The following is a 283391-nucleotide window of genomic DNA, read 5'->3' on the forward strand; positions in this document are numbered from 1 at the left end:
CAGAATAGTGAAATCTTGGAGGCTTTGAAGACTCATTTTGAACTCTCTACTAATGTTATTTATGAATGCTTTGTGCTTGTTATGAGTTCAAAGACTACAATATTAGTGTTATTTCTTTATTGCAATGCCTGTACCAAAGCTGCCTGCAGCGTGTCCCTCATGGCTGAGGTCACATGTTTATGGCAAGCCAGGTAGGACATTTAGTGTCTGTTGAAGGGTCATGAGGACTCGAAACGTCAACTCTTTTCTTCTCCGCCGATGCTGCCAGACCTACTGAGTTTTTCCAGGTAATTTTGTTTTTGTTTTGGATTTCCAGCATCCGCAGTTTTTTGGATATTTAGTAATGATTGCATTTCAAAACTGAAACATCCCCCTTTTGGTAAGGAACAAAAGGCAACTTTGCATGCCTATCATGTGTAACTATGAGTTTCTGAAGTTACCCAGTGTACCACAACTGTTCACATGCATTAACAAACTGTTCATTATTCTAGTCAGTCGCTGCACAAGAATTGCACACATAATCATTAAGTCATGAAGGCCTCTTTTTTTTATTGATTCATGGGATGTGGGCTTTGCTGGCTGGGCCAGTATTTATTGCCACTCCTAGTTGCCGTTGAGAAGGTGGTGATGAGCTGCCTTCTTGAACCACTGCAGTTATGTGTTGTAGGTACACCCATAGTGCTGTTAGGAAGGGGGTTCCAGGATATTGGCCCAGCAACATTAAAACAACGGCGATATATTTCTAAGTCAGGATGATGAGTGACTTGGAGGGAACTTCTTAATGGTATGCGTGAGCATTGTTAATGGCTGTTCATCTGGGTGATGCTCCTTCTCTGGGGAATGTTGTTCCTGTGGCACTTGGTGTTGCTGTGGTATCTGTTGCTATTGTTCTGTTTCCATTTCTGGATACTGGTGGACCTCTGGGAGTGATGGTCTTTCTGTACTCTGTGCAGCTGGTGGGATCCCATCTTCCTGAATGGCTACCTGCAGTGAAGGAAGAGCTTCTCTAGTAATTTGTATATGCTTGTGGTTGTGCTGGTATATTTGATTGTTAGCTTCTACCACTTACGATCAAGGTGTCAACTGTCCTACGCATGTCCCAAGTTGCCATGTGGGCTGTCTCCTGTTGAATGTTGAAGATTTGTATCCTGACTTGCTCTCCAAAGCTCAACTTGGAACGGTTTGGCAAACTTGTCAAATTGAAATTTGGCGTTCTGCTGTCTCACCTCAATTTTTTCATTCACGCCTGTTACTACTTCTGTTTCAATAGCTTTTTTGCTATTGGAAGAGTGTGCGGCCATGACATTAGTCTTTGGACTGGACTACTTTCCATGCCTTCAGTCAGTGTGTTTCTCCACTTGAGGATTGCTTTGTATACATCTGTGCTAGATTTGCTCGAGTTCTTGATGATTCCACGACTGAAATAGTGTGGAGATGATGTGTAGTGTTAAATTTCCCAATCCTTTGTGAAGCACCCTTTAGGGAAGGAAATCTGCTGTCCTTACCTGGTCTGACCTACATGTGACTCCAGACCCACAGCACTGTGGTTGACTCTTAAAAAAAAATGCCCTCTGAATAAGGGCAATTAGGGATGGGTAATAAATGCTGGCCAAGCCAATGATAACCACATCCCATGAATGAATATATTTTAAAAAGCGGCTGAGTTCTTCACGCATGAACTGAGGGGCAGTGTCACTCATCACAAGGTTTGGAATGTTGTAAAGACTGAAGTGTGCTTTCAGGCATTCTTCTTTCTCACTGGCCATCATTGAAGTCAGCTGGTCTAACTCCCAGCAGTCAGAATAGTACTCTACAGTGATAAGATAATCAGTTCCTGCTAGAGTGAAGAAATCCACTCCCAGCTTCATCCATGGTCTGTCTGAGATGTCATGCGTCATCACCAGCTCTCTAACTTGTTTGGTTTGGTACTTGTTACAAGCACTGCATTAGCTGATGTGGTTCTTAATCTCATTGCTTATGCTTCGCCAGTAGAACACTTCTCTTGCCTTCTTCAGACTGACTCGATTCCTTGATGGCTTGCATGGATGTGCTTCAACATTCTCTTTGGAACTGACTATCTCATTATTGTCAACAACAAGACTTCAGACTACTGGGAGTTAGAAAAGCTGATGGCAATGCCTACCAGTGAGATCTTAGAATGTCTGAAAGCACACTTCAATTATCATGGCATTGCAAACATTGTGATGAGTGATAATGGCCTCAGTTCGCAAGTGAAGATTTTAAAAAATTGAGGATGTTTCCATTAGTAGGAGAAACTGGAACCTGAGGGCACAGCCTCGGAGTAAAGGGAAGACCTTTTAGAACAGAGATGAGGAGAAACTTCTTTAGCCAGACAGTGGTGAATCTATGGAATTCATTGCCACAGAAGGCTGTGGAGGTCAGGTCATTGAGTGTATTTAAAACCAAGATAGATAGGTTCTTGACTGGTAAGGGGTTCAAAGGTTACAGGGAGAAGGTGGGAGAATGGGGTTGAGAAACTTAACAGTCATGATTGAATGGCGGAGCAGACTCAATGGGCCGAATGGCCTAATTTCAGTTCCTATGTCTTATGGTCTTCTGGTCTAAAATTATTTCAGGGGCTGTGGGCATCACTGGCTAAACCAGCATTTATTGCCCATCCCTAATTGCCTTTGAGAAGGTGATGGAGAGCTGCCTTCTTGAACTGCTACAGTCTTCTGATGTAGGTACACCCACAGTGCTGCTGGAAGGGATTTCCAGGATTTAATTGCCTGTATATAGACTGGAATAGTGGTGGTGTAAGGGGCAGTGAGCGACAAGCATTCCTAGATTGTGTTCAGGGGAATTCCCTACGGCAGTATGTGTCCAGTCAAACATGAAAAGGTTCATTGCTAGACCTGGTTCTTGGGAATGAGGTGGCCAAGTAGATCAAGTGACAGTGGGGGAACATTTAGGAGGCAGTGATAGGTTTAGGATGATGGTGGAAAATGACAGGGGTCAATCCAGAGTAAGAATAATCAATTGGCAGAGAGTGGACTTCAATGGGGCAAGAACGGAACTGGGCCAGATAGACTGGAACCAAAGGTTAGCAGGAGAAACAGTAGCTGAACAATGGGCTACTTCAAAGAGGAGATGGTTTGGGCCCAGTCAAGGTATGTTCCCTCAAAAGGAAAGGGTAGGACAGACAAATCCAAAGCTCTCTGGATGACATAGGAGATAGAAATTAAGTTGAAGAAGAAAAAGTTTGCTTACGACAGGTGTCAGGTAGCAATTACAATTGAGAACCAAGCTGGTTGCAGAAGGTTTAGAAGGGATGTGAAAAAGCAAATATGAGAAGCAAAGAGGGAATATGAAAAAAGACTGGCAACTAACATAAGAGGAAATCCCAAAGTATTCTATTAGCACATCAATAGTGAAAAGGTGGTAGAAGGAGGAGTAGAGCTGATTAGGGGCCAAAAAGGGGTATTTACGTATAGAGGCAAGAGCCATGGCTGAGATGTTAAATGAATACTTTACATCTGTCTTTACCAATGAAGTAGATGCGGCCCAGATGACACAGTCATTAGAAAGGTTTTAAATTGATAAGGAGGATTTATTGGATAAGCTGTCAGTACTTAAAGTTGATAAGGCACCAGGACCTGATGAGATGCATCCAAAAATGTTGAAGGAAGTGAGAGTGGAAATTGCAGAGGCACTGACAATAATCTTTCAATGTTCCCTGGATTCAGGGGAGGTTCTGGAGGATTGGAGAATTGCAAACATTACGCTCTTGTTAAAAATTGGTTGTAAAGATCTGTCCTGCAATTACAGACCAGTCAGTTTAACTTCAGTTGTGGGGAAACTTCTAGAAGCAATTATTCAGGATAGAATTAATAGTCACATGGAAAGATCTGGATTGATTTGGAAGAGTCAGGATGGATTTGTTAAAGGAAAATCGTGTCTAACTAATTTGCTAGAGTTTTTTGAAGAGGTAACAGAGGGTGTTGTTGAGGGCAAGGCTATTGATGTGTTGTATATGGACTTCCAAAAGGCATTCGATACAGTGCCACACAACAGATTTGTGAGGGAAGTTACAGGTCATGGAATAAAAGGGACAGTAGCAACGTGGAAACAAAATTGGCTGAGGGATAGAAAACAGAGAGTAATGGTTAATGGATATTTTTAGGGTTGAAGGAAGGTTTGTAGTGGAGATCCCCATGGGTCAGTATTGGGACCCTTGCTTTTCCTGATATATGTAGATGATCTAGACCTTAGTGTGCAGGGCACAATTACAAAGTTTGCGGATGACACAAAACTTGGGAGAATTGTAAACTGTGAGGAGGACTGTGTAGAACTTCAAAAGGACATTGGCACATTGATGGAATGGGCAGATAGGTGGCAGATGACGTTCAATGTGGAAGGGTGTGAGGTGATACACTTTGGTACAAAGAACATGGAGAGACAGTATAAAGGATACTATTCTGAAGGGTATGCAGGAGCAGAGAGACCTGTGTGCATATGTATATAAGTCATTAAAGGTGGCAGGACAGGTCAAGAGAGCTGTTTCTAAAGCATACAGTATTCTAGGGTATAGAATACAAGAGCAGGGAGGTTATGATGGTCTTATATAAGATACTGGTTAGACCTCATCTGGGCTGTTATGTACAGTTCTGGGTACCACACTATAGGAAGAATGTGAACACATTAGAGAGAGTGCAGAAGAGGTTTATGAGAATGGTTCCAGGGATGAGACACTTCAGTTATGAGGATAGATTGCAGAAGTTGGGACCGTTTTCCTCAGAGAGGAGAAGGTTAAGAGAAGACTTAATAGACGTTTTCAAAATCATGAGGGTCTGGACAGAGTTGATAGGGAGAAACTGTTAGTGCTTGTAAATGAATTGAAAGCCAGAGGGCACAGTTTTAAAGTGTTTTATGAAAGAAGCAAATGCGAGGTGAGAAAAAAACTTCTTCACACTGAGTATTTAGGTTTTGGAATGCACTGCCTAGAAATGTAGTGGAGGCAGATTCAACTGAGGTATTCAAGAGGAAATTGGATGATTATTTAAACAAAAACAATGTGCAGGGTTATGGGAAGATGGCAGGAGATTGGCACTAAGTTAAAATGCTCAGAGGCCTGGTACAGCCATGATGGGCTGAATGGCCTCAGTCTACACCATAACAATTCTTTGGTTCTGTGATTTTGACCCAGTGACAGTGAAGGAACGGTGGATTAGTTCCAAGTCAGCAGGACGTGTGGCTTGGAGGTAAACTTGCATTTGGTGATGTTCCCAAGCATCTGCTGCCCTTGTCTTTCTAGGTGGCAGAGGTCGTGGGTTTGGAAGGTGCTGTCAAAGGAGCCTTGCTGAGTTGCTGCAGTGCATCTTGTGGTTGGTACACATTCCTGCCACTGTGCATTGGTGGTGGAGGGAGTGAATGTTTAAGGTGGTGGATGAGATGCCAGTCAAGCAGGTTGCTTTGTCCTGGATTGTGTTGACCTTCATAAGTGTTATTGGAGCTGCACTCAACCAGGCAAGTGGAGAGTATTCCATCACACTCCTTGTGCCTTGTAGATAGGACACAAGTTTTGGGGAATCAAGAGGTGAGTTACTCATTGTAGAATTCCCAGCCTCTGACCAGCCCTTGTAGCCACTGTATTTATATGGCAGGTTCAGTTCAGTTTCTGATCAGAGGTAACCCACAAGATGTTGATAGTGGGGGATTCAGTGGTAATAATGCCACTGAATGTCAAGAGGAAATGGTTGGATTCTCTCTTGTTGGAGACGGTCATTGCCTAGCACTTGATGTTGTCCAGTTCTTGTTGCATATGCGTACAGAAGACTTCCATATCTGAAGATTTGCGAAGAAAAATTCTGCAATCATCAGCGAACGTCTCCACTTTTGGGTCTGAATTTCAAGCTTGGTTTGCGTGTGAAGTCCAGAAGCAGACGCAAAATGTACTTCCGCCCACGATTGGTCCTGAATGCAGTTTCACACTGGCTGAGTGACTGAGAAAACCTCAGCATTGCCGAGGGGGTTCAGGAAGAGACCGCGTGCTGACAAAAGTGAGGGTGCGGGGTGGGGGGCACTTCTCGCTAGTTCCCTGAAGGCAGACAGCTGCGTGGAGGTGCCTCAGGGAACTGCAGGCCTGTACAGATTTAATGACAAACCAAATGCACCAAACTCTGGCTATGCAACACTTTCAAGCACCTGACAGCAGAACTCAAAAACCGTCAGTCCCCAGATATCTTATGTTATCATAATTCACCCCAGACATTTCACCCCGCCTTTGGATGAGATTTCATTAAAAACGGGCTGTCCGCCTGCCAGTTTTGCCCGTGTGGTGAGCACAAAATTGCACAGGCAATGTAAAATCATGGACATAGGGGATTTTAATGGCCTTAATTAGCCCTTTAATTATCGGTCGGCACGGCTCCAACTCCCGTGCGCACCTGCCGACCTCAATATTGCTCGCATGTGCAATGACGTCAGGACGTGTGCCCAACGTCATTTTGTGCAATTTCACATGCATTCGGGTCGGACGTGTGCCCGCCCGATCAACGTAAAATTTTGGCCTTGAAATGTGATGTAGGGAAGATCATTGATGAAGCAGCTGAAAATATTTGGACCAAGGATACTCCTGAAGTGATGCCCTGGGATTGGGATGATTGACCAACAACTGCAACCATCTTCCGTTGTGTTAGGTATGACTCTAACCAGTGAAGAATTATCCCCCTGATTCCCATTGACTCCAGTTATGCTAGGGCTCCTTGCTACCACATTAGGTCAAATACTGCTTTGATGTCAAGGACAGTCACGGTCACCTCACCTCTGGAGTTCAACTCTTTTGTCCATGTTTGGACGAAGGCTGTAACGAGGTCAGGAGCTGAGTAGCCTGGTTGAACCTAAACTAAACATCAGCGAACAGATTATTGTTAAGCAAGTGCCACTTGATAGCACTGCTGATGACTCCTTCTATTACTTTACTGATGATCGAGAGTAGGCTGATGGGGCGGCAATTGGCTGGGTTGGACTTGTCCTGCTTTTTGTGTACAGGGCATACCTGGGCAATTTTCCACATGGCCGGGTAGATGCCAGTGTTGTAGCTGTACTGGAACAGCTTGGCCAGGGGTGCGGCAATTTCTGGAGCACAAGTCTTCAGCATTATTGCCGAAATATTGTCAGGACCCATAGTCTTTGCATTATCTAGTGCCTTCAGCCATTTGTTGATATCACGTGGTGTGAATCGAATTGGCTGAAGACTGGCATCTGTGATGCTGGGGACCTCAGGAGGACACCAAGATAGATCATCCACTTGGCACTTCTGGCCGAAGGTGGTCGCAAATGCTTCAGACTGATGTGCTGGGCTCCCCCATCATCGAGGATGGGGATATTTGTGGAATCTCCTCCTCCAATTACTTGTTTAATATTCCACCACCATCCACAACTGGATATGGCAAGACTGCAGAACTTAGATCTAACATGTTCGTTGTGGAACCGCTTAGCTCTGCCTATCGCATGCTGCTTCAGTTTGGCATGGAAGTAGTCCTGTGTTATAGCTTCATCAGGTTGACACCTCATTTTTAGGTATGCCTAGCGTTGCTCCTGGCATTCCCTTCTGCACTCTTCATTGAACCAATTCAGGCACTTCATGAATGATTGGAAATTTCAACACATCTCCACACAGATGTGTACAAGGTGATCTTAGAGTGGAGAAACACACCTACTGAAGGCATGGAAAATAGTTCAGTCCAGCAACTAATGCCACATCCAAACTACTCTTCCAATAGCTAAAAACCTACTGAAGCCAGAAATAGTAACAGGAGTGAGTGGCAAAATCAAAGTGAAATAACAGAAAGACAAATTTCACTTTGATAAAGCTGCCAAATCTTTGCTAGAGCTGAGAGTTGGAGAGCCAATCAGAATGCAAACATTCAATGCACTCAACAAAGATCAGTCCACTTCATAACTTGGAACCCGTGTAAAGTAGTTGTCACCTCAGTTGTACACGGTGAAAGTGTTCAACCAGATATATCATCGCAGCACATAAGTGTATTCATACAGTACAAGGGGGATAGAGAAAAGAAAGATTTACAGTGCAGAGACCCAGAGGAGAGAAATATTGTTTCATGTGGATTCCAAAGCCCAGAATCAAAGTCCAATGAAGTATTTCTTCATGGCAGTCAGTGAGCTCAAAGCCGATGCTGGATAATTCGCTTTTCCAGGAATGTTGACTTCACACAATGAGATAGGCATGCAGATATGAATCAATCTTATAGGTGATGGTAGAGAATTTCCAGTAGAAGCCAGAGCCCGTTGTCTGTGATTGTGCTAGTTAGGTAGTAAAATGGCAGACTGACTTTGCATTATCGCAAGGCTGGTTCCACAAACCAGAGGCCCATGTCACATGACTCCCACCTCTCCACTCTGGATTTAACGAAGGATGTGTATCCCTCATCTGGGTTATCTCAATTATTAAGAATTGAAAGGAAGGTTGCAGGGCCATTTGTTTTGAAATGCAGATGGCCTCTCTTTGTTCTCGTTGAATTTGGTCTGTGCAGCCCATGTGGGATTGCTAGTGTCTCTTCAGGGATAATGAGGTGCAAGCTTTTCCAATACTGCCAGGTAGTTCCTTTTGTTCGGTGTCATAGACAGACATAGGATAGAATCACCCAGTTTTCCCCTGAGTGAGGTAGTGGGCGGGAAAAAGAGCGTTTTTCCGGCCGGCCAACTTTTCATGCCACACCGTCCCAATCCCATCTCATTAATCATGCATTCCCAAGAAACAAGCAGTTTCGCATGCAGGCAGCCTCTGATTCACCTGCCACTCCATCACCTTGCTGATGCCTCACACTGATTGCCATATATAAAGTGTGGCCACGTGCACACCTCTCAGTACTTCCAGCCGGGACTGCTGCATACAAGACATTGCCCCAAAAGGCAAGAAGACTGCAGTCCTCTGATTCAGTGACGCGTCCCTGAGATGCCTTTTGGACACCGTTGGAGCCCTCAGCAATGTCGTCTAGCCACACTCTGACAGCAGGAGGCCCATCAGTCTCACCACTCAGACTTGGGAGGCAGTGGCGGAGATGGTCAGTGCCAATGCTGCTTTCAAGAAGTTGGCCATCCAGTGCAGAAAATAGATGACTTACCTCATTTATGCCACCAGGGTAAGGCAACCATTTCATCACTCTAAACTCACACACTCACGAGGCCATCACACATTCACTAGCATCTCTCTCACTGCCAGCTCAAGGGATATTACCACTCACTCTCTCACACACACTCTCACATCACCATCTGGCCTCATATCCTCTAAAGACTGCCTTCTCAGCTCTTACCCTATTGAGGTCACTTGTACACATCAACATGTTCCCCTACACATACCCTGGGATACCCCCCTTCCCCAGTACAGCCCTTACCCTGAAGCCTCTTCCCTTGCCTCTGGCCACTTCACCCCCTTCCCCAAACAGGCCCTATCCCTGCAGCCATTGAAAAGCCACCCCCGCCTTACAGCTGGCCTGGTAGGTAGATACCTGCGCATGAGCCCCCCTAAAAGTGATGTGGTGCTGCCTGCGAAGCTTGACGCTGATGACAGCGAGTGATGCCTGAAGCAAAGTTTGCAAACAAATCTCGAAGTCGTGAGCGAAGTGCAGCTCGCCAGGGGACGTCACTTATGTTCAGTTATGGAACATGTTGGTGTGATTCTTGGGTGATCCAGCGTGGGGTGGGTGGGAGATGATTCCGGCGAACAGGGCTTATAATGAGATGCTAAGGTATTGAAATTAGGTTCCTGACGTGCGGTGGCAGGAAACGTGGCCCACCATTGATGGGTGAAGCTAATGATTGCAAACTGGTTTTACGATGGTGTAAAACCGATTTTTGGTCTTCTCGCCTTATTGTCTGCTCATGCCCACCATGACACCCGACGTCAGCGGGCGTGGAAAATTCTGCCCATAGATTCTGTTTTTGAAATAGAAATGAGCATACCTCTACAGATATTTTCTGAAAAAAATCAAACTGGGTGAGGTCGTAGTCCCCTCATAGACCTTGTGGCTTCAGGAGGCAAAAAAATGAATTCTATTTCATCCTTCTTCCCTATACATATGATCTTATGAAGGAAGAATGGGAAGTAAAGAAGTATGCATTCATTCTCTCATTCAGACTGGTACGTCAGACACACGTGGGTAATTGGAGTTCCCTGCAGCAATTTGCTCTTGAGGTTTAAATCTGGGTTAGTGCATGGGCAAGGATATTGTCCTGCCGTGGGATGTGGAATGTTTAGGTGACTTGGGAAGATTCTGGAATAGAGTTCTGAATTTCCTCCATTAGGGTCAGGCATTAGCAAAGCCATTGGTTTCAGGGGTCTGCTTGTCTAACTCCTGGTTAAGTGTCCTCTAAAGGGACCGGGGGTTTTACAGGGTGTTTAGCACTCAGCGGGTGAGTGATGGTTAAGCTGTTCTGGGCTACCTGCAGGATAATGCTGGGCATCTCAATGTGAGTGCGAGTTCCCAGTTAATCGTTGAAGACGATGTTATTTTTTTTAGTAGCTCTGGCAGTCCACCTGCTCGCAACTGGGAGATTTCAGAGTAGTTTAATTTAATCTCTTTCAACCAACCATGACCTAGAAGGCTTGGTCATTCATCTTCCACCACCATCACTGGTAGCTGTACTGATTGGTGTCTATAATGAATGGTTACTCTGGTGATACCATTTATTTGGATTTCTTTGCCTGGGAATGTTTTCAACTTGGCAGATGTTTGGTCCAAATTTAACTGTTGAGCACCTTTATTTAAATATCTGAAAGTGTGTTTTCGTACAACAGTGGTAGAAGCACCCAGGTCTACATCTATTTTTAAGGGTTTACCATTACTGGCAATGTGATAGTAATTGGCTCTGTCTTCCCAACTTTCATATTGAATAAGGAACAAATGTCGGAATTGGTTGTTTCTGGCTTTTCCATGTGGAAACATTGAACTTTATTTACAAGACAGCAGCAGTATCTACATGTGTGCATCAAACTCTAACTAAAAAAGAACTTATTCCAAGGGGTTCCCCATGCTGGTAATTCATTGGTTTACATAGATCATGTGATCTTACAACACAGGATTATTCTTAAAGCTACAGTCCTACATTTATCAGAACTATCATTACTGCAGCTACCCTTTCTGGGCCCAGATGGTAAGAAGACTACCTTCTGGAAAGGGCCTCTCCTGCATCAATACCAAGTAGAGCTACAATGCTGTAGCCTGGGGGGTCGTTACAGATCATTTTAAATGCAGCGGGCAACCCTGTTAGTTTGCCTCATGATTCTCCATTAAGGTGGGTGGGTATGGGTCCAATCTGGTTGGAATTCCTCTGTTGGTCAGTTCAGTAGTAAGCAACATGGGCAGAATTTTCCACTTGTCGGGCAGGCACGTGCCTGACCTAAACGAGCGTAAAATGATGCATGATGACGTTGGGCAAGCATCCCGACGTCAATGTGTACTCGCACAATATTTCGGTCAGCAGGTGTGCGTGTGATTCGGAGCCGCACCCACCATTAATTAAGAGGCCAGTTAAGACTCTTGAAAATCCAATTGATGGTGATTTAATATTGCCCTTGCGATTTTTTGCTTGTCGCACAGGCAAAACGGGCAGGCAGGCAGCCCACAGTTTACAAAACCTGATCCACAGGCTTATAAAAAGGTTCTCCGGCATTGCCAGTGTGAGTAGTGAGGAGTTTTGTAGGTGGTTTGCTGCAGGTTGCTTCTTGGTACTTGGCAGCTTAATGTCTGATTGGGGCTTCATTGTTATTATTTCCACGCGCTGTTTCAAGACTCACTGGTGCCTCCAAGACCCCTGTGGATTCAGATGGTGTGGACCCATCCAGGTATCAGACAGCCTTCCCTTACCCTGGTAATAGGGATTGTGGTCTCCACTGGAGGCACTTCCTCTGAGGAGGAAGAGGGGGCAGAAGGGAGAGGAGGCCAGCTGTCCCAATGCAGTTTCCAGGGGAGAGACCAATGGGAGGAGAGGTGCAGGCACAAGGGGCGCAGGGCCAGCAGGTAGTCCAAGGTGGGAGGGGCCACAGAAGACACCACTATCCTGCAACTAAGGTTTACAGGTAGCAATGCAGCTACCTCAATATATCTGAGGTGCAATGCTGAAGGAGGCTCCACCTTTTCAGGGAGACCATAACCTCCATTTGTCAGATGGTCAGGCCTGAGATTAACCTCAACAGTATGGGTGGACACTCCATGCCAGTGGTTCTGAAGATCACAGGGTCCCTCAATTTCTATGCCTCTGGCTCTTTCCAGGGCTCAGTGGGGGGACCTGTCTGGAGTGTCCCAATCAACTGTCCACAGCTGTGTCAAGCTGGTGACAGAAGCTCTGTTCAGGTGGGTATTGACTTCCCTTCATTACCGTATGGATGAGGCCAGCCAGACAGAGCGAGCCAGAGGCTTTGTAGTGATTGCTGGGTTCCCCCGTGTCCAGGGTGCAATAGACTGTACTCATGTGGCCATCGAGGTGCCAGCTGGTCAGCCGGGTGCTTTTGTCACAGGAAGGGCTTCCACTCCATGAACGTGCAGATAGTGTGTGAACACAGGATGTAGATTCTGCAAGTCTGTGCAAGGTACCCAGGCAGCTCCTATGAAGCTTGCATCCTGATACACTCCCCGGTGCTGAGGCTCTTCAGTGCTCCAGCCCGGATGGATGGATGGCTACTGGGTGACAAGGGCTATCCGTTGAAGAGGTGGCTCATGACGTCTATCTGCCACCCAAGAACAGAGGGGGAGAAGTGTTACGTTAGGATTCATACCTCCACAAGGGTGGTGGTAGGGAAAACCATAGGTCTTCTCAAGATGTGCTTCCTATGCCTGGACCGTTCAGGGGGAGCACTGCAATACCTCCCAGAGTGGATGTCACTGATAGTGGTTGCATGTTGCAATCTCCACAATCTGGCACTGGCAAGGGGGACAAACTGGTGGAAGAGGATCTTGACGCAGTTGCACAGGCCACAGATGATGAATGCTGTAGTGAGTCAGAAGAGGAGATCGATGAGGAGAACACTGAGGGCAGACCTCAGTAACCTCCAGGGAAGGAGGGACGCCAGGGACACCTTGATCCAACGCTCCTTCAGCTAGGCTGCCAAATAAGCACTACCACCTCATACCAAGGCTGCCGCCACCATGCTGGACGTCAGAAATGACCCTTTCCTTGGCCCCCAAGATACACTCAGTGCCTGTACAATAAAGGTTCAAGCCATCCATGTCCAATTTTGCATACTAGTGTACCCTGCATGTACAAAACAAATGAAGTATACTTAGGCCAATAACACAAAAGCAAATGTAATATAATGTTGGCACTCACAGAGTATGAACAGAAGAACATCCAGTGTTGATGGTCACACCATTTAAAAAAGGGGAAAAAAATGGGAGAACAAAAGTTCACCCATGACCTCTTGTTCTTAAGGTGCTTTAAACTTACGGTTATGGGTGCTACGTCTAGGTGCTCGCCCCTCCCTGGCACCAGCATCAGAGCCAGCTTGCTCACTCTGCTACCTTGTTGGCCTTGATGACCTTGGCGGTTGTCCTCTGGCCAGTGGAGCCTGTGCTGGGCCCGCCTGGGAGGGAGCGGCCAGTTCCACGGCTGGCATCAACCCAGTCATCGCAGATTCATCAGATGCCACAGTCACTGGCAGAGGAGTGGAGTAGCTGCTGCTGCCATCCAGAGTGCCCTGAGTGGAACCTGCAGAGATAACAAGCAGCTTGTGCGCTAACGTGAGGTCGCTCTGGACCCCCCTGCGCACCATTGATGGATGGGCACCTAGCTGGGATACTGGGTGCCTCATCCATCTCACAGAAGGACACTGTCCACCTGAGGTCAGTGCCTGTTTCAGGGCTTACAGATCCGAGCGCAACCTTAGGAACCCCTGATTCTGCTCCTGGAGGTGCCTCTCCATGAGAGTCACCACTCTCTCAATGGAGGAGGCATTCCACTCGGCCATGAGGGTCAATGCAGTGCTGATGCTCTGCAGGATCTCCTCCACAATGGAGACCATAACACACATTCCCTCATGGATCTCTGCCAGATACTCCCACACATCCTGCTGGACATCCAGCATCTGCTGCTTAGTGGATGACTCAAGGGGCTCATCATCAGCCTTTTGACTGAGCATCGTCCTGGTCTCCAGGCTGCTCGTGCCTTGGGCATTCTTTGCCTCCACCTGCACCTCAAACAAGTGTGAAGTACCCTCACCAATGTGTACTGAGATACTACGCTGAATTAATGCCCACCAAGGTGCTAGTAAGTGTGCTGGCGCCTAGTTCGTAGAGTGGGTGTGACGCAGGTGCTTCTGGAGCATGGTGGTCCTCCATTGTCAGGGGTAGCTCCTGGAGGTCCTGCGCTTGGCTGCTTGGTGGCAGATCTAAGGGAGTAGAAGGACATGTCACTAGTTTAAGTCATCATACTGTCACTGTGCATGCCAGGCACCCTGGTGAGACAATGGAGATCTGCATCATGGTGCCATCATCTTGCAAAGATCAATGAGGAATCCAGTCTGGAGGCTCCCATCAATGATGAGACTACACCAGAATGTTTGATCCATCCGAAACTCTCACCTCAGTGCACTGCACTTTTACTTTCGTCTGACATCCCAGCCTCTCCACAGCCGATTGACCAAGGTGCATGGCACCTCTCGAGCTCCAAGGCCTCCTGCTCGGATCTGTAGAGGATGAGGAAGTGTGGGGATCTTCCGCCAGTCCGTGATCTCTCAATATTGTTATGGGATGTCTTTTCCTGAAAGGGCAGAGGAGCATTGTTCAGTCCACTCTGTACCTGTAGTGCCATTGCAGCCTGGCCAACCCCAGCTGAGGAGCACCTTGCAGGGCACATCTGAGTCATGGCCCTCAAGGTGCAAGGCACTCAGTCCAAGCCACCTTGGCCAGCTTCAGCGTCATTGTCATTTGGCACTCAGACTCCAACACCCCTGAGTTCCATGGGGGGATGGCCAGCCCAAAATACTTCAATACACTGACCAATGCCACCAGGGTACTCACCCTTTCTGAGTGCAGCAGGTCATTAAACTCTTCTGGCACTGCACCCATGTGCGCCACACCATGTTTTGGCTGCTCACCCGGGCTGCCAGCTCCTCCCATGCCCTCTTTGTTAGGTGCTGTGGCCTTCTCCTCCCATCTCTAGGACAAGGGTATCCCTTCTGGCAGCCACCTCCTCCAGGAGGGCAGCGAGGCATTCAATGGAATAATTGGGTGCCGCATGCCCAGCCAACTTCACCTCCCACCTGATGTCTACATCTTCGCTTGCAGTCATGTCATTGCAGCAACTCTGATGCGGGCAGCCTTCCTGGGGCTGGTCATGAAGAGATTAATGTCTATAATGTTATTGGAAATTATTTTTTAAAATAGAGTTTAGTGGTGTTTGTGTCTGTGTGTGTTTGTGTGTGTCTTAATTGGATTAAAGCCAGCTGGTCTACAGGCTTTGATGTATAGAAAGAACTAGGTTTGAAATGGTAATTAGATAAACAGGGGGAAGTTTAGAAACATAGGTGTCAAGGGGGCAATTTGCATTTCTAAACCGTTTCAAAAGAATTGGTGAAATCTTGCACATAGTTAGAAGACGCCAAGCAATGTGCTTATTTTTTTCAGCTTACTAATAAAATTGGTGGAAACAAATGATGTTATTGTTAGAAGAGGTAAAGTTAAAAGCCTAGTGTTACAATGGAAAATTTACATTCAATGAGAAAGATATATATAAAGGAGAAAGGAATTGTGTAAGTTTGAGTTAATTTAAGATCCAACAAGTGTGAGAAGACTCCAGCCTGTAAATTTGAAGTCTGTCTGCAAGGACCCAGAGCTGAAAGAAACTCATTTTGAATGCAACTGACCAGGGTGCACTTTGCCAGGTGTCTGTTTAAATCTATGTTATTTATTGTTGCCTTAATGGGGGTATAACTGAGAGTCAGATTAATTAGGGGATTTTTGTAGTTATTATAGTAATAATTACATAGATACATGTATTTGTTTACAATCTTTCTTGTATTAATAAATGTTTCAATTAGTTTTATAAAAAACCTCTTGAGACTCGGTGGTCTTATTACTACTAAATTCAAAGCATGCATCTCAAAACATACAAATTGCAAAAATTGGTCATGACAGTTGTTTCAAGTTTCCCTCTGGGATTTGAACATCTCAGCCTTGGCCATCGGCTGTGTCATAATCGGCTGCCTGTGCGTTTTTTGAATCGGCTGCCAGCTCGCCATTGGACCCAGCAGCCGACATGCCCCCACCCGCCTCTTCTCGAATGTTCTGCAGCTGGTGTTCATGCTGTGCAGGCCTTAATTGGCCAGCCAGCATGAAACCGTGGTTGAGGCTTTCTGACTACCCCTTCTCAGCCCCGCCGAGCCTGCTCGACGAGAGCAGAATTCTGCCTATGTCTTTTGGAACACTACTGCCCTCTGGTGGATAGCCAACTCTCACTGTACCTCCTGGAGACTTTTAAACTACTTGAGGCATCACCCTCGCTCTTTCTGGGCCAATTTGGGAATATTCCTTGTCCCCAGTTAAATTCAGCATGAAACAGTCGGCTAAACAAATAATTGGCTTCCTAGCCAGAGCCTTTGGTTTGGGAGTGGGTGCTCTCCTAACTTGTTCCGTGTCACATGAAACACTTCTGCCCTCAAGTGGAGGTGTAGATCTGGCTTTACTCCCTTGTGGCTTTTCAGCTGGATGAGGCATCTCACTCCTTATTTTGTTTTTGTCCCCTTTAAAATTTGGAAAGAAGGTTTCTGCCAGCCTTACCTTGGGCAATTCTTTAGCCATTTCCTTTCCTGGTTTAAAAACCAGCCTTCCTTCATGCTCTTTGACTACATGGGGCATCTCCCTCATTATATTTTTCCCTGTACTGGGACTTTTGGTCCCTGTTTAATTCTAGGATATTCTGTCAGTCTATTTTAAATTCTATTGTTCCTTCCTGGACCTCTTTTAATTTTACTGGTCTGGCATTGGCCTTGCTACATTTGAGGAGTCTTGCTCAATGTTTCTGGATGCTATTTCACCCTTTTGGCCTCTGGACATTCTCCAGCTTTCTGCCTTTCTGCACATTTCTGCTGCTTGGTCTTGGCCTTTTCCCTTTCACTGGCTAACACCTTGCTGCTGGCCAAATAGTTTCTGAGGAAGAAATCAAACCCTGCCATTGGTCATCTGCTACACCTATCAATGGCAGGGTGGGGGGGGGGGGGGGGGGGGGGGGGGGGGGGGGGGGGGGGGGGGGGGGGGGGGGGGGGGGGGGGGGGGTGGGGCTGGTGGGTGGGTGTTGTTTCCCGTTGCTGCACTTTGGGAACGTAATTTCAATACTTTAGCACCTCATCAGCAGTCCTGCTCACCGAATCATCCTCCACCACCACCCCCCCAACATCAAATTGCCCTTTGGACATCAAGGAAAAGGTGCCGAGCATTCATGCGTGGCATAGGCATGTCACTTTTTCCCGGTTGGCTTTCAGTGCAGTGCTAGGGCAAAGGCTCCAGTTCAGGTCAGACTGGAGCGGTGGAGAGGTGGGGTGCAAGGCAGCACAGACTGAAGGAAGTACACAAACAACACAAACACATGCCAGGGTTAGTTGGGCAGGAGGAGGAAGACAGCACATTGAAAGAAGTACACAAGCACATGCCAGGGGGTGGGGGAGGTGGAAGTTGGGTAGTGGGGGGTGGGGGGGGGGTGGGTGTGAGGGAAATGGCCATGCACTTGGACAACTTGTCAAAAGCGAACATTCTTCCACAGCTGAGACCGCTGCAGCTCCATTGACATGCTTGAAGTCAGTCCTCTAAAGCTTTTCTGCCCACTCAAGCAATGCAAGAGCATGAAAGTGACACCAAATGTTCCAGAACTTTTCACTCCTTGGGCGCAAACTGCAAATTAATTTGCATTTTAGGGGGCAGCTGAGCAATTGGTCAACTGGGCAAGTTGTAGAATCCCCTTGCAATGTGGCCATGGCGCAGTCCCTTTTGGAGGTGCTCACAGCCCCTTGCAATGTCCTTATTAAGGTTTGGACCAGTGTCCATCATGGTTCAAGCTAACAGCACAGCCTTGCAGTGTGGGTTAGGAGAATGTCTGCGCCTGAGCTGAGAGCACAATGTGCAGTCCAGTGGCCGATGCTACTGCCAATTGATCAGCTGGAGTGGGGCGAAGGAGGGCAGGGCTTCAGACAGCCATAAAGCACACTACACACTGGCCATCTAAGTGGTAGCCAGCACTCTCCGGCGTGCGTGAAAGTGCCTTCAGAGTTAACAAAGAGAGGTCCTTAGGGCACATATGCAAACCCACATGTCTTTCTCTTTGATCCTACAGGAGGAGCACATCAGGATTATGAAGCCTGGTGATTTAGCGGTATGCCTCGTGGCTCACAGGAGCCAGAGAAGAAGAAGGCAAGAGTGGCAGAGGCATCTGGTTAGTCAAAAGGAGGAGCACATCCCTCAAGTTGAAGGGGCGGCAGGGCCTGCTGCATACGCAGCTGAAGATCCACAAATAACCATCACTGGTAGGCATCTCACCAGACCCAGAGAGCGCCTGTCATTCCTGCAGATTTCTGAGAACTAGTGTCACCGAAGATTGTGCATGTCTAGGGAACTGGTTGGTCATATATGCCACCTGCTGCAGGATTTGGCACCATAGGGACAAGGAGGGCATCAACTGCCAGTGGCTGTGAAAGTGACTGTGGCACTCAATTTTTAGGCCAGTGGCTCCTTCCCTAGCTCCACAGGTGACCTCTGTGGGATCTTGCAAGCCTCCGCCCAAAAGTGCATCCAGGAGGTCACAGATGCCATCTTCGCGAAGGAACTTTGTGCCTTTCGCCCGGGATCAGAAAGCCAGGAAGAAAGAGCATAGGGATTTACACGGATCTCCGGTTTTCCACAGGTATAGGGTGCCATCGACCGCACTCACGTGGCACTTAGATCTCCATGGTAACAAGCAGTCAACTTTGTCAACCACAAGGGCTTCCACTCGCTGAATCAGTCTTGTAAGCGATACTGCAGGATTTCCAGTAGAAGCAATGTGGATGGGGGCTAGGTGTCTGACCTGGGCCAGAGCACCTTGTCTGTGAAATTGCTAGTTAGATGCTAAAATGGCAGACTGACTTTGCTGAGGCTGAGTTTCCACAAACTAGAGGTCCATGTCACATGGTTCCCACTTCTCCATACTGGATTTGACAAGGGCTGTGCATCCTTCATCTGGGTCCATGGACAGAATTTTCCCCAGTTGGGAGGGACCTTCAGGAGTGGGCGTGTGTGGGTGTGCCTCTGATTGGCGCCCCCAATTCGGGGCACACCACCATTTTATGTGGGCGGGCCAATTAAGGCCTGCCCAGCATGACGTCGGCCAGAAAGCGCTATGCACTCCCTGTGCAGGTGGGGAGGGGGTGGGGGGGGGGGTGAATTCCCTCAGCCGAGAGCGCACTCTTTTGCGTATGCACCAAGAGGCTACGTTCTGCCTCAGGGAGATCGGCGTCAAATTTAAAAATGGTACATGTAGAGAAATAAAATTTCCCTGACCTGTCCCCTCATGTGACACTGTCACATGAGTTGGGACATGTCCATCACTTTTAATTAAACTTTTATTACATTTTTAAAAACCAACATGAAACCTCATCCCGCTCGTGGATGAGGTTTCATGCTTTTCCTGAAGCCTGCCAGTGTTCCTGGCCTGCCTGCCAACCTTAAGGTTAAACAGGCAGGTCCATTAACTAGTTGAATTAGTTTTAAAATGGCCTCAATTGGCCACTGACAGGTCAGCGGGTGCACAGATGATTCAACTGCGCCCCTGCCAACTTGAAAATTGAAATTACGCAGAATGACGTTGGGAGTTCTGCCCGATACTCAATATGCTGGCCCCTGAGATTGTTAAATGTCTCAACCATTAAGAATTGAAAGGAAGTTTGCAGGGCTCTTTGTCTTGGCAGATGAGTAGACTCCAGTTGGCCAACCTGGGTTATGAAATGCAGATGGCCTTTGTATAGTTCTCTTTGAATTTGGTCAGTGCAGCCAATGGGGACAATGAGGTGCAGGTTTCCCCAATACTGCCAGGTAGCTCCTTTTGCTCAGGGCCATAGACAGACATAGAATCAGTTTTTGAGATAGCAATGGGCATATATCTATATATATTTTATTTAAAAATATTATACACGGTGAGGTCTTAGTCCATTCCCAGAAGCAAGAACTTAGTGAGTGGTGGCTTTCAGCTCGGCCCTGTCCACATTGATGACCTTACCTGGATGAGAGGGGGCTCCACCACTATGCAAGGCCATTAGGAACTCCCTCAACAGCACATGGTATTTCCAGATTTTTCTGGTGTTTTCGCCTATTGCAAACAAATGTATCTTTGTGACTTAAAGCAGGTGCCAACTTGTTTATTCTAAAGGAGATATTAAATTAATTGGGGAAAATTGCTCTAAAGCATTTGCTATTACCTATCAACTGCCTCATTGTCACCTGAATCTGACAAACATTTCAGTGATAAAAACAAAAAACTGCGTTCTGTTGAAGGGTCATGACTCGAAACGTCAACTCTTTTCTTCTCCGCCGATGCTGCCAGACCTGCTGAGTTTTTCCAACATTTCAGTGATCCTGGTTTGTTGGACACTGAAGCACGTGCTTCCTGAGAAATGAGCAGATGTTGGATGAGTTGTAGACTAGCTGACAGAGTCTGCTCAGCACACCCAGATGTAAAATGGTTAAATAAGAGAACTGCTGTTCTGCTTCCAAATAATTACTGCCATTGTTTAAAATATGCATTTTTTATTTCGCAAAATAGTCATGTAAGTATGTCAATTTTAGACCTTCTTTCAATGGCAATGTCTTTAAAACTGTCACTGAGCCTATTAGTCAGGAATAATGATCTTTCCTGAAGGCTGAAGAAGGTTTGTTGACAGTAGAGGCAATAATTGCCCAAGGTCAAAAGTTGAGGTAATTTTGATTGCCATTAGTCAAATACTTTGAGGATATTCTTGGAGACAGTATCACCACTGTTATCAGTGAATAGGCACTGAAAGACCACAATGTCAGACAATGACATCATAGAACACCAACATATAAATATTAATGGCAGGTTAATACAGTGACCATAAGTAACTGTGAGAGTTGCACAGTCCTAATTACGCTAAAATATCAAATAACAGACCAAAAGTATAATTGAAAATTCAGGATCACTTCTGTAAAATTCAGGATAATAGCACTTGAGACCAGAAAATTCAATTATATGTTCTGTTTTTTTAAGTTTTGCTCCATTTGGACTGTGCTGAACAGCACCTTTTGACATAGGTTTCATACTTGGAACATTTATAGCCTTATCCTAAATCTGTTCTGATTTCCTCCAAGAGTCAGTATGCACGTATCAAGAGAAATTCCGAATTCCTCAATGAAATGTGAATGACATGCTAAATTGGGATACATTTACTGTGAGCATTAAATCCAAGTGACGTGAACTACCAGCATCAGAAACCTTCAGCGCTGAATATCTATGTAAGGCTCTCCAGCTAGTGATTTTTCTGAACATTTTTCAAACAGAACTAGTTATGGTGATGATGAAAAAGATTTCATGCATGTCTTTCAGCGGATCAAAATTCAAAATCTTTACCAAATAGAATTTTTATTGTTATTGTCTTATAACAACATTTCCTTAAAACTGTTGGTCACCTGAGACCTAAAGCAAAGCAGGCTTTGAAATTAGGGCCGAGGGCTTGAATGTTGCTTTAGCAACCTAAAGGGTAAAGGTTTACCAATTATAACCTGCAAACAATGCAATCAATGATTGATTATAACGTTGAGCTAATAGGTTCAATAAGAAGACTAGGCCATTTGAGCCACCTTGACAAGAAGTCAAGCAAACTCTGATGTGAGAAACATTAGGAGACAGTAGTCTTTGCGGCGAGCAAGTTTTGTTTGGCTTGGCTTGGGGTGGGGTGGGGGGATGGGGTCATGGAATCCCAAATCATCAACCTAATCTCTAATTATTCCATTCAGATTCTAGGATGAGGTTTTACTGTGGCGTTCTATTTCTCATTTCCTACAAGGAAATTTATGACTTTGGCGCTTTCTGGAAGAGATTTGGCTGTTGAGCATGAATTTTGTTTACTTCTGTTTGCTTCACTGGTTCATGGATCAGCCGACGTTAACTATGGACATTGTTTTTTGATAAATAATGAAGCACATATGTGTTAGATAACTTTCACTGACAGACTGTACTTTTCATGCTAAGTGAGTGTATTTTGCAAAGGGGTTTATTCACAGAAACTGGAAATCTTTTGATCTTTGGTGTCACATGGGTCTCTTACAAATGGAGGTCAAACCTGCTAATGTAAAGTTCTGGTTAAATATTGTCTCACAGTTTGCATTATGCCTTCTGTTGCTTTTACACTAAAGGCTGTGCAATTGTTAAAATCAGTATTTACTCAGCAATTAAACTTTTTTAGCTTCAGGATTTTGCACTCATTACACTTAAAACCATCTGTTCCAGTTTGATGACTGAATTTTTTTTCAGCAATTGGCTGATAAGTTAACTTTCCCAGAATACTTTTCAGTCGATATGATTCTGTGCAAAGTGATCCTTATTTTTCTACAATTTAATACTTTACCTGTTGACAAATATTCTGTTTTCCAAATGTGAGGCCAGCAGTTTAATTAGAGAAGGGTACATTGGAAAAGTTCATCCAAAAGCACCAGAAAATTATGCTTCCCTTAATAAAAAATCATATAATTGTTTATTTGTTATGTCAGCAACAGTTTTATTCTGCACCCTTTATCGTGGTGCATAGACTATTGTGAATAGCTTTCTACCGATGCAGCTGAAATGTTAGAAATAATTAATATGCAATAGAACATTTGAAAGAAAATTTACTTGCAGCTTAACGTGTGGCTTTACTCTTTGACCCTAAGTTCCTCATTGCAGTATCTTCACATTTCTCTTTAAATCTTATACTTTCTCCCATTCAAATTGCACAAAAGGGAAAATTGAGGGCAGGATTTTACCCCAGCATATATGAAGGTGGTGGGGGCACGTTAAATAAAACAGGTGGCTAGCCCACCACCTTACTGTCCTCCCCTGAGCTGCTGCCAAATTATGGTGGGCGGATACGATGCCAGCTTGCCTTCCCACCCTCAGGCCTTTTGAGGCCCTGAAGTTGGCTGTTAAAGGCCACTTAATGGTTTCTTTCTACCTCCGCAATCATAGCACACTTGGTGGGGGAAGATAGAAGGAAAGTGGCCAGCTCGCTACTTTCCCAATGCGGGCTACAAGGCGGAAGGGTTACTTCCTATGGGGGGTCTCTTGTCCATTGAGGGCACATCCTCAAGATGGTACAACACTTTGTGCCTCCCACCCTAGCCACTTGAACCCAATCCCTCCCACCCTGCTCCCCATCAGGGTCCCCGAACCCCACTCGATCAAAAACCCCAAGTCCGTGTAGTAATCTGATGTGTGCTATGCCTTTAAGACAAATATCATAATGTAAGATCACATGATCTTGATATCCAATTGCAGAATAGCGTGGGCTACCTCAGTAGTCAGCAGTCTCGAGTTAGAGTCTGAAAAGTTAAGACAGAGTTTTGAGTTGTAACCACACAAGTATAGCTGCTGAGTTCCTTTTGTAAATAAACAGAGTGTGTTTCTTCTAAGGGCAGTCTACAAATCTTCTCTGTCTTGATACCAACTCAGTCACCCTGAAACAAGGGTGCAACCCAGATCCTTAACTCCAACAAACCAGGGCACTGGATCCAAGAGTCTAGTATCCATGACCTTCTTGGAACTCCCTTGCATTCCCAACAACCACCAGTGCATTCTGGTGCTTATGGGGACTACTTAGTTGCTGGCCAATCAGATTGGCCGGCAATGCTAAAGGGCAGGATTTCCTGTCCCTGAGGGGTGAAAGTCCCATTCTCAACTTGTTAAAGCTGTCCCAGAGCGTTATCTCTGCATAGCAGCCCTTTTTAAAGCTGATAAGCTGCTGACAGACTTTTCTACTGGGGTTGTGGGACAGGGGGGGTGGTGTTGAGGGGGAGGTGAGTAATACGCTCCTCCATAAAATTCACCCCGGGGTTTCTAACTGCTACCCAGCACCCCCTTGGTTGTGAATGAAATTAAATCCTATGTTGGGGTGCATGGATGACCATTGTGAATAGTTTTCTACTGATGCAGCTTACTGAGGATTGTCACCTTGTTGTGGTGGAGAGACTTGCATGTCCCAATGAACCTGAGAGTGATGCCGTCCAGAGCTCCTCCTCTTGGTAGGGTGTCCCATGGTGGTAAGTTCGAGGGGAAGGTTACAGACAAAGAATGATCGAAGACGTCCTCAACGGCAGAGCAGGTGGAGGAGGGCTGTGGCCCCAACAACTGCAAAGGCGGAAGAAGGTTACAACAGGGAAGTGGCCCCAGTCATCATGGTCCACCATGCCACTGAATCCAGCCCTCAGCCGCCAAGATCGTATGGATCCCGGCTGCGTGCCGGAGTCCCCACATTCAACTGTGCCATGCGCAGGCCTCCATCAGGCCAAAAGCTCTATGATGCTGGAGGATTGGCAACAGGGGCAGGGCTGTGATACCTGGAAGCCCGCAGCCAAGATTCCGCATGCAGGCGGCGGATGTGTGACGGTCGTCGCGCACCTGTGTCGGAGTGTGCAACAATGTGCCCCCACTGCTAAAGAACATGTGGATCTCTCATTGAACTCCTCAGTCATCTGAAGTCTCACCAAGCCTTTTGGACGTCATTCTCGATTCTGAAGAACCACCGAAGTTTGTGGCTTCTCCCAATGGCTTATTTACACAATTGAGCACATGTTCCACTCAAACAAAAATAGTACAAAAATGAAAGAAGCTAAGAGGAATAAATGTTCAAATAAAGAATAAAGAAAGAACAGGGAAGTTCATAAGAAGGTCTCAAACAGAGGACAAGTCCTTCCTTAGAGAGAAAGAGGAATTATCAGAGCACAGGCATCTCGGTTCACTCTCACACCTCGCCTGACACTCTTTAAAGAACAGAAGAACAGAAAATCATCCACTGACATGGGGACGGATATTTTCTTGGAGGGGTGGGGGGATGTGGGTGGGGAACCTGAGTCTGGTAATTGTAGAATTGGAGAAGTAGGAATCAGTGACTGTAGAATTAGGTTAGGCTTGGCTTCAATCTTCCTTTATTATGGAGCAGACCTTTCTTTTCATCTCTAGTCTCATTGAAGAACAGGCTGTCATCTGTCTTTCCAGTCAGAAGTTTCTGGGTGTCCATTCCGCCCCAGGGTTCATAATCATTTAACAACCTTTATAATCTCTCATTGGGATCTTCACAGGAGTGCCCCCTTATTTGTATGAAGTCTGGTTCACTTACCACTAAAGGGCAATGGGCAGGCTCTCGAAACTGGAAGGACAATCAGAGGCCTTCCAGCTGAAGAGAAGCAGCAAGCAACAATGGATGATAAATAGAAGAGAGGTGTTTTAGCTTGCCACCCTCTCTCCAACTATTTTTGGAAATCTTTAATTAAAAAAGTTCAGTAGTAGGGCACCACTATATAGGGAGGTGTATCCCCTCTACAGTTCCAGCTATGTTTGACCTTGCACTCAGGCAGGCAGGAGGGCCTCTAGGCCTGCCTTCAGCACTGGCCCCCTGACTTTCCACTTCCTCTAGGTGCCCTTGCTGATATGGTAACTTGGAAGCTGACTGAAAAATCCCAATTGGTCTCCTTTAATTGCAGTTAACTAGGGCCTTTAGGTGCCTAATTGGTTACTGCCCAATGTATGATTGGGTAGCCCTGTTGGCCCTGATCCCACTTATATAAAAATTGGCTGGAGACAGGATGGAGCCAGGGAATCAATGCACTGGCCAGTGGGGCTGACTTGTGGCCCTGCCTGCCTCCAAAACTGACCCCAGAAGACACCAAAAATCCAGCCCATGGAGCCAGCCTCCATATTAATACTGATAACTTCATACTGGCTCACTTGCATCAACACTGCAAATTTCCTCTGGTTAAATATCGGTAAGACTGAAAACATCATCATCATCAGCCACTATCCCAAATTCTACCCTTCCCAGCCATTATGTCATCTTGAATTAGATGATTCGCAAACTCACAGTCTTTTTCAACCCCAAAACTGAATTGATTTCTTGTCCAACACAAATATTATCTACTTCCACCTCCATAATTTCACCTACATCTGCCCTGGCCAGAATCCATCTGCTGTTGAACCTCTCATTCATACTTTTATTATCTCTAGAATTGACTATTCCAATGCACTACTGGCCAGCCTATAACCCATCTGGTTCATTAATGTCCTTTAGGGAAGGAAATCTGCCATCCTCACCTGGTATGGCCTATATGTGACTCCAGACTCACAGCAATGTGGTTGACTCTTAAGAATGCCCTCTGAACAAGGGCAATTAGGGATGGGCAATAAATGCTGGCCAGCAACGCCTACATCCCACAAGCAAATTTTTTAAAAAGCCTCCTGTTCTTCATGCTCGGTAAAATTCAGCTTATCCAATGATGCGCAGCCCATATCCTATGCATCTTATATATCAGTGCTGTCCTGACTGACCTATTCTCCAATTTGAAATTTTCATCATTGTGTTTAAATCTGTTCATGGCTTTATCCCGCCTTATCTCCATACCGTCATCCAGCTCCATAATCTCAGAATTTGTTATTTCGCTGATTGTGGCATCTTATGAAACCCTCTTTACTTCTCATTACCACTGGTGACTATGCCCATAGCCACCTAGGCCTTAGGTGGCTTTGCATCTCAACTCCACAACAGCCAATCCTGCTTTAAGACTGTCCATTAAATTCACCTCTTTGACCAAGCTTTCAGTCAACCCTTTTATTATTTCCTCTTTTGGTTCCATGTCCATTTTTCATCTGATTAACCCCAGGAATCATCTTGGAACTTTTTTGATGTTAAAGCTATTATATAAATCTAAGTTATTGGTGAAATGTTAATTGTGGTGAACCTGTACTTCCCTCTCTATAGTAAAAACCATATTCTGCCTGGATATGCAAAATAAATTCTGAAGCCAATCAAAACCAAGGTATAATGGTAATTAATTTTGGTAGAGTTCCTGTCTGAGATTTATGGAACATCTGGTACTCAGAGTACTAAACACTTAGCATCTCTTTGCTTTTGTGACTAGTGGATTGTACATTAACTGTCTATTTATTCAGTGATATCACTTCAACATTGTCCAATACAGAAACCAAATAATTACTATCATAGCACGAAGCAGATAAAACTAGAATATTAGATAAGATGCACAGATCCAGTTTATCACCAGGGTTTGCTTGTTTCACTTTAATCACACAATGTCATAGACTTTTCATGAACCTTTGATCCAGCCTCTATGTGAGGAAAGGAAAAACAATCATTAATTTGGTTAGTTTGTCCTTTCATTATATTTAGCAAATGTGGCATCCTCCGACCTTCTAAATATCAAGCTATCAATGTTAAGAATATATTACAACCATTCGTTCAGGCTTCTTGTGCCTTGAAATGATCCTTGAGTTGAATAAATAAGGTGGCCATCACCCAGGTGTACATTGTTGTCATATTTTATGAAATTAATTGTTGCAGTGTTTTATATTAGGTTTGTACAGATATATTTCAGAAGCTTCAAAGAGGACAATTGTGTGAGTGCACCAGTACTTTGCAAATGTTAATATTGAATATTCTTAAGATGTTCTTAAGAAGTTCTTTGAATTCCAGGAGAATCAGAATAGGTCAGGTCAGCAATGTCAACAGCATGTTGCTATATCCATCAAGGTCTACACCTAAGGTTATGTTGATACCGGTTAAAAAAGCTGATTATGTAAAATTGAGTGAAAACAGCACCTTTCCCTTTGATAAAAGCAAAAAAACTGCGGATGCTGGAAATCCAAAACAAAAACAGAATTACCTGGAAAAACTCAGCAGGTCTGGCAGCATCGGCGGAGAAGAAAAGAGTTGACACTTCGAGTCCTCATGACCCTTCGACAGAACTTGAGTTCAAGTTCTGTCGAAGGGTCATGAAGACTCGAAATGTCAACTCTTTTCTTCTCCGCCGATGCTGCCAGACCTGCTGACCTTTCCCTTTGAGTTTGTCCAAAATCTGTTAATACCTGTTCAGGTCTGAGGTATATCAACAGTAGTAGATCTGAGAACATATTTCTAAAAGCAGAAAATAAGCAGCACTGATCACCATGTACAGGATTTCTTCATGGCCATTAACCAATCAAAGCAGCAAACCGATGATATAATGCCATCATCAAACAACTCAGCAACACACTAATGAAAATGGAGATTAATTTACGGGAAGGTGATGGTGTAGAGGTATTGTCGCTGGACTAATAATCCAGAAACCCAGAGTAATGATCTGGGGACCTGGGTTTGAATCCCGCTATGGTAAATAGTGGAATTTGAATTCAATAAAAACATGGAATCTATGGCAAACTCAGCCCTGTCGACCCTGAAAAGTCCTCCTGGCTAACACTTGAGGGATTGTGCCAAAATTAGGGGAGTTGTCTCACAAACAAGAGTCATACTCACAGAATCATACCTGACCAATAATGTTGCAGACATTACCATCCCTGGGCATATCCTGTCCAACTGGCAGGGCAGAGGTGGCAACACTGTGGTATACCATTGGGAGGGAGTTGCTGTGGGAATCCTCAACATTGACTCCAGACCCCATGAATCTTATAGCATCAGGTTGAACACCACTAAGCACTGAGGGTGGTAAGGGCACAGAATGTACTCTGGTGGACTTCAATGTCCATCACCAAGAGTGGCTAGGATGTTACTTGCCACTTATTGGCCCAAGCTGACATTGTCCAGGTCTTGCTGCTTTTGGACATAGATGACTTCAGTATCTGAGGAATCGTAAATGGTACTGAACATTATGCAATCATCAGCGAACATCCCCACTTCTGACCTTATGGTGGAAGGAAGTTCATTGATGGAGCAGCTGAAGATGGTTGGGCCGAGAAGACTACCCTGAGGAATTCCTGCAGTGACACCCTTGAACTAAGATGGACTGACCTCCAACAACCACAACCATATTTCTTTGTGCTAGATGTAACTCTAACCAGTGGATAGGTTTCCCCCGATTCCAAATGACTCCAGTTTTGCTAGGACTCCTTGATGCCACACTTGGTCAAATGCAGCCTTGACGTCAAGGGCAGTCACTCTCACCTCACCTCTTTTGTTCATGCTTGAACCAAGGTTGTAATGAGGCCAGGAACTGAGTGGCCCTGGTGGAAACCAAACTGGGCATCAGTGAGCAGGTTACTGCTAAGCAAGAACCTCTTGATTGTATTGTTGATGACCCCTTCCATTACTTTACTGATGATCGAAAGTAGACTGATGGGGTGGTAATTGGCCAGGTTGGATTTGTCCTGCTTTTCATGTAAAGGGCATACCTGCACGATTTACAATATAGCCGGTAGTTGCCAGTGTTGTAGCTGTACTCAAACAGCTTGGCTAGGGGCGCAGCAAGTTCTGGAGCACATGTCTTCAGTACTATTGTCGGAATATTCTCAGGGCCCATAGCCTTTGCAATATCCAATGCCATCAGTCGTTTATTGATATCATGTGGAGTGAATTGAATTGGCTGAAGACTGACATCTGTGATGCTGGGGACCTCTGGAGGAGGCCATGATAGATCATCCACTCAACAAATGCTTCAGCCCTTTCTTTTGCACTGATGTGCTGGGCTCCTCCATCATTGAGGATGGGGATATTTGTGGAGCCTCCTCCTCCAGTTAGTTGTTTAATTGTGCACCACCATTCACAACTGGATGTGGCAGGACTGCAGAACTTAGATCTGATCCATTGGTTGAGGAATCGCTTAGCTCTGTCTATCACTTACTGCTTATGCTGTTTGGCACGCAAGTAGTCCTGTATTATAGCTTCACCAGGTTGACACCTCATTTTTAGGTATGCCTGGTGCTGCTCCTGGCATGCCCTCCTGCACTTTTCATTGAATCAGGGTTGAACCCCTGGCTTGATGGCAATGGTAGAGTGGGGGATATGCCGGGCCATGAGGTTACAGATTGTGTTTGAGTACAATTCTGCTGCTGCTGATGGCCCATAGCACCTTATGGATGCCCAATCTTGAGTTGCTAGATCTGTTCGAAATCTATCCCATTTAGCATGGTGTTAGTGCCACACAACACGATGGAGGGTATCCTCAATGTGAAGGCGGGTCTTTGACTACAAGGACTGTGTGGTGCTTATTCCTACCGATACTGTCATGGACAGATGCTTCTGTGGCAGGCAGGTTGATGAGGATGAGGTCAAGTATGTTTTTCCCTCTTGTTGGTTCCCTCACCACCTGCCGCTGGCCCAGTCTAGCAGCTATGTTATTTAGGACTCGTCCAGCTCAGTTAGTGGTGATGCTACCAAGACACCCTTGGCGATGGATATTGAAGTACATTCTGTGCCCTTGCCACTCTCATTTCTTCTCTAAGCGGTCTTCAACATAGAGGAGCACTGATTAATCAGCTGAGGGAGGGCAGTACATGGTAATCAGCAGGAGGTTTATTTGACCATGTTTGACCTGGTGCCATGAGACTTCATGGGGTCCGGAGTTGATGTTGAGGACTCCCAGGCAACTCCCTCCCGACTGTATGCCACTGTGCCACCACCTCTGCGGGACCTGTCCTGCCGGTTGGACAGGACATACCCAGGGATGGTGATGGTGGTGTCTGGGACATTATCTGTAAGATCTGATTCAGTGAGGATGACTATGTTAGGCTGTTGCTTGACTAGTCTGTGAGACAGCTCTCCCAATTTTGGCCCTAGCCCCCAGATGTTAGTAAGGAGGACTTTGCAGGCTCGACAGGGCTGAGATTGCCATTGTCTTTTCTGGTGCTTAGATCGATGCTGGGTGGTCCGTCTGGTTTAATTCCTTTTTTTTGTGACTTCTTTAGTGGTTTGATACAACTAATTGGCTTGCTAGGCCATTTCTGAGGGCATGTAATAGTCAACCACATTGCTGAAGTCACATGTAGGCCAGACCACATAAGGATGACAGATTTCCTTTCCTAAAGGACATTAGTGAACCAAATGGTTTTTACAACAATGGACAATGGTTCCATGGTCATCATTAAGCTTTTAATTCCAGATTTTTATTGAATTCAAATTCCACCATCTGCCGTGGCAGGATTCAAACCTTCCCATTTACCACAGAGATGAGGAAGAATTTCTTCTCTCAGAGGTAGTTAATCTGTGGAATTATTTACCGCAGAGGGCTGTACAAACTGGGTCATTAAGTATATTCAAGGCTGGAATAGACAGAATCAGTAGGGGAATCAAGGGTTATGGGGAAAAGGCAGGAAAGTGGAGTTAAGGATTATCAGATCAGACATGATCTCATTGAATGGTGGAGCACATGGGCCGAATGGCCTACTTCTCCTCCTGTGTCAGATGGTCTTATGGCCTTATGACAGGCCAGCCCTAGAATCAGAATAATTTTTCACTCAGAACAATCAATCGTGACCAGTGAACAGGCAGATGAAGAGAATAATTACCTCAGAAAGTATAATTTTAAAAATGGCATAATTGGAAACCATGGCGTGTTGTGTATTTAAACAATGTGTGGAATGTTCAACTTTGCCCAAAGACATAAAATACTGGATTGGTTACATACACTCTGCCCTTTAAAATTACCCAAGTGTGTCATTTTTTCAGTGGCACTGAATGAAAGGAGGCATGCCAGAGAGATCAAAAAACATCAATGGGAAGGAAAGCAGGCTGGGTGATGTCTGATCCAATATCAAACAGCTTGTAACCCCGATGAATGTATTATTGCTAATGCAATTGTAATTTATAATTCATATGTTATTCAGCAAATTTATACATTATATAAATATCATATGAATTATTACTCTGTTACATATCCCCCGTACAAACGAAAGAATCTGCACATTCTATTGCTCTTATGGTTTGGAAGGAAGTGAGCATTCATTGTTCTAGAAATAAACTGAATTTCTCTTTTATTATCTTTGTGTGTTACCATTTTAAGATCAGATTGTTTGAGATTCATGGCATATGGCAATGGGCAGCCATCTGTTTGTCATTTTAATAACACCTAGTGTCATTGGCTTGAAAATCTCTGTGATTTATTATATCCAGCCTATGTTCAATCTAATTTTCCTTATGTCATGGACTTCTAAATTTCTAAATTTAACAATTTACTTTCACCATACACCTTGTTTAATTCTTTGACCACATTTAATCTCTATGAAGACATGTAGCTGCAACTTTTTGTTGTCATATTTTCCACTGTTATATTATGACATTAAACATTGGTTGAAATATTGGCTTAATCAATGGCAATTTCCCAATTTTGTTTGCTCTGTGCATTAAATTAAACTCCTTCTACTTTAAACTGACAGAAAGAAGAATGCATGTTCAAGATTGTAAAAGGTGACTTTTACAATGGTGTAAGGAAAAATCATGGACTAATTTAAGAAACAATTACATTCTACAAAGTGTTGGGGATATGAGGGATATACAATTGCCTTGGATGGATATACTAAAGTAAGCTGAAAGGGCTTTCTCATCCATAATTATTTCATAACTTGGATACCTTGTGTTTAGCATTTTTTTTCTTTTTTGCTTTCCCAGGTTCAAATTTACCTTGTATTATCGCTTCCTACTTAACCTCTGCCCACTCAACACACAACCGAGTGACCGGACTAACCCCATTCAAACTGATAACTGGACGAGCCATGAGGCTGCCTGAGGGCATTTGTATAGGCAGTGAGGACATAGGGCCCCTCCTCACCATCCAAGGGCCCAAACACTCCTTTCAAATGAAGCAGCACTTCATTTACACTTCCCTCGATTTAGTCTACTTCATTCGCTGCTCCCAATGTGGTTTCCTCTACACTGGAGAGACCAAACGCAGACTGGGTGACCGCTTTGCGGAACACTTTCAGTCTGTCCGCAAGCATGACCCAGACCTTCCTGTTGCTTGCCATTTCAACAGACCGCCCTGCTCTAATGCCCACATGTCCGTCCTTGGCCTGCTGCAATGTTCCAGTGAAGCTCAGCGCAAACTGGAGGAACAGCACCTCACCTTCTGATTAGGCACTTTACAGCCTTCCAGACTTAACATTGAGTTCAACAAATTTAGATCATGAACTCTCTCCACCATCCTCACCCTCTTTTTCATCCCCTTTTTTCTAATAATTATTAGTTTTTTTTATATATATATATATTTTTCTTTTCCCACCTATTTCTATTATTATTTTAAAAAAATTTCCATCCATTGTTTTATCTCCACCTTTTAGCCTATTTCAATCCCTTTCCCCCACCCCACCCTTACTAGGGCCATCTGCCACTTGCTCATTCTGCTTTCTACCTTTAATGCCACCATTAGCACATCCTTTAGATGATATCACCACCGTCAACACTTCTTTGACCTTTTGTTTATGACATCTTTGGCAATCTCTCCTTTGCCTCCATCTATCACTGGCCCTCTATCCAGCTCCACCTGTTCCACCCCCCTTAAACAGCTTATATGTCACCACATTTCTATTTCTCTTTAGTTCTGATGAAGAGTCATACAGACTCAAAACGTTAACTCTGTCTTCCTCTCCACAGATGCTGTCAGACCTACTGAGTGTTTTCAGCAATTTTTGTTTTTGTAAGACATAGGGCCAGCTTGGGAAGAGGTGAAACGATTCATTAAAGAGTTGTGTAAGCAATTGCATGACTTGAGGCAGGAGGTTAGGGACCAGCAGACTATCAGGGATATGGAACTGGATAAGGCAGCAGCAAAAGAAAGATTGCCAGAAGTAGGGGATCAAGTGGTGGTCAGGGTCCTGCTCACAAAACCAGGCTCAGCATCCCATTGGCAAGGACCTTACGAGGTCCTGATGACCAGCAATATGTACGCATTTGTGGACTTGAAAGGGAGAGGCCATTCAAAACACTGGACACAGATTAAAAAGCATGGAAGCGTAATGAATAATAATGACTAACCGGTGACAACCAGCGTCCATAATGCTGTTTTTTACAGGGACATGAAGACTGAGATATTGCTAATATGTTTGACAACCACGATTACCCTCATCACAGGGGGAACCAAGACAATCAACCAAGGGACCCAGCCAGGCCTGTTCTACAAGAGCTCGAGTGACACCAACTATGATCAGTAGCACTTAAATATCACTGTTAACAAATGAGAATGCCTACGATGTATCCTTGGACACTTGGAAGTGGAACCACGGCACCACGAGAAGTACCCTTGGAATCTCCTGAGTAAAGGGGATGAAGAAAAAGAGACATGCTTGACTCACCTCGCGTTGCACCAAGTGTCGGGGATACATGTTCGATATTGTATATGCACCAAATATAATAATTGACAGCACCAGCTCAGATTCCCCCAAGCATCTACTTAAAGGGCTGGGGAATGTGTCCTAGGGAATGAGGGAGGGGGCTTTAGACAGAGTAGGTGGAGAGTGTAGCCAAGGGATTCTCCCATAACCACAACCACACAATTAACAGGTATCAACATCCTTACATCAGGCCTCCACAGGCACAGGGAGGGACTGGGAGTGCACAGCCTATGGCACATGGTTGGTGGGAGAAGTCCAGCACAACTCCTCAGTGGGGATGTGCTGGATTGGATCATGGATGACACATTACAGACCTGGGTGGTCAAAGATGGAAATTGTCCCTTTTGAACCCTGAGAGGACTGATACAAACACACCTGACAGCCAAACATTGCGTCACCACACATTTATGGTTAGTAGGAATGGTCCTGGCCAAACCTAATTTGCAGGAAGAGGGATCCAAACCCCTCCACAAGGTCGAAAATATCAGGATCATCAGAGGTGGCAATTGGCTAAAGTACTACCTCATATCTAAATATGTAACTCTGAGGTCAGCCCTCTTTACGGAAATCTGACCGGTTGGGTCTAGGGACAAAGGGAATAATGCTGTCTGCCCACATCCTGTAGGGATAGGGACGAGAGCTACAGGCAGCTTTAACACCGCCCATAAACTGTACCCTTGAAGTTTCTAGTGTCCGCCACGAACCAATGCAGGTGGCACATACCATGGAGAAGGGGAATACTGCGTGACCACCAATGAACCTCAATACCAATACGGTAACATCCGCTGCCCAGTGATCAACTCACATTCCTGCTCCACCCCCGGGCCCCAACAATAATCAGACATTAGGTGAATATAGCCAATGATTAAAAGGAGGACTTACTGAGATACCTACTTCCTGAGGGGAAGCAAATTCCAAAGTTGCCAGAACATCGACTGGAGTTGTGGCAGTCCAGCAACTGGAAAAAGATGTGAAAACCGAACTGGAGGACGTACTGTGGTAGCGAGTGATTTGGGACTGGGGTATTAGGGTGGACATTCATCCTTGGATCAGAATTACCTCGCATATGCTGGTGGTAGTATGACTGCTAATTGCTGTCAGACTTATGATCGAATGTGGTACCGGTACCAATGATGACGGAACCAAGCAATTGCTAAAGTAGTAACCAAAGCACTGTGCAAGCCTGGGGAGTAACAGAGTATAGAAAATATGACTGTGTGACTCTAATCGCCTGCCTGGCCAGTGATGGGGTGAGAAGCATAGGGTAGTTTAGCGTTAGTTGGACATCTTCGGGATTTATAGCCAAGGGCCAAAAGGGGGGACTGAAGAGGCATATCAGGATGCATCATGGGATTACCCAGGCTTGGCTGCGTTGGGGATATAAATTTTAAAAGTGTTTGCAGTAAAAAACACTGGAATGAATATGACCTTCTGGCCAGGCCTGGAAGTTGATGAATGGTCTATGAGTTATACTGTAATAAACTGATAGCTTGACCTCAGGGGTAAGATATGCAGAATGCTAGACACTGCAGTGAAATGTCAGGATAGGTAGGCAAAGTACATTTTTTGGAACATCATTTGTGCTAATAGGTCATTCTGTGATTGTTTTACAAATTCCTCTGGAACTGTGAAGGTGATGAACAGGTCATTCCATGTTTACGTTGTAAAATCATTTGTAATTAAGGATGTAACAATTAGACATACAAGATAAGAACATTGTGGGTTAATGATGAGTTACGCAAAAGATGGTATATATAACCAACAGAAATTGTGTGACTTCGAATTGCCTTTTAGAGCATTCTGAAAGAGCATTTCCCATGTGTGCACACTTGTACTAAATAAAGAACTGCAGCTTGAATCTACCTACAGTCGACGCTGTGTTGAATATCTTTTAGATACTCTACAACACTTCCAAGCTGCCAGCTCTTACTATCCCCCTCTCCCTGATATATTCCCACAGCTCCAATTATATGTCCCTTCAAGTGCATTGGTCTGAGCCCTGTTAAGTCTAGGCCATCCTGTTGGTACAGCTCACTCTTGCTCCATAACTGACCCAAATGCCTCGTGAATTTGAATTGTTCCCTCGCAGACCACATCTCCAGCCATGCATTTACAAAAATTATTGCATGGAAATGCCCATCTAAAAAGCACAGATCCTGTAATGATTCACCTGCATGCATTCAGAAGCAATAGGTCAGATGCATAGGTTGGCCAAAATCTGAAATTGCTTTGTAAATTAGAATTGGAAGGTAATGAGGAGAAAATGTGTCCGGGGGGCAGTGAGCAGGTGTAGTAATCTAGCAGTCTGTTCTGAGTCCCTTTCTGTTCACAATAAATAATTTGGAAGAAGGTAGATGTTGCAGAATTATGGAATTTACAAATGAGAACTTAATAATGTTATGCAACCCTGTGGCAAATATATGTTGGAGCCGTTAAAGGGATATTTATTGGGCTAAAGATTGACAAGTGGATTTAAGTGCATAAAAGTTTCAGCTATTGCAGGGGAGATGATGGTATAGTGGTAATGTTGCTGGGCTAGTAGTCCAGCGACCCAGGCTAATGTTCTGGGGACATGGTTTCAAGTCCCACCATAGCAGTTGGTGGAATTTAAATTATGTTAATAAATCTGGAATGTAAAGCTAGGCCATTGATTGCTACCATCTGGTTCATCAATGCCCTTTAGGGAAAGAATCTGCCATCCTCACCTGGTCTGGCCTATGTGTGACTCCAGACCCATAGCAATATGGTTGACTTTTAACTGTCCTATGAATAGCCTAGCAAGCCATTTCAAGGGTCATATAGGATGCCAGTGACACCACATCCCAAGAAAGGATAAAGGGAACATGAAATATGTTCATATGTCTAAAAGGTATCCAGTTGTTGCCAGTTATTTTATAATTGTTACCGCCAAAGCTAATCAGATGCATCCGACTATGTCATGAAGATATGTTTTATGCCAAACTATAATTTCTAATCCACTGGCTGGAAATATGAAATGAACTTTAAAAAAAAGACTTTTTTTTAAAAACACAGACAAAGTGAATTGAATTCACAGCCAAGATAGCTACCTAATTTGCATTACAGTAAAATCCACATTCCAACCCCATTGAGATGGATATGGCATGTCTGCAAAAACACATCAATGACAATTATATAAAAGCAAAATACTGCGGATGCTGGAAATCTATAACAAAAACAAAAATACCTGGAAAAACTCAGCAGGTCTGACAGCATCTGTGGAGAGGGATACAGTTGATGTTTCGAGTCCCTATGATCCTTAATCAGAACTAAAAATATAGAAATGAGACAAAATATAAGCTGGTAGAGGAGGGTGGGGCAGGTAGAGCTTGATAGGGGGCCAATGATAGGTGGAGGCCAAGAAGAGACTGCCAAAGATGTCATAGACAAAAGGACAAAGGGGTATTGATGGTGGTGATATTATCTAAAGGATGTGCTAATGGGGACATTAAGGGTAGCAAGCAGGACAAGCTAGTGGCAGATGGCCCTAGTGGGGGTGGGTTGGGGGGAAGGGATCGAAATGGGCTAAAAGGTGGAGATGAAAAAAATAGATCAAAATAAACTTAAATATAGGTGGGAAAAGAAAAATATATTTGTAAAATAATTATAAGTTATTGGATAAAGGGGGATTGGAGAGGGGGTGGGGATGGAGGAGAAAGTTGATGATCTGAAATTGTTGAACTCAATATTAAGTCCGGAAGGCTGTAAAGTGCCTAGTCGGAAGATGAGGTGCTGATCCTTCAGTTTGCGTTGAGCTTCACTGAAACATTGCAGCAGGCCAAGGACGGACATGTGGACATGAGAGCAGGGTGGTGTGTTGAAATGGCAAGCAACAGGGTGGTCAGGGTCATGCTTGCGGACAGACCGAAGGTGTTCCACAAAGCGGTCACCCAGTCTGCACTTGGTCTCAGTTACCTCAGAGAAATGTGAATGAACCACATTTCCTATTCCATTAGCACAATATCCAGATACTCAACTGGGTGGAGACAAGCCATCAAACCTAATCACTTGAACCATGGGACCCTGGCTAAGAGGGCATATTCCCAGGCCTGACCTAATCAAGTTACAATTGAGTACATGATCATGTTTGAATTACTGGTCATTTGCACAGGACAACTTTCCTTTGTATGTTTTGAGCACATGTTTTCTCGGTAGAACTGAGGACAAACAGCTGAGAGAGATTCTCTCTCTCTCTACTCAACCTAAGTATTTTTGGGCCATGACTGTTATTGTTTGACTGTCTTTCCATGTGCAACAGACAAATATTGTAAAGAAAGAACTCAACTCCACAACTGTGTCTCCAGAAGAACAGGTAGATCATCTATCTGCAGTTTTAAACCACCTTGATGCTGAAATCAAAAGACCACCGAGTGAAAATAGCAAGAACATAGGAGTTAGCCCGGAGACAGCCAAGTCACCAAACTATAGACTATGAATAACTTTTAACTTTTATAAACTCTAATTTGACCAACCTATCCTTCCCCACTCTGTAATCTGTAATTGGGTGTGTATGGACTTTGAGAGTATGTGTGTGTTTGTGTGTGTTTCTGATGTGCAAAAGCCAGTGCATATTTTTATTATTTTACTTAGATTGGTTTAAGTATAATAAAGCAAATCTCTTTGTTAAACACAAGAAAATGTGTCCTATTGGTTATTTTATGATCATAATGTGTAAACAGTTAAGTACTCACTGAATTGGCAAATATATCCTTTCCCAACAAAATCCCTGTTGCAGTCAAATGAGGTGAGGGCACAGAGGGGAACCATTCAACCCCTGCTCACCTAGTCATAACAGCTAGAAGATAAAAAGGAAAAGTTATAGACAAAGCACCTGAATGGATCACCACTGAGACCACAACTAGAAAATTCAGTGAAATATTGGGCTGTCTCCTTCAGAAGATGTGATAGAAATTAATTCCATGATCACATTTGTTGCTATAGCTTCCTCTGTACTCTGTGTCTTAGTTGTTCATCAAAAGCCATGATGCACATCATAAAGATGCACATGCGTAGACCACCTTTCACTGAACAAGGGTGACGTGAAACTAGATTGGCAGATGGAACTAGCAGGTTACTCTATTCATTTTCTTACATTTTAAAGAATACTTGGCTGGATTTCAAGGCAGAAACTACAATTTTAAACAAGCTCCATAAAAAATTATAACACTTTACTTAACTCTTATATATTATGAATACTTTATATAATATGGACATACTACCACATACTGTATAAGATATATTCAAGGTTATTTGCTTTCTATATGTTTTACATATAAAAATAATTGTGTTTACCTTTGTGCTTCTGGCATGGAGCCTAGTCCACCAGCAGTACAAAGTGGAATTATGGGCTTGTGCTTTTCTAATCATTTGTAATAATGGATGGAAAGTTGTGCTCAGCATATGCTGCTCCACTGCCAATTAGTCTTTCCACCGTCTACAAGACATAAGACATTTAATAACACTCACCATGGCCAGGATCATGAACTGAACTGCTACTGCCTATCATGATGACAATTTAAACATCTCTCTCCCTCTTTGCTTGCAAGTCAAAGCTGCATATAACAGGTGTGAGTAAAACCATCCAGGATTAGGGACATGTAACATCAGACCCATGAATAAGTGTCACTCTGAGGAAATAACTGCAAATGATTGTACACAAGAGCATTGAAGTAGGAGGAGGATGTGAAGTCAAAAGCCTTCTTTAGTGCAAGCATTGTATCACCTTTCTCATGCTTTTTCATCTCACTCTACTCATTCAGTCACACTGGAACTAAAACATTTACTAAAGTGAGCTTGTGGCTTATTCTGAAGCAAGATATAATTGAAGAGTTATCATAATGATACTATTTTAACCTCTGCTCATCTGTACTTTCTCTAAGTTTGCCACAGAAAGCAGCGTATGTGCTGAATAATGTAAGCAGGTCAAGCACCTCACTTCATCCAGTTTCAGCCACTGGTAAACATGCAAACACCATCCCAGTTACATTCAAGCTTCAGGATTTAAATATATGAGATAGGGAGTGTGCATTGGGTGTAGGGTTGCCAACTGTGATCAAATGTATTCCTGGAGGTTTCATCACATGACTTGCCCCATGTTCCACCATTAGTTGACCAACACATACACCCTTGTGACGCACTGCCCTCCTACACCAATTGGAAGGCAAAAAGACTCATTATCCAATTTAATGATGCTTGACTGTCAGCCAAACAGCCTTTTGTCATCCCATTTTCAATACTTTCATATCTGGTAAAGAGAATGTTCAAAGAAAATGACAAAAAAACAATATTTTTTAATATCCTGATGATTTACCTCCAGGATTGCACGCAGCAGTGTCCTGGAGATTGATTTTCAATTCCTGGGGACTCCAGGCCAATCCTAGAAGGTTGGCAACTCTAATCAGATGATGAACAGAGCACAGCTAACCAGGAGCAACTGGTGATAGAGAACCACCTGCAATGCAAAGGGCTGGCTCATATCCATCCTCAGCCCCGAGACTCAAGAAGGTGGTCATCAAGGGCCTTGCTTTTTGAAATGAGAATGTTTTTTGAGCCTAGAAGCACTACAGAATCATTGGAGCCTGTTACAAACAATCTGCAACAATTATAAACTACTCTGTAGAAGTTTATCCCCTGCATTAGTGTTAGCTGTGGTTCAGTTGGTAACACCCTTGCATTTGAGTCCTAAAGTTGTGGGTTCAAGTGCCACAGACCTTGAGGGAGCACAGAAGAGATATTGAAGCTCTGTCTGCCCTCTTAGGTGGATCCTATGGCCCTCCTTTGAGGAGGAACAGGACAATTATCCTTTATGTACTGGTCAATGTTTACCCCTCACTCAACATTTTTAAAAACAGGTTATTGGGTCATAATCACTTTGCTGTTAGTGGAGCTTGCTGTACAAAAACTGGCTGCAGTGTTTCCAGCATTACAACAATGACTGGACTTCAAAATTGGCTGCAAAACACTTGGGAATGTCCTGAAGTTGTGAAAGGCTTTCTATAAATAGAAATCTTTCTTTTCTTTTCAGGTCTGTACTACCATACATGGCAACTCCCAACAATGAGCAGAATTTAATGGCTTCCCCATGGAAAATTTGGTAGCAGGGGCATTTAATTGGGTGATAGGTAGGGTCCCCGCTACCTTCTCGCCTCTGCCCTGGCTAAGTCCGTGGCAGGAAGGCCCATAGACTGCCCAACCTTGTCACCAATTGGGGCTTTTAAGTGGCTAATTAAGAGCCTCATTCCACTTCACCCAGTGGTGAGCAGGGAAACTCTTGTGCAAAACCCGAGAAGCAAACCCTGTCGTGGTTGCTTGCTGGCCTCTGAATAGGTTGGGGTGGGGGGACAGGTCCATCGGTTCATTTGGCTGATTCCTGGAATGATGGGGTTATCTTGTGAGGGAAGGTTGAACAGGTTGGGCCTGTATCCATTGGGGTTCAGAAGATTGGGAGGTGAAACGCATAAGATCCTGAGGGAACTTGACAGAGTGGATGCTTAAAGGATGTTTCCCCATTGGGAGAGACTAGAATAGGGGACATAGTCTAAAAATAAGGGGTCTCCCACTTAACATGGCGATGAGGCGAATTTTTTTCTCTCAGAGTGTCGTGAGCCTGTGGAACTCTCTTACCCAAAGGCTGGTGGGGGCAGGGGCATTGAATATCTTTAAGGTTGGATTAGAAGCATTGTTGATTGACAAGGGAGTCAAAGGGTACAGGGGCAGGAAGGAAAGTGGAGTTGAGGCCACAATCAGATCAGCCATAATCTTATTGAAGGTTGGAACAGTCAAATGGCCTACTCCTGCTCCTAATTCATCTGATTGCATTGACAGGCACTCAGTGTTTGATCAAGGATTGTACTTCATTTTGAGAAGGGGAGTGGGGAGTGGCCCACTGCCCTTGCTGCCAACCTATCTCTCTACTCCGCACGAGCCCACCCTACAAGCTCCCTGTTGCACACCACTGACTCAGCTGTGGCTTGGGTCCCTCAGCAATCCTGGGGCTCGGTTGAGTGCATTACTGGCAACAGCCACCAGCACTCCAATGGCGTTGCCAAGCAATGAATAGTTGTAAGTCTCCGACTGGCCATCAGCTCTCAGCAGGCGGGAGTTCCACTCCGGTGTCCTTAATCCTGATTGGCACTTAATACAATGGGCCTTCCTGAAATGAGGCAATGTGGGGCTCTCTCTGGTTCCTTAGCCAATGGGGGAGACTGCTATTGCCTATATTAAATATTCCTAATATGTGTAGTGGAAAATCCATGAGGTAAGGCTCTACAGTCAGTCAGAATGTCTCCCAAGAATGCACAGCTTGTTGATAAGGAGGCTGGGAGCCCAACAAAAAGACAATTTTCTCTTTGGCTATTGTTGCCATCAGGAGCTGGATTATTTGCAAACCAGCTCGGGGAGGTGTAAGGAATATCTCTCCCAAGAAACTCACATTAATATATATAGTACCCTATTACTTAACTTACCCCTGTTATGATAAGAGAGTGGAAAGTAAAAGGAAGATAAGGTCAACAGTTCACAAATCATATACTTCACCAAAGGGAAGCACTAAGATACAATACATTCTGGGAACACACACATTATTTTAAGGGTATTACCATAGGATTGAATTGAAACTCTATGGTGCACAATGTCTTACGATCTCGAGAGGGATTGCTAAAGCAAAATAACTAAATTTACCAAACAGCCCACAAATAAAGAAATTACCAACAAGACTTCACTTTTTGTAACTTTTATTTTAACATGAAATTAGAATCAATAAAAATTAAACATGAATTAATAAGCAAATCACAATCTATGCAAACTATAAATTGAACATGGAACAGCAAATGCAATAAAGACTATGGGTGGAATAGTACAGGGTTGCCTGCCCACCGCCCCGAAACAAAGTTGGTGTGACATCAACATGCTCCACACCAACCTGCCGCACAGCCATAAAGCACTGTGGGGCAGATTAATGAGGGCGAATGGGACTTCTGCCCCTCACTGGGGAGGAAGTCCTACCCTCTGGAGTTGCCGGACAATCTAATTGGCCATCAACTCCATCAGTGCTGGCAGCGGCAGCAGGATGTCCGTGGCCAGGACTACAACAGAAGAAAAAGACCAAGGCCCATGGAACCCTGGAGTAGGTAAGTGTGGGGGCTTGCGCTGGGAGGGCTTGGGTAGGTTACGGAGAGGGGCGGGAGGGGGCAGGGCGTGAATTTAAGTGAGGGAGTGGATAGGAAGTAAGGGGGAGAGGTTGACCTTAGGGGGGGCCACCCCATGATTGGCAAAGGGCAGCCCCCAAAAAGCGACAAATCCTCCTGCCCCCATTCCCTCCCACCTTTTAAACATGAAAGTGAAAAACATCAGGCCATCTGCCTCTGTCCGTCTACCCACACCGATAGATTTACGGCATGGATAACATATTATCAGAGTCAGTTGGCTTGATAACATGCCTAATCAACCCTTGATTCTTTATTTAAATATGGTGGGCGGGCTGCCAATTTTGGTGCCTGCCTAGCCCCCTGTATTATGGAGGTAAGCTCGGAGATGGGTGAGAAGGTGGTGGGGTGGGCACCCACCCTATTATATGTGGCCCACTGTGTGAAACACACCCACTAGAGGCACAGAAAATTCAGCCCTTCCTTTCGGAGGTAGTTAGCCGTCCACTTCATTTGTATAGTCCCAGTTTCAGTCACACAGTCCTTCCAAGTAGAATTTCATTTCCTTTTCTTCAAGGACTTAGCTGATTTATAAAGGTCCTCCTAAGTCAGGATTCTGGTTCCTTTCCTTCAAGGTCTACAGCCAATTTTCTGCAGGCAGTGCCCTCTTCTGTTTCCTCTCTATTTTTCTGTGTGCCTCACTTCTTTCCAGTTGGTACTGCTTCCAGGTCAAGGTCACATGGACCAGTATTTCTTATTATCCAAGAGTTATAACTGATCCTTTACAATTACTACAAATGCTTAAAATTCCTTTTCAAACATTTTTTTCAAAACAATTATGGATTCCCCTAACATTTTGAGGCAAATTTCCCTGCTCCTGGGGCAAAAATCATCATAAGAAAATATTCTTGGAATAAAGTCAGATAATGTTTCAAGAGATGAATAGAATTGGTTCCATGGTAGTTTAGATGCAGCAATTGGCAGTGAATGAAAGTGAAGTAGATGAAAGTGAATTTAGGCACAAATGATGAAGAAGTAGAGATGACCATTGATGCTTTTGGTGAACTGGACACTGCAGACAGAATTTTCCCTGCCCTTTGGCGTCGGGTGTATTGGGCGGCTTGAGCAGACAATATGGCAAGAAGGCCAAAAATTGTTTCATGGCGTTGTGAAACCAGTTTACAATCGTCCGCTCTGACCGTCAATGGCAGGCCGTGTTTCCTGCCATCGGATATTGGGAACTTCATTGTAATGCGACATTTAGGAAGGACAGGAAGTTAGGAAAAGCTGGAGGGGTGGTTCTGTTAATTAATGATGGTATTAGCAGATTAGAGAGGGATAACCTAAATTCAGGAAACCAGGATGTAGAAGCAGTTTAGGTTGAGATGAGGAATGATAAAGGCAAAAGTCACTTGTGGGAGTGGTGTACAGGCCCCCTGATTGTAACTACACAGTATGACACAGTATAAAAGGCGAGATAATGGGAGCTTGCCAGAAAGGTACAGCAATAATCATGGGTAATTTTAATCTTCATATAGACTGGAAAAATCAGATAGGCAAAGGTAGTGTAGATGAAGAGTTCATAGAATGTTTTCGGGATAGTTTCTTAAAACAGCATGTTCTGGTGACAACTAGAAAGCAGGCTAAACTAGACCTGGCATTGAGCAACAAGATAGGATTAATTGATAACCTCACCCCTAGGTAGCAGTGATCATAATATAATTATATTTTACATTCATTTTGAGAGAGACATGAGTGCATCCAAGACTAGTATTTTAAACTTAAATAAGGGAAATTATGAGGGCATGAAAGTGGAGCTAGCTAAAGTGAGCTGGCAAATTAGGTTAAAGGATATGTCAAAAGAAGTTCAGTGGCAGACATTAAAGGGACATTTCAGAATATACAGAATATATACAATCCAATGAGAAAGAAAAATTCCAAGGGGAGGGCACACCATCCATGGTTAACTAAGTAAGTTACAGACAGTATAAAACTTAAAGAGAAAGCATAGAATGTCACAAAGGCGGGTGGCAGGTCAGAAGATTGGAAAGAATATAAAGAACAACAAAGAATGACTAAAAGATTAATAAGGAGAGAAAAAATTAGAGTATGACAGAAAGCTATTTAGTAATATCAATAGGGATAGTAAGAGTTTCTATACATTTTTAAATAAGAAAAGAGTTAACAAAGTGAGCATTTATAATGAATTGATAATGGAAAGTAGGGAGATGGCGGATGAATTAAACAGGTATTTTGTTTCAGTCTTCACTATAGAATACACAAGCAACATCCTGGAAATAGCTGTAAATCAGGAAATGGAAAGGAGAGGAACTCGGGAGAATTACAATCACCAGCGAAGAGGTATTGAGGAAATTTTTGGGGCTGTGGGCTGACAAATCCCCAGGACTGGATAGACTTCACCCTAGGGTCTTGAAAGAAATGGCAAGATAGTTGATGCACTGGTTTTAATTTTCCAAAATTCCCCAGATTCGAGGAAGGTTGCATTAGATTGGAAAATAGCAAATATAACTCCTTTACTCAAACAGGGAGGGAGACAGAAAGCAGGAAACTATAGGCCAGTTAGCCTAACATCTGTCATAGGGAAAACATTAGAAGCCATTATTAAAGGTGTTATAGCAAGGCACTTAGAAAAATTCAAAGCAATCAGGCAGATTCAACATGGTTTTGCAAAAGGGAAATCATGTTTAACCAATTTATTGGATTTGTTTGAAGGAGTCACATGTGCTGTAGATAATGAGGATGTTCTTCCAGAAGACATTTGATTAAGTGCCACATCAAAGTTTATTACAGAAAATAAAAGCTCATGGTGTAGGGGGTGACATATTGGCATGGAAAGAAGATTGGCTAGCTAACAGGAAGCAGAGAGTTTGCATAAATGAGTCTTTTTCTGGTTGGCGTAATGAGTGGTGTGCCACAGGGATCAGTACTGGGGTTTCAACTTTCTACAAATTATACAAATTACTTAGATGAAGGGACCGAAGGAATGGTTGCTAAATTTGCCGACGGCACAAAGAAATGTAGGAAAGTAAATTATGAGGAAGACCTAAGGAGACTACAAAGTGACATAAATAGGTTTAGTGAGTGGGCAAAGATCTGTCAAATGGAGTGTAATGTGAAATCATTCATTTTGGCAGGAAGGATAAAAATGAAGCTTATTATTTAAATGGTGAGAGATTGCAGAGCTCTGAGATTCAGAGGGATCTGGATGTCCTAGTCCATGAATCACAAAAGGTTAGTATGCAGGTACAGCAGGTAATGAGGAAAGTTATTAGAATGATATCATATATTGTGAAGGGATTTGATTACAAAAGTAGGGAGGTTATGCTTCAGTTGTACAGGGCACAGTTGTGAGGCCACATCTGGAGTACTGTGTACAGTATTGGTCACCTTATATAAGGAAAGATGTAAATGCATTAGCAGTTCAGGGAAGGTTTACTAGACTAATACCAGGAATGGGTGGGTTGTCTTATGAGGTAAGGGGGACAGGTTAGGCTGTATCTACTGGAATTTAGATGAGTAAGAGGCAACTTAATTGAAACCTTTAAGATCCTGAGGGGTCTTGACAGGGTGGATGTGGAGAGAATGTTTCCTGTTGTTGGAGAATCTAGAACTGGGGGTCACTGTCTAAAAACAAGAGGTCACTCGTATAAGACAGAGATGAGGAGAAGATTATTTTTGTCTCAGAGGGTTTGGAACTCTCTTTTACAAAAGGAGGTGGAAGCAGATTTTTTTAAGGCAGAGCTAGATAGATTCTTGATTAACAAAGGGGTGAAAGGTTGTTGGGGGTAGGCAGAAATGAGGAGTTACATTCAGATCAGAAATGATCTTATTGAATGGCAAAGCAAGCTCGAGGGGCTGAGTGGCCTACTCCTGCTTCTAATTTGTATGTTTGTATGTAATACATCTGCATATCATTTTAAGCCCAGCTCGCTGGAATCATCCCCCCATGCTGGATCATTCAGTGATTGCATGCCAATGTGTTTCACAACTGTACATAAGCAACATGCACCTGGTGAGCTGCACTTTACTCAGGACTTCGAGGTTTGTTTGCTTACCTTGCTTTGGGCAGCACTCGCAGCTGTCTTTGCCAGACTTCACAGGCAGCACCACATCACTTTTAGGGTGGCTGTACCTACAAGACATGCCATAAGGTGGAGGTGGCTTTTCAATGGCTGCAGGACTAAGACTTGCTTGGGGAAGGAGGAGAAGTGGCTTCAAACAAGGGAAAAGGCTGCAGGGCTAGGGCTGTACTGGGAAAGGGAGCTATCCCAGGATGTGTGTGGGGGCACATGTTGATCGGTGCAAGTGGCCTCAAGATAGTGAGGGCAGAGGAGACAGTCTCCAGAGGAGATGAGGCCAGATGGAAATGTGAGGGTATGCGTGCTAGAATGAAAGTTGATGTCCCTTGAGCTGGCAGTGAGCGAGATGCCAGTGAATGTGTGATAGGCTTGAGTGTGTGAGTTTAGAGTGATGCCTTACCTTGGTGGCACGGATGAGATCGTTCAACCTCTTTCTGCTTTAATGGCCAACCATTCCTGAGCAGCTGAGCTTTGCCTGCCATTCAATAAGGTCATTCTCTAATCTGCACTGCATATTGGTACTGATCATCACTGCTATTGCCTACCAAATTGGTGAGATTGCTGGAACTCCTGTGGCCAGAACAGGGGCAGGGGACATCACGGGGAGCCTCCACAGTGTTCAAAAGGTGTTCCAGGGACGGGTCACTAAATCGGGAAGGCTGTAGTCATCTTGCCTTTCAGGGCCATGTCTTCTGTGCAGTAGTCCTGGCTGGAAACACTGAGAGGCATAGCTGCACTTTAAATAGGGCATCCGGTGTGAGGAAGCAGCGAGGTGATGGCATGGTGGGCAAATGAGAACCCGCCCAGCATCAAAACAGCATGTTTCATGGGAATACATGATTAATGAGGCGCGAATGGGATTATACAACGTGAAAAGCCGCCACTGCGGCCAGCGAGTAAACCATTATTTTTCCTGCCCACTACCGTACTTAGTGCAAATCTGGGATGTTTCTGCTCTTCCTGTTCATGGTGCTCATAGCCTGGCTGAGACTGGTTTACCGTCTTCTCCAGTGCTTGATGCTAATGCCTCATTGCAAGGCAAAGCTGTCTGCAGCAGATGATACAGGATGTAATCACTGGACTGAACTGGAAAACACTCTGACCTGTCAAGGTATCATGTTTATTTATTCATTCATGGGATATGGGGGTTGCTGCAGGCCAGCATTTATTATCGATCCCTAATTTCCTGAACTGCTGCAGTCCACGGGGTGTAGATACACAAATAGGGCTGAATTTTCCCCCCGCTGGGGGGGGAAGTTGAAGGGCGGGTGCTTACAGGCGCGTTTCCAATCGGCACCCCCAATCGGAGGTGCGCTGCCATTTTACGTGGGCGGGCCGGGGTGGTGGGGGGTGCGGGGGTAGGGGGGGGTGAAATCCCAAAATTGAGAGTGCAATCTTTTGCGCATGTGCACGAAAGAACGCACTCATTTCCCTGAGGCTAAGTGCAGCCTCAGGGAGATCAGCTGTAATTGTAAAAAAGATAAAAATAGTAAAATAAAATTTCCCTAACATGTCCCCTCATGTGACACATGAGTTGGGACATGCCCATAATTTTGACAAAACTTTTATTAAAACTTTTTAAAGCTTATATGAAACCTCATCTCACCCGTGGATGAGGTTTCATGTTTTCTCTATTTGCCGCCGGGGTTTCTGGCCTGCCCGCCAATCTTAAGGTTGGACGGGCAGGTCCTTTAATTACTTAATTGACTTTGTCAATGGCCTCAGGTTGGCGGGCGCATAGCTGATTTTGCTGCGCTCCTGCCTTCCTGAAATTTTAAATGGGGCGCGGTGACATTGAGACTTCCCCCCACCCGACGTCACCACGTGTCATTTTACGCATCAGCGAGCAAGCCCTCACCTGCTCACCGACACATAAAATCCTGCCCATAATGCTGTTAGGGACTTATTTCCAGCATTTTGACCCAGCGACAAGAGCAGTGACATATTCCCAAGTTTGGACAGTATGTGACTTGGAGGGAACTCGAATGTGGTGATGTTGCCATGTGCCTGCTGCCCTTGTCCTTCTAGGTGGTAGAGGTTTGGATAGGAGCCTCGACATGTTGCTACAGTGCATCTTGTAGATGGTACACATTGCAACCACAATGCGGCAGTGATGGAAAAAGTGGATGTTTAAGGTGGTGGATCAAGCGGACTTCATTGTTGTGGATGGTGTTAGGCTTCTTGAGTATTGCTGGAGCAACACTCCTCCAGGCAGTTTGGGAGTAACCTATCACACTTCTGACTTGTGCTGAGCTGGTGCTTGGTTGGTCCTATCTTGGCTGATACACAGATGTTCTTCAAAGTTTCCTGACTGGAAGGGAGGCCTTTTCACTTACATATATTTCCACATCCTGCAAGGCACTGTGTGGTACTTTGCAAGACAGGCATAGCCCTTGGATTCCAAAGAGGGCCACATTCCTCTACCACATTTGTTCCAACAAAATTTGCACCAAAGTATCTGGAAACATTGATACGCCTGCTATTTTTTTTACAGCTTATCACCTCAATCTGATGTATTAAAAAATCTTAATGTAACCTTTGCAATTTGTCTTGCATGAGGTGCGACTGTAGGTCATTAAATCAAAGTATTAAATTAAAGTCAAACAGCATAAATATATTAATAAAAACAAAGCTTCCTTTGGACTGAGAAAGAGTGCCACATTAAAACAGATGGTAAATGTTTGTGTGAAAATGTCCATATGTCTTTGACTGTATTAAAATTACTTTAATATGTGGCAACATTGTTTATTCACCTCATTACTATCCTAACATGTTTGTTAAACTCGTTTAATTATTGCCTCCAGTGGAAAGGTAAAGCCACCGTAAACATATATTTAGCAGAATGAAATGCATGCTGTATTGGCCATGAGTGCGAGCTCTGATTGTGAAGGTGAAGCTGTCATTATTCAACATTAGTTGGGGTTTTAAGAGTGTGCCATTGGATCATTATGTAACTTCACTGTGCCTGGTGGTTGTTCAAACATTCTCTCTGATTTTAGTACTTTCCTAAAGTAAACCCAATCCAGCTGTCGGAGGTTTAAAATTACTCTTTGCAATGTTTGTTTTTCATAAATCTCTGTTTACTTGCAGAAAGAGTATCACACAATATTCTAGAAATGCATGTTAATGATCAAGTCTCAGCTTTTTACTTCACAAACTTTCTTAGTCTTTGACCCTGAGAAGCCATTGTTAGATAGTGCTAGGACATATATTCTACAGGAACAATTAAACCAAAGGTTAATGATGGTTAAAAATGAAATGTGTCAGCCAGTCATTCCTATTTTGCTTCTATACATGTCAAGTTCTGTGTCTACTGTACACATAACAGCACAGTTCAGACTTCAACATTTATACCAAACTACCAGGCTTGGAAAACTAATGAACAGCTTTTCAAAAAGTTGATACAACCCCAAAAAGCTGACAACTCAAAAAAACACATTGAGCATCTGAAGAACATCATTGAGTAATAGGTCAGGATCCCGGCCTCCAGAAGACTAAATAAGATAAATTATTTTTAGTACAATGGATTTTAGGATATGTTATTCCTGTTTTAGGATCACATTCTGTTGCTATGATTGGTTTTCAATGAAAAGTGAGACTCAATGCCCTCATATATGATATTTTAAAAAATAGTGTTATGGAGACAATAGAGGGGCAAAACCAAACTCCTTTATTCTCTCACTGTCTATCCATAAACTGAGGTGTTTTCTTGTTTAAAATAGGCTGTGGCACTTATTCCAAAAATCCTTGGTTTATGTAATCAATTCTTAATGTAACTTTCAACAAACTGCCAGGATTAAATTGGAAGTGTAGTTAATTCACACATTCAAACCCAGGCATGTGCACGCGCACACACATACACACAAACAAAGTAGGGGGATAACAAAGGGGGGTTTTTACAACTATGAATAGCCTAACAGTAAAAAGAACCATAGAAACAGATATCCAGATTTCCAGAGTCAAGAAAGTCCAAATTCAGAGGGGATTCGCTCACGGAGAAGTTCAAATGCAGGCAGATTTCTGGCTGAAAGCAGAGATGCAGAATTCCTTTAAAATGATGGTGTTGCAGTGAGATGAGGTTGATATTCAAAGACTTGGTCTGTTTGGCAGGCAGTGGCCAGTGGCTTCCAGAGACACAGGTTTCAAGGAGGGCTTGTTGCAGGCTGCTTGATCAGCCTGGAGTACTGTTGTCAAACGTTGGCAGCTTGGAGATAAACCAACGGTCTGGCCTGCTCTTGAGTTCTCAACTGTATAAAGTGATTTCAAAATGGTCACTTGAGTCATGTGACCTCCTTCCTCCACAATGATTTAATAAAGGGGTGTTTATCTGGTGTCTGGACTTGGCTTTTGTTTTGTGGCTTATAATGTCCCAGGCATTAGCCTCTGAAAGAGTCATTATCCATATTGATGTCCCTGTTCTGGTTATCTATTGTATTGGTAGACTCTCGGACTCCGCTAGAGAGGTAAGGTTATAAAATTGCAAATGACATCCATTTCCTTTCAACAACTCCGTTTTGAAATGGAGCTTAACAGTCCCAGGCATGAGATTCAAAAAGTAACATGTCAGGGCATTTTTCCAATGCAATCCATATAATGCCTTAGTGGTCACCTTACAACTCCAGACATCAGGTGACTTGTGGTGGCCATCTTGTGGTTCAGGAAGGTTCATTTTTAAATAAACAAAAAAGAATAAAGGTTGTTTAACATAGTTTATGATTGCTTTCATACCTTGTTGATGTGTTCATAGTCATCATAGAATTGCAATGGATATGAATTTGAAATGTTCAGCTGCAGCTATACCCAATATTCTATCAATTGTATTATTGTTTGGTGATAAAGAGTTGGGGGGGGGGGCAGAGTGGTGTGATGGCTGGAGGAAGTGGAAGAATAGAAGCACAAAAAAGTCAAATTTTACAATAGTAGAAACTTTATTTTCTAGATGTGTCAGTGTGCATGATCCTCCAGAAATCTTGAGGACGATTTAGTGGTGGAGTGAGGGGGGGATGGCTGATGGTGAGCTCTCTGCATTTACCAAAGCTGCCCTCAGAAACTGACAGCAACTTCAGGATAACAGCCTTATGCAGATTAATTGGACAAGTAAGAAAACAAAGATGTGTGTAGAGGAGGTGCAAATGGCAATAGCAAAATCAATACTGACAACTGCTGTCTGAAAAAATTGGGGCAGCACTTATCATCTTTAATGTTGAGCCCAAAAGACTGTGAAGTGCTTAATCTAAATACAAGATGCTGTTCCTAGAGTTGATATTAATGTTTATTGGAGTAGTGTAGGAGGCTGAAGACAAAGGGAGTGGGGTGGAGCATTAAAACGGCAAGCACTTGGAAGCTCAGGGTCCCACTTGCAAACTGAAGGTTGGTGTTCCACAAATTGATCACACAATCTGCACTTTCCCCAACGTGGTTGAGTCTGTATCATGAGCAGTGAATACAGTATACCAAATTGAAAGATATACAATTCTGTCGCTGTTTCACTTGGATGGAGTGTTTGGGGCTCTGGGCAATGAGAATAGAGGAGGTAAAGGGAATGTGTTGTATTTCCTGTGCAGGAATGGAAAGGTGCCATGGGAAAGACAGAGGGCATTAGGGATGACTGAAAAGTGGACCAGAATGCTATGGAATGAACTGTCCCTTTAGAATGCTCAGAGGTGATGATGGTGACATGATGAGGGAGGTGGCAGAAATGACAGAGGATGACTCATTGAATGTGGAGGCTGATGAGGTGGAAGGTGAGGAGAAGGGGAACACTATCATGGTTCTGGGGCAGAAGGAAAGTGGTAAAAGCAAAAGTGCAGGAAATGAGATGGATACTTTTGAGGACCCCATCAACAACTGAGAAGGGAAATCGCCATTTGAGGAAAAAAACAACATATTGGAAGCACTTGCATGGAATGTGACATCATTAGAATAGATGTAGAGGAAACTGGGAAAATGGAATAGCATCCTTACAGGAATCAGGGCGTAAGGAGATATAACTGAGATAGCTTTGGAAGCTAATGGTTTTTTGGTGAATATTAGCCTTTCCCCAGAAAGGTGGACAGAAAAGTCAAGAATGGGAAGAACCAGTTATGGACCATGTGAAGGCAAGGGCAGAGTGGAAATGGGAAGCAAAGTTGATTACATTTTTAGTTTGGGGTGAGAGCAGGAAATGGCACTGATACAATCATCAATGTACTGGAAAAAGAGGGGAAGATAAGAGCCTGGCCAAGACTTAAACAAAGAATATTCCACATATCAGAAGAAAAGACAGGCATAGCGTGAGCCCATATGGGTTCCCATAGCAACACATTTTATTTGAAGGAAAAGAATGAAGCCATAAGAGAAGTTGTTCAATGTGGTAACAGATGTGGTGATGGATGGGGACTGGTTTGGTCTCTTTTTAAGGAAGAAGTGGAGAGCCCTTGGGCTGTGATGATAGGGAAGGAGATTTACAGAGATTATACATCCAAAGCGGAAAGGTGACGGATAGGGCCAGGAAACTGGAGGCTGCTAGTGGCGGAGGGTGTTGGAAGAATCACAGATGTAGGTGGGAAGACACTGGTCAAGGATAGAAAATTGATAATTGAGATAGCAAGATATCAGTACTAGGGGGCAAGCACAATCTGGAGGAGTGATGGTTCTACTAGATCAGTCCTGTTTGTGGATTCTGAAAAGGAGGTTGAAGCGAGGTTGGGGTATATGAGGTTGGAGGATGTAGAGGGAATATCACCAGAGGAGATGAGGTGAGTCAGAGTTTTGAAAATAATAGTTTGATTTTCAGAGGTAGAAGGGAAGGGGAGGTGAACTGCTTCCACGATTGCAGGTTCTTAAATATGCTGTGTTTGATGTGTATACATGATGTTTGAAATCAGATGAAATTTTAATTTTAATACTTAATGAGAAATTAAGTTCAGTGTGAGTTTAGAACAGTCCTAATTGGGCCCCAGTTGTTTATGTTAATTTACATCTATTTTAAATTCAGGCATTTTCGAATGTGATTTACAAGAAATGCAAATGTAAATTGGCGTTGGCAGAATGGGCGCAGGAATGGGCACAATATTTGGATTGCACCCACGGAGGGAATTCCTGACCCCAATAAGGAAAGAAACTTTCCAACATTAATCCCTCTGCAGAGAGGGCCATTCCAATGCTACTGTATCGCGGCTACACACAAGAAAATCTCACTTCAAAGTCAAGGCCCTGTCCAAAATTGTGCATGCAGTCCTTGAAAAGTGTTGTGTTTGTTTTGGCGCATGTGATAACAGTGTCAAGCCCCTGGTTTAATCACTAAAGTAATACCAAGTCTAATGGTGTTCGTTGTTGTTACTATGTAAATCAGCCAGCAATTTGAGGCAATGAAGAGACACACTACAAGTTGCTTTAGGATATTCTTGAAAGACACAATAAAGTGCTAGGTTTTTCTTTCCTTTTTAGCTCTTGATATTGGAATTTAATGTTTACTACAAAGTTGGGCTAACAAACTAGAAGTGGCAGTAACTTGCACATTGTAGCATTCAGTTCACCACAATGCTATTCATTGTCAAGGGCAATTAGGGATGGGAACAAATGCTGGCTTAGCCAGCAACTCCCACTGCCAGCAAGATAAGAAAGTTATATATTGTGAAAAGAAATTGTATTCATATACCACAGGCATCAAATAAACTTAAACTACAGAAATCTAAAGTGTATTTTTTTCATGTTCAAGTGCAGAATTATCAGTCACTTTTTATTGGAGTATGCTTGGATCTGGATGTTCACACTAAATCATACTCTGAAAGTGGTTATTACAGTATGTTGTACCTGTGACCAATAACATGGTACTTCTATAAAGTACTATGTACAGCTTTGATTTAGCATTTGCAAAGGGAGTTTGGGTATTCTGTTGGTATGCCACCTATTATGTTGGATGTGAGATGGAGACCTAATTAACCTTTTTCAACTCCAGGCATAGCAAATTTGGGTAAATTCCCCCATTCTGTACACCCATCAGATTTTGTCACTCAAAGGGAGTGACTACTGGAGATAGCAGCTCAACACTATAGCGCTGATTCAGTGACCCACACTCCCTTTAAGTACAGCTCCCAACTGGATTGTGGAATCACTGAATTAAACATGTAGGTTTCAGTGTGTTTTTACCATATCAAAAGCTAAGTACCTGAGTAAATGTTCATTAGCACACTTAAGTGATTAAAATGGATTAGCCTTTAATATTTGAAATATAGTGGCTGCAATTCATATTTCATAGCTTAAAGATCGACAAACCTTTGCTAACCTATTTCTTTCTTTGTACATATACTAAAGTCCCAGATGACAAAGGCATGAAGATAATACTGCATAGTATTGATTTATTGTAAGTAAACCCAAATTTAAAAATATTAGAATAATTTGAATTCAGAATTAAAATGTAGAAAGTTGCCAGAACTAAGAATATTCAGCCATGTGGAATCTGGGCTATTAGAACAAGTTAAATTAAACAAGAGATCCTTGTTACACAACTATGTGAATTTGTTCAATTCTTTTCAAGCAAAGAAGATACATTGTAGTCCCAGTATTTACATCAAATCCTTTGCAAATATCTCTCCTTGTCTCAAGTATGTGAAGCAGTGTTTACTGAACTGATTTGGGCTGGCATGTAGATTTGGGTCAGGTGCGTTGCATGTGCCTGGAGCCAGATGAATTGTAAATCTTCTTTCTTATCATACATTGACAGTGAGAGGTAACAGCTTTATCTCTAGCTAATTCTGACAATGGTTATTACAGTATTTATTACCTTTGCTTAAACAGATGGTGCTTTTGTAAGGTAATTTGCTCAGGCCAGATGTAGCATTTGCAAATGGGAGTTAGAGTATTCAGCCTGTGTTGACAGCTTCGCAGTAATATAAAATGTATACAGCCTTTCCTACTGGAGGCCCATGAGCCCATTGACTGCGAGAGTATGAGTCACTTTATGGCCTAACTGTTCAAGGAGCCTCATCTGTAACCAGTGTGTGTTGGAAAATTAATGTTGCACCTAGAAAATTAGTCTCCATTTTCTAGTCCCAGAGAGTTCTGTGCAAGACTGTAAAACTAACCTTGGTAGGAGAGGAAATTGTAAAAATATCATGGGGATTGCCATTCATTTTCCACCTGTTTTCCATAGGTTTCCCTGAACCATATTCCATGGCCATGAAAGAGCAGGCAAGTGGCTTGCTCACAAGGCAGCAGATTAAATAGGTTGATCGCTAGAGGCAGCACACAAGCTGACATGTAGAAAATACCATCTTATCCTGCTTCCCTATGTCTCTCACTGCTCAGCACCTCATGATCAGAACGTCAATATACTTTTGCAATTCTCCCTCTGGGGAACTGCGCTCCTGTGTTTCCTTTTTATTAATTGCTGCATAACTAAAGTCTTCATAACTTACAGAAGACATGTTTTAAAATAACTTTGTTCACATTAAAATGGATTATAAAATTTAAAACACGCAAATATTCCAGACCTAATCACAATCTGCGGATTGAGTGTGTGCACTCTGCAACCAAAGTATGAAATATATAAATGTGAATCTTTGAACTCCAGTATCCTTCATAATCGTAGGACAGTATAAATGTTTATCTTAAATAGATCACACTATTTATACAATTCAACTGGAAAATCTTCAATTATCCCTAAATCTGAAGACTTCTTCATGCTTTTTGGCACTGCAAATATTCCAAATATTATAAACTTCCTTGTCATTCTTTTCTGAGCTATTTCCAATGTATGTGTTATGAAAGCTAAGGGAACCAATATTCTGAATATGCTCAATGAATAATGAAGGGTTAAAAAGATTTATTCTAACTTAAAACAAAAGGGAGTGATTCCAAAGTTGGACACCACCAGTGATGAGCCGAAGGCCCCTTGAGAAACTGTAGGCACACATCCTGAGACTATCTGTCAGATTCTGCATGAAGATCTTAGACTATGCAATTAGGAACATACCCCAAACCTGTTCCTTCCTTCAATGAGATCTTGATTGACCTTATCTTAATTTCATCCATTCACCTTTGTTCCATACTCCTTAATACATTTGGGTAGCAAAAATCTCTCAATCTTAGATTGAAAATTATTAACTGAGCTAGGATCTACAAGTTCTGCACTTCTGTCACCCTTTGTGTGAAACAGAGCTTCCTCACCCCACTCCTAGGCTGGCTCTGATGTGAAAGTTATATCCCCTTGTTCTAGATTCCCTCACTAGCAGAAACAAATTCTCTCTATCCACCCACAAAATCACAGAATTGTTACAGCACAGAAGGATGTCATTTGTCTTATCTGCACCAGCTCTCTTAATGAGCAATTCACCCAGTGCCATTCCTCTGCCTTCCCCTGTAACCCTGTACATTCTTCCTTGTCAGATAACAATTCAGTGCCTCAATTGAATCTGCCTCCACCACACTGTCTGGCAGTGCATTCCAGATTCTAATCACTCGCTGCATAAAAAAGGTTTTCCCCATGTCACCATTGCCTCTTTTGCCAGTTACCTTATATCTGTGTCCTCTTGTTCTCAATCCTTCCAACAACAGGAATAGTTTCTCCCTATCTACTCTGTCCAGACCCCTCATGATTTTCAATATCTCTATCAAATCACCTCTCAGCCTTCTCCAAGAACAACAGTCCCAATTTCTTCAATCTATCCACGTAACTAAGTTCCTCATCCCTGGAACCATTCTCATGAATCTTTTCTGCATGCTCTCTAATACCTTCATACCTTTCCTGAAGTGTGGCACCCAGAAGTGAATGCAATACTCCAACTGAGACTGAACCAGTATTCTATACATAACCTCCTTGCTCTTGTATTCTATGTCCCTATTAATAAAACCTAGAACACTGTACGCTTTGTCTCGATGCTGTGGGTTTGGTTTTTGTGCCATGGTCAGCAGCAGGTTCCCACCCAACATGAAGTACGGTGTCATGTTCTATGTGTTGCAAATCTTGCAAGTCTCTCACAGCGCTATCCATGGTGAGGGAGGTTTTTAGGGCAAGCTTAAAGTCAATGTCGACCTCAGTGAGTAGTGGCACTGTACGGCACCGTCCTGAACTCCTCAAACTAATCAGTCCCACAGCATATAATTTATTTTGTCCCCGAGGTCACAGTGTTCTGTCAACTGCTTAAGGTTCACTACTTAGGTTGTGATGGACTCTCCCGGGGCCCTAACTCTGGAATTAAATTTAAAACACTGCATTATTATGGATGGCTTGGGCTGGAAGTGTGTTTTCATGAGGTCCACTAATTCATTATAGGACTTGGAATTGGGCATGTTCAGGGCTGTCAAATTGCAAATGAGTTTATATGTTTTACTGCCACATACACTCAAAAGGGTTGCTTTCGACTTTTCCTCCACGGTAAGTTTGTTCACTATAAAATAAAATCTCTCCATATTGGCTCCAGTCTGCCATAGTCAAATCATATGGATTGATTCTGCCAAAAAGTGGCATGACTGGTGTGTAGTCTTTTTTCTTAAAATTTGATGTACTCACGATAACAGGGCAAAGTGCAGAGTCAAATTAACCTTACCCCCGTCACCAAATGTAATGACTCGACAGAGCGAACAGGTTTCAACAAGAAGCAGCTTAACTTTATTACAGAGCATTTTATAGGTGCTATATGTTCAATCAGGACTTTTGTCAGGAAGCCCCATCCACCAAATTGCCTGCGCTTAGGGGTCACTGGTTGGAGCCTTAACAGAACATCACGTGACCCCTGATAGACAGCAGAGGGGCTATACTCTCAGTTACTACACTACTGTCCCTTTTATTCCATGAGCTATAATTTGCTCACAAGTCTGTTGTGTGGCACTTTATCAAATGTCTTTTGGAAGCCCAGGTACACTCATTAACAGCATTGCCCTCATCAACCCTCTTTGTTACTTCATCAAAGAACTCCGGCAAGTTACTTAAGCATGATTTTCCCTTAACAAATCCATGCTGTCTTTCTTTAATTAATCAGAGTTTTTCCAAGTGACTATTAATTTTGTCCTGAATTATTTTCCTAGAAGCTTTCCCACAACTAAAGTTAAACTGACTGGCCTGCAGCTGCTGGGCTTATTTTTACTCCCTTTTTTGAACAAGAGCATAACATTTGAAATTCTTCATCCTACTGATTCTTTCACGATCCTAAAAGTCTCCAATAACTACTTACTTGCCTTTTACATTCCAAGGAAAACAAACAAGTCTAGTTTGTGTTGGTGGAGTGGGCAGATAGGTGGCAGATGAAGTTCAATGCTGAGAAGTGTGAGATTATTCATTTTGGTAGGAGGAACATGAAGAGACAGTATAAAATAAAGGGTGCAACTCTAAAGGGTGTGCAGGAGCAGAGGAACTTTGGTGGATATGTGCATAAGTCATTAAAGGTGGCAGGACAGGTGGAGAGAGCAGTTAATAAAACATGCAGTATCCTAGGCTGTATTAATAGGGACATAGAGTATAAGAGCAAGGAGGTTATGCTGAACTTGTACAGGACACTAGTTAGACCACAGCTGCAGTATTGTGCACAGTTCTGGGCACCACACTTTAGGAAAGATGTGAATGCTTTGGGAGAGTGCAGAAGTGGTTTACAAAAATGGCTCCAGGGATGAGAAACTTCAGTTACAAAGATAGATTGGAGAAGTTGGAACTGTTCTCCTTGGAGAGGAGAAGGCTAAGAGCAAGTTTGATAGAAGTGTTCAAAATCACAAAGGGGCTGGATAGATTAGATAGGGAGAAACTGTTTCCACTTATAAAAGGATCGAGAACAAGAGGGCACAGATTTAAAGTGATTTGCAAAAGTAGCAATTGCAATGTGAGAAAAACTTTCACTCAGCAAGTGGCTCAAGCCTGGAATGCACTGCCTGGAAGTGTGGTGGAGGCAGGTTCAATCGAGGCATTCGAGTGGGAATTAGATGATTATTTGAATTAAAGCAATGAGCAGGGTTACGGGGAAAAGCCAACAGAATGGCACTGAGTCATAATGTTCGTTCGGAGAACCAGTACAGACACAATGGGTCAAATGGCCTCTTTCAGCACCTTAACAATTCTGTGATTCTATGTAATCTCAATTTATATAACCCCTGGTAAGATTCTGGTGAATCTGCGCTGCAGTCTTTCCATGGCCAATCAGTGGCAGCCATACGATGATGGTTTGCAGTGTGGTGGTCAATTCTGTGTTAAGCATCACCTGCTGTGGCTCAGGAATGCCACTCCGACATAGCATCCCTGCCGCAATTCGTTGGCCTTTGTTTTCTCTGGGTCCGCTTCTCAGCCAGCTGAGATTTTCTGCTCACCTTATCCAATGCTTTTCCAAATAGTCAGCCTCCAGAGATCACGGTTGTCAGTAACTGTCTCTCAGTTGTCAATTTCAATGTCCACCATCTTCATTTCTCACTTGCAGGTGTACTTGTAACAGAGGGATAGATGCCCAGAAGGTCGTGACCCAGTGGTCACGCTGATGATGTCGCACAAAAATTCCATACTGAGGAAAATCTTCAGTGGCAAATGGACAGACTCTTTCATGCCTGTACGGAATTTTGTTTGACCCACAGGAAATCTGCTGTCCTTCCCTGGTCTGGCCTACATGTGACTCCAGACCCACAGCAATGTGGTTGACTCTTAACTGCCCTCTGAACAAGGGCAGTTAGGGATGGGAAATAAACGCTGGGCAATAAATGGGCAATGGATGTGATGCCCATGTCTCACGAACAAATTTTTAAAAAAATCACATTCCTGTCTTGTGCTTTGTAGATGCTGGACAAATTTTGGGGAGTCAAGAGATTAGGTAGTCACCACAGAATTCCCAACCACTGACCTGCTCGGGTGGCCATAGTACTTATATGGCTTGTCTAATTCAGTTTTTGGTCGATGTTAACCCCCCAGGATGTTGATAGTGGGGGATTAAGTGATGGAATGCCATTGAATGAGGAGATAGTTAGTTCATTCTTTTTGGAGATGGTTATTTCCTTGCACTTATGTGGCGTGAATATTACTTGCCACTTATCAGCCCAAGTCTGAATGTTGTCCTGGTCTTGCGGCAAATGGGCACGGTTTGCTTCAGTATCTGAGGAGACGTGAATGGTCCTGAGCATTGTACAATCATCAGTTAGCATCCACACTTCTTACCTTATGATGGAGGGAAGGTCTTTGATAAAGCAGCTGAAGATGGTCAATTGTTATAAAGCTTTATTTAATTGAAGGTATTTGAATGTAGTAAATGGGTCTTTTATGAACGTGAGTGTTTTATTCAATATAGTGAAGCCTGCAGTAGACACTTAGAACTTTACTTTATAAAATTTTATTTTGTCTCATTTCTGCATGGGTCCTGAGGTCTGCCCATGGTGGATACTGGATGAGTTGGCATGGTAGATGCAATAGCAAAGAGTGGTGGGTGGAGGACATGGGGTGACATTAGTTGGCATTGAGCAATAAAGAGCCATAGGGGTGGGTGGAGGGCCATAGATTGGCAAGGGGCTAGAAATGGTTATGGGGGCTGGGTACGGGGGATAGGTTGGCATAGGGGCTATAAAGAGCCAGGGGTGGATACAGGGCATGATTGGCATGAGTTGGCACGGTTGGGGCATGGGGATCATGTGGAGGGTGGGGGGGGGGAGGTGAGGGCTTGAGGCATGCTTTATGTTTTAATCTTTATTTTTATTTGTTAACACAGTGCTGGAGCCTTGAGGCAGGTCATCCACCCATTCTACCTCTGCAGCTAGCAGTTTCCTCACTTCTTGGGTCACCCACCCCAGTTCCTGCTCTAACCTACCATCCCCATCAGACCAAAAATTCGATGCCCAGGCAGCCATTTTTAAATATTGGTTTGGCAGAGAAAGTAATTTTCCTGTCTCTGCACACCCAAACTGGGAGAGAAAATCTGGGCCTTTGTATCATCAACAAATTTGGATATATCACTCTCTGTGTTATTTAAGTATTAATAAATGTGGTGGGTTGATGAAGCCTGAGCACAGATCCTTGTGGGATACCACTAATTACATTATTCCAATCAAGTGCATACCGTTATCCCTATCCTCTGTCTTCTACAGTTCTACCAAGCTCCTAACATGGTCAATAATTTGTCTTCAATTTAATGAGCTTTAACTTTAGCTAACAGTCTCTTATGTGAAACTTTATTCAATACATTCTAGAGGTTCATATAAGCTCCTGGTCTGCTGCTTTAGTTACTTCCTCCAAAAATTCAGTAAATTTTGTCAGTGATGATTTGACCTTTACAAGTCCATGTTGAATCTCTCTTATCAGGTTCCTGAAATGTACACCTCACTGGGAGTGCCAGAACTCCGAATCATGTTTTCTGATGTTTAATGAATCTTTGCAATAAATCCTATTGTACATTTTAGTTGTTTTTAATAACACATAATTTAATCCACATTAATAAAGTAATATTAAAATAAGGCAATGATGGATTCATTCTTTATCCATAACATACATGAATGTGACATTTTTTGAATTCATTCATGCGATGTGGGAATTGCTGGCTAGGCTAGCATATTTATTGCTCATCCCGAATTGCCCTTGAGAAGATGGTGGTGAGCTGCCTTTTTGAACAGCCGCAGTCCATGTGGTGTAGGTACATCCACAGTGCTGTTTGAGAGAGAGAGTTCCAGGATTTTGACCCAACAACAGCAAAGGAATGGCAATATATTTCCAAGTCAGGATGGTGAGTGGTTTGGAGGGTAACTTCCAGGTGGTGGCGCCCCATGTGTCTGCTACCCTTGACCTTCTTGATGGTAGTGGTGGTGGGTTTGGTAGGTGCTGTCTAAGGAACATTGATGAGTTCCTGCAGTGCATCTTGTAGATGGTACACACTGTTGTCACTGTGTGCCGGTGGCAGAGGGAGTGAATGTTTGTGGATGTGGTGCCAATCAAGTGGGCTGCTTTGTCCTGGGTGGAGTCAAGCTTCTTGAATAATGTTGGAGCGGCATTCAGGCAAGTGGGGTGTATTCCATCACACTCCTGACTTGTGCCTTGTAGATTGTGGACAGGCTTTGAGAAGTCAGGAGGTGAGTTTCTCACTGCAAGATTCCTAGCCTTTGACCTGCTCTTGTAGCCATAGTATTTATATGGCTAGTTCAGTTCAGTTGCTGATCAATGGTAACCCCCAGGTTAACTATCATGAATGTAACCGATGTTTCCACATTACATTTGTTTTGAATTGCTTTGAACATTTATTTTAATTTATTCAAATTCTTTTGAATATAATTAAATTTCATAATACCTAATCACATAACTAGTGTTAGCATGACACATGCCCTCAGCCCACTGTCCTCACTAACTACCACCCCAACTTTAATCGCTGTTTCCTCAGTACAGTCCTTGAATACTTTGTTGGCTCTGAATCTATGTCCATCCTCCTCCTTCTTCTGGTCCCCTGCTTAAGAGGACATTGGTCACTATGAACTTCCATTAGATTGATTCGCAATTATGCTTGACAAAATACTACAGTTCTTTGTATGGCTGATCAGGGAACTCTCTCACTCCTGCCACCTGCTATCAGGCTTAGCAGAAGGATTCACAGCTCCCTGCCTCAGGGAGACTATGCAGCGCTCAGTTGCACACATGTGCGAAGTTCGAGCTCGGCCCGCTCACCCTTCTCCCCCCTTCCATGCAGGCAGTGCTCAGTGTTGCCATTCATGTATCTCGATCGCGATCAGCATCGCACTGCATTTTCACACTGCCAAGCCTTAATTGGCCCGCTAGTGTGAAATTGCGGTGTGGTGCCGATCACAGTCGGCGGTCAGCTTCCCGACTGCCCCCGCCAATCCCGCATGCCAGGGGCAAATTTCTGCCCCATGTGTGAGATAGACTTTGCATATTCTGTTGAAAGGATTGACTTTTCTTATTTCATTCTTTCTTACTTCTCAGATTGTTATGTGCCACTCAATCCAAAGTTAATACCTGTGGAGGATCCTTTAAAAGTGGTTCCTTTGAAAGCCTAACATCTATCAGAGAATCTTTGAAGTAAATCAGCATCCTTATAAATGTCTGGATGAGATGTAGCAGTGATAGCTTTTCAAAGCTTAATTGGCGATGCAGATATCCCTGTTCAGAGCTCATTCTAATAAAGCATTTTCATCTAATAGTGGTTTTAAAATAAAAGAACTTCTCCAAATAGAACTGCCAGTCGCAGCCTCAATTTCTGACTTAGCATAATTACTATGTATACATCAGGAGGTGTGTTTGGCCAGTCATTACTGTGCATGATTTTGATCCCAAGACAGTATCCAAAGTCATGGCTAAGTCATCTTATTTAAATAGCATCTTGAGCGAGTGGGTGTTCTGGCATAGCTAAGATACCCTTTTGTCCAACTCTACTTGCTGCCCAACTAGCACCCTTGTTTTTTTAAAATTTTTAAAAAATGAACCATAGAAAAGTTACGGTGCAGAAAGAGGCCATTCAGTCCATTGTATCTGCACCAGCTAAAAAGATAAAGAAGAAACTAGCCGTTCATTTTAATCCCACTTTCCAGCACCTGGTCTGTAGCCTTGCAGGTTATAATGCTTCAGATGCAGATCAAAGTACCTTTTAAATGAGCTGAGCATTTCAGCCTCAACCACCAATTCAGGCAGTGAATTCCAGATGCCCACCACCCTCTGGGTGAAAAAGTATTTCCTCATATTCCCTCTAATTCTTCTACCAAACACCTTAAATGTATGCCCCTGGTAATTGACCCCTCAGCTAGCGGAAACAAGTCTTTCCTGTTTCCCCAATCTAGGCCCCTCATAATTTTTTACAACTCAATTAGGTCACCTCTTAGTCTCCTCAGTTCTAAGGAAAACAACCCTAGCCTATCCAATCTCTCCTCATAGCTACAATTTTTAAGCCCTGGCAACATTCTTGTAAATCTCCTCTGTACTCTCTCAGAGCAATTATGTCCTTCCTGTAATGTGGTAACCAGAACAGTACACAAGATTCCAGCTGTGGCCTAACCAGCATTTTATACACTTCCATCATTATATCCCTGCTTTTGTATTCAATACCTCACCCAGTAAAGGAAAGCATTCCATATGCTTTCTTGACCACCTTGTCCACCTGTCCTGCCACCTTCAATGACCTGTGGATATGCACTCCAAGGTCTCTCACTTCCTCAGCCCCTCTCAATAACTTCCCATTTATGAGTATTCCCTTACTTGTTTGCCTTCCCCAAATGCATTACCTCACACTTTTATGGATTGAATTCCATTTTTCACTTCTCTGTGCACTCAACCAAACCAATGATATCATTCTGGAATCAACATCTATCCTCTTCACTATCAACTACATGGCTAATTTTTGTGTCATCTGCAAATTTCCAAATCATGCCTCCCACATTTAAGTCTTACACACTACAACAAACAGCAAGGGCTCCAACACTGAGCCCTGTGGAACACCTCTGTGTTGTAATTATGGTTTTGTGAAATGTTGGACTGTACCTTTAAGAATGGTCTTGTGATGTAAGATCACGTGATCTGTGTAAACTAATGTGTTAATAGTGCAGGCTACCTCCAGAGTCAGTGTAGAGATAGAGATGGAGTTGAAAGCACACGTGTAGTTGCTGCTGGCTATATTGTAAATAAACCTAATGTTTCCATTTAGAAAGTTGTCTGCAGAGCAACTCTATTACAAATAGGCGACAAGACCACTCTACAACAAACTGGCGATGAGGATAAATCGGGATAAATCAAGATACATAGGAATTGGTACTGTACTTTGCCCAGTGATTGTGAGTATCAATGTCCATTTAAAATAACAGAAGCTTTACTCACCCAAAATGCCACAATTTGGTAGAATTCATCCCTTTGAGCCAGCCACAGATGATTGATCTCAGTATATAGAATGCCTTGCGTTCTTCTTTCAAGTGAAAAAAATCACAGGGGAAGAGAAGAGGTGAGCGATCCTCTTGAGTAATTGTGGGAGCAAAATCTACTGTTTGAATTGAAGTTTGATGGCACCCAGTGCCCCAGATCTGAAGAATTTCAGAGAATTGGTGGACCTCGTGAAGGGACATTTTCAACCCAAGTCCTCAGTCACGATATAGAAGTTCTGATTCAATTCACGGAATAGAGCCTTGGCTGAGATAATTGCTAGCTACATGGTGAATTTGAAGCAACTAACATTGCAAGTTCGATGCGACTCTGAACAACATGCTCAGAGACCATCTAGTGTGTGGATTGAAAGAGGACACTATTCAGAGAAGATTGCTGGCTGAAGTGAATCTGGATTTTAAGAAGGCATTAGAAATAGTGCTGGGCATGGAAAGCGCTGTAAGAGATTCATGAGCAATACAAGGAGCACAAATTGGCGCCATACCCCAAACCAGAAGGGAACAGTCAGCCGAAAGTGGCACAAAAGAGCAAGACTCTGCTGCAAAGCAGGAAACAGCTCCTGCTAACAGAAAAATAAGAAGAAATAATTTAGCAGCTAAATTGAAGAACAGCTTTAATCAATGTGTAAACAATCAGTTTTTTTAGCAATTGGCAGTTTAAAAAAGTAGAATGTTATTTTTGTCACAGAAGTGGACATATAATGAGACTGTGTAAAGAGAGATTTAAACAGGCTTGCAGACAACAGAAGAAGCCCAATGAAATCTACAGTGTAGAAGAGCCTGAAACAACAAATTCTTACATTTATTCATTGCTTAACATGAAAGTTGGGAAGACAGTATCAATATTTGTTACAGTAGAAGTGAATGGTAAACCAGTAAAAATGAAGTAGACACGCGAGCTTTCACTACTGTAATTGGAGAACACACTTTCAGGTATTTAAATAATGGTGAACATCAACTAAATTTGGAACAAACATCTGTCAAGTTGAAAATGTACACAGGCGAAGAAATCCAAGTAAAAGGTATCAGCAGAGTAACTTGTCCATTATAGAAACCAATCGGCACAGCTACCAGTGATGGTATTGAGAGGCAGAGGACAAAGCCTTCTAGGGTGAAACTAGTTAAGAGAATACAACCTGGATTGGCCAGTGAGATTTCAAAAGGAAGCTGGAGGAGTTCATGTCATGAAAAAGGAAAAAGGCAAAGTATGGCAGAAAGAGCCTGGGGAGTTCAAGGACTGCCATAGGATGAAAAAGGAATGTGTAAGGGCTCAACAACCAGAAGAAATGCAGTCTATCTCAAACAAAAACATGGACTATCAGCAGAAGAAACTCAAGGAGACCCTGCTGAATGACAGAGTTCCAGATGAAGTGAGTAACCTTTACAAGGAAAAGGAAAACCTGTTGAAAAATCTTTACACATGACAAGATTCCCCCAGGTCAAAGTTTGTACCTTTGGAACAGTGCGAAGAGAAACAGAAAGAATTCAGCACCTCTCTGAAAAAACTGAAGAACCAGTTGGCAGAGGAGACACATCATGTTCAAGTTTCCAGGAGACAGCCAACAAATACAAGAAAGAGACTGAAGAGCTAAAGAATCAGTTAAATGAAGTCAAAGCGGCTTTGAAAACAAAAATTGGGGAGCAAATAATGAAGCTTTGGGAGACTCAGCTACTGAACTAAGAAAAGTTGAGATTTCACCTGAGCGAAAGGCCAATAGTGAAGTCAAAATGAAGAACTAGACTAAGCTCTGTGGTAGAAAGAAGACAAAAAGGAAGGAGTTTCCGAAAAGACAATAAAATGATGGCTGGTAGCACCTATAAACACTCGAAGGAGGCAATAAACAAACAATTGAACTGTGCCTACTTTTGATATTATTCCAACCTCTCACAATGGTTTGCTGGATGTTGATGCTGAAGATAAAATCAAAGAGGTACAAGTTACTCCCAAGGCCTTAACTGCAAAGAATTCTAGATGCTGTAGACAAATATGAAGAAGTTAACAGGTGATTTGTTGGTGGCTAAGCTTGCATGCTTTCTTTTTCATTACAGAATGACCACCCACATGATGACAGGAGCAATACCTGCAGAATTGTTGATGAGATGCTGTCGTAGGACAAGACTGGGTCTAATATGTCCCAATTTGGAGGGCAAGCTGGAGAAGAGTCAAGGAAACCAAAAATCTGTGCGTGACTTACATAGTTGTGAGAGACAATTTACTGTTGGAAAAGCAGTATATGTAAAGAATTTCAGTGTAGGACCAAAGTGATTACTGGGTAAAGTAGGTTCAGTGACCAGACAATTAACATTCCACGTGGAAGTGGAAGGCAGGATCACCCGTAAGCACATGGACCATTTAAGAAAAAGAGATACCACAACAAGATATTGTACCACCTGTAACCATTACTGAACCAGTGCTACATGTTGAAGATGCTCAGCCAAAGACTGACATGTCTGATGTATCTATCAGAGTGGAAGACACTAAACTGCAAATGCACCCACCGAGGTACTTGGTGTTCATGCATTTCCAGAGAATGTGGTTCCTGAAAGAGAATCTGAAGTCATGGAACTGTGATGTTCTATATGAATCAGGAAACTACCTGAAAGACTGAACTTGTAAATTTCATGACCTGTGTAAATATTATAATATCGCGATAAATATACTTGTAAATATAATATGCACAACAAAGTTTAAGCGGGAGGAATGTAGTAATTATGGTTTTGTTAAATGTTGATTGTACCTTTAAGAATAGTGCTATGATGTAAGATCACATGATATGGGTAAACCAATGTGTTAGCAGCGTGGGCTACCTCCAGAGTCAGTGTAGAGATAGAGATGGAGTTGAAAGCACACGTAGTTGCTGCTGGCTGCATTGTAAATAAACCCAATGTTACCACTTAGAATGTTGTCTGCTGATCAACTCTATTACAAATAGATGACAAGGCCACACTACAACACACTGGAAACAGTTTTTCATTTGCAAAAACATCCATCCATCCATCATTACTGTTTGTTTCCTGTCACTGAGCCAATTTTGGATCCAACCTGCCACCTTCCCCTGTGTCTCATGAGATGTCACTTTCCTGACCAGTCTGCCATGTGGGACCTTGTCAAATGCCTTACTGAAATCCATGTAGACAACGTCCACTGCACTTACCATCATCATTCCTCGTTGTTACTTCCTCAAAACATTCTATTTAAGTTAGTAAGACATGATCTTCTCCTCTAACAAAACCGTGTTGACTATCCCTGCTCAATCAATGCCTTTCTAGGTGACAGTTCATCTTTTCTCTCAGAATTGTTTCCAATAATTTGCCCACCACTGAAGTCAGACTGACCGGCCTATAATTTTCTGGCCTATCCCTCGCACCCCTTTTAAATAATGGTACAATGTTCGCAGACCTCCAGTCTTCTGGGACCTCACCTGTGTCTAGTGAGGATTGAAAAATGATCCTCAGAGCATCCGCTATTCCCTCCCTGGCTTCCTTCAACAGCCTGGGATACAATCCCTCTGGCCCTGGTGATTTATCCACCTTCAAGGATTCCAGTTTCTCTAGTACATCCTCTCTCACTATGCTTATTGTGTCTATTATTTCACACTCCTCTTTAACTAGAATGTCAGCATCAACCCTCTCCTTGGTGAAAATGGAGACAAAGTACTCATTGAGAACTCTGCCCACATCTTCTACATCAACCCACAAGTTACCATGTACATCTCTGATAGGCCCGACCTTTTCCTTAATTATTCTCTTGATCTTAAGGTACTAGTAAAGCATCTTAGGGCTTTCTTTGATTTTACCTGCTAATATTTTTTTGTATCCTCTCTTTGCTTTCCAAATTTCCATTTCTACTTCACCCCTGTACCTTCTACACTCCTCTAGGCTTTCTACTGTATTAAGTCTTTTGTCACTGTCATAAGCTTTCTTTCTCTGTTTTATCTTGGCCTGTATGCTTCTGGGTAACTAAGGGGCTCTAGATTTGGCAGTACCACTCTTTTTTGTGGGGACACGTGTACACTGTGCCCATAAAATCTTGCCTTTGAATGACTCCAACTGATTTAACACAGTTTTTCCTTTTAATAGCTGTATCCAGTCCAAATTTGCCTGCTCACCCCTCAGCTTTGTAAAGTTTGTCTTCAGCCAATATAGAACTCTTACTCAAGGTCTACCTTTGTCCTTTTCCATAATGATATAAATCTAATTGTGTTATGGTTACTATCTCCAAAACAGTCCTGCACTGCTACTTCATCCACTCGCCCAGCTTCTTTTCCTAAGACCAAATCTAGAATTGCAACCCTTCTCATTGTGTTTGTTACATGCTGGCTAAAAAAGATCTCTTGAATGCAGTTCAAGAATTTTTCACTTTCTGTGCCCTTCCCACTGTTCGTATCCCAATTGACATTAGGGTAGTTGAAGTCCCAAATGTTTACTGCCCTATTGTTCTTTCACTCTGTCTACATATTTGCTCTTCTAACTCCCTTCCCATATTTGGGGGTCTAGAATACACTCCTAGCAGTGTGGCTGCGCTTCTTTTATTTCTGAGCACAACCCATATGGCCTTATTTGATGCTTCATGTTGGATGTGTGTCACTGGCAAGGCTATCATTTGTTGCCCATCCCCAAATGCCCTTGAGAAGATGGTGGTGAGCCATCTCCCAGAGCTCCTGCAATCTATCTGATACAAGTACACCCACAGTGCTATTAGGAGGTTCCACGATTTTAACCCAGCAATAGTGAAGGAACAGCGATATAGGTCCAAGTCAGGATGGTGTGTGACTTGGAGGTGAACTTGCGATGGTGGTGTTACCATGCATCTGCTGCCCCTGTACTTCTAGATGGTAGTGGTCCTGGGTTTGGAAGGTGCTGTCAAAGGAGGTTTGCTGAGTTGCTGTAGTGCATCTTGTATTTGGTACACACTTGCCACTGTGCATTGGTGGTGCAAAAAGTGAATTCTTAGGTCGGTGGATGGGGTGCTAATCAAACAAGCCTCTTTGTCCTGGATAGTGTTGAGCTTCTTGAGTGTTGCTGGAGTTGTACTCATCCAGGCAAGTGAAGAGTACTCCATCACAGTCCCGTGCCTTGTAAACGATGGACAAGCTTTGGGTAGTCAGGTGGTGAGTTTCTTGCTGCAGAATTCCCAACCTCTGACCTACTTTTGCAGTCACAGTATTTACATGGCTAATCCAGCCCAATTTCTGGTCAATGGTAATCACCAGGATGTTGATAGTGAGGTATTCAGCAATGGTAATGTTATTGAATGTCAAGTGGAAATGGTTAGATTTTCTGTTCTTGGAGATGGCCATTGCCTGGCCCCTGTGTGTCATGAATGTTACTTGTCACTAACCGGTCCAAGCCTGGATGGTGCTGCATATGGACACAAATGGCTTCAGTGTCTGAGGAATTGCAAATTGTATTGAACATTGTGTAATCATCAGCTAACATCCCTACTTCTAGCTTATATTGGAAGGAAGGTCATTGATGAATCAGCTGAAGATGGTTGGGTCTAGGACACTATCCTGAGGAAATCCTGCAGTAATGACCTGGAGCTGAGATGACTGACCTCCAAAGATCACAGCCATCTTCTTTTGTGTTAGGCATGACTCCAACCAGCGGAGAGTTTACCTCTAATTCCCATTGATTTCTAATGTTCTAATGAGGAGCCTAAACTTGGACCCATAGGTGGCCCCAATTCTGCCACTCCACTCTTTCTGACATCCTACCCAGGTGTCTATGCAAAATGGCCGCAGATAGGATTTTGTGTGCAGACCCATCGTTCACTGGCCCCATCAGTGATCACATCTTTACTGGGTCTCTTGGGAGTTTGACTTCCATACCCACAGTTTCAATACAACCAAAAATTTTGGTCCCAGTATTTAAGCAAGTGATTGGGTGTGTCACAGCATGCTGGAGTTTCTGCATTTGGTGCACACTTGGTAAGTCATTACTTATTAGTTATTCATGTGTTTCCCTGTTTAGTTAATACATTAATTAAACACATTAAACTGGCTTATCATTTATAATTAATTACATTAAACACAAAATAATTTTTAAATGATAAACCTACAGATCAGGAATGTAACCCACCCTTATATTCTTATTTCTAGGGAAGTTATTTTCGTTTCGTGCATTTTTGCTTAGCATGCCATTTTTCAGGAACAAATTAGATGCGCTGAATGAGGGATAGCTGTAAAACACTTAGGAATATGCTGAGGTCACTCTCGGTGCTAGATAAATGCACATTTTACTTTTCTTAATGGACATTCTATCTGTAGAGAAAATAGCAGGGGTTCTGTCACTTAGATTGGGCAGGCTATGGTTTTTATACTTCTAATATTTGTGTATGCCTTGTTTGTATATATATATTTGTCTGATATCTGGGGCAGCATACTTCAGTTGCTCAGGTGGCGATCCCCAGAAACAAAAGACAACAATGCTTTTGCATTTATAATGCAAATTTCTCACGCACTTCAGTGGTTCTGGCATATGTACAAAGTAAAGGGGCATTAAACACACACAATGAGACAACAGATAAATCTAGCTTTAAGGATCTCTCAAAAGTTACTGGAAAAATTCCTCAGTACACAAAAGTGGGCAATCGCTCTCTGCAGTCACATGAGTACAAGGCAATAATAGTTGGTCATGAGTTGGAAGCAAAATCAAACTCCGGGTTTAAAATTGGATGGTGTCTGTTTCCTGGCACGGGGATAGTGACGTGTGATTACCACACACTCCGTTGATGTGATGCAGGTAGTATGCAAACTTTGTGCTGCCTGCTCAATGATAGTGACGTTCAGCCAAGTACTGCTGACTGGTTATAGGCTCAGTGGGTGCATGACTAGAGTTTACCAGCATTTCTTAAAAGACAGCCTACACCTATTGGAAGGAAGATGCATTCAGTTTACAGTAGCTGGTGGTACCATGTCTAAAGGTGGCTTCCGAGTAGGAATAAGGGCAGTAGTCGGCTGCAGGCCACAAAGATGACTCTCAGGTTTCCTGATGTGGCACTGGAGCTCCAGGGGATGGGAAGGAGAAGAAAGGTAATGTTTCACCAGGGCACTAGGAGGCTTCCGGGAATCCACTGCAACAGGTAATGAGAGCTAGCAGCTGACTGTTGTGCTGCAAAAACTTAGCTATTTATGTAAGGTTATCTAAGGTCAGTGAATTCATCTTCAAAAGGCCATTTCCTACTCACCACACCACATCACAATTCTGCTCAATGGATCACACCTCTAATCACTCATGCATCAAAAATCTCAAGCAGTCAGGACTCATGTTTAACATTCAGCTGCTTCACCATGACCTCATACATTGACCAATGATATAAGTCTCACACCCACATCTAGCAATTTCCATGTATTTCCAGCCAGGAAATCTTGGAATAAGTTAACAATAGTGAGATTGCCATGTAAAATGTCAACATTTATAGCATACATTGCTGATATTGCCATTATAGGAAATTCTATCTCAAGGAAAAGAACTCAGTGGCAACTTCATTTACTGAGATTCTCATTAATGCATTAGTACATAAATATTCTGAAAGGAGGTCCAGTCATTGAAACCAAAGGGACAGGTATAACTAAACTTTACAAAAAAAAAACAGTAGAACTCCAGCCAAAATAAATACATATCAAAGAATATCTGTTGACAAGTGAGATTGCATCATTAACTAATAATTAGATACAGAAAAGATTGCAGCATATAACAGATAATTATAAATAATTATAAAGTGAATATTACAATTTTACTTTTCAAAGTTAATATGTCTAATTTGCCATATTTCATTTTCAGAAATAAACATTAAATTTTTGCCCTAAACAGCATTCTTCATTTTTGACATTGGCAAAATCTACCAGAAGTATATTCCACATTATGATGCCATTTTCTGTTTGGCAAGTAGTGAAGTGTGCAATAAAGACATTCCAACAATTCTTGGATTTACTGACTGCAGTAAAATTCCTGGAACATTGTTCAAACGATTCCAGTAATGCATATTTGTTTGAGATACACTGCATATTTGATAGAGTTTGACTATACATTCAAAGTTTAAAACTATGTCCCTCCAGCTGTGGACCCCATGAACACCGTGTTGATTGGGGGTAGCGATGATACCATATTCGTCACCTCCCCAGGTTGTCTGTGGGTATCTATTGTATCCTGAGAATTATATTGACCTGAGTTGTTGCTGTACATACATTGGGAAGAAGATGAAGAAATCACACTTTGCATATGTGAAGCTGCAAAAAAAAAACATAAGGGCTATAATTTAACAGCATACTGCAGGGCAGATCTTAAGTAACTCCTTCTAAAAGCTGGTTATTTTTCCTAGAACTGTAAAAACATTTGCTGAAAATGTTCTAACATACTTCCTTTGAAAAGCTGTTTACGGTGTACTGTCAATCCTGAAATTGTTTTATTTCAAATTATCTTGAAATTCTGAAATAAATTTGTGCGTAACTATTATTTATGATATTGAATAATTCAATTTTTGAATAGAAAATAACTGAATTACCAGCAACTAAATCTGACATTATTTCAACTGGAGGTTATGAGCCATTATTATATCACACTGGCACACGTATCTGGTACAAACATCATCAAACAAGCTTTCTGGGATGGACTTTATTGAAATGTAGTGGGCTGCCTCTCAGTTTGCAGTAAAGTTAATATTCAACCACAAGATTATTGACTCTTCATTTATATGATGCTCTTCAAGATTGTGATGAACAATAAAATATGGCGCTTAAAAGATTCAAAGCACTAACTATATTTTATTAATAAAATGTAACCAGGCCAAGTAATCGTCTCTGTATGTCCTTTCATATTCATGTGTGCCGGAAATCTCAGTTAAGCTTGAAAATGTATTTAAAATGGAATTCTTCATAACGGCAACTGGCAAATGAAAGAAGGTGTACAAAGCAAAAAAGAGGTAAACACAAATCAGCAGGCCTTTGATGTCATAAAAAGGACAATGGCAATTAGAAACAACAAGAAACTAACACTGATGAAAGCTTGAGACTGGAGACAGGTTGGAATCAACAAGAAAAAGGTAAAATAATATCACTAGATAAACTTGTACAGAGATTTGCTTGTTTTTCTCAGAAATAAGTGCATGTTATACACTCAGTGTTTGGCAGCTGATTCAGGTAACTATAAGCATAAAGTATCTAGAGTCAATAGATAAAACCAATTTTAATACTATAATATCATCAGAAATTGCAGAAAGCCACAATGAAGAGGAACAGTTTCTTGGTGCGCCAGAGCAGCAGTTCAGCTACTACAATTTGACTTAGTGCATATGCTAAGGACAGAAAACAGTCAGAAGTTCTGCTTCCTACTGCTAACCTGTGACTCCTTCTGGATATTGTGTCAGGACAGGATCTGGCTCTGCGCAGCTGTTCCTAGTCAAATTGTTCGTTGATACTTCCTGTTGGGAATCATGAAGAATGATCACTTGGGTAAGAAATCAGAGGACAGTCACAAAGTGATACCCAGTGATATCACAACCTTCTTTTTCCTTATTCTTCAATGGGTTGCAGGCATTGCTGGCTGGGGCAGCATTAGTTACCCATCCCTAGTTGCTCTTCTTGAACCACTGTAGTCCATGTGGGGTAGGTGCACCCAGTGCTGTTAGGGAGTTCCAGGATTTTGACTCAGACAGTGAAGGAATGGAGATATATTTCCAAGTCAGGATGGTGAGTGACTTGGAGGGGAACCTCCAAGTGGTGGTGTTCCCATCTATCTGTTGCCCTTGTCCTAGATTGTAGTGGTTGTGGGTTTGGAAGGTGCTGTCTAAGGAGCCTTGGTGAATTCCTGCAGTGCATCTTTTAGATGGTAAACACTGCTGCTACTGTGCGTCCATGTTGGAGGGAGTGAATATTTGTGGAAGTGGTGCCAATCAAGCTGGCTGCTTTGTCCTGGACGGTGTCAAGCTTGAGTGATATTGGAGCTGCACTCATCCAGCCAAGTGGGGAGTATCCAGTCACACTCCTGACTTGTGCCTTGTAGATGGTGCACAGGCACTGGGGAGTCAGGAGGTGAGTTACTCATTGCACGATTCCTAGTCATAGTATTTATACGGGGAGTCCAGTTCAGTTTCTGGTTAATGGTAACCCCCACGATGTTGATAGTAGGGGATTCAGTGATGGTAATGCCATTCGACATCAGGGAGTGATGGTTAGATTCTCTCTTGTTGGAGATGGCACTTGATTACACAATGTGTACCATTTGTGCCAAACATCAGCGATCATCCCCAATTCTGACCTTATGATAGAAGGAAGATCATTGATGAAGCAACTGAAGATGGTTGGGCCTAGGACACTACCTGAGGAACTCTTGCAGTCATGTCCTGGTGCTGAGATAACTGACCTCCAACAACCACAACCATCTTCCTTTGTGCTAGGCATGACTCTACCCTGATTCCCAATGACTCCAGTTTCCCTAGGGCTCCTTGATGCCACACTCAGTCAAATGCGGCATTGATGTCAAGGGCAGTCATTCTCACCTCAAGTTCAGCTCTTTTGTGCATGTTCAAACCAAGGCTGTAATGAGGTCAGGAGCTGAGTGGTCCTGGTGGAACCCAAACTGGGCATCAGTGAGCAGGTTATTGTTAAGCAAGTGCTGCTTGATAGCACTGTTGATGACCCCTTCCATTACTTTACTGATGATCGAGAATAGACTGATGGGTTGGTAATTGGCCGGGTTGGATTTGTCCTGCCTTCTGTGTACAGGGCATACTTGGGCAATTTTCCACATTGCTGGGTAGATGCCAGTGTTGTAGCTGTACTGGAACAGCTTGGCTAGGGGTGCGGCTAGTTCTGGAGCACAAGTCTTCAGTGCTATTGCCGGAATGTATCCAGTGCCTTCAGCTGTTTCTTGATATCATGTGGAATGAATCGAATTGGCTGAAGACTGGCATCTGTGATGCAGAGCAGGCAGAGATGGATCATCCACTCAGCACTTCTGGCTGAAGATTGTGGCAAATGCTTCAACCTTATCTTTTGCACTGATGTGCTGGGCCCCCCCATCATGGAGTATGGGGATAGTCGTGGAGCCTCCTCCTCCAGTGAGTTGTTTAATTGTCCACCACCACTCACGACTGGATATGACAGGACTGCAGAGCTTAGATCTGATCCATTGGTTGTGGAATCCCTTAGCTGTCTATCACTTGTTGCTTGTGCCGTTTGGCACACATAATAGACCTATGTTATAGCTTCACCAGGTTGACACCTTTTTAGGTAAGCCTAATGTTGCTCCTGGCATGCCCTCCTGCACTCTTCATTGAACCTGGGTTGATCCCCTGGCTTGATGGTAATGGTAGAGTGGGGGATATGCTGGGCCATGAGGTACAGATTGTGTTTGAGTCCAATCTGTTGCTGCTGATGGTTCAATGAGCCTCATGGATGCCCAGTCTTGAGTTGCTAGGTCTGTTCAAAATCTATCCCATTTAGCATGGTGGTAGTGCCACACAACGTGATGGAGGGTATTCAAGGTGAAGGCGGGTTTTTGTCTCAACAAGGACTGTGCAGTGGTCAATCTTACCAATACTGTCATGGAAAGATGCATCTGCAGCAGGTAGGTTGGTGAGCATGATGTCATGTATGTTTTTCCCTCACCACCTGCTGCTGTCTAGCAGTTATGTCCTTTAGAGCTCGGCCAGCAGTGGTGCTACCAAGTCACTTTTAGTGATAGACATTGAAGTCCCCCCCCACAGTACATTCCATGCCTTTGCCACCCTCAGTGCTTCCTCCAAGTGGTGTTCAACATGGAGGAGCAGAGTCATCAGCTGAGGGAGGGCAGTACGTAGTAATCAACAGGAGGTTTCCTTGCCCACTTTTGACCTGATGCTATGAGACTTCATGGGGGCCAGAGTTGATGTTGAGAGGGCAACTCTCTCTAGACTATATACCTGTGCCATCACCTCTGCTGGGTCTGTCCTGCCAGTGGACATACCCAGGGATGGTGATGGCCGTGTCTGGGGTGTTATTTGTAAGATATGATTCCGTGAGGATGACCATGTCAGGCTGTTGCTTGACTATTCTGAGACAGCTCTCCCAATTTTGGTGCTGGCCCCCAGATGTTAGTAAGGAGGACTTTGCAGGGTTGACAGGGCTGAGTTTGCCATTGTCGTTGCTGGGTGGTCCATCTGGTTTCATTCCTTTTTTGAGGCTTGTAGCGGTTCAATACAACTGAGTCGCTTGCTGTAGGTCTGGAATCAGATGTAGGCCAGACCAGGTAAGGACAGCAGATTTCCTTCCCTGAAGGAAATTAGTGAACCAGATGGGTTTTTACAGCAATCACTTCATGGTCTGCCAGATTTTTATCAAATTCAAATTCTACCATCTGTCGTGACAGGATTCGAATCCATGTTCCCAAAGCTATTACCTGGGTCCCTGGATTACTAGTCCAGCAACACCACTAGGCCATTACCTCCCCTTACTGGTTCCTTCCATCCTTCTCCATTGTAATCGCATCCTGATTCCCCTTCTTCCTATCACTATCTAGCCTGCCCGTTATCCTTGAATCCATCATTGTCCAAATGGACATTCCTACCCTCCCTGAACCATAAGACCATAAGATGTAGGAGCAGAAGTAGGCCATTCTGCCCATTAAGTCTGTTCTGCCATTCAATGAAATTATGGCTGATCTGATAACCCTCAGCTCCACTTTCCTGCCTTTTCACCATAACCCTTGATGCCCTTACTGATTAAAAGTCTAAGCTTTGAATATACTTAATGACCCATTAATGTTGATGTCCCCATGGCCTTTGTTGACCTGATCTCTCCTCTTTGAGGCCAAACGGACCCAGACTTTGGGACCGTCACCCTCCCCCCACCACAATTCAATACCCCTCCATGATTTACAGGATACAAGTGCCTCTCTGAATGTGACTGTGCCTTCTGCCTCAGTGCCATGACTCAAACACCAAGGACCAAATTCCTTAGTTGACTGACCACGTCCTGCATACCCTATTGTGCATAAGTGTCACTGCCCAAAGGGGCCTTGCCCCACTCAAGACCTGAACCAAGACATGGGTGCCATGCAGAGCCCTCTAACATGGCCTGCTCAGCCCCAGGACAGTCTCCTTAATATGCCCCTGACGGCATGGCCTCAGCCCCAGGCTGGTCTCGGATTCTTCCTTGGAAAGTCTTATAATTCCAGTGAGTTGGCCTTTTAATGAGCATTCATGAGATGCAAATTGATGCAAGTGTGGCTCCTGACATAGATCAGCAGGAAGCTTAACCCGCCCTTTAACACCATCAAATTCAGGAGAACAAAATCTGAAACTAATTTCCCACTGGTAGGGAACTGACTTTTTCCCCATCACACCAAATTTAGTGCCCTTGCCCACCACGACTGGCAGGAGTGGAAAATTCCACCCAACTAATTTTGGTTTCATGATTTGGTTCTTCAGCTGTACCATGTCGCTCCCAAATTAATCATTTCTACCAGTAGCTGAATCAATTTTCTTTAACTCAGCCAGTTAATTGTTTGTTGGTTCACAATGCAAATGATGTTATGTAAAACATAAGCTGGGATTTTCCGTGAGAGAGTGAGAGAGAAAAAAACAATATTTGACCTGCCAACGGTAATGGCAGAATTTCACCCCGTATTGTGTGGAGTATTTGGAAAAAAATTCAGAGGCACGGGTTTTCCATTGGATTGGTGTTGGGGTGGTATCAGATTCGCCTGCCACACCATGACCTCAGAGCTTCAGTAACCTGGGCGCCATATTGAAAGGCCGCCTCACCCCTGCACAGAACGAACACTCTCCACGGGATAGGAAGTTGGTAGGAATTGGTGGCTGCAAAAAAGTTAGGAAACATGCTGCCCCCAAATTTAGTGATGTCTCCTCGAGCATCCATAGGACGCAGTGGAGGCCCATCACAATGTCCTCTAGCCTTGCTCTGCACACAGACCAGCAAGCAACACAGACCAGCAAGCAACGTCACCAATCTAGCATGGGAGGCAGTGGCAGTGGTCATCAGTGCCAACACACTCCAAAAGAGGGCAGACACCCAGTGCAGGAAGAGGATAAATGACCTTCTCCATTCCTCCACTCTTATCACTCAACTGACAAACTCACACATCCACAGGGATTTCACTGACTGTCAGCTCAAGGGGCATCGTTATTCAGTCTCTCACATAGCTTCACCTGCACTGCAGATCATGTCCTCATCCTATCCATAGCACCACTCACCACCCACACCTGCCAAGCACCCTTCACATTTGGCCTGGCAGGTGTCCTGCTTACACTCACTCCATCTGTATTCATGCAGGACAAGCTGGCACATAACAAAAGGGAGACCTACCTCAAGGTCCTGACAGACTTTGCAAATAGAGCAATTCAGCTGGCCATTGAGGATCTGGACTGTTCCTGTGCTGACGGTGAGGTCAGCAGCGCTCAACCAACTGAGGATCCAGCAGTGCAACATCCACCAGACAACCATGCTGTGAGTGATGTGTCCTGTTTCACAGGCCACTGCCATGCACGAATTATTGTTCTTTTGCAGGTACATTTGGGAAGCCGCCGTGGGGAGTCCACAAGCCAGGTCCTCAACTCCAGCCCCGAGGACACCACGGAAGAGGAATCTCTAGAAACTGACAATGGAAGACCCGTCACAGTGCTCACTCACATCCTCCACCAGCGCAGAGACACATACTTCAGTGGGACCTAGTTTTAGAGTAGCCTCAGGGTCGCAATCTGCTGAGCACATCGCACTGTCTGATCCACAGCAGGCAGAGGCAGGGGGAATTCGAGTGCCAGCACTCAGGATTGCTGGAGGCCAGGAATCTGCCGAGTCTGAGTCAGGTGAGTAGCTCTGGATTCGGTCATACCTCAATTGCTGGAGTTGCAAAGATGATCTCGGGAACACCAGGAAGGGGTGAGTGATGCACTCCTCAGATTGAAAGGCACAATGGAGGAATCTGTCCGCCTTCAGGCTGAGGTGACAGCACCGGCATGCCAATACACCGAGGTCAACTCTGGCTGGGTGATGGCTGCTGTGGAGACCTTGGTCCAAGACATTGGTTCTGCACTCCACTGCTGATGCACTTGCTGGCAACCATTACTGTCAACACAACACGGGTGGGGGGAGGTGTGGAGAAGAGAGCAGGGCATCTCGAGCTCACTTCAGCTGCTTCTTCCTTTCAAGAAGTCATCCAGGGGCCCTCGGGCACCCATAAGGCGGATCAGCAGGTGCATAGCCCAGTGCCATCCACCCAGGTGACTCACGGAGTGACTGGCTCATCCAAATCCCCACTTCCTACAATCCTAGCAGCTCCAGCTTTGCAGGCCGAGGAGGGTGGCACTGCTACACAGCAGGATCCCGAAAGCGGGCCAGGGCACTCTAGGTCTCAGCTCTCCAGAGGATGTCCACTAAGGTCATCATAGACAACAGCAGTTAGCAGGCTGCCTCCACTGTGGATGTTGAGGATGCACCAAGATATAGCGGCAGGTTTAGAAAGGTCAGGAAGATGTAGTTACACAATGTGGGCATGTACGTAATGTTGACCATCGTAAATACTTCCCAAGAATGTCTCCTTGTGCTGCACAGTATGCATGTCAATCAGATGTGAAACCATGGTTCCTGCACAAAATGAAGGCAGGTGAAGGTAGTGGCCCAAGAGCCACTGGCTGAGTCCTTGAGAGGAAAGGGCAGTCCAGGGCCTCTCCTCTGTGCAGTGTGTAACCTGAGCAGAGTGATTGTCCAGCTTCAAAGTCACTCTCCTGATCAGTGATGCCTGCACCTCAATGTGGCTTGTGTTTGCTGCAAGAATCTCGTACCCAAGTGTCACTGGGCTCCGTGATGTTCTGTGTGCTCTCAGCATCTTAGCGGTGGGCTCCCCCCCAATCCTCCAGCATTCCTGACAGCTGAAGGTGTGGTGCTGAAGGGAACAGGTGATGAAGCCTGCCAATGGATCCAGTCCATGTGCCCACTGTATCACAGCAGTGTCTCCATGATATGAGCCTCTTCACAGAACATACGTGCGTTGCCCTCAGCCAGACAGGTGTCAGGTGCTCCCAGTGAAGATCTCAGGAGTGTCCTCACTGCATCTCATCATTATCCTCCTGGAATCTTGTGGCAATGAAGGCCTCATGACTATGCCTGCCTCGTCTGGCCAGTGCACTAGGCTCATTGCCTGCATTCTCCCCTTCCAGGACCTCATCACTCTCATCCCTTTCGAATTCCTCCTCATTGGAAGGGATGTGCATCTCTTTCATCTCCTCCTCACCCAGGTCCTCCCCCAATTTGCATTGCCAGGCAGCATAGCATGCAGTAAGCCATGATGGTGCGTGACACCCTCTGGGGAGTGTACTGGTGCTGCACCAGAACCTCATTTTTAGGATCCCTATGGTGTGCTCCACCAACTCTGGTTGCAGCATGAGCCTCATTGTACCTTCTCTCAGCAGTAGTCTGAGGCCTCCGCACAGGCGTCAATCAGCCATGTCTTTTGTGGGAAGTCCTTGTCCCCAAGGAGCCAACCCTGCAGCTGTGTTGTCTCTGGAAGATGTCAGGGATCTGAGGCCTGCTGAGAATGTACGAGCTGTGGACATTTCCAGGGTATATTCCACACACCTGCATGATCCGTTTGTTATGGTTGCAGACCAGCTGGACATCAAGAGAGTGGAAGCTTTTGTGGTTCACATAAAGGAGTGCTTGTTGCCAGGGAGATTTAAGAGCCACATGAGTGCAGTCAATAGCACCCTGCACCTCTGGGAATCTAGAAACCTGAACAAAATATAGCACTCTTGCTTCCTGTCAAAATTAACAAAGACATGTACCTTGGCAAAAATGGCATCTATGACCTCCTGGATACATTTGAGTGGAGGCGTGCGAGATCCTGCACAGGTCCCCATGGAGCCCTGGAAGGAACCACTGCCGTAGAAATTGAGTACAGCAGTAACTAACTGCCACTGGCAGTGGATGCCCTTGGAGTCCCCGTGGTGCCAAATCCTGCAGAATGTGCCATATGTGAGTGACCAGTTCCCTTGACTTGCGCAGTCATTGGCAACACTGGTTCTTGTTCAGCTGCAGGTAGCACACATGCCATCTGTAGATCTTGGGTCTAGTGATGTGCCTAGGAGTGACAGCTCTCTGTGGGGTTTATCCTCTGTGCGGAGGAGGCCATGTTGCCCCATGGTCTTCAAGGTCCTGCTGCTCTCTTTGGCGAGCCAGGTGCCTCCATCACATTCTTCTCCTTCTCCTCAGCCTATAAGTAATGAGACAGAGAGTCAGGTCACAAGGCTCCATGTTCCTGATGGTTCCTCACTGCAGTATCAAAGAGAAACTTGAAGGTCAGCAATTGTATCCTAAAGACCACTCTTGATCAAGTTGTCACCTGCAGCTGCCTCCCAAGGCCCCTTTGCACATGCTGGAGAATCGTGGCCACATGGATGCCCAGTGTTTAGTGCTCATGATGGTTGACCAAAACCCCACCCACCACCGCTCCACACCACATGACCGTGTGGTGGCTGCTTCGGCCACTCAGCTGCACCCTGAACTCTTATCTCAGGGGCAGGCATTGTCCTAACCTGGACGCCAAGGTTTCACGGTTTGCTTGGACTATGAGAGTGACTTTTCAATGTCAACTTAAACATTTAATGCAAGGGACTAGGACCACACCCTGCCATCGTGTTTGATGGCCACCTTTCCCAAGGGGATCCACAAGCTTGCCCCGTTTGCCAATGGTTCTGCAGCACCATAGCACTCATTCAATTTTGAAGTCTGTGTGGAAGAGGTTAAAAGTAGAGGAGCAATCATTGGCATTCTTAGGAATTCGTGTTGCTTGAATGGGCACAATTGCTTGACTAGACCATCTCCAAGCATGTCAATTGAGGTCATACTAGACGGTCTCAACTCTAGAAGAGTGCTCATCTTTGACATGTCCTTCAATTTGCCTGGCCGTTTTCTTCTCTCCCACAGCCCTGACCCCCACCCCCAAACCTAATAAGTGTTAGTGAGTAGCCTGGCCCCGAGGTTCCCTTCTCTCTGGCGCTGTTGCCCTAGCCCAGGCACCACAAGCTAGCCATGAAGATGCCACTGTGGAGACTTGCCTGTGACCACCCCCCCCCCCACCCCAAATCCACAGAGCCCCATCCATGCATTGGGATCCTCATGAGCACTGTGCCAAGTTGTATGCGCTCACCTCCAAGTTCCCTTCAAAAGGGAAGGTCGCCGGGTGCACACCGTTTAAAAGGCAGTTGTATACCATACTGTTCAAAAATCACACTAACGTGGGATTTAAATTTGGCGTGGAAGGGTGATGATGATTCTGGTATGTGGCCACAATAATGATATGCAAATGCATTCAAATGAAGTTCCTGATGTCTGATGGCAAGAACACATGGTCCGCCATTGATGGGGAGAGGACAATCGTTTCAGATTTACTTCGCTAGGAAGCGTGCCTATGGCCTTAGGCATGGAAAATCCCAGCCACAGATGCAAACCTTGGGGGAAGATTTTTGGAATATATATTTCCATGCAAACATGTACATTAACTTTAAGTTAAAAAAATGTAGAAAACGTCAAAACTAAAAAACTTATCTACCATGAGAAAGCTAGGAAAACAAAAAGTTTGTGTACTCACTAACCCGTGAGGCCTTGTCTCACTTTGGGAAATGGATGAGTGATGGTGGAGGTGAGTTTAAATCAGAGTTTGGGAGGACTTTTTGGATAGCTAAAACAAGGAGTTCTTTGAGGACATTTTGGAGGGCCATTCAAAGAGTTTGAGGGCTATTGGCATTCTTTGAAGTGTCATTTTCATTGGGGCTTTTAAAGAATTTTACCAATGACAGCTGCATTTTTGCTTTTTCCCTCTGTAGAGCACCCCATAGCAGTTGACTGCATTGTTAATGTTTCTGTTCATTCTTGAACTACGCTCTGTGCCTTTTTCATGAAAACTGGTAATTGCCTCTTCAAGCTTTTTCAAGGCATCACAAGTGATTTTGAGCTAAATGCCTTGGTTGTTATTCTTGCTCAACATCTCCCTCTCTGTTGTTCCATTTCTTTCAGGTTCTTGGTAGGCAGTGCCTCTGCATGAGAAGCAAGCAATTCTGCACCATCCGCAGTGTTTAGTATAAGCCATCCAATTTACTTGCCCATTTTTACAATTGTCTCTTGGATTTTCTCAATAGGCTCGACATGACCTTTGATTCTAACACAATCTAGTTACAACTTCGTCCACACACCATTCAAATTGGATGAGGTTGTCTCAATCCATTTGGCAGGAATGTTATCAATGACCTTAACAGTGTTGTAATTCTTCCAAAATTCCTTTAAGGTAGGTTGGCATCACCACCTTCGGTTTCCCTGCTGGCCTGTCCAGAAGTTCTTGTGTGGCAATAGGTCTTGATGTTTGCAATCACCCCTTGGTCCACAGACTGAAAAATGGAGGTGCTGTTAGGTGGTGGGAAGATCACTAACAGTTTCACCAAGGTCAGCACAAGCCATAGGATGGCCAGGAGCATTATCCTGGATAAGCGATCCTTTGCTGTTTTAAAGCCTGGATACACTTTTCTTCCCTTGTAACATATGTCCTGGAAGGCATCCTTTTCCAGAATAAACCAGTTTCATCAACATTAAACATTTGTTGAGGAGTGTATACACACTTGTCAATGATTTCACTGAGCGTTTTAACGAAGGATTCATCTGCTTTATCATCAACACTGGCAACTTCCCCATTTCAATGTTATGCAAATTAACATGTTTTCTGTATCTTGCAAACTCCGATGGAGTGGCAATTGAGTTGAATTGCCAATCAGCTTGAAGGTTCTTACCTTGATGTCCTATCTCGCCCGACCTTCTGACACAGGCCAGTTGAGATCTGGACAGTGCAGCATGTCCCCGGGGCCTAGTGTTTGAGGGTTGTAGACATGCTGGTAAAGAAAGCCACATCCCCTTTTTCCCATAAGGCAAGTTTAAAAGGTCCAGCTAGTTTTAAAGGTCCTTGACAAGCCAGGGAAAAGGTAAGTATATAAAGGTAAGTGGGTAGGATTGGGTGGGGTGGGTAGGAGAGGTGGTCGTCTGTGGGTTAGTGTTGGGTCTTTTTGGAGAGGGTGGGAGTGTCAGGTCCAGCCTTGGACGAGGGTAGTGTCGGGTTGCGCCGGGCCTTGTGGGGAGTGGATGGGGCGAGTGTCGGGAGTGCTAGTGACAGGTCGGACCATCATTGTGGGTTTGGTGGGGGGGGGGGGGGGTGGGGGGGGGGGGGGGGGGCAGAGTTTCAGGTCAGGTTGGACCTTGGAGGGGTGGCGGCGAAATTTTGGTCAGGCCAGGCATTAGTCGTGGGCCAGGCGGGGGGGTGGGGGTGTCAGGTCAACTCAGACCTCAGGTGGTGAGTGTGTTGGGTCAGGTTGGGCCTTGGGGGAGGTGGGGGCGGAAAGAGGAGTGTTACGTTGGGTTGGGCCTTCGGAGAGGTGGAGGTGAGAGTTGGGCTTGGTGATGGCGGCAGCAGAGGCTAGGGTTGGAGTCACGCCTGGCCGGGGAGTGGGTGTGGGGTAATTCCCTGGCTTGGGGAGTTCCTCTTCTAGGAGGGGTGATAACGGCTGTTTTGCTTGGATCACAAAATGGCCCAGCGCCCACTCCACTTGTCTATACTGTATGAGGCAGTGAACTTTTAACCAGCGGTCATTAGAAGGACCATTGGAGACCACTACAGGACAGTGCAACCTGGGCCCAGCACAAATAAAAATCCAGGCTACTTCTAATCTAAGGCTCATAACCACCTCCCAAGATTGCCTGCTCCCCACCTCAGCAACCCAGCTGTCAGGGCAGAATCTTCTGTTCAGCGTGAGGAGGAGGGCCCCACACATCAATGTGTGAAATGTGGTGCAGTGACATCACCACACGTCAGTCTGATCTTCCATTCGGCAGGCACGCACCTGAATCAGCTGCGCACTTGCCAAACTGTCAAAGGCCTATGGCCATTAGTAAACTAATTAAAGCAATTGTCAGGGCTGTCTCTCCAACCTTAAAGGTTGGTGGACAGGCGAAGAGCCCAGGCGGCCTTCGTATTTCTCATAAAACCTCATCCATGGGCAGGATTAGATTTCATGCAAGGTTTATTAAATAAAATTTTTTATTAAAATTCATAAACATGTCCCAGCTCATGTGACGCTGTCGCAAAACATGTAAAAATAAAATTATTCAGACCATCTTTTGCACTGAACTTAATCTCTGGGGCATGGAGCTGCCTCAGGGAGGTTTCTGTGCTCTTTCACGCGCATGCGGGAAAGAGCGCAGGCCCCAACTCTCCCTCCTCCCCCCACAGGTAGTGCTTAATTGGCCCACCCACAAAATGGCAGCGTGCAAACAATTGTGGGTGGCGATGGGCTCTGTGCCCACTCCCAACCAGGAGGAAATTCTCCCCTCACTCTTAATATTGGAGTTATGCAGGATGTCGAGGCATACAGCAACATTAACGTGAAACAGCCACCATGCAATGTGAATGCAGGGTATTAATTGGAGATCAACATCAATGTGAAATGTCGTTGTGCGCAGGACATTAAATGAGGACCTTCTGTACTTTCAAATACAAACAAGTGAAGAGGGCATTCAGCAGCATGCAGACCTCCGCCACAGTGTTAACATTATGACAGTTGTACAGTTATTCCTTGAGGCTTTTTCCTGCCTGGTTGATACGCTAACTACAAAGCTGAAAAAAGAAATCTTTTTATTAACATCTTCAATCTCACTGAGGAGTCTTCAGACCAATCCACATTCAACAACCTACTCAAAACTCTGCTCACATTTTAACAGCTATGGCAAAAGAATCTGGACCCTCATCTTCACCAAAAATTAATCCATTCTTCCTTTGGCCATACCCTATCTGTACATTGAAATCTGTCCATTAGTTTGAGATATATTGTTTAAAGACAAACAGACTAACAAGCAGGGTAAAATCATTATCTCTGCCCACCTTCTGTGGCAGAGGTAATAAGTGTTTATGGTGTCTTTTGTCTACTTAATAATTATATTGCATTTTAATAGATTTACTACTGACTAAAATGACAATCACAAAAAAAATGTGCATTGAGATTATTTATTTCCTTAACTGAAAGTAAAAATTGCTAAAAATGAAAATTAACAGCCTTTACAGTTAGTAATCACAATCTACTGGTTAACTAAATTTTGAGTATTAAGATCTGTTAGATAATGAAATGCAGGGACCTATAATGCAACGGTAGTAGTGCATTGAGCGTTCACTTACTATAGACCTGGAAGCTTGAGGCCGTCAATTTGCCTAATGGGGTTAGCATAATCCAATCTGTTCATCCCCATTAGTGTACAGCTCATTACGGTAATGAAAATGTCAAAATGACATAGCCTGTCCATGATGTTACTGAAGCGCAGGACCCACATTGCACTTGCACACCATCCATTTGGACAAATGTTCAATGGAATAACCTGGTAAATAATTAAAATAATTCTCCTGGATTTCTTTTGGTATCTGCTACCCCTCTACCTATACCAATCCCCCTTTTTATTTAACCTTAACCCCATTTTATTTTACCACAGTCCACTCCTTCTCCCACCCCACCACCACCTCAGAAGATGAAGAGATATATGCCCACTAAATAAGACCAGAAATGCTATGTCTGCAGACAGAAGCTATAAATAACATTTTGATCTGTATGTGGGTCCCACCAGCACTAAAGCTTCACTTTGCTCAGGTCAGGTAAATTGCAAGATTACAAGGTAGTGATGATGATGTTCCATTTTTGGCACCTAACTATGCAACTTGGAAAATCTTTTATCTTTGGTTTGAGAGGCCTCTAGCTTCCAGTAGCAGAAGTTGAGCAATGGGTGGCAGTTTCACTACACTTCAGATTTAATAGCTGACAGAGGTATTGCATCTCTTATTTTAAAGATACTGGGCTGAATTTACCTTCCCTTTGCGGATGTGCTGGGGGTTTGGGGAGGAAGCTGAAAAAATGGGACAGGAAGGTGGCCAGAGGTGGTCATTTTGCCAGAGGCAGGCAAGGTAGCAATCCACTCTGTCTGGAGCCTAATTGAAGTGCTTAAGTCGCCAATTAAGGACTTCCTCCTGGCTCCACAGGTGTTTTGCCTATGTTGGAAGGGCCCGCAGCATTACTGCGAGGACTACCTGCAGTCCCAGCAGTGGCCACCTGTTCAAACATAGTATTGCTGGAACTAGAGCTAGGGCAGAACTTCCTCCCAGATGGGGGTGCAAGTCTCAACCTGAAACAATTAAGGCTGCTCCCAGCATAAAATGGCTGTGAGGCAGCTGGCTTTTGGCTGGGCAGGCTGACAACTGACTTTTCAATCAGGGGGACGGAGATTACAGCATCCAGTAAAATCCAGCCCATAGTATCCTTTGTTTACAACGGAGAGAATAAATTGCAAGTTATGAAGAAAATTTACTTGTTTAATAAACTCTTTATGTTCTATTCTTTCATATTTTCGTTCCATTCATTTGTATTCTCCCTTCCAAATGATAGCTCTATGTTTATATGTTTCAGAGGCCATTGGTTATAATCTGAAATCTTGATAAAATAATGTCAGTGCTTTTGGTGAAAATCAGCATCCTCTCAATGGCAAAGATGTCTCCTGTTTGCCAGCTGTAGTTGAATAAATGATAAATAAATCCCTGTATAAAGAAATGACTTCTGATTTCATTACAGCTGGTCCTTATTCTCAGATCCACATATCCACAGACTGTAGAAGCTAGTCATCAAATGAGGATGTGAAAATGCATTTTGGTTCCTCAAATGATTAAGGATTCCTTGACTCAGATTTGCCACATTTTCTGGTGTTCATTTCCATTCCCACTGATGGAATTAAACCAGATAGATAAAGAAAATACCTGAAGCAAATTACTAGCTATGCTATATTTCTAGATGAAAATATAGTCTGGTTGTTCAGATAGGATTTGTTTTGGACTGTTTACTCTGATGCTTATGCCTGAGGATCCACCTTTGGTGATCTTCTAGTGTTCTGTCAATTACTTTTGTCCAATGCTGACATAATGATCAGTTAAGTTAAGGATGTTTTTATCTTATTTCTGACAATGGGAATCTTTGGCTATTTTCAATACAGGTATAGGGTTATATTCATGTTTTTGGCAATTGTTTGGGTAGAGTTGTCTATCAATGTTGAAATTGAATTATTAGGTTTGACTTTGGGTATCTGTGGTTACTCTGCTCACAAAGTAATATCCAGTTTCTGAATAAATTACACAAGATTATTTAGTAATTAATGACTAGTAAAAAGGACCAATCTAATTCAAATTCATTGATAATAGGAGTACAGTGGCAATGTTACCGGATTAGTAATCCAGAGACCTAGATTAATACTCTGGAGACATTAATTCAAACCCCATCTGTGCAGCAGGTGGAATTTAAGTTTGATTAATTAATAAACTAAAATAGAAAGCTAGCTTTAGTAATGACCATGAAGCTATTGGATTGTCATAAAGGCTGCTCTAATTCACAAACGTCTAGCAGGGAAGGAAATCTGCTGTTCTAACCTGGTCTGCCCTAAATGTGATTCCAGACCCACAGCAAAGTGGTTGACTCTTAAATATGCCTTTGCAATGGACCAGCAAGCCACTCAGTTGTATCAAACCTTGACAGAAAAGTCAAAGAATGAAACCTGACAAAAATTAGCCAACCTTAATCTAGGCGCTGAAACAACAATGGCACACTCAGCAAAACGAAACCTGCAAAGTCCTTCTCACCAACATCTGGGGCCTCATGTCAAAATTGGGTGAGCTATCCCACAGATTGTTTTAGCAACAGCTTCACAAAGTCATATGTGCCAAATCATACCTTATAGCCAAAGTCTCAGACACATTCCTCGTTATCCCTGGGTATGTTCTGTTCCAGTGGAAGAACAGATCCACCGTAGGTAGTGACAATGGCATACAGTCAGGATGGAGTGCCCTTAGCAGTCCTCAACTTGACTCAGGACTGCAAGAAGCCTCATGGTATCAGATTGAACATGGTCAAGGAAATCTCCTGTTGATTCCCAACATCAATTAATGAATTGGTACTCTTCCATAGTGAACATAACTTTGAAAAAGCACTGAGGATAGCAAAGGCAAGGAATGCATTTAGGGTGGGGGACTTTAATGCCCATCACCAAGAGTGGCTTGGTTGCACCACCACAGACAGAGCTGGCAGAGCTTTGAAAGACATATCTGTCATTATGGGCAGCAGGTGGTGAGAACACCAATAAGGGGTGGGGGTGGGGGTGGGGGGGGGGGGGGGAAACTTGCTTAACGTCACCCTTTCTAATCTACCTGTCATAGACACATCTGTCCAAGAGTGTATTGGTAGAAGTGACTACTGTACACCCTTACTGCTGCTTTGTCTCAAAAGGACTAATGATAATCAGAGTATACCAGGAAGGGACAGAGTATACAAACCTGAGCACGACAGCAGATAAGGTGGTTGAGAGTTTGCAAAAATAAAAATAGTAAAAAAGAAACTAAAGGTGCACACAGCAGTTGTAGTAAAACAGATGAATTGTTAGCTCAAATAGAAATAAAAATATCTGACCTGAGAGATGTAACTGCCAAGGTGACTAATGCTGGGACCTGAATATTCAAGAGTACTTGACATTTTGGGAGGACAGCAAGTCAGGAAAATATGGGGTAGCTCTATTAACTAAGGATGACCTTACTACAACAGTGATAGATGACCTTAGTTCTAAAGATCAAGATGTAGAATCAGTTTGGGGAGAGATAGGAAATAGCAAAGATAAGAAGCCAATTGTGCGAGTAGCTTATAGCCGCCCTAACAGTAAATGAAGCTGTAGGATGAAGTATAGAGGAAGAAATAATGGGGGCTTGTAAGAAAAGTACTGCAATAATCATGGGTGATTTTAATCTACATATGGATTGGATAAACCAGATTGGCAAAGGAGCCTGGAAGAGTTTGTAGACTTCTTTTGGTAAAATTTCTTAGAACATGTTCCAGAATCAACCAGCAAGCAGCTTATTCTAGACTTGGTAAAGGTGCAATGAGGCAAGATTAATTAATGGTATCATGGTAAATGAGCATTTAGGAGACAGCGATCATAATATGACTGAATTTCAATTTAAGGGAAGAGAAGAATGGGTCTAAGACTAGGTGTTTTAAACCTAAATAAGGGCAATTACAAAGGTATGAAGGCAGAGCTGCCCGAAGTGATCTGGGGAATTAGGTTAAGGGATAGGCTAGTACAGTGGCAGACATTTGAGATATTTTATAACACTCAGCAAAAATACATTCCAGTGAGAAAGAAAGACTAAGGATGCACCATCCATGACCAACTAAGGAAGTTAAAGATAGTATCAAATTGAAAGAAAAAAATCATAGAATTTTGCAAAGATTAGTGGGTCAGAAGATTGTACAGAATTTAAAAACCAACAAAGGGTGACTAAAAAACTGTAATAACCAGGAAGAAATTAAGAGTTTAAGGGAAAGCTAGCTAGAAGTATAAAAATGGATAGCAAGAGTTACTAATAGTATTTAAAAAGGAATAGAGTAACTACAGTGAGCATGGACCCTCTACAGAATGAGTCCTGGGAATTAATGTGGAATAAGGAAATGGTGGAAACATTGAACAGGAATTTATCTGTCTTCACTGTAGACGACACAAATAACATTGCAGAAATACTTGTAACTCTTTCGAGTACAAACACATTTCCATCTGTTCCTATTCAGATGAAGTTACATTGTTTCATAGTTTGCCATTGTGAGATTTAAACTCTTGATCTTGGGGTTACAAGCCTAGTACCATAACCACTTGGCTATTTAGGCCAAGCTCAGAAATACTTGTAAATCAACAGATGAAAGGCAGGGAGGAGCTAAGCGATTAAATAATCAGGGAAAGTGTACTGAGAAAACTATTAAAACTAAGGGCTGAAAGTCACCAGGACCTGGTGGACTGCATCCTAGGATTTTGTGGCTGCAGCAATATTAGGTGCATCGGTTGTAATTTTCCAAAAAATTCCCTTGATTCTAGAAAAGGCCCAATCACATTTGCTTTTTTCCCCAAACGTACCTTCTTATTCAAGAAGGGGGACAGAAAGCAGGAAATGACAGGCCAGTTGACCCAACATCTGTCATGAGGTTCATGCTGGAATTTATTATTAGGGAGATTATGGCAGGGCACTTAGAAAATCTTAATGCAATCAGGCCGAGCCAACATGGTTTTGGGAAAAGGTAAATCACATTTGACGCCATTTATTAGCGATCTCTGAGGAAGTAGCACATAAAGTGGATAAAGGGGAACCTGTAGATGTGGTATGCTTGGATTTCCAAAAGGTATTTGATAAGGTGTCACATCAAAGGTTACTACACAAAATAAAAGCTCATGGTGTATGGGATAAATGTTATCATGGATTAGTTAGATAACAAGAAATGGAGAGCAAGGATAATGGGTGGAATCGTCCCAGATTTGCACTAAGTGCGGTAGCAGGCAGGAAAAAGAATGTTTTACCCGCCAGCTGCAATGGTGGCTTTTCACGCCATATCATCTCAATCCCTAAAATCATGCATTCCTGGGAAACACACCATTTCAATGGCAGGCAGGCTTATTTGCCTGCCACGCCATCACCTTGCCGCTTCCTCATGCCGGGTGCCATATTTAAAGTGCAGCTGCATAAGCACCTCAGTGCTTTCAGCCCATGACTGCCGCACAGAAAACATGGTCCCAAAGGGCAAGACTGCAGCCCCCGATTCATTGGTGCATCCCTGAAATCCTGCCGTGATGTTCTCTGCCCCCGCTCTGGCTGCAGGAGGTTCAGCAATCTCAACACTCTGGCTTGGTAGGCGATGGCAGTGATCAGTGCCAACACTGCACAGAAGAGGTTGGCCATCCAATGCAGATACAAGATGAATGATCTCATCCATTTCGCCAGCGTAAGGCGACCATCTCACTCTAAACTCACTCAAGCCCATCACACATCACTGGCATCTCACTGAGAGCTCGAGGGACATCACTACTCACTCACACCCTCACATCTCCATCTGGCCTCATCTCCTCTGGAGAGTACCTCCTCAGCCCTCACCACCTTGAGACCATTGGCACAGATCAACGTGCTCCCCCTCCAACACAAACCCTGGGATACCCCCCTACCCCAGCAAAGTCCTAGCCCTGCAATCTCTTTCCTTGCCTGAGGCCACAGCTCCCCTTTCCCCAAGCAAGCCCTAGCCTTCCAACCATTGAAAAGCCACCCATGCATTATGGCTGGTGTGGTAGGTAGAAACCTGCCCATGAACCCCCCTAAAAGTGATGTGGAGCTGTCTGCAAAATCTGGCACTGATGACTGAGTGCTGCCCAAATCAAGTTAGGCAAACAAACCTTGAAGTTCCGAGCAAAGCTTAGCTTGCCAGGTGCATGTCACTTATGTACAGTGTTGAAACACTGGATGATTGCAAACTGGTTTCACTTGCTCGCCATTTTGTCCGCTCATGCCACCAAACACATCCACCACCAATTGACCTGGAAAATTCTACCTAATGGGTAATTTACAGTTTGGCAAGCTATAACTAGGAGGGTCACAAGGCTCAGTGCTGAGGCCTCAACTACTCACAATCTCCAAAAATGATTTGGATGAAGGGGCGGAATGTATGGTTGCTAAATATGCTGGTGAGACAAAGGTAAGAAATTAAATTGTGACGAGGACAAGTATACAAAAGGATTTAGATAAGTTAAGGGAGTGGACAAAAAATTGTCAGATGGAGTATAAAGTGGGAAAATATAAACTTGTTCACTTTGGCAGGAAGAACAGAAAAGCAGTATACTATTTAAGACCACAAGATGTAGGAGCAGAAGTGGACCATTTGGTCCATCGAGTCTGCTCTGCTATTCAATGAGATTATGATTGACCTGATAATCCTCAACTATATTTCCCTGCCTTTTCCCCCATAACCCTTGATTCCCTTACTGAACAAAAATCAATCCATCCCAGCCTTGAATATACTTAACGACCCAGCCTCTACAGCCCTCTGTGGTAAAGAATTTCACAGATTCACTACCCTCAGAAGAAATTCCACATGAGATTATGCCCTCTGGTCCTAGGCTCTTCCACAAGCAGAAACAACCTCTTAGGGGGCTTGACAGGGTAAATGCTAACAATCTTATGTTTCAAAAAGGTCACCTTTCATTCTTCTAAACTCCAACAAGCAGAGGCCTCAACCTGTCCTCATAAGAAAGTCCCTCCATACCCTGGATCAACTTAGTGAACCTTCTCTGGACTGCCTCCAATGCCAGTATCTTTCCTCAGGTAAGGGGACCAAGACTGTTCACAGTATTCTAAGTGTGGTCTAACTAGTGTCTTGTATATAGTTTTAGCAAGACAAATAGAGAGATTGCAGAACTGCGGTACAGAGGGATCTGGATGTTCTGGTACATGACATCACAAAAAGTTGTGATACAGCTGCAACAAGTGATTAGAAAGACAAATGAAATGGTATTGTTTATTGCATAGGGAATGGAATATAGAAAGTAGGTAGTTTTGCTACAGTTGTACAGGGTATTTGAGAGACATCTGAAGTATTGTGTAGTTTTGATCCCTTTACTTTAGAAAGAAATCTTCAGAGAAGATTCACTTGACTGATTCCTGGGATGAAGTGTTATCTTATGAGGAAGGTTGCATATCATGGGCCTGTATTCACTGGAGTTTAGATGAGAGGTGATCTTATTGAAACCTAAAAAAGGGCCTGAGGGAACTTGACAGGATGGATACTGAGGATGTTTCCCTTTATGGAGGGAGACTAGAACTAGGTCTAGTCTCATCTCTACTAGGGGCCGCGTTAAAAAGTGGAGTCTCCCACAGTTGAGATTTTTTTTCCTCTTTCAGAGGGTCATTAGTCTATGGAATTCTCTCCCCCAGGCAGCAGTGGAGGCAGGGTCATTGAATATTTTTAAGGCTGAGTTAGATTGATTCCCTTATCAAGAAGCTAAGAGTATAGCGGGTAGACAAGTAGAATTGAGGCCACAATCAGATCAGCCATGATCTTACTGAATGCCACAACTGGCTCATGAAGCAGAATGGTCTACTCATGCTCCTAATTCGTATGTTCATATGTATCTTCACCCTAAGATCACCCTTCATTGTGTCAGATGGCACAACCACTGTGCTAAATGGGAGAGATTCAGAACAGAACTAGCATCCATGATGGGCCATCAGCAACAGCAGAATGGTATTCAGCCACAATCTGTAACCTCATGACCTTACATGTCCCTCACTCTAGCATTAGCAGGAAGCCACGGGACCAAATCTAGCTAAATGAGGAGTGCAAGAGCGTGCCAGGAGCAGAGGCAAGTACAGCTAAAAATAAGATGCCAACTGGTGAAGCATGCTAAACAGTGGAAGCAGCATGCACTTGACAGAGCTAAATGTTCCTGCAACCAATGGATCAGATTAAAGCTTTTCAGTCCTGCCACACCCAGCAGTGAATGTTGGTTGACAATTAAATAACAAACCAAAGAGGAGACACCACAAACATTCCCACCCTCAATGATGGGGGGGGGCGGTGGGGGGCAGCATGCTGGTGCATAGGACAAAGTTGGAGCATTTGCAACCATCTTCAGCCAGAAATACTGAGTGGATCGTCCTGAGGCTGCTGGCACAGGTACCAGTCTTCAGTCAACTCAGTTCAGTCCAGATAGTAACAAGAAATGACCAAAGGCACTGCATACAGGAAAGGCCATGGACAAAATTTTCCGAATTGTACAAAGTGCGGTGGCAGGCATCAAAAAGATGTTTTTCCTACCAGCCGTCAAGGCTGGGTTTTCACTGTATCACCTGCTTCCTGTCTCATTAATTATGCATCACTATATCACCGGCGGGAATCGCCCGCCATGCCATCACCTCACCTTTTCCTCACTCCGGGTGCCATATCTAAACTGCAACTATGCACAGTTCTCAATGCTTGCAGCCCAGGACTGCTCCAGTGAAGACATGGCCCTGAAAGTCCAGAATAGTCCATCACTGAAATGTCTTTTGGAGACTGGCATGTCCTCTATCCCCAGGAGCTCCAGCAATTTCACCACTCTGACTTGGGAGGCAATGGCAGTGGTGGTCAGTGCCAACACTGCACAGAAGAGATTGGCCATCCAAGGCAAAGCCTGGCAATGATGAACACAAGTGCTGCCCGAAGCAAGGTAAGCAAGGCAGTGCAGCTTGCCAGGTTCACGTTGCTTATGCACCATTGTGAAATACATTGGTGTGCAATCATGCCAATGTGAGCTCATGTTCCAGCATGGGGGGGGGGGATGATTCTGGTAAGCAGGGTTTATGAGATTCTAATACATTGAAATTAGCTTTCTGGTATGGCAGGGGGGAAACACAGCCTGCTACTGACAAGTGGAGTTGATGATTGCAAACTGGTTTTACGACGGTGTGAAACCGATTTTTGCAATCTCGATATATTCCACTCCCACCCGCTATGATGCCCCTGCAAACTGAGGTGGAAAATCCCAGCTTATGGGTACTGCCAATATTCCAACCGTATTACTGAAGACCTGTGTTCCAGAAATAACCATGCCCCTAACCAAGCTGATCCAGTATAGCTATTGAAATCTACCCAACAATGTGTTACTCACAATAAGAGGGTATGGTGGAAGAAATTAATCCAGGCAGGTCTCTTGGTTAAAGCTGGTTTATTTCCAAGACAACTCCTCAGTGCTACTCACTTCCTAGTAGCTTCCACATGGTGTTCCAGCTGTACCTTTTTATTCTATTCAGTTGGGACAATTAATGCCCATTGCCTGTTTAACTACCAATTGGTTTTAACACAATGATTGCCATATTAACAGATACCTCTCATGTTTAAATTAAAACAAAAACGTGAACACTTGTTTAAAATGAGAAGGAAATAACCACACACCACACTTGCCATTGCATAAGACACCCCTCCTCCAACACATGTAATTTTTTTTTTTTTAAAGAGCAGGCATTTCTTTTTGTAAAATAGTCTGACAGCTGGTGACTTGCATCAACCCATTTTATCTCAGAGGTCTCTTTTCTTTCTAACTCTTTCCATTTGGGTTCCTTTACCAGCTTACTTTCCAATTTATTAGCAGCTACTAGAATCTGTTATAAGGACTTCTACTTCTAATGAGATTGCTAGCTTGCTCTCTAGTCTTCCTTGTTAAGCTACGGCCTCTACTCACGTTCCTCTTCCTTTCTGGACTACTACTAAATGATTGTCCTCACATGTGGCCAGAACTCTGTTTGCAAGTCCGGTGATCTTTTTCTGGGGCCACAACCACTTTCTGGTCCGCTGTCAGAACTCATACTGCGCTTCCTGGGTTTCCATGTCTTTACCTCGGTTTGCCAATTGATAGGTCTTGTTGCCTGGCTAAATGTGCAGAATGAAGGACAATGTTTGTATTTAGCAGTGGCCTTTCCTGCTCTCCCTATGATGAGGGCATCCCTCCACAGACTAGTCTCTTCTGGCATGTATGTTACCTTTGTTCCTACTTTGGGTAATTGCCTTTTGGATGAATAGCGTCATCCTGCACCTCAATATTACTTTGTTCATAGTCAGTCAACCCTGTATCTGCTGTTGCCTGCTCCTCATAACTACCTGGTTTGTGTATGTGAAGTGCATGGTGCCTCCTCACATTCTATGTCCTGTTCAGAACCTGTAAAAGGTACAGTCAATACCAATTAACCATGAAGAATGTACCCTAACAGTTTAATTACACAGTATTGCACAATTACTACTTTCCCATCAGTCCCTATAACTTTGCCAGGTCCTTTCCACTCTGGCCTTCCGTTTCATAATATACCATTTCTCCTTGTCTAAACTGTATTCCTGATGGTCTTATGCAGTGCTGTAGGGCCCGCCAAATTTTCTCTGAAACCTCAGCTTTAATGAAGGCTTTTCTGCCCGCATGCAAAGCGTTCAGATGAGCAGAAAAAGCAGAGCTAATGCTAGTTCCTTCCAGAGCAGGGGGAGCATCTGACAACACCAAAGGTAACTTCGGATTTCTTCCGTACACCAACTGATGCAGACTGTATCCCCAAACATTTGTAGAGTTCTTCATGTACGCCACCTATGCTAACGTTATTTTCAGTTTACAATCTGGTTGATCAACTAATACTTTGTGTAACATCATCTATTACTGCATGGTTTCTTTCACAAAGACCATTACTAAACGTGCTCTCAGCTGCAGTGTGCCTAACTGATGTTTAAATTTTCACACATCGCGAAATTCCTCATTGGCAAATTCCCCATTCATTGGTGTTCCTATCCATTTCTCCATGACCTTATTGATAATGGTCCTTTTGTCTTTACTGTGTATCAGTGGATAGACTAACTCTGGTTGCCATACCTATGAAATGTAGTAAAAAAAAAAAAAAACCCCTATCCTTGTCCCAAAGTTTCAAGTCCATTGCCACTGCATTGTTAAACTCCCTGGCTAGAAGCTGGCTCGCAACAGGTCAGTGGTGTTTTGCGATATTCAAGGCAAACGTCACACTGAGCAGTGACTCGTTCAATATCATCATATCCTTTATCGACCACTCCCACATCTCGAAGCAGAATCTTCAATTTCTGTGGTGCCTGACATGCAAACCATGTAATTTTCAATAATCTTTTTGTCTACCAAATTCTCATTCTCAGCAGTTAACAAAACTCATGAACTTTTTGATGAGAATCTCTGGCTTCCTTAGTGGCAAGCAGTAATGGCCTGACCGAGTAAAATGGAGATCCACATTTTCCCCCAAACACGACTGCTCTATCATTCTTCATATCTAGCGTCATTTGATCCTTCTTCATCGCAGATCAACTCAATAGTGGTATCTCACTAGAAACCACATCAGTGCTGATAAATAGATTGATCCTTGCTATCTTACAAGGGAGGACCACCCATTTGGAGGATGTAAATGTATTGTCATCTCTGAACCTGTAACAGGTAGAGCTTTCATAATCCATGAACTTCTGCCGTTCTGCCTCATCAAGAGACACCAGATAGCAGTCAAGCCAGTCCATGCCACACACCATAGAAGTGCAACTACTGTCCAGAATTGCACAGTTGAAGGAATCTACCATCAAGGTACTCATCACTGGATTCAAACTCAGTGATCAATATAATTCCATCATGGCAGTCACCATCATCATTTTCAGTTTCAGATTAATCCGTCTCGTGGGTCACTTCAGAAACATGATTCTTTCACTGTGGGCAGTTCATTGCATAATGGTACTGGGAATCACACCAAAAACACCAATTAACCATTCCCGTGCATTTTTGGTTTAAACGTATACAGTCTTCATCCCAGACATGCTTTTTGTCCCAACTCTCAAATTGGCTAGGGTTACAACCATTTTCAGGCCTCTTGTTATTAACACCATCTTTGTATTGGAACCTTCATCTAATATTTGGTCGACCACAAAATTCAGTCACCATTGAATCCTCTATCCTTTGTTTTGCAGGATAGTTGTCCACATTTGCTAATAAAAAGTGGCAGGGAACAACCTTTTCTCCAGGAATTTTTAGGGCAGCAGCCATTGATCTAAGAGAGGCTCTTTCCCCCAGAACTGAAGCCCTGTTGGTGCTAAAAGACGATCAACATGGGAAATGTGAGCACAGTCCAGTAATTTAAATGTCAATACTGATTCTGGAATTTAAAGTTCAAATCACTGTGGTCTCCTTTACCATTTATCAAAATCCATGATATATTCTTCCATGGACTGATCATCTGATTTCCTAAAGCTATCAAAGATAATCCAAGCTTCATGTACTTCCAATAACTCATCCTTTTTGTAGAACTTATCCAAAAATTGTATCAGGCAGTTTAATCCCTCCTCATGACCCAAATCTTCCAGTTTCCACTCTGAAAATACTTTACTCCTTATCTTACTTTAGGCTGGTAATGATAACACCAAAGCCATACCTTGCTTCTTCTGGGGTAAAGCAGTAACCCAGGTCGACATTTCAACTTCAACCTTCCATTGTTGATAAAGGTTCAGAGTCAGAAAAAAATTGGTGGATAGTCAAAGCTTGTGATTTTGCACCATCCTTCCACCATTCCATAACTTAAATTGTTAGCAACAGTACACTTCTTTTCCCTCAGAGAACTGAGGCAAAAAGCTTCATACATATACAGCAATCGAATCAGCAAAACTTAAAGTTCAACCTCTGCTACCATGTTACTCACAATAAGAGGTTGTGGTGGAAGAATTAATCCAGACATGTCTCTTGACTAAAGCTGGTTTATTTCTAAAACAACTCCTCAATACTACTAACTTCCCAGTAGCTTCCACACAAAGTGTTCCAGCTGTACCTTTTTATTCTACTCAGTTGGGATAATTAATGCCCATCACCTCTTTAACTACCAATTGTTTTTAACAAGATGATTGCCATATTAACACAATGTGGACATTTGCCCAGGTATTTCCTGTCCATGCGCAGTGTCTGCCGGCACCTTCAAAGCCTTCTGTGCCCGGTGGGCACCGCGGGGACTGGGGTGTTTTGTTGACCCCTTTAATCACATTTTGATTTAAAGTTTGTAAGGTTCCTTTAAACTTTGTCCTTGGTTTTACAACTGACCTGAATTAGGGGCTGTGCCTGATTTATCCCAATTTTGTTGATTTGGTTTTCATTTAAAAGATTATCAAGGCCTTCTGTGCCCAGTGGGCACCATGGGGTCTGGGGTGCTTTATCGACCCTCTTAACCACATTTTGATTTGATGTTTGTAAGTTTTCTTTAAACTTTGTCTTTGGTTTTACAGCTAACCTAACTTAGGGGCTGTGTTTCCTTTTTCCCTCATTTTGTTGATTTAGTTTATTAGGTTGGATTTAAAAGAGCTATTTCCTGTCCATGCGCAATATCTGCAGACACCATCGAGGCCTTCCATGCCCAGTGGGCACCGTGGGGGCTGGGGTGCTTTATTGACCCCCTTAATCATATTTTGGTTTGATGTTGTAAGTTTCCTTTAAATTTTGTCTTTGGTTTTGCAGTGACCCTAACTTAGTGGCTGCGATTTATTTTATCCCTCATTTTGTTAATTTAGTTTATTTGGTGGGCTTTAAAAGAACTATTTCCTGACAACAAAATGCAAGACAAATTCAATCTGACCAATTATCATCCCCTCCCAACAACACACACCCACCCCCTCCTCCCGCCCACCATCAGTCCACTCTCAATCATCAACAAAACAATGGAAGCTGTCGTTGGTAGTGCTATTAAGCAGTACTTACACAGCAACAACCTGCTCGCCAACACTCAGTTTGGTTCCACCAGGGTCACTCAGCTCCAGACTTCATTATAGTCTTGGTCAAAACATGAACACAAGAGCTAAATTCCAGAAGTGGGGCCATATAAATACTGTGACAACAAGACAAGTTCAGAGGCTGGGAATACTACAGCAAGTAACTTACCTCCTGACTTCCCAAAGCCTGTTCGGCATATGAAAGGCACAATTCAGGCATGTGATGGAATACTCCCCACCTGCCTGGATGAATGCAGCTCCAACAACACCATCCAGGCCAAACAGTCCACTTGTTTGGCACCCCATCCACCACCTTTAAACATTCATTCCGTCCACCACCGACGCAAAGTAGCTGCACTATGTACCATCTACAAGATGCGCTGCAGCAGCTCGTCAAGCCTCCTTCAACAGCACCTTTCAAATTCATGACCTCTACCACCTAAAAGAACAAGGCGGCAGCTGCATGGGAACACAACCACTTGCAAGTTCCCCTCCAAGCCACACATCATTCTGAGTTGGAGCTATGTAGGGGAGAATTTTTCTGAATGTTAGGCAGGCTGGTCGGGTGTGGACACACGTTCAGGGCCGATTGCCACCCGTGATCAGCTGCACGCTGCCATTTTGCATGGGTGGGCCAATTAAGGCCCGTCCAGCATGATGCATGGCCGGTAGCACTCAGCGGTACCTGTGCGGGCGGGGGAGGAGGTAGAGTCATGGAGCTGCCTCAGCGAGATTAAGTTTATATTGAAATTTTTAAATAAAGAAAGGTAAAAATTATTTACACATGTCCCCTCATGTGAAAGTGTCCCATGAGCTGGGACATGTTTGTCAATTCATCAGAATTTATTTGTTGATATTATTAAAACTTCAGGAGACCTCATCCCACCCATGGATGAGGTTTCCATGAAAAACGCGGAGGCCACTTGGGCTCTTCGCCTGCCTGCCAACCTTAAAGTTGGACGGGCAGCCCTGTTAATTAACCAAATTAGTTTCCTAATTGCCTTCACAGGCCTTTGACAGTTCGGTGGGTGCACAGCTGCCTCCAGCACGCGCCTGCTGAATGAAAGGTCTAAATGACACGTGGTGGCATCAGGACACACACCAGACATCACCGCGTGTCATTTTACGCGTCGGCGTGCCGGGTCCACCCCCGCACGCCGACATCAAAATTCTAGCCATGGTTATTCCTTCACTGTCGCTGGGTCAAAACCCTGCAACTCCCTTCCGAACAGCACTGTGGACTGCAGCCGTTCAAGAAGGAGGCTCACCACCACCTTCTCAAGGGCAATTAGCAATGTGCAATAAATGCTGGCCTAGCTAGTGATGCACACGTCTCATGAATGGATAAAAAAGCTTCTTTCCTAAAATAGAGATCCTGTTCACTTCTTCTATTTACTCTGATTTCCTGTAGTTACTCGTACAATTCTTTTACCTGCCATATGATACATTTTGCACTAAATATTTTTAAATCAGTATATTCTCTTTTCAGGCAACTAGTCATGTAAGACTACTTAGAAATGGATACCAACTTCAGAGCAAATGTGCAAGAGCCTTTTCAGGTCACAGCCAATAATTTTATTTTATTGCCTTTACATTGCAATTTTAATGATATTGGATGAGAAAGAGCAGTCAATACCTTCTTTATGCTTCCTTCACAATGCCTTATATTATGCAAAGAATGCCAGCTGCTTATAGAAAAGGTGAGGAAATTAATGGAACTCTTTCTAGGATTTATCCTTTTGAAGGGAAGCCAATGGACTTTTGGCTGGCTCACCGCGTCTGCTGCATTGGGTCCCGCCATGATGGGAGGTTGTGTGGGAGCGGGCGCCGACCTAATCGGCGTCCCCGATTGGATCCGTGCTGCCATTTTACATGGGCGGGCCAATACCAGTTAAGGCCTGCCCAGCATGACGCGTGCCCGGAAGCGCTGAGCATTCCCTGTGCAGGTGGTGGGGAGTTCCCTGAGTCGGGAGTGCGCTCTTTTGTGCATACGCGCAAAAGAGCGCAGGAATCTCCCTGCGGCACAGAGGTGCCTCAGGGAGATTAGGTTTAAGTTTTAAGAGTTCAATGAAATGGTAAAAAAATGTTTATGGCATGTCCCCATCATGTGAAACTGTCACATGAGTTGGGACATGTGCATTAATTTCAATAAAAATTTTTGAGAAAATTTAAAATCATTCATGAAACCTCATCCTGCCTGTGGATGAGGTTTCATGAAAAATGCAAAGGCCACCTGGGTTCTTCGCCTGCCCACCAACTGTAAGGTTGGATGGGCAGCTCCGTTAATTATTTTAATTGTTAGTTAAGTGGCCTTAATAGGCCTTTGACAGTTCGGCAAGCGCACAGCCAACTTGGCTGCGCGCCCGCCGAACTGAAAATCTAAATGGCACGTGGTGACATTGGGACGCATACCCAACATCACCCTGTATCATTTTACGCCTCAGCAAGCAGGCCCCACCCCCACTGGCCGAGCCAAAGAGGAATAAAAGATTGAGGGGTGTAATGAGAAGATTAGGGTCAACCACGAGAGGAGTGGAATGGCTGAGCAAAATGGCCGCATTTTAACATTTTCTGCATTTCTACAAATACTGCTGCTATTACAAAACTTAGAATCATAGTCATTCATAGAAACACAGGAGGCCTTTCAGCCCATCTAAGAATCTGCTTCAAATAAGAATGCATTTTGGAAACTTATATCAATTATTAATGCATAACTCTATTTATTGATTTACATTGTCAAGCATTAAAAGGCATTAATTTACTTTTCTTTTATACAGTCTATCATTTTAATTGGTCAGGGTCAAATTTTTCATGGAATCTCATCCACAGGCGGGTTTCATGAATTATTTTAAATTTTCTCAAAAATTTTTATTGAAATTAATGCACATGTAGTTCTAATGCCAGATTTATGTCCTGAATTTTTTTTTTGTTACTTAATGGCCTACTGAGTCAAAGGGCAGAACTTTACAGTCCTTTCACTGGTGGGATTTTCCAGTCCTGCTGAAGTCAATGGATTTTTGACTGGCTCACCGCATATTATGGCCTTAGTCCTGCTTCTATTTTATGGCAATGATGCCATAAAATTCCATGCAAAAGGTTCAAACACACCATGGAAATTTTAATCATGTTTATTGGTGATTTTTTCAAATTAATCAAGTTAGGGTAGATTTGTAGCAGCACAAGTTGTATAGGGCTAATGGTCTTGATGACATTATGGACTTTTTTCATTCCATACTTGTCTTGTTATTGGCCACATTTTATGTAATTGTCATTTTGGCTGGATTGTATTTAAAACTGAATCAAATCTCAAAATATTTTGTGTTTATCTTGGTCGAATGTTTTAACAGAGAAAACTTAGCATCATGTCTGCCCAAACAGAGATTACAAATTCTCCTCCTAAACCATGGATCAGCACTTGAGGTTTATTCATCACCCAGGTGGATAATTTAGATGATCCTCATCATGCATTCATTTGATCATTAGTTTGTTAATGGAAATAAATTTTGGAAGTCCTCCGATGAGCTTTTGGCTTTTTTTGTGTTAAAGGCACTATATGAATGCAAATTGTTGGTGACACATGGAAGTAGCATTTAGCCCAGCAAATGCTTTTCCCCCCAAGTTCTTCTTTTTCTCAGTAAGGTATATAACACCAAAAATAAGTTTACTTGCGATTGCTCAAAAGTTTCTGTACCAGGATGTTCACTTCAGAATCCAGGAAATGTTCTGTGCACTACATTCAGATTAAATTATGCTCGTTTGCCATCATTTTAACCACCATTCAAAAATAAATTATAGCACTAGATTTAGTTCAAAATCTCTATACTTAAATAATTTCCACAAGAGCAGGTCCAGAACAGCCCCGAACATGATTGCTAATTAATAAAAACTCCTTTTGGTCCAAGGTCCATGGCCCCTGAAGATTATCAGTGTAAATGGATTCTTGCCATGGCTTTTATTGCCTATTTTGAGGGGTCCTTGAGACATTTTCAAGTTAAAGACAAAATATTATCAGATGTTTTGTTGTTAGTACATCACTACTTAAACTGAAAAGGTTCCATTAATTACAGCATGTGGGGATTCCTTTCAAGTGCTATGATAGGGTATATTTGGTGAGGCAAACTTGGCACACTATCAAATGATTCTCCCTTCCACAAAAAGGGGAGAATCAAATCTCCCAGCCTGGTATATTAATAAATTTCAATGTGAACAAAATAGTGAACACAATTTTGTTCCCCTGCCTCTCTAGACATTTGCCAGGCAGAGCATATCTGAAGTGCATTCCACCTGGCGGACATAAATGGAAATGTATTTGCATGCTCAGGCCGTTGAAATTGCCCTGATGTACATCAGGGGTAGGCCTGCCTATTTCCAGGGCCTTGTGCCCAGATGTGTTAATCCAATTTCTTTCACAGGCCTTTCAGACCCACCAACATTGGAGCTTTCTGGCTACAGTTCCTGCTGCCATTTAATTTCTGGGTGGGCCACAAGTGTTCTCCCAGGCCTCACTCAGGTCCTCCGATCTGAAAAGACCTGGAAACAGAGCCTGAAGTTCATTTCTGCGGGTTAAACTTCAAATTGGTGCCACTGGCATTGAGGTTGAAAAATAAGGTGGGAGGCACAGATAAGCCTCTCCTGCCTCATTGCAAAGAAGCACCATGTTTGCACCTACTCTAAGCACATGCATTCCTTTTCATGCCTCGCACCTAATTTTCCTAACTCAATTCCAGATACATGCCTCAGAGGAAGCCAAAAAACTCCATGGCAGTGCTTAAGGAGCAAGGGCAAAATGCCATGGGTTTCCATTGCTTTTTCCTCTAATTTGTGTCCAGGAACTGAACAGGTCCCAGGCACAAAGTTGTGAAAAATCCGCCCAGTCCATCGCCACTCCTCATTATTCCATTTTATAGGAAAAGCAGTGGTACTCATTTTGTTGATGTCCTCTGAGTTAAGGCCTGGATACCCCAGTAAGCTCCACCTGCACCACTTAAACAATTCCTAGGAGATGGATGGGTCATTTCTTTCAGGCATCTACCTTAAAAAAAATGAACCCATTGTAACACAATTGAACTCTTTGCATTGTAATTCTCTCGTTAGTAATATGAACAAGTCTAAAATGCAGGTTTTGTGCAAGATCACAAAACAACACAATCAAAACATTGCAGCAGTTCAAAATGAGTTTAATACGTTGAACCCATTATTCTTTAACAGCTAATGTGTTGTTACATAGATGTTTTGGTCATAAATTTCCATGGGGTCAGAGGTACACCTCTGATACAGATCAGCCCGCAATATAACCGTGTCCCAGGGCAATCAGGCAGAACATGGGTATTTTGAGTCACAGCCCAAGTCGCTAACTTCTGATGGGGTTTGATTAGGCAGAATGTCCATCCACGGTACATGTGGTCAACAGTGGGGTGGGGCAAGGTGAGAGAGAAATCTCCCACATCAGAAATTTCTTCAATCCCAGGCTCTCCACCACCTAGTAACCTGGAAACCAAGATAAATGGTATCAGGTTGTTTAAGTGGTGCAGGTGGAGCTTACTGGGGTATGCAGGCCTTAACTCAGAGGACATCAACAAAATGAGTACCACTGCTTTTCCTATAAAATGGAACAATTAGGCAGCAATTAGGAACAGGTCATGAGGACTCGAAACGTCAATTCTTTTCTTCTCCACCGATGCTGCCAGACCTGCTGAGTTTTTCCAGGTAATTCTGTTTTTGATAAGGAACAGGTGCTACAATACACCTCAGGTGATTCTGCTCTGGCACCAGTTTTCTGGTACAGTCATGAAAGAAATTGATTAGAGCTTGCTCCATTGCACACTTACAAGCTCAGTAAGTGTGTGTGTGTGTGTGTGTGTGCGTGTGTGTGTGTGGTGTGTGTGGTGTGTGTGTGTGTGTGTGTTTATTCAACAAGGTTGGTTGAACATCATCATCTTTATACAGATTAATGTGGAACTGGATCCCAGGCAGAAAGGGGCTGGGAAGAGGAGTCCAGTTTGTGTAAGTAGCCTAAGCCCCTGAAGAAAGGTCATTTTAAAAATATATATTTTGGCAAGTCACCTTACACAGAAGACCAACGAGGAGTTGATTTGGGCTGGAGGAGACACCCCCCCCCCCTCCCCCAACCCCACTGGTGAGCAGGTACTGGATTTTCCAGTTGCATGAGCCTGGAGGGCTCTGGTGGGCACAACCTTGCTGTGACTAATGGGTTTTCAACCCATTTTGTTTGAACCAATGTACATACATAAATCATTATAAATGGTTACTGTGAGCAGAAACATAGAAATAGTTTAAGATATGATTCTTATTTCATTAACTCACCTACAGGAGCTCGACAAACTAGTGGTGATGAATCTGCATAGAATGATCCTGCCTGTTTTCTTCCACTGTCATCCAGAATGTTGAGTGGATCATGGATGTCATTGTAACCAACCACTGATCGAATGCTGCTAACACTACTAATAACAGATACGTGTTGGTCAATCATGGACCCCAGTCTGTGGGATTCTGGATAGTTATTGTTGTTATAGTATCCTGCAATTGAAAAAAGAAAGACATATTGAATAAATATTGACCCCATGGACTTGATTTTCAATTCAGGGTCTCAAACCTGATGCCTGGATGACTTCTTGGTTCTGATACTGTGGCACATCTGTGTCACTCATAGAACATAAGGAATAGGGAGCAGCAGTGGGCCATTTGGCCCCTCTAGCCTGCTCGGCCATTCAATAAGATTTTGGCTTTAATTATACTTTCCTGTCTGCCACCAATAACCCTTGACTCCCTTGTAGTTCAAAAATTTGTCTTAGTCTTTAACCCGACCTCCACTGCTCTCTGGGGTAGAGAATTCTAAAGATTAATGACCCTTTGACAGAAGAAATTCCTCTTCTCCATCTTAAATAAGAGGCCCCTTATTTGGAGACTGTACCCTAATTGGGCCAGGGGCAAGCTCGGCACTCAATATGTGGCACCGAGCTGTGCGAGGTGGGAGGTGCCTGTTGGGGCATGAGTGCCAAAGGCAGACAGCAGCATGATGGGGCTTACCACTGCCTTGCACAAGAGAGGAGGGAAGAGTCCAGAGGGCCAGGACTCCAGACCTCAGGGATTTGACAAAACAGTACTATACTTGATCTTGCAGTGAAACCCCTGGAGGCAAAAACATTTCAGGTTTAAAAAAGAACTTTACAGCTCCCTGCATTGAGCCCAACAGCTGTGCACCACTTGCACTAGATTGTTCGGGTGTGGCTATTTCTGATTTGAAAATCGACTAACCTTCCCTGGCCTGTTAATAATGGGTCATTATTTGTAGGTTCCTCCCTCCCCTTTGAAAACTGGATCGCATTCCACAGGCATTGGGGTCTAGTGAGGCCCTCCGGGAATGCAATTTCAATCCATGCCTCCATCCCTTCTTGCCTCCTCCTACAATTGAAAATTCAGCCCAAGAGTTCACAAAATTTTGGGAATATCTAGGGCACTGGGCACGTGAGGTGGAACTCTGTGCCATAATCAGTTATGCCAGGTCCCTGTCGTCTTTTCGGCATTGAAATTTCTGTCTTTCTTCCACTTGCAAGTCTGGCAGGATGACATCATCTGCCTAAATTGCCACTAGTCTTGCCTCAGTTGCTCCAATACAATGCAAGCCTGCTTGGTTCCCTCCTAATAGAAGTCAAACCAACAATCATTCAATAGGCTGTGGTCCTATGACAGCCAATTTCTGGCACCAGCCAACAAAATGTTTTAGGACATTCTGCTGGCACACCCAGCTCCTATAAGGGTATGAAACTGATCAACTGTCAGTCTTTTCCTCCCTCATCAGCAGGTGCCCAAAATTGTGCCATAAATGAGGCTTCTGCCCAACCTAAGCAGTGTATCAAGGAATTAGATGGAAATGAGGTCTACTTGAGGTTCCAGGCCTGCATCATGACCTCAATCTCCGAAGGGGAGATGGCTTATTTTCGGCAGGCACTTTGGCCTCCTTACGAAGTGGACAAAGGGACAGAGGGGGAACCACTGACTGGTGCATCTATTCCCTCCCACACACCCCACCGCCCCCCAACAACACCCCCCCCACCCCCCCCGCCCCCCCAACCTAGAACCAGGAACTAGCATCGCAGTTTAAGGCTGTCTTCAGTGGATAGTCACCCTAGATGCTTCCATTAGTGGTGTGGGTGCCCAAGTTGCTATTCTACTTTCCAGATTTCCCACAATGTGCAAGAAAGCTGCCCCAGTCATACTTTCTTATCAAATTGGATAGAAGTGGCAGGAATACAGTATGCAATATATTTTCTGTGATCTGGGACTTAGAAACTACAGAGCCTATTGTGATCTTTTGCTTTTTGTCTTCTGTTCTGCCTAGCAACTTATAATGGTCATTCTCATATAAAGTCACCATCAAACATTGCTTTACCCGAGTGTTTGCTGAGAAAATCAGCAAGTCATTTGGATTTGATGACTAATTTTCTGACTTCAGACTCCCAGAGATAAGATTCATGGTTGGAAAATTGCACACAGTGCAAGCCAAGATTTGCAATATACGCTCAGTTGGGTAAGTCTCCCCATCAGGAGCATCAAGTCAAAAATTGCCCTTTTAGACTTTTCTTATTTTTAATATCTATATCAATCACCTGTCAAGAAACCTGACACAGCAGCCTTGGTATCGACACAATGGTCCAACGGTGTGAGGTGATATGTGATATGAGGATATGATGGGCATTTCTAGTGTTCTTCAGTAAACATTTTTACACAATTAAGATTAATTGGTAAATCAGCCCACATTAATACAAAGTGGCGGTGAATAAAGTTACAGGTTTTGGTTCTAATGGGATTCATTGCTTAAGGAAACTGCAGCCTAGCAAAAAAAAAAAATTGTTAAATAGCCTGAACTATAATAGTCATTCTTTTTTTTTAAAATGTTGGACACACAATTTGCATTTCTAGCATTTTCCATTCTGATTTTACATATATTATATTAGCTCACAATAATGTTGACTCCAATTTTACTGCTTAGCTCACTCACATAGTTAATAGAATCGATTGATAAAGGGGTATAGGTCAATTCATGGATTTATCTGAATTTCCTGTGCTTCCTCAGCTCTTGGACCAGTAAGTAATTAGCAATAGGCCACAAAGGACCATAGGTATCTCTCTCTGTTAGAGAGAGAGGCAATTCGTTAGACATAGCTTGAGGGGCACTACTCTGCAAGTGTGGGGCAAGGTGGGGAGGCAGGCTTCCCGGATCTATATTGGCAAGTTGACTAGACTTATCTTAACTGCCAGCAGAAATGTTTTTCTTCAGCTGAGGAAGTCATGCTCACAATTATAAACTACAGAAAGTGATCATCACAAGACAAAAATTGCACCGGCAGATGTATTTAAATTATTGTTTTCTCTGCCATTGAAGCATTTTAAAAAGACTTGGGACTATCACAAATTTAAAACTGGTAGAAAATTTTAAAATCCCCATCCCCATCTCAAAATGGGACCAATGTTCTGAATTTGATCCTAACTTTTTATTTCTGTTGCACTAAGTCTTCAGGTAAGGATGAAAAATGTTGGACGCCCAATAATTTCAGGTCCACAGCGGTTGATTTTTTAGCTCAGACATTTGAGTTCAAATCCATTCTTGATAAAGTCAAATATGGCTTTCTTACACATGTGTACAATTCTCTGAAGGAAATAAGCTGGCTACATGAATAGATGCTATTGGCTTTATCTGTTGATATTTACCATTGGAGCCAGTGGAAGGAAATGATGCTCCTTGACATGCAACTGAATTCCCCAAGAAGTTATAGGTGCCTGCATTCAGCAACTGCATGTTGTGTGATTCCTGTGGATTTGAAGATGACCCAAAATTAGATGGCGCTCTGGAGTTATAGGGTGACACGGCACAGCTACTGCTGAAGTAGTCCCTTGAAACTGGTTGTTCATTGAAAGAATTGAAACGGCTGGGATCCGCTCTGTGGTGGTAGACTGCAGGAGAGGCATGTGCCTGATTCCTGAACATAGTCTGATAGTTGGAGTTAGTGCTATAGTAGTTTTGATTGGGCTGGGACAGTGTCTGGTAGAGCGAGTCTGGGTACGTGTGACAGTGTGTGTGGACAGATAATGCTGAGCTGCCATTCTGAGACCTAACAGCCATTGGTCCTTGGTTGATTACACTTCCTCGGTTGCCCAAAGTAGGAGATAGAGGTGGGGTGATCACGTGACCATTATTATGAGTAAGTTCCATAGGATCTGCAAACAAAATGACAGAAACAGCATTTATAGCAAATGCAGCTTTGCAGGACAGCAGCATAATAGGCTGCATATGCGTGACTAAAACATTTATCCTTGAATTTCCCTTTGTCTGGCACTACTGATGCAAACTCAGCTATATCTGTCACTGATGGAATTCCATGCTCATTGTCTTTCTTAAAATTCAATGGGATGCTAACATTTTAAAAATTGCACAGGCATCTCATCTCTTCAGTAAACATATTATCCTCCTGGGTAGGCTGAGAAAATCCTAGAATCTTTTTTAAAAAATTGAATACCGCAAAAAAGGACATTAAGGGCAGTTCTGAATGGATCAACTAAAATAGCAAAATGGCATTTCTCCTCTGTAATTATTTTATGATCTTGTGATTTTTCATAAATTTAAAGGACTGTAGTGGGTGAATGAAAATGAATTATTTTTGTTAGTTATTTAAACTTTTTTGACAAATTCTGCTGTAAAACATGAAAAACATTTGTGAATTCTGAGTGAATTTAGAAAGAATTTTGATGCAGCCGGAAAGTGAATTAAAGACGATGTCATTTTGGGGGATTGGTTTTACAGTCACAACTTTCAGGCCAAACTGAGCATCGATATTTTTCACAGATTTAGCCCATCTGCATTGATTAAATTTCAGCGCCTTCACGCCTGGGAAATGGGCAGAACGTTTAAAAGTGGGGCTTGGATGTTCTTGCGCTTGACCTGAGTCTCATGTAATTTGTTTTAATGCATGCAGTCTGTTTTTACCCTTGTGGTTTGTCACACTTGCATTATTTGGAATCTTTATGGCTTCTGCAGACTGACTGTAATTTAGTGTCATAGTGTCCTTTAAGCACAATGAAACATGCTATTGATTGGAATATGCTTCAGTTTGCCACTCTGAATGAAATTAGAGAAAATCTTGTCACTCAAAATTGCTAAGAATTTTTTATTTGACATTGTGGGCTGAATTTTGCCGTTGGAAAGCAGAGGGTGGGGCCCGCTTGCCAACGCGTAAAATGACGCAGGATGATGTCGGGGGGGGGGGAATCAGCCGCGGACCTTAAGGTTGGCGGGCAGGCCAGGAGCCCCAGCGGGGAATAGAAAAAACATGAAACCTCATGCACCGGCGGGATGAGATTTCATGCAGGGATTTTAAATGATTAATTAAGTTTTAGTATAATTTATGAACATGTCCCAACTCATGTGACATTGTCACATGAGGGGGACATGTTAAGGATTTTGTTTTTATATTTTTAACGTTTTTAATACTGTCAGCGATCTTCCTGAGGCAGCACCTAGCCTCAGGGAGATGTGCACTCTTTCATGTGCATGCGCGAAAGAGTGCACTCTCGCTTTTGGGGAACCCCAACACCCCCACCCCCCCCACCCGCACAGGGAGCGCATAGCGCTTCCTGGCAGACGCAACGCTGGGCAGGCCTTAATTGGCCTGCCCAAATAAAATGGCTTCCCCGGCGGGGATCGGCTCCCCGCCCACCGGAGACCGGGTCAGGCCCGCCCACCTGGCAGGCAGAAAATTCTGCCCAGAGAGTTGCATCTTTGAAAATATTAATTTTCCATAGTCTTTTCAAAACTCGTTAATTAACACAATGATAAGTACATCTATTTCAGAAACACTCAAGATTTAGTCCTGGTTATGTAGAGTCAAAATGAGGAATCGATGTGAACAACAAAAAACATAATTTTGTTTAAATACCTTACAAAATATTTTGTCCTGTGAACAACCAGGATGAGAATGGAAATTCCCATGCATTCTTTAATGGAAGAAATGTCTTGTGATGAGAAAGTTATGTTTGCATGTGTTATATTGAAAACATAACTCACAGGTATCAAATAGCTATGACAGCAGTAGACTGAAACGAAGCTAGGTGTTGTCAGAAGAACTGATAACTGGTGAAGACTGTAAAAATAATTGTTTTTGACACTAAGAAAAAAATTGTAAGTGGATATTGGAAATTCATTCTAAGTTTGTAAATATAATCCTGAATATTGTTTGAATTATGTCTTTCAAAATAAATCTGCCTTCAAGTCTGCCATGTGTAAACTCTTGTGCAATTTCGATGTCAGAGTGTGGTAATATTATGATTAACTTACATTTTAGTCAATGCCTACCAGTTTTACCACATGTTAATATATTTGTCAATGCTAACCACATAAAGAATTGGTTTAAGCCTTGCTTTTGTGATATCCAGCCAACACCATGGATCCTTACAGGTTTGAAGCTCAATATATTCCCTATGACTAATTTGTGTGGCACTTGCTTTTCCAATCAGTGATTTGGGAGCAAATGATAAGGCTGCATTATCAATATATGCATAGTTAGTGTATCAGTAGTCCTAATCACACGTGCCTGCCTTATTCCGCTGTCTCTTTATTCCCTTTTCCTCCCCTATGCATATGTGTTCTCTGCTTCAATCATTAACTCTGGTAATGCGTTCCACAGCCTTGCACCCTCTAAGTAAAAAAATATTCTGCTGCCCTTTATTCTAACTCTGCGACATTTATTCATATATCTATGACCTTTTTCCAGGCCATTTAATCACTTTGGCCTTCTTGAGTATAACTAACAGCTCAAATATTTCTTTTTATATCTCTGTAGTAACTGAAGGTGTAGCCTCTCCTGCTGTCCATCAAGAGTCATGTGATGCTCTGGGAGGCTTTGATCAATGAGCCCTAAGCACGGGCAATCCAGGGGTTGGGACTTCCTGAAAAGAGTCCTGATCGAGCATCTAGCATCCAAAAAGCTCTCTGTAAAAAATCTTATCTGTTTCTTGTTGAAATCTGTCCACTCCACCAAGTCATTACATTTGGCAACAAGGGTAAAATAACTCCAATGCTGCACTTCGCATCAAATCTTAAGAAAAAGGAAAGACTACTCACCAGTCATGCCACTCTTGGGCAGAATTGATCCATATGATGTGACTATGGAAGATTGGACCAGAATGTAGAGCACCTCAGATTTTATTTCAAAGCGAATGAAATTACCATGGAGGAAAAGCAGAAAGCCATCCTTCTAAGTGTATGTGGCAGTGAAACATGCAATCTCATTCGCAATCTTACAGCCCCGAGCGCGCCCAATTCTAAGTCCTATAATGAATTAGTGGACCTCATGAAAAAGCACTTCCAGCCCAAGCCATCCATAATAATGCAGCGTTTTAAATTTAATTCCAGAGTTAGGGCCCATCACAACCTGTGTAGGGAACCTTAAGCAGTTGACAGAACACTGCGGCTTCGGGGACATAATAAATGATATGTTATGGGACCGATTAGCTTGTGGAGTTCAGGATGACGCCATACAGTGTTGTTTACTCGCCGAGGTCGACTTGACTTTAAGCGCGTCCTAGAAATCTCCCTAGCCATGGAATGTGCTGCGAGAGACTCACAGGCTTTGCAACACATGCAACATGGAGCTGTTCATCACGTGGGGTGGAAACCTACTGCCGAGCATGGCCCGAAAACCAGAACCAAGGCATCGAGGCAAGATGCAATGTCTGCTGTTAGAAATACGAAAAGGCCGAGGAAAAACACTTCAACAGTAACTCCAAGATTAAGTTGTTATAGGTGTGGGGTTGACCACGGACCGGACAGCTGCAGATTCAAGGAGGCGGAATGCCATTACTGCCATAAGAAAGGTCACGTAGTAAGGCAATGCAGGGCAAAGTCAAAACAGTCCATAAAGCAGCAAACCAACATGACTGAATTAAAAAATACAGCAGAAACTGAAGCTGCCGACACCGACATTTATTCCCTGTATAATGTCATCACTGTGTAAACCTAACCTATCATTGTCACAATCCAAGTTAGTGAGATAAAAGCTGGAACTCTGAAACAAAAACAAAAATTGCTGGAAAAGCTCAGCAGGTCTGACAGCATCTGTGGAGAGGAAGACAGAGTTAATGTTTTGAGTCCAAATGACTCTTCATCAGAACTAAAGAGAAGTAGAAATGTGGTGAAATATAAGCTGCTTAAGGGGGGTTGGACAGGTGAAGCTGGAGAGAGGGCCAGTGATAGGTGGAGGCAAAGGAGAGATTGCCAAAGATGTCATAAACAAAAGGTCAAAGGGATGTTTATGGTGGTGATGTTAGCTAAAGGATGTGCAAACAGTGACATTAAGGGTAGAAAGCAGGACGAGCAAGTGGCAGATGGTCCTGGTGGGGGTGGGGTGGGGATCAAAATAGGCTAAAAGGTGGGGATAAAACAATGAATGGAAATAAATTTTAAAAATAATAATAGAAATAGGTGGGAAAGGAAAAAAATATATAAAAAATATATAATAATTATTAGAAAAAAGGGGATCAAAAAGGGGTGAGGATGGAGGAGAGAGTTCATGACTATGGAAGATTGGACCAGCATATAGAGTGCCTCGGATTTTATTTTGTAGCGAATGAAATTAACATGGAGGAAACGCAGAAAGCCATCCTTCTGAGTGCATGTGGCAGTAAAACATACAATCTCATTTGCAATCTGACAGCCCTGATCTGATGGCCAAGTTACTGAGAAGCCACTGATAAAGCAGGTGGATGTGGGTGCCTCAGCTACAGTGGTGGGAGAGCACAGTTTGAAATACCTTAACAAAGGTAGAAAGCCAGTAAATCTGGAGCTAAATTAAAGACATACACTAGAGAATCTATTTGGGTAAAGGACATCACCATAGTACCAGTGTCTTATAGGCAACAGACAGCCCAGCTGCCTGTGATAATAGTGAAAGGAGAAGGACCCAGTCTTTTAGGCTGAGACTGGTTACAGAAAATCAAGCTCGACTGGTCTGAGATATTTCATCTGAAAACAGGAGGAATTCCTGAAATGCTAGCAAAATACGACGTGGTATTCTGGGATGAATTAGGGAAGCTAAAAGGCGTGTAGGCCGAAATTTATGTGGATCCTCAGGTGACACTACATTTCTTTAAGACCAGGCCTGTGCCTTATGCATTGAAGGAGAAGGTGGATATAGAACTGTGCCAGTTAGAAAAGCTGGGCATCATCCAACCTGTCCAATTCTCAGAATGGGCAGCACCCATAGTTCCAGTGGTTAAGCCTGACCAAACCATTCACATCTGTGGGGACTATAAATTGACCATAAATAAGGCAGCAAAACTAGATAAGTGCCCCATTCCAAGGATAAACAATTTATCTGCAAAGCTGGTTGGAGGCAAGTCCTATACAAAGTTGGATATGTGCCATGCCTACCAATAATTAGAACAGGGTAGTACATCGAGAGAACACGTGACTATTAACACACACAAGGGTCCTTATCAGTACACTTGCCTACCCTTTAGAGTATCGCCTGCATGCGCTATCTTCTAAAGGACAATGGAGAGTCTTTTGCCAGAACTTCCCTGAGTGGTAGTATACCTAGATGATGTTCTGATCATAGGGTCAACCAAGACCAAACACCTGGCCAACCTGAGGAGGTGCTAAGGAGGTTCATGGAAGCCGGGGTACATTTAAAGGAAAAATTCACATTTCAAGCACCAGAAGTTACTTACCTGGGTCACAGGGTGGATGTCATGGGTTTGCATTCAGTAGAAGAGAAAGATGCACCCTCACCCTCCAATGTAACCGAACTCAAGTCCTTCCTGGGTATGATCAAGCCAGAAACAGAGCTAAGCTGTCAAGACAGAATTTTGTTGTGGAGGTCAAGAGTTGTCGCTCCATCACAAGGAACAGAACCACTCTTGACAGAGCTTCACAGTGCGCATCTGGCATATCGAAGATGAAAATGCTTGTGTGAAGCTATGTCTGATGGCCAGGCATTGACAGTGACATTGAAAGCATGGTCAAGCACTGTCTCCAGTGTCAGCAACAACCAGGTTGCCTGTTTCAGCTCCCCTGCATCCATGAGAGTGGCCTGGTTGACCCTGGGTTAGACTAGGTAGGACCATTCTTAGGTATCATGTCTTTGTTGATTGTAGATGCACATTCTAAATAGATGGATGTATGCAAAGGCAAATTGCCAACATCAAGCTCAACTATCGAGAAGCTGCGTTACTGTTTTAGCATACATGGCCTACCTGAAATCATCATTTCTGATAATGGTATAGCCTTCACCAACACAGAGTTTCAGAAATTCATGAATCTGAATGGAATCAGACATATTAAAACAATCCCATTACCATCCCTCATCAAATGGCTTAGCCGAAGAGCTGTACAAACTTTCAAGTTTAGTATGTAAAGGTTATTAGAATGTACTCTAGAATCTCGATTTTCCTGCTTTCCGATCAGTTATTGAACAATGCCATATTCGACCACGGGTTTAACACCATCTGAAATATTGATGAAATGCCACCTACATACATGGTTAAGCCTGGTGTTTCCAAATTCAAAGAGGAAGGTAGAGCAGAATCAGAGTAATCAAAAACTGAACCACAATATACACAGCAAAGTTCGCACATTCACTGTAGGTGACACAGTATTCATGCAAATTTCGTAAGTGGACCTTGTTGAGTTCCTGGAACCATTGTCTCAGAAACTGGTCCATTATCTTTCCAAGTACAAGTGGAAGATAGAATCATTCGTAAGCACGTAGATTATATTTGTGCTAGAGAGACATTCCAACAACCAACTATTCCCCCTATAATTAATGTCAACCGTCAATTCCTGAGGTGAAGATCGACCTAGAATAGACATGCCCAATGTCTCTGTAGAATTGCCAAACCCAGAACTGCCACTTTCTCATGATGTGTCTCATGCTGTTGTTCTAGATCCTGTCGCTCCTGTTGAGGAACCTCAAGTGGTAGAACTATGCCACTTTAGCTGTTTAAGGAGACCACCTCAGAGATTTGCGTTTTAATCATCTGAAGTTGTACATATGTATATGTTGTTGGATATTCAAACGTTTCCCTGTAAATAGAAATTGTAAAAATAACTAAAGGAAGAGGAAATGTCATAGCTGAAGGTTTAGCTTCTCCTGCTGTCCATCAGGGGTCACGTGATGTTCTTGGAGACTCTGACCAATGAGCCCTAAGCACAGGCAATCCAGGGGGTGTGGCTTCCTGAGGAGAGTCCTGATCAAGCATGTAGCACCTGAAAAGCTCTCTGTAATAGAGTTTATCTGATTCTTGTTGTAACCTGTCTACTCTGTCGAGTCACGAATATCTCTCATCTTGCTTTTAACCAACTTAGGATTCACCTTGTGACTGATTATGCTCTGATTGGTCAACAACTCCATTATCATGGTAATGTCTAATATGGGCCGTAACTTCCTCAGAGTGGCCACTTCGTGCCTACTTACCTATGCAAAATTTCTCCCTTGCCAGTCAAGCCCGATCTCCCGACTCAGGCCGGATGAGATCCAGGCAGTGCAGCTGTCTCTGAAGTCCAGCACCATCGAATTGAAGGAGGGCATGCCCCCTTTTTTATGGCACTAGTTGCCGCAAAATAGGTACGTTTAAAAGTCCCATTGCAATTGACAGGCCAGGGAGAAGGTAAGTGGATAGGATTTGGAGGGTAGGGGTGTTCAGAAGTCAGGTGGGGATGGGGGGAGGGTTTCTTTCATAGGGATGGGGTGGGAGAAGTTGGACATTCGGGAGGGGTGGGGGGTCAGATATTAGGGGATGGGGGTTATATTTCGGGGGATGGAGGTCTGATCAGACCTTGGGGGTGGGGGAGTCTGGTCAGGCCGGGAGGTGATAGTCGGGCCCGCTGAGGGGTGGGGGTAGGGGCAGGAGTCCCGTGCGGGTGAGGGAATTCCCTAGGGGGTCGGGATTGTTGGGGGAGTCCCGTGGGGAGATCGGTCTGGGTCTTTACAATTATTACCCAGAAGATAGAAGAGGTTTTAATTCTAACTTTTTCTGGGTAACTATTTGGTGTAACCCTGTTGGATCCATTCAAAGTTTGCATTTTAAAATTGTATTTTTGGATGGTTCCCAGCGCAGTGCAATTGCCCAGAGGAAGTATGCACTTCTGGGCAATTGCCATGCAAATGCTTACCTGTAAAGAGGGATTCCCCAGTACATCTTTGGGGTACTCCCCCCATTCCGATGCTGGGGAGCATGGAAGTTACGGTCCAATAATTCCTAAAACAGCAAATCAATTACACAGCAAATGAGTAAAATAGGAGGAAAAATAAATAACAGATTCTGGCAGCAAATGCTAATGAATGAGGCCCTTCAAAAGGGAAGATCCAACGTGCAGGAAATGGGCATTAAGTGATTTGGTCAAGTTTTGCAGCTGCATTCTATGACTCAGCCTGAATTTAAAAATTTTCCTGGCCTGGCATGTCAGAGCAGCATCCTCCCCCTTCTGGCCTGGCATGGCATGGCAGCCTTTTCCCCTTCCCCACCTGGCCCCGCATGGCAGCCTCCTCCCCCACTGCCACCAGTGTTGCTCCCCCTTCAATCACAAACTGCTTCCTTCCCACATTTGCTGCTGATAGACTCACGTGAACAGCAAATGCGATAGGGAATGGCCTGTGATTGAAGGAGCAGTTCCTTTCAGGATCATCCACTCCACTCACCAGCATTTTGAAAACTACCCCCGGGAGCTACATTGGGGCACTTTGCGGGCCACGTCTAGCCTGCGGATTGCACGTTGGACAAATCTCCATGAAGTAAACTTGAGGGAAACATTTCTGTCATTGGAGGGTTGGAGGGGAAAGTGTAAAGAAACGTTGAAGGAGAGAAAGCTTTGGATGGCATTTACTCCTCAATCAAGAAAAAGAATAGTTCAGAATTCTTTGCATAGAATTAGATAAGATAGTGATTCTTGTCCTATCATATAAAGTGAAGTTGAATAATGCAGTAAATGGAGGAAATGATTTGTCCACAAAGAGCCAGAAGGAAATCATTACTTATCTCAGTGGACTTTAAAGAGCTCTTCTAGATTTTCTTGGCAAAATATAGCCAAACCGATCAAACAGCTTGTTGCTCCGGTCAGCCAGATATTAAGATCAGTTAGTGAAATTGTCATCATCTTGATCACACCAACTTCAATTCACCCATCACATAATTGCTCTCTAACATAAGCATTCAGTTAAGTAATTCTTTGATTTTAAAATTTTCATCCTTATTTTCAGTGCCCACCATGGCCTCTCTACTCCCTACCTCCATAATCTTCTCCATCTCCACAGTCCTCCAAGATATCTGTGCTCCTCTAATTTTAATTTCTCCACCATTGGTGGCCATACCTTCACTCGCCTCAATTCTGGAATTTCCTCTCTAGTCCTCTCCACTCCTTCTTTCTCCTTTCAGATGCTTCTTAAAGCCAACGTCTTTGACGAAGTTTTGACCACCTGATCTAATATTGCCTTGTCTGGCTCAGTGTCAAATTCTGCTTTTCTGTGATGCACCTTGGAACATTTTGTTATGTTAAAGGTGCTGTAGAAATTGTTATTGGTTAATAGGTTGAGTGACTTTCCATACCTATTGGTACAATTTTGGATACATAATTAATTTATTAATCTAAGTTTTCCAAATGCAAATGGTAATTGCTAAAAAAAGAGACATGTCAAAGCTTTTCATCTTGCGCTCATCAGGACACTTCATAAGAATACCAATATAAGGGGGAAAACAGCAATTTATGCTGTACGTGAGGAGAGTGCTGAATGGTTGGCAAGTGGCATTACCATGGTGAATGCACCACAGATGGTGACTGATAGTTAACTGTGAAGCATTGTTTGAAATTTAAACCAAGCAGCTTGATCCTAATTGGTCAAGGCATTGCCCTGAGGAACGAGTCAGTGAATGGCTGTCATTTATTTTTTTTTTATCTGAAATAGGCACAATTTGTGTACCAGTTCTTTCTGTCTACAAAGAACAGGGTCCTGTGTATTAATATATGTTGCCTCCAGTACATGCAAATGCAGTAAGAATGAATTTGGGGAATAGTGCAACTTTCGTTGATAACTTTGTCATTCAGACTTAAAGTGCATTTTCAAAGGGAGAGAACCGAAATTGTTGGAGATGAACCGCAGGTCTAAATGCATACTTAAAGTTTTTTTTTGTATTTATTTCAAATTTCTACCACTGGATGTGCTTTTTTCCCCCACCTTTTCGTTTGTACTTGGGATTGAAGTGGATATTTTAACTGTGTCATTTAAAGTAACCACAGAAACTGGTTCGAATGCAGAACATAGTGTACCAGTTCAAAAGACATTTAATCTAAAGCACACAGCTGTGTTGATAAAATTACAGGGCTACTGTCTTACCTGCCATTTGAAGAGGGTCATTTTCAGCATTTGGGAATGTGGTCATACAAGTAGCAATGTTGTGTTGGCTTGCTGGTAGAGATGTGTATGACTGCTCTGCCAGAGATTCATTTTTTACCATGGCATCATTAGAAAGCAATGTGCTTTTACTACGGTTTGCAAGAAAACAGGAGCTTGGTGAAGCTGTGAATGTTGCTTTACTCGCATCTGTAAAGGTAAGCAGGAAAATACTTAATAATGGAATGAAACAGCAGGGAACACTTAATCATGTTTTAAAGCTGATATCTTGAAAACGGTTTACTTATATCAGTTATAGGAAATAAATAAGCAAAGGAAATATCATGAATTAGAACAAAGAGAAATGTTAGAATGTTCCAGGAAATTTCTAGATTAAGTTTAAAATCTAAGGTGATTGGAAAAAGAAGCAACAGCGACATGAAGAAAACCTTTTTTTACGCAGAGGGTGGTTAGGATCTGGAATGCTCTGCCTGAGAGTGTATGGAGGCTGATTCAATTGAGGTCTTCAGAAGAAAATTGGTTAATTATCTGAAAAGACCAAGTTTGCAGGACTACAGGGAAGAGACTGGGAATTGGAATAGGGGCTGGGGTTTGGGACCAGGAATTCCCACACAAAGTCATTGGATTTTTGGCTGCAAATCCCGATTTAGGTATGTTACTCTTGCAGAGAGCTGGCACAGACATGACTGGCTGAATGGCCTCCTTCTGTACTGTGTTCAATAATTCTATGATTCTAGTTAACTGTAAAGCTGAGTTTTCTTACTGTGCATGATATCACAATTACAATACAGTATTTCTTTTATTGCCATTGTGTCATGCCCAGTCGAGGCATGAAGATATTACAAACTTTAAAACTACATTTTGAAAAGCGGACACCAAAAGCTGTTTAAGATGATTGTAGTGTACTATGTGTCTTGGCTGTATGCAGCTACAGACAGTCTTAAAGCTCAGGCAAATACGTAATTAAAATATGGTCAATCGCAGCCACTTGTGAAATTCACAAATCCCGTTTGTTAAGGACTATCAACAGAAAAGACCATGGGCAATAGAGATGACAAAACTCAACAGGCGCTGGACAAATATGAAGTGGATCTCATTGACTGTTCATTGTATTGTGATGGCCCTTCATCCCAAAACACAAAGACCTTGGCTGTCCGATACTCTCAGGGTGTTGAAAAGGCACAACACAGGAGGATTACCGATATACCACACCACCTATTTGGAAAAGGACTTTGGATTTGTCACAGGTCACATGGATAAGGCAACCATGTTTATTACCTGCTTTGAAAAATATAACAGCAGAAGCTGTTCTGAAACAAATACCATCAGAAACACCATTTAAGCCATTGAACCAGCTGCAAGACAGCTACATATAGCTACAAATAATATGTAGCTATACCTTGAAATTAGGATGATTCCTACCCCAACTGTTCCCACCCCAAGTTCACCTGAGAGCCAACCTCCTGGACATTCAACTACAAGAAGCCTTGCATTTTACTGAGGATCATCTGCTTTTACAAACCCTCCACTCCAGCTAAAGCATCAATTCATCCAAGAAACTACCTGCTATGAAAGTGACTGAAATAATTCCAGATTGTAATTATATTGTTTTTTTCTTCATCTGTATCAAATGTTTCTGTGTGCGATAATGTGTGTGAGATATCAAGTTTTAAACCTCCAAGGCAAATGTCAGATAATAAATAATAGCGCCCTAGGGGTGGGCTATAAAATTGGGGAGGAAGATGCATCAGGTGGCCCATCTGCCCATGTGCCAATTGAGTCCCTTAAGTAGTCAGTTATTGGATTGAACATATGGTGAGATGGCCCATGCCAAGTTTGCAACCTAGAAGTTTTCACTGCTTGGACAGGTGGCCAGTCAATGGCGAGTGTGGGGCGGGGGGATGTGGAGCATGGGTGGAACCTCCATTACTGGCCCCGTGTTCATCAGAGCCCTCCCCGGGACTTTGCACCCTCGTGTTTTCCCTGCCCAACTGCCCTATCTATGCTGGTCCCCCACATCCCTATTGCCCATCATTACTAAGACCTGCCAGCCTGGCCCTGGCGAGTCCCCAGATCTACCTTAAACTCTGGGCTCCATCGGTGAATGCATTATTTGTGACTGGCTGTAGTCCCAATGGTGACCACCTCTCCCGATAACGTTGCTGGGACTAGACTGCTGCCGGCAGCCGCTAAATAGCTGTGGGCAAGCTAGTCAAGCAGAGGTGGGCTCTCCCTGATTTTTACCCCTGGGACTCCAACCTCCCTCTCCCTAGTAAAATCTAGCCCCACAGTTCAGTGGGGTGTGCTCATATTGTGGTGAAGAAGATGGTTGCAATGCAGTCATACGTTTTATGGTGAGTTATTCCACTTACCATTTTGCTCATGAGCAGTTCTTGATACCGGCTGTTCACTGAAGAAGGGCCAAAACCTAACTTGTCAGTTTCTTGATAATCAACACATCACCATCCTACTAGGGATAAGCTAGGCAACTCTGCAGTCAAGGTAGTTTCAAAAAGATATAGCTGCAGATTGGAAAAGTCATGGCAGATGCACTAACCTGAATTCTGAACCAGTTAGATCCATGATACTTCAGCAAAGTGCTGCTGATTTACCAGTCAACCTGGCTCTGTAAGGGGACCTAATACAGGAGACTTACGGCTGAAACTAGCATTCTTCCTCTCTGGCTATAGCTAACTCTGCAAGCCAATTCCCGAACTGACAAAGGTAGTTCTCGCTGGAGAAACAGAAAGAAACTCAATAGTGCGTTATGATGAGGTGTGGTTTTGGCTGGTCAGACGCAAGTAGTTTTATTTCACAGAACTAAACAGTGGGTTTGGCTGAGTGATAACTCTCTCAACTCTGCACCAGAAGTATATAGGAAAAATCTCTAGTATAGACTTGACCAAACAATCTAGGCTGATCAGTTTGGTGCTGAAGCAATGCTTTGCTAATGGTGCAGTCTTTAAGAGACATAACGCAGGCCCTGTATTCATGTTTAGATAGAGGTAATGTAAAATTATTCCATTACACTGCTTAAATAAGAGCAGACGAGAGCTCTTCTGCTGTCCTGATAACACTTCTTCAACCAACGCCATCAAAAACTGCTTACCTGGTATTTCATTCATTCATTACCTGTTTTTTGGACCTTAAAAGTTAGCAAAATGATGGACACGTTTACCAAAGAAAGAATTTGCATTGTGCATGACACTTCAACCTATCTTAGGACATCACAAACCATTTTACAACAGTAATAGTGCTTTTGAAGTGCACTCATTGTTTGTTATGTCAGTAAATAGGACAATTTTCAGACAGCAAGGTCCCAAAAACAGAAACTGAATGAATGAATGACCAAATAATTGGTACAGGAAGCAATATTGAATTGGTATGATGAGAGTGACTGTCCTTGACATCAAGGCAGCATTTGACCGAGTGTGGCATCAAGGAGCCCTAGAAAAACTGAAGTCAATGGGAATCGGGAGGAAACTCTCCCCTGGTTGGAGTCAAACCTAGGACCAAGGAAGATGGCTGTGGTTGTTGGAGGTCAGTCATCTCAGCTCCAGGACACCACTGTTGGATTTCCTCAGGGTAGTGTCCTAAGCACAACCATCTTCAGCTGCTTCATCAATGATTTCCAACAAGAGAGAATCCAACCATCACCCCTTGATGTTCAATAGTGTTACCATTACTGAATCTTCCACTATCAACATCCAGGAGGTTACTTTTGACGAGGAACTGAGCTGAACTAGCCATATAAATACTGTAGCTACAAGAGCAGGTCAGAGAGTAGGAATCATGTGACAAGTAACTCACCTCCTGACTCCCCAAAGCTTGTCCACCATCTACAAGACGCAAGTCAGGAGCGTGATAGAATACTCCCCCACTTGTTTGGATGAGTACAGCTCCCACAACACTCAACAAGCTTGACACCATCCAGGACAAAGCAGCCCGCTTGATTGGCACCACATCCACAAACATTCACTCCCTCCACCACCGATGCACAGAGGCAGCTGTGTGTACCATCTACAAGATGCACTGCAGGAATTCACCAAGGCTCCTGCAACAGCATCTACCAAATGCACGACCACTACCATCTAGAAGGACAAGGGCAGCCGATAGATAGGAACACCACTACCTGGAAGTTCCCCTCCAAGCCACTCACCACCGTGACTTGGAAACATATTGCTGCTCCTTAACTGTCATTGGGTCAAAATCCTGGAACTCCCTTCCTAACAGCACTATGGGTGTATCTACATCACATGGACTGCAGTGGTTCAAGAAGGCAGCTCACCACCACCTTCTCAAGGGTAACTAGGGATGGGAAATAAATGCTGGCTCAGCCAGTGAAGCCCACAACCCATGAAAGAATAAAGAAAAAACACTGGGACAACCCCCTGCTCTGGTTTGAATAATTAGACCTTTTACATTCATAGGAACAGACAGCAGCCATTGATTTAAGGTCTCAACTGAAATTTGCCACATCTAGCAATGCAGCACTCCATCAGTATTCCACTGAAGTATCAGTCTGGATTATATTTCTCTTTTTATCCTCAGTGGGGTTACACAACAACATTGACAGGAATAACATTAGGAATGATCGGCTTTATGTATGAGGGAAGACAAAAGAAACGGGAATACTTTGGTAGAACAAAGAAAGTTAAGGGGAGATCCTTTTGATGTGTTCAAAATTATGAAGGGTTTTGATAAGTTTAATGGGCTGAATTGGATGGAAGCCCGAAGTCCTCTTGCTGCTATGGCATGTTGCCAGCGGCAGGAAGCTTAGTGGTGCAACCACCTAGTGGGTGACCAATTGAACTACTTAAAGCCCAAATAAAGGCCACTTCCCACCCAATGGGAGGGCTACCACCACGTGGGGAGACTGCCAGGTAAGATCTGTGACCCATGGAGGAGCCCTCTGGGAGCCAAGATCACGCGCTACTGCTGCAATAACCTCCATCACCCCCAACCCCCACCCACCCCCACGATCGTCAGAGCCTGCCTACCTAGTCCTGGATTCCTCAGAAATACTTAAATGTCTTTGGCACTGAGGCATCTTTTCCCTCATGCTGTAGCCTCAGCAGTAAACAAGACCCAGATTGCTGACTTGCTGTCCCTTCAATAACCGGGCATCTCCGGCAAAAATGCCACTCCAGTGTCCCATTGGATCGGCTCTTGCTTTTGGCTCCAGTGACGACACTTCTTCAGGCTAATAACATTCAGCCCACTATTTCCACTAGTAATAGCTGACAGCTTTAAGATCATCACCAAAGTAACAGAGGAAGAGGATAGTAGAATTTTCAACTCTGAAGCTCACCAAAGATGGAAACAAAGACAAAGACAATCACTTCATGTTTCGGGATGTTCCAAGAATTGCTGCACTAGCAGCGTAGCCCTCTGTTCCAGCTTTCTTTTGCCTAGTACGATAGTGCTAAGCCAATGCCACATAGCAGAATAAGGAGTAATCTAGACACTCTCTCCCTGGGCCTGTCCAAGTCTTTTCTGTCCCCAGTATAAGCACAATGCAAAATCCAGGGCTGATTGCAGTACAAGGATGAAATTCCAGACTTTTTGCTCCATGTGCAGCGTGCCTGTGGTGGCCTTACAATGTTAAGTGCCTTGTAGCAGTGACAAAATCAGGGAGAGATCTATATGTCCATTTTATAATAATCACTTATGTCACAATTTTCATTAATATTTGCTTGTCGATGCTCCAATGAGAAAAAGTTGACTTTATATATTGTGTGACTGCAATCCTCCTTTTCTCATTATACTGATTACCACCTACTTATGTTACCAGTTTAAGTTTGCAATTTCTGAACATTTATTTGCTGTCTTCTATGCAGCTTGATAGAGAAGGGCCAGAATTAGGAATTTCGGTAAATGTTTACAGCACCTAGATTTGGGTGTCAATTTTTGGCAAAGCATCAGTTTCTGATTTTCTGGGCTGGATTTTATGTTCTACTGCCGGCAGGTTTGAAGGCAGGGGGGCCTGTAAAATCCAGCAGATGGCCTTGCTGCTGCCTACCCACTCACCCTTAACCTGTCTGAAATTTTGCCAAGGGTTGGGGGAGGCTTCAGGCAGCTCACCTACCCTTGGGGCTATTGTTGGCCACTTAAGGGACTCATCCCACTGTTGCCACTAATTTTGCCCATGATGGCAGGAGGCCCACATCATGCAGGAAGCCCAAAGGGTTTAGCTGCATGGGCTGGTATTGGGTAAGGGGGTGGTTGTCCTCCTTTGGCCCATTGTGGGGGACCTCCTCTCCTCCCCTGCTCTGCCCTTGCACCCCAGGGTTGCCAACCCTCCAGGATTGGCCTGGGGTCTTCAGGAATTGAAAATCAATCTCCAGGACACCGCTGCGTGCAATCCTGGAGAAAAACCATAGGGACATTAAAAAATACAGTTTTTTTTTAATTCTTTGAACGTTTCTTTTTACCAGATATAAAAGTATTGAAAATGGGGGAAAAAGGCTGTTTGGCTCACAGCCAAGCATCATCCAATTGGGTAATGGGTGTTTTTGCTTTCCAATTGGCATAGGAGGGCAGTTCATGACAAGGATGGATGTGTTGGCTGACTAATGGTGAAGAGTGGGAGCATGCCATGTGATGAAACCTCCAGGAATACATTTAATCACAGTTGGCAACCCTCTCCCCCTCCCCTCAGCACCAAGGTCATTCCTCCCCTTAACTCTCCTCCTGACCTCTGACTCTAGATTATATATATATATTTTAAAACAGTTACATTAATAATAAAATATTAGAGTATAATAATACATTAATTAATTGCTACTATAATTTAAATTAAGAGTTAGCTTTTCAACAACAACTTGAATTTATATCGAGGACCTGGCGGCAGTACCACAAGTTCAATGACCTCACATGGGCGGTCAGGATCAATGAATGCACCTTCAAATGATATTTCCAACCCACCTCGACATCAGCCTCTCTTCTGTTCAATACTCCAGACACAGGTCACTCACCCAGCAACACTCCCTAGCAGTAAGGAGTCAAGTCTAAAACTCAGATGCTCCACCTCACCATCATATACCCACCAATAAAATCAGCCTCACATCTATCGATCGCAGCTTCCATGTAGTTCCGGCTATTCAGCGATGACAGGCAAAACACCCAACCATATTGCAACACTATCACTGACATTCCTCACTCTCTCTTGGAGAACAAGGTTGCAGGTTGCCCATACCACAGGCAGCAAAGCAGAACCAGAGGGGGACTGCAAGTAGAGACTATTCTCCGCATCATGGGGTTGACTCCCACAGGAGGCCATTGCATCTGGTGCCATTGGGAACATTCAGGATGATAGTAAGTTCCTGCCTTATTGGCCTTCATCCTTCACCCTGCCATTCAGCATGAAGTGTAAGCTGCAGATTGTGTGAACATGAGCGTCTTGCTTTTCACAACCTGCACCCCCATTTCCCTCATACCACCACACCACTGACACTGCTCCTATCCCTCAGGCCTCCTTTCCCCACCCCCAACTAGCCCCTTCTGATTTTCTGATTTCAGATGGCCAAGAGCTGTCAATTGTCAGTCACTGTAGTGTCCTGAAGAAGGGCAAGATCTACTACAGACCTCCGAGAAAGGAGCACTATCACTTTTTCTTTCTTGTGATGAAGCCAGCATTTGTTGCCCTTGAACTGAGTGCTGCTAGGCCATTGCAGAGGTAATTAAGAGTCAATCACATTGTTATGGGCCTGGAGTCACATGTAGACCTTCCCTAAGGAGCATTAGTGAACCACATGGGTTTTACAACAATCAATGATAGTTTCATGGTCACTGCCACTGAGACTAGCTTTCAATTCCAATTAATTGAATTTAAATTTCACCAGCTGCCATGGTGGGATTTGGACCCATGTAGCCTGGGCCTATGGATTACTAGTCCACTGACATTACCACTGCACCCCAATCTGTCCTCTGACATATAAAAGAATGCTGATGATCATGGAAACAGTGATGCTTGGTACAGTGGCAGGTCTGCCACAATACCTGTTGTCATTGTCAAGGACCAGTATGAGGGACCCAGCTTCAATATAACACACGGCCACATGCAGGGTTTGGAGCCCATCCTTTCCATCGTGGAAGTGGTGTTCATCTCCATGACTTGCTGACTCACCCATAATGCAGTACCTGGTGGCCGCTGTCTCAGCTTCCATTGCATCATAACATCCATTATGTCAGTTCTGCAGTGTAAGTCAGAAAAGGGGTCATGAGATCCATGTTTGCTGCCATTCAAGTTCAGGCTATTCCATAATGGTTATGGATCTCAGTGCTCAAAGGAACTTGCAGGCTTTCACAATAGTCCAGGCAATCTGTCTTGTGACAGATTACTAGGATTGGTGAGGCCCTGCCCCGGGGAGTGGCAGTGGGTCCATGCAGCATGAACCTGCTGTACTGTCTCTGAAAAACAGCATTTCTGCTGCCACCACTCCAACTCTGCCAGTACCCTTGTGATTGCCTATCAGCCAGGCAGACCAGACTGCTGTAACTCATGCTGAGGCTGTGCAGTCTGAAGCCAGATGTCAAGGTCCAGAGCTGCTCAAGAGCATCCTTCAAGGCCATCTGCAATCTCCCCCAGTGAAAGTCAACAGCCTATGATGCAGCTGCTGAGGTAGCACTGCATGGGAGCACTAGGACAGGCAAAGGCACCCACAAAACAAGCACTAAGGGAATGCACAAGAGCTTTTTTATATTATTGGATGTGTTGTTGGATAATGTTGTTTTGTTGGTTTTTATTGCAGGACTTAGTCCAAGAGGACACTGTAATAGGTTATTGCACACAAATGGGAAAGTGGGGAATAGTGGAGCAAAGGAAGTGAAGGGATGACATCCTAAGGGAGCTGGAATCAAAGTAGGTGCGCATGGACAGCGCATCCAAGTGAAGGGGTTCCAGATGCTTCCTCCTTGTCTCCTCCACTTCCACTCGAGATGACCTCCTTGTGCCTGCTGGCAATGGCTGTGTGCTCATATTGGCGGAGGATGCAGCAGACCATCATGAGTTTGGAGTCACACTCTTGTGGATATTGAAAGGCTCAGTCTGAGTGGTCCCAGCTGTGGAACCATTGCTCAGAATAAAGCTGGTTTGCTCCACATATTCCTGGTGGCAGCATGGATTGCATTGTGTGTGTGTTGTCCTTGGGTGGCGTAGGGGAGTATGAGCCATGTGGATAGAGGGTATCCATACTGTGGTAGTCTGAAGACAATGGAAATTTTTATTTATTCTTTCATGGAATGTAGGCATTGCTACCTAGCATTTGTTGCCCTTGAACTGAGTGGCTTAGTAGGCCACTTCAGAGGGCAGTTAAGAATCAACCACATTGCTGTGGGCCTGGAGTCACATTTAGGCCAGACCAGGTAAGGAGAGCAGGTTTCCTTCTCTAAAGGACATTAGTGAATCAGATGGTTTTTTAAACAACAACCTTTGATAGTTTTATGGTCACCATTACTGAGAGTAGCTTTCAATTCTAGGGTCCAGATTTTATGGAATAGACTGACTTTCAAAAATCCTGCCCTGCAGTGATAACATGCAGAAGGGTGGGGTGGGGCATGGCCAAACAAGCTCGGTTTCCAACTTCCACCCCTCAGTGGACAGGAAGTCCCACCATCAAGAGCTGCTGGCCAAAAAGATTGGCTGGCAGTTCTAGCAGTCCTGGCAGTACCAAAACTCCGTACTGAGTGCTGCTGGAAATGAAAGGAGGCACAGGAAGAAGAGCAATGGTGACTGGAAACAGTTAAGTCCTGGGTTTTTGGAGCAGGGAGTGATCGAAGACCACAAGGAGTGGGGTGAAGGAGTTGGGGGGAAGGTCCTGGAGGGCAGGCAGTGAGGAACGAAAAGGGGGGACGACATCTTTGGGGGAGTGCTGCAGTGCGCACAGGGCACCCACCGATTGATGAGCCCCACCACCTCCCTGCCTTTTCAAAAATGCCATTTCAAAATCAGCCTGCCACTGCCCAGTGTTTTGTGGCAGTTGGGGTAGATTGAGGCCTTTAGTTAGTTAATTAATTGGGCAGTTAAGGGCCTCAACAGGCCTAAAGGCGGGTGGCCGAATAGGCATCTTACCCACCCACCCACTCCCCCGTATTATGGGGAACTGGTCAGGAATGGGTGGGAAGGAGATGAGCTGGGCACCCAACATAAACATACCCCACCCCCCTCCCCACTTGCCAATGCATTATTCCCAGGTTTGTGGATTACGAGTCTTATGACATTTCCAGTATGCCGCCATCTCCATTGGTGGGCTGCTCAGGATAAAGACATCATGGCTGCTGCCTATATGCCGGGCATTCAAAAACATGATGCTCTGGTTAGGTTTGCACTTGAACTGCAAATTAATGTAGTGGAACACATGGTGCCTGCAGAACCATGTTTGTACAGTCAATGATTCCCTGCACCATTGGGAATCTGTCTATCCTAAGTCCCTCCTCCTGGTGTACAGGGCCTCAGTCACCTCACAGATGTAGTGAAGGACAGCAAACTAGCAAATTTTGGCTATGATGTCTGCGCTTTCCTGGAAGGATCTGGCTGCTTGTAAGTTGAGAGGGCTGGTGATCTTCATGGCTACTGGAAGCACCGCTCTCATTCTACTGTGATGCTGCAGGTCTTTTTCTGGAAGATGGTACAGTTTTGCGATCACTTCCTGAGCCCTCCTCATCTTCCTGTCCCTGTGCAGAGCTTTCCCTCGCTGCAGCCTCAGCTTAATTGCCCGTTGTGTTGCAGACTAAGAGCGATTGCAACAATAGCCTCCATAATGTCATGTTATTATAAAGTTCTAATACCTTAAACTTATTTGCTGTATAAGACAAGAGGCACCACTCATAAGGGATTGGGTAAACCTATTGTAGGTTTGCTTATTAATACTGAGCACATGAGAACGGTTATACATAGGTATAAAACTTGAAAATTTCAGAGCTGTGTGTGTGTTGCTCAAAGCAAAAGTGAAACTAAGACTGGATGACATGGCACATTTCTTTTTGTTTCTTCTTGTAGCTGCTGGCATTTGCACTGCACAAATGTACCAGATCAATTTGGAGAACATCTTCAAGCTTGATGTCAGCTTGTAGGTCTAAGGATATATCAGCAAAGCTGATATTTCCCACTCAATGTTGGAGCTATTGGAATGCATTTTGGACAGAGATTTTGAAGTAAATGCAATCAGTTTGCCTTTTTATAATATGCCTCTGCCCAGACCTTTGTGTTGCAGCTATCTCCAGGGTAGTTGTCTCCCTAGGATCATAAAATTGCAATATTGATGCTTCTGATAATGACTGTTTTGGTGCTTCAAAGAGGTATTGGTGGTCTTCATGCCATAGGAAAGGCACATCCTTTCTCAACAATACCATTAGTGATGAAGATTTTTGAGCGAAATTGGGAAATATATGGAGACAGGAAATTAAAGAGACCAAGATGTCTTCAAAAATCATCCTTGTCTTGAGGTGTTGCCAGGGCTTTCATTTCCTGTTTTACTTGGATCAGGACATATGTCAGCAGTGAAATAAATAGAACTGAAGAAATTGATCTGCTACACATTGATGTCACATTTCAGATTGTTGAACACCAATCCTTCATTGTGTGCCGCTTGCATTAACAAATGCAGATTGTGGTCATGTTCTTGCTTTGTTCTTCCTATAACAGTGATATAATATGCGATACAGATCCATCCTGGCCCAATGCATGTAATGCATTTGATACGAGCTTGAAAGAGATCCTGGCTAACAGATAGCCTGAAAGGAAGTCATCAGAAACAGTACTGCCCGAATGGGGTATGAAATGTAATCAGCTCTTGGGACTTCTCCATGAGATGTACTGACCTGGCATCAAGCATCAAGCTTCAAAAAGAATTTTGCATCTTCAAATTTTGGATTTAACTCTTCTAATTGTGGGCATTTTGTAAGGACAATTCTTCAAAGTTGTATTTAAGTGTCTTGGATTGAGGCATACTCTTAATGACCTGTACTTCTTTATGACACATGTGAGTGAGCTGCATCAATCTGTGTGCTTCTGTACACTAATGATTCTATCCTTCTTTATTTTGTCTAGTTTGATCTTTAAAATGTCTTGTATGTGGATGCTATACTTACATGGTGGATCAATTAATGAACATGCATTCTCCTGTAAGTGTAATGTTGCAGCTCCCTTGAAACTGCCAATTTTGTTAAAACATTCTGGATATTTTGATGTTAGGTTATGAATTGAGGTGATAGGAATAGTTTCTGAGGTTGGTCTGCCTTGTGATGTCTGACTGATTCCATGGATTGTTACCAGTGTGAGGCCACGGCATGCTGGTAGACCTGCAATCACTTGGCCTTTAGCTTCCATGACGTAGAACATCTGTGACACCCAGGAGGATTGACTGTACTTGCACTCCAGGACTATGGTTCCTGCACATGGAACTAGTGAATCATTGTATGCAGAAAGTTTGACAGTAGTAGGTTTTGCCATGGCCTTCCACATCTGTAAATACATGTCTTTTAGCATGCACAGAGGTAGTATGTTGGCACTTGCCCCTGTGTCAATCTTGGCCAATAATGAATAGTTACCAACTTTCAAAGGGCAGATAATTTGAACCTTGGCAAGCACTTCAGACAGTTTGATGGCGTGCACATTTTCCATGGGATTGACAGTGTGAAACATGTGTTCATCAATTTTCATCTCGTTGTGGTTTTATGGTTTGTCAATCACCTCATGTATATGTTTCTGAAGGGATACTGCATGGTCATTCTTATTGCTTGAAGATACCCATTGTGTACGGTCAGTTTGGATCAGTGCATGGCTCTTTGTAGCTGCACCTTTGCTCTAGTGCACTGCTGCTGCCAATGGCCCTTTCTTCCACATATCTTACAGAATTGATGGAAAGCTAGGCATTTCCTTGATGAGTGCAGAAGACCACGCTTTCCACATGTCTTTCTCGGTTTGCATGTTCTAGTGAGTGTGTCAACAGTTGGGGTTGTACTTAGAACCTGTAAGCTTTGTTGACCTACAAGGATTGCTTCGTACTTGCATCCATCCTCGAGTAGCTCTTTGATACTATATGTTTGGGCCTGTCTAGCAGCCCTTTCTGGAACACTTCCATGGGAGTGGATACCATCACCAACTCAACAAGTCTGTATTTGAAAAATCACAGTACATGCCCTTTTCTCTGGGCCTGCTCATAAAGCAGTCTATGGATTCTGTAAGCTGTTGTCAAAATGACATAAACTCTAGTTGATCAATAAGGAAGTTTAACCTGACTCTGAACCAGTCTTTTAATGTAGTCCATGTCTTTTTGGGACTCTTTAACTCTTTTTCTGTTAAACCTGACACATTCAGGTAATAGGTCAGCTGCATCCCAATTCAAATTTGGGAATTTTGTGGACATTCTGACAACACCCCTTCAATCTTCCTTCTTCTATAGTACCTGGTATGAGTGTCGCTGTGACCACTTTCATGCGCTTTTCCGAAGCTCCATCCATAAAGACGAGTTGTGGCAGGAAATCACCACGGGATAATGGCGTCCTTGCTTCTTATTGTTCAGTAACTCCTGAAGCCACCCGTTATAATTGCAACCCTCTCTGGCCTGATTTTTATGATGGCTTTTTTTGTTTTTGTTTGACTCTACCTCGCTCTCTATCAATCGGCCCACACCCTGGTCATTTGCCTTTCCTGAATGAGCTTACCTGATGCTGGTCCTCACTACACAGTGTTCACCTCATGGAGCTGACAGGCTATGTGCTGCAATTTCACCATGAGGAATCCGTCTGCTTACCAGCTCTTTACTTGAGCACTACCTCAGTACTATGTCTCCAAAGCTTTTCTTCGCAGTCACCTGCTGTATTTTCAATATGCTCCGCTGTTGCGACCTCATTGCGATCTGACCAAAACATCAAGGGCTGTCTCATGCCATGTAGTATGATTCAAGGCTGTTCACATACCTGTACTTAATCTTGCTGCCACTGCTGATCACCATGCCATGTTATTGTAATAATATAATACTTTGAGCTTATTTGTGGTCTAAGACACAAGGCATCAATTGCTCATAAGGGATTTAGTAAGCACATTGTGGGTTCACTTACTGAGGTTAGGAACATGAGAACAGTTAAACAAAGGTATAAAGCATGAAGACAGACCTCTGTGTCTGTGCTCTGCTCAAAGTAAAAGTGAAACTAATCATATGACACATTTGCCTCCTGGTGATTTCATGCTGATATCCCTTAAAGGCTTTCTACAGCACATAGCAGGCTTTCTGAAGACAGGTTGCATAACTCCTCTGACCTCCCCATCAGGATGTAGCAACTCTCCCTTCCAAATCCAGCAATAAACCAGACACCTCCAATAACACATTACAGTATTCCCATAAAAACTGCAAGTGCAAAAGCAAGTAAGCACCTCACCTGCAAACTGGTGGGCTGATTCTTTAAATGACACAAGTGGAGGGTCCCTCAAGAGTGGTTAGCACAGGTCATTCACTAGTTCCGCTCAATCTAAGCTTGCAGGAGTGCATCAAATCAGCCTGAGAGTCTGTTATCATCATGATCTGCCCACTGTCAAATCTTCTGGTGCACGTACAGCATGCCTGCATTATCACCTTCCAAACATGGGGAGTTCACGCTATTTTGAGAACCTCCAGCTTCCATAGTGCTGGCTCCAGTGGCACTATAGAATCTAATTTTTTGTCCGTTGGTGCATGCTAGAAGGGCCTGTTGCCATGGTAACAACATAGCTTGATTAGGCAAACTCATCAATTGCCTATGGAAGAAGTGTGCAACCATCTCCTTGGAGATAAGAATTGCTGAAAGTCTTGTAGCTTGTCTCAATCAGAATGCATGGCTCAATGTTTACAAAGATAATAAAAATTATTTTATTCTATCATTTTGGGAATTCACTGCATTTTTAAGATGCTATTCACTTTGTCAAGCTAAAAATCAATTGAAAAAATATTGCTCTGGAATAAAAATCTATTTCCAAGTATATTTTCATCAAACAATAACTTTAAAAGCTTTGCTTTTGTGTATTGACCATGTTGTTATGGTGAGGCACAAGGAATTCATCTTATTCATTGGTCCATTGTAAATGCAGACCTTTTTTTCATCCTTCGTTGTGCCTGGCAAATGTCTTCTTGTTTGGTCAACTGTATATTTACCTATTTGTTACTACTTCTTCATCCTAGCAGCACTTCATGTATGTTAAAACATTAAACTTATCAGTAACTGTGTTATTCTTTCAAACATGACTATGGGACAAACAATGACTGGAGATCCAGTGTTGTCATATTATATATGCAACCACATATATCATATGCCTCACCTGTCACAATGGTCACTAGCCGCACTGATGTCTGCTGAGACCAGTTGTAACAAACCACTATGTGACAGAACTGGGCTCCACCAAGTAGTCTAGCCTAATACCTATCCGGGAAGCCCCAAAAAAATTCCTTTAAAATTTATTTAATGCGCTCTTCTTTAAAGGGGTCGCTTGTATAATTTTAAGCTTATTCTCAGGGGAACTGGCACCTTGCCTACCTGAACCAATAAGTTACACCACAGCTTGCAGCTTCTAGCTGAACATAGGCATTCTTGATGAGACCCATTGGCAAAGTAAAATATTCAAGGGATAATTTGCAAGCATCATGCTCCTACCAAGTGAGGCATCCAATTCACACTCAAAGTTGGAAATCTCATCATGCTGAGATGTTTACTGACTTAATTCAACTCTTTTACACTACAAGATGCAACAGAATCTCCAACAGAACAGCCTAGGACAGATAAACAGTTCAGTTTTTGAATGGGCTGTCTGGAAGGGTACCTGCATTAAAAGTCCTGAGTTTATACGAAGAGAAATTTGTTCTGCAGTTACATCTGGGCCTTATGATGTGGAAGCATTAGTTTTTAAGGTTTCTAATTAATTTTAAACTCCCCTCCAAGCCACATGCTTTGGAACTATATCGCCGTTCCTTCACCATCACTGGGTCAAAATCCTGGAACTCCCTCATTAACATCACTGTTATACCTATACAACATGGACTGCAGCCGTTCAGGGAGGCAGCTCACCACCACCTTCTTAAGGGCAAATAGGGTGGGCAATGAATGCTGGGCTAGCCAGTGACTCTCAAGTCCCATGAATGAGTAAATAAAATCAATAATTAAACTTCAGAGCTCTAGCAATGATACTACCTGACCCTGCCTCTAGCTTGCCTCATTTCAATAGACATGGTAAAAGCAAGGCAACCCTATTTGCTTTATTTCTTAGTAGCAGAAAAGCATGGCTAGAAGATTTCACAATTTCATAAGGAAATTATTTGCCTTCTTTATTTAAAGTACCTGCATTTTTCATATATTTGTCTAGGAGATTCTGTAGCTCCTGCTCCTTGTCATTGTTGAACTGTGTCTCCATGGCTAGTAGAATATATTCATCTAGCAGCATTCGGATTAGGTGAAAGGAACCTAGGAGGAGAGGGAGTGAAGCAAAGTTATCTCAGTGACCATCTGCTCACTTTAAGAAGCAGGGAAAATAAAAATCATTGTTTGAACCTTCTATCTCAAACAAGGCACTGTTTTTTTAATTCTGACCTTAATCAGTTGTAAGGTTCGACTATCTCTTACATTGTTTACTGCACTCACAGACTGTTTAACGACTAATTACATGAAAGAAATGCTGATGAAAGGAAGGCAAACCTCAGCAACAAAGCAGGTACATATTTATACTTTGCGTATTTGTTTGTGTGGTGCTTTCTGTTCTTAAAACTTTTTTCAATGACATCACATACCTGTTCTGAAAAGGTGTCTATGCCTGAATCAAAAATTCTTTCATAGTTGAAGAATTATAAACAGCACTTTCTAGTGAGATGTGCACAATACTTTTGTAAGTTGAATAGCTGATCTCTTCAAAATTAACTCCCCAGACTGGGATCAGGAACTAATACTGTGCTGATTCTTCAAGGGAAAATGCCTATCTTATTCTTCAATGACGGCTCTGCTTGATGTTCTTCTGAGCAGCCACTGTTTAGAAATGGAATCATAAGCTACCCTGAATGGCTCAATGTGCAGACCAATAGGCTGTCTGGCAGGACGTCCCCTTCTGGGGGTAGGAAACAGACGTCAGGACAGATTCCAGAAGTCAAAACTGCACCCAGGGAAGAGTCGCTCAATATGATTTTCAAAGGGGCGCTCCCTTAATTGGCCTGGAGATGGGTTCACCATCCAAATAAGGGTGGTGGGTGAGTTCTCGAAGCTGGACCAAGAATCATACACTTTTCAACTTGAAATGTGCAGTAAACTGCAATAAAGGGTAGGTAAGGGAGAGTACGCTTCAAGATGGAGGTGGTCCAACTTTTAAATCTTCAATTTAAATTTGAAAAAAAAACATGGTGGCATATGTCTGCTCCCATGCCTAGGCAAGCAGGGAGGAGCTGCCTTCATGGAGCACTGGCCCCTGGTCAGCTGCTGGGAGGCCACATCGAAGCTTGTAAATTGGGCCCTGTAGCCCGTGGGAACCCAGAGGTTGACCAAAAAATACCATTCGGCATCTTAATTGGCTCCAGTAGGCTTTTAATGAGCCAATTTGGTTACCCACATTGTGCGAGTGGGTATCCCTGCCCCTCCCCCCACACCCCATCCCTGCAAAATGTCTAGGGCAGGATCGTCAGAGAACTAGCACACCAGTTGGTGGGGCTATTTTCAGCTCCTTCACACCTCTGCTTCTTGCCCCAGCAGGAGTTCAAAATCCTGTTCTCTGGTTTGATCTCCAGTCTGTGCTGATTTAACTGACCCCAAGCAGACCAACAACATGGCTCTACAAATAAATTCTGGATGTGGAAGCAGCCAAGTCAGTCAGGATCCTTGCTCCGAGTATTACTAATTGACCCCCTCAGATGGAAACTGCATGGATAAATATTAAACGAGAACCAGATTGGGCTCAACTACTATGGTGTCCATCGTTCAATCATCTGCAGGATTCAGCAGATACTTCCACATTTTGTTAGTTTCAAAATGTCTGAATTATAATAAAATCTTGAGTAGTAGTACAATAGCAGCAGTGTGTACCATCTACAAGATGCACTGCAAGAATTCACCAAAGTTCCTTAGACAGCACCTTCCAAACCCATGACCACTACCATCTAGAAAGACAAAGGCAGCAGATAAATGGGAACACCACCACCTGGAAGTTCCCCTCCAAGTCACTCACCATCTTGACTTGGAAATATATCACCATTCCTTCACTGTTGCTGGGTAAAAATCCTGGAACTACCTTGCTAACAGCACTGTGGGTGTACCTGCACCACATGGACTGCAGCAGTTTAAGAAGGCAGCTCACCGCCACCTTCTCGAGGGCAACTAGGGATGGATAATAAATGCTGGCCCAGCCAATGAAGCCCACATCCCGTGAATGGATAAAAAATCCCTTGCAGGATGAGCCAATAAAAGGTATATAATTTTACTCAGTACTGCTTAATATAATAAAAATGGGACTTTATTAAAGGTAAAGTACCGTTATACTACATATTTGGCATTGAATTACAACTACAGGCCCAGAACTCCAGAAGGCCTTCTGTACACAGGGCAGAAAACTCCTCTGACCTCCATGCCAACAGCAACAGCACTCCCTTCAAAACCCAACAAGGACCATATTACAAACTCTGCAAAACCAAGTCAAACACATGTCTCCTGCAAATTGGATGACTAACCCTTTAAATAGCACTAGTGGGAAATTCTGGCACAGCTGAATGCATATTCAGCTGGGAGCATTCAGGACAGTACATTCACTAGAACTGCACATTCTAAATTGGCAAAAGTGTCAAATCAGCCTGACAAGCTGTTCAATGTCACAATCCGCTCACTTTCAAAGCTTCTGGTTAATGTAAGGCATGCCCGTGCTAGCACCCTGCCAACCCAGAAGGAAAAAACTGTAAAAACTGGGAAATAAGAGTACTGGTCCAAACTGCTTTTTCCTTCTGGGAAGCCTGATATACCACACAAGTTGCACCAGAGGTAGCCAGAAGCTATGTGCCCACCACTTTGAGGCCTCTGCCGTCCATAGCAGGTGCTCCAGTGGCACTGGAGCAGCACTTTGTAGCCTCTTAGCTCTGTTTCTCTCTCTACAGGTGCTCTCTGACCCACTGAGTAATTCCAGCACTTACTGTGTTTAGTCAGTAAAATACTTTAATGCTGCCAGATCCATAGTACTGTTAGAGAACTATGAAAGAAAAATTAGATACACTAAAGGGATTGAAATTTCTCCTGTACATATGACAGGAAAGCCGCACAAGTACAAAATGGTTAATCCCAATTTGTGCTTGTGTTGAATCTATAATCAATATTATCAGCAGGAAGAATTTTGCTCTCCAGACCCTTACTTTTATTATAAACTTCTAATAGGATTGGCTTTCAGTTCAATTGTTCACCTTTTCAGCCCAATTGTAATGATTATTAAAATGTTCTGGAGTTATGTTCATCAACCAGTCACTAAAGCTGCAGATTGTGCTCGTCAATCATACCTGAAAAGGTGTTTGAAAGGTCGGCCATTAATAAGCCTGAGTGAGGGGACGGAATGACTAAACTCTGTCAGAAGATATTAGGGGTGATTCATCGAACTGGCACTTGCAGCAAGCAGTGGCATTTCCAAACTCACGGCCTGAGATGTCTGATCCCTCCAATGTCCATGATTCCCCAAGATGCACTTTATGTGAATACTATTCCTTTCTGAGAGTAGAATCATACCTGTAGCTCCGAAATTAAGAATATGAAACCCACTATCCACTGCTGTGCATTCTCATCCCAATATCACATAAAAGTACCCGCAAATATTGGACTGTGTAAAAAAGAATGACAATATGAAGATTTACCAAAGCTTGAAGCATTGTTGAGTGTGAGGTTATGCATGACACGGGCTCCAAAAAAACTCCATCTCAAAAGAAAATCTTGGGCTCTCTTCTTAAGGGACCTTCCATTTTGTTTACTTGGCTTAAAAAAAAAGTAAATCAAAAGTCACAATATTAGACAAAAGCACAAATAATATTGAAAGTCTGTTTTTAACTCATATAAATATTGCAACTCTAAAAGATACCTTGATGACTCTTTGCTCTACTATTATATCCAACCATTCAATGAATGATTCCACAGTAGCATTTTTCTTCAACAGGTCCTTCAGTTCTTGAAACACTGTAATAGAGTCATCTAGCATGTAAAAAAGGAAAACATGAGATTGCTCTAACTATTTGAAAACTCAGAGCAGTCAGTTTCAAATGGCAACAAAAGATCAAATGTATAATAGAACTACCAATTAAATATAAGCTGACTACTAGGTAAACATAAGGGTTCTATTATATGGGCCAAATTTTGATGAAGCGGGGCATATACCATTAGTTCAACTTTTTCCTACACTTTTCAACTCAAAATGTTTTCAAGGCATAACTTGCTGAAAGAGTGAGCTGATAGTGATATGGTAAGGGCGATGGGACAACAGGAAGGTTTAAATATTGAGAAAGAAAGAGGAGGGTGAATTCGAATGGGTGATTTAGAATCAAATCAAAAGAGAGAGTGAAAAAAATTGGATTAAGAGAGAAAACAGAAACTGAAAGGAAAATTAAATTTGAAATTTGACATTGCTAAATTCTCTAACAACAATTTACTTCATGCAGGAATGAGATTGAACAGTTTACATTGTTCCCTTTCTGGCCAAAGGTTTATTGGTATTGCGTTAACAATTGTCATCTTAATGAAAATTGTCATCTCATAAAAAATTGTCATCTTATAAAAAATCTGATAAAAAGATGGAGCTTTGTCGGAGCCCGTGCCAAGCATAACCTCACTCTCAGCAATGCTTCAAGATTTGGTAAATCTCGTGAAAAAGGTTAAGTTCCAGTCCTAACTTTTTGCAGTGGTTTCATCTCAATTAATGTGCAAATCCAATCAATATTTAAAAATAACAGGTGAGATGCTGTTTACGTGAAGCAAAAAGTGTAGCAGCGTACATTTATCTTTAAGTTCTGGAACAAAAGCAAAGTACCATGGCTGCTGAAAATCTGAAATCAAAACAGAAATGCTGGAAATATTTAGCGGTTGAGTATGTCGAGCATTTACTGTTTCAATATTGATCTGGAGATTTGAACTCATAGCATCTCTCTTAACTGCCTGAACTTTCTTGCTGATTGGTGCATTAATAATGGAGTGCCTCACTAACACAGTTATTTCTCCTGCAAGATTTGGTCCAATATATACAATAATTCCGAGGCATAGTGATAACACCAATTTGATACCAATTGTTCCATAGGACTACTTTTGACTATCAAATCTCCCTTGCTTTTCTGGGTTTCTGTCATTCTCCCCTGGATCAAATTTTATTTAAAAGCATTAATAAACCTACAAAAATTAGTCATGCTAACATGCAGAGTTAAAAATTATGTCTGGTGATTAGGAGTGATTTTAGCTCTCCTTGATCGATCGGAATCCTGGTAAAGTGGTAGTTAAAATGGAGCAGCTTCATTTTCTGCTCAGTTTCTGTTGATTTGGGGTCTTAATGGCCCCAGTTTTGGTGGCAGATTTGGCTCCTGTCTTATTGATAAATGTTAGTTGTATATTGGAATTTTAGCCTGCTCTTGAGCAGGCTGTTCCTTGGACTGACCACCCCACCCATCATCCACAAAGTAAGTCCTGGACTTCGCTGTCCCTGGGTTCCGTCCCCTCATTACCTGCAAGATAGATGCAACACCCCCATTTCCACCTTTGACCTTTGATCTTCTCTTGATGTTGACAGGTGACCTCTGTACCAGCCAGCTGTTTCTTTATATTATCCAGTGCATGAAATTGTACCTCTAAATTGTACCTTTTTGCATCTGTATTCCACCTGGATAATGGGAGAAATGAGGTCCATTTTGAACTCCCTCCTCTCTAGAAATCCCTACCTACTCCATCTTGCCATCTCCCTCCATTTTCCAAAGCTTCCTGAAAAACCTTGTGTTCAGCAGTGCCTTTTCTTTATTTTTTGGAATTTATTTAATCTTTTCTTTGATATGAAGTACCTTGACACATCTTCATGCACATGAAGAATGCTGTGGAAACTCAGTTTTTACCAATATTAGAATGTTCATCGGCCATCTGCAAAAAAGATCTGTTTGCCCATAACAAAGTAGCTCAGACCAAATTGTACAACATGACTCCTCTAACTCACATCACTCAAGCAGGTATCTGTATCAAGCCAGTATTTCACTATTGCTCTTCTTTGAGGCGTTTAGTTATGGAAAACTGCCAGTAAAGTGAGAGGTTGGGTTAAGAGCCTGCTCCCTTTATTCTTGACCATACTGCTGAGAGACCAATTGAGGTTAGCATACAATGATGTACTGTCATCGCTGAGATAGTGCAGCTAAGGCTCAAAAGATGGAAAAATACCAGAATGAGCCTAAGAGCAAAATCTTGTGCTGCTTCCGGGAGCGGAAGCAAAGTGGGAAGATGAACCTAATTGAGCAGGAGACCAAAAATTAGCTTCCTGATAGCGGGAGGAACTTTTACGATTAAGTTTAGGGAAGTTTGAAGGCATGTTGAGATTCCCGATGGCAAGTGTAGGGAAGTGCATTTTCATGGATCTGCATGTCATGCAAGCTTAGCAAAAATTTATCCCGGTCAAAAAGTGGGACTTGATGGGAAGAATGAACCACCCGTAGTTAACGAAGGTTGTCAAGGAGAAGTATTCAATCAAAAACTAAGGTGAAAACTAGTGGTAGGCCAGAGGATTGGGAATTTTTTAGGAACCAGCAGCGGATGACTAAAAAGCTAATAAAGAAGGAGAAAATTGATTGGCAAGAAATATAAAAACAAACAGCATGAGTTCTACGGGTATATAAAAAGGAAGAGTGTGGCTAAAGTGAGCGTGGAACCCTTGGAGGTTGCGATTTGAGAATTAATAATGGGGAACAAGGAATTGGCAGATAACTTGAACCAATATTTTGCATTGGTCTTCACAATGGAGGACACTATAAATATCCCAAAGATATCAAATAAGCAAGGAGCTAATGGGAGGAAAGATCTTTACCAGTCTCCATCACAAGGGGCAAAGTATTTGAGAAACTAATGGGACAAAAGGTAAACAAGTCCCCAGGACCTGATGGCCTGCATCCAAGGGTTTTAAAGGAAGTGGCTGGAGAGATAATGGAGGCATTGGTCGAAATTTTCCAGAACTCACAAGATTCTGGGAGGGTCCCAGCAGATTGAAAAACCACTAATGTGATGCCCCTGTTCAAGAAGGGAGGGAGACAAAAAGCAGGAAACTATAGACCAATCAGCCTAACATCTGTGTTGGGAAAATGCTAGAGTCCATTATTAAGGAATAAATAGCAGGACATTTAGAAAAGCTTAATGCAATCAAACAGAGTCAACATGGTTTTGTAAAGGGAAATCATGTTAGACAAATTTGCTAGAGTTCTTTGAGAATATAACAAGCAGAGTTGATAAAGGGGAACTGATAGATGTAGTATATTTGGATTTCCAGGAAGTATTCGATAAGGTGCCACATAAAAAGTTATTGCACAAGATAGGAACTCACAGTATTGGTGGTAATGTATTAGCATGGATTGAGGGTTAGATAACACACAGAAGACAGAGTAGGGATTAATGGGTATTTTTCAGGTTGGAAAGATGTAACTAGTGCAGTGCCACAAAGATCTAGGGCCTCAACTATTTACAATCTATATTAATGACTTGGAAGAGGGGGTAGAGTTTAATGTATCTAAATTTGCTGATGATACATAAATAGGTGGGAGGGCATGCTGTGATGAGGACATAAGGAATCTGCAAGGGAATATAAACAGATTGAGTGAGTGGGCAAAAACTTGGCAGATGGAGTTTAATGTAGGAAAGTGTGAGGTCATGCACTTTGGTAGGAAAAATCAAAAGGCAGGCTATTATTTAATTGGAGAGAGACTCCAAAAAGGTGCAGCACAGAGGGATCCGGATGTTCATGTGCAGGTGCAGCAAGTAATTAAGAAGGCAAATGGAATTTTGGCCTGTATTGCTAAGGGGTTGGAGTTTAAAAATAGGGAAGTCTTGTTACAACTGTGCAGGGCGTTGGTGAGGCCACATCTGGAGTACTGTGTACAGTTTTGGTCCTCATATTTAAGAAAGGATATAGTGGCATTGGAGGCAGTTCAAAAGTGATTCATTAGGCTGATTCCTTGATGAAGGGGTTGACTTATCAAGGTAGGCTAAACAGGTTAGGCCTTTATTCATTAGAGTTTAGAAGAATGAGGGGTGATTTTATTGAAACCTACAAGATTCTGAGGGGGCTTGACAGGGTAGATGTTGAGAAGATATTTCCACTAGTAGGAGAATCTCGAACTAAGGGACATAGTTACAGAATAAGGGGACACTCATTTAAAACTGAGATGAGAAGGAATTTCTTCTCTGAGGGTAGAGAGGTCTGGAATTCTCTACCCTAGAGGGTTGTGGAGGCTAGATCATTGTAAGTATTTAAAGAGGAGGTAGATAGGTTTTTGAAATATTGGGGAGTTGAGGGCTATGAGGAGTTGGCACAAAAGAGGAGTTGAGGCCTGGGGCAGATCAGCCATGATCTTATTGAATGGCAGGGGCAGGCTTGAGGAGCCAAATAGCCTATTCCTGCTCCTATTTCTTATGTTCTTATGTATGCTCATTAAAAGATCAGCTAGAATTAAGTTATTAGTGAGCAAGCAATATATGCCTTCAGATTTACGACTGCATATAAGTAGCATGCAGTAGACGAGGTAGAACTATGCAGGAATTGAAGTGAGTAGCCAGTATTTTCCACTTCAGGGAGTGTTGTTCCATGAGGCGATGGTCAGGTGCTGGCAATATAAGGGGCACAGGGCAGGGAGGCTGGCTGGGGGAGAAAGGGAGTCAGGGGCAGGGACGGAGCCGGAGAGGGAAGGCAAGGGTGCCGGGATGTGGGAGGGAGGGAAGGGCCTTGCACGTTGGGTGTAGGGATCCTATGAATGGGTAGGGAGGGGGGGTGGTTTCTGGGCAGCAATGGTGAGAGAGAGCTGGTCCTAAGGGACAGGCTTGGTACAATCTACAGTAGTGTCCTGGAGTTGAATAAAGGAAACTGGGCAGCAGAGTCACAGTGAAGGAGGCAATGCGATATGTTAGGGTGGCAGGTCCAAGGTCATGGTCAGGTAGTGATGGCAAGGGGCTCATGGAAATGGAAAAAATAGGTGGAATGGATAATGGGAGGGGTCAGGGTCAGGCTGGGCATGGGGACAGGAATGGGTGTGGGCTCAGAGGGGAGATAAGTCATGTGAAGGGTGATGGTTATAGGGTTCAAGGGCAATGGGTGGTCGTTCAAGTGCAACAGAGCGGAGAGAGAGGAATGGTTATATTGGTGGGTGAAAAGTGATGGGGGGAAGTTGGTGGCTGACAGCAGGAGGGTAGAAGGTGGTGGAGGGTGCCTGGAAAGTTACACGCACCACGTTCTCAAGGGTTTTCTTCACAACACAGTTGCTCTGTCTGTGTGAATCCTCCAAGTGGGTGGAAGGGCTTTCGGGTAGGTGGCATTAAAGTTGAGCACAATTGGCTGACTAAAGGGAAACACTAATAATCATGTGTCAAATGGATGAGAACCATGTTCAGGTATGTTCTCCACTCTAATGAGCTGACCAGTGCAATATGGTGCCAGGCTAGCTGTCCCATTCCTGAGCGGAAATCAATCTCATTCCTGCTCCCGCCTCTCAACTTATAGTCCAGATTGGTAGATTCTTTCCACATCTCACCAGCCTCTGGTGTGTTTCACTAGTATACCAGAGCATATTACCTATTTGTGAGAATGTTTAATTGTACAGAGGTGGACTCCTTTGGGGCAATGATCTCAGGTGCAGATCAGTGATACAATCTGTACCCAACAGTGCAGACACTGGCCAATGAAAAACAACATAATTGGAAATGCAAGCTACGTTCATGAAATAAATCCTTGCTTCAAAGTCTGTGTGAATAATAATCAATGACTCTGCAGGTGATCCTCTCATGTGTTTGTCTTAAACCATGATTTCTCTGATGACTGCAGTTAGCCATTTTGTTACATTATCTGCTGCAACTTGTACCTGCTCATTAAAATTGATTATTATAGCATGACCAAGTATCATGTACTTACAATCAGAATAAAGTTCAAAGTCCTGGTCTGTTCCACCTGAAACTGTGAGAAGGGCCTGTGAGCTAATGCTGTTTAGATCCACCTTTTCAATGTCAGCCACCATGGAATTCACAACAGTCTGGTCAAATAAAGCAGGTCTGGCAATCTGAGCAGGACAATACATAAAACGTATTTGACAGGGATGCCAATAGGTGGAGTGCGAAAAATACTCAAATATTCGGGGTTGCTCAATACTTGCCTGTGCAAGATGCAAAAATGAAGTTTGCCGTTTTAGAGAAGACACAAATCTTTGTGCGATGGGCAGCTTCTTTTCAGAGAGGTTATCTGGGAGATTTTCCAGTGAAGAAGACATCCAGTGCTCCCAATGCTTAGCAAAATTTCTGATGTCAGCCAGCAAACTGAGAAATAAAAATGAATTGAATTAGTAAGTTGTAAGCATTGTCCTTAAATCTTTGAGAGAAAGTTTATTTGTTTTTTACAGATCAAATATTGAAAAAATTGCATGAATCCATAATTCTCTTTGCTGTAACTAAGTCATATTAAAAAAATAACTGATATTATTCAAAAATAGCAAACTTTAACAAAACATTTCTCCTGAAATCTTATGTGTTTTCCAAGGTTATCTACGAAAGCAGCAACAACCCCTCGACTCAAGCATAATGGCCACCTTGTTACGCTGGGGGTCAAAAACAGTGGCCATAGAACCATAGAAAAGTTAGGGTGCAGAAAGAGGCCATTCAGCCCATCATGTCTGCACCAGCCCAAATGAGAAAAAAGAAACTAGCCGCTCATTTTAATCTCATTTTCCAGCGCCTGGTCCGTAGCCTTGCAGGTTACAGCACGTCAGATGCAGGTCCAGGTACGTTTTAAAGGAGTTGAGCATTTCAGCCTCAACCACCAATTCAGGCAGTGAATTACAAATGTCCACCACCCCCTGGGTGAAAAAGTTTTTCCTCATGCAGGCCCCCCTAATCCTTCTACCAATCACCTTAAATCTATGCGCCCTGCTAATTGACCCCTCAGCTGGGGGAAACAAATCTTTCCTGTCTACCCTATCTAGGCCCCTCATAATTTTGTACACCTCAATTAGGTCACCCCCTTAGCTTCCTCTGTTCTGAAGAAAACAACCCTGGCCTTTCCAATCTCCCCTCATAGCTACAATTTTCAAGCCCTGGCAACATTCTTGTAAATCTCCTCTGCACTCTTTCCAAAGCAATTATGTCCTTCCTGTAATGAGATGACCAGAACTGTACACAAAATTCCAGCTGTGGCCTAACCAGCATTTTATACAGTTTCATCATTACATTCCTGCTTTTGTATTCAATACCTCACCCAATAAAGGAAAGCATTCCTTCTGCTTTCTTGACCACCTTGTCCACCTATTCTGCCACTTTCAAGGACCTGTGGACATGCACTCCAAAGTCTCTCACTTCTTCAACCCCTCTCAATAACTTCCCATTTTTTGAGTATTCCCTAGCTTGTTTGCATTACCAAATCAAATTCCAAATGCATTACCTCACAAATTTGTGGATTGAATTCCATTTGCCACTTCTATGTCCACTCAACTAAACCACTGATATAATTCTGGAGTCGACAGCTATCCTCTTCACCATCAACTACACTGCCAAGTTTTGAGTCATCCGCAAATTTCCCAATCATGCCTCCCATGTTTTAGTCTAAATTATTAATATATACAACAAACAGCAAGGTCCCCCCAAAACCAAGCCCTGTGGAACACCACTGGAAACCGTTTTCCATCCACAAAAACATCCATTGACCATTACGCTTTGTTTCCTGTCCCTGAGCTAATTTTGGATCCAACTCTCCACCTTCCCCTGTATCCCATGAAATCTCACTTTCCTAACCAGTCTGCCATGTGGGACCTTGTTAAATGCCCTACTGAAATCCATGCAGACAACATCCACTGCACTACCCTCATCAATCGTCCTTGTTACTTCCACAAAAAATTCTATTAAATTAGTAAGACACGATCTTCCTCTAACAAAACCATGCTGACTATCCCTGTTCAATCCATGCCATTCTAAGTGACAGTTTATCCTATCTCTCAGAATTGTTTCTAATAACCTGCCCACCGCTGAAGTCTGACTGACAAGCCTATAGTTTTCTGGCCTATCCCGCACACCCTTTTTAAATAATGGTATAACATTTGCTGACCTCCAATCCTCTGGGATCTCACCTGTATCTAGTAAGGATTAGAAAATGATCCTCAGAGCATCCACTATTTCCTCCCTTGCTTCCTTCAACAGCCTGGGATACAATCCATCCGGCCCTGGCGATTTATCCACCTTCAAGGATTCCAGTCCCTCCAGAACTTCTTCTCTCACTATGCTTATTGTATCTAATATTTCACACTCCTCTTTAACTAGAATGTCTACATCATCCCTCTCCTTAGTGAAGACAGAGACAAAGTATTCATTGAGAAACCTGCCCACATGTCCTGCATCAACCTACATGTTACCATATACATCTCTGATAGGCCCTACCTTTTCCTTAGTTATTCTCTTGCTCTGATAAGACATTTTAGGATATTCTTTGAATTTACCTGCCAATATTTTTTCACATCCTCTCTTTGCTTTCCCAATTTCCATTTTTGCTTCATCCCTGTACTTTCTATATTCTTCTAGGCTTTTTACAGTATTAAGTCTTTTGTGGCTGTCATAAACTTTCTTTTTCTGCTTTATCTTGGCCTGTATGCTTCTGGATAACCAGGGGGCTCTAGATTTGGCAGTACCACCCTTTTTCTTAGTGAGGACATGTCTACACTGTACCCACAGAATCTCGCCTTTGAATGCCTCCCACTGATTTAGCACAGCTTTTCCTTCTAATACTGTATCCAGTCCACTCTCACCAGCTCACCTCTCAGCTCTGTGCAATTTGTTTTCCCTCAATTTAGTACTTCCACTCCAGGTCTAGCTTTGTCCTTTTCCATGATGACGCTAAATCTAACTGTATTATGGTCACTATCTCCAAAATGGTTCCCACTGCTACTTCAGCCACTTCCCCAGCTTCATTACCTAAGGATAAATCTAGAATTGCGCCCCGTCTCATTGGGCTTGTTACATGCTGGCTAAAAATGTTCTCTTGAATGCAGTTCAAAAATTTTGCACCCTCTGTGTCCTTCACACTGTATCCCAATTGAAATTAGAGTAGTTGAAGTCCCCAACGATTACTGCCCTATTGTTTTTGCACTCAGAAATCTGTCTATATATTTGCTCTTCTAATGCCTTTCAACTATTTGGCTGTCTGTAGTACACTCCTAGCAGTGTGGCTGTCCCTTTTTTATTTCTGAGCTCAACCCGTACGGCTTCATTTGATGCTTCATTTAGTAAATCATCTCTCCTCACAGTTGTAATTGATTCTTTAACCAATAATGCTGCACCCCCACCTTTTTTATCTCCCTCCCTATCCTGCCTGAAAGCTCTATATCCAGGGATGTTGAGCTGCCATTTTTGCCCCTCCCTAAGTCAAGTTTCCATTATAGCGATGGTATCATGCTGCCGTGTGCCTATCTGTGCCCTGAGCTCATCGGCTTTATTTACTATGCTCTGTGCATTTAAATGTGTACCTTTTAACACTTCCAAATTCCTGTGCTGTACACTTTTGAACCTGTGCTGCTTCTGCCTTTCAGAGTCACTCTCTAATTCTCCATCTCCCATTCCCTGCTCTGAATTTGCCTTAGGTTCCCATCCTCCTGCCAGTCTAGTTTAAACACCCCCAACAGCACTAGCAAATCTCCCTGCCAGGATATTCATCCCAGTCCTGTTCAGGTGTAGCTGTCCAGCTTTGTATAGGTTCCATCTTCCTCAGAACTGGTCCCAATGCCTCAGAAATCTGATGCCCTCTCTCCTACACCAGTTTTCCAGCCATGTATTTATTCACTTAATTCTCCTATTTCCACACTCACTTGCACATTGGACTGGGAGTGGCGTGCATAGAATATTTGATTTGCTATATACCCTTCCTCACAAAGGAACTGCACCAAGGTGTACCAAACATGATTTTAATGCCCGACAGATTGTAATTTAAAGTTATGTGTATCTATTATTAAACAAAGAGTATACACAAACTCGTAATTCCTTTAAGTATTTGAGTAGTTGAGTCCAAAACCAGCACTAACAAGTTCAAATCATTCTCTGTTCATTTATCTAGCAAAATCATATTTGGCAAATTGCACTGCGCTTCCGTGTGATTGTACTTAAGGGGACAGCAGCCCGTCAACGAGTGTGTCACATTTGGTCTGTTAAAGATGTAGGAGAGCTTGCCTGTTTGTATTGACCTTAACACATTGTCATAGCCACAGTCAGCAGATGTACCCACCTCCAAAGTGATGCGTGTTTGCAAATGATAGATTAATGAGAGCAAGAGCTGCTGGCTGAAAAATATGACATGTATTTGAGTTAAGGTTTAGAGAAGAGGAGTAAGTTCTGTGCATGCTTTGTCAAGCCAGCAAGCTGGTAAGTTTCTTTGAAGTATCAGCTTTGACCGAAGTGATTAGAAAAATACTTTTTCAACTAAGAAATAGTTCAGAAAATTTCATTTCTGGAGTCTCAGACACTTACACCTTCTGTCATGGAGCCTCTATCGTCAGGTAAGTTATGGTTATTCCCATTTACGATCTTATATTGGAAGTACAACAAGAGCAGGAAGAAGAGGAATAAACTACACCAGAGAAGAATATGATCACCTAGGAGTGTACATTCCACCAGAACTTACAGACTACTTTACTTTCAAGTATTAGAAACCAGGCAATAATTCAGTAAGAGGTGATAAGCAGAGCTGCGTCCCACCACAAATTGAGTTCCAACCATTCTCTCAAACACAACAAGCAAACAAAAAACAATTATACTTCAAAATACAGGACTTGTCACAAAGCAGCTTTACTGTGCACATATACATATACACAAAGTGTTTATTACAATTCAGCCTACCCATGGTGCTGCTGTATGTGGTTCTTACACATATTCATGTGCCTTCCCGAAGGGCCAGGGATACCAGTAATGTTTGGCTATGCTGTAATATCATGAGTCTCCTTGCATAAAATGGTGGCTCTCATCTCAGTGTTTCTGAGTAGCAGGAGGACTCTTCTGCATGTTATATCACCATTACAGGTATGTGAATAAACTGGCCCTGCACCATGACAATTACATGAGCAGAGCTTCTGTAAGGACAAGCTGAAAAGTAACATAAGAAGCATCAGAAGAGAGAATGGCATTGTGAAACTTGATGCTCACTATTCCGCTTGTGCTGGTTCCTGGATCTGAGTGCCCACTGATCAGCAGGAAGATACATCTGATGGCATGTTACATCTTTCATTCACTCAATGTTTGCTCCATTCAAAGACTAGTCCCTGACTCGTTGGGCTGAATATTACAGAGCATTTCGGTGGGCGGGACTCACCCAAACCCAGTATTGCCAACTCCTATCCCCACTGTCGTAGCATACTGTATAATGTGGCAATCATCCATTTGATGGCTGCAGGGTGGGTTTTCAGCCTGTGATGGCGCTGGGTTGTCATTTTCCTGCCCTTTCGGAGGTGGAGGGCGGGATGTCCAGCGACCGAATTCACAGACAGTTACCCGGAAGGGACACTTGGCATGGGGCAGTGTTGGGTGCCCCTGTGATTTACTGCAGTGCAAAGCCAGAAGGAATTAATTTTTGCAAGATTCTCAGGCATTGTCTGAAGTAAGTATCTGAACAATGTTAGAAATTCTGTAAAGGCTTAGAATTAAATGTTTTTGGCAAGGAGCACACACTTTGATCATCTACATAATGTTAAGATCTGAATATTGAGCGGCTGGTTCATTTTAACATATTTTCATCCATAGATGGCTAAGAGAAGGGAGCGAGTGGAGAGGGAAGAAGGTCCTGAGCCACACCACATTTCATAAAGACTCCCTCTGAGACCTCCTTCAGGTTCTGTGCACCAGTCATGAGGTCCTGGTGCCAACGGCAGAAAGTGCTCCCTCAATCACCCAACCTGCCTGGACAAAGGTGACCACAGAGGTCAGCAGCATTGGTGTAATGCCTCAAAACTGGAGGCAATGCAGGAAGAGGCTAAATGACCTTTTGAGATCCACAAGGGTGAGCGTGTCAGCACTCTGTGTATTAGTGTACATGGAAAGTACAGGGAAGGCTTGATAAAGCTCAAGCCTTGTGAGTACCTTAGAAGTCCAAAGTAGCATTGTGCACCAATGTGACTGATTGCGGCCCCGTTGCCTCTGTGAAGGTGTCATTGTAGTTCCAGGGTGGAGGAGGACGGGGTGGGGGTTGGCCTTAGACTTGAGGAGGGTACGCAGCGTATTGGTTGCCAAACATTGTGCAAATTATGCTTTCCTCACAGAACTAGGATGCACATTGACTTTAAGGTACCTGCGAATAAACATCAGAACAATGTTACACCTCATTTCAGGAAAAGCGGGCCCACAATGCTCGGGACAGAAATTGGACTGGAGCTGGTATGCCCGATCTGACAATCCTCACGCCACTGGAGGAGGAGGTTCTGCTATTGTCCTTCATAGAATGGAGCCATTTGATTGGCAGAGGAGAAATTGGAGGAAGGCCTGGGGCTGGTGAGATTGCAAGGGGTTTTACCAAACCTGGAACACAGATGGGGAGAGGGCTAGGGTGGAGGTTGTAAGATGCATGGCATGGTGACATGAATACTACATGTGTGGTTTATGCATTCAAATGCCAGGACGTTTCCTGGTAGAAACCTTGCGAGTTTGTTATAAGTGGTTTAATGGTTGTAAGGTGTCATCTCATAATCCATATAGTGCTAGTGATATTGAATAATGTGCCCTTGCACACTCCATGAAAGCTAAAAAGGCCTTTTTGCTGTGTGACCTGCACAGGTGAACCACTGTCTGCTGACCCGGCAGGCCTGAGAGATCAACACTAGCCTCTGAGGGGGAAGTGGAAGCCTCGAAGGGTGCAGCATCATATCCTCTCCCTGCGCCAAGTGCCAGTGCAGATGCTGGTATTTCAGCAGGGGTTAGCACGTTGGGGCAAGGACAAGCACAATCTGATGAGGGCACTTCACATTTGCACTTGAAGCTGCTGGAGAGTGTGGTGGAGCAGGCCTTGGGCAGTCGGAAGAGTGCCCTGGGTGATCCAGAGACTGATTCTGAGTCAGATGATGAGCCTCTGGAGTTGTCTGTAAGGTGGCAGATGCTGGATATCCAACGCGAAGTATGTGAAGATTTGGCAGGTATACCAGAGGGATTCCGTGCTCTGGCCTGGACTGTGGAGGTGTCCATCCAGTGCACTGTGATCACCCACACTTCAGAGCACCAAGCTTCTTCCATGGTGACTGTCCTGGAGGGGAAAACTGAACATATTGCAGATGCAGTTGTGGGTATGTGCTCCAACCTGCGCACCATCGCCCTGGCTCTGAGCTCAGGGACCCAGAGCCAGGGCAACAAGGGGACTGGGAGCCTGGACACTGAGCCAGCTCCTGGGTCTTCATGGGAAGGCAGGGAGGACCAATTGGTCCTCATAGCAGAGGATGAGCAGCAGCTGCCACCAACTAGAAGCATCTCTCAGGGCACTTCTGATGGGGCAGCCTCTCCTCTACCCCTCCATCAATGGCACAGTCCATCTCAATTGCCGTCGCAACAGAAGGTCCTCCTGCCATTCTGGAGTTTTCTAACATGGCAAGGCCTTCAAGGCCTCGGCCACACAGAGAATGTCCACCAAAGTTATCCAGGGCAAGGGGAGTAACAGATCAGCAGCCTCTCCCCAGCAGCAAGTGAAAGGGGAAGCACACACTAAAGAATTAAGAAAACTCCACAATGGTCACAAATCAGGTCACATGGGTGCGTTCTGTAGATGTTCTCATTAGATGGGCCATTGCCCATTTGTTAATACACCTTCCATGTATTATCCCTAATGCAGAGGTTGAGTCTAGCTGTAAGTGATTTATGAAATGTCTGGAGAAAAGATACATTCATTTTCAGTTGTGAGTGTTGTCAAGATCCACAATGACTAAGGAATCGAGATGATGAGTGTGTGACAGGAATCTCAGTGAGATCACAGTGTAGATAGAATTACGTTGAGACACAGGCAGTAGACACATTTCAGAGGCCAGGAATGCCTGATATACTGGAACCTCCGCCTTATTATGTCCTCCCGTTTGTCACAGCCTTCCATCTGATCCCATGCAGACCCTGCACCTCACCATTAGGGTGCTCCCTCACCTCCTGATCAATCTCCTCATCAGAGGAATGCCCGCTGTCTTGCTTCAGGGCAACCCCTCTCTAAATTGAGAGGTTATGCAGAGTGCAGCACATAGTGACCACCAGTGAAACTCTGGATGGAACTTACTGCAATACTCCCCCTGATCTATCCAGGCACTGGGAACTCATCTTTAGCAGCCCAACTGTCTGCTCGACGATGGCCCTGGTGCTGCCGTGGCTGTCATTATAGCCCCTCTCCTTTATGTTCTAGGGGCCCTCACAGGTACCATGTGCCATCTCTTCAAAATCCCTCACCACCCAGAAGCCAACCTTCCAGTGCATCAGGTCCATTAAACATATGGGAGATCCGGAGAATGTAGGAGTCACAGGAGTCATGGCTACTGCCTGGGTACCTTGTGCAGAACTGCATAATTCTTCAATTGTGGTCACATACTAGCTGGATATTTAAGAAGTGATAGCCCTTCCTCTTAATGATTGTGCAGCATGGGCCAGCTGTAGCCTTTTATGGTGATGATTGAAGTCTATTGCTCCATGAACTCTGGGGAAATCTGAGATTTCTGCAAAGCCTCTGGCACCATATCTTTCTCTTATAATTTTCCAATTTATAAATCCAACAAAAGTATATCTGCAAAAAAATGTTTCTTTCATCACTAACAATGCAACGCTCGGTAATTGTTGCATGGAAGTTCACAAATGTGGATTATTAATGAAAACGTAAAACATTTTATTGGACCCTCTTCAGACTGTAAATTTGTAATATAATTATAGTGTCCACATTACTTATACATCATTTTGTGATTAGCTAAAGTATTTTTTTATATTTATTTTCCCATCATGCATGTATTCTTACCTTTCTGGCATTTCTTGCATTGTTGCTGGAATCAGCACATCTGTCAGGACCTTGGGGGAAATATTAAGGAATAGAAGACTTTTATTTCACTCAAAGCAGGTAAATTTTAGAGATCACCAGCAAATCTGGAATAAATATCTTCCAATTCTATGAATGCATAGTTAACAAGCTATCAGTTAAGAATTAAAAACCTTTGGATCTAAATTTTGGAGAGTCCTATATTTCTACTATCAAATTTAATTTGTAATGGAGAAGTCTTCCTTGACTGTATTGTTCCCATTTTCTTCTGAATGACTGAGTGCCCATTTTCCTCATTTTTAATTCAAGCATGTGAGCTGTTACCGATTGTACCCGTTTGCTAAAGCTTGAGAAACTCTTCCAAATTAAGCTGTTTTTTTTTCAGGCACAAAGGCACTAGTGTGCACATTTTAAAAGTTTTTAAAATAGTAAAATAAAACTAATTTGCTAAGTAACTGACTAGCATACAGTTACTTAGCAAATTAGTTTTATGAAATCAGTAAATGGTCAGTACAATTTATATGAAGCAATTATTAGTGTTTTAAAATCAGGTTGTTCATGGATGGTGGACTAGACACTCCTATTAAAATGCTTATATTTTCATCTGTAATAGTATATCTTCACCAGGTTACCACTCTTAAGAACAACTATTAATATTTATTAATGCAAGGAAGAAATTTGTTATGCTGACCAATTGCACTGGTTCATGAAAGATCTTAGATCTGTAATCATGAAAATTAATTTAGGAAGAAACCTGAACCTCAATAGTACTTTGGAAAAACTGCACTGTTTCAAGTGCAGTTTGCACCCAGATTGTCGATTGCACCCAAAGTGGAAACTCTAACCCTAAGAATGGATAGAGAGATATCTGGATTCCAACATCCTCCTCTGCTACAAGGGTGTTAGTTGGGTCACACTTACAACATGTTACACCTTTTATATATTTCTGATTTATGTATTTAGCACTCACTTTGTAGAGTATGGAGTCACATACACAGAATATATCAATGATGACAGGATTTTCCAGCAATGGAAGAAGATGGTCAGGCATCCCTTGCCAAAAGTGTAATAAAAAGTTCTGAATCTGAAAACCAAGTCCGACATAATATATTTATTGTACCTTTTGGATTCAGTGTACTTTTAATGTTTCTTTGGCATGCTTAAAGAAAATCAGATTACAATATCTTTTTATTGTCTCACCTCTTCAAAGTTTCCATTGATTGCATTATCAAGGATGCATTGGCAATGAGTTTTGTACATCATAATTAGCGTATCTACCTGTGTTGAAACAAAGTACTATAAATTATATTAGGTTGGCAGTCTGGAATTCTTGGTGTAACACTTTATGCTTGTTTAATATTTGTTTAAGCTCTGACTTCAACGGTCTGACAGGGCAAAATTTTCCTCAAAAATGTACCGATTCTCAGCTGTTTCTAGGACTTTCTAGCATATCAATGAATTTCCACTGGCCCCTTACAAAGCAAATGTTGTCAGGGCCAAAAACAGAGACATCCCATGCCCTGATATAGGGCATGCCTGTGGTAGGGATGTCATGTTGGAATTGTATAGAACCTTGGTGAGGCCACCACTGGAGTACTGTGTGCAGTTCCGGTCGCCACATTATAGGAAGGATACAATTGCACTGGAGGGGGTGCAGAGGAGATTCACCAGGATGTTGCCTGGGATGAAACATTTAAGTTATGAAGAGAGGTTGGATAGAATTGGGTTGTTTTCGTTGGAGCAGAGAAGACTGAGGAGTGACCTGATCGAGGTGTACAAGATTATGAAGTGCATGAACAGGGTGGATAGGGAGCAGCTGTTCCCCCATAGTTGAAGGGTCAGTCATGAGGGGACATAAGTTCAAGGTGAGGGGCAGGAGGTTTAGGGGGGGATGTGAGGAAAAACTTATTTACCCAGAGGGTGGTGATGGTCTGGAATGCACTGCCTGGGAGGGTGGTAGGGGTGGGTTGCCTCACATCCTTTAAAAAATACCTGGGTGAGCACTTGGCACATCATAACATTTAAGGCTATGGGCCAAGTGCTGGTAAATGGGACTAGGTAGGTAGGTCAGATGTTTTTCACATGTTGGTGCAGACTCGATGGGCCGAAGGGCTTCTCCTGCACTGTGTGATTCTGTGATTCTGTTAGTCAAACTACGAATCAGCCAATGACCCAGAAACTGCTGGAAAAATGGCAAACGCATGGCACCCACTATTATTAGTACATAAAAAACATAGCAATTGTGGTAAAGAAGCGAGGACACCAGCTGCCTTGTTAAGGCATTGCCTAGGATGGTAACGCCAGTGTAACAAGGCTGTATATGAGCTGATGCCATTTTCAAACCACTGTTGTCCGACTATGCTGGGCCGAGGCAATTAAAATTAGTCCAATTCAAAGAGCCAATCGAATTTGTTCTCTACTTCAATTCAACAACATTTGGGCTACTTTTTACTATCAGTTAACATAACCTAAGTTTAAAAACCCATCAGTATATGTGGAAAAATTGGGTGGGGGTGCAGTGAGGGGGTGGTCTGCACTTCTCCGTTACGTGCTCACAGCAGGCCAGGTACTTCATCACATTCAGACAATTTACTCTTCCAAATGTCTTCAGATGAACGCAAATCTCTGATAGAACAGAAAGGCAACTAACTTAGCATCAAAGATTGCTGAGAATACTATGGATGGAATTAACTCAAGATTGCACTAAGTACGGTACAGGCATGAAAAATGACGTTTTATCCGCTGCACTGGTAGGCTTTTGTGCCATATTGTCTGCTTCCTGTCTTGTTAATTATGCAGTCACAAGAAACACACCGTCTCGCTGGCAGAAGGCCTCTGAATCGCCCACCATGCCATTACCTCACCATTTCCTCACTCCGGGTGCCATATCTAATCTGCAGCCGTGCAAACTGTTCTCAATGCTTGCAGCCCAGGACTGCTCCAGTGAAGACATGGCCCTGAAAATCCAGAAGAGTTCAGTGACCTGTCACTGAATGTCTTTTGGGAACCGTGATGTCCTCTACCCCTGCTCTAGCTGCAGGAGTTCCAGCAATCTCACCACGCTGGCTTGGGAGGCAGTGGCTGTGATGATCAGTGCCAATGCTGCACAGGAGAGGTTGGCCATCCAATGCAGAAAGAGGATGAATGATCTCATCTATGCCACTAGAGTAAGGCAGCCATCTCACCACTCTAAACTCACACTCTCAAGCCCATCACACATTCACTGGCATTTCACTCACTGCCAGCTCAAGGGACATCACCACTCACTCTCTCTCACGTGCCCTCAAATCTCCATCTGGCCTCATTTCCTCTGCAAACTGCCTCCTCAGCCCTCACCATCTTGAGGCCACTTGCACAGATCAACATGTGCCCCACACACGCCTGGGATACCCCCCTTTCCCAGTACAGTCCTTGCCCTGCAGCCATTGAAAAGCCACCCCCACCTTATGGCTGTTCTGGTAGGTAGATACCTGCCCATGAGCTCCCGTAAAAGTGATGTGGTGCTGCCTGTGAAGTCTGGCACTGATGACTGCAAGAGCTGCCCAACCAAGGTCGGCCATCAAATCTCGAAGTCCCGAGCGAAATGCAGCTCACCAGGTGCACGTCGCTCATGCACAATTGTGAAAAATGTTGGTGCGGCCCGGATGATCCAGCGTGGGGGGGAATGATTCCGGTGAGCAGGGCTTATAATGAAATGTTGAAGTATTGAAATTTGGTTCCCGATATGCGGCGGTGGGAAATGTGGCTCACCATTGACTGGTGGAGTGGATAATCGCAAACTGGTTTCATGATGGCGCAAAACCAATTTTAGGCCTTCTCACTACATTGTCCGCTCACACCCACCATGACGCCTAATGCCAACAAGAGCGGAAAATTCCGGCCTATAGTTCAATTTAGAACTAGGTTCCCTAATAGTTGGACAGGAATGAGAGGAAAGCAAATAGAAACTGCAATCAAAGAGGCAGATTTTACAGGGGGACAGATTACCCACACTCCCGACCAAAAAGTCTGTTGGTGCCACACTGAACAGAAATCCAGCTGCCCAGCATAGACAATACACTGGGGTAGCCTTAATTATTTGAGAGTGGGGCTTACGCACCTCAGGGACAGGAAGTCCCACCCTCAAGAACTGCCAATCTGATTGGCCAGCAGCTCTGTAGTCCCAGCAGCACCATAAGAGAATAGAGACCACTGTTGCAAACTATAGGCAGATCCTGAGGAAGTAGTGAAGATGGATATTGGATCTCAGGTAAGTCTTGAGATATTGGGCAGACACAACTGGGAGACTCCAGTGAGGGTGGTTGAGGGTGGGGGATCAGGTAAGAGAAGCTATGGGAGAAGGAACAAGTGGGGTAGCATCTTGGGGGGTGTGTCCCCAATGGGCACAGGGGACCCCCAAAGAAAGTACCTCCTTTCCTGCCCATCAGCAGCCCATGCAGTGAAAGTTACCGAGCTATTCACTTTGCCCCCGTGCAGCTAAAAACTGGAGTGGAGGCAGAATGAGGCCCATAAGTTGTGATTAATTGTCCACTTACAGGCCTCAATAGGCCTAAGGGTGGGTGAGCTGCCTGACACATTACCCACCCCCCACCCTGGTGGCAGACTGGCAACCTGCTTTATTTTACGTATCCCCCAAAACCCCCTGCCACCCATCCCACCACCACCGCGCCCCCCACCCATCCCCCACCCCCACCCCCGCCTTTAAATACACTGACTGGGAGACATAAAATTCACCCAATTTTTTTTTAAATTATTCATTCCAGGAGTGTAGGCTTTGCTGGTTAGGCCAACATTTATTGTCCATCCCTATTTCAATCTATTTACTTGATACCTCCCGCTTCTATGCCACTTCAATTTTATCACACAGAGAATTAAGTAAACCCCCGGCATCCCAGTGAGTGACATTAATTCAATAAACATGTTGCATGGCAGAGTATGAGGTTTTAATTGTTTAGGGTTATTTTTAGGTCAGCCCTATGAACACACAGATGAAAAGCAAAATTTGCAAGGCAGAAATTTGAAGTGAAAGGAGAAAATACTAGAAACAAACAGGTCAGCATCTGGGAAGAGGAATCAGGTCATTGATTTTGACCTGAGCCTTCCTCAGTATTCAGCAATAACAGAGAAGCAGCATTTTAATCAAATTAGAAAAAAAGGTAAGGAAAAGCAAACAAATGGTTAAAGCACCAAGGAATCTGTGTGTTCAAAGGAAAAGCAACATGTTTTTTGATGAAGTAAAAGGTCTCTGACAATAGAAGGGGACATGTAGAGAATCAAAAAGGTGAATAGCGAAGGCAATGAGAAGTCCACCAACGGAAATAGGTGAGAAAATGGGAGGAATTGCAGACACAGCAAGCCTCCAGATGAGACCTAAAATTCAATCAGAAAATACTGGTAAGATGCATTCGTTTCACCAGCCTCAAAAAGAAAAGCAAAACAGGCTAAAAATAAAGGCATCAACCCCACCTTCACTATTAGCACCATGCTCTAACGCATAGCCTCCAACCCAAACATCATCCTGCCTCCTTGTTCCCCTGACACTAAAGCACCACTATTCCCTTGAACCAGACTACTATCTGGCTTGTTAATGGATAAATGATCTGTCTATAGACCCTATCAAGAGTGAAGTTCTTCAGGTTGATTCTCTCAATAAATCAATCTCCTTCATTTGGTTATGCGGGTGTGCCATTTAGAGCAAACATTGCCAATTCAGTGTAAGTTTAATGTATGAAGCTTTTGTTTCAAAACTGCAAAATGACAATATTAAATGATTTACACTGCTTGGGTCTCACAAGCCTTAATGCACAAAATTCAACCTATACAGTCAACAAACTCGATTCAGAAATATTTTGGGATACCCTAGATTTTTTTAAAAACACATAGAATGATGGATTAATGAAAATTTAAGATAGGCAAACAAAAATTCTGGCAATGAAACACCATCCTGTGTGCTTGGAAGAATCTGAGGGTGAGACTCTTTCTATTTCTCTTCCCATTTTCTGGCCTGAACAGATATAGAACTGGTGGCAGATACAGAAGCAGATTTAAACAAGATGATTAAAAAAAAGTGTGCAGTCCCAGAAGTACCGTGATTTCTTTTACCGAATGAACAATATTTGAGATTTTTAAAATACTGAAAAAAATTAAAAATATCAATCTGTAAGCAAGTTATCCGTATAGTGCATACTGAAGTCAACATTAAATATTTTGACATTATGCTGAATACAACCTGGAAAAGAAACAACAACTGACATTTGGCAGGGTTTTTCATTTGGAGTCAGAACACTGACTTTGTCATCAAATGACCCCACCCTATACTGTGTTGGGAGCAGTAAGCCAGCAAAGACTTTTGCTGGATTGGCCAATTTGTGGTTAGAGGGTGCATTCACCATTCAAGTAAGAGCAGCAGACTGGGTCTTGCAGGAGGTCCAATAGCAGGCCTTTCAGCAATGAAGGCCTGCTGTCATGTCCAGTACCAGCATGTTATATTCTGAACTTCAAACTAATTTTGCATTTTAAAACTGGACACAAACATAGCTGGAAAAGATGGCCACCAAAGTCACCTGACTGCTCTTGAGGATTAGGACCACTTCCCTGTCTCAAGGGGGAACAAAATGAACATCCCAACCTTTTTGGAGAGGATGAGTCCTTTAAATGGTGCCTCTGCACAGGCCTTGCTGACAATTAATAAAGTTTCTGGTCATATTTATCACATGGCAAATCAGGTAGAGGCGTTTTATAACTGCTAGCATAAGCACCTTGTTTAGATATTAAAATGAGCTTCCTGAATCGTTCTGGAGCATGCCTGGACACAAATAGAATAGCCTGACCAAATATGGTGGGTGGTTCACTTACAGTGCAGGCACCTGAAAAATCAGCAAGGGTGTGATTGAATCTCTAGACATATATTTACACATTTTTAAGAACTGAGAGAGCGCTTATTTGGACCCAAGTTCTTAAAGCCAAAACCACCCTGTTCTAATGTACAATGCTGTCCAGTTCCCCGACTCTTACATATTTTTAACATGAACAATAAATAGTTTAGTCTCATGATTTCTCATAATAGAGCTTTACTGTCTACATTTATTTGTGAAATAATTTAAATTAATACCTCCTTTAAGAATATTACCTTCTCTTTTGAGATAGGCCCATGAAGAAGAAGATGCTGTGCATTGGGGAACTCTGGGAGCAAGGTTCCAGTTTTGGAACTAAGTGAATATTTCCGTGTAAAGCCTCCCTATAAATATAGCAAAAATGTTCAATTAGTTATGTGACAGCACAAAGATGTCTAAATATACAATCAAATTCTGAAGTGTTTATTATTGCTACCTGTTCAAAATCAATATTTAACTTTACCAAAATAGAGGCAATTATTTTAAAATTATACATCAATAGTTTTAAATATACAGATAATCAGTTTTGATTTAATTTGTATTTTGATATATAATTGGACTAGCCTTGATGCATCAAGTTCTAATCCATAATTGTTAGCACATTAACCATATTTACTTACAAGTTTCTTATTCTAGTGTAACATAAATATCACGGCCAAGTCTAATTATAGCAGCTTATCCAACTTTGAATATGTTCCTACCCTAGTTACCAACATATTGTGATTATATGAGTAAATGGGTTTGAAGTTTTGATAAAGTGAGTTGCACTAAGTCTTTCTGTTGGTGAAAAGCTAGTATTAATAAAATTTGGATCAAGTTAGTGGATGTACATTACGAACATTTCTGCATCACTTTTCTGATTTGTAAATAAATATTTAGAAATCCCTTTTATGTCTAGGAACACCTGTTTCTAATGACTATTTAACATTATGAAAATAATTGCAATATTATCTGCTTAATTATCCATGAAGTCTTTAATAATTAACAAATTTGTTCAGAAAACAAGATTCGTGGCATTCTAAAGAAGGTTATTTTCACCCATAGAGGCTGAGGCTGAAAAGGCTCCATTGTACATTGAGTCAAAATCCTTCCTTGTCTACTCACTTTCTGTGACCAAATTTTATAGTTTCAATTTCAAGTGTGAAGTTGTTTTAGCTGATTCTGTGCATTTGTAAATTGAGACAGCATACTTTTTTTGAATTTTTAATCTCATTTTGTTTGACAATGCATCAATGTACTCAATGAATCACTTGAGAATTCTTGAAGGTGAGAAATTAAGAAAGAACCAAAGAAGTAAGTTTTAAAACTGATGGATAAACTGTCTGCCTGTTTCAATGGCCATGAAAGATAGCAAGATACCGTTTAAAGATAGCAAGGAGTTCTGGCCAAAATTCTTCCTTCAACTAACATGGGTAACAATAATTTAATTAACCGTCTCACTGTAGTTTCTGGGACCTGGCACCAAATGAGGTAATACTATAAAAGTAATTTACTGTATATGCACTGCTTTGGAGAGATATGATAATGCAGCATAAAAATATTATTCATTTTTACTGAAATTGTAAACATTTTTAGAACATTGGAAACATAGGAACATAGGCTATGTTTATAATGTCACCACACAGATAAACCAGGAAAAATCATAGCTCCTTCCCATAGGTACAATGAATATATTCATAAATTATGAACAGAGAGATAAAGGAATGGGCAACATAACGAGCATGGGAATGTGGTGCATCTAGGAGTAAATACAACAGTTAGAACAGATAGTGTAAGATTTGTGGGTGATGACACTAGCAGCCAAAAGACCAACAAACTGGGAGCAACAATACATGTGACTGAAATTCTGAAAGCTTTATGCAAAAGGATTAACAGCATACACGATCTAATGTATCCATCTATATGTAATATATATAACATATGTGAGTGTTGTAGGAGGCACCTTGGCCAGCTGCCCCCAGGGCAGATGAAGTAGGTATCCAACTTTTGCTTTCATATTTTACATTTCTCATGTTGCTAGAATGCAATCAATCAATTATCCAACAATTAATTGCATTCAGCTTTCAGGCCATTGAAAATTTGAACCTCCTTAGCAATTTCCAACTTTGGGTGATAATGCTAAGGTCGTAAGAAATAGGAGCAGGAGTAGGCAATTCAGCCCCTTGAGCCTGGTCTACCATTCAATAAGATCATGGCTGATCTAATAGTGGACTCGACTCCACTTTTCTGCTTGCCCTCACCCCCATCACCTCTACCCCATAACCCTTGACTTCCTTGTAGATCAAAAATCTGTCTAACTCAGCCTTGAATATATTCAGTGGTGCAGTCTTCACAGCTCTCTGTGGAACAGCTTAAGTACACTCAGAGAAGAAATTCCTCTTCATCTCCATTTTAAACGGGAGACCCCTTATTTTTAAAATGTGCCTCTTGGTTCTAGACTCCAGCCCAAGGGGAACAATCATCTCAGCCTCCACCCTGTTGAGCCCCCTCAGAATCTTATATGATTCAATCAGATCACCTCTTATTTTCTAAACTCCAATGACTATAGGCCAAATGTGCTCAACCTTTCCTCATAGGAAAAACCCTTCATGCCAGGAATCAACATGGTGAATCCTCTCTGAACCTCCTCCAGTGCAATTATATCCCTCCTTAAATATGGAAACCAAAACTGTATGCAGTATTCTAGATGCACTCACCAATGCCCTGTACAGTTGTAGCAACACTTCCCTACTTTTATATTCTATCCCCTTTACAATAAAGATCAACATTCCATTTGCCTTCTTAATTACTTGCTGTATCTGCATGTTGACTTTTTGTGATTCATGTACAAGGACACCCAGATCCATCTGTGCCACATCATTCTTCAGTCTCTCTGCATTTAAATAATATTCTGTATTTCTGTTTTTTTCCTGCCAGAGTAGACAACCTGCCAAAGCTTTCCCACTCACTTAATCTATCTATATCCCTTTGCAGACTCTTTGTATCCTCTTCATAATTTGCTTTCCTATCTATCTTTGTATTATCAGCAAATCTGGCTACAGTACACTTGGTCCCTTCATCCAACATCCAAGTCATTAATATAGTTGGAAATAGCCCAGCACTGATCCCTGTGACACTCTGCTAGTTACAATTTTCTAGCCTGAAAATGACCCATTTATCCTGACTCTCTGTTTCCTGTTAGTGAGCCAATCCTCTTGCCATGCTAATGTACTACCCCAACATCCTGAGCTCTTACCCTTTGTAGTATCCTTTTATGTGGCACCTTATTGAAAGCCTTTTTGAAATCCAAATACACTACATTTGCTGGCTCCCCTTTATCCACCCTGCTTGCTACATCATCAAAGAACTCTAATAAATTTGTCAGAAACAATTTTCTTTTCATAAAACATATTGATTCTGCCTGAATGTATTATGATCCTCTAAATGTCCTGCTACTACTTCCTTAATAATGGATTCTAGCATTTTCCCAATGGCAGATGTCAGACTAGCTGGTCTATAATTTCCTGCTTTCTGTCTCTCTCCTTTCATGAATAAGGTGTTGTATTAGCTATTTTCCAAACTTTTGGAACCTTTCACAAATCTAGAAAATTTAGGAAGATTACAACCTACATCCACTATCTCTGCAGCCATCTAAGACATTAGAATGCAGGCCGTCAGATCCAGAGGAATTGTCAGTCTTTAAGCCCCATTAATTTTCCTAGAATTTTTTCTCCAGTGATTGTGACTGTTTTAAGTTTCTCCCCCCTTTGCCTCTTGATTGTCTATTATTCTTGAGATGCTTTTTGTGTCTTCTACTATGAAGACAGATACAAAATAGTTGTTCTGATAATGAAAAGAAGTATGTCAAAAGATGTATTTTGTTTATTAATAACCAAATTGAATACACCCAACCAAACATGGACATCAGAGGAAAATCCTGGAACTGTCAGAAATCTGCAGGTAATGAGACATAGAAGAAATTCTGTCTCTTCTTGCAAACTAACTTCCAAATATCATCTCACAAATAATAAAAGGAACAGATGTACTTCAGAACCCTGGACTGCATATCTCAAATTGATTTTAACATGCAAACTGATTGTTGCAGCAAGTATTTCTTCTTACCATTATTCCTATTTCTGGTCTTTCTCAGTACTGTTCTTAGCTAGGCTGATACTGAACCAAGTGCAAGGACCACCAGTTGGCTCTACTGAGTTATCATGAGTCTCTTAGCCCAAAGTGCAGCATGGGACTTCCAGGTCCCAGGAGATCTCTTTAGCAATTGTATCAGCACTGTAGCTGTGCGTGCAGATCACCTATCTGAGGAGGCACCTGAGGTGACTGGAAAGTTCACATGACCCCATTGTGATGCCTGCCATCTGTTTCTGGTTCTCTAAGATAGTCCTTAGTAGCTCCAATCAGCATTCTTTTTCACAGTAGTATTCCAGAGATCCAAATCCATAGGTTTGAGGCCCAGGGGAGGAGTTTGTGCATCCTTAGCAACCTCTATCCAGATCCCACTTTCAAATTTGGCTCCTTTGGTATCATGAAGGAATTGAGTGAAAGAGTGTCACGCATATAAAAAACTCAAAAAATGTGAGGTTGTTAAACATATTTCACTACAAAAGGAATCCACGGGGCCAACAAGGTGTAACTCAAGTGTCATAGCTACCTCCCTCCATAAAGCATGCACTGTGTACTCTGAGCCTCCATCTTTAGCCAGCCTACCCTTCCTGCTCTATATCTCTCTTATTGAGATATGCACATCCAACTGACAGAATTTTCTGCTCACTTCTTTGATCCAGCTGCGATCCTTCTTGCCTATATAACCTACTCCCAGTGTTTTAGCCCCTTTGAGCAGTAGCAGGTTTAATATCCCAGTTTTTCATTGGAGTTTTTTTTTCTGGCCACCATCTTTAACTGTTCTTCCTGGCCTCCAATGCACTTGCCTCCTTACTTGCCCTAGAACTTCCATCCCACAGAACTATCCCTCCATATTCACCCTTTCAAGTAATTTTTCTATCCTCCTTTCTTCAGGGCTCATTAGGAGCCAAACTTTTGATCTTGCGCTATTTTCAATCCCCTTCCCTTAGTGCAATTAAGACGTTGCGGGGGGCTCTTTTTACACAGCTAGCATGGATCTGCCTGTTTAAGTTAGCTAACTGCCCTAATAGTGACAGAGTCATTGCTAACTCCTGGAGGTAGATTCTACTTCTGTTCAGATGGTGCCAAAATGCAGTCAGAATTTTGTATCCATTGTCTTGTTTTAAACATATAATGTATATGTTTTTACAAACCAGCACAAGCACTGATTTAATATAAAAAATGCCAAGGATGATTTACAAGTTTATATAAAATTGCCTATTCGGTACCAATAAAAAGAGAAAGAAGATTTATGAATTGTTCAACTGATCTGAAAATTTAACAGCATTCTATCCTACTATAACAGTGAGGGGCTAGTAGTTGGAAAGGGGCCATTGTGACTCCTGCCACCTTTAGGGAGGGGAGGAAATCTGAGTGTATGAGGCAAAGATCAAAAGATTTTGTGAACAGACAGAGAGAGACAGAGGGAAGGTGCTTTTGCTGCCTTTTACAAATGTTACTGATTATTTAATACACTATTATATACATTATATTTGGGGTTCCATCTGTTTAGGTGGGTCCTCATGCTATGATGTCATCCCCCTTTAAAGACCATAAGATATAGGAGCAGAAATTAGGCCCTTCAGCCCATCGAGTCTGCTCCGCCATTCAATCATGGGTGGTAAGTTTCTCAACCCCATTCTCCCGCCTTCTCCCCGTAACCTTTGATCCCCTTACCAATCAAGTACCTATCTATCTTGGTCTTAAATACACTCAATGACCTGGCCTCCACAACCTTCTGTGGCAATAAATTCCATGGATTCACCACTCTCTGGCTAAAGAAGTTTCTCCTCATCTCTGTTCTAAAAGGTCTCCCCTTTACTCTGAGGCTGTGCTAGTCTCTCCTACTAATGGAAACATCTTCCCCATGTCCACTCTATCCAGGCCTTTCAGTATTCTGTAGGTTTCAATCAGGTCCCCCCTCATCCTTCTAAACTCCATTGAGTATAGACCCAGAGTCCTCAAACATTCCTCATATGTTAAGCCTTTCATTCCTGGGATCGTTCTCGTGAACCTCCTCTGGACCCTCTCCTGGGCCAGAACATCCTTCCTGAGATACGGGGCACAAAATTGCTCACAATATTCTAAATGTGGTCTGACCAGAGCCTTATAAAGCCTCAGGAGCATATACATGCTTTTATATTCTAGTCCTCTTGAAATAAATGCCAACATTGCATTTGCCTTCTGAACTACCGACTCAACCTGCAAATTAACCTTAAGAAAATCCTGGACTAGGACTCCCAAGTCCTTTTGCACTCCAGATTTCTGAATTCGCTCCCCATTTAGAAAATAGTCTATGCCTCTATTCTTCCTACCAAAGTGCATGACCTCACACTTCCCCACTTGCACTATGAATAGCTGAGCAGAATTGTTTAGAGAACGAGTTTTTATAAAACACATTCCTAACCAATTGTATTTTTAAAAGCCACTTAAAAATAAATCAATTTTGTAATTATAAAGATAGCATTACTTATTAGCAATCATGAGATAGGTGAATCCCAGAAGGATTAGAGTGTTGGAAAGGCCCAGCACATTCTCCTTAATCTTCTTGACATTCCTATTTCAATTTCATTTCTGTTTATATATAAGCTGGCATTTAATGTGGAGGTGGTAACTTCACCCACCGGCCGCAAAGTTGGGGCCAAGCCCATCTCCACCAATCCTGGACAACATGACTGGATTTTACAGTTGACAGGCAATTAATTGCTGCAGGTCATAGTGTCCACCCCCACTAAGGCAGGAAGTCCCACCTCCAAGAGTTGCCACCCAATCTGCGGGCTGGCAGCTCTTTAGGCCCAGCAGTGCCATTGGGAACAATGGTTACCTTTGGGAATGCAGCCGATCCCCAACCAGGCATATTGTTGGATACTAGAAAAACAGATAAGTAGGGCAGATTTGCCAAGGTCAGTCAGGCAAGCCCCAGTGAGGGGGTTGGGGGAAGGAGGGGGGCAGCAATCAGGAGGCTTAAGGATGATCATAGCAAGCCAGCCCTTTCTATTGGGGGTGCCCTCTATGGGCCACATGCTGCCTGAACAGAAGGGTATCCCAAGACACATTCAGACCACCAGGGCACACATTGGCATCCTCACCATATGGAGTGGACAACACTAATGCTGATAAAATACCACAGCAGCGGGAAGAGGCGCTTAAGTGGCCCTTAATTGGTCAATAATTTATTAAATCTACCCTTCTACATTCCTGTAATTTTTCTGATATCAAGCATACATTACACTAATGATATAAAACACCCATTATTATTTATTACCAACTCCCTGCACAATTAACTCACCTCATATTGTGTTGGAGTTTTTCCATGAAAATTAAAATGTAGCCCTTTATTTACATTACATATATAGAAAATAAATACAATTAGCAACTGGTCCTGAAATGTATTGACAGATGTGGACTCCTTTTTGTTCTGAAGTTTTTAATGTACCCAGGCTTATGGACTATAACATGCTCATGGAATGCCATATGTGCCTATAAAGCACAATTCCCTCCCCCCCACCCAACCTTGAACCATCTGTTGTTTTACATATCAAACATATAACAGACAGAATGTGGCAATCTTTTATTTTTGATGAAATATTGTTTACCTTTAAAGTCTTCATTGCACATTAACATTGTGTAATATTTACTTAAGCACTGCCACACATGTTTTAAATTCATTATTTACAGTCTTTGCCTTTTGGCCGTTTGTCAAGTTCCGTAATTACTGCATGGTGAAAGCAATAGCTTTAAGTATCTGGCTGTGGACTATGGTTCTGAAAGAGGAGTGCATACTGTGTGGAAAGTCTTTTTCTGTCAGTATTGGTCTCTTTTCTTAATAGTAATGTAGCTATCCATTTACAGATGATTTAGAATAGAGATCCAAAGGTCCTTAACATGGTTTTAATTATACATACCTCACTTTTTAGTTTGCTTCCTGAAAACCTATGAATAAAATACATGAATAGCATTATTAACTCCTGAATATAAATAGTTAGGCTAATGAAATGCAGGGGCAGGAGAAGGGCAGCATTGAGGTTTGACCCACATTTCTCAATTAACTGAAATTCAAGAAATATGCATTTTTTGTGCCCATAAATATAACATTTCCAATTAAGATACATTTAAAAATTCTGTGAAACATCTTAAAGCATTTTTCTATATGAAATGTGTATTACAAATCAAAGTTTCTGATTTTGTTGTTATTGTTTATGAACAAATAGAGCAGCATTCAGATGATCAACCGCCCTATGGTCAATTGTATTGCGATTTCTCTATTGAAGCAATCAGTCCTCATGGAGTTTATTACAGTCATTTAAATCATCAATTTTAGGGCACTTCAAATTTTCACAAGTGATGCAAAACCACATCAAGGAGTTGCTTTACATTGCTTGAATTTCGCACTGATTGCAATGTAACTTCTAATATAAATGTTTCTTTACTCACTGGATTAGCTGGCATTGTTGAATAGATCATAAAGTCCCACATTCAATTCTCATACTATGATGAATTAGTTGATCTCATGCAGAGCTATAGCTTGGCCTCTGGACCAAGGAAGGAAAAATCAGGCAGAGCTGCTGCTCCTGTTTATAATTTAGTAGGCCTTGGTCGATATTTGTGAATGTCTCAACATGAATGTTAGAACAGGGTCTGACTTATGTGCGGGCTCACATGGGAAAATAGGCTGGTTGCACTCAATGCCTATGCTCATACAATGACTGCTTGCACGAGATCTCAGATGACAAATGGTACTTGTGAAACCATGCCACAGTGAAGAGCAAACATGTTCTTGAAGGAAGAGGATAAAACGGGAAAGAATTGGAAGCTAAAATATACAATGCTAAACATCAAGAAGATTCTAACTTATCTGCTAGCCTTTACTTTCTAATATTTAATAAACAGCTGAGTGGGCTGTCAGTTCTTAGTATGATTTAAAAGTTCAGCAAGTGAAACTGGGTACAGCATTTGAACACACATATGCCCAAAGCTTCGTTTTCCCTGGGCAAAGAGCAGTACTAGGCTGTAGATTTTCTTCAGAGAATGGTCTTAGCTCAGCGAAGTGCATGGGCACTTTGAAAATGTCTGATTTTGCACCAGCTAAGTGTTAATCTCAAAATAATATAAGCCTGAGGGTGTGTCAATTTACCATAAGTGGAATCATACATTTTACTATGCTACATTTGCCAGTTAGATTGTGAATCTGCCTTTCAAGTTATACTGCCACTTTAATATCCACATTCCTCACTGGTAAGTAATTGAGGGAAATAACATTGATGCATTTAAAGGGAAGTTGACAAACATGTGAGAGAGAAAGGAATAGGAGGTTATTCAGATAGGGTTATATGAAGTAGAGTAGGAGAAGGCTATGTAGAGCAGAAAATCCAACACTAGTTGGGCCCAATGGTGTATTTCTGTGCTATGCTTTCCATTAATGGCAGTATCATTGTCCCCCAATTGAGTGCCGTTTACTTGTGCCGGCAGCACAGCGCAACCAAGTTCGCATTTGGTCTTGCAGGAGATCCCAAAAGTAGTTAAACGCATCCTGTTAGATCATCTGTGTCATTCACATACAGAGTGTTCCACTAATATCTGAGAATAGGCTGTCACAGCCCAGAAACAGATTGCACTTTGTTTGATGTCAGTTATTGCACTAATCCTGTTAGCTTTCACCTTAGCAAATATTATTTAAGTTAGGATAAAGCTAAGTAATAAAGTGAGCTGATTGCACTAATAATCATTTTCAACCAAGGAGGGAAAGGATTTTAAAATGACATGTTAGAGAGGAAGAATTTACCTTGTCAAGCCTTTACCAGAGTAGACCGAATGGTAATATGCACTGGTCTCTTTGATGCCAATTCCATAATAGTGGTATCTGCAAGACAGTCCACGATTTCTAAGTTACCTTTGTTTTAAGCCAATAAGGAAGCAAGCTACTACAATATCCGTCTAAATCAATGGCTTGCGTCAATTCCCTTTGGCCTGCGTGACCGCGAGCCTTTCCACGATCTTGTTCCACTGTCACATAAGGAACTGGGGAAGGTAACAACAGGTTTGTGACGCGAGGATCGGGTTTAAAGGCAGTGGATTCATTTTGACGGAAGCTGGTGATAACATCAACAGATTGATGTCATCTCCGTTAAAATGACTCGAGAAAGTTGCCGCTAACAACTCAGATGATAACTTTCCAGAGCGTTTCCAGGTTTGACAATTCTATACGAGTGAAGTTGATCACATTGGCAACCGAAAGAAACAGAGCTTACCCAACAATGATATCTAAGTGACTCACTTTGAGTGCCCTCTTGTTCCAAGTCTTCTGGTGGTGAGGAGCGGAAACTTCTGGCGTATTGTCTGAAAAAAAGGGAAGATCTAAAAGGTTTTCTTTTTGAAGAAATAAATAGATTTTAAAAATCTTGATATCTTTGCATGATGCCTAAACGAAGACTTGGAAAAAAATTGCTTGCCCGTTATCAATATGTAAAACAGGTAGTTTCAAAAGTAGTTACTTTAATATAATTTGTTATGCAACTCAGCTGGTTCGGGATGAAGCTGGAAGATGAGGCGATGTAGTTCAAGTTTGGTTGTGTACAGCTCGTAATAAGAGTTTCGATTAAAAGCAAGCACTGATTTTATTCTTCGATGACATTAAATCGATGATCAAACATGCCTTACCTTCCCAAAGGTGGCAGCGCAGGCTGGTTCCAATTTCTCTTTCCTACAAAAATCTAAATAATGAGCATAAAGGATACACCTGGGTAAACAAACCCCTTCACACACGATGTAGTTTTCTTCCAACCTGACAAGGACATTAACAAAATATGAATCCGTTAGTTAGGAGCATTAACCACACCTGGTGACAAATCTAGCCCATACCTAAAGCAATTCAAACCTGAGGTGCTGGGGCTGTGAACAGCACTTTGCTTTGGATTGTTTTAACGAGTTGGCCAACAAAAGAACGGATTGAATTTAGCTCTTTATTAAATATATCGCCATTTCGTTCACACTGGATTTTAAAAATATATATTCGCAGATCTGAAGCCGGCGCCTGAGAGGGTTCATTAAACCCAGTAAATATTCTGCTGTTACCAGTTTGCTCAGTGTCATGCCGTGTCCTTACCACTGCAGAGTGAGCTGGGTCTGCTTCTTCTTGTCCCTGATGATCTGAGTTATCGTTTTCTTCTGACATCGTTGTTTCTCGCTCAAGAATGCTTTACCTTCAGAAATACTCCCATCCTCTTCTTCAGACGATGCGATTTCGTTGCAGTTTTCTGATTCTAGTGGAGAACAGCGAACCATCAGACCCTCTTTTAGCGCAATTCATTCGGGTCTATTTATATTTATTTCTTTCACAGTTTATTTTACGAAAAACATTGAGTTACCGCGTCCATCGGGGCTTCAAGAGTTTGATTCTACAGTGCTGTAATGAGCAGAATTTTACATTGTTTGCTGAAGATGGCAGATTCATTTCATCACGGCCTCTTTGTTACCTTTTATGTCGACATTCTATTAGTTTCAAAAACAAGTGTAAAGTAAAAATTGTGATTCTATAAAGAGCTTGGTTCCATTCAAACACAGCAAATTGGGTCTTATTCAAAACTTTAAACCCGAGTGTGCAGTTGGCGCGGTTTTGATGCTCTTACTAGGACTGCACATAATTATACAATATTAGGCTGGTTAATTATTTTTTGAAAAATATCACTTCAAGGATTCAACGTATTTGGCCCTGATAATATTTTGACTGGGGTTTATTCCGGCTTTCTAAAAATTAACACAATTACATATTGAGGTTTACGTCTTCCTCTTGTTTGTTTTGCTAATCTTTAATAGTGATCGTGTGATTGCAACTCAATTAAATGGAATTGCAACTTTAGACCCCGTGCATTTGACTCAAAATATGGATAATGCGTCTAAACGACTCCTTTCCCAACAAGTTATTTGAAGCGTGCATAACAGCACCATTCTTTGCTGCAGGTTGTTGGTGTGACTGACAGAATCCCACCTGATTTAATGCCCAGATCAGTCCCTATCTCCTCCTCTCCACAACCAGGCGACGACACCGAGTTCTTCCCCAGCTCTTCACTGCCGCCGCAATCTTCCGAAAACGAAGCCAAGTGTTTGCTGATCAGAGTCATGTAGGACTCGTCCTGAATCCGAGCCGCTAGCTTGTGTGGAGGCTGCAGGTGAACCACGGATGACCCCTGGGATTCAGGTATCCTCTTCATGGGCATCTTCATGGCGAACGTCAGAGAGAGAGTGTATGGGCTGCCCGAGTCTCCCCCCACCCCCAACTTGTAACTGGGCGCCGCTGGGATCAAATCAAAGACTCCTGATCTCTCTGAAAGGTTGGATAATGATCAACCTCCGGATCCTCACAAAATCCAATGACAAAATCCTCAATCTGATCTTCAATATTCCAATCGGAAAACATTTGGGTTTCCTCACCACTGTCAGTCATCACTTTGAGATCATTCCAGTCAGTGGCTGTACTAAAGCTCCTCTGGTGTCGTAAATCATCCCCGTTTTCAAATCCGAGATTAACAATCTATAAAGCAGCGCGCACAGTTACAATAGCTCTTTAAACTCCTCCTAGCACGCCTGTTTGTTTGCACAACGCAGATATCAAAAACGAAGTCTGAAATAACTAGCAGATGGGTGAATTTGATCTAAAGAGCTCTTACTGTGAAGTTGAGCACCTCAACCTCGTGAATTAAACCCACAATTACGTCCTGGTGATGAATCACGCTTATTTATCATTTAAAGGAAATGTGGAGAGCAGATCCCCCCCAAAAATATTAATGATTAACTGGAGGGAACAATCATTTCTGATTGTGCTTTTCAGATTTGTATTTATCATACGTTTTTTATATCTGGCCGTAGATAGCTGAACCCATGGTATAAGGATAAAGAGTGGCTTTGAAAGAATCAACATATTACTGACTTTCAAAAAATATATACGGAAATATTGTTAAAGGCTAAAATAATGTTGCCTTTCATTGGAACAATGTTCTAACACAAGATTATCACAGATGGTAAATTAAAGAGCAAGCAACATACTTAGAATTCATTTCCTATCTCGCTAATCGATTTTGTATCTACTTTTCACTTTGCCCGTCACTCCTATCCATCTTGCACCATTAAATACCATGGTGAGTCATTGCTTTTTCCGTTAATACGGCTTTGATTTCTAAAACCTGCCTTCCTCGCACCTATTACTTAACTTTTCTCCTCTAACATTTTTATTTCCTCCATCTTTGGCCTTTTTTGTTTGTTCTGTGATCTGATTATTTTATCATTTCTTGGACCTTTAGATCCATCATGATTGGTGCAACCCATGGGTGGAATCTTGTCAACTTGATACCTACCCGGAGCAGAGGGCCCAGTTTTAAGTCAGGACCCCAATTTCCTAATCCACTGTCATTCCTGTTGTCGAACAGGGATTTGGCACCACCCCTGCCCGGCAGCACATGCCCTCAGTTTCTCCTGCCACTGATGTCAATGACCCAGATCTTCCGGTCGCTGGTGCTGCGCACGTTGACGCTGCCCACAAAGATTTCTGTGACCCGACCCTGTTACGTTTTTTTTAGGCAGGGCTTCCGATCCTGGATGAAGCATCAATGGATCCGTGCAGACATCCATGAGGATGACCGTTGAGTGTGAGAAAAGATGGACAAAGAGGAGACAGGCCTGCTTTTTGTGGCAGTAGCTGCCATATTCATAAGTTTTTAAAGCTTTAAATCTTTCGGTGGATTAGTGAGAGGATGAGTGGGTGGGTGAGTTGGTGGTTAGTTGGTGGGGGCATGTTCAAGTGTGGTCAGGGGCATAGTCAGGTGGGAAGGTAGTTGGGTTGAGTGGGGCTGTAACTTGGTGGGGAGGTTGTCAGGTGGTGGGGGGGTTTCATTGGGTGAGGGATGGTAGTCGGGTCAAGGGGGTGTGATTGGGAGGGGGGTGGTGGCTTGGTGTGGTGCTCAGTTCAGTTACACTGACTAATCACTGTTAAACCAGCATAACATTTCCTGAGTAAGAAGCCAAGTAAGTACTACATATCTGGTCCAAATCTCTGACACTGAACTCAGCATCTGGAACACTCACAGAGGGTCCCAAGCATATCCTTTTATTCCTTTTCCCCTCGTTTATTTTTTTATCAGCCCAATGGAGGTTTAAGCTTCCTGGGCAATTTTTGCACATGTGTACATGCCAGGACCTCCGCTGGGTCCTGACGCGCATCTCCCAACTTACATCCCATCCTCACTTATCACCCCACCAGCCTCCGCATTCAAAGGATCATCCTCCACCATTTCCGCCAACTCCAGCATGATGCCACCACCAAACACATCTTCCCTTCACCCCCCCATCGGCATTCCATAGGGATCGCTCCCTCCGGGACACCCTGGTCCACTCCTCCATCACCCTCTACTCCTCAACCCCCTCCTATGGCACCACCCCATGCCCACACAAAAGATGCAATACCTGCCCCTTCATTTCCTCTCTCCTCACCGTCCAAGGACCCAAACAATCCTTTCAAGTGAAGCAGCATTTCACTTGCATTTCCCCCAACTTAGTTTACTGCATTCGTTGCTCTCAATGTGGTCTCCTCTACATTGGAGAGACCAAACGTAAACTGGGCGACCGCTTTGCAGAACACCTGCGGTCTGTCCGCAAGAATGACCCAAACCTCCCTGTCGCTTGCCATTTTAACACTCCACCCTGCTCTCTTGCCCACATGTCTGTCCTTGGCTTGCTGCATTGTTCCAGTGAAGCCCAACGCAAACTGGAGGAACAACACCTCATCTTCCGACTAGGCACTTTACAGCCATCCGGACTGAATATTAAGTTCAACAACTTTAGGTCGTGAGCTCCCTCCCCCATCCCCATCCCCTTTCTGTTTCCCCCTTCCTTTTCTTTTTTTTCCTATAAATTATATAGATTTTCCTTTTCCCACCTATTTCCATTATAAAAAGAGAAAAAGAAAAAAAAAATTATTTATTTATTTTTTACATCTTTTATGCTCTCCCCACCCCCACTAGAGCTATACCTTGAGTGCCCTACCATCCATTCTTAATTAGCACATTCGTTTAGATAATATCACCAACTTTAACTTTAACACCTATGTGTTCTTTTGTATTATTGTTGTTGACATCTTTTGATGATCTGCTTCTATCACTGCGTGTTTGTCCCTACAACCACACCCCCACTCCACCTCTCTCTCTCTCTCTCTCTCTCCGCCCCCCACACACACATCTTAAACCAGCTTATATTTCAACTCTGTCTTGGACTCGAACTCAAGTTCTGTTGAAGGGTCATGAGGTCTCGAAACGTCAACTCTTTGCTTCTCCGCCAATGCTGCCAGACCTGCTGAGTTTTTCCAGGTAATTCTGTTTTTGTTTTTGTTTTGGATTTCCAGCATCCGCGTTTTTTTGTTTTTACATCCCATCGTGATGATCCAAATACCACCGTTCCCTTCCACTCCCTTTTACACGCTAACCCACTTCCCACTGACCTCCAAGTCACCCCACTCCTTTTGCTGCTCCCTCCCGCTTTCTCCTCCTCCTCCCCACTTCCCACTCAAGCAGCGAGTGGCAAGCAGGCAACACAGGAGATGGAAAATATGGGCGGGAGGGAGCGCTGAGTGGAAAGTATCAAGAGCAGCGTCGTGTTTTCTTTGTTGTCTTTGGTTTACGCCAACTTTGATGCAGGCAATCGCTGTCAGTGATGTCGCAGCATTGCAACTGCATGAGTGGAGAGTGCACCATCTACAGTTGCAAATGCTGACTAATTTCTATGCCTTGAATAAAGGACAGTGGGTGGATTCACAAGGTAGGAGTGCAGGACATCAAGGCCCACTCCAGTGGAGGCCTGCAGCCATCACTGTGAGATTAGTGTGAACACTGTTGAGGGTCAGACTGATGGCCGGGTAGGGAGGCACTGCAGTTACCATTCATGTCCATGGAGCAGGTGAAAGGTTCACTTTATATGGCATGTGCCAGGATTTTCTCATCCTGCCCTTGGCGGGAATCATCACAGGCGAGACGGAATATTTCATGGGCCAGCCAAAGGTCCGTCGACTTCAGGCAGGAATTTCCAGTTCACTGGGGATGGGACTGGAAAATCCAGGCCATGGTCTTCACTATTTCAGAACTCAGTGGCAAGGCTGCAATATGCAACAGACAGCTGTCTTGCATTTGCTGCTAGCTGATCTGATTGTGGTCTCAACACCACTTTCCTATCTGCACCCCATAACCCTTGATTTTCCCTTGCTGATCAAAAATCTATCTAACTCAACCTTGAACATATTACCTTACCCAGCCTCTGCTGCTCTCTGGGGAAGAAAATTCCACAGATAAACAACCCACTGAAAGAAAAAAAAAATCTCCTTATCTCAGTCTTAAATTTTTAAGTGTCCCCGATTCTAGACCCACAAGGGGAAACATCCTCTCAGTATCCATCCTGTCAAGTTCCCTCAGGATCAAACACATTTCAATGAGATCATGTCTCATTCTTCTAAACTCCAAGTGGTACAGGCCCAACCTATCCAACCTTTTCTCATAAGATAACCCCTTCATCCCAAGGATCAGTTGAGTGAACCTTCTCTGAACTGCTTCTAATGCAACCATATCCTTCCTTAAGTAAGGAGGTGATGGTGTAGTGGTTTTATTGCTGGACGAATAATCCAGTTACTCAGAGTAATGACCCGGGTTTGAATCCTGCCACAGCAGATAGTGGAATTTGAATTCTGGAATTAGAAGTCTAAGGGAAAGGAAATCTGTCATCCTTATCTGGTCTGGCCTACGTGTGACTCCTGACTCTTGTTGACTCTTAAATGCCCTCTAAAATGGACAAACCACTTAGTTGTATCAAACCACAACAAAACCTCAAAAAGGAATGAAACCAGACAGATCAACCTAGGCACCAGAAATGATAACAGCAATCTTAGCCCTGTTGACCCTGCAAAGTCCTCCTTACTAACACATAGTCCACCACACAGTCATTGTGGAGACGGAGTCCCACCTTCACATTGAGGATACGCTCTATTGTGTTGTGCGGCACTACCATTGTGTTAAATGAGAGATTTTGAACAGATCGAGCATCTCAAGACTGGACATCCATGAGGTACTGTGGGCCATCAGTAACAGCAGAACTGTACTCGAACACAATCTGTAATCTCATGGCCCGGCATATTCCCTAGTCTACAATTACTCTCAAGCCAGGGGATCAACACTGGTTCAATGAACATTGCGGGAGGCCATGCCAGGAGCAGCACCAGGCTTACCTAAAAATGAGGTGTTAACTTGGAAGCCATCACACAGGACTACTTGCATGCCAAACAGTACACGCAGCAAGTGAAAGGCAGAACTAAGTGATTCCACAACCAATGGATCACATCTAAGCTCTGCAGTCCTGCCACATCAGTCGTAAATGGTGATGGACAATTAAACAACTCACTGGAGGAGGAGGCTCCACAAATATCCCCATCCTCAATGCTGGAGGAGTTCAGCACATCAGTGCAAAAGATAAGGCTGAAGCATTTGCTCCAACTTTCAGCCAGAACTGCTGAGTGGATGATCCATCTCGGCCTCCTCTGGAGGTCCCCAGCATTACAGATGCGAGTCTTCAGCCAATTCGGTTCACTGCACATGATATCAAGAAACGGCTGAAGACACTGGATACGGCAAAGGCTATGGGTCCTGACAACGTTCTGGCAATAGTACTGACAACCTGTGCTCCAGAAATAGCCGTACTCCTAGCCAAGCTGTTCCATTACAGCTACAGCACTAGCATCTACCCAACAATGTGGAAAATTGCCTAGCTATGTCCTGTACGCAAAAAGCGGGACAAATCTAACCTGGCCAGTTACTGCCCCATTAATCTACACTCGAGCATCAGTAAAGTAAAGGAAGGGGTCATGAACAGTGCTATCAAGTGGGACTTGCTTAGCAATAACCTGCTCACTGATGCCCAGTTTGGGTTCTGCCAGGATCACTCAGCTCCTGACCTCATTACAGCCTTGGTTCAGAAATGGACAAAAGATCTGCACTCCCGAGGTGAGGTGAAAGTGACTGCCCTTGACCTCAAGGCCGCATTTGACTGAATGTGGTATCAAGGAGTCAATGGGAATAAGGAGGAAAGCTCGCTACTGGTTGGAGTCATACTTAGCACAAAGGAAAATGGTTTTGGTTGTTGAGGTCAGTCATCTCAGCTCTGGGAGTTCCTCAGGGTAGTGTGTCAGCCCAACCATCTTCAGCTGCTTCATCAACGACCTCCCTTCCATCAGTAAGATCAGAAGTGGGGATGTTCGCTGATGATTGCACAATGTTCATCATTCATGACTGGTCAGATCCGAAGCAGTCCAAATCCAAATGCAGCAAGACGTGAACAATATCCAGGCTTGGGCTGACAAGTGGCAAGTAACATTCGCGCCACACAAGTGCCAGGCCATAACCATCTTCACCAAGAGAGAATCTAACTGTTGCCTCTTGACGTTCAATGGCATTATCATCACTGAATCCCCCTTTATCAACATCCTGGGGGTTACCATTGACCACAAACTGAACTGGACTAGCCATATAAATACTATGGCTACAAAAGCAAGTCAGAGGCTAGGATTCCTGTGATGAGTAACTCACCTCTTCACTCCCCAGTGCCTGTCCACCATCTACAAGGCACAAGTCAGGACTGTGTTGGAATGCTCCCCACTTGCCTGGATGAGAGCAGCTCCCACAACATTCAAGAAGCTTGACACTGTCCAGGACACAGCAGCCCGCTTGATTGGCACCACATCCACAAATATTCATTCATTCCACTACTGACACACAGTAGCAACAATGTATACCATCTACAAGATGCACAGCAACAATTCACCAAGGCTCCTTAGACAGCACCTTCCAACCCCATGACCACTACCATCTAGAAGGACAAGGGCAGCAGATAGATGGGAACATCACCACCTGGAAGTTCCCCTCCAAGTCACTCACCATTCTGACTTGGAAATATATCGCCATTCCTTCACTGTCGCTGAGTCAAAATCCTGGAACTCCTTTCCTAACAGCACCATGGGTGTACCTACACCACATTGACTGCAGTGGTTCAAGAAGGCAGCTCACCACCACCTTCACAAAAGCAACTAGGGATGGGCAATAAATGCTGGCCCAGCATGAATGAATATAAAAAACACAAAACTGTACATAGTGCTCCAGATGTGGTGTCAGCAACATCTTGTATAACTGGAGCAAAATTTAAAAGCAAAATACTGTGGATACTGCAAATCTCAAAAAAAAACAGCAAGTGCTGGAGAAACTCAGCAGGTCTGGCAGCATCTGGAGAGGGAGACAGCATTAATGTTTCAAGTCCAATATGATTCTTCTTTAGAATTGTTCCGATGGCGTTCCAAAGAAGAGTCATATTTGACTTGAAATGTTAACTGTTTTTCTTTCCACAGATGCTGCCAGACCAGCTGAGGTTTTCCAACACACCTGTTTTCTTTGTTGCATAACTTCCCTACTTTTACATTCCATTTCTCTTGCAATAAATCCAACCTTCCATTTGCCTTTACTAATCTCTTGCTGTACCAACTTACCAACTTTTTGTGATTCATGTACCAGGGCACCCTTTTTCCTCTGTACCACAGGGTTCTGCAATCTCTTCTATTTAATTAATATGCTGTTTTTCTATTCATTCTTCCAAATTTGACAATTTCACATTTTTCCACGTTATATTCCATCTGCCAAATGTTTGCCCACTCAATTGGTCTTTCTAACTCCCTTTGTAGACTCTTTACGTCCTCTTGACAGGTTACTCTTCTACCTATCTGTGTCATCAGCATATTGGGCTACCATGCCTTCAACCCCTTCATCCAAGTCATTGATATAAATTGTAAATACTTGAGGCCCCAAAACTGGGCCCTGTTGCACTCCACTCATCACAGCTCGCTAACCCAAAAATAACCCATTTATCCCTGATCTCGGCTTCTTGTTAACTAACCAGCCCTCTACCCATGCTAGTACGCCATGAGCTCTTATTTTTTAAAGTAATCTTTGATATGGCACCATGTCATATGCCTTTTTGAAATCCAAGTGTACCACTTCTACAGGTTCCTCTTTATCCATGTTGTTTATTACTTCCTCGAAGAATTCTAATAACTTTGTCACACACAATTTCCCTTTCACAAAACCATGTTGACTCTGCCTGATTGTATTATGGTTTTCTAAATATCCTGCTATTACCTCTTTAATATTCTATCACTTTCCCTATGACAGACATTAGGCTAAGTGGCCTATAGTTTCCTGCTTTCTGTCTCCCTCCTTTCTTGAAGTGTTACATTAGTGATTTTTCAATCCATGTGGACCTTTCCAGAATCTAGGGAATTTTGGAAGGTCGCAACCAATGCAACAGCCCTAGAGGTTATGAGACTCTGACTCGCCCCTGTGAAGCCATCTCCTCTCACTTGGTAGGGAACGGACACAGCATGGGCTCATGAACAGGTCGCAAAATTTCAACCGTGTTCAAAATTATGGCTCAATTGCCCTTTTAAGTACCTTAATTAGCATCCACATCCTGCAGTGCAGGTAGCCAGCTTGCCTCTAGAAAAAGTGCCCAGAAGTGCGAAGATGTCATGGAGACATCTTGACCCCTGTCTCAAGAAACACCTCCGAGGGTTCATGAAGCTTCCGAGCAAGGGGCCAGGGAATGACACATCTGGAGGACAAGATCACATCTACGTATGTGGCGATCTGGGCCCTACTAGTTCATGATTTTTGACATTAACAACAACAAAATCAAGAGTTAATGGCTAAGGGGTAAACCCTGCGGTACAGTTGCTAGGCAAATCTGCAGCTCTTGAAACCATGCCTGGGCTATGCAACAAACAGAGAAAGGTAACCTTTTGGTTTAGAAGCTGGAATGTGAGGACTACGTACCCCGGCAAGAACAACAAGCCACAGGCCACAGCGAGTGTATGAAAGATGGCTCTGATTTATTGTGAGCAACATGAACTCGGTGTTGACATTACAGCTCTACGAGAAACCAAATTAGTGGAAAGACTATTTGTAAGGCTAATTACACCTTCTGCTGGCAAGGAAGTGCGCTGAAAGACCCCATAAGCACAATGTAGGCTTCGCAGGCATATGACTCACTCAGTGATGTATTGAGTATTGAATATGTTCTGAAGAACATTCCAAATGGTGAGAAGCTATTCATCCTGGATGACTTCAATACACATGTTGAGACATAGAGTGATTCATGGCCAACGTGCCTCAGTCATCATGGAGCGGGTGCCATATTCTATATTGCCAATGACTTCATTTATTGATTGGGCTGCAACCACCGAATAAGTTTCAAATGACTGAACAACAGCATTTTAAGTGACTTGAACAGCAGCTCCTAAGATGGCCCTGCTGGTTAACGAACAATGTTTGCTGCCCTGAATGAATTCTGTGGCACCAACATCTTCTTCCAGGGCAGACATTGCCACAAGGTATCATGGCATCTTCCAAGGTCTGGACATTGGCAACCAAGAAGGTGCAATCTGCCCAGCATTCTCCTTACCCACACCTACCAAAGTGCAGATTATGATACCGACACTCTCTTGTCAGCAGCAGAATGAAGGTGCGTCTCTGAAAGCTTCACAGTTCCAAACATGATGGTCCACCTTGCAACAACATCCCTTGCACAAGTACTAATGCCAAATACCAGCACTTCACACTGTCGCTAGGCCAACTGCTACCCAGGAAGCACCAATGCTGGTATCAATGAAGCTTGAAAGTCACTTAGCTCAATCATCCAAGAAGCAGTATTAGCATCATTTAGTAAAGGCAAAACGCGCAACAAGGACTGGTTTGAGACTTACTCAGCTGAGATGACATCTGTCATTGATGCAAGAAACAAAGCCTACACAATGCACAACAAAAACCCAACAGCTGAAACAGTGCATGACTTGAAAATGGCCAAGGCAGCCATGTAAAAGATGGGGAGATACTGTGCAAATAAACACCGGATCAACTTGTGTCAAGAAATCCAAACTACCTGTGACAATGGAATTCCAAGAGAGGAATTCAAGAGGAGGCTTGGTCATACCATCACCAAAGTTGCCCCCCTGAAGTCGGTAGATAATGAAGTGCTCACTGACAAAAGTAAACAGATGTCCTGCTGGACTGAATGCTACAGTGAGCTGTACCCCTGTGAGATGGGCATCTCCTGGAACAAACCTAGCATTCTCCCACAGCTTCCTGATATGGATAAGTTTGATGAAGAACCCACGTCGCTTGTGCTTGAGAAAGCCATAGATTGATTAGCAAAAAGAAAGACACCCGGCAAGGGTGGAATGCCAGCTAAACTTCTCAAGCATGGAAAGTTCTGTCTATTGCTACATCTTTACGATGTTCTCCCTTTCTGCTGGAAAGTAGGCTTCGTCCCACAGTATATTTGTGATGAAAAATCAAGAGAATATACAAAAACAAATGTGACAGAGGAAACTACGGCAACTACAGTGGCATTCACTCCTTACTCTCATGGGGAAGGCCTTTTCTAGGGTCATACATAAAAGACTCCATCGACTTGCAGACCAGTACCTGGAAGTACAGTCCAGTGTCCGTGCCAGCAGATCTACAGTGGACATGATCTCCTCCATCTGCCAGCTACAAAAGAAATATAGGAAACAGGGTATACCTCTTTACCTTACTTTATGGATCTCAATAAGGCAATCTACACTGCCAGCAGAGCGGATCTCTACAAGATTCGGGGGGGAAATTGGCTTTCCACCAAAGTTCCTCAATTTCATCCACTCTTTGCATGACAACATGCACTGCACAGTTTGATGGCTCCACTTCCGAATGAAGAATGGAGTGAAGCAGGGCTGTGTGCTAGCCCCCATTCTGTTTGGCATCTTCTTCTCCATGCTCCTGAAATTTGCTTTCACTGTAGATATGGAGGGTGTCTACTTGCATGCTAGATCAGATCACAGAATTATTACAGCACAGAAGGAGGCCATTCAGCCCATGGTGTCTGCACCAGCTCTCCAAAAGAGCAATTCACTTAGGGAGCCATTCTCCATCCCCCACCCCCCTTTTTTTCCCATAACCCTGCACATGCTTCCATTTCAGATAACAGCCTAATTTCCTTCTGAATACTTCAGTTGAACCTACCTCCACCACATTCTCAGGCAGTGCATTCTAGAACTTAACCACTCGCTGCATGTAAAAGTTTTTCCTCATGGTGCTTTTGCTTCTATTGCCAATTACTTTAAATCTGTGCCTCTCATGCTCGATCCTTTCACAAGTGGAAACAGTTTCTTCCTATCTACTCTGTATAGCCATCTCATGATTTTGAATACCTCTAACAGATCTCTTCTCATCCTTCTTCTCCCCAAAGAAAACAGACCCAACTTCTCCTATCTATTTTCATAACTGAAGTTCCCCATGCCTGGAACCAATCTCATAAATCTTTTCTGAACCCTCTCCAATGTCTTCAGAACCAGACACATTACTCAAGCCAAGACCAAACTAGCACCCTTTACAAGTTCAACATAACCTCCTTGCTCTTGTACTTTATGCCCTTATTAATAAAGCACAGTATGCTTTATTAAATGCACTCTCAACCTGTCCAACCACCTTCAATGACTTATGCGCATATGCACCCAGGTCCTTATGCTCCTATGCCCCTTTAGAATCATGCCTTTTATTTTATATTGTCTCTCCATGTTCTTCCTAACGAAATGAATCACTTTACACTTCTCCGCATTGAACTTTGTCTGCCACCTATCCGCCCATTCCATCAACTTGTCCATGTCCTTTTGAAGTTCTATATCTATATCGTCCTCCTCACAGTTCACAATGCTTCCAACTTTTGTATCATTCGCAAATTTTGAAATTGTGTCCTGTACATCAAGGCCTAGATCATTAACATATATCAGGAAGAGCAATGGTCCCAACACTGACTCCTTAGACCGAGGGGTGGTGCTAGAGGACTGCAGAATTGAAAAAAGAACTGTTCAAAAAAGGCTGTAAGGATAAGCCCAGCAATTACAGGTCAGTCAGTTTAACATGGGTGGTGGTGAAGCTTCTAGAAACAATAATTTGGGACAAAATTAATAGTCATATGGACCATCTCCAATGTCTTCAGAACCAGACACATTACTCCAGCCAAGACCAAACTAGCACCCTTTACAAGTTCAACATAACCTCTTTGCTCTTGTACTTCCACTACAAACCTTCCTCCAGCCTGAAAAACATCCATTAACCATTACTCTCTGTTTCGTGTCACTCAATTTCATATCCATATTCCTATTGTCCCTTTTATTCCACAAGCTATAACTTTGCTCACAAGTCTGTTGTGTGGCACTGTTACTGAACACCTTTTGAAAGTTCATGTATACCACATCAACAGCATTACCCTCATCGACCCTCTCTGTTACCTCTTCAAAATACTCAAGCAAGTTAGTTAAACATGATTTTCCCTTTAAAAATCCATGTTGGCTGTCTTTAATAAAACCCACATTTGTTCATATGACTATTAATTTTGTCCCAAATTATTGTTTCTAGAAGCTTCACCACCACCCATGTTAAACTGACTGACCTGTAATTGCTGGGCTTATTCTTACGGCCTTTTTTGAACAGTTTCTTTTTCAATTCTGCAGTCCTCTAGCACCACCCCTCGGTCTAAGGAAGATTCAAAAAATTATGGCCAGTGCCTCTGCAAATTCCACTCTCACTTTCCTCGATATCCTTGGATGCATCTTATCTGGTCCTGGTGCTTTATCAACTTTAAGTACAGATAACCTATCCAATACTCTTCCCTTATCAATTGAAAACCCTTCTAGAGTCTGAATCACCCTATCTTTTACCATCGTCTGGGTGGCATCTTCTTTCTTGATAAAGACACATGCAAAGTATTCATTTAAATCTCAATCATATCTTCTGCCCTCTATGCGTAAATCCCCTTTTTTGTCCCTAATTGGCCCTACTTCTCCTTATACCACCCTTTTAATATTCACATGCCTATAGAAGACTTTGGAATTCCCTTTTATGTTGGCTGTTCGTCTATTTTCATACGCCCTCTTTCCTTCCCTTATTTGCTTTTTCACCTCTCCTCTGAACCTTCTATATTCAGCCTGGTTCTCAAATATATTTGCTATCTAACATCTGTCATAAGAGCACTTTTTCTTCTTTATCTTAATTTCTATCTCTTTTGTCATCAATGAAGCTCTGGCTTTGTTTGCTCTACCTTTCCCTTTTGAGGGAATATACCTTGACTGTGCCTGAAATATCTCTTATTTGAAGATAGCCCATTGTTCAACTACCATTTTTCCTGCCAACCTTTGACTCCAATTTCTTTGAGCCAGATCCATTCTTACCCCACTGGAGCTGGCTTTCCCCCAGTTAATTATTCTTACTCTGGATTGTTGTCATTTTCCATAGTCAGCCTAAATGTTATGATACAATGATCACTCTAAATGTTCTCCCACTGACACTTGATCCACTTGGCCCACCTCATACTCAAGAAGCAGATCCTGCAGTCCTTTCTCAATGGACTGGAAACATACTGCTGAAGAAAATTTTCCTGAACACACTCTAGGAACTCTTACCCCTCTCTGCCCTTTACACTATTACTATCCCAGCCTATATCCAGATAATTAAAAGTCCCCCATTCTAACTACTCTATAATTTTTACTCCTCTCTGTAATTTTCCTGCAAATGTGTTTCTCTGCATCCTTCTCACTAACTGGTGGCCTATAGGCTACACCAAGCAATGTAATTATAACTTTTTTGTTCCTTAACTCTAGCTAAATAGATTCTGACCTTGACCCCTCAGGGGCATCCTCTTTCTCCAGCACTGCAATGCTCTCCTTAACCAATACTGTCACCCCTCCCCTTTTCCTTTCCTATCTTTCCTGAACACCTCGTATCCATATATTTAATACCCTGTCTTGCCCCTCTTTGAGCCAGGTTTCTGTTATAGCCACAACATCATACTTCCTCGTAGCAATCTGCACCGATCTTATTTATCACATTCCATGCATTCACTACAGGGACCCTGATTTAGACTTTATTACATTCTCCCTTACTCTGACCCCACCTATTAACTTACTATTCTTTATTCTAGTGCTGTCTATCTCTTCCAGTATTCTGTGCACCTTGGTATTCCGCTTGATATCATGTCCTCATTCCCACACCTTTGCCAAGTTATTTTAAACCCTCCCCAGCAGCACAAGCAAAATGGTCCACTAGGAACTCAGTCCCAGCTCTATACTGTACAGGTCCCATCTCTCCCAGAGCCAACTCCAATGTCACAAGAATTTAAAGCCCTCCCTGCTGCACCATCTTGCAGCCACGCATTCATTTGCTTTATTCTCCTATTTCTATATTCACCTACATATGGGACTGGGAGCAATCTGGAGATTATTACTTTTGAGGTCCTTCTTGCTAATTTCCTACCTAGCTCCCTAAATTTTGACTGCAGGACTATGAGCCTCTTTCAGGCAATGTTGTTCATATTAATGTGGACCATGACTGCTGGCTGTTCACACTCCCCTCAGGGTGCTCTGCAGCTACTTAGTAGCATCCTTGACCCTGGCACCAGGGAGGCAACGCAACATCCTGAATGTTTGCAACCATAGAAACGTCTATGTTTTGCCCTATCAAATCACCTATGACTGTAGTTCTTCCAGTATTCTTTGCATCCCCCTGTACAGCTGAGCCACCTGTGGTGCCATGAGCTTGTCTCTGGCTGCACTCCCCAGATGAACCATTACTCATCAGTATTTGGAACAGAATGCTGTTTGCAGAGGGGTTGCACACAAGGGACTCCTGCACTACCTGCCTGTTCCTTTTCGGTAGCTTGGTGGTCACAATTTCCTCTCTCCCTGCATAATCTTAAGCTGTGGGGTGACCATATCTTGAAATGCACTATCCAGGAAGCAATGAAGTGATGCCAGCTGCTGCTCAAATTCCGAAACTTGGAGCTCAAGCTACTGCAACTGATGAGACTTCCTGCACAAATGGTTATCCAGGGCATGGGAAGCTTCCTGGACTTCTCATATAGCACAGGATGCACATTCCAGAGGTCTAAGAAGCCCTGCCATTTCCTTATTCATTAGTTAGCTTTGCTACTGCTAATAAATCTTACCAGTAACAACATACCTTACTGATATTAATAAATCTTATGAATATTAATATATCTTACTAACACTGACAAACCCTACTAAAACTGAACACACTTTACTAGCAGTAATAACTATCCTCGCTCTTGCTGAAATCTCAACTTTTCAGTGGCCCCGCTCTCACTAAACCCCAGGCCTTTCACTGGCCCCATTTTAGCTGAACACTGGGTTTTCCATTGGCCCCGCTCTGGATGAACTTGGGCCTTTCACTGGCCCCACTCTGGCTGAACTGTGGGCCTTTCACTGGCCCTGCTCTGGCTCAACTCCGGGTCATTCACTGGCACTGCTCTGGCCGAACCTTGGGCCTTTGACTGAATGAACCAGAGTGTTTGCATCCTTACTGACCCTGAGATGTGCTTTTGATTCCATAATTTGTCCAGCAAAAAAGATCACTTTCTTTCACCTCCATTATATCACCCATCTCAGTCCATCTGCTGGTGAAAACCTCACCCACTACTTCCAGACTCTAGTGGCCTCCTGGCTGTCCTCTTTTCTTTCATGCTTCACAAGCTTGAGGCCATTCAAAACTCTGCTACCCATATTCTGAGTTGTACCACTTCACGCACACCCATTACTCCCATGTTTGCTGAACTAAATGTTGGTAACAAAAGTTTGATTTTGAAATTGTCATCCTTGTTTTCCATTCCTTGCATGGCCACATCTTTGCCTATCTCTGTATCCTACAGCCCCATAACTTTCCAAGAGCTCTGCATTCATCCAATTCTAGACTCCTGTGCAACCCCATCCCCATCATAAGAAATGGAAGCAGGAGTAGCCCATTTGGCCCATTGAGCCTGTTCTGCCATTCAATAAGATCCAGGCTGATCTGATTGTGGCCTCAACTTAATTTTCTTACCTGACCCCCAAAGCTCTTGACTTCTTATCTCCGTCTTAAATGGGAGATCCCTTATTTTTATTCTGTGCTCCCTAGTTCTAGTCTCTCCCACAAGGGGAAACATCCTCTCAGCATCTAACCGGTCACCCTTAGAATCTTATAGCTTTTAATCTTCTAAACTCCAGTGAGTATAGTCCCAACTTGCTCAATAATTCCTCATAAAACAACCCCTTCATCCCAAGAATCAATCCTGAACTGCTTCCTTTGAAAGTATATTCCTCCTTAAAGAGAGCAAAACAGTGCACAGTACTCTAGATGTGGTCTCAACAGTGCTCTATATAGCTTTTGCAAGACTTCTCCACTTTTATACTCTATACCCCTTGCAATAAAGGCCAACACCACATTTGCCTTCCTAACTACTTGCTGTACTTGTATGCTAACTTTTTGTGATTTGTGTACGAGGACATCCAAGTCCCTCTGTGCTGCAATATTCTGCAGTCTCTCTGCATTTAAATAATATTCTGCTTTTCTATTCTTTCTGTAGTTTAAGGGTCTGGCACTTACAGGGTTAATGTGGGACTGAGTGCAGTACTGCCCACACAATGATGGAGGGAGACACATGATCCAGGGTCACTGTGGTGTTGAACAGAGACTGGTTAAGAGCTAGGTATGGAGATAGCGCCTCATCTGTACCCTTTACTGTACATGTGAAAATGGTTCTAATTGTTAATAAAGACTTACAGTTAACCTACTGAAGACTACAAAGGCTTCTTTAAGAGACACTGTCCTGTAACCAACAGTCTCCCAGTACTTCCTGCATTAAAAGTGCTGGGAAAGATAATTGAAAAATGCACTGATATTATACTGTTCAATCTACATGAATATAGAATCATAGAATCGAACAGCACAGAAGGAGGCTATTCATGCCTATGCTGGCAACATCCAACAACATTATAGTATAGTAAATGTGGGAAGGTAATACTTCCTTCCAATCTGTAAACTATGTAGATCCAATAAATAAAAACATGGATCCTCTGTAAAAATACAAATTCTTCATTTATTCTTGTCGGCTCGCCTTCATCTGTGTAAACAATGGAGCTGTTAAGCCCACACAGTAACTAGTTCTGTTTAACCTGTTAAGAGTATTGCATTTTGTTAGTCTTGCCCTATGCTGAAATCTGAAATAAATATTAACACCATTGAAGGGAAGAGTGGGGTGTTGGTGAAATGTATCTTAGGCACTAATTGAAATATAGTTAGGAAGCGGTTTAAATGCTGTGTGTGAAATGCTAATAAAAAGTATTTAAAATAAAACAGAGATAAGAGAAGTGTAATCTTCTTGTAAAGCCTCTCTAGACTTTTACAAGACAAACTTATAAAAAACTTGTTAAGATGAAGCCAAATACAAATCATTACATTGGGCAGAATTTTCTATGCCCACTGGCGGCAGGCGTGATAAGTGGCGTGAGCGGACAACATGGCGCGAGTGGGTTCACGGCGGCGAGGAGGCAGGTCGCGATTGTCCGCTCAGCCCGCCAATGGTGGGCTGCGTTTCCTGCCATTGGTTGTCGGGAACCTCATTTTAATACGCCAGCATAACATAATCAGGCCATCCCGCCAGGCTCTTGCACCCCTGCTAGATCATCCATCCTTATAGGCTTGCTTTCCCACCAACGTGTTTCACAACAGTATAGAGGCAAAGTGCACTTGATGGCCCTCACTTTGGGTGAACTGGAGGTGAGTGAACAGCAATGTTCTGCAGAGCTCCAGGGTCACCCATTGTTTTGCAGGCTTCAGGGTAAATGGGGAGTTGGGGTTAAGTGCCACCCTGCCTCGGAGGCGACTTTTGAGAGTGAGGGGGAGCAGGGGGAAAGTGCAGCCTTACAGTTGAGGCAACTTTTGAGGGTGGGGCAAATGCAGCCTTGCTGTTGAATATTGCGCACAGGCATTCAGGGTGAGAGGTAGGGTGGGCGAGGGAAGTGGCCATGCACTGGGGAAACCTGTAGAAAGTGACCATTCCTCTGCAACTGAGACAATTCAGGTACAGCCACATTGATATGATTGGGTCAGGCTCCTAGCCCACTCCCATGCCCACTCAGGCAACGCAAAGGCATCAAAGTGCTACCAAGTTCTCCAGAACTCTGCTCCTACCACTCCAGCACAGATAGCAAATTCATGAGCACTTCACTGGACTGCAGAGCAGTTAGACTGCACACATTACACAATTTCCTTTCTAAAGCTGCCCATGTAGCAGTCATTGCTGGAGGCGCTCACAGCCCCTTGCAATCTCAGCATCCCAGTTTGGACCAGTCTCCCCCATGCTTCAAGCTAACAGGGCAGCCATGCAGTGCACTAATCTCTGGCCATCCAAGTAGTGGTAAGCACTCTCCAGAAAGCATTAAGGGGCCATCACACTTAACCAGGACAGATTCTTAGTGCACCCATGTTAACCATGTGTCTCTCTCTTTCATCCTGCAGGAGGAGTACATCAGGATCATGGATAAAGGCAAAATACCGTGGATGCTGGAAATCTGAAACAAAAACAAAAAATACTGGATAAACTCAACAGGTCTGACAGAGGGAAAGACAGATTTAACGTTTCGAGTCCATATGACTCTTCTTCAGAGTTTTTGTTGTTGTTTCAGGATCATGGAGTCTGGTGAACTAGCTGTACGCCTAAAGGCCTACAAAACATGAAGAAGACAGAGGAGAGAGAGACTGAGGTTCCTTGATATGCAGAAGCAGGAGCAGCAACCTCAGGAAGGAGAGACAGCTGAGGTTCCCGCACATGCCACCCAAGAGTCACAGCAAGCCATCACAGGCCGGCGCCTAGTGACATCCAGGGTCTAAAGACGCCGCCTTTCATTCTTGCAGATGACCAAGAACCAGTGTCGCCGAAGACTGCATTGTTGAGGGAACCAGTCGCTCACATCTTCCACTTACTGCAGGATTTGGTGCCACAGGGACATGGGGGGCATCCACTGCCAATGTGAAAGTGACCACGGCGCTCAATTTCAATGCCAGTGGCTCCTTTCAGAGCTCCACAGGTGACCTCTGTGGGAAATCCGCCACCCACAAACGCATCCATGAAGTCATGGATGCCATCTTTTCGAGGGCACACAACTTTGTGCATTTCGCCTGGGACCAGGACAGCCAGGATGCAACAGTGATTGGATTCGCCCAGGTCTTGGGATTCCCACAGGTGCAGGATGCGATTGGCTGCACTCATGTGGTGCTCAGGTATCCATTGCAACACATGGTGGACTACATCAACCGCAAGTGCTTCCATTCGCTGAATGTGCAGTTAGTGTATGACCACCAGAAACACATCCTGCAGATGTGCATGCGGTTTCCAGGGAGTGTGCACGATGCCTACATCTTCAGTCGGTCACAGGTCCTTGGAGTCTTCCAGGGTACACAGAAACTGCAGGGATGGCCCCTCAGGGACAAGGGCTACCCGCAGAAGCCGTGGCTGACGACTGCAGCAGAGCGACGCTTTAATGAGGGTCATGCTGCAGCTTGCAACTTGGTGGAGCAGGCCATTGAGATGCTGAAGATGAGGTTCCGGTGCCTAGACCAGTCTGGTAGAGCCCTGCAATACAGTCCACAGAGGGTATCACGCATTGTCGTCATCTGCTGCGTCCTTTACAACCTGGCGCTCTAACGGGGAGACAAGCTGGCTGAGGAGGAGTTGGAAGAGCTATACAGCTCCTCCGATGAGGAGGATGCCGACGGTGATGAGGCTGAGGAGATCCTCAGAGGCAACGGTGATGGGGATGAGGCCCTTGCACTGGCTAGACAAGGTAGGCAGCTTGGGAGGCCTTCATAGCTGCTAGATTTGTGGAGGATGATGATGACATGCAGTGAGGTGGCTCCATAGTTCCTCACATTGCAGTTGTGAACGTTTCACTCCAGTGTGGCTTATGGCAGCGCGAATACCCTCTGTGTGAATACTCTTGTCATGGAGAGACGGTTGCAGGAAGGTGATGATGACAACATGCAGTGAGGACACTCCATAAATCTTCACACAGCCCCTGAAAATGTCTGACTCCTGTCCGGCCAAGGGAAGCTCGCTTGCACCCCGTGATCAGGGTCACATCATTGAGAAGCTGTCATGGAACTTTAGAAACATCTGATCCTTTGTCTGCATTCAATGCCTGAGCCCTTCAGGAGCTGGAGCACAGCATCAGTGGTCGCAGATGCTAAAGAGATGGGGGCCAGCCCCTCCATAAAGGTTCTGAGAACAAACAGAGAATGGAAGAACTCCGTGGTGCCTGCCCACTACATCCTGGCAGCAATTACCAGCACCATTGAGGTGCAGGCATCACTAATGTTTCCAGGAACAGTGAGGCTGGACCATCACTGTGGTTTGAAAGCTGCACAGGGAAGAGGCCCTGTGTGACAAGAACACTGCTCGTCAGAACAAGGAGCCATAGGCAGGGAGACATTCTTGCAGGTTTATTGACAACAGTGAACAGTATGTACAAGTGATAAACACCTGTGCTCAGGCTGTGTAACTAATTATTCTTAACTGTCCTAACCCTCCGCTACGTATTGGTGCTCCCTGGACATCCACAGCGGAGATGGAGGCAGCCTGCTGACTGTTACACCCTGTCTGTGATGGCCTTGCGGGTGTCTACTGGAGGGCCGAGACTTGGAGGGCCCCAGCCTGCTTTCGGGGTCATGCTGTGTGGCAATGGCACCCATCTCAGCCTGCGGAGCTAAAGCTGCTGAGGTCACAGGAGGAGGGGAGTCAGATGGACTGGATACTGTCAAAGCTACCTAGATGGATGAGCCTGGAGTGTGTACCTGCGGATCTTCCTCCCTATGGGTGCCCCAGGACCCCAGGCTGACTCCTTGAGGAGCTGGGGTAGCTGGAGTGAGATTGAACTGCCCAGCACCCCTCTCGCGTACACACTGTTGGAGGCCAACTGTGGCATCAGCGATGGAGTTGAGCCTGCGTAGCAATAAAGGAGCGAAGTCCTGGACCAAGGTCTCAATGGTGGCCACCATCCTACCAATGTTGACCTCGGTGCATTGCCATGCCGGTGCTATCACCTCAGACTGAATGCGGACAGACTCCTCCATTGTGCCTTGCAATCCGAGGAGTGCAGCGGACATCCCTTCCTGATGTGCCCGAGCTTGCCTTTGCAGCTCCAGCAACTGTGACATGGCCGAGTCCAGAGGCTCGTCATCTGACTCGGACTTAGCAAATTTCTGGCTTCCAACAGTCCTCCGAATGCCGGACATCTGGGAAGTCCCTGCGTCCGTCTGCTGTGGATCAGACAGTGTGATGTGCTCACTAGATTGCGATCCCGGGGCTACTCTAAAGCTAGGTCCCATCGAGGCATGTGTCTCTGTGCTGGTGGAGGGTATGGGAGAGTGTGGTGATGGGGCTTCAGTGAGGGTGCCTCCAGATTCCTCTTCACAGGTTTGTTTGGGCTTTGATTAGAGGCCTTGGGTCTGTTGACTGTTTGGCAGATGGGCCTGCGAAAGCAAGGGGAAATAATTAGTGTATGGCAGTGGCCTATGAAACAGGACACGTCACTCACAGCATGGTTGTCTGATGGATTTTGCACTGCTAGATCCTCACTTGGTAGAGCAGTGCCAACCTCACCATCAGCAAAGGAACAGTCCAGATCCTCACCGGCCAGCTGGATGGCTCTGTTTTCAAAGTCCGTGCAGATCTTGATTTCGAGCATTCCGCTACCAATCTGCAACCTCTCCCTGTTGTTGTGTTCCAACTTGTCCTGCATGGATAGAGATGGAGAAAGTGTAAGCAGGATGCCTGCCAGGCCAGATGGCAAGTATGCCAGGCCTGTGTGGGTGTTGAGTTGTCCCATGGACGGGATGAGGACAATAATAGTGAATGTGAGAGAGTGAATGGTGACGTCCCTTGAACCAGCCCTGTGGATGTGTGATGGGTTTGTGAGTGTGAGAGTTGGGAGTGATGAGAAGAGTGACTTACCCTGGTGGAACGGAGGAGATCATTAACTCTCTTGCAGCACTGGGTGGCTGTCCTCTTTTGCAGGGCGTTGGCACTGACCAGCGTTGCCACCGCCTCCCAAGCTGGGTTAGTGCTTTAGCTGCCCATCCTGCGGCCAGAGTGGGGATACAGGACATCCCGGCAGGCCTCCAGGGCATCCAAAAGGCACTTGAGGGATGCGTCACTTAACCTGGGGGCTGCAGTCTTCTTCAGTTTCAGGACCATGTCTTCCGTGCAGCAGTGGTGATCTGAAAGCACTGAGATGTGTTTATGTGGCTGGACTTTAAACATGGCACGCGGCATGATGCAGCAGCGGGGTGATGGCAGACGGGCGAATGAGAGCCCTCCTGCCATGGAAACATTGTGTTTCCCGGGAGTGCATAAATAATGAGGTTGGTTCAGGATGATATGGCCGCATTTAGTGCAAATTTGGGACTACCGAATATTTGGTATTGTTTTAACCCTAACCATTTGAAGTTTCAATCTTAATTGGTTAAAAAAGATCTCCATGGTTACCATCAATTAAGTAATTCCATGCTTTTATCACTTTGATTTGCACTATTTACACAGTTGTAGTCACGTGTTTCCATTGCTTTATTTCAAACATAGCAAGTGAACTTACCCAGTAGTTTCATTTACTTTAATAAATACAACTTTCCTTTGTGGTTCATAACAAAATAATGAGCATGCAACAACGACAACTTACATTTAATGTAGTAAAATGTTATTTGACACAGAGGCGCGTAAGGAGATATTGGCCTGGAATTCATGGTCAGAGGCAAAACAATGGTGCTTGTCACTGACCATGAAGAAAGTTGCCACAAAAATCTAGTGATCTCCCCTTTCCCCATTTTAGTTTCATTCTGGCTCCAATTATAGGGGATGCCCATGGGCAGTATTTTTCATTTTTGTAGCAGCAATCCAACAGTGATTTTTGCAGGATTGACCAATTAGTGGTCAAAGGGCACACGTACCACCCAATTAAGGGTCAATAGGAGGCCTGCAGCATTGAAGGAGCTGTAGCCTCTCTGTTGTAAGGGAGAGGGCACCTCCATCTTACAGTGCCCTCTCAGCATTTTTTAAATATTTGAATAAATCTGGCCACGTCGGCTAGACCACTATAGTAAAGGGGGAAACCAGCCACACAGGGGCTCTGCAGCTAGCTGCAGTTATGGCCTGTAGATGGCATCGGTGGAGTGGGGAGGCGGGGGGTGGTGTTGGTGGTGGTGGTAAGTGATTCGGGGGCACTGCTCCTCCCCAGCCCTGTCTGCCATGAGGCTGCTTCCAGGCTCTGCCATGTTCCTGATGTTATGGAGGGACTGCAGGCAGCCTGAAAAAGTCTAACCAGGCATTCTAACCTTTAATGATTGTTGCTGGACATAGCTGTGTTTGGAGAATTCCATTTGAAGGAAAAACTGCCTGTTTATTTTGTATACCTCTCGGTTCACAGCCAAAAGGAATCAGGAATTTCTCAACAGGAGGGTGTGATGTGTTCAGTAAGTACTGAGGTGGGCTAACTATTTATTATTTACAATCAACTGGGAAACAACAAAGTTTAACTCACTAACGTTTTAACCACTTACTATCTCAATGCATCCCATCATAAAAATCTCTGCACAGGATAACTGGAATGTTGGGTACATTAAAACAGAACTATATTTTAATCCTTTTAATCCTCTATAATCTTTAAGAGCAACTTTTTTAATTCTTATTTTTTATCCACCTATTTTTATTTATTTCCATTTTTATTCATAGTTTTATCCTCACCTTTTATCCTATTTTCAATCTTTTTTCCCACCACCGTCCCTTCACCCCACCCCAACTCCACAAGGGCCATCTGTCACTTGTTCATGTTGTTCTTTCCAGAGTGCTTACCCTTGTCCCGCTATTATCACATCCTGCTTTCTGATCTTAATGCCACCATCAGCACTTCCTTTAGCCAGTACCACTACCATTAACACTCCCTTTTCTTTTTGTTCATAACATCTCTGGCAATCTGTCCTTTGCCCCGCAGATCGCTGGCCTTCCAACCAGCTTTACCTGCTCCATCCCCCTTAAACAGTTTGGGCAGAATTTTATGGATGACGTGCAGGTGGCGGGCCCCACACATTAGCACTTAAAATGGCGCATGCTGATATCGGGTGAGCGTCCCGACGTCAGCATGCGCCATCGCGATGTTTAGCTGGGCGGGCGCACGATGAAGTGCAACGCCATTAATTAAAGGGCTTGTTAAGGCCCTTAACTCGGCAATCAATGCCGATTTTGAGGCACCCGTGCAATCTTTAGCTCGGTGCACAAGTGCAACGGGCAGGTGGGTAAGTAAGTTTTTAACAAAACTCATCCACGAGCAGGATTTGTGGGCTCAGTGGGGTTGTCAATGTTTTATGTGAAGTATTTATTGCAGCAAGTGTTTTAAACTTGCCTCTGTGATCGATAGCAGTTCACATCGATTTCTAGCAGCTTTCTCTGTACTTTGAAGCTTCAGCTCAGCACTTTGCAGTCAGGAACCTTTATCGGGCCTGCAGCTTTTAAGAAGCCTCCATTTAGTCTGGGTATGGGTTCTGACATCTCCACTGGAGGCAGCTCCTCTGAGGAGGAAAGGAGAGCTAGAATAAGGAGGAGGCCAGGAGTGGACAATCAGCCTCCAGGGAAGCCACCTTTGGGAGGCCAGGCGCAGGCACAAGGGGCACAGGTCCAAGAGGTTGTCCAAAGTGGAAGAGGCCGCAGAAAACGCCACTATCCTGCTGCCAGGGTATACAGGCGGCGAAACAGCTACCTCAATATGACTGAGATGCAGTGTCGAAGGAGGCTCCGACTGTCAAGGGAAACAGTTAACTACATCTGTCAGATGATTGGCCTTGAGATATCTCCTAACTGTGTGGGCGGACACCCCATGCCGGCAGCTCTGAAGGTCAAAGTTGCCCTCTACTTCTATGCATCTGGCTCCTTCCAGGGCTCGGTGGGTGATCTTTGCGATGTCTCCCAATCAGCTGTTCACTCTTGTGTCAAGCAGTTTACAGGCGCTCTGTTCAGATGTGCATTGACTTTCATCCACTTCCACTGCGACCAGGCAAGTCAGACACAGCGAGCCAGAGGCTTCACGACCGTTGCTGGCTTCCGCCGCGTCCAGGGTGCAATCAACTGCACACATGTGGCCATCAAGGCGCCAGCAGGTGAGCCCAGTGCCTTTGTCAACAGGAAGGGCTTCCACTCCACGAACGTGCAGATAGTGTGTGATCACAGGATGCAGATTCTGCAAGGTACCCAGGCAGGTCCCACGACGCATCCTCATTATCTGAAGATTAAGTGCAGTGTATGGTTGCGCCAGGCAATGCTGGTCCTGCACATCCATGTGTGTGGAGCTAGCTGAAGGTTCGTTGGATTAAAGTGTCCCGGATGTCCCTGCTTCCTTGGTGTAGTTGTGGGTCGATGTGCTGCCCCTCATCATTGCCCTGTGCTTCCTCATCCTCTGAGCCATTGCTCAGCCACTCCCAGGTGCTCGGACTCTTCAGTGCTCCGGTTCGGCTGGATGGATAGCTGCTGGGTGACATGGGCTATCCCCTCAGAAGGTGACTCATGATGCCTCTCCACCATCCAAGAACAGAAGCTGAGCAGCGCTACAGTAGGAGCCAGGGCTCCACAAGGTCTGTGGTGGGGACAGCCATCGGTCTTTTCCAGATGCCCTTCCATTGCCCGGACCGCTCAGGGGGCGCACTCCAGTAACCCCCAGATCACGTCTCTCTGATAGTGGTAGCACGCTGCACTCCGCACAATCTTGTGCTGGAAGGGGGGATGAGTTGACGATGAAGACCTTGACGCAGTGGATGCGGCTGCACATGATGAATCCAGCAGTGGCTCAGAGGATGTGGAAGCACAGGGCAATGATGAGGGGCATCATGCCGACCCACTACTACACCAAGGAGGCAGGGACATCCGGGTCACTTTAATCCAATGAACCTTCAGCTAGTTCAACACACATGGATCTGCAGGACCAGCATTGCCTAGTGCTTCCACATGTGGCATTTAGGTGTTACATCTTCCACCTCATCAGCTGCAACTAAGGGCTTAGTACAGAAACATCAATGTCCACTCAAACACTCATGATATGTCTATGAAACATACAAATGCGGCACAAAGGAGACACCCTTAGCCATGGTCACAAATGTGGACTTTATTACCATCCCTCAGATAGTGCCACCAAAAACATGACAAAACGTTGCTCTGATGTTCACAAAAATAAATTCCCTAATCTAGGGGCAACAGAAAAGCACCAATGAGAAACCCGTGGAGTGCCTAACGTGTCTTATGCTTACGTTTGCGGGTGCCTCATCTTGGTGCCGCCCCATCGCTCGGAGTGGCTTGTGAGACAGCCTGCTGACTCTGCTGTCCTGTTGGTCTCGATGACCTTGGCGGACGTCCTCTGGCCTGTGGAGTCTGTGCTGGCCCTGCCTGGGAGGGAGTGGCCAGTTCCAGAACTGGTACCTCCCCAGTTGTCGCAGCCTCAAAGGGGCGGAGGAGCTGCTGCCCTCATCCAGAGTGCCCTGAGAGGAGCTTGCAGCAACAACAGGCAGCTACTGCGCCAACATGAGGTCACATTGGACCTCCCTGCTCACCGCAGATGGATGGGCAACGAGCTGGGACACTTGGTGCCCAGAACATCTCCCACATTGCCAATGACCACCTGTGGTCATTAGCGCTGTGAGGTCTTGCAAGTCAGAGCATAACCCAATCAGAAGATTCTCAATCTGTTGGAAGCCACTCTCCATGAGAGTCGCAATCTCTCAGTGGAGGAAGCCTGATGCTCTGTCCTGAGGTTAATGCCATCACTGACACTCTGCCTGGATTCCTCCACCACAGAGACCTAGTGAAGCACACCCTCATGCAACCCTGCCAGATGCTCCCGAGCACCCTGTCGCTTGTCCTGCACCCATCTCCTCCAGCGATTGTGAAGTGCCCTTTCCACTGTGACCCAGGACACTAGCCAAGTCATAATCCCCACCGATGTGGCAGTCACTGCACTGGTGCCTGGCTCGCTGAAATGATGTGATGCTAGTGCCAATTGATGCCCCTCAGGTTGGAGGGGGGACTCTGGACATCCTCCTGGCGGCCATGTGGTAGTGATGCTGAAATTAACAACAAGGACAGTGCATCAGTTAGCATTCAATCTGTAACACCATTCATCCCTTTCCCTCCCAGGCTCATAATGCACTCAACCTTCAAGAACCTAAGGAGACGAACATTGGTGGGGTGGTAAATAGTCAAGAGAAGGCCCAAACATTACACGCGCATACAGACAGGCTGGTCAGATGGCCTAAGGAATGTCACATGGAATGTTATGTGGATAAATGTGAGGTTAAGCACTTGGGCAAGACAAACAAGGTACGGGAACACAGGAGAAATGGTAGGACTGTGGAAAATAAGGACGAGTACAGGGACCTTGCTGGGCAGACCCGTTAAGGTAGCAGAACAAGACCATAGGGCGTTTAACAAGGTAAAAGCCAGACTTGCCTTTATCAGCCGTGGAATAGAATGTAGGAAAAGGGAGGTCATGTTGCAAGTGCAGAAAACGCTGTCAAGGTCACAGCTACACTTCTGTGTTCAGTTGTGACCTGCGCTTCATGGGAGGGAAGCCATTGGAGTGAAGAGAGTGCAGAGGTTCCTGACCTGGATGCATGCTGGCCTGGAGAGTTGGAGTAATGAGGAAACATTGCAAACACTTGTGACATTTGCCGTGGAGCACAGGAGATTGATAGGTCACATTATTGACCTTCATACCGTTATGAGGGGCATAGAACAGGTGGACAGAAGGCAACATTTCCCCTTTGCACAGGGATGACTAACGTGGTGGCATTTATTTAAGTTGAGCACCATGAGGTTGACAGGTGAGGTGCTGAGGACCTTTTTGGACAGAGAAATGTGGGACGCACTGGCTGAAAGGGTGGTGGAGGTACAAACCCTCCTAATATGCAATAAGTATTTGGAGTGCAGCAGCGATACCATGGCATGTTAGGCCATGGGGATAGTGGTCAGAAATGGGATAAGATGACTTTGGAAGGTGCTGGAGATACGCATCCTCAAGGGGCCGATGGACCTTTGTGAATGACCCACATGTCTGACTATATCAGCCTGTGAATGAGCAGTGTTGCTGCATTAACGATTGCAGCAATCATCAGTGCTTTGGATGGTGGGAGGACAGAGTGGATGGGACTTTGGGCCTCAAATACCTGGCCGCTGGACTCCAGCCTCAGCGACAGCTGCTAACTTGGCCGCTTGCCTCCTCCCCAGCTCCATGGCCTGTTCTTTGAAGTGTATCAGTGTGTGCAGCATGGCCTGGCCACCACCAGTGCGCAAACGCTCTTGGTTGTTGTGTTCAGTTTCTGCCTGCAGAACAGAGAACACCATTTATTGGGGCTGATCACTCATGTACTCTGTATGCGCATGCCACACCCCAACCACAGTGGCCCATCTGAGGCCTCCAGCGGCTCCTGTCCACACTACTGCTGATCAGTCACCAGAAGATAGTATAACTGCTCCCAACCCCCTCCCCCAACACATTCGGCGTCCATCACTTTCAATAACACACGGGTCTTAGCGCCCATAGCAAGGAGGCACAACTAGGTGTGGCGCCGAGGCCAGCAGATGGCTCTTGGCCATGACACCTTAAGGCTCCCCTTCCACCATCTCATCACCATCAATATGACATGTGTTGAATTCTGAGTATGTGTCTAGCTGCCTCTCCTGCAGGTTGCCTCCAGACTACTCAAATGCGACAAACACCAACATATGCTGTGGGGAGAACTCATCTTCTCCTCAACCACTAAGGCTGATGTAAGCATGGTCACTACCTATTTGCCCATCCAGTGTGCGCCAAATGCCCAATGCAGTAACGACACTAAGATGTGGGGTGGGGCTTCAAAGGCTAAGGCTACCTGCCGGGTTAAATGGCCAAGGCTAACATGGTTCTCACCCTTCCAGAGCGCAACAAATCATTGAAAACCTTGCGGCACTGGGTCCCTATGCAACAGACAGCAACTTGGGAGATGACCACCTCCGCCACCTCCTGCCAGGGCCGCTTCGTGATATGGGGGGCCCTCCTCCTCCCATTCTCGGGAAACAAGACCTCTCGACGTTCTGCCACCTCTTCGAGAAGGACAGCAAGGCAGGCATCGGAGAAGCAAGGGGCACATTGGGCCTATCCTGCAGCCTGCCCTTCTCTAGAGCCTGCTGTGCAGACCCCCTGCAGCTGTCGCTGGCCATGGTGAACAGCCTAAAGGAGGCTGCTTGGCCTTTCTTTATACAGACTGACGGTTCCCCATTGGAACCAGCGGTCTGCACACGCCCGCCACATGTTTGAAAATCCCGCTCTCCACGGTAGTGTGAGACTCGCTGGGCAGGCCTTAATTGGGCCGCGTGCGCAAAATGACGGCGCGGCCCGCTTCACCAGCAGTGATCAGCTCCACGCCTGCCAGCGATTGGGTCGGGCCCGCCCGCCCAATAAACATAAAATTCTGCCCTATAAATTTCATTACATTTCTACTTCTCTTTAGTTCTGAAGAGTCATAAGGACTTGAAACATTAACTATGTTTTTTCTAATCCACCGATACCGTTAGACCTGCTGAGTTTTTCCAGCATGTTCTGTTTTTGTCCCCAATTCATGTCCCTAACTGGATGTTCAACATGGTTACAAGAGAAAATAGAGATAGCAATTAATATATTTACTGATTTCACTCTATGAAAGTTCAAGATTATGCAGGAATTCAAAACCGTTCTCTCCTTTAAAGTACTTATCACATTTACAAACTCACAGGCTGAATAAAAAGGCCTAGAACCATTCATTTCCAAATCCAGTAATTCTGGGTACAGTAGTATACCTTAAAAGAATTTATTTTCCAGCTTCACATTTTGGCAGGGAGTCTTGTCCACCAACAGGGCATATTTGAAATTCCATCGTACACTGGCCATAACTTTTTGACCAACTTCCTGATGCTGGCAGGAAACCTCATCTGCCAAGGGCACATATCATAAATTCTAGCAAGTCTTACACAGATTTTCATCTGCAGCTTGAGGCTGAATTTTTGACATATGCTCTAAGCATATGAGCCTCCCAGCCAGGAATATAAAACCAGAATTTAACTTATAAATGTCTTGTTGTATACTTGCTAAAGTTCTATCACTGGGAAGTTCCTCGAGTTTTTGAATAGCGCAATTACTATCCAATGTGAACATGGTTCCTGATGATCTCCCACTGAAGCTACAGTGGCCGAACAAGGAAATTCCAGGTGGACTTCTTAAAGTGTCTTTTGAACATGTGGGCCTCAAATGGGATCATGCCCAAATTGGGGCATAATTTGCTTCGGTGTACACCGATGCACCTAAAGATGCCAGTGGCCTGACAAGGACAAATTGGCCCGCTGGGCCCTTTATTACAGTACTGGTGAGCCATAGGCATCAGTTATGGTATCAGAATCAGATTGCCAATTGTGGGAAAAGTGAATTTAGCTTGTTGCATGGTGACCAAGCGTCTCAAGTGAATCTGGGGGTAGGTGGGGGAGGCTGTTGGGAACTGAGCAGGGGTTGTGGTGGGCAGCAAATGGTAGAGACTCACAGTTTTCACACGGAGCTGTGAAGAACTCTCCTGCTCCTCATAGCTTTACATTCAGGTTAAGTTTTTTTTTAAGTACCTTTTTGTTGGTAGCCTCCAGTGGTCTCTGGTCAGCCTGCATGTAAACCTGATATGTCTGAATGCAGCAGACCTAACAAGGCTACATTCAGGATAAAACAATTTCTAGTTTGTGTCCTAAACAGGCATTAAGCCCCTTGTTAACACATTTAATGTACCTAGACCTGTTTGAGGCAGCTGCCAGGGATGTCACTACAGCATTCGAACCAACACGGACTTGGATATATGACCAATACTATCTGAACATGGGGGCTCAGCCTCCTGTATAAATTGGATCACTTTGCACCTTTTTTATTGCCTGAAAAAGAGAAGCAATACTATCTGCTTTCAGCCCTTACATATAATATTTAATTATTTCTTAGCATTATTTCAATATTGTTCAAAGTTGAAATAAATTTGTACAGATTTTGTATGATTATCATTTCTAAACTGCTGTTTTCCCAATAATGAATTGTCAATATCTGCCACTGTCACTGTATTGGGGCATATGTGTGATATTGTATTTGATTAAAGTAAAATATTTTAAACAATTTATGTACTTAGGTTGTCCCAAAAGGCAAATGTGTCAATCTCATCAATGTGCTATTATAATCCATCCATATAAAGACAGAATCCAGCATTTAGCATTTTTATAAGACCTATACAGGTTATGCAAAATCATGCCCAGATTTGTGCTGTGGAGGAGGATGATTTTGCAAAATTATCCCCTTACTTAAATTGCAGGTGCACAGTTCAAGGAAATATAATTTCATTGTTTTTTTTTAGATAAGTTAGATCTTATGCAACTCCTTCGTGGGGGATTTATGAACAGTTCAAGGACTGTGCTCATCACTCTTGTACTTACCATATAGTGTTAGCCTTATTTCTGACCGTATATTCGTCCTGTTCTTTTCTGACGAAGTTCACTGATAAGGTCTTAATGAGCAAAGAAAATTTATATGCCAAACCTTGGTATAGGCAACAAATATTAATACAACAAAAACAGAAAATGCTGGAAAAACTCAGTAGGTCTGACAGGATCTGTGGAGAGAGAAACAGAGTTAACATTAATGCAAAGTAATTTCAAAGTAACAATGATATTGTACCTTTAAAAATGTTACAATCAGGTGAGGAGGCTTTGAATGATTCCCCTCTTTTTCCTCTCCTCACTTGACCGTAACAGTTCTTTCTTTAAAAAGATATACTTGACAATTCAGTAAGTGCTTAATGGTTTACATGTTGTGACTTTAAGAGTGACAACCAGACAGGTTTCCTCGAGTTTTTCAAAATGGAAAGAGGATTGTATTTATTGTAGTTAACCCAGTCTAAGAAAAATAATTAAAATGCTCCCCCTGTGCATACACTCGAAGTTCACACACACACATACAAACACACACAAACCCACACACACCAATAAGTTACAGAGTGGGGATTACATGAAGTAATACCTTAAAGTCCAGTAAAGATAAAGTGATATGGTTCTCATAGGTTAATGATGTTGGTGGATCCAAGATGGGCTTGGTAGTCCTGCTGGTTTCAGCTCCAATTAAAGGCTTTGGAATTTATCAATGTACATGATGCAAATTTTCAGCCATTTTAGAAGCTGTTGTTTCAGGTCACTGGAATGTGGCTTCAGTCGTTTTTTTTAAAATGCAATCAATGGTTTCCAGCCAATAAATTAATTAAGTAATTTTTCTTATAAAGCTTGGCTTTGTAATAGATACAACAACCATTCTGGAAAATTCAGTGAACTGTATTGCTGTAAACTGATGACACACAGCTCTATCTCATTACCATTGTACACCCAATCCTTCCACTGCCTTTGTGTTGTCAGACTGCTTGTCTAACATCCAGGCCTGGATGAGTCATAAATTCCTCCAATTAAAGACCAAAGTTACTGGCTTTGGCCCCCACAACAAATTCTATTCCTTAACCACCGATTCCATTCCCCTCCCTAACTACTGTCTCCACCCATTTACTGGTGAAACCCTCATCTATGCTTTAATACTTCCAGAATCGACTATGCTTCCATGCTCTCCTGGCCAGATCCCCAACTCCCATGTTCCATAAAGTTCAGCTCAACCTAAACTATGCTGCCTGTATCCTAACTCACTCCAAGTTCCGTTCAAGCAAATCATCACTCTACAACGCAAATGCCTCGATTTAAAAATTCTGAGCCTCACATTCAAATCCCTTCATAGCCTTAGATCTCCATATTTATGGAAACCTCTCCAGTCCTATGGCCCTCCAAAAATCTTATGTTATTCCAACTTTGGAGGCTCGTGCACCCACACTTCTTTCACCTCATCATTGATGGCCATGACTTCAGCTAGACCCTATGCTCCGGAAGTGCCTCTCTAAAGTTCTCCAACTCTCCCTCCTCCTTTATAAACAACCTCTGACCAAGTTTTAGTCACCCATCTTAATATCTTCTCCTTTGGCTTGGTGCCAGTTTTTCTCTAATTACTCTCCTATGAAGTGTTAAAGATGCTATGTAAGTACAAGCTAACCTTGATTAATTTATATATAATTACATTATCGAGTTATGTCATGGGGCAGCATGATGATGCAGTGGTTAGCGCCATTGCCTCATAGCTCTAGGGGCCTAGGTTCTTCCCTGACCTCAGGTGTCTGTAGGGAGTTTGCATGGTCTCCCCATGTCTGCGCGGATTTCTGCCGGGCGCTCCAGTTTCCTCCCACTGTCCAAAGTCATGCTGCTTAGGTGGATTGGCGATGAAAAATTGTCCCCAAGTGTGTGTGTATCTGTGTGTGCATGTGAGTGTGTGCCCTGTGATGGACTAGCATCCCGTCCTGAGTCCTGGATGTACTCTGCCTAGTGCCCATTGCCTGCCAGGATAGGGTCCGACTCCCCACGGCCCTGAATTGCATAAAGCAGTTCTGGAAAAGTGACTGTGAGTGAATGAGTTATGACATTAACTCACGTTCCAAGAGCGGAAACAGCCGGACCTGTGAGGGACATCTCTACTCAGGCAGTGGATAAATAGAGGCCGAGGCTTGGGGCCTTCACTCACCTTCCGGGAGCAGAGACAGCCAGGCTTGTGAGGGACACCTCTACTCTGGCAGCGGGCTGAGTTTGAAAAAAAAAATCCATGAGTGGACATCACATGAAAACTGTAAGTTCATTGATTGGTGAGAAGCTGCTGTTAGGGAGTGTGCTTAAATAGCTTAAAACTAGAAAAGGTATCAATTATAAAGAAATGGCTATGTATATTTCAGTAAGGAACATTAGCAATAAGGAAGTAAAGTTAAATCAAGTCAAAGTGAATTAAATTAATAAAGTAAACCAAAGTAAGAGAAAGTTAGTGCAAGTGTAGTGAAGTTAAGTTACTAGTAATTTATTCTACTCATTCTAATTACTCTATGTGTAATAAATAGTTTTTAGGGTTACAGGATGGCAGGTCAGCTCGGCCAAGTGGAGTGTACATCCTGCGGTATGTGTGAAGTCATGGATGCACCATGTGTCCCTGACAAACACATCTGTAGGAAGTGTCACCAGTTGCATAAGCTTCAGCTCCGGGTTTCAGAACTTGAGCGATGGCTGGAGTCAATGTTGGGCATCCACGAGGCAGAAGACTACATGGATAGCACGTTTAGGGAGGTAGTCACACCGCAGGTCAGAAACATACAGACAGAAAGGGAATGGGTGATTGCCAGGCAGTCTAAGTGAACCAGGCAGGTAGTGCAGGAATCCCCTGAGTCTATCCTGCTGGCTAATTGGTTTTCCATTTTGGATGCTGATTAGGGCAATGGTTCCTCAGGGGAGTGCAGCCAGAACCAAGCCTGTGGCATCACGGGCGGCTCAGCTGAACAGGAGAAGGGGAGGAAGAATGGAAGGGCAATTGTGATAGGGGATTCCATAGTCAGGGGATCAGACCGGCATTTCTGCAGCAGTAAGCATGACTCCAGGATGGTGTGTTGCCTCCCTGGTGCCCAGGTCAAGGATGTCACGGAGCAGCTGCAGGACATCCTTCAGGGTGAGGGGGATCAGCCAGAAATTGTGGTCCACATTGGTACCAACGACATAGGTAGGAAGAGGGATGAGGTCCTGAAAGCAGATTTCAAGGAGTTAGGAAGGAAATTAAAAAGCAGGACCTCAAGAGCAGTAATCCCAGGATTACTCCCAGTGTCAAGTGCTAGTAAGCTTAGGAATAGAAGGATAAGTCAATTAAATATGTGGCTGGAGAACTGATGTTGGAGGCAGGGCATCAGATTTCTGAGGAATTGGGACCAGTTCTGGGGCAGGTGGGACTTGCACAAGATGGTCAGGTTACATCTTAACAGGACTGGGACTGACATACTTGCAAGGAGATTTGTTTGTTGGGGTGGGTATAAACTAGCTTGTCAGGGGTGGCCCAAATTGGAAGAAGTATAGTTGCTAACTGGAAGTTGTAGGAAGAGCAGAAGGTAGGAGAAACAAAGCAGAGCATTGAGTATGCTTCAAATGCGAAATGATGTCAAAAAGACAAAGTCAAGGGCATTCGGCCTGAATGCACGCAGCATTCACAATAAGGTAGATGATCTAAAGGCACAAATAGAGGTAAATGGGTATGATATGGCTGCTTGGTGACCAAGACTGAGAACTGAATATTCAAGGATATTCGACGTTTAGGAAGAACAGACAAGAAGGGAAAGGATTTGAGCTGATAATAAGAGATGGGATCAATGCATTAGTAAGGGAGGATCTCAGATCAGAAGGACAATGTGTGGAATCTGTTTGGGTGGAGCTAAGAAACAGCAAAGGGCAGCAGACACTGGTTGAAGTTGTTTATCGGCCACCAAACGGTAGTGCTAAAGTGGGGCCTGGTATTAATCAGGAGATGAGAGAAGCATGTAGCATGGGCAATACAGTATTTGTGGGTGACTTCAATCTACATATAGACTAGGTAAACCAATTGAGCACTGATGCTGTGGAAGACAAGTTTCTGGAGTGTGTTAGGGATGGCTTTCTAGAGCAGAATAGAGGACAGGCTATTTTAGATCTAGTATTATGTAATGCGAAAGGGCTAATTAATAATCATATAAAAGGATCTATAGGGATGAGTAACCACAATATGATAGAATTTTACATTATATTTAAAATTGAGATAGTTCACTCTGAAGCAAGGGTGTAAAAGCTGAATAAAGGAAATTACGAAGGCATGAGGGATAAATTGGCTGAGGTGGATTGCGAAAATATATTAACAGGTATGATGGTACATAGGCAATGGATAGTCTTCAAAGAACTATTACATAGTTTACAGCACCTATATATTCCTTCAAGGTGCAAAACCCCCAAAGAAGTTAGTAAAGCGTGGCTGACAAAGGAAGTTAAGGATTGTACAAGATTAAAAGAAAAGGCTTATAAAGTTGCCAGAAGTGGTAGTAAACCTGAGGATTGGGAGGTTTTAGGAATACAGCAAAGGAAGGCCAAGAAACTAGTAAAGAAAGGGAGAATAGAATATGAATGCAATCTAGCAAAAAACATAAAAATGGATTTGCAAATGGGAAATCATGTTTGATGAACTTGTTGGAATTTTTTGAGGATTTTACAAAATTGATAAAGGAAAGTTGATGGATGTAGTATGCTTGGATTTTCAGGAGGCTTTTGATAACGTCCCCCACAAGAGGTTGATTAGCAAAATAAAAGCATATGGGATTAAATGGGTCATTCTTGCTTTGGCAGGCTGTGACTAGTGGGGTACTGCAAGGATCAGTACTTGGGCCCCAGTTGTTCACAATATATATCAATGATTTGGATGAGGGGGTCAAATGTAATATTTCCAAGTTTGCAGATGATACAAAGCTAGGCAGGAATGTGTGTTGTGAGGAAGATTTGAAGTGGCTACAGGAGGATTTGGACAGACTTAGTGAGTTGGTAAGAACATGGCAGATGGAATATAATGTGGAAAAATTTGAGGCTATCCACTTTGGTAGAAGGAACAGATGTACAGAGTATTTCCTAAATAGTAAGAGATTAGAAGGTGTAGATGTACAAAGGGACCTGGGTGTCCTTGTCCATAAGTCACTAAAAGCTAACATGCAGGTGCAGCAGGCAATTAGGAAGACTAATGGGATGTTAGCCTTTACTGCAAGAGGATTTGAGTACAGGAGTAGTGACGTCTAGTTTCAATTGTATAGCGCGTTGGTTAGACCATACCTGGAGTAGTGTGTGCAGTTTTGGTCCTCTTACCTCAGAAAAGATATTGTTGCCATAGAGGGAGTGCAATGAAGGTTCACCAGACTTGTTCCAGGGATGGCGGGAATGTCTTATGAAGAGAGATTGAGGAAACTCTTTTTAGAGTTTCAAAGAATGAGAGGTGATTGCATTGAAACATACAAAATACTTAAAGGAATAGATGGAATAGGTGTAGGTAAGATGTTTCCCCTGGTTGGGGAGTCGAGAACCAGGGGACACAATTTCAACATAAGGGGGAAGCCACTTAGGATCGAGATGGGGAGAAATTTCTTTACTCAGAGGGTTGTGAATCTTTGGAATTCTCTACCCCAGAGGGTTGTGGAAGCTCAGTCATTGAGTATGTTTAAGGTGGAGATTGATAGATTTCTGATTAACAATACTGTAAAGGGTTATGGGAATAGCCTAGATAAAAGGCATTGAAGTGTTGGATCAGCCATGATAGTATTAAATGATGGAGCAGGCTCGATGGGCTGAAGGGCTTTCTCCTGTTTCAATGTTCCTATTTTCCTAACATTGATACACACTATTCCCTATTAAACTAAATTATATGGCATCCCTAAGGTTATCCCAAAAAGGAAAATGCTTGCCCAAAGTATGCCTGCTGGCAGGACAGATGTTATGAATGGGAAATACTGCAGGAAGGTCATAGGGAATTGCTGGGAATGAATAGAAATATGAAAGCTAACAGAGGTGCTTGTGGGTTTAAGACAGAGGTACGCCTTTATGCACAGCTTGTCCCCAGCTCCTGCCAACTCCTGCTCTCAATCCACGCCATGCAGGCTCTCCTCCTTTGCATCCTGCTTTTCATTAACACTTATCAGGTAAGTTTTAAGATTTTTAAACATCTTATTCAACATTTATTTGTTGCAAGTTTGAAGCTGCTTTGTTCTCTAATTGTAAGCTGATTTAAGTTGATTTAATTGTTTTTTAGTTTGCTCCGTCATCACATAAATTGCTAAACTTAATGTTGAAATTTGCACGCTTTGAGGCACATGGCCATTATGAAGAATACTTCTGAAATAATTTCATCTGTATTCTGCCTTACACTTTTGTTTAAAGTATGGATTTGGTATTTGGAAACCGTCTAATGTGCAGTTGCAATGGCTAAAAGCGGTCAATTAATTAGTTTAACTATATCACAAATTCGATTGTTTCGTTCACAAATAAATCTGCTTTGTAATTTAGTAAACGGCATTCAGATAGGAAGCTGACGGACGTCACGGAGAATATTCACAATCTTTAGTTTGGAGATCCAAGTTTCATATTCTTCTTGTAACCAAGCGGGCGATGAATAAAAGCAGTGAGATCGAACCGGCGGTGCAAAACGCTTCACACATTTCCTGGTATTTTCAGTATGAAAGTCTTTCAGCCCGCAGCAATATGTGAGGTAGAATGTACAGTAGTACTGTTTAGAGCTCCTGAAAGTAAATGCTGTATTTCCCAGGAAGTTGTGTTTTGGAAATTAGCCAATTTAAAAAATATATATACTTTAAATTTAAAATTGCGCCTATATTTGAGTTCCTACCTTATTTTATGAACGAATTTTTGAAACAAATGTTCATATATTTTGCTTCAGAGTATGTTTTCCCCATTTAGTATACAGGAAGCAGTCTGGCGCAGTCTGGCCAAGTACCTGTAAACAAGAAGTATTTGGACACATTTTAGTGCCTTGATATTGCAAAGTCAGCCTTTTGCGTTGATGTTTTATTGGTGCAGAGAATTTCTGCATGCAGCTATTTACATCGCCCCACTAACCCAACAGTCTCTATTACATTACATTACATTGTCGCTTTTCCACTGTTTGCTTCAAAGCAATTTTTTTCGATGACAATACTTACTTTTGGAACCAGAGATTTGTCAAGCATCAAGTCCTCGGAGAAATCACTGCTGTCTGTTAAGTAACCACTCAGGTCTAGCTCTGTCCCTCAAATTGAGTAGCATCTGGCAGCATGAAAAAGTCTGCAGAGCGAATTGAGGAATGCATTGTCACTAAGCACCAGCGAGAGGGTTTACAATTGTAAATACCTGAAAGCAAGTTATTGACTTACAAACACGCATCATTCCAATTAAATAACAAGGCTAAATATTTATAAATGTTTAAATCCTATCTAAAAAACTTGCCAATATATGGAAGTTGCAAAAGACTTGAACAATTTATGAAGATTAAGTTAAATGATAAATCATATTGAGTGGGAATTGAATTCTAATCAATCCCAGCATTGCAAGGCAGGTTAATAATCCCCAGCCATTTATCTGATACTTATGTCACTCATGGAAGGATAGAAACCATTAAATGCATTTTTGTTATTCAGCAATCTCTCATTTACACAATTTAATCAGGCATAACACTGGATAAGTTTCCTATAATTTTAAGAGGCTTGGAAGCACAATTAAAAATTGACACGGAGGCAGATTTAAATGTGTAAGTTAATATCTCACTGCTCCTGCAAGTATACCAAACTTGTGAATGCATTTTAACTTTTGACCTTTTTGCTGATATCACATAACAGTGGTGAGCCATTGATCATGGTTAGTTACTGGAAATGATGGCTTCCACTTTGAGCTCAGTAGACCATGATTTTCTACCCATTCACTTCAATGGATATTGAAAAATCCTGCCCAATGTCTTTTAGCTATGCTGATTGTAACAGGCCAAAGGAGGTTACAGCAATAACCCTGGAAGCAGTTAAGAATACAAATTATAAACATAACCATTACCCATTGAGTCCAATGCACTGAAGGGCATTACAGCATTCTCAAAGAGTCCTCTCTCTTTATGTATATAAATGTGCATATGTAATATATATATACACACAAACATATGCGTGTGTATACACTATATATAATATCTGTACTGCCAATAAGTCATTATGATTCAAAATTTTAGTACTTATTTACTAGAATATAAATAGGAATGAGAGGAAGTTATTACAAACTGCATTCACTGGTGCAGTCCCAGAATCACATTTGTTGTTCATGTCTAAGGTTATTTCTAATGCATGATGCCTTAAACAATAGAATTGCATAACTAAGTGTTCACACGACACATTTAAATATTTGAGTAGAGTGATAATAACCACATTCACAAACTGATCTGTAAAGTAATTGCACATGTTTTTCCTTTGCCATCTTTGCTATCACTTTACTGTGTCAGAAATAGGACCACTTCAATGTGTCTACCTTTAAAAGCTTGTTTTATATGTAAGCCAGTTTGGGAAAGCCATCCTGAGCTGCATGTTAAGCGGTGTTGTCTTTTAAGGGGAAACCCTTTGGCTGCTGCTAGTTCTCAGTGCCCATTTACAACAAGTACAGGCCGATTTGAAGGCTTTTGTTCCTGTTGCTTAATGTGGAGTCTGCTTGGTAATTACACAAGTCATCATTTATTTCATGGTGCCTTTAGGTTTCCTTCCGCATTTATATACACCTTCTTAAAGCTGCATACCAGAATCATAGAATTGTTATGGTGCAGAAAGAGGCCATTCAGCCCATCGTGTCTGCACTGGACCTCTAAATGAACATTTCAATTAGTGCCATTCTCCCACTTTCTCCCCATAACTCTGCACTTTCTTCCTTTTCAGACAACAGTATAATTCCCTTTTGAATGCCTCGATTGAAACTACCTCCACCACAATCTCAGGCAATGCATTCCAGGCCACAATCACTCACTGTTCTTGATGCTTTTGCTTTTTTTTTCCAATTACTTTAAAGCTGTGCCATCTCATTCTCGATCCTTTCACAATTGGGAACAGGTTTCTCTTGTCCAGAAATTCTGTCCAGACCCCTCATGATTCTGAATATCTCTATCAAATTTCCTCTCAGCCTTCTCATTTCCAAAGGAAACAGTCCCAATTTCTCTCCAATCTATTCTCATAACTGAAGTTCCTCATCCCTGGAACCATTCTTGTGAATCTTTTTTGCAATGCCTTCACATCTTTCCAAAAGTGCAGTGTTCAGAAGCAATACTGTAGCTGAGGCCAAACTAGTGTCTTATACGAGGTCAACATAACCTCCTTGCTTTTGTACTCTATGCCCCTATTAATAAAACCTAGGATACTGTATGCTTTATCAACCGTTCTCTCAACCTGTCCTGCTACCTTCAATGACTGATGCACATGTACACCCAGTTGCATGTTTTTCCTATACCAAAATGAACCAACTTCACATTTCTCCACAATGAACTTCATCTGCCACTTGTCTGCCCATTCCATCAACTTGTCTATCTCCTTTTGAAGATCTATATTATTCTCCTCACAGTTCGCACTGTGTCCAAACTTTGCATCATCTGCAAATTTTGAAATTATGCTCTGTACATCGAGGTCAATTATACATCAGGAAGAGCTAGGGTCCCAACACTGACTCCTGGAGAACATCACAACAAAACTTCCCCCAGCCCAAAAAACATCATTAAGCACCACTCTGTTTCTTGGCACTCAGCCAATTTAGTATCCATGTTTCTACTTTCCCTTTTCTTCTATGGGCTATAACTTTGGTCACCAGTTTTTTGTGCAACACGGTATCAATCGCCTTCTGGAAGTTCATGTACACCACATCAACTGCATTACTCTCATCAACCCTCTATGTTACTGCTTCAAAAACTTCAGCAAGTTAGTAAAACATGATTTTCCCTTAACAAAACCCTGCTGGTTCTCCTTAATTAACCCGCATTTGTCCATGTGACTCTAATTTTGTCCTGAACTATTGTTTCTAAAAGTTCCCTCACTAATGATGTTAAACTGACTGGCATGTAGTTGCTGGACTTTTCTTTACACCCTTTTTTAAATAAGGATGTAACATTTGCAATTCTCCAGCATTCTATAACCACCCGAGTCTAAGAAAGAATGGAAAAATATATAGACTCATAGACGTTTACTGCACAGAAGGAGGCCATTGTGTCCACACTGGTCACCATCTGACTACACTAATCCCTTTTTCCAGCGCTCGGACCATAGCCCTGGAGGTTATGGCAACGCAAGTGAATACCGAAATACTTCTTAAATGTTATGAGAGTTTCTGGCTCAACCATCCTTTCAGGCAGTGAGTTCCAGACTCCCACCACCCTCTGGGTGATAAAAATTCTCTTCAACTCCCCTCTTAGCCTTCTACCTCTTACCTTAAATCTATGCCCCCTGGTTATGACTCCTCTACTAATGGAAAAAGTGCCTTCCTATCCATCCTAGCTATGCCCTGCATAATCTTACACACCTCTATAAGGTCCCCTCTCAGCCTTTGCTGCTCCAAGGAAAACAGCCTATCCAATCTTTCCTTATAGCTCAGACCCTCCAGCCCAGGCAGCATCCTGGTAAATTTCCTCTCCACCCTCTTCAGTGCAATCACACCCTTCCTATAATGTGGCGACCAGAACTGCACACAGTACTCCAGTTGTGGCCTAACCAGTGTTTTATACAGTTCCAGCATAACCTCCCTGCTCTTGTATTCTATGCCTCAGCTAATGAAGGCAAGTATCCCATATGCCTTCTTAACCACATTATCCGCCTGCCCTGCTACCTTCAGGGATCTTTGGATATATATGCCAAGATCCCTCTGATCTCCAGTACTTTCCAAGGTCCTACCATTCATAGTGTAATCCCTTGCCTTGTTAGCCCTCCCCAAGTGTATTACCTCACACTTTTCCGGGCTGAATTCCATTTGCCATTGCTCTGCCCACCTGACCAGTCCATTGATATCCTCCTGCGGTTTACAGTTATCCTCCTCACTGTTTACCACCCTTCCAATTTTCATGTCATCCACAAACTTCTTGATCATACCCCCCGACACTAAAGTCCAAATCATTTACGTACACCACAAACAGCAAGGGACCCAGCACCGAGCCCTGTGGAACCTCACGGGAAACAGACTTCCAGGCACAGAAACATCCCTCTACTATCACCCACTGCTTCCTGCCTCTCAGCCAATTTTGGATCCAGTGTGGCACTTTGCTTTGGTTCCTATGGGCTCTTACTTTCTTGACCAGTCTGCCATCAGGGACCTCATCAAAAGCCTTGCCGAAGTCCATGTAGACCACATCAAATGCATTACCCTCATCAACATTCCTGGTTACCTCCTCAAAAAATTCAATCAAATTTGTCAAACACGCATTCCCTTAACAAATCCATGCTGACTATTACCTGATTAGTCCGTGTCTCTCCAAGTGCAGTTATATTCTGTCCCTCAGAATTCTTTTTAGTAACTCGCCCACCACCGAGGTTAGACTGACTGGCCTGTAATTTCCTAGTCTATCCATTCCACCCTTTTTTAATAATGGGACACCACTAGCAGTCCTCCAGTTCTCTGGCACCTTATCTGTTGCCAGAGAGGGTTTGAAAATTACTGCAAGGGCCCCTGATATCTCTTCCCTTGCCTCCCTCAACAGCCTGGGATTTATCCACTTTTAAGGCCACTAAACCCGCTCATAACTCCTCTCACTCTATGTTAATTTCCTCCAATATTTCACAGTCCTCCACCCTGATGTCTATACCTGCGTTGTCCTTTTCCATTGTGAAGACTGACGCAAAGTATCCATTGCGGACTGTACCCACATCTTCCGGGCCCACACACACATTACCTCTATGGTCCCTAATTGGCCCTACTCTTTCCCTAGTTATTCTCTTGCTCTTTATATATTTTTTAAAAAAGTTTGGTTTTCCTTTATTCTACCCAGCAATGCTTTGTCATGCAATCTGTTAGCTTTCCTAATTTCCTTTTTGAGTTCCCCCTGCACTTTTTATACTCCTCTAGGGGCTCTGCTGTTTGAGCCCTCTGTATCTGCCATAAGCTTCTCTTTCTTTTTTAATCCTAACATTTGTGTCCCTTCACTTCCAGGGTTCTCTGGACTTGCCCCCCCCCCCCCCCCCTACCCTTTTGTCTTTATGGGAACATATTTGCCCTATATTCTCAATATTTCCTACTTGAATGCATCCCACTGCTCCGACACAGTTTTATCTGCAAGTACCTGCTCCCAGTCCACTTGGCCAAATTGTATCTCATCTTAGTAATATTAGCCTTTCCCCAATTTAGAACTTTTATTCCCAGCCCAACATTATCCTTTTCCAAAACTATCCCAAATCTAACTGAGTTGTGGTCACTATCTTCAAAATGCTCCCCTGCTGATACACCTTCCACCTGCCTAGGCTCATTTCTGAATATTAGGTCCAGAACTGCCCCCTTCCTTGTTGGGCTTCCTACGTACTGGCTAAAAAAGTTCTCCTGGATGCAATTTAAGAATTTTTCTCCCTCCCTGCCTTGCACAATAAAATTATCCAAGCTAATATTTGGATAGTTAAAATCCCCAATTATTACTGCCTTATTATTCTTACACTTCTCTACAATTTGATTATATATTTGATCCTCTATCTCTCCCTGACTATTTGGGGGCCTATAGTAGAAATCCAACAGTGTGTTTGCCCCTTTTGTGTTTTTTACTTCTACCCATATGGCCTCATTTGGTGATCCTTCCAAGATATCAACCCTCCTCACTGCTACAATTGATTCCTTGATCAATATTGCAACCGTTTCCCTCCTCTTCTATCCTCTCTATCTCGTCTGAATACCGTATAACCAGGAATGTTGAGCTGCCAATCCTGCCCTTTTAGCCAAGTCTTGACCATAGCTATGATACCATACTTCCATGTACCTAATTGTGCCCTCAGCTCATCTGTCTTATTCCTCAGGCTCCTTGCATCAAAATATATTCCATTTAGCCTGGCTAAACTCACATTTTTGTTACCTAGCCTATGTTTCCTCTGCCCTCCAGACTTACTTACTAACATTTTACCTTCTAATTCTATCACAGCTTCTCTCCCCTCTGAACTACTTTTCAGGATCCCATCCCCCTGCCAATTTAATTTAAATCTGCCCCAACATATTAGCAAACCTCCCGTGAGGATGTTGGTCCCATTCATGCTCAGATGTAGCACGACCAACTTGTACAACTCCCACCTCCCACAGAAATTATCCCAATGCCCCAGGAATCTAAAGCCCTCCCTCCTGCACTATCTCTCCAGACACGCATCCATCTGCTCTATCCTTCTGTTCCTATACTCACTCCTCTGTGGCACCAGGAGTAATCCAAAGTTTACTGCCTTTGAAGTCCTGCTTTTCAATTTCCCACCTAACTCCCTAAAGCATGCTTGCACGACCTCATTTCTCATTCTTCCTTTGTCATTGGTCCCAGCAGGCTGTTCACCCTCCCCCTCCAGAATGCCCTGCAGCCGTTCCATGACATGGCAACATACCATTCTGGAGTCACATATATGGCTGCAGAAACACCTGTCTACTCTCCTCACTAATGAATCACCTACCACTATTGCCCTTCCACGCTTCTTCCTCCCCCCACCCCCCCACCACCCCACCCGAGCAACTGGACCACCCACAGTGCCATGGCCTTGACTCTGGTTGGCCATGAAACTGACACTCTCACTATTTTCCAAGGCTGAAAAAAGGTTTGTAAGTGAGATGCACCCAGTGGATTCCCTCACTACTTGCCTGGTCCCCTTCTTCTGTCTGGCGGTCACCCGTTCCTCCCTATTAGCACTTCCTTAAGCTGTGGGGTGACCACGTCCTTAAACATGCTATCCACAAACCTCTCAGTTTCATGAATGCACCGTAGTGCCCCCAGCTGCCGCTCAAGCTCCAAAACCCTCAGCTCGAATTGTTCCAGTCTGAGTAACCTCTTGCAACATGGTCATCCAGACCACCAGGAACATCTAGGATTTGCCACTTAGTGCAAGATGTGCATGTTACGGGACTGAGCTCCCCACACATATCTTAACTAAATAGAATATGGACTCTTGCTTTTATTTTACCCTTACTCCTACATAGGTAGATGCGTGGCTGGAGAGATGATGCAGGAGGGATGGCTTTAGATTCCTGGGGCACTGGGGCCATTTCTGGGGTAGGTGGGACCTGTACAAGTTGGATGGGTTACATCTGATCAGGAGCAGGACCTTATCCTTCTAGATCCTCTAGATACACTAGATCCTCTAGGTGCTGCTGACTGCCTGTCCCAGATCCTCCTATCGCACTTTCCTCTAGGTGCTGCTGACTGCCTGCCCCAGGGTCCTCTCACTCTCGCCATTTTACCCTCTCTCTCCCAAAGTCTCACTGTTTTAACCTCCCTCTCCCGAAGTTTCGTTGTTTTAATATCTCTCTCCTGAAGTCTTGCTGTTTTAATCTGTCTCTCTTGAAGTCTCGCTGTTTTAAACTCTCTCCTGAAGTGTCGCTGTTTTATCTTCTCTGTCCCATAATTTTACTGTTTCAACCTCTCTCCCGAAGTCTCACTGTTTTAACCTCTCTCTCCCTAAGTTTCGCTGTTTTAAACTCTCTCTACCGAAATCTCGCTGTTTTAAAATCTCCCTCCCTAAGTTTCGCTGTTTTAACCTCTGTCTGAAGTCTCGCTGTTTTAACCTCTCTCTCCCTAAGTTTCGCTGTGTTAACCTCTCTCTCCCAAAGTTTCGCTGTTTTAACCTCTGTCCAAAGTCTCGCTGTTTTAACCTCTCTTTCCCTAAGATTCGCTGTGTTAACTTCTCTCTCTCTCTCTCGATGTCTTGCTGTTTTAACCTCTGTCCAAAGTCTCACTGCTTTAACCCCTCTCTCCCTAAGCCTTGCTGTTTTAATCTTTTTCTCCTGAAGTCTCACTGTTTTAACTCTTTGCCCCAAGTCTTGCTGTTTTAATCTCTCTGTCCAGAAGCTTGACTGTTTTAACTGTTTCCTGAAGTCTCGCTGTTTTAACTTCTCTCTCCTGAAGTTTTGCTGTTTTACCCTCTCTCTCCTAAAGTCTTGCTGTTTTAACCTCTCTCTCCTGAAGTGTCGCTGTTTTATCCTCTCTGTCCCATAATCTTACTGTTTCAACCTCTCTCCCAAAGTCTCACTGTTTTAACCTCTGTCCGAAGTCTCGCTGTTTTAACCTCTCTCTCCCTAAGCTTCGCTTTTTTAACCTCTCTCTCCCGAAGTCTCGCTGTTTTAACCTCTGTCCGAAGTCTCGCTGTTTTAACCTCTCTCTCCCTAAGTTTTGCTGTTTTAACCTATCTCTCTCCCGAAGTCTCGCTGTTTTAACCTCTGTCCAAAGTCTCGCTGTTTTAACCCCTCTCTCCATAAGTTTCGCTGTTTTAACCTTTTTCTCCCGAAGTCTCATTGTTTTAACTCTTTGCCCCAAGTCTTGCTGTTTTAATCTCTCTGTCCTGAAGCCTGAATGTTTTAACTGTTTCCTGAAGTCTCGCTGTTTTAACTCCTCTCTCCTGAAGTTTTGCTGTTTTAACCTCTCCCAAATTCTCGCTGTTTTAAACATCTCTCTCTCTCTCGATGTCTCGCTGTTTTAACCTCTCTGTCCCGAAGCCTCGCTGTTTTAACCTCTCTCTCCCGAAGTCTTGCTGTTTTAACCTCTCTCTCCTGAAGTCTCACTGTTTTAACCTCTGTCCCGAAGTCTCGCTGTTTTAACCTCTCTTCTGAAGTCTCACTGTTTTAATCTCTCTCTCCCAAAGTCTTACTGTTTTAACCTCTCTCTCCTGAAGTCTCGCTATTTTAACTTCTCTCTCCCTAAGTTTGGCTGTTTTAAAATCTCTCTCCCGAAGTCTCGCTGTTTTAAACTCTGTCCAAAGTCTCGCTGTTTTAACCTCTCTCTCCCTAAGTTTTGCTGTTTTAACCTTTTTCTCCCAAAGTCTCACTGTTTTAACTCATTGCCCCAAGTCTTGCTGTCTTAATCTCTCTGTCCTGAAGACTGACTGTTTTAACTGTTTCCTGAAGTCTCGCTGTTTTTCCCTCTCTCCCAAAGTCTTGCCGCTTTAACTTCTCTCTCCTGATGTTTTGCTGTTTTAACCCCTCTCTCCCAAATTCTTGCTGTTTTAAATATCTCTCTCTCTCGAAGCCTCGCTGTTTTAACCTCTCTCTCCTGAAGTCTTGCTGTTTTAACCTCTCTCTCCTGAAGTCTCACTGATTTAACCTCTCTCTCCTGAAGTCTCACAGTTTTAACCTCTGTCCCGAAGTCTCGCTGTTTTAACCTCTCTTCTGAAGTCTCGCTATTTTAACTTCTCTCTCTCCTTAAGTTTGGCTGTTTTAACCTCTGTCTCCTAAAGTCTCGCTGTTTTAACCTCTATCCAAAGTCTCGCTGTTTTAACCTCTCTGTCCTGAAGCCTCACTTTTTAACCTCTATGTCCTGAAGCCTCATTATTTTAACTTCTCTCTCCTGAAGCTTTGCTATTTTATCCTCTCTTTCACGATGTCTCGCTGTTTTAACCTCTCTCCCAAAGTCTCGCTGTTTTAACCTCTGTCCAAAGTCTCGCTGTTTTAACCCCTATCTCCCTAAGTTTCGCTGCTTTAACCTTTTTCTCCCAAAGTCTCATGTTTTAACTCTTTGCCCCAAGTCTTGCTGTTTTAATCTCTCTGTCCTGAAGCCTGACTGTTTTAACTGTTTCCTGAAGTCTCGCTGTTTTTCCCTCTCTCCAAAAGTCTCACTGTTTTAACTTCTCTCTCCTTAAGCTTTGCTATTTTACTCTCTTTCACGATGTCTCGCTGTTTTAATCTCTCTCTCCCTAAGTTTCACTGTTTTAACCCCTCTCCCCCAAATTCTCGCTGTCTTAAATATCTCTCTCTCTCGAAGTCTCGCTGTTTTAACCTCTCTCTCCCGAAGTCTTGCTGTTTTAACCTCTTTCTTCTGAAGTCTCACTGTTTTAATCTCTCTCTCCCAAAGTCTTACTGTTTTAACCTCTCTCTCCTGAAGTCTCGCTATTTTAGCTTCTCTCTCCCTAAGTTTGGCTGTTTTAACCTCTCTCTCCCAAAGTCTCGCTGTTTTAACCTCTATCCAAAGTCTCGCTGTTTTAACCTCTCTGTCCCGAAGCCTCACTGTTTTAACCTTTATGTCCTGAAGCCTCATTGTTTTAACTTCTCTCCCCTGAAGTTTTGCTGTTTTACCCTCTCTTTCACAATGTCTCGCTGTTTTAACCTCTCTCCCTAAGTTTTGCTGTTTTAATCTCTCTCTCCCAAAGTCTCGCTGTTTTAACTTCTTTGCCCAAGTCTTGCTGTTTTAATCTCTCTGTCCCGAAGCCTCACTGTTTTAACTGTTTCCCGAAGTCTCGCTGTTTTAACCTCTTTCTCCCGAAGCCTCGCTGTTTTAACTCTCTCTCGAAGTCTCGCTATTTTAACTTCTCTCTTCTGAAGCTTTGCTGTTTTAACCTCTCTTTCCTGAAGTCTTGCTGTTTTACCCTCTCTCTCCCAAAGTCTTGCTGTTTTGACCTCTCTCTCCCACAGTCTCACTGTTTTAGCCTCTGTCCCGAAGCCTCACTGTTTTAACCTCTCTGTCCCGACGTCTTGCTGTTTTAACCTCTGTCCAATGTCTCACTGTTTTAATCTCTCTCTCCTGAAGTCTCACTGTTTTAACCTCTCTCTCCTAAAGTCTTTCTGTTTTAACCTCTCTCTCCCAAAGTCTCGCTGTTTTAACCTCTATCCAAAGTCTCTCTGTTTTAACCTCTATGCCTTGAAGCCTCATTATTTTAACATCTCTCTCCTGAAGTTTTGATGTTTTACCCTCTCTTTCACGATGTCTCGCTGTTTTAAGTCTTGCTGTTTTAATCTTTCTGTCTTGAAGCTTCACTGTTTTAACTGTTTCCTGAAGTCTCGTTGTTTTAACCTCTTTCTCCCGAAGCCTCGCTGTTTTAACTCTCTCTCAAAGTATCGCCATTTTAACTTCTCTTTCCTGAAGCTTTGCTGTTTTAACCTCTCTTTCCTGAAGTCTTGATGTTTTACCCTCTCTGTCCCAAAGTCTCGCTGTTTTGACCTCTCTCTCCCGCAGTCTCAATGTTTTAGCCTCTGTCCCGAAGCCTCACTGTTTTAACCTCTCTGTCCCGAAGTCTCGCTATTTTAGCCTCTCTCTCCTTAAGTCTCACTGTTTTAACTGTTTATGTCTCAGCAATTTCCACTCTCACTCCGCTCAGTATCCTTGGATACATTTTCATTTGGTCCTGGTGCTTTGTCAACTTTAAGTATAGACAGTCTATCTGATACCTCCTTTTTACCAATTTTAAATCCATCTAGTGTATTAATTACCTCCTCTGTCACCCTATGCTGGATAACATCTTCTCATTTGGTGAAGGCAGATGTAAAGTAATCATTTAATACTTCGCCTGCCTCTATTCATAATTGACTATTTTGGTCCCTATTGGCACTACTTTTCCATATGTCGCCGTTTTACTACTCAAATGCCTATAGAAGACTTTGGGATTGCTGCCAGTCTATTTTCATGTTCCCTCATTGTTTCTTTTATTTGCTTTTTCACTTCCACCCTGAACTTTGTATATTCAGCCTGGTTCTCCATTGTATTGTCCACTGATTTCTGTCATAAGCACACTTTTTCTTCTTCATGCTAATCTCTATCTCTTTTGTCATCCAGGGAGTGCTAGCTTTGTTTACCCTATCTTTCACTTGCGAGGAAACATACCTTGACTATGCCCAAACTATCTTTCCTTTGAAGGTAGTCTATTGTTCAGCTACTGATTTTCCTGCCAACTTTTGACTCCAATTTATTTGGCCCAGATCCATTCTTACCCCATTGAAGGTGGCTTCCCCCGAGTTAATTATTCTTACTCTAGATTGTTTTGTCCTTTGCCATAGCCAACCTAAACCTTATGATAAAATTATCACTGACCCCTAAATGTTCTATGGATATTTGATCCACTTGGTTAACTTCATTCCCAAGAATCAGGTCCAGCTATGCCTCCCCTCTTATTGGACTGGAGATAAATTGCTGCAGAAACTGTTTGTAAACACACTCCAAGAACTCTTGCCCTTCGCTGCCCTCTACACCACTACTATCCCAGTCTATATTAGATAATTAAAGTCCCCCATTATAACCTCTCTATAATTCTTACACCTCTCTGTAATTTCCTTGCAAATGTGTTCCCTCTCATCCTTTCTACTAGTTGGTGGCCTATAGACTACACTGAGCCATGTAATTGTCCTTTTTTGTTCCTTAGCTCTAGCCAATTAGATTCTGCCCTTGACCCCTCTGGGATATCCTTACGCTCCAGCACTGTAATACTCTTCTTAATCAATACCGCTACTCCTCCTACTTGTCTGCCTTTCTATCTTCCCTAAACACTTTGTATCCAGGAATATTTAATAACCAGTCCTGCCCTTCTTTGAGCCAGGTCTCTGTTATATTTCTACATGTCAGTCTACACCTGTGACTCACCAATCTTATTAGTCACACCAGGTGCATTCACTTACATGCACAGTAACCCTGATTTAGACTTTATTACTTTCTCCCTTACTCTGAAACCACCTAATAACTTACTATTCCGTATTCTAGTGCTATCTATCTCTCCCAGTATTCTATGCACCTTGGTATTCCTCTCTGATAATTCCTCTTGGTTCCCACATCTCATTTTCCATCCCTGATTTTGAGTCAAAGGAATTAACTGCAATTGTGTTCTACCTAATTAGGACCTATGGTTAGCCTCTAACCATCTTTCTCTATCAGCTGGCTTTGGAGGGAAAAAAAAGTTGGATCAAAGAATTTGTGCAGCATTGGCAGGTCTAGGTATCAAAGTTGATTTCAACTTGATGCACCTTACTTAACCTTACCTTGAAAAGACAGTTGTTATGGGACAGATCTCTACGAAATAGAACTTGCTGCAATCAATGGCAGAAGGTCATCCTGGCCATCAGCTGCTTGAGTCCATGAATATACAACATGCAGGTGCTTTGCACTGGATGTATGCTTGATATTAATGGCTTGTTACGTTTTGTGGGCTAGAAATGATAGATATTGCTGTGCATTAGGAAAACTGCTAAACATTTGCCAGAATTCTTCATCCAGGTTGTTCTTGCATGATTCTACAAAGGAGTTGTACTCCAAAAAGGATTTTTACTCTTCCCTCAAATCTCAGCACTGGTGTCACATGTTAGCGTCAACATTAATAGTAGGGTAACAAAGCAGCCCTCTACTTGTCACAGGTCCTAAACATAACTTTCTCCCACCTTCTGTTACTTATTGTGAAAATCATTTGCTCTCCAGCTAGTTATTTTGTTTTTAACACCATGAATCTTGACATATTTTATATATCTCACAAGATGATTATTATGAAATTCAAGAACATTAAGGTGACACTTCTACAGTCCCTGCAACAGTGCACCAGTGATGATGGGACCTCTCCACCTCATGCATAAACCACTGAACAAATGATCCAACCTCACTCAAGTTCATAAGGTTAGGTCATTAAAAGTATCAGAGTAGGCTCTTTGTGCATATTAGCCTAGAGGCATGGAGTGCATGAATGAAAAGAGTTGTATATTCCAGCTCAGTCTACCAGAAGGATTGCTTCCCCCAACTCAGCATTAGCTTAAGTGAGTGCAACTCCTTAAATTTCTACATATGCACTGTGCCTTTTGCTTCCCTTCCTGAATTTTCAGTTTCCCCCTTCAATACCCGTCTCACAATGACAAAGTTGTGCTTGGGGATGTGAATAATGAGCTGTGCATTGAAAGTTTTGTGCAGTTACTGCACACCTCTTTACATTAAAACTCAGCCATTTCAGATCAAACTTCACCACACCTAAAAATTCAGGGGAGAATTTTCACCCCGTTGGGTGGGCTGGGCGGGAGCTGCCCACGATCGGCTATGCACTGTCATTTTACGTGGATGGGCCAATTAAGGCCCGCCCAGCATGACGCGCACCTGGAAGCGCTCAGCGCTACCTATGCGAGCGGGGGGAGGAGGGAGAGTCGCGTCACATGCACGCAAAAGAGCGCAGAAATATCCCTGAGACCCAGAGCTGCCTCAGGGAAATTACTTTGAAGACGAAAAATTGAAATTAAGGAAAAAAAAATTCTGACATGTCCCCTCATGTGACACTGTCACATGAGTTGGGACATGTCAATGAAATTTTTATTAAACTTATAAACCCTTCATGAAACCTCATCCCGCCTGTAGATAAGGTTCCATGAGAAATGGGAAGGCCGCCTGGGCTCTTCGCCTGCCCACCAATCTTAGGCAGCAACAGTGGTGTTTTTCCTCATGCTAAGAAGAAACTTCTTCCACTGAAAATTTCACAGAATCATAGAATTTTAATGGCACTGAAGGAGGCCGTTCGGCCCATTGGTCTGTACTGGCTCTCCAAATGAGCATTATTCTGCCGTTTCCCTGTACCCCTGCATATTGTTTATTTTCAAATAATCATCTACTGTCCTCTTGAATGCCTCAATTGAACCTGCCTCCACCGCACTTCAAGGCAGTGCAATCCAGATATGAACCACTCCTTGTTGAAAAAAGATTTTTCTCATATCATATTTGCTTCTTTTTGCAAATTATTTTAAATCTGTGCCCTCTCGTTCTTGATTCTTTTGCGAGCGGGAACATCTTCTCTCTATCTACTGTCTCCATCCTTCTCATGATTTTGAACATCTCCATCAAATATCCTCTTAGCCTCCTTCTCCCCAAGGAGAACAGTCCCAACCTTTCCAATTTATCCTCATAGCTGAAGTTTCTCATCCCTGGAACTATTCTTGTAAACCTCTGTTGCACTCCCTCCATTGTGTTCACACCCTTCCTATAGCGTGGCGCCCAGAACTGTGCACAATACCCTGTCTGAGGTCTAACGCATGTCTTATATAAATTCAGCATAACCTCCTTGCTCTTGTACTCTATGCCCCTGTTAATAAAGTCCAGGATACTATATGCTTTATTAACTGCTTTTTCCACCTGTTCTGCTACCTTCAATGATCTGTGCACATATACACCCAAGTATTTCTGCTTCTGCACCCCTTCAAAATTTCTCCCCTTATTTTATATTGTCTGTCCATGTTCTTCCTACCAAAATGCATCACCTCACACTTTTTCACATTGAACTTCATCTGTCATGTATCTGCCCACTCCATCAACTTATCTATGTCCTTTGAAATTCTACACTGTCCTCCTCACTGTCCACACTCCCAAGCTTCGTATCATCTGCAAACTTTGAAATTATCCCCTGCGCACCAAGATCTAGATCATTAATATATATCAAGAAAAGCAAGGATCCCAATATCGAACCCTGGGAAACTCCACGACAAACCTTCCTCCATCCTGAAAAATATCCATTGACCCTTACTCTCTGCTTCCTATGTTTCAGCCAATTTTGTATCCACATTGCTACTGTCCCTTTTATTCCATGAGCAATAACTTTGCTCACAAGTCTGTTGTGTGGCTCTGTATCACATGCCTTTTGAAATTCCGTGTACACCACATCAACAGTATTACCCTCATCAACCTTCTCTGTTACCTCTTCAAAAAACTCCAGCAAGTTAGTTAAACATGATTCCCCCTTTAGAAATCCATGTTGGCTCTTCCTTATAAATCCTTATTTTTCCATGTGACTACTAATTCTATCCCAAATAATTGTTTCTAGAATCTTGCCCACCACTGAAGTTAAACTGACTACTCTGTAACCGCTGGGCTTATCCTTACAGCCTTTTTTGAACAAGGGCATAGTGTTTGCAATTCTCCAGTCCTCTGGCACCTCCCCTGAGTCCACGGAAGACTGAAAAATTATGGCCAGTGCCCCTGCAGTTTCTACTCTCACTTCCTGCAATATCCTTGGATGTATCTCATCCTGTCCTGGTGCCTTGTCACCTTTATGTACTGACAGTCTATTCAAGACTTCCTCATTATCAATTTTAAACCCTTCTAGTGATTGAGTTTCCTCATCTGTCACCATGGCCTGGGTAGCATCTACCTTCCTGATAAAAACGGACGCAAAGTATTCATTTAATACCTCAACCATGCCCCCTTCATCCATGTGTAAATTCCCTTTTAGGTCCCTAATCAGCCCTACTCCTCCTTTTACTATTATTTTACTATTGCCTATAGAAGACTTTGGGATTCCCCTTTATGTTGGCTGCCAGTCTTTTCTCAGAATCCCTCTTCACTTCTCTAATACGCTTTTTCACTTCCCCCTGAGCCTTCTGTATTCATCTTGGTTCTCAATTGTATTTTCTACCTGACACATATTTTCTTCTTTATCTTTACCTACATCACGGTTGCAGCGGTTCAAGAAGGCAGCTCATCACCACCTTCTCAAGGGCAATTAGGGATGGGCAATAAATGCTGGCTTAGCCAGTGATGCCCATATCCCATGAATGAACAAAAAAAATTCTGTAAACATTACAAAAGGAAAAAAATAAAAGTCTAAGGGCTGTGTGGAGTTTCCCCTTATTCCTCTTCCAAAGAGATGATAAAAAAAGAGTAAATCCAGGACAATTTTCCAAGAACCATGCATGGTGCTTTTGTGTTAAATCTGTGGCTGTGATGGGGTTGTGACATGAAATAAAAACAGAAGATGCTGGAAATACTCAATGGTGTGGCAGCATCTGTGGAGAGAAAAACAGAGTGAATGCTTCATGTTGATGACTTTTCATCAGAACTTATGACGTGACTTGGTTACATTGACTTCCTGCACATAAAATTCACCAGACGTAAGACTTAAGGCATCCTTTGTTAATCTAATGAACTTCTTTGAGGTTGCAGCTTGATTTGCGGATGAGGATTAGACTAAGGATACTGGGGGAAAATCAGCCTGTACTGTTGGTGGCTGAAACAGATGCAACAGAAACTCCTGAGAATTTGGAACGTGGACCCACGGTTTCTATTGATTTCTGGACTGCAACTCAATCAGCATCAGAAATGATGTAAAAATATTTCAATAAGTATCCAGTCTTTCAGGGAAAGAAATGTACTATCCTTACTCCCTCTGACCTTTTCAATGATTCAATATCACACTACGTCATTGACAGTTAATGCCATTTGGAGAATTAGGGACTGATAGTGCAGATTTGCTGGTGTTTCCCACATCCTGAGAAGAAATGTTAAAAATAGGAATTTTAGTTATTTCACAGCTATTGCATTATGGTAGGGTTTGTGGTAGGTGGGAGTGTTTTGTGCTGTAGCATGATTTAGGGGCATATTAACAGCATATTCTTAATGTACCTTCAGAAGGAATACAGAAGTACATTTGGGAGCTAAGACTGCTAATGTAAATGGCGAACACTACTGTATCTGTGAGAACAATTAAAGAAAGACCTGAAACTTGTAACATGGTTACACAGCATTCCACATGAATTTCTGTCCATTGAAAATTTATGAAAATCAAAGAGGGCACAGCAGAAATTTTCGATGTATGCTATGTTAGGTGAGGCTCCACTTCAGGAGTATGATTTTGTAAATTGTCCTCTTTTCTGCATGGCTCATTTTCACACCATGGGCTGGATTTTACAGACCCCACTGGTCACTGCCTACCCATCCATCCTCAACATTGCCCCCATAATACAGGGGTGGGTAAGTCACCCACTAGGCTACCCACCCTTTGGCCTATTGAGACCCTCAAGTGGCCAATTATTTCTCACTTAAGGCCCTCAATCCCCTCTGCTGCCATAGTACACTGGACAGGGTTGCAAGCAGGTCAGAGTAAGAAGGCTGCTTTTTTAACACAACAGGTTAAAAGGCAGGAAGGAAGTGGGTACTTCCTTCAAGGTGTGCACTGTGCGCATCTTGGGCACACCCCACAAGATGTTACTCTCCCTTTGTGCCTCTCCACCTGGCCACCAAAACCACCCCGCCCCCCCTTGCCCCTTCCTAGGGGTGCACTATCCCTTCCTGTCCTAATAGTGCAGGACATATCTCATGGTCACCATTGCTCTTCATTGTGGAGCTGCTTGTGGACCTAGGAGTGCCAACTACTGAGTTCTGGTGCTGCTGGGACTGCTCGAGCTGCCAGCCAATCAGATGGGCTGACAGCTCTGGAGGGCAGAACTTCCTCCCACTGAATGACAGAAGCCCAACCCTTACCTCTTCCAGGTGGCCTGGAGTGTGTTTTGGCTGCTTTGTTTAAAATCTGTCGGTTTGGGACCGACTTTTCAGGTTGGGGGGGCGGTTGCGGGTGGCAAGTAGTATGCACCCTCCCCCCTCTGTAAAATTGAACCCTTATGTACTTATCCACTGGGTCATGCTGATGTTTAAAAATATGGCACAGCAATGCTGGTTTGTTCCTCCAAAGTTTCCTAGTTGATTAGTCCCAAATTTAAGCTTGATCCACATGAGCCCACCACTCATCCCACTAACCCAATCTTACCTCTTGCCACCAATTGAAATAGGGGCCTTTGTTTCTGCTCTGCTTGTCTTGACTTTCCCCTTAACCCTTATTCTTTCTTGTTTGCTCTTTCACGTTATTTATTGCTTGAATACCTATTCTGACTTTTACTCGATTTTAAGTTTACTTGATTTTTTTTTGTCTCCTATTTTATACTTCTGCTTTGGACCTGGTTGTGGCCCAGGTAACTGAACACTCTGTATTTTGGACCTGATTGTCCTATAAGATTTTTCACAGGCTCAATGCTCAGTATTGCCAACCAATGCAGAGCAGCGGCCAACAAAGCCAATAGGATAAAACAAAAACAGAATTACCTGGAAAAACTCAGCAGGTCTGGCAGCATCGGCGGAGAAGAAAAGAGTTGACGTTTTGAGTCCTCATGACCCTTCGACAGAATAGGATGTTCAACTACATAGCCAATACATGTCAACAGAAGTTGTGGTCAAATTGTATAATGCTCTGCTCAGATTATACCGTGAATACTGAGTCTACAGGTGGCAACTGATTTAACTACTGGAGGCTGGTGCCTCATATAGATATAATGAAAAAAAGATGGGAATAACATGGAATTTTGAACCTTGGAAGGAAACATCTGGGCAGTAATCTTATTGAAGTACCTAAGGCCAGGATTTTCCATCCCGGGCCTAAGTCCTGTGGCGGGGGCGGGAAGAGGGAGTATTTCCCTCCGGGGAACCCAGCGGGAAATCGCACGATGTGGGGCTCATTAATTATGCAGCCGGGGGCTTCCCGACGGTGGGACAGGCAGGATGTCATACGCCTGGTGGTCATATCCGGGCACCATATTTGAAAGGCCTCCGAGCAGCTGCTGCTCTCGTCAAATATGAGCAGCAATCTAGGATATGGTATGGAGATAGCAAGCTGTTCTGACACCCAGATTTAGTGACCTGTCCCTGAAGGTACTGCTGAATGCAGTGGAGGAGACGCGTCCTATATCCCAGTGACTGAAGGAGGAGGCTCACCCGACTCTTCAACCCTGCACTGGAAGCAATTGGCGGGGTGTGAACAGTAAACACCGGAGGACAACCCTGCATTGCAGGGAAAGGATGATTGAGATCATCTGTGCCTCCAGGCTAAGTGAACCCTCTATAGCTCAGACTTGCCTCACAGAGTGGGAACTGGGAGATGGACCTCGGTGGACAGGCTATCACCAGTGCTGCCCATGCATAAAGGGCTTTTGAACATGACGCACTGAGGCCTCATAGTCATACTGCAGTCCATGTAGTCTGCAGGTACAAAGGTGACTGCAGTTCACTAACCTTGCCACACAAAAGCTCATATTGTGGAAGGTGGGGTGGACGTGTCTGGCATAGAGGACACTAGCAGCGCAGCAGATGCCAGGCCTCCTTGTGCCTATTTCTTCTATGTGCATGAGCTCACCATTCTAGCGGGTACTGTCAGAGAACCCAAGTGGTCTAGATGCAGTGGAGATTTCACATGGCATAAAGTAGCCAGAGGGTTGCTGCTGTCGACTGTCAGCATGTGTACACCGCCTACATCCCAAGTGCTCTCAAATCATTTTCTTTTCTTGTGCAGGACAAACAAGGGCACAACATCTGTGAGACAGAGAGAGGAGAGAAGGAGGCATGGCTGTACTCAGGAACCTGATGCCATTCAAAGAGTGGGCTGCCCAGCTGGCAAGGGAGGGTCAGGAATGAGCATGTGGTGTCCGGCCTCCATCCAGTAAGGAACAAAGCTTAATGTCTTAGCAACCTAAGGCTCATGCATGGTGCCATGTTGGAAGCAGCCCATGCTTCACTCATTCTCTCCTCTCGCAATTGCAGGTGCCACCAAGAATAGGGTGAGGCCAAATCCTGAGGCTGAGTCCACCACATCCAGCAGCTCATAGATGAGCAAAGAAGAGGAGGATGAACAAGACGTTTCACATGTAGAGCCTTCACAGCAGTCACCTGCACCATCCACCAGCCCAAAGATACAGTCCTCAGTGGGTTCAAGAGTTAGTTCATGCTGGGTCTCACGTTCTGGTACTCACCACATGGACACATTTCTGCAGCAGGAGGAGGCAGGGATAGCCAAGCACACCAGCACTCGGAGGACTACTGGGGAAGAAGAAAAGTCCAAGTCAGATGATGAGCCTTTGGGACCTGTCCTACACAGGATGCTTGACATGCAGCAGGATGCGGGGGAGCATCAGGCAGAGGTGTCAGAGACCTTCAACAGGGTGGCACATTGAGGTTGAGGAGTCTATTAGCCTGTTCTTTGATGAAGTGGTACCGACATGTGCATTCATTGAGGTCTCCATGGGGAGGGTGGCGGACTCCATGGAGAACCAGGTCTAGCAGAATGACCAGTTTCTGCTGGAGCTGCATGCAGACGTGCATTTCATCACAGTATTCATGGGTGAGGTTTTGTAGTGGCTAGGCAAGAGAGTGACAGGGCACCTTGACTTTCACCCAGATGCCCTATCTCCTCAAGGAGTCAGGTAGTTGCCCTCAGGCACCCAAAAGGAAGAGGAGTGACAGCCGGACACCCCAGAACCTCCACTCAGGACCCTTAAAGAGTGTGCGGCCCTTCAGTCTGAGATTCCATCAGCCTCAGCCTCTGTGAGAGTGTAGCTGCACCAGAGCAGGAGACTCAAGTAAATCAGGGCCCTCTAAGTCTCGAGAACACATAGAACCCCTACCAAAGTATCAAAGGCAACAGGGCATAGTGGTCAGCAAGCTGCCTCCACCCCTGCTGCAGAGGTCGAGGGAGCACCTAGACACAGTAGCAGAGTATGCAAAGTAAAGAAGTTCTGATTTCCCATGTTGTTGCACAAGTGCACTATAGTTGTTCGTTGTTCAAAGAGTTTTATAAGTAGACTACACTTACGCTTTAATCAGGTCTGACATGGTTTCATTGAGATTCTTACACATTAAATGTGTGCCCCCCTCCCCCATCTTCAGAGGGATACCCAGGCTGGGTCTATGTCCCCCAGAATCATGCATATGCAGGGAGGCAAAGGTATTTGCCAAGGTCATTGCGAGACATATGCAAGAATTCTCCCATGCTCGCTGAGCCTTTGACCTTCACACACTCATCTGTTCCAGTGCTCTAGAATTTAAGTACTACATGCTGGAGTTCCCCTTCAGTTGTCCAGTTGAAATAACCTGCAGCTCCACCCACTCATAATGAGCTAATTCCCATGCAACATCTCAAGATCTCCACCATGAGGCACTGGATAGTTGTGAGAGGCCATGGTTCATGTTACGTTCGATGTGCAGTCCAAGATCATTACCCCTTCCCCGTGACCCAGTCGACCACCTCCGCCCCCCACCAAAAACATTGACCCCCAGGTGTAACATTTGACCTTCTCATAGTTACCCTTGAACCCATCCTCATCGCCCTCCATTCCATGCAGGTGAATGTCACGTCCCCTAGCTTCCTAAGGATCACACCCCCATCACAGTAGATCTGCCCCTCCTCATTCTGCCTATCCCAAGAATCTGTTTGTACTTCATATCTCCACCAACATCACTCAATAACCCTTCACCCATCATCACCGAACGCTCACCCTCCCACCCTACTGGCTCCCACTGCTCCCTTTAACCTTCACCATCCCTTCTTGTCAACAATTCCCTCAGTATGCTCCCTCAGGACTCATCAGTTGATAGCACAGAACCTTCCCTCTGAACCCCCTTTCCTCACTACCCTCCCACTGTCCATACTCACCTGCACATACCCACACTGTACATAATCCAACACAGCCCTTCCCACCCTCCACTCCATAAACCAGATCATCCATTTGTTAGGAAATAGAGATAGTTTAAGTAAATTTTATGTGTATTTGGATGTTAGGAATAAGGTATATCTTTAAGTTTAATTTATATCTTTTTTTTTGTTTGTGGCTTAAAAGGTGAAACCTGGAACTAGTTTAATTTTTAGTGGAGACAGCAGGTCTGAAGCTGTTTGTATACTTGCATTTCTAATGAGTTTTTTTACGACTGTTGGAAAAGTTAAAGCAAACATAGGAGTAGGAAAAAACTGTGCTGTTGCCTAGCAACAGAGGTCCAGAGAAGAAGACCCACCCACCCCACATACACACACACAAACACAGAAAATAACTAGAAGAAGCTGTTTGAGTTCAGTTGGAAGCAGTTGCCACCAGAAGCAGGTTTCCCCAAAGAAACTAAAGAATGAAGTCCCCAAGTCCAGGGGAGTGGAACAGGAGTAAGTCCCAAGAAGGCCTTCTAGTCTGAGGAAGGGCAGCAACCTGGAAAAGATCCTGTTAAGTGAAGTTAAGAGTGAGGAGCAAAGTAAGGTTCCCAGCCTCAAGCTTAAAGGAAGAAAAGCTGCAGGAAACAGATTTAAAGTGATATAAAAGCTTGTGAGAAGTCAGAAGGTCCAAAGAGACAACTGAAGTTCTGTAACTCTTTGCTTTGGGCATCTGAAGCAGTGGTTCTGTTGACAGCTGAGTTGGTGAGAGATTGCACGGAAGAAAGCTTGAATGCATGCAGTGACCCAGGGGAGAGGAACATAGGAAGGGGGGTTAGAAACCCTGGAGGTGAACCCTTGCGGAAGGCGTCAGAGAGAAAGCGTCGGTTTGGGAGAAGATTCCAAAGAGAGTTCTTGGAGAATGGAGATTGGAAACCCTCGTGTGAAAGATGAAGTTCAATGAGACTGTTTGGCTCACAGTGTGACAAGCATCTGGGGGGAGTTGATGAGAGATCCATAGCATCTGTCTGGGATGGAATCTGTCACTTGGTTTCAGAATGTTGTGTGTCTGACCACATGTCACCTAATGGTTTACATGGACTGTGTACTGTTTTTATTATCTTGTTAAAAGTTCATCAACTGACTTCTGTGACTCTGTTCAGTAGCCACTCCCGAAATCTCTAAACAAAAAAAAAGTTAGGAACTATCAAGCTGAGTTCCACCCTGGGATCAGGCTTGTCCAGTTGCAATATCAGCTGGGATCATAACATATTCCATGATCCCCACAGCATCCCACTCTTTCCCCTACCACCTACTCTGCTTCCCTCAGGCCTACACACCTGCCCAATCTCTTCATTGCTCTCTTCCCCCTCTAATGCATCCCCACCATCCTCCCACAACATAGACCAGTGTCACCCAACAGTACCTCATTCAGCTGCCCACCAGAAGCTTGAGGATCCACGTCCTTGAACCACCAGCAGCTCGAGGATCTATGTCCTGGAACCACCAGCAGCTTGAGGATCCATGTCCTTGAACCTCCAGCAGCTTGAGGATCCACATGTTGGAACCTCCAGAAGTTCGAGGATCCACGTCCTGGAACCACCAGCAGCTTGAGGATCCACGTCCTGGAACCACCAGCAGTTCGAGGATCCATGTCCTGGAACCACCAGCAGTTCGAGGATCCACGTCCTGGAACAACCAGCAGTTCGAGGACCCATATGATAGATTTTCCACACACCCACTGCTGCACTTGTTATCCAGGGTCCAAATTTGTTGGAGACCTTCTTCTCTTTCACTCTCCGCAAACTGTCCCAAGTCTTCAGGTAAGTCCTGATATATGCACGCCATGTTGGTCCGGGCGTGTTCCAGCACAGCATGAAATTTTGCTGGTGGGGGTGACAATTGGGCAGTAAGGGAAAATTCTAGTTGGGGTTCATTTGCATCCTGCCAGTGGGATGCCAAAGAGCTTCCTGACAGCCTCTGCAAGAATGGCAATCCACTATTACCCTGCCACAACAATTGGCACCGCAAGTTGCCGCCATCGATTCCTGCCGTTGGGAAACTGATTTCACAGTTCACAGAATGCCATAATTTTAACATCACAGAAAGAAGCCATTTGGCCCATCATGTTTGCATGGGCTCTCCAAATAAGCATTGTGAGCTAGTGCCATTGCCCTGCCTTTTCCCCATACCCCTGCACATTTTGAACAGAAACAAGATCATCTAATGCCCTCATGAATGCCTCAATTGAATCTACCTCCAACACACTTCCAGGCAGTGCTTTCCAGACCCAAACCACTCGTTGTGTGAAAAAGTTTTTTTTCCATGTCACGTTCGCTTCTTTTGCAAATCACTTTAAATCTGTGCCCTCTCATTCCTGAACCTTTCATGAGCAGGAACAGCTTCTCCCTATTGACTCTGTCCTGCCCCCTCATGATTTTGAACATTTCTATCAAATCTCCCCCTAGCTACCTTCTCTCCAAGGAGAACAGTCCCAATCTCTCCAATCTATCTTTGTAACTAAGGTTTCTCATTCCTGGAACCATTCTTGCAAACTTCTTCTGCACTCTCTCCAATGTGTTTACATCCTTCTTATAATATGGTGCCCAGAACTGTACACAATATTCCAGCTGAGGTCTAATGAGTGTCTTATATAAATTCAGCATAACCTTCTAGCTCTTGTACTCTATGCCCCTATTAATAAAGCCCAGGATACTATACGCTTTATAAACTGCTCTCTCCACCTGTCCTGCCACCTTCAATGATCTATGCACATATATACCCAAGTCTTTCTGCTCCTGCACCCCCTTCAAAATTTCACCCCTTATTTGATATCATCTGTCTATGTTCTTCCTACCAACATGCATCACCTCTTCTCCACATTGAACTTCATCTGCCACCTATCTGCCCACTCCACCATCTGGTCTATGTCCTTTTCAAGTTCTGCACTGACCTCCACACAGTTTACAAAATTCCCAAGCTTCGTATCATCCGCAAACACTGAAATTGTCCCCTGCACACCAAGATGTTGGTCCATGACAGTATCGGTAGGAGTGGCCACCACACAGTCGTAGTGGAGATGAAGTCCTGCCTTCATATTGAGAATACCCTCCATTGTGTTGTGTGGCACCACCATCGTGCTAAATGGGATACATTTCAAACAGATCTAGCAACTTAAGACTGGGCATCCATGAGGCACGGTGGGCCATCAGCAGCAGCATTGTACTCGAACACAATCTGTAACCTAAGATAAAAGTATAATACTGCAAATGCTGGAAATCTGAAACAAAAACAGAAAATGTTGGAAAAACTCAGCAGGTCTGAGAGCATCTGTGGAGACAGAAAAACAAAGTTAAAGTTTCGAGTCAGTATGACCCTTCTTCAGAGCAACCTGTAACCTCATGGCCCGGCATATCCCCCACTCTAGCATTACCATCAAGCCTGAAGAATGCAGGAAGGCATGCCAGAAGCAGCACCAGGCATACCTGAAAATGAAGTGTTAACCTGGCGAAGCTATAACAGAGGACTAAGTGCATGCCAAACAGCATAAGCAGCAAGTGATATACAGACCTAAGTGCTCCCACTACCAACAAATCAGATCTAAGCTCTGAAGTCCTGTCACATCCGGTCGTGCATCGTGGTGGACAATTAAATAACTCACTGGAGGAAATATCCCCATCCTCAATGATGGAGGAGCCCAGCTCATCGGTGCAAAAGATAAGGCTGAAGCATTCACAACAATCTTCAGCCAGAAGTGCCAAATGGATGATCCGTCTCGGCCTCCTCCGGTGATCCCCAGCATCACAGATGCCAGTCTTCAGCCAATTCGATTCACTCCACGTGATATCAAGAAATGGCTGAAGGCACTGGATATTGCAAAGGCTTTGGGCCCTGACAATATTCTGGCAACAGAGCTGCAGGTTTGTGCTCCAGAATTTGCCGTGCCCCTAGCCAAGCTGTTCCAGTACAGCTACAACACCGGCATCTACCCAGCTGTGTGGAAAATTGCTCAGGTATGTCCTGTGCAAATCCAACCTGGCCAATTACTGTCCCATCAGTCTACTCTCGATCATCAGTAAAGTAATGGAAGGGGTCATCAACACTGCTATCAAACAGCGCTTGCTTAGCAATAACCTGCTCACTCACACCCAGTTTGGGTTCTGCCAGGGCCGCTCAGCTCCTGACCTCAATGCAGCCTTGGTTCAAACATGGGCAAAAGAGCTGAACTCCCGATGTGAGGTGAGAGTGACTGCCCTTGACATCAAGGCAGCATTTGACCGAATGTGACGTCAATGAGTGCTAGCAAAACTGGAGTCAATGGGAATCAGAGCGAAACCTCTCCACTGGTTGGATTCATACCTAGCACAAAGGAAGATGGTTGTGGTTGTTGGAGGTCAGTCATCTCAGCTCCAGGAGATCACTGCAGGTGTTCCTAAGGGTAGTGTCCTCAGCCCAACCACCTTCACTGCTTCATCAATGACCTTACTTCCATCACAAGGCCAGAAGTGGGGATGTTCACTGATGATTGCACAATGTTCATCACCATTCGTGGCTCCTCAAATATTAAAGCAGTCCATGTCCAAATGCAGCAAGGCCTGGAAAATATCCAGGCTTGGGCTGCCAAAGTGGCAAGTAACATTCACGCCACACAAGTGTCAGGCAATGACCATCTCAACAAGAGAGAATCCAACCATCGTACTTGATGTTCAATGGCATTACCATAACTGAATCCCCCACTATCAACATCCTCGGGGTTACCATTGACCAGAAACTGAACTGGACTAGCCATATAAATACTGTGGCTACAAGAGCAGGTCAGAGGCTAGGAATAGTGTGACGAGTAACTCACTGCTTGACTCCCCTTAGCCTGTGCACCATCTACAAGGCATAAGTCCGGAGTGTGATGGAATACTCTCCATTTGCCTGGATGAGTGCAGCTCCCAGAATACTCAAGAAGCTTGACACTGTCCAGGAAAAAGCAGCCCGCTTGATTGTTTGTGGATGTGGTGCCATACACTCCCTCCACCACCAACACACAGTAGCAGCAGTGTGTACCATCTACAAGATGCACTGCAGGATTTCCCCAAGGCTCCTTCTACAGCACCTTCCAAGCCCACGACTACTACCATCTAGAAGGACAAGGGCAGCAGATAGATGAGAACACCACCAAAAACCAAACAAAACAAAATCAGAACAAAACCCAAAAATATTGGAAAAACTTAGCAGGTCTGACAGCATCTGTGGAGAGAAAGGCAGAGTTAATGTTTCAAGTCCATATGACTCTTCTGCAATGGCATTGGTCTCAAGAAGTGTCATATGGACTTGAAATGTTAACTCTATCTTCCTCTCCACAGATGCTGTCAGGCCTGCTGAGTTTTTCCTGCATTTTTGGTTTTTGTTCCAGATTTCCAGCACCCGCAGTATTTTGCCTTTACCATCACCAGGAAGTTCCCCTCCAAGTCACTCACCATCCTGACTTGGAAACATATCGCTGTTCCTTCACTGTTGCTGGGTCAAAATCCTGGAACTCCCTTTCTAACACCACATGGACTGCAACAGTTCAAGAAAGCAGCTCATCACCACCTTCTCAAGGGCGATTAGGGATGGGCAATAAATGCTGGCCCAGCCAACAAAGCCCACATCCCATGAGTGAAAATTAAAAAAAATATATATCAGGAAAAGCAAGGGTCCCAATATTTACCCCTGAGGAACTCCACTACAAACCTCCCTCCAGCCCGAAAAATATCCATTGACCACTACTTTCTGCTTCCTATTTTTCAGCCAATTTTGTATCCACGTTGCTACTGTCCTTTTTATTCCATGAGCAATAACTTTTCTCACAAGTCTGTTGTGTGGCACTGTATCAGATGCCTTTGAAAGTCCATGTGCACCATGTCAACAGCATTACCCTCACCAGCTTTTCTGTTACCTCTTCAAAAAACTGCAGCAAGTTAGTTAAAGATGATTTCCCCTTTAGAAATCTATGCTGGGCTCTTCCATATCAACCCATACTTTTCCATGTGACTAGTAATTCTATCCCAAAGAATTGTTTCTAGAATCCTGCCCACCACTGAAGTTAAACTGACTGCTCTGTAATTTCTGGGCTTATCCTTACAATCTTTTTTGAACAAGGGCATAATCTTTGCAATTCTCCAGTCCTCTGGCACCTCTCCTGAGTCTAGGGAAGATTGAAATATCATGGCCAGTGCCCCTGCAACTCCCAAGTGATTGTCCACCCCCTGCTCGCCACGACTCCCGTGATGGTAGATTCTGCCCTGAGATAGTAAATGGCCTTAAACAGGTACACTGAAAAATCACCTTTGAATAAATTGCAAGAGTGGAACATGAGGATACTGATTCAAACTATTAAGAGGCAAATTTTAGGCTGATACCTGATAATTCTGTTCATACATAGCATGTACTGCCAAAGTAATGGAGATAAAAAAAACTTTTGAATCATTTGAGAAACAGTTGGTAGCTGCAATGGGGCAATGCCATGCCTTCCTAAATGAATGGACTATAATGAGCCAAACAACTTTCTTCCTTCATGTTATCCATTGTAATTTCTGATAAACAATCAAACTGAATTACACTGAATTGGCCTGAAGTAACTTGTTGGCGACACATCGGCTGAGCAGTATCAAATTGAGTTTCTGCTTGAATGTTGAGTTGAAAATATTGTTGTTCACTTCCAAACACAACTTTCACCGATTGTTTTGAACCATACACTGCAAAATTTGTAGTATTGTGGGTGATGTTTTCTGAGACTAGTCACTGATTGTGAATCCTCCTGCACAGTCCTGTTATGTAACTCAGGAGAGAAATCAAAAGGGGCATTAAAAGTAGTAGAATAAAAGGAGAAAATGCTAGAAAACCTCAGCAGGTCTGGCAGCATCTGTGGAGAGAGAAACAGAGTTAACATTTTCAGTCTGTGTGACTTCTTCAGAGCTAAAGAGAAGCACTTCTCTTTCTTTGTACTATAAATTTGTTATAACAATATTGGAGGTGGGTAAAAAGGTCATTTGATTGGGTGTGAGGGTTTAACACAGGAGGTCAAGTGATTAAATCTCCAAGAATACTTCCAATCAGGATTGACAGCCCTACCTCACACAGAGAAGGCAGTTACCAGGAAATCATGGGCAAACTTGTAGTTCTTCAAAAAGCTGCCAGAGATGATGTAGGGTTTGAGAAAACTTTGCCCATGTTTTACACCAGCATGATGAGATGATGTAATTGCCTCTCCTTTATGAAGTACATTCCAGGAACCATGTCATCATAATAGATAACTTGTTCTCCATAGCTGTGTTAGAAAATTTCCAGGGACATTTGGTTCATATACAAAACAAGCATTTATTATGCTTTCATGAACCAGAGTTCAATGGAAAGTTGTTTAGGATAGCTAAATGGCACAAAGCAGCCCCATGTGTCATAACAATTTACAGGATGTGTTATAAGAAGAGCAAATGGTCCACCTGGTGGTGAAAATATAGCATACTGTTCAGAAGTCTTCACCATGACTGTTTATAGCAGTGGTTTACAGCCTTTTTTTGGTTAAGAAACCCTATAACATGAAACAAAAACAGAATTACCTGGAAAAACTCAGCAGGTCTGGCAGCATCGGCAGAGAAGAAAAGAGTTGACGTTTCGAGTCCTCATGACCCTTCGACAGAACTTGAGTTCGAGTCCAAGAAAGAGTTGAAATATAAGCTGGTTTAAGGTGTGTGGAGGGGGCGGAGAGAGAGAGAGAGAGAAGTGAGGGGGGGTGTGGTTGTAGGGACAAACAAGCAGTGATAGAAGCAGATCATCAAAAGATGTCAACAACAATAGAACAAAAGAACACATAGGTGTTAAAGTTGGTGATATTATCTAAACGAATGTGCTAATTAAGAATGGATGGTAGGGCACTCAAGGTATAGCTCCAGTGGGGGTGGGGAGAGCATAAAAGATTTTAAGATATTTAAAAATAATGGAAATAGGTGGGAAAAGAAAAATCTATATAATTTATTGGAAAAAAAAGGAAGGGGGAAACAGAAAGGGGGTGGGGATGGGGGAGGGAGCTCACGACCTAAAGTTGTTGAATTCAATATTCAGTCCGGAAGGCTGTAGAGTGCCTAGTCGGAAGATGAGGTGTTGTTCCTCCAGTTTGCGTTGGGCTTCACTGGAACAATGCAGCAAGCCAAGGACAGACATGTGGGCAAGAGAGCAGGATGGAGTGTTAAAATGGCAAGCGACAGGGAGGTTTGGGTCATTCTTGCGGACAGACCGCAGGTGTTCTGCAAAGCGGTCGCCCAGTTTACGTTTGGTCTCTCCAATGTAAAGGAGACCACATTGGGAGCAACGAATGCAGCAGACTAAGTTGGGGGAAATGCAAGTGAAATGCTGCTTCACTTGAAAGGAGTGTTTGGGTCCTTGGACGGTGAGGAGATAGGAAGTGAAGGGGCAGGTGTTGCATCTTTTGCATGGGCATGGGGTGGTGCCATAGGAGGGGGTTGAGGAGTAGGGGGTGATGGAGGAGTGGACCAGGGTGTCCCGGAGGGAGCGATCCCTACGGAATGCCGATAGGGGGGGTGAAGGGAAGATGTGTTTGGTGGTGGCATCTCCGATACTGAACGTTCAGTGCTCAGCAAAGGACTTAGTTTCATACCCTTACGCCCTCACCTCAATGAATTTCGGGCTCGGCATGATGCTGAACTCTTCTTCCGCCGTCTTCGTCTGTGATTTTTGTGATTTTCAAGCCCGGTAAAATGTAACATTAAAAAGGAATACCAATGTACTTTTATTCTGAACAATTCCCCTTTAAAGCACTTTGGGCACAAAATTCATTCGCTCTGAATGTTGGGCTGCAGTTCGAGATAAGATACCAAGTTTGTTCATGTCATTTCCCTAAAAGTAGTGTTTTCATGAGCAGCTTGCACACAGCCCTGGACTCCATTTTGCTGTCAGCATTCTCTGCACACCTCAGGGTTCTGAGCAGCGTTGTGGAGAAACCAAATACTCCATGCAGACTTCCCTTTTCAAAGGCATGGTCCCTATAAAAGAGAATTTTCAGCAATGCTCTGCAGGCTGTTGGATAGTTGTATTTTTGCCACTGGGGAACAAGGTATGGCAGACCAGGAGATGGAGAGGCTCCCCACTTTAGTGACATCATCTGCACACACACCAAGTTTGAGGCCAGAAAGGAGGCCATGTTTCCAGGGGGAGGTAGGAAGTCGTCAAGGCTAAACCTCCATAGGAAATGGGAGCAGGTGGCAAAGGTGGTCAATGTGTAGCTCTCAGAACCTGTCAGCACTACCAGGAAAAAGCTTAATGACCCCAAGGTCAATGTATCTGCACACTACAGGTAGAATCTTCCCAGTCCCTCAGAGGTAGGTTTGAAGGTGGGGCTGGGAGCAAACTTGAAGGTTAGATTGCCAGGTCGGTGATGGGAACAGGAGGCAATCTTGTGAGAGGAGGCTGAGCAGCAGTAGTGGCTACCCCGCCAGATTTAGGGGTAATCAGTAGTGATCAACTAATGAAGGGGTTAGGGAGTACTGCAACGAGAACTTCCCAAAGGCAGAGTGGACTCCTGCCGAATGTCCAGCTCATCAGCTCCATGCAGTTGGCCTCCCAGAGGCAGACCGAGGGGCCATCGGAGCCAGTGGCTCCATATGCCCCAGTGATTGGGTTGCAGGTAATAAAGGCTGCATTTGCAGCCCAAATGATTCCTCCGGAGGTGTTTTCCCTTTGCTCCAAAGGATCTACTGGCTTTGTCCCTCATCAATTTTGAAATTCTTTTGTACATTCTCCTTTCTGTCTGAGTAGTTCCCACCTCTCCCATGGGGGATTGCCAGTTGTTCCCAGCTCTCTGATTGGGCCCACAGCCTCAGGAACCTGTTCACCCTCCTTAATTGGATGGCAGATGTGGAAATGGCCAATTAGGAGGCTGCCTCCTAGAAGATCATGCCAGGGATCCTGCCCATAGTGTGTTTAACCTAATGAAACATCCTAAGGCGGAGATTTGTAAAACCAAGTACAACACTGAGCCAAATTGTGAGATATTAGGTTAGATCTCCAAATGTTTGGTCAAAGAGGTAGGTTTTAAGGAATGTTTTGAAAGCGGACAGGGAGGTGGAGAGGTGTAGGAAGGGTATTCCAGATTTTGGGGTCTTTGCAACTGAAGGCACAGCCGCCAATGGTGGAGCAATTAAAACCTGGGATGTACAAGAGGCCAGAATTAGAGGAGTGCAAATATCTCAGAGGTTGGAGGAGGTTACGAAGATAGAAAAGGGTGGGGCCATGGAGGGATTTAAAAAGAAGGATGAGAATTTTAAAAACAAGTAGCAGTGGGTTTCAAATATTTTTTGTTCCCTCCCATTTTGGCAATTGGAGTGCTCTGACCACGCGTCTCGTTCCCTCCCATTTTGGCCAACTGGAGTGCTCTGACCACTTGTCTCGTTAATATTTGCCATTAAATCATTGTCAATTGTCATAAAAACTCAAGTGGCTCACTAATATCCTTTAGGGAAGGAAATCTGCCGACCTTACCTGGTCTGGTCTACATGTGACTTCAGACCCACTATAATATGGTTGACTCAAATACCTTCTGAAACGACCGAGCAAGCCACTCAGTTGTTTCAAACCACTACAAAGTCTCAACTGGAATGAAACTGGACTGACCACCTGGCACCGACATAGGCACCGGAAACAACAACAGCACACCGAACTCTGTTGACCCTGCAAAGTCCTCCTTACTAACATCTGAGGGCTTGTGTCAAAATTGGGAGAGCTGTCCCACAGTCTAGTCACAGACTCGTACCTTACAATGTTCCAGACACCACCATCACCATCCCGGGTTACGCCTTGTCCACCAACAGGACAGACCCACTGGGACTGCAGTTTACAGTTGGAAGGAGTTGCCTGGGAGTCCTGAATATCGACTCCGGACCCCATGATACCTCATGGCATCAGGTCAAACATGTTCAAGAAAACCTCCAGCTGATTATCACGTACCGCGCCCCACCCCGCCCCTCGGCTGATGAATCAGCACTTGCTCATGTTGAACACCACTTGGAACGCAGCACTGACGGTGGCAAGGACACAGAATGTACTCTGGATGAGGGACTTCAATGTCCATCACCAAGTAGCACCACCACTGACCGAACTCGCTGAGTCCTAAAGGACGTAGCTGCAAAACTGGGTTTGCGGTAAGTGCTGAGGGAACCAACGAGAGGGAAAACCTTGCTTGACCTCATCCTCATCAATGTACCAATCGCAGATGCATCTGTCCATGACAGTATCGGTAGGAGTGAGCACAGTACAGCCCTTGTGGAGACAAAGTCCTGTCCCCACATTGAGAATCTTGTCTATCTGTGGCATTACTACCATGCTAATTGGGATAGATTTCGAACAGATCTAGCAACTCAACACTGGGCATCCATGTGGTGCTGTGGGCCAACAGCAACATAATTGTACTCACCATAATCTGCAACCTCATGGCCCAGCATATTCCGCACTCTACTATTACCACCAAGCTGGGGATCAACCCTGGTTCAATGAAGAAGTGCTGGATGGCATGCCAGGAGCAGCACCAGGCATACCTAAAAACTTGGTGTCAACTTGGTGAAGCTATAGCACAGGACAACTTGCATACCAAACAGCAAAAGCAGCATGCAATAGACAGCGCTAAGTGATCTCATGACCAACGGATCAGACTGAAGCTCACCGGAGGAGGATTCACTAACATCCCCAACCTCTATAATGGAGGAGCCCAACACATCAGTGCAAAATACAAGGCTGAAGCAGTTGTAGCCATCTATAGTCAGATGTGCCGAATTGATGATCCAGCTCGGCCTCCTCTGGAGGTCCCCAACATCACAGATGCCAGTCTTCAGCCAGTTCAATTCACTCTACGTGATATCAAGAAATGGCTGAAGGCACTGGAAACTGCAAAGGCTATAGGGCCTGACAACATTCCGGCAATAGCACTGAAGACCTATGTTCCAGAACTAGCTGCACACTTTGCCAAAATGTTTCAGTACAGCTACAGCATTGGCAACTAACTAGCATTGTGGAAATTGCATAGGTATGTCCTGTCCACAAAAAGCAGGACAAATCCAACCCACCCCATCAGTTTACTCACGACTACCAACAAAATGATGGAAGGTGTTGTCAACAGTGTTATGAAGCAGCATTTACTCAGCAATAACCTGCTCACTGACGCTCAGTTTTGGTTCCACCAGGGACATTCAGCTCATGATCCAATTACAGCCTTCGTGCAAAAATGGATAAAAGACCTGAGCACAAGATGCGAGGTGGGTGACTGCCCTTGACATCAAGGCTGCATTTGACCAAGTGCGGCATCAAGAAGCCCTGGAAAAACTGGAGTCAATGGGAATCAGGGGGAAAAGTCTCTGGTGGTTGGAGTCATACCTAGCACAAAGGAAGATGGTTGTGGTTGTTGGTGGTCAGTTATCTCAGTTCCAGGACATCACTGCAGGAGTTCCCCAGGACAGTGTCCTCTGTCCAGCCATCTTCAGCTGCTTCATCAATGACCTTCCTTCCACCATAAGGTCAGAAATAGTCAATCGCTGATGATTGCATAATGCTCAGCACTATTTGAGACTCCTCAGATACTGAAGCAGTCCATGTCCAAATGCGTCAGGACCAGGACAACATGCAGACTTGGGCTGATAAATAGCAACATTCACGCCATACAAATGCATGGCAATGACCATCTCCAACAAGAGAGAATCCAACCGTCTCCCCTTGACATTCAATGGCATTACCATCATCGAATCTCCCACTATCAAAATCCTGGGGGGTTACCATTGACCAGAAACTGAACTGGACCAGCCATATAAATACTGTGGTTATAAGAACGGGTCAGATGCTGGGAATTCTGTGGCAAATAACTCACCTCCTGAATCCCCAAAGCCTGTCCACTATCCACAAAGCACGTCAGGTGTGTGAAGGCATACTCTCCACTTGCCTGGATTAGTGCAGCTCCGACAACGCTCAAGAAACTCAATGTCATTCATGACAAAGCAGCCCACTTGATTGACATCCCAACCACCACCTTCAATATTCACTCCCTCCACCACCGACGTACAGTGGCAGCATCTACAGGATGCACTGCAGCAACTTACCACGGCTGCTTTGACAGCACCTTCCAAAATCACGACCACTACCATGTAGGAGGACAAGGACAGCAATGCTTGGGAACACTACCACCTGCAAGTTCCCCTCCAACCTACACACATTCTTGACTTGGAAATATGTCACCATTCCTTCATTGTCACTGGGTCAAAATCCTGGAAATCTCTTCCTAACAGCACTGTGTGTGTACCTACACCACATGGAGTACAGCAGTTCCACAAAGCAGCTCACCACCATCTTCTCAAGGGCAATTAGGAATGGGCGGTAAGTGCCCAAATCCCATGTAATAACAAAAAAAACTATCCAGACTGATATTAGCTAATTCAACAGAGGGCTTCTGATCATTAACAAAACAAAGCATGCAAGCCTCAGGAAGAAGAGTAATGCTGAACCTTATTTATTTAAGCACCAGAATTAGAATCCAGAATTGAAAAGAAATATCAATTTCCTTTTAAATGAATGGAAGCCATGCAAAGGTGCATTCAGCAGTTGAGGCAAGTTCCCCAAAGTATGAAATCAGCTCTTTTTGGATAAATTTCATAATTACAAATGTAAAATCTTCACTGCAGCAGTGCAATTGGGCAGTGTAATAGAATATAATTGTTCTTCCCCATTAAAAGATTAAAGATGGTAACTTGTTGCAGGTTTGTTAATAGAACTGAAAATGGGTTGATTTAAAAGTGTTTTTTTTTATGAATGTCCAGACTTCCATCTGTGAGTAACCTGATTTAAAAATCACAGAAAATGAGTAAAACCTTTGCTGAACCATTTAATAGTTTCATTTTTGTGCACTATTCAGTTTCTTAAATATTTTTCAGATGAAAGACCTTTTAAAATGTGTCAATTAGTGTCTGTGCATGAAAGAAAAGCAGTGCAATTTGAAGAACCTTCCCTGAGCAGCAGAATTGGAGGTGGAATCTTGCAATTTTAGTTGGGGGTGAGGGAAGGGGTAAGGCCAGTTTTGTGAGCATGACTTAATCCGGGCAAATTGAATCTAAAACCAGTATGAAACATTGCAGAAAAGAATGACTATAAGTGGTTTTGGGCACAATTCACCTATGTTTAAAGCTTCCTGATTTTATGCACTGGTATGGATACTGCCTGGTCTGCACTAATATTACTAACGCAAAGCAAGTAGAAGCTAAGGAAAGGGGAGTTATTGTTATTTTTTACTTACCATCTGATTTTTAAAAGCAGGAACAATGCATCCTTGAGACAAGATCACATTCCTTAAGAGTTTTAACTGTATCTAAGTTCTTATGCAGGATACAACAGAGTCAAGTCCAACAAGCAGTTGTGAAAACTGGAAGGAAGACAGCAGAATTTGAAGAAGCTCCCGAACGCAGACAATTTTGCAAATGGCCATGCAAGTGCTCTCGCAAACCGTTATGTTTACCTGGAGTAAGTCTGGTTACTGATGGCTGTGGATGTTGCAAAACCTGTGCAAAGCAATTCGGGGAGCTCTGCACTGAAGCTGACACCTGTGACCCTCACAAGGACTTGTACTGTGACTATTCTGGCGATAGGCCTAAGTACGAATTTGGAATATGCGCCTGTAAGTTAAATCCTAGTAATTTTCTGTTCAAATTTTATGAAAATAATGAAATAGAATCTTTTAATTCACTCAATCATTATAATTGATTGTAGTGGTTTTGTCCACATTGTGAAAGGAATAATCTGTCCACTTAAGACACATTTAGACTATTAGGAATGGCATATGTATTTCAAAGATGCCACATCTGTAGTATCTAAAAATATTTACATGTGCTGCAAAAAGATGGAATATTTATTCTTTATTTTTGAAATGAGAAGTTTTTTTTTCCCTCACAATTACTGGCTTACCCGTTGAGGGAATTATAGAAAACTACCGGTCCCAACAAAAGCAGTCCATGTTAAAGAATATGTATTCAGTGATATTCACAATCATATACTTGATGACCTCAGAAGTGTGATTCTTCTAATGCCTGATCTATTACCACATCTAAGAGTTTGGCGGATGTGAGGAGCTGCTGTTAGCCACCATAAGAATAAAGGGAGGGTGGTGACCAAATATGGTTTGCCTGTGGGTTGCAAGTCCTAAGAGGCAGGAGGTTCCTGAGACTTTGCGAATCTGCAAGAATTATAAAATATAATGCCAATGGTATCTCTATCCTTTCATTATTGAGGTTGGTCCAAGACCAAACCAGCTCTATTACATCTATCAATGATAGCCAGTGTGAAAGTCCTACTTCCTTATGTCAGGATCCATGCACCACAGATGCTTCCTGACTTAAGCAGGGGAAACTGACTGAATGTCAACACTAAATGCATTGATGGAAAATGTGGAATAAATATCCTGCTTCAAAGTTTTAACAGACAAATCAGACACCTTTGGATTATTGTCTGACACCTTTCATTTGATTATTTGATCTGTGCCTTGAATGTTGAACTGTTAAATAGTATTTGTGGCAAAAACACTTAGCTATTAGTACTGGCTTGTACTGGTACAGTAGTTAAAAACTGAAGCATGCATGGCTGAAAGAAAACCTTACATTAGAAACTATGGTCACCAATAATTGCAAACACTTAAAAGTGACATGAAATTTTTCTATCTACATTTTCAACAGAGACATTAAGTCATTTAAAATAAATGGCTTCATGCAGCAGCTAAAATAATAGATTGGGGAGTGTTATTAAGACATTAAGCATTTATTCACTAATGCCACCAACAATGGTTTCTAGTCTCAAAACTTATCACTGAAAAGATATCTCAGCACCGTCAGACCGAGACACAAGGAAATGGACTTATAGTTGCATTCACTGATTTGTTATGAGTTCTTGGATTTATTCCAATTAGTAATGCATTTGCATGATTAGTTTTCTACCTTATGAGATGGCTGAAACATAATCAGGAATACTTATACCCATAGTATACCTTCCAAATATGTGACCTCTACTGCCAGGAAGAACAATGACAGCAGGAGCATGGGAACACCACCACCACCACCATATCATAAACCATCCTGCCTTGGAAATTAATTGCCATTTCTACATTGTTGCTGGGTCTAAATCCTAAAAATCCCTATCTTACAAAACTGTGGGTGTACCTACATCATATGGACTGCAGCAGTTCAAGAAGGTAATTCGCCACCACTTTATCAAGGGCAATAAGAGATTTTGTTTCTTATTCTTTCACGGGATGTGGTTGTCGCTGCCAAGGTCAGCAATTAGTGCTCATTCCTAATCGCCCTTCAGAAGGTGCTGGTGAGCCACCTTCTTGAACTGTTGCAGTCCATATGGTGCAGGTGCATCCACAATGCTGCTCAGAAGTTCCAGGATTTTGATCCCCCGACAGTGAATGTTGTCAGGGCCCATAGCCTTTATGGTATCTAGTGCTTTCAAATCGTTCTTGATATCATGTGGAGTGATTGGAGTTGGCTGAAGTATGGCAACTGTGTTGCTGGGGACCCCAGGAGGAGATAATATATGCTGGCCTTACCAGCAACAACCACGTCCCATGAATAAATGAAAACAAATTCCTGAAGTGGTGAAATGATTACTGCCAACTTCCAAATGTAAGGTACTTTCTCAATTCTACATTGTAAAATCCTTTAGATTCCCTAAATACTTCAATGCAAATTTTGCCTACATTGACGCTTTTCAACCCTATACATTGCATATGTTCTTTCAACATGTTTTGCTCTTTTGTTCTACTAACTTGATCAGATAACCTAATAAGTGAAATGGTGAGAAAGAATAGCTGGTATACAAATGACAGAGTGAAGTGTAACAGGGCATGTGTGCTTTCTGAGTTAATATCAGTAGTCCCAAAAAATGATAAAGTGAGTGCCAGATGGGGGAGGAAGAAAAAGTCTAAGGGCAGAATTTTCCGGCTGATGTGCGGGTGGCGGAGCCCACACGTCAGTGCTTAAAATGTCGCCCTCTGATGTCATGCGAGCGTTCCGATGTCAGCGTGCGGCATCACAATATTTCAGTCAGCAGGCGAGCTCGGCAGCGGGACGCGCGCCCGCCATTAATTAAAGGCCTCGTTAAGGCCCATAACTTGCCAATTGTCCAGGATTTTGAGGGGCCTGTCCGAACTTCGGGTTGGCGCAAGGGCCTAACGAGCAGGCGGGTAGGAGATTTTTTAATAAAACTCATGCACTGGCGGGATATGTGGAGTCAGAGGGATTGTTCATGATTTCCACAAAGTTTTATTTACAGAAAGTGTTTTAAAGTTGCCTGTTTGGTTGTTAGCGGTTCACATCGATTTCCAAGTGCTTCTTGTGTACTTTGAAACCAGTCTGCAGACAGTTATCTCTCTCGGGCCTGCGGCTTTGCAGAGACCTCCATTTAGCCTGGGGGTATGGGTTCTGACATCCCCACTGGAGGCAGCTCCTCTGTGGAGGAAGGGAGGGATAGAATAAGGAGGAGGCCAGGACTGGACAATCAGCCCGCAGGGGAGCCACCTTTGAGAGGCCAGGTGCAGGCACAAGGGGCACAGGGTCAATAGGTTGTCCAAGGTGCAAGGGGCCGCAGATGACGCAACTATCCTGCTGCCAGGGTATACAGGCAGTGAAGCAGCTATCTCAACATGACTGAGGTGCAGTGCCAAAGGAGGCTCTGACTCTCGAGGGAGACAGTCAGCTATATCTGTCAGATGATGGCCCTGAGAGCTCCCCTAACTGTGTGGGTGGACACCCCATGCCAGCGACTCTGAAGCTCACAGTTGCCCTCCACTTCTATGCCTCTGGCTCCTTCCAGGGCTCGGTGGGTGATCTTTGTGGTGTCTCCCAATCAGCTGTCCACACTTGTGTCAAGCAGGTTACAGATGCTCTGTTCAGGTGTGCATTGACCTTCATCCACTTCCGCTGCGACCAGGCAAGTCAGGCACAGCGAGCCAGAGGCTTTGTGGCGATTGCTGGCTTTCCCTCCGTCCAGGGTGCAATAGACTGTACACACGTGGCCATCAAGGCACCAGCAGGTGAGCCCAGTGCCTTCGTCAACAGGAAGGGCTTCCACTCCATGAATGTGCAGATAGTGTGTGACCACAGGATGCAGATTCTACAAGTTTGTGCAAGGTACCCAGGCAGTTCCCTTAACACCTACATCCTCAGACACTCCCAGGTTCCGGCGCTTTTCTGTGCTCCGACTCGGCTGGATGGTTGGCTGCTGGGTGACAAGGGCTATCCCCTCAGAAGGTGGCTCATGACGCCTCTCCGCCATCCAAGAACAGAAGCTGAGCAGCGGTACAATAGGAGCCACAGCACCACAAGGGCTGTGGTGGAGAGAGCCATCGGTCTTCTCAAGATGCGCTTCCATTGCCTGGACTGCTCAGGGGGCGCACGCCAGTACCCCCCAGATCACGTCTCTGTGATAATGGTAGCATGCTGCACTCTGCACAATCTTGCACTGGAAAGGGGGGATGCAGTTGACGATAAAGACCTTGACGCCCTGGATGAGGCTGCACTTGATGAATCCAGCAGTGCCTCAGAGGATGAGGAAGCACAGGGAAATGATGAGGGGCAGCACGCTGACCTGCTATTACACCAAGGAGGCAGGGACACCAGGACAATTTAATCCAAAGAACCTTCAGCTAGTTCCACACACATGGATCAGCAGGAACTGCATTGCCTGGCACTGCCACACTTGGCACTTAGGTGCTACATCTTCCACCTTATCAGCTGCAACTAAGGGCTTAGTACAGAAACAGCAATGTCCACTCATACACTCATGATATGATGGTGAAAAAGAAAAATGCAGCACAAAGGAAACACCCTCAGCCATGGTCAGAAAAGTGGACTTTATTATGTCCAAAAAAAAAGAGACTTCTCCATTGCAACAAGAAGAATTTTGTTCCCTATTCTAAGGCCAACACAAAATCACCAGTGACATAGCCGTTGAGTGCCTAACATGCCTTATGCTTACATTTTCGGGTGCTACGTCTAGGTGCCGCCCCATCGCTCGGAGTGGCTTGTGAGGCAACCTGCTGACTCTGCTGTCCTGTTGGCCTCAATGACCTTGGCGGGTGCCCTCTGGCCCGTGGAGCCTGTGATGGCCCCGCCTGGGAGGGAGTGGCCAGTTCCAGAACTGGCACCTCCCTAGTTGTTGCAGCCTCAATGGAAGCAACGCTGACTGGCAGAGGGGTGGAGGAGCTGCTGCCCTCATCTGGAATGCTCCAAGAGGAGCTTACAGCGACAACAGGCAGCTGCTGCGCCGACCTCCCTGCTCACCGCAGATGCATGGACACCGAGCGCCGACACTTGGTGCCCACAACATCTCCCACATTGAGAATGACCACCCATGGCCAGTACCGCTGTGAGGGCTTGCAGGTCAGAGCGTAACCTAATCAAAAGATTTTGCATTTGATCGAACACCCTCTCCATGAGAGTTTGCAATCTCTCAGTGGAGGAAGCCTGAAGCTCTGCCCTGAGGTTCATATCTTCATGTGCACTCTGCCTGGTCTCCTCCATCGCAGAGTCCAACTGAAGTATACCCTCATGCAATCCTGCCAGATGCAAACCCGCTTCCTGCCGCTTGTCCTGCAGCTGTTCCATTGGTGACAACTCCAGAGGCACGTCATCAGTGCCGGACTCAGCATGTGCCTCGTCCCCTGCAGCCCTCCGGCTGCTGGCGCCATCGGCACTCTCTGTCCATGCCATCTCCTCCAGTGATTGTGAAGTGCCCGCTCCACTGTGACCCGGGACACTAGCCAATGGTAAATTTCCCACTGAGATGTTTGTATCTGTGCTGGTGCCTGGCTGCTGAAATGATGTGCCGCAAGTTGCACGTCTTGGACCTCAGGTATGGAGGGTCTTGGGCCTCAGGTGTGGAGGGGGTGCTCCGGTGTCTCTGGGCACAGCCATGTGGTGGTGATACTGAAATTAACAACAAGGACAGTGCATCAGTTAGCGTACAGTCAGTTAAACCTTTCATCCCTTTCCCCCCAGGCTCATAAGACGCTCGCCCTTCAAGACCCTAAGGAGACGAACATTGGTGAGGTGGAAAAGAGTCAAGAGGAGCCCCAACTATTAGACATGCATACAGACAGGCTGGTCAGATGGCCTCAGGAATGCCACATGGCACGTTATGTACCATTGGAGTGGGGAGAGTGCAGAGGTACCTGACCTGGATGCACTGTGGCCTGGATAGTTACGGTGCTGAGGAAACATCGCAAATACTTGCGACATCTGCCATGGATCACAGGAGATTGACAGGTCACATTATTGACCTTCATACCGTTAGGAGGGGTATAGAACGGGTGGGCAGAAGGCAACATTTCCCCTTTGCGCAGGGATGAGTAATGTGGTGGCATTTATTTAAGTTGAGTGCCATGAGGTTCACAGGTGAGGTGCTGAGGACCTTTTGGACAGAGGAATGTGGGATGCACTGGCTGAAAGGGTGGTGGAGGTACAAACCCCCTGAGATGCAATAAATCTTTGGCTGTGCAGCAGCGATGCCATGGCATGTTAGGCCATGGGGATAGTGGTCACAAATGGGATAAGGTGACCTTGGAAGGTGCTGGAGACGCGATTCTTCAAGGGGACGAGGGACCTTTGTGTATGACGTCAGAATGTCTCAGTCTGTGAATGAGCAGTGTTGCAGCATTAATGATTGCAGCAGCCATCAGTGGTTTGGATGGTGGTCAGAAAGAGTGGATGGGACTGTGGACCTCAAATACCTGGCCGCTGGACCCCAGCCTCGCCACCACCTGCCGCCCTGGCTGCCTGCCTTCTCCCCAGCTCCATGGCCTGCTTCTCAAATGTTGTGAGGCACTGGAGCAGGGCGTGACCACCTCCAGTCCTTTGGCGCTCCCGCAAATTTTGTTGACTTTTTGCCTGCAGAACAGAGAAGAGGGTTTATTGGGGCTGATCGCTCATGTAGTCTGCACGCGCACACCGTACCCCACCACAGTGGCCCATCTGAGGCCTCCAGCGGCTCCTGTCCACACTACTGGTGATCAGTCCCCAAAAGATAGTACGGCTGCTCCCAACCCCCTCCCCCAATGGCCACCTTGGACACATTCGGTGTTCATCACTTTGAATAGCACACGGGTCTTAGCGTCCATGGCAAGCAGGCGCAAGTAGATGTGGTGCCGATGCCAGCAGATAGTGCTTGGCCACAACACCTTGAGGCTCCCCTTCCACCATCTCATCATCATCAATAAGACGTGTGTTGGAGTTCTGAGTATGTGTTTAGCTGCCTCCCCTGCAGGTTGCCCCCAGACTACTCAAATGCCGCAAACACCAACATATGCCTCAGGGAGAACCCATCTTCTCCTCAGCCACTAAGGCTGATGTAAGCATGGTCAGTACCCATTTGCCCATGCAGCATGCGCCAAATGCCCAATGCAGTAATGACAGCAAGACGTGGGGGGTGGCGGTGGAGGGCTCAAAGGTTAAGGCTACCTGCTGGGTCAAATGGCCAAGGCCAACATGGTACTCACCCTTCCAGAGCGCAGCAAATCATTGAAACTTTTTCGGCACTGCGTGCCAGTACGCCGCACATCATCATAGGTGCTCACAGCATCACCAACCTCCTCCCATGCCTGGCTGGTGACATGGGAGGCCCTCCTCCTCCCAACCTCCGGATACAACACATGCCGACGGACGGGAACCTCTTGGAGGAGGACAGCAAGGCATGCATCAGAGAATCGAGAGGCACACTGGCCCCCTGCAGGCCTCTCCTGCAGCCTGCCCCCCCCTCCTCCTGCTCATGCTCCTGTGGAATCACAGCTGCCTCTCTCGCTCCCCGAGTGGCCATGGTGCACTGCCTCAAGCTGGCTGCCTGGCCATTCTTTATACAGGCTGCCGGTTCCCCATTGGAACCGGTGGTCTGAAGCCGCCCACCCTCGCGACTCTTTTCCCGTTCTCCAAAGGAGTCGCTAACCTGCTTGGCCTGCCCACACAAAATAGCGGCGAGGCCCGTTTCAGCGGCGGCAATCGGCTGCCCACCCATCAAATGGGAAATTCTGGCTTATGGATGGTAAAAAACTATAACTGTGAGTCTTGAATGGAAGAATGATATTGGGCAGACAGCTGGGAGAGCTTTTATTGTGGGGTTGTGTAGCTCAGGGACATAGCAACTGAATAACTGAACAATTCTGTGGCCATAAATTTCCCCCTGTCAGGGTGGGTGTAAGGGGGCGAGCAAGAAAGAGCGCAGAAATCTCCGAGGCACAGAAGTGCCTTAGGGAGATTTGTTTAAGTTATGGAAATTTGAATGAAGGTAGGAAAAATTTTAAGGACATGTCCCCTCATGTCACAAGAGCTGGGACATGTTCATTATTTATTTCAAAAATTTCTATTTAAATAATAAACCCTTCATGAAACCTCATCCCGCCTGTGGATGAGGTTTCATGAAAAACGCGAAGGCCGCCCGAGCTCTTCCCCTGCCTGCCAACCTTAAGGTTGGACGGGCAGCTCATTTAATTACTTCTTAACAGGCCTTAAAAGGCCTTTGACAGTTCAGTGGGCGTGCAACCGACTCGGCTGCGCGCCCACCGAACTGGAAATCTAAATGACCCGTGGTGGCGTCGGGACGCCGGCCCGACCAGAGAATTCTGCCCTATGACTATTTAAAGAAATTATGAGTGTTATATTGTACACCCCGTGTCATAAATTCAGTACTTCATGAAATCACAATTCCTTCTAATTCTGCACTTGTGAGATTTTCAACGGCAACAAAACCAAGACACAAAAGAAAACTCAAAAGGTTGTGTATAACTATTCGGTGAATATTGGAGAGTTCATCACAAGGTGAAATTGCATCATTCTCATCCTTTTCACATCATCTGAACTCCTGAATAGATACGAATAATGTCTCATTTTAAATGCTGAGTGACTCTGGATTAGTAATAATATTGGTCAAAGAAAAATCACTATATACTGTGTAGTTTAAAAATACTAAGCAATAGTTTCAATGTAATTTGTTATTATTTTTGTACTTGACAGTGACCTGTGAATGTGCCACATTTTCAAACAGTAGAACTTGACACTTGAATAATGCTTATACACAGGGTCTCTGTTCTGCAGTAATAGAATAAATCAGATTTTGACTATTTTTCCATGAAAGCCACAAATCAGCGGCCTCCAGTTTTCAATGCTCCAAGTCACTGGAAAAGCATACTTACAGAAAATTTTCCATTGTATTTGAAAAACCAAATTCTGCAACAGCTCACTACCTAATTATCCACCGTGATAACACAACAAATTTCAACTTGCAGAAGTAACAAGGGAGGGGTCTAAGTCTCAACAATTTTTCTGTTCAAGTACAACAACCAAGAGAAAGCTCCCAAATATCCAATTAGCTGCAACTAATAATGGTGGATTTTGAGTTTGTGGCAAACTGTTTCCACACAAACATGCATCAGGCTGGTGAAAGCTGTGCCAAAACCCTTTACTGCCACATATACAATTTCTTACCTGATAGCAAGTAAGCAGAACTTTTGCCAACATCTAGAAAAACTCTCTCTCCCATTCTCAACTAGCCGAAAATTATAATTTTCCAAGCCACAGAATTAAAAATTCAGTCAGTTAGAGCCTTGTACAACCCACTGTGAGATGTGTGAAATGCTTATCTGTTTACAATTTTCAAAAATTGAGATTGATCATTTTATTTTTGATGCCTCTTTAATATATTTACTTACTAATTTCTCAAATTGCTCTTTGCTTTCTCTAGATACTCTTGGAGTCGGGTGTAGGTTAAATGGAATCCATTACAGACATGGACAGACATTCCAGCCACACTGTCACTATAAATGCACATGTGTGAATGGTGCATTTGGATGTACGCCCACTTGTACAAAGAAATTGGCAGCTGACCAGTGTAGAAATCCCAAGGCCATAGAGAAATCTGAATATTGCTGTGAAAAGTCTATTTGTAATAGGTCTGCAGTACAGCAGGCAGCAACATATAGAGTAATGTCTGGTAGGTGATTTTAAAAAGTCAATATAGTCTTGATATTGGCGATGTAAATAATGTACATCAGGGGAGGTGGTGGCATACTGGTATTGTCACTGGACTAGTAATTCAGAAACCCAGGGTAATGCTCTGGGGACCTGGGTTTGAATCTCACCATGGCAGGTGGTGAAACTTTAATTCAATAAAAATCTGGATGACCACAAAACCATTGCTGATTATCATAATCGGTATAACTTTTTTTAATCATAAAAACCGTCATCTGGTTCACCTTTAAGGAAGGAAATCTGCTGTCCTTACCTGATCTGGTCTGGCCTACATGTGATTCCAGACCCACAGCAATGTGGTTGACTCTTAAATGCCCTCTGAACAAGGGCAATTAAGGATGGGGCAATAAATGCTGGCCTAGCCAGTGATGGCCACATCCGATGAACGAATACATTAAAAAAAATAGCTCAGTTGCAAAGTAATAACACAATTGCTGATACTCAGCCAAATCGATGGATAGCTCTTCAACTTGTTTGACAGGCATGAGATTGATTTGATCAGTGATTAGCCAGCTAAAAAGATGTCTCTGTCTAATGTAGAATAGCCTGGAATACTCATAGGCCCCATTTGGCAGTTGTACTTTGAAAAATCACAGAGCAGCATTGATAGTGAAGGAGTCTGAAAATGTGTGGATATGAAAGAAAACAAGAATCAAGCAGGCAAGCTGGGAATTAAAGTCCAAATAAATAAAAATAAAAATTGGCAGCAAGTACAGACCATGTAATGTTGGCATAGAAATATTTTATAATACAGCCTTTAGATAGCTGCTTTTAACATTGAAGGAATGTGAAATTTCAGCATTTCTATTTTTTTTTAAAAATGAGAGTTAACATATCGTTTTGAGAAAAATGAATTCTAACCAGTCAGACTAAGACTGCTTATTTTTTTTTGTTACATTATTTATATAAGGCAAGGGAGGTTTTGGAAATCTGGGATTAGAACACCAACATTTATTTCCTTTGAATAACTTTGTTTAAATATTATATGGATGACATAATCAGGACAACTTGTCCTGTCCAGGAAGAAGCTTTGATTTTGTAAAGATCTGCCAAAGCAGCAAGGCCAAACATGTTTAGTCAAATGATTTCCTTCAGTATGGTAAAGCTTAGTAGTTCTATGCTCAGATTTCTGCTCTGTTTAAAATTAAAATATGTAGTAAGATAAAGGACATCATTATAACTTGACAAATCTGTAATATTTATTCCATTTAGAATTGGGAGGAGCAAAGAAGAGATGAATGTGGCAACGTAAATATTTCCATATTACACCGTGGAAACCATGTAACTAGAAAATGAGAGAGGCATCTTACTTCACTTTACCAGATAGTCCTTACAAATCTATAGGCAAAATTTTATGGACCCCCGCTGGCAGGATTGTGGGTGGGGGGAGGGTTTTGAGGCTGGCGGGAGGGGTTCAGAGATGGGGGGGATCGAAGCCTGGCAGGTAAACTCGCTCACGCCTCAGGCAGGGAGAATGGAACACCTCCATACTGGCCCCTTTTTGAGATCAGGTATCCAGACCCAAGGCCTGGGTCCCCTGGGTGCTCCCTCACAACGCCCATCAGAAAAATCCTGCTCTGTCTTTATTTCAATAGGATTTGGAATGACCGGTTATGATATGTAAACAATTCATTTAGCTGAACATGTATTAATTCTACAACTGTGCTTTATTAAACAATATTAATTTAGCATGGAAACTGATAAAAAAAAATGAAATAATAAGGGCATGTTGGGCAGTCCCATTTGTTCTGATAACTGGTTGGGTTCGGTTACGACCATTTGCTTATATTTTTGGCCATGCTGCTGTACTGAAATGACTCCTGTATTCAATTATTTTGTAATTATATATAATCCATTAATCCTTAAATTAGTTTACATTCTTCTTTTAAAGATCTTTTTATCTGCATCCCTAGATTTCTGTCCCAGATTCCATTGAGAATGTTATTGTTTAGATTGCAAATTCATTCTCTATTTTCCAAACTATTTCACTGTAGTTGCTACATATTTCCCTACATGCTAATCTCGCTATATTCTGTAATCTTCTCCATTCTTCCTCACTGTCTGCTACACCCCGTAATTTGCTGTTGTCAGTAATTTTTCATGTCCATGCCTAAATCATTTATGTATAGGCAGGTTCCAAAGGCATAACACTAATTACATCTTGCTGATCTGAGAAAAACCCTGTTATGATACCATAGAAACTGATAACTTATAAAAGCAAAGAATCCCCACGACACCAACAAAAAGAAAATCTATGGACAAGATTTCACTTACCACCTAAAACCAACATAATTCAAACATTACATTACAGGCAAAGGATATTTCAAATAAAAAAGTTAAATTTCACTTTAAATATAATTTATAATTTAACAAAAGAATATAATATAACAAAGATACGCCTCATGTAGTTACAAGCACTCACTTTGCTTTCCGCACAAATGTGCACCATGTGCAATCTCACATTCTTTCCAACTTGGCCTCCATTATGTAGGGTCTCTCACTTCCCATTCTAAGGTTTCTGCCCTTGAGTTGCATTTACCAGCAGCCGTATTCCATCCGAAGTCCCCGAACACAGTTGTCACCAACAAGGCACATATTTATGAACCATTTTACTCAGGTCACAACAATCCATTTGACACAGAATCCCCAGGGACTCCCTCCTCCATTCCTTAAATGGTGTGGCTGGCTCTGGCAACACTGAAATAGCAGTAGTGGGCCCTATCTAATTCCCAATCCCCTGATCTTCCTGTCTTCAGCTCTCTGTACTTTCCAACTGTAGAGCACACATAGTAACACAGTCTCTGCCCTATTCTCAAAGTCCTGCTTCAACAACAGGATCTGGTCTGAACCGCCAAACAGGTAACTGATTCATTCGTGGAGACCCTTGCTTGCTTCCACTCACACATGAATTCTACGTGTTCTGAATTGTCTGCCACAAAGACAGGCTGAAACCCAGCACCACTGCAATTAGCTCTGTATTTACCCTTCCCTTTGCTTCTTAGCCTTTCATCCACATGACAACCTCAGATCACATGGGCATTTCTTGCTGCCTGCTGGGAAATCCACTTACTTCTTTCAGAAGGGGAAGAAAAAAACAAGCTTTTCCCAAAGACATAGTTCAATACAATCCATGTAATCTATGCTTTTTATCCTTAAGCTACCTCACTCTTTCTATGCCATTTCCTCACCTTTAATACCATGGGCCTTAAGATTAAATCTGAAGACAAATTAATGTCTGCACTGGTATGTCTCAGACCTATATTTGTTTATATTACCAGCTTATAGCGCAAGACCAGTAATATGGCGGAAGAAATGCCTGCTTCAAACAACTCCATGGAGCTTATGTTCAAAATCCTGTGACATTGGAATATCAGTCAGAGTGACAAATGACAACAGCAAATGTGAACTTGAGAGAGAAAGTAGACTATGCTTTACTCGACCTTGTGACACAAGAGTATCGAAAAATATGAAGGTAAATCACAACAGAAAGAATCTACTAGTCACATTAACAACATTTTTTGGAGAAGAGGTGGGTGGTGGAGAGTGAGAGAAAGAGAGAGAGAAAATTAATTTGATTGCACGGAGTTATATATTCATGTACCACAGTCAAAGAGCATCTAAAAATGACAGACATTCCATTGGGCAATTTGGTAGACACAGATGGGATTCATAGGTAAACACCCATGAATTCATAGGGCCTGAAATTGTTGACTGGAGTGGGCAGAAATTTGGGGATTTTTCCAGAAAGCAGGTAGGTGCAAACTGCGTGACAAAACCTGAATGCTCAGTCGAATTCCAATCCATATAGGTGAGTGGGTTCTTCTTCCTTGCACAACCCAACATCTCAGAAATGGTTTGGGAGCATGTCTGGAGCATCCCTGTTTCCCTGGGAATCCACTCAACTTTCCACCTTTAGGCAGATGCAGGTTCCTTTGTTGGCCTACCAGGGCCCCAAAGATATGAAGGAAAGGGAAGCAATCCTGAGGAGCTCAATTACTTTCAAACTGTAGCTCTTGTTCTCCCAATGGGGAGGTTTCTTTTCTGGCATCAACATCTTCAGCTCAGTAAGGTCCCTCAAGCTTTCTCTTTTGAAAGGACAAAATTGTTGAATTTGATGAGTTTCAGAGTCTTGCTGAAAAGGAGAAATGCCTTTGAAGCTTTTTGTCTTGCATTCATTAGGACAGATACAAGAATACCAAATTTCAAAGGGAATAAAATGTATACTGCATGAGAAAAGGGTGCTGATTGGTTAACAAGTGGATTCTGATTAATTGAGGCTTGCCATGGAGAATGCACCATGGAACAATTGTTTCCCATGCTTTTGCTTAATTTAAAATGGCAAGTGGAGAGTATTCCATCACACTCCTGACTTGTGCCTTGTAGATGGTGGACAGGCTTTAGTGAGTCAGGAGTTGAGTTGCTTGCAGTATTCCCAGCCTCTGGCCTACTCTTGTAGCTACAGTATTTATATGGCTGGTCAAGTTAAGTTCCTAGTCAATGATAACCCCGAGGATGTTGATAGTGGGAGATTTAGCAATGATAATACCATTAAATGTCAAGGGAAGATGGTTGGATTCTCTCTCATTGGGGATGGTCATTGTCTGGTGTGAATGTTAATTACCACTTATCAGCCCAAGCTTGAATGTTGTCCAGGTTGGACAACATTTGGAAACAAACTGCTTCAGTATCCAATGATACTGAACATTGCCCAATCATCAATGAACATCCCTTTCTGAGAGAAGGCAAAAGCAGATGTGGATCCAGGGCTCAATGCTGCCTTTGTCAGGGTCCTAATGCAATGGAGGAGGCAAAGGCTGGAGAGGTGCATACTACTCCAGCAGGAGGGACATGTTCAAGTGGGGCCACAGCATGAACAGGAGGGCGAGGAGCAGAGACCCAGACAATGGGGGTGACCTAGGATTTATCGTAGAAGAGTCTCCTATTTAAAAATGAGTGGGAGACAATGCCGTACACATCTGCGCTTGTCGCAAGCTCTGGAACATCACATATGCTACGTTCTTCGTGAAGACCTGACATCGCATGGAGTTGGAGGGTTTCCCCTGCCAATGGCTTTGAAGGTGACCATGGAGCTCAATTTCTTTACCTCTTGTTCTTTCCAGGGATTGACAGGTGACCTGTGCAGCATCTCTCAATCCGCAACACAACAATGCATAAAGGAGGTCACAGATGCCCTTTACAGGAAGGCCAATCATTATGTCAGGTTTGCTCTGGACGAAGGTAGCCAGGCTGCGAGATTCACCTCCTTCGCCACCATCTCAGGCTACCCAAGAGTGCAGGGCGCAATAGACTGCACCCATGTGGCTATACGGGCTCCATGTCAACAGCCCCTAATGTTTCTAAACCGCAAGGGCTATCATTCCATCAATGTACAACTTGTGCATGATCATCGGAAGCATATCCTGCATGTTTGTGCACAGTACCCTGGGAATGACTCTTACATTCTGAGTCACTCCCAGATGCCTGAGATTATCGAGGGGCCATTACATCAGCAGGGATGGCTGCTTGGGGTTAAGGGGTACCCACTGAAATGCTGGCTGATGACACCAGTGTGTTGCCCTCAGAGTCATTCCGAAGAGAGGTACAATGTTGCTCACAGCTCCACACGCTCCCTTATAGAGCAGGCCATAGGGTTTCTGAAGACGCGTTTCAGATCCTTGGACCGCTCAGGTGGCTCACTCCAATACGTTCATGACAGATTTTCCTACTTCATTGCAGTGTGTTGTGCCATTCACAATCTGGCAATGCAAAGAGCTGAACCCCTGCCAGAGGATGAACTGCAGGAGTATAACAGCTCATCAGAGGATGAAGATCTGAAGGCCAGGACCTCAGGAGGCTGCTGAGAGTCCGTATGAGCGCAATCACGCCATGGAGGAAGGAACACATGGGAGGTGTGCCTGTGATATGTTAATTGCTGACAGGTTGCAGGAAGAGTGAAGTCAAGTGAGGGAATATGGCCATATCTCTCTTAGCCCTCAATGCCATTTTCTTTCATCTCAGGGGTTGTCCATCCACTTGCAGCAAGAACGAATCCCGTATTCACACTTGTGTGTTCTGGCCTCTTGAATCGCCAAGCCATGATCTTTGCTTTGGTCCATGGGGCCCTGTGAGTGAGCTTACTCTGGGAACTGAGAGTCCACTTAGGAACAAGAATGATGCGAGTGAAGACTTGAAGCCTGCCCTGCCATCTAATGATGCAAATGCTGCTGCGACTGAGATTTGGACATGCCTAGGGATCTCCTCCGCTCATGCATGTCTTTTCTTCTGCCACTACCACTGAGGAGGCACAGATGCCGCTAGGTTATCAATGCTGATGAACTACCCTCACTCAATGGTGTTCCTTGAGGAAGAAGGGTTAGAAACACTTACATCACACACTTCCAATAAAGATTTAAACACATCTCCCTGAGATCACACAAGGGTGGGGAGACTGAGGTTGAAATCACAGGAATGTGGGTCTCACGGTGGGACATTATTGCTGAGGGGAGGAAGGCTAAACTCAGAGGATTCCAAAGTACAAAATGACAGCGCCTTCAGTTGACAAGAACATTCACATAACCATCAAATATATTAGCAAAAGTGCAATTATTTACATGTGTAGCACACCTGTGACCCAAAAGTGACATCAATTTTTCTTAACTTTCCTAACTCTAGCACTACTCCTGGGAGCAGTCCTGACATCCGTAGCAGAGGTGGAGGCAGCCTGCTGACTGCTGCAACCTGATGTCTGTGATGATCTTGGCGGATGTTCTCTGGTGGTCTGAGGCCTGGAGGGCCCAAGCCTGATAAGGGTCTCCTGATCAGGAGCAGAAGCGCCCTTGGTGGCCTGAGCAGCTGGAGTGGTTGGGGTCACAAGCAGAGGGAACTGTGAGCAGCTGGATACCCTTGCAGTGTCCTGAGAGGAGGCCTCCCCGGAGTGTGCAGCTGATACTTAACCTCCCTGTGGGTGCCCTAGGGTCCTGCCCATACGCCTGCAGGAGATGGTGCACCCGTAGGGAGGTCAAGGTATCTTATCCCCATGTCGCCCACATCTTGATGGTGCCCACCAGGGTGTGTGGCCTTGGAGTGCAGGACCGAGCACAAATCCAGCAAGACCTGCTGGACTAAGGTCGCCAGTTTTCCCATGGTGACCCCGGGGTGCTCGCTTATCGGAGCCATGACATGAGACAGAATGCAGATGGACTCCTCCATCATCTGCTCTAGTCTGCTGTGTGACAGTTGAATCTCTGCCTGATGTTCCGCTGCCTGTCTCAAGCATTGATTTGGTGGCAGCTTCCAAAGGCTCATCATCTGACCCGGACGGAGCAGGTAGCTAGTCTCCAGCTGCCCTCAGTGACAGAGACCTGGGCTGTCCTTGCCTCCTTCTGCTGCAGGGACGCAGTGAGGTGTTCCCCAGAAAGTGAGCCCGAGCCTAATCTACAGCTGCCCCCCACCAACGTGAGTGCCTCTGAGCTGGTGGAGGGTGCGTGTGAGTGCTGTGACAGTTCTTCTGGAGATTCCTCTTCGGATGAAGTCTGGGCACAAATTGGTGGTTGGACTGGCTTGGGGGCCTCAATCTGCTGGTGCCTAGAAAATAGAGTTTCAGTTAATGTGCATGAGCTAGATAAGACTGCACGTGACTCACTGTGAATGTCAGGATTTGGTGAAGTGATGGAGCTGTGATCCGTACTGGGTTGGTGGGAGAGGCAGATCTTCCCCCTCTTCACAGGAGCGATCCCTGTCCTCCCCAGACAGCTTGGCTGCAGCCTCCTCAAACTCAGTGAGGACAATGATGTTGGCTGTTCCTTCCCTGGTCTGCGCCCTCTCGCGCCTGTTGTACGCCAGCTTGGACTGTGTGAAGAATAAAGAAAGTCATGTGATGAGACAGGATGGAGCAGAGGTAAGATGCATGTTCCCTGCATGTGGTGAGCACTCCCCAGAAGGGCCAGAGGATGGAGTGTGAGCAAAATGATAGATGGGATGGTGGTGCTGTTAAAGTCTCAGTGAGAGAATGAGTGTTGAAATGTGTCCCCTGCTAATGGTTGCGTGAGATCCCTGAAGAGAATAGCCGTTTAATTGCATGATGCTGTGATGAGAGTTTGATATTGGAGGGAGTTGAAGGATGACATACCCTGGCGGAGCGGAAGAGATTATTCATCCTCTTCCTGCACTGAGTGGCATTCCAGATGCGCTGACCTGCTCCGTGGTGGTCTCCCACGCAGGAGAGGTAAGGCTGCTGTGCTTCCTGAAGCTATCCCTGGGATAGAGCATGTGTCTTTGTGCCTGCACCCCTCTGATCAAGGCCGGAGGGCCTGGTGCATGATGAGGGGTGCTGCCTTCATGTTCAGGCTCTCAGCCTTCCTCTTCTGACTGCCAGACATCTCTGGTGGGCTGGAGAGAGTGAGATTGTGTGCTGAACTGACTTTTAAATCCGCCAGATGACGGCAGGTGAACGAATCAGCTCCTGACCCGCCAGGTAATTTGGACCAATATGTGCCTTTGAATAATTAATGATCCTCCAAGTGCAGAATCGAGTGCGAGTCCCCGCCATTCTGCAGAGCGAGGTGGGCGCTGCCAAAACCGTTAGTCACCACGCTTAGTTTCATGAAGGGAAAATTCTGCCCAACATTTCAAGTCCATGTGACTCTTCTTCAGAGTTAAAGAAAAGTAGAAATGTGATGAATTTCATACTGTTTAAGAGCAGGTAGGGTAAGATAGAAGGTCAGGGAATTTCCTTTCCTCTTAATAATATCTTCTTGCTTTTAGCTGCCTTTTCAAAATTGGCAATGCTGCCAGTGTAGATAAAAATGCTGCCAGTAAAAATAGAGCAAAGAACTAAATTACATGCAAGGATCTTTGGGTAATTTGTAAAATAACATAACTACTGGCTGAATGGTTTTGATTAATGAACACAAATATGCAATATATTTTTTTTTTCCTTTTAGAAGGGCAAGAAATGTCTACAGACGTTCCAGCATCCCAAGCCTGAAAAATTTGCTCTCTCTGGCTGCACAAGTAGAAGATCTTATAGACCGATATTCTGTGGCACATGCTCAGATTCCCGTTGCTGTGTCCCTAACAAGGAAAAAACTGTGAAAGTGGAATTTAACTGCACTGATGGAGAAATCATCATGTGGAAGATGATGTGGATCACATCTTGCAAATGTCAACAGGCCTGTATTGACTCAGAGGACATATTCTCAGATCTGAAACTATTGTAGCACACCCTATTGTTCACAACTTGGTTGCTTGGCTCCTGAGTGACATTACAGATTTTAAAAAATGTATATTTCTTGTCCTTAGAAGAATGTAAATTTGCTTATACCATTTCCATGTTTATACAGCTAAACTATACAGGAGAAAAATCCTAAAGTTATACAGCAACAAAACATCTGGGGATGTACATCAAGTGCAGCATCTTCCACAAGACTGAATACCTGCCTGATTGCACAAGGACCTATTTTGCTCTTTTGCCACTGCAAAATAGGATGAATTTGTATAGCATATCTGTATAATTAGTTTATTTGCATGACTTTTCTTTAAATTGAATTTCTATTGAACTTTGTACAGTTCAGCACAAATCCCCTCCTCTAAAGGTCAATATCAAAAAAGCTGAAGGAAGATAAAATTAATAAAAGTCATTGCTTATGAATTTTAACTAGCATCTTCATAAAGACAGTTGTAATGGTTACACTGCACTGAAAGGAAAATATATATTGTATGATTGTAATTAAGTTGCAAATACTATACTCAAATATCTATTATTTTGCACATTGATACACAGATTTATTGTTCAGTTGTCGAGATTCCATCAGAGGTAGTCAGTTTTCAAAAGTTAGCAAACTTGGCTCAGTAGTAGCACTCTTGCCCGAGTCAAACAGTTGGGGGTTTAAATTCCCCTCTAGAATAGTGAACATGTAATGCAATTTGACATTTAAATATTGTACTGGGAGAATGCTGCACTGACTTTCAGATGAGACCTTAGCCTAAAACTTCTAAGCAGAGTCGTAACCCCTGTGTCCAGCTCTAATCAGACAAGAAAGTACCCACTTAACGGCATATGTTGAAAAGGCTCCAACTTCTGATGGAAAATCCGGCGGAACTTCCTCAGTACAGGAATCCTCAGAAAACAACAAAGGGAATCTGTGCAGAAGCCACACCCACTTTTAGGAGCACGAGCTGCCATATTCTGGTAAGTGATTTTTGTATTCATTTACAGAATGTGGATGTCGCTGGCTAGGCCAACATTTATTGCCCATCCCTCATTGTCCTTGAGAAGATGCTGGTTAGCTGTCTTCTTGAGCACCACAATCCATGTGGTGTAGGTACACCCACAGTGCTAAAAGGAAGGGAGTTCCAGGCTTTTGACCTAGTGGCAGTGAAGAAACAGCGATATATTTCCAAGTCAGGATGGTGAGTGGCTTGGAGGGGAATGTGTGGGCGGTGGTATTCCCATCTGTCCTTCTAGATGGTAGTGGTCGTGAGTTTGGAAGGTGCTAAGGAGCCTTGGTGAGTCCCTGCAGTGCATCTTGTAGATGGTACACACTGCTGCCACTCTATGTCGGTGGTGGAAGGAATGAATGTTTGTGGATGGGGTGCCAATCAATCGGGCTGCTTTTGTCCTGATGTCAAGCTTCTTGAGTTGTCTTGTAGCTGCATTTATCCAGGTAAGTGAAGAGTATTCCATCACAATTAAATGTATGTAATTCATGAGTTGGCATGGGCGGTATGAGGAGCCATGGGGGAGGGGGCTGAGGGCATTTGTTAGCACGAGTTGGCATGGATGGGGCATTAGGAGTGGGTGTGTGTGAGTGGTGAGGGTTAAAGGACCTACTATTTAACTATACAACTGAGGCAAAGTTGTGGGCCTTTCAACCAGCTAATCTCGGCACACAGCAGTCCCTGAGGTGGCCTCTGATCTGTGTCTGGGGCAGCAGGCCCAACTGCATTCCACACCTGCCTCCCACCCCATCGGAGTGAAAATCAGACCATACAGGCACTTTTTCCCAAGGCAAGTATGCCAAGCCTAGAAATTTCTCAACTCAAACTACCTACCTAACCAGTTAGTTTGACGTCTGTCATTGGGAAATTGTTGGAATCCATTATTAAGGAAGTATTAATGGGGCATTTGGAAAGTCAAAAATCAATCTATCAGAGTTAGCATGGTTTTATGAAGAGTAAATCGTGTTTGACTAATTTGCTATAGTTCTTTGAAGATGTGACAAGCAAAGTGGATAATGGGGATCCTGTAGATTTAGTATATCTGGACTTCCAGAAGGCTTTTGATAAGGTGCCGCATAAAAGATTAATACACAAGATAAGATCACATGGAGTTAGGGGTAATATATTAGCTTGGATAGAGGATTGGCTAACCAACAGAAAGCAGAGAGTCGGGATAAATGGGTCTTTTTCTGGATAGCAAGCTGTAACTAGTGGAGTGCCACAGGGTTCGGACCTTGGACCCCAACTATTTACAATCTATATTAATGACTTGTAATTAGGGATAGAAGGTACTATAGCTAAATTTGCAGATGGCACCAAAATAGGTGGGAAAGTAAGTTGCAATGAAGAAATAAGAAATTTACAAATGGATATGGACAGGTTAGGTGAATGGGCCAAAATTTGGCAGATGGAGTTTAATATGGGTAAGTGTGAGGTTATCCATTTTGGTCGGAAGAATAAAAAGGCGACTTATTATTTAAATGGAGAGAAACTTCAGAATGCTTTAGAGCAGAAGGATTTGGGTGTCCTCATGTATGAATTGCTGAAAGCTAGTATGCAGGTACAGCAGGTAATAAGGAAGGCAAATGGAATTTTGGCATTTATTGCTAAAGGGATAGAGTATAAAAATAGGGAAGTGTTGTTGCAATTGTACAAGGCATTGGTGAGACCGCACCTGGAGTACTGTGCACAGTTTTGGTCCCCTTACTTGAGGAAGGATGTGGTTTTATTGAAGGCAGTTCAGAAGAGGTTCACTACATTGATTCCAGAGATGTGGGGCTTGTCTTATGAGGAGAGATTGTGCAGTTTAGGCCTATACTCACTGGAGTTTAGAAGGATGAGAGGAGATCTAATTGAGGATTATAAGATGCTAAAGGGGATAGACAAAGTAGATATGGAGCAGATGTTTCCCTTTGTGGGGCATTCTAGAATGAGAGGCTATAGTTTTAGGCTAAGGGGTGGTAGATTTAAATCATAGATGAGGAGGAATCACTTTTCTCAAAGGGTCATGAATCTGTGGAATTCACTACCTCAGAGTGCAGTGGATGCCGGATGCTGAATAAATGTATGGAGGAGATAGACATATTTAATTAGTAACAAAAACAGAATTACCTGGAAAAACTCAGCAGGTCTGGCAGCATCGGCGGAGAAGAAAAGAGTTGGCGTTTCGAGTCCTCATGACCCTTCGACAGAACTAGGCGATTTAATTAGTAACGGGTTGAAAGGTTATGAGGAGAAGGTGGTAAATTGGAGTTGAGGCCGAAATGAGATCAGCCATGATTGTATTGAATGGCAGGGCAGGCTCGAGGGGCTGAATTGCCTACTGCTGCTCCTAGTTCTTGCATTCTTATGTATCTCAGGAGTGAAAATTTGCCCCATATAACCAGAAATTGCAAAAAGTTATTTTCAAGCTCCAGTCTGTTAATTTATTCAAATATGTAACTGGTGAAGCTTCTAATTGTATAACTCAAAGTTTAAATTTTGCAAAGTGTTCAGAAATCACGTCCATATTTCATACAGGCTGGCTCAAATTTCATTGACTATAAGACATTCTTTCATCACTATCCTTCAAACAGTTGAAAAGAAAAAATGAAAATACCAAAATATTTTGACTGGTTGGCATTTCACATCCATCTGTCTATAAATTCCTAATAAAATTTATAATCTCAGAGAGAGAAAAAACAAGTGAAGAGGGCATTCAGTAGAGTGCATACCTCTGCCATGCTGTGTTAACTCATTGCTATTACAATGATGCAGTTCTTCCTTTAGGTTTTTCCCTGCCTGATTGATTCTCTTCAACAGCAAACCTGAAAAAATAAATAGCTTTATTAAGAGTTTCCATCATACTGAAGAGGTTTCAGGCCAATCCACATCCAACAACTTGCTCTGAAAACTCTGCTCACATTTTGACAGCTATGACAAATTCCACCACAGCAGCTGCAACATTTGATAATATCCTAAAACAATCAACAATATTTTAAATAAAACAACCCACAACCTTTTTTTTTTAAAGTCAGTACACCCTCTTCCCAACGTTAGCAAATCCTTTAAAAAATATTCCAGGATTCAGATCCGCATCTTTACCAAAAGCTTAATCAGTTCTTCTTTGGATTATCCCGTGTACCACTTTCGTTGAAATCTGCACAGTAGTTTTTGGGATATGTTGTTTATAAACAGGGGTGAAAATATTATCTTCAGTGGCCGAGGTAACTATAAAGTTTATTGATAAGATTATTGGTCTCATCTTTTAGAATCAAAACTGTCTTTTACATAAATGTATTTTCTGTTTTTTGGATCTTGTCTTTAATCTTTTCCTAGAACATGGAAGGCTTAACTGGCCTTGGGTGCAAATATATTTTCCTAATAATTTTTCAGAATCCTCAAACTTCTTTCTGGCAACATTATTAACCTCTTTCTTTGATGTAATACTATCTTTAACTTCTCTCGTTAGCTATGGTTTGTTTACCCCACATTTTCTGTGTGGTATTTATGCTTAAAGTTTAAAGGAATGCATATTTGTTGCAAATTATGTATTAATTCTTTAAATGTGAGCCATTGCTTGTCTACCATCATATCTCCAGATATTGGAAAACATGTCATTCCTTGCTCACTTAGTCTGCAGCAAACATTCACAGTTGCATTTAACGAAGTTCCATTCCAAATTTTACTGGCAAAATGCAGAAAACGAACTAATTCAAACTTAGCCCAGAACTAGAAATACTTCAATCTGCAAATGGACAAGATTTTACACAAGATGTTTCAACTAGATGAAGTTCCCATTGTAGAGGATTACTAAAGATTCACTTCTTCCTCTTCTTCTTGAGTTCTCTGCCCAAAGACAAATCCGACTCACAGTGTTCCAATCTCCATCTCGGGTAAGGCAAAGAGACAGGTCCTGAATCCACCCAAGCTGGAATGGGAATCAAACCCTGTGCTGTTGGTACCATTCTGATCCACATCAGTTGACCAGCCAACTGAGCTAACCGGCCTACAAAGGAGTCAGGGTTGCTGTGACAACATGCACTTTTCATAGAATCATAGAAAGTTTACAGCACAGGAAGAGGCAGATTGGTCCATGGTGTCTGGGCTGGCCAAAAAATGAACTACCCCAGCCTAATCCCACTTTCCAGTATTTGGTCTGTAGCCCTGCAGGTTACGGCACTTGAGGTGTATATCCAGACGTCTTTTAAATGAGTTGAGAGTTTCTGCCCTTTAGGCAGTGAGTTCCAGACCCCTACCACGCTCCGGGTGAAAATAAATCTCCTCTCTAATCTTTCCACCAATCACGTTATAGCTATACCCTAGTCACTGACCTCTCTGCTAAGTTAAATGTCCCTTCCCATCCACTCTATCCAGGCCCCTCACAGTTTTGTACATCACAATCAAATCTCTCCTCAGCCTCTCCTGTTCCAATGAGAACAATCCAACCCTATCCAATCTTTCCTCATAGCTGCATTTTTCCAGTCCTGGCAACATCCTCACAAATCTCCTCTGTACTCTCTCCAGCACAATTACATCCTTTCTGTAATGAGGTGACCAGAACTGCACACAGTACTCAAGTTGTGGCCTAACTAATGATTTATACAATTCTAACATAACTGCCCTTCTCTTATATTCTATACCTTGGCTAATAAAGGAAAGGATTCTATATGCTTTCTTAACCATCACATCGATCTCTCTTGTTACCTTCAGGGGGTCTGTGGACATTTGCTCCAAGGTCCCTCACTTCCTCTACACCTCCCAGTATTCTCCCATTTATTGCGCATTCCTTTGACTTGTTTGACCTCCCCAAATGCATCACTTCACATTTCTCCAGGTTGAATTCCATTTGGCACTTTCCTGCCCACCTAACCAGTTCATTGATATCTTCCTGCAGTCTACAACTATCTTACTATCAACCATGCGGCCAACTTTTGTGACATCTGCAAACATCTTGTCATACTCCCTACATTTATGTCTAAATCATTAATATATATCACAAAAAAGCAGAGGACCTAGTACTGAGTCTTGTGGAATCCCACTGGAATCAGCCTTCCACTCACAAAAATACTTGTCAACAATTACCCTGTTTTCTGCCACTTTTACAAGCATGTTGTAGCTTGGAGCAACAGATAATGATGGTAGAGGCTCTAATCTCTTTCCATCACATAGCTGACCAGGAACCTCTCCCACTCTTACCATCTGCCATTGGCATATGTTGGAAGGATTTGCAGGTTGATACTGTTGCTGTTTGGCTGTGTTATGAACAGACCTTTCTTGGCCATAAAGTCCTGGGTTTCTGATTTAGAGGCAGGGACATTACCCACTGCACCCCATGACTGCGATGATTCACTATCAAAGTCATATTAGCTCTTCGGAAGCACAACTTAGCAATGCAGTTCTGTCGAAGGGTCATGAGGACTTGAAACGTCAACTCTTCTCCGCCGATGCTGCCAGACCTGCTGAGTTTTTCCAGGTAATTCTGTTTTTGTTTAAGTTACAAGTTCTATTAGCGCCCTGCAGGTGTGTCACCTGAGCTCCTGAGGAAGAAATATAATTTTCTACCCCTTGTTTTATCCACACTGTGCTATCTATTGCAGATATGGTTGGCTCAAATGATGGTCCAACCAACATATGTTGAGCGGCTTAAGAACTCTTTCACTGTAGAATTAACTAAATACAAAGAAAACATCAAAGTTACATAGCTAAAGATAGTGATAGGACTGGATTTAGGAATCCGAAGTGACTTTCAAGATCTGACAGGATGGCAGTTAATGCTCACCTTACTGTCAGAAAGAAGTCTCAAGCCAAAAAAGAAAATGAACCACCTTAGCAATATCTGATACGATAACATAAAGTAAATAATAAAATAACAAATTCAACTAACACCATTTCAGATCATTATAATGCAGAATCAATTATGAACAAGGAAAATTGTTCCCTGTAATGGGGTCAAAGCATGTTGGTTTGTTAAAGCTTAGTAATCCCAGCTACAATGGTGAAATGTGAACGCTTTTTTTCACTTTCAAATCAGATTGTAAGTAAGAAGTGAGCAGCAGTGCTTCCCAAAAAAACTTGTTTGTCTAAGCAACTGGCTACATGGCAGCATAGAATCATACACCCGTCATCGTGTTTGTGAAAGAGCTATTGAATTAATGTTGTTCCCTACAGACTCGCAAGCTTTTCCTTTCTGGGTATTTATCTAATTGGTATTTATCTAATTGCCTTTTAAAAGTTACTAACGATTGAGTATCCACCACCTTTTCAGAGAGTGTATTTCAGATAATCATATTTGGTCTGATTTTTTTAAAATGAATTTTCAGCCACGTTCCTTTTTTTTTGGGTGTAACTATATAAAGCTTTCCTAACTTTCCTTTTCAATGTGCACTTTGATATAACTTAGAATTTTTGATACTCTCCTTTTGAGGTTTACTATATTAATCACAAGTAAATAAATGTAAAAATATAGAGTGTTTCCAAGAAAATAAGATGAGCTGAAAGCAACATTCACTGCACTGCACTGTTTGATGTAAAGCATGGAAGTTAATATTTGAAAAGAGTGGATCAATTCCTTCTGAACTGCTTCCACTTTACTTGGGCAAGACTATGCTGTTTAGTATTTTGGCTGTACTCCTTTTGTTTCTATGAGTTGGATTAATGATTCAGCATTACATTTACAAAGTAGACCAATTATTACTTTCTATCTACTGAAATGCCCAAAGTAGTGGGTGTCCTGTAGTTTTTTGCAAGCAAATTATTATAAATCAAGCTTATTGTTTGAATTGTCAGCTCAGTGACGATGGGATTAAAAGATGTCAATCTCAGTTTGGAAGAGATGCATAGAAACTGTGATTTGCACAAGAAAACAGTATTGGAAGATGTCAAAACCCTGGGCAGAATCTTTAGGCTGGCGAGCGGGGGGTGGGGGGCGCTCGCCGATGCGTAAAATAATGCGGGGTGACGCCGGACAGAAATCCTGATGTCACCCCATGTCATTTTCAGGTCGTCGGGGGCAGAGCCAAGTCAGCTGTGCGCCTGCCGAACTGTCAACAGCCTATTGAGGCCATTGATAAAACAATTTAGGCTATTTACAGGGTTGGCGGGCAGGCCAGGAGCCCTGGCAGGCTTAAGAAAAAGTATGAAACCTCATCCACAGGCGGGATGAGGTTTCATGAGGGTTTTGAAATATTTAATAAAGGGTTGGGTTAAAGTGATGGACATGCCCCAACTCATGTGAAAGTGTCACATCGGGGACATGTCAGGGAAATTTTTTAAACATTTACCTTCAAAGTTTTAATTCTGAGCCGATCTCCCCGAGGCAGTACTTAGCCTCAGGGGGATCAGTGCGCTCTTTCGCGTGCATGCGCTAAAGAGCGCACTCCCGGCTGAGGGAATCCCCCCACCGCTGTGCAGGGAGTGCATAGCGCTTCCTGCCGGACGTAATGCTGGGCGGGCCTTAATTGGCCCGCCCACTTAAAATGGCAGGGGTGCCGATCGCAGCTCCTGCACTTCCCCCCCGATGGGCTGAAAATTCTTCCCCGTGACATTCTACCCACCTGGAACTTGTACTCAACAGCTCAATTTTCATACATTTCCTGTACATAACTATTTTAATCTTCTGTACTCAGTGGTTGCTTTAGTGAGCACATGGTGGTATAACGTATCTTAACAGTGGGGTAGGTGCTGCATTGTACAAAAATACACTTTTCCACTGTTGTGCTCTACAAACATTGAACATATCAATTAGGAGGAGTAGGCCACATGGCCCCTCAAGCCTGCTCTGCCATTTAATAATATCATGGCTGACCTGATTGTAACTTCAACTCCACATTCCCACCTACCCCCATAACTAAGAAGCTATCTATCTCTGCTTAAAAGCATTCAAAGACTCTGCTTCCAGTGCCTTTGAGGAAAAGCGTTCAAAGACTCACGACTCTCAGGTAAAAAAAATCTTCATCTGTCTTGAATGGGTGATCCCCTTATTTTTAAGCAGTGACCCCTAGTTCTAGATTCTCCCACAAGAGGAAACATTCTTTTTGCATCCACCCTGTCAAGACCCCTCAAGATCTTATGTTTCAATTAAGGCACCTCTTACTCTTCTACACTCCAGCATTTATAAGCCTAGCCTGTCTGATCTTTCTTCATAAGACAACCCGCCCATTCCAGGTAATAGTCTAGTAAACCTTGTCTGAACTGTTTCCGATGCATTTACATCTTTTCTTAAATGAGACTAATACTGGACACAGTACTCCAGATGTAGTCTCACCAATCAGTGTATAACTGAAGCATAACCTCCCTACTTTTGTATTCACGGCCCCTTGCAATAAACAATAACATTCTATTAGCTTTCCTAATTACTTGCCATTCCTGCATATTAACCTTTTGCGATTCATACACTAGGACCCCTAGATCTCTCTGCATCTGAGCTCTGCAATCTTTAACTATTTAGATAATATACTTTTTTTATTTTTGCTGCTAAAATGGACAATTTCACATTTTCCTACATTATACTCCATTTGCCAGATCTTTACCCTCTTACTTAACCTATCTATATCTCTTTGTAGCCCCCTTATGTCCTCTTTACATCTTACTTTCCTATCCATCTTTGTGTCATCAGCAAATTTAGCAACCATACTGTTGGTAAGTCATTTACATAAATTGTAAAAAGTTGAGGCCACAGCACCTATCACATCACTCATTACATCTTGCCAACCAGAAAATGACCCATTTATGCCTACTGTTTCCTGTTAGCTAGCCAATCTTCTATCCATACCAATATGTTACCCCCTATAGCATGAGCTTTTATTTTTCACAATAACCTTTGATCACAGAATCTTTACAGTGCAGGAGTCCATTCGGCCCATCAAGTCTGCACTGGGTCTCTGAAAGAGCATTCTACCTAGTCCCATTCCCCTGCCTTATCCCCTGCACATTCCTTCTTTTCAGAAAGCAATCCAATTCCTTTTTGAATACTTTAATCAAACCTGCCTCCACCACACTTTCAGGAAGTTCGTTCCAACCACCCTCTGGGTGAAATTTTTTTTCCTCACATGTGTTTTACTCCTTTAGCCAATTATTTTGAATCTGTGCCCTCTAGTTCTTGATGCTCTCTTGAGTTGGAACAGTTTCTCACTATTTACCCTGTCCATACCCCTCAGGATCTTGAATACCTCCATCAACTTTCCTCTCAACCTTCTTTTCTCCAAGGAAAGCAATCCCAACCTCTCCAATCTATCTTCACAGCTGCAGCACTTCATCCCTGGAATCATTCTTGTGAATTTCCTCTGTACTTTCTCCAATGCCTTCACATCCTTCCTCAAGTATGGTGCCCAGAACTGGACACAGTACTCCAGGTGAGGCCTAACTAGTGTCTCATACAAGTTCAACATGACCTCCTTACTCCTGTACTCAATGCCCCTATTAATAAAGCCTAAGATACTATATGCTTTATTAACTGGTCTCTCAACATGCCCTGCCATCTTCAATGACTTATGTACATATACACTGAGGTCCATCTCTTCCAGCACCTCCTTTAGAATTTCTCCTTTTATTTTATACTGTCTCTCTGTATTCTTCCTGCCAAAACGAATCACCTCACATTTCTCTGCATTGAACTTCATCTTCCACTTGCCTGCCCAATCTACCAACATATCTATATCCTTTTGAAGCTCAAGACTATCCTTATCACAGTTGACAACGTTTCCAATCTTTGTATCATCTGTAAATTTTGAAATCATGCCCTGAAGACCACAGTCCATTAATATATATCAGGAAGAGCAAGCGTCCCAACATTGACCTCTTAGGAACTCCACTACAGACCTTCCTCCAATCTGAAAAACAAACATTTATCACTACTGTTTCCCATCACTCAGCCAATTTCTTATCCAAGTGTTTACTTTCCCTTTTATTCCATGAGCTATGGGAGGGGAAGGGGGCATAGTAGTATTATCACTAGAGTTGTAATCTAGAGACACGGTAATATTCTGGGGACGTTGGTTCGAATCCCACCACAGCAGGTGGTGAAATTGAATTCAATAAAAATCTGGAATTAAAAAAGTCTGATAAAAGTCATACAAACATGTCCTTACCTGGTCTGGCACACATGTGACTCAGACCCAGAGTAATGTGGCTGACTTGTAAATGCCCTCTCAAGAAGGGCAATGAATTCTGCCCCAGCCAGTGATGCCCACATCCCATGAACAGAAAAAAAAAGCTAGAATTTTGCTCAAGTGGCACTGTATCAATCTTGCCTGTTGCCTCCTCAAAAAACTCAGCCAAGTTAGCTACACAGGATTTTCCCTTAATGAATCCATGCTGGCTTTCCTTAATTATTGTACTTAATTATCCTCCTAATTGATTTTTGATTTTGTTCCCAAACTATAGTTTCCAGACGTTTCCCTACCACCGAAGTCAAACTGACTGTTCTGTAGTTGCTGGCTTTATCCTTGTACCCCTTTTTGAACAAGGGTGTAACATTCACAATTCTCCAGTCCTTTGGCACCACCCCTGTGTTTAAGGAAGACTGGAAGATTATCATTAATGCCTCTGCAATTTCCACTCTCAGTATCTTTGGATGCATCTCATTTAATTCTAGAACCTTATCTATTTTAAGATAGCCTTTTAACATCTCCTCCTCAATTGTGAATTTTTCAAGTGTACCCGTTACCTCCTCGCTCACCTCGACCTGGTTGACAATCTTAAATTGGACATTTCCTGAATAATCCTCAATGTGCTAAGGATTACGCTGACAACTAATTTAAGATTATCAGTCAGGCTTGCAGTGTGACACATTTGCATGACATATACACAGAGCCCTGTTCTTTGCATACAGAAATATGTACATACATTGCACCTATTTCAGTTGAATAAAATAATTGATAGCCATTGACTGGTTCATTCCTCAGAGCAATGCCTTGACCAATCAGGGTCAAGTTGCCTGGTTTAAATTTCAAACAATGTTTAGCAGTTAACTGTAAGTCACCACTACTAGTGCATTCTCCATGGCAACACCGCATGCCAACCAATCAGCACTGTCTTCACATACAGTATAAATTGTTTTCCCCTCACATGGTATTCTTGAGAGTGTCCTGATGAGTCTAAGATGAAAAGCTTAGACATGCCTCTTTTTTCAGCAATACTCAAGTTCTGTACTACCAAATGACTACTCCAAGAAGCTGGTTAAACATGATCTCCCTTTCACAAAACCATGTTGACTCTGCCTAAGTATCTTGAATTTTGTCATGTGCCCTGCTATAATGTCTAAGTGGGAAGTTCATATTATACATGGGTCAAATAATACTGAAACAGCTATAGCAAAATGATTTTAATAGATTGATCAAAACTAGAAAAGTCAGAAACTAAATTATTTGATAAATATATAGATAA

General features: G+C 43.6%; 2 protein-coding genes across 2 annotated transcripts; one reads left to right on the plus strand and one right to left on the minus strand.

Moving 5' to 3' along the window:
- Positions 1–74413: 74413 nt before the first annotated feature.
- rfx6 (regulatory factor X, 6) lies at positions 74414–177363 on the minus strand. Its single transcript, XM_041187401.1, has 19 exons — positions 177129–177363; positions 176247–176403; positions 175802–175925; positions 175419–175480; positions 174927–175004; positions 173050–173077; positions 165262–165369; positions 159333–159410; positions 159103–159216; positions 158115–158164; positions 149287–149446; positions 149049–149193; positions 143004–143113; positions 142783–142900; positions 139262–139384; positions 122939–123145; positions 112269–112775; positions 108864–109076; positions 74414–74598 (listed from the first exon to the last, which is right to left on the minus strand). Exons 1-19 carry the CDS (start codon positions 177361–177363, stop codon positions 74414–74416), a joined length of 2802 nt encoding a protein of 933 aa, XP_041043335.1.
- A 73699-nt stretch (positions 177364–251062) lies between these two features.
- On the plus strand, positions 251063–271027 carry ccn6 (cellular communication network factor 6). The gene is made up of 5 exons (XM_041187402.1): positions 251063–251127; positions 252129–252418; positions 261523–261771; positions 265088–265281; positions 270752–271027. Exons 1-5 carry the CDS (start codon positions 251063–251065, stop codon positions 271025–271027), a joined length of 1074 nt encoding a protein of 357 aa, XP_041043336.1.
- Positions 271028–283391: the final 12364 nt, after the last annotated feature.

This window comes from Carcharodon carcharias, chromosome 5, assembly GCF_017639515.1.
Source record: "Carcharodon carcharias isolate sCarCar2 chromosome 5, sCarCar2.pri, whole genome shotgun sequence".
In the NCBI taxonomy this organism is placed as follows: Eukaryota; Metazoa; Chordata; class Chondrichthyes; order Lamniformes; family Lamnidae; genus Carcharodon; species Carcharodon carcharias.

Excerpts from the sequence above, each read along its gene's own strand:
- rfx6 (XM_041187401.1), bottom strand. The coding sequence starts at position 177,363 with ATGAAGATGCCCATGAAGAGGATACCTGAATCCCAGGGGTCATCCGTG. Across the intron at positions 175,481-175,801 it reads GCGCTGCCACCTTTGGGAAG|ACAATACGCCAGAAGTTTCC; the intron begins GTAAGGCATGTT and ends CCTTTTTTTCAG. Across the intron at positions 112,776-122,938 it reads TGACCCTCTTCAAATGGCAG|ATCCTATGGAACTTACTCAT; the intron begins GTAAGACAGTAG and ends TTTTGTTTGCAG.
- ccn6 (XM_041187402.1), top strand. The coding sequence starts at position 251,063 with ATGGAGTACAGCAGTTCCACAAAGCAGCTCACCACCATCTTCTCAAGG. Across the intron at positions 252,419-261,522 it reads CGAATTTGGAATATGCGCCT|ATACTCTTGGAGTCGGGTGT; the intron begins GTAAGTTAAATC and ends TGCTTTCTCTAG. Across the intron at positions 265,282-270,751 it reads GAGTATCGAAAAATATGAAG|AAGGGCAAGAAATGTCTACA; the intron begins GTAAATCACAAC and ends TTTTCCTTTTAG.